Source organism: Ochotona princeps, chromosome 6 (genome assembly GCF_030435755.1).
Source record: "Ochotona princeps isolate mOchPri1 chromosome 6, mOchPri1.hap1, whole genome shotgun sequence".
Classification (NCBI taxonomy): Eukaryota; Metazoa; Chordata; class Mammalia; order Lagomorpha; family Ochotonidae; genus Ochotona; species Ochotona princeps.
Window position 1 is genome coordinate 86,009,342 of NC_080837.1, and position 285,191 is coordinate 86,294,532.

General features: G+C 54.5%; 2 protein-coding genes across 9 annotated transcripts; one reads left to right on the plus strand and one right to left on the minus strand.

The window, feature by feature from the left end:
- Positions 1 to 65,601: 65,601 nt before the first annotated feature.
- On the plus strand, positions 65,602 to 84,339 carry RGMA (repulsive guidance molecule BMP co-receptor a). Of its 2 annotated transcripts, none has more exons than XM_058665378.1 (4): positions 65,602 to 65,650; positions 73,041 to 73,156; positions 81,185 to 81,702; positions 83,683 to 84,339. In XM_058665378.1, exons 1-4 carry the CDS (start codon positions 65,637 to 65,639, stop codon positions 84,334 to 84,336), a joined length of 1,302 nt encoding a protein of 433 aa, XP_058521361.1. In that variant the 5' UTR covers positions 65,602 to 65,636; the 3' UTR covers positions 84,337 to 84,339. The 2 variants fall into 2 exon arrangements, with proteins under 2 accessions (XP_058521361.1, XP_058521362.1); XM_058665379.1 differs by lacking the exon at positions 65,602 to 65,650 and adding an exon at positions 72,604 to 72,670.
- Positions 84,340 to 93,761: 9,422 nt separating this feature from the next.
- CHD2 (chromodomain helicase DNA binding protein 2) lies at positions 93,762 to 209,661 on the minus strand. Of its 7 annotated transcripts, none has more exons than XM_058666596.1 (39): positions 207,761 to 209,661; positions 207,281 to 207,413; positions 187,307 to 187,538; positions 185,003 to 185,089; positions 183,631 to 183,692; positions 176,801 to 176,902; positions 174,334 to 174,474; positions 171,038 to 171,171; positions 170,061 to 170,286; positions 168,197 to 168,297; positions 166,341 to 166,385; positions 166,052 to 166,230; positions 163,317 to 163,441; positions 162,496 to 162,712; positions 160,459 to 160,548; positions 159,539 to 159,729; positions 152,927 to 153,115; positions 150,224 to 150,386; positions 149,783 to 149,935; positions 147,130 to 147,201; positions 144,405 to 144,554; positions 143,438 to 143,586; positions 142,648 to 142,744; positions 142,139 to 142,231; positions 137,980 to 138,150; positions 136,949 to 137,124; positions 131,759 to 131,800; positions 130,717 to 130,856; positions 127,532 to 127,670; positions 127,226 to 127,376; positions 126,188 to 126,310; positions 125,041 to 125,169; positions 123,632 to 123,772; positions 121,719 to 121,853; positions 116,642 to 116,820; positions 115,290 to 115,389; positions 109,912 to 110,125; positions 99,048 to 99,294; positions 93,762 to 94,290 (listed from the first exon to the last, which is right to left on the minus strand). In XM_058666596.1, the coding sequence occupies exons 2-39, from the start codon at positions 207,340 to 207,342 to the stop codon at positions 93,957 to 93,959; spliced, it is 5,481 nt and encodes a 1,826-aa protein (XP_058522579.1). In that variant the 5' UTR covers positions 207,343 to 207,413; positions 207,761 to 209,661; the 3' UTR covers positions 93,762 to 93,956. The 7 variants fall into 7 exon arrangements, with proteins under 7 accessions (XP_058522579.1, XP_058522580.1, XP_058522582.1 ...); XM_058666597.1 differs by having other exon boundaries at positions 207,281 to 207,487; XM_058666599.1 differs by lacking the exon at positions 176,801 to 176,902.
- Positions 209,662 to 285,191: the final 75,530 nt, after the last annotated feature.

Below are 285,191 nucleotides of genomic sequence, written 5' to 3' on the forward strand. Positions count from 1 at the left end.
CCAGACAGCAGGGGTTCCGGTACACACCAACAGGGCAGGTCCGAACCTCAGTGCCTTACTCTGCAGCCTGTTTGTTCCTAGCACTGTCATTGTCCTGGGATACAACGCAGAGGACACCTTTTCCAAAGAGACTTCACTCATTTTGGAAGGCGGTGGGCATTTAAACCTGGGGTTCCTACAAGCCGCTTACGAATTCCAGCTCTCCAAGGGACCGTGGGACACGGCTCAGCCTCTCAGTTTCACTCTTTGCCTGTGAAGAGCACAGGGTTGCCTACTGGTTGCACTTGTTTGTTCAGGGAAACCCTGTGTTTCAAGTGCTCAGCCAGTGCGGAACACACCAATGCTTGAGCACCCATAATCGGAGTTAGTGGATAATCCCGGGCCAGTGTTGTGGCCTGCGACACCAGTTCCAGTGTCTTGACCTCCCTGCTTCTAACCCAGCTTCTTGAAAAGGCACCTGGGAAAGCAGTGGACGATGGTCCAGCATGTGAACCCCTGCTACCTGGTGGAAGAGCTAATGCAGTTCCAAGCTCCTGGCTTCAGCCAGCTCCAGCCATCACAGCTATTTGGGGAGTAAGCCAACAGCTGGAAGATATTCTCAATCAATCTCTCTCTCTCTCTCTCTCTCTCTCTCTCTCTCTCTCTCTCTCTCTCTCTCTCTCTCTCTCTCTCTCTCTCGTCTCCTAATCAGCAGAGCCTTCTGAACCCTAGTTCAAGTAAGGAATAGTGAACCCAATTTCCTAACGGTCCTCACACAGTCAGGATCCTGGGGAGCCTTTAAGACAAGCCCCTTCTCGGAGAGCGCATACATCCAACTTCCCATCTAACCACCAACCCAAAGTAGTTCCAGTGACCTTTACTGGTTTACTTTGTGGCAGTGTCTGTTTGGGGACATTGTGGGGAAGAGCGCAGCTCACCATCGCCTTCCCCTGGATTGCATATGCACGGACATCCTGGATCCCGAGAGACCAGCAACGTCTGAGGTTCTGCACAAAGGTGGCATCCAAGAGATGGCAGTGATGGCGTGTGTCTCAGTGGAGCCACTCCCACCCCTTGCTGGCCCACAGGGACACCCTCGGCTCCTGGCATTCTCTGCCTGCCAAGGGCAGGGCCCCGCCCCTGCAGAGACAGACACCAAAATTCTGACATGAACTCAACACGTTGGCGACCAAGTGTTCATTTCAACCTTTCCTTGGGACCTTTTCCGTAGTATTATTTTAGGGTATTATTTTAGGCTCCCGTTCAACAAGAGTAGCCTCACAAAAGTAGGTTTTCTATTATGACAGAGAATAAAAATAAAGCTGGAATATAAAAGACCCTTCACCCTACCCCACATCTCTGCATCCCTCCCCTACACTTGGCAAAGCCACCAAATTCCAGAGGTCAGGAGAGCGAAGTGGCTGAGAGGGCAGCAGAAGATGGACTGCGTCCTGCTGCAGGCGGTGCCCACATGAGGAGGGCACAGGCCATTAGACAGGCCACGGGGGCCAGGAGTGTAGCCGAGGGATGCAGGTCAGGAGCATGAAGTCAGGAGCAGGGAGAACCGAGGGAGAGAAGCAGAACCATGAGGGTCCTGCCTGATGGCCAGGTCCAGCCCCGGGGTCCCCAGCTGCCTTTGGTGGGCTGCAGCCATGCACCTCACACACAACCAGAACACTAGGGCTTGCTGGGGTGTGAGCGGAGGCTGTGTTCCCTGGCATCTTCCTGGCTGCTCCCTCGAACCCTGGTTTCTTGTATCACACTGAACCCTGTGGATGCTGAGCTGAAGAGGCCCTAACAGTCAAGTTCAGCAGGCACACGGACAGTGCAATGGGCAGTGGGCAGTGGGCAGCAGACACAAACAGAAGGCAGCAGGCACACAGACGGCGCACAGCAGAGAATGGGCACTCAGAGTGCAGTGGGCACACGGACGGAGCGCAGCGGGCAGCGGGCACATGGACGGAGCGCAATGGAACGCCCTCGGGGAGCTCCACCTCCACCTGTCTTCACCCTTCACAGAGGAGTCAGCTCAGCTGGGGGCAGAGTCACGCTGGCTGACCTCCAACACCCCTAACCCACCCAGCTCCTGAGCCGAGGGTCTGGTCCCTCACAGCCTGCCTGGCAGAGCCCCCTAACCTCCCTGCAGCTCCTGAGCCGAGGGCCTTGGTCCCTCACAGCCTGCCTGGCAGAGCCCCCTAACCCCCCAGCTCCTGAGCCGAGGGCCTTGGTCCCTCACAGCCTGCCTGGCAGAGCCCCCTAACCCCCCAGCTCCTGAGCCGAGGGCCTTGGTCCCTCACAGCCTGCCTGGCAGAGCCCCCTAACCCCCCAGCTCCTGAGCCGAGGGCCTTGGTCCCTCACAGCCTGCCTGGCAGAGCCCCCTAACCCCCCAGCTCCTGAGCTGAGGGCCTTGGTCCCTCACAACCTGCCTGGCAGAGCCCCCTAACCCCCCAGCTCCGAGCCGAGGGTCTTGGTCCCTCACAGTCTACCTGGCAGAGCCTTGGGTAGCAGGGATTGCCTGGTTGATAGGAACCCAGAGAGCAAGAAAGCAATGGAAAAGAGGGTGTCTTGGGGGACTCAGCTCCACAGGGAGCTTGGAGACCTGGGAAAAGCTGGAGGAACTGGTAATCCTAGGCCTCCTCAAGCCCAGGGTTCTAACTCCCACGGCCATGGGGAGCCAGTGTGCTCAAGACCCCACTCGTTGACCCCCAAACCCAGAAATTCTTCGCAGGAGCAAGGAGCCTCACGCTGCTGACGTGGGCAGCTGGGAAGGCGGCTGAGCATTCGGCCCAGGGGATTAAGGCAGCGCAGAGGCGTAAATGCTGCAGCGGGAAAGCAAGCTGCAGAAGCTCAATTTGTCCTGCACGTTAAAGACTTGCAATTCTTCAAGAGCGCGGTAGCCGTGTGCTTCATCAAATGAGATTGCTTTCGCTGCCGCTGCTTAATCCAATGACCAGGAAAGATGTGGGGACCTGAGTAATCTTATGTGAAATAGGCTTTATTCCTGGAACTCACTTGATGATCATTTTTCACTGAGAAAAGAGACGCAGACAAATCACAAACTTCCCGTGATCGCAATCGCTTCTCCGCTCACGTCGGTTTCCCTGAAAGCAGGCTGAATTTCTGAGGATGGTTTGGGGTTCGCGGCAGGCACGTTTGACAATCCGGAAGCAGTTCCTTTATGAAAACGCCCCAAGGCAACCACCATGTCATGTTGTAATATCACCGAGACCAGGCTCACTGTCATGAAATTCTAGTCTCCTGCTTGCGAGATTCCAGACACAGATACACTGGAAAGACGTGGGCTTTGTAACTGGTCAGTTTCCAGGAGACCACCAAAGCCCCCAACCCCCGACACCCAGAGCCTAGGAAGCCAGGACCCAGACCGCATCTGTCCAGCCCTGCACTATGGATGCTCGCCAAACAGCCCCTGCTCTGCTGGGGCTGGGGGGCTGCCCGGTGCCTGGGTGAGGGCGGTGAGCACCCCGGCCACTCCCCACTGGAGACCATGGCATGCCCACACAGCCTGCCCCTGCCACACACCACAACCATCCCGAGTCTCCAGACACTGCAAGAATCTCCTGGGTGAGGGGCGTGTCCGTCGGGTGGGGTGGGCAGGCGGTTGAGAGCTGAGGACCTAAGAGCCAAGGTTGGTAGTGCCTGAGCCACCCGGACCCTGGGCCTCAGCTCTCTCCTCCGCTCTGTAAGGCAGGACCGAAATAGCCTTGACTGCCGCCCACCAGCCCTCCTCTGCGCTTGGTCCTAACCTGCCGTGCAAACAGGCTCTGAAGTTGGGCTGAGCTCAGTCCGTGGGAGTCCTGAGGGGAGCTGTGTCCCTGATCCCCATACTCGAGTACGTCCACTGAAAATGACCCTCAGAGATTCTGACACAGAATGTTTTTGAAATCCATGCTGGCTGCCTGTGTAACTCACAGTCCCTGGGACGTCAGGTCAGCTCCTGCGTCTTTCTGGTTTTTCTCAGGAAGGATAAGAGAATCTTCGACTGTTCCATGCAGGCTTCAAGCTTCTTCCTTTCAGCTTTTGTTTTGACAAAAGACACAGATGTTCTCATTTGAAACGTGAGTTATGTTTGTTTATGGGGTTGGCAACGCAACATAGCGTGCTAAACCTCTGCCTGGAGTGTTAGCATCCCACGCGGCTGCCAGTTGGAGTCCCAGCTGCTTCACTTCTGCCCCACCTCTCTGCGTATGGTCTGGGAAAAAAGCAGAAGATGGCCCAGGCGCTGGGGTTCTCCTGCACGTGGAGACCCAGAAGGAGCTCCTGCTCTGCCTTTGGACACGCCAAGCTCCAGCAACTGAGGCCATTTGGAAAGTGAACCAGCAGATAGAAGATCCCCTAGAAACTACAGCCTCGGCCCTGGCAAGTGACAACAGACTGGAGGGTGCCCAGGGGTCTGCCTGGCAGTGTGCCCACCCAGCAGTGTGGTCAGCAGCAGAGGGCAGCCAGGGAGTGACCAAGCAAGGGCAGCTCAGCGTGTGCGGCCATGGACACTCGGAGGCCACGGACGGCCCCGAGGTGACGGCTCCTGCATCAGGCCCTTGCTCTAAGTGTTCAACAAGCCTTGCTGGAGCTCCTTCCCTGTCCCAAGCACTGTGAGCACGAGACGCAGGGCAGCTGCACGTGTCACCACATTGCTGGCAGGGGACGCAGGGCGGGCACACACACTGTACTACAGGACAGCTTGGTGAAGCACAGAGACCCACACGAACCCCAGGCCAAAACAGTGATCCTCCTGTCCAAGATGGCATGATGAGTGAGACGAGGGCCATGGCTTGAGCCAGGAGACCCCTGATGTCCACAGCCACCCTCCTCCATAAATGCCAGGCCAGGCGCTGACTCTCAGAGGGCGAGCCGAAGCCAGCAAGGTGATTTTGTGGAACACCTTGTTGCACACGGTGACTGTCTGAAGGACAGGTCTGTGGGACCAGTAGGAAAGGGCATCCAAGGAGTGAGGCGCACGGCCCGCAATCTCCAGTTGGAACGTGGGGTGCAGGAGGCACGAGTGGACCCCAAAGACACAGCTGAACTGGGCCACAGGAAGGAGCTCCCCGACCTTCCAGGCTGCATGGGGTCCCTGAAGAGGACAGTATCAGCCGGGCCAGAAGGCACACGAATGCTGGATCCCGTGGGCCACACTGGCAGAGACGGGCAAGTCCGCCAGCTCCTGTCAGCCTGCCCTGCCCAGCTGCCCTGCTCTGGCCAGCTCCTGGAAGAACTGCACCAGAGCACCCAGCACACCCTGGCTACCGGCTCAGCATGACTCTCAAACAAGGCGGGTCTTTGAACCCAGACATTTCTCAGGGAAATGAAAACAGGCCCATCGCCTCAAGCCAGCAGGAGCAAGCAGGAATGAGGGCAGCTGGTGCAGGCGGTGACGGGGGGCGGGTGAGACCCCACAACGGCCCAGGGACACAGCGGGCCGTTGTGCCTGCCCACCCAGACACAGCACCCGGGAGTGGGCCAGGCCGGGGAAGGTAAACAGCACCGCAGTCCAGGGCACAACACAGGGGGCGGGACAAAGCCACTCCACCTTCTGGCCACCCTGGTAGCACCTGGAAGGCAGCCCAGACCCCGGCAGGAGGGGGGACGCTGAGAGGATCCCCACCCAACGGCTGGGAGCCCCCTCTTGCCCCAGATCCCACGGCATACCTGTGGCCGGCATGGGCAGACACAGTGCAGGGCTGTTTGCTCGCCAGAATCCTGTGTGCCTTGTGGGCAGCAAGGGTGTCAGAGTCAGACCTCAACTTCCCCTGAAAGCAACCCGTCTCCCGGGGAGCAGCACTGGGTGGGAGCATGGGCAGGGTTGAGGTGACCGGAGGGGGCAGTGGGTCTTGCTCGGACCCACCTCTGGGCACATCTGGCTGTGGGTCCCACGTGGGGGAGAGCTCTTTCCAGGAAGTTGACAATCTGCTCAGGAAAACACATCTGTTGTGGCCAACACGGGGTGAACTGTGGGGCTGGCAGGACAGCTCCACACCAAGGACTCCCACGGCCAGGTCCCCTCCTCCAGTCTAACTGTCTGGGCTCCTCCGATGGAGGACAACTCTGTGGCCATGTCACTGACATCATGACTGGGACCCCGGGGTTGGGGGGCTGCCTGCAGAGGGCCTGGACCTCAGAGGGGGAGCCCACCCCGAGAGACAGGCCTGTGGTGGGTGTGGCCATGGGTGGGGCTAGAGCTCCTGCCGGGACAGCTCCTGGACATGTGGGTGCCCTGTGGGGTTGTGCTTCCCAGGCGGCCCTGGGCTTAGCTGCATCTCTGGTTCATCCTTGCCATTCTGGGCTCAAGGTCATTGGTGTTAAGCCCCAGAACAGGTTTGACGCCTCCATAGCCTGTCGCATGACATTTTCTCTGTTATCTGGGCCCAGCATGGGCAGGAACCAAGCTGTACTGCCGGCCCCGGTTCTCCAGCTGCCAGCTTAGGCCCAGCACACAGACACAGGATGAGGGCCCGAGCATCAGGGTGGTGCGGGGGTCTGTCTGGTCTGGCCTTTGTCTAGTGTCTTGCAATACCGGGATGAGTTGCCAAGGAGGTGATTCTGTGGCTGAAATCCTGATGATCGACAAGTGGGAGGAGGGAGAGACAGAGGAACAAGGATGGGGGAGCAGGGAGAGGAAGGGGGTACAGACAGAATGAAAGCAAGCTTAGGTAGGCAACCGGGGGGAAGGCGAGCGAGGCAGCAGGGGCAGGAGGGAGAGCAAGGACCCACAGCCCGCCTGCCCTGAACCGGGCTTTTTCTCCAGGGAAACTGCTGTCCAGCTCGTTTCCGGAAGCCATTCTCTCTGTCTCCCTGCCAAGCTGTCCCTGGGAAAGGCAGCATGGGCCACACTCCAGTCCCAGGGTCTAAGCCAGCAAAGACCCTCAGAGGCAGGGGGGCCACACTGGGCTTTTGTCCCTGGAGCTTCTCCCATCTCCACTGCACCCAGAGCCGGACACTGCCGGTCCTCATTCTCACAGATGGTCCTGGAAAAAGACAAAGCCAAGCTGGCACCGGGGAGGGTCTGCCATAAAAGGGGGACCCAGAGAGAAGAAAGCACCCAGAGAATTGGGCCGCCCAGCCGTGCGGTCACCGCGGCAACCGAAAGCCAAACAATGGAGAGGAGAGGGCACTGCAGCTTTCCTCCCTGGTCCAGTTGCCATGGATACTGGGATTTGGAAAGTAAAGGGGTGAGGGGTTGCCTTTTGTGCTCAGAATCTGGGCCTTTTTGTGGTCTTGGCGTCAGTTCTCGTCAGTTCTCGCCAGTCTGGGGCCTTCCACCCCGAGTCTTCCAGAAAGGAGGTGGGAGGGGCCATGTCGGTATCTCACTGTGGTGGTGCGTTGGACATGGGGTGGAAGGGCCCAGGAACTCAGTTCCATACAGACACTGTGAGCTGCCTGACTGCCATCCCTCTGCACGACCCCTTTGCTCCTGACACACTGAAGCCGCAGCAGCGCCCACCAGGTCCTCCACCCGCTCTGTGACCCCCTTGGTGGCTTCCCCTGCTTCCTCCCCCATCGTCTCTGCATCCAGAAGAGATGCTGACATCAGTTCCCACGAGGTCCAGCAGAGTTGGTCAGCTGGTACTGTGAGAAGGTCACCACTCTGCAGAACGGCCCTGAACAGGGACTGGTGAACGCAGGTCACGACATGTGTCCACCACATGGTGTGGTGTCCATGGGGGTTTAGCATGGCTTACGGCAGGTGGATCCCGGGTCCAACCTCTAGGTGTGACGACACGCCCTTGCATGCCACACCCCTCCAAGCACACTCGCACTCAGACACGCACACTCAAACAGTCGAACTCACACTGTCCACTGCTCTCTCCCACATTCGGCCTCCCCTGGCAACCCAGAGGTGCTACAATGTCAACTCCTTGTCCTTCTCCATCCAGGGGCTTGGTGAGATCAGTTGCATCCATCCATCCACCAAGTCAGCCCAGCACCCTTCACTGAAGTCATCCATCACTGAGATCATGAAGGGCCATCAGGCACAGTCCCCAGATGCCAGTTCACTTCCACCTGGCCGCTGACTCAGACACGCTCTCTCAGCCTCCATGTGTCCTTACCGCCTGACACTTGCCAGCACAGTCCAAATCTCTCCACGCAGAATGACTGTTGGTGTCGGTACGACCAGGGCCAGGCAGGCGTGGGCATTGTGCTCACTGCCCGTGGCCCCCGTCGGACCTGAAACACCTCTGCCCTTCGCCAGAGTACAGCAGAACAAGCTGCCGGGGGCTCCTGACTCATCCTCGCCCCATGACTGACTGAGCAGTTCTCTGAGCAGGAAACAATGCGCCAGTGGTCTAGGGGCACTTCCACATCATCGTATTAAATTAGAACTGTGCATATTAAAAAGAACTGAAATCTATCATGGGAAACTGACAGCTCTCCCTGTACCCAGGGTGGTGGCATGGCATGTCTTCCACCTTAATTTCTACTTGACCATTGTTAGAGTATTTTCAAAAGAAATTACCACTGGGAGACTGGGAGACCAGCCCACAGCAGCCCCAGAAGCAGCAGCACACTTCTCTCCGTTTGCATCCACGGACACTGGGACACCGGTTTCCCGTGAAGCTCCCAAGCTTGGGCCTTGGCCCCGCCTCTTGTTCCAGCTCCCTGGAGGCTGTCGGTGAAGGTTTGGGCAGCCGGGTCCCTGCTGCCCATGCGGGAGACCCAAGTGGAGTTCTCAGCTCCTGGGTTCATCTTGGCCGAGACGCCTTGGAGGCAGGTATCAGGAATGAAGTGGAAGATGCAATATCTACCTGTGTCTGCCTGTCTCTCTGCTCTCCAAATAAATGAATAAATGTTAAGAACAAGAAAAGAATTAATTTCTGCTAAAAGTACCAAGAGGAGCACCCCACAGACATCTGTTAAATCATCAAGATCTCAAATAGCGACGCCAGAAGCTTAGCTGGAACCCCGAGAAGCCTTCTGACTTTCCAATAAAAGAAATCAATCAAGATTGATTTATTTATTGGAAAGGAGAACTACAGAGAGGACAGAGAAATCTTTCATTTGTTGGTTCACTCCCCAGGTGGCTGCAATGGCCAGAGCTGGGCTATCTGAAGCCAGGAGCCAGGAGCAACTTGCAGGTCTCCCCCGTGGGTGAAGGGGCCCCAGGGCTTGGCATGCATTACTGCTTTCCCAGGCCATTAGCGGGGAGCTGGGAGGGAAGTGGAGCAGCCGGGACACGAACCAACACCCATGAGGGATCTTGGGTGTGCAAGGCGAGGACTTTAACCTCTAGGCTACCAGGTCCAGTCCAATAAATAAATCTAAATAAATAAATAAATAAACACTACTAGGACTTATCAGGAGGCCAAAAATAGTTTCCGCTCCAGGCTGATTGTATCCAGGCAGGGTAGCTGGGGCCAAAACTTGATGGCCCCACAGGTCCCAGAGCCGGTGAGCAAAGCCGTATCCCAAATGCTTTCTAGAGCTTGCAAGGTGTAGTCCTGGGGACACACAGAAGAGCCTGAGGGGGACCCCAAGCACAAAGCTGGGCCACTGTCGCTGTCACTGCCAATCTGTCTCCTCAGCAGCCCCACGTGGTGGGCTTCACTGCCTCTGCTTGCTGCCTGTTTATCCATTACACCAGCACCCTCAAACACTCTAAGACCCAAGTGAGTGTGACACACGAGGTCCCCCCACACCTGAGAGACCAGGGCTCACCATGTCCCCTTCCTCAGCTTCCCCTTTCCTCCCCTCGGCCCCAAGGCCCCATCTGCAGCCTCGGGCCCTGGCAGCCCCTCTTCTGGGAACCCCAGGATTGGAGCTCTCTACCTAGGCGGAAGCCTGGTGTACTAGTACAGCTCAAACTCAATGGAAAAGGCATGGGGTCGCCCTATGCTGCTGAGCATGCCGGCTCCGCCTGCAGCGCCTGCTCCCGTGGCCACACGTGGGAGACAACAGGACTGCACAGCACTGGCCTAGGAGCAGACCCCAATGCAGAGCCACAGTACGGTTTCCACAGAATGGATGTGGTCTTGACATCATGCTCAAGAAACCAAAACAAAACCTGAGGAGAACCTGGTGACTCTGAGGCTGCCTCGCTCACCACCAGACCACCCCCTTGCACTTCTCCTCCATCTCCATTCTGGCTCCCCAGTACTTTCTAGAAGGCAGCTGGGAAGAGACAAGGGAACAAGGATGCATTACTGATAGGACTGGCAGGTGCTGACCAGAGACCACCTACCAGACACACACCCATAGTGGAGCTTCAGAGCGCAGGCCTGGGCTTGCACAGCCCAGTTTCCGGTCCTGCACCTGTTCCTCCTGCCTGAGGCTGGTGTCCTGGAAACAGGTTGCTAAGCAGGTTCCCGGGGACAAGGCAGGGCCCGCGGTGCACAGCAAGCCCTCCACTCTGGGCGTTTCCTCCCAGCTGAATCTCATTTCATGCCGTCCACATGGAGCTCCTGGGACACAGGTCTAGGACACGTGGATGCTTCGCTGTGGCTGCAGACTTCGGGGGCGCCTACACCATGCCCAGACACATGGTGTAGGTGCCCCCCAGCCCTGGCATTGTTGGGTATAACTGAAAGGGACAGTGCCAGCACAGTGTTTGGGGTCTGATGGGAAGAAAGGAAATGCAACGGGGCCGGGAGAGACCCACTGGGGCTGGTCCCTGCTGGGCTCCTTCCGGCTGCCAACAAGGGGGGACCTCCAGCATGCATGGGGGCGGAGACAGGAGAACTTGTCACCTGCTCAGTCACCACCTGAATACACTAAGGAGTAAGGAGTGGGAGCTTGGGGAAGGCTGGGTCGCTGAGGCTAAGCAGGCACAGCAGCGCCTCGATTCAGACACAGGGTCCAGTGACACTTCCTCACAGTGGCGTGGAGGCCCGCCTGGACAGCAGCTCGGGGCCAGCTGCTCCTGCCACACTTGGAGTAACTGCCTCATTTAAGGCGTAAAGACAGGAGGGCGTGGAGAGCTCAGGCCACAGGGCTGTCCCTCTCCAGACATACCCACTCTCCCTGCAGGCAACAGAACACCTGCCGCCAGGTACAGTAATCCAAATAGGGTTCAAGGCCCCAGGTCCTCATGTTCCTCACTGAGCAAGAGTTCTGCTGTGAAATCCGTTAGCAGACCTGCTAACACCCTCTGTAACCTACATAAAAGAATATAGATTTCAATAATCCCAGTGAAATTAATCCTCATTTTGTCCTTGAATAAAGAAAAAAGAAGAAAATATGAAGCATTGTAGCATTACACTTCTCTCTCCAAAAACAACAGAGAAAACCCTTGCTGGGGCAGGGTGGTGGAGACAGAGAGCCTCGGGGAAAGCACCCTGCTGAGAGCTCCTCCTGCTGCAGGAGCTTGCTCCCAGGATGTCCCCCAGGCCCCTCGGGTCCTCCTGGCTCCAGGCAGACGAGCCAGGGCCAAAGAGAGGGACCTCAGAGTCCCTGAGTGCAAGTGGGCAGTGAGAGGAGAAGCAGGAGGGACAAGGAAAGACGTGCACACTGGAGAGCAGGTGCGAGCGTGCTGGCCAGAAACAGCCGTCCGGTTAGAAAAGCCTCTGTAAACTCCAGCACACGGCTCCTCTTCAGCTCGGGTCTGAAGCCCAGTCCCACAGCGACCTGCCAGAATTTGCACACCTGCAGCGCACACGGGTGGAGATCAGCCTGCTGTCCCTGCTCACGGCCCAGCACCTACACGGAGCTCAATGCCGAGACGGGGGTAAATCCTCATTATGACACGCACCGTACTTTCACACGCTGGGTCTGGAGGTGGGATACTGCTAAGACCACCTGCGCAGGCCGAGGCAGCCTTTCCCCTGAACACCCAAGGAGCCCAGTGTCCAGGGCTGACCCAGAAGAAGGGGCTGTCACAGACAAGGGACCATCCATCCCACCTGAGCGATTCCACCCAGCATCAAAGAACCCTTGCTTTGTCGGAGATGAGAGCAGGCCTTTGCTCTCCTCTCCGTTAGAAATCCAAGCCACAAGATCCGCTGCAGCTCCAGGCCGCCAGCCCCATCTCTGCCAGTCCTCACAGGGCCTTGTCACAGAGGCGGGACCATGCAAGCCAGAGCCCCAGTTAGCACGCTTGTGGGGACCTGTCCTTCCAACTAAAAAAAGCTAAAGTTGCAGAGGAAGAGGGGAGGGGAGGAGGGCTCAGAATGGCAAGCGGAGGGGCAGTAAGTTAGAAAGAGCGGCCCTTCCTCCATGTTTGTTCCTTAATAAACAGTGCATGGTGGTATGAGGGCAAAGTCGAAGAATCTCACCCACCCAAGGTGCAGGCATGGGCTGTGCTGCACTGGCTAGCTCCTGGAAGTTGATGTTTCTTTGCATTGTTTCCAACACAGGTGTCGTAATGCGCCAAGGGAGGGGGACGGGGTGTGGTCTGGGGAGTCTCGGCCACAGCTGGAGTGGGGCAGCGAGGCCGGGGAGGGATGGAGGGCTCCTTCCCAGCCCCACAGCTGCAGAGCTGGGCGTCAGGAGAAGAGGCCAGCACAAGTGGGTGTCCACCTTCTCCCAAGACACCCAGTATAGCTTGGAGCTAGAGATTCTGCTTTTAAAACCTTGGAAACTCAATTAAAAAAAAAAAAACATAGGAGCCAGCATCGTGGTGCACAGGTTAACCCCCTGCCCTTCCATGTAAGAGTACTGGTTCGGGTCCCAGATACTCCACTCCTGACCGGCTCCCCCGCCATTGCACCTGGAAAATCAGCCAATGGTGACCCATGTGCTGGCACAGTCCTAAAGTGACCATCACGCCCAGGGCAGGGCCAGGCTGAAGCCAGGCGCCTGGAACTCCACTCAGATCTCCCATGTGGGCGGCAGGGGTCCACGCGCTGGGCCGTCCCCGGCTGCTTTCCCAGGGGCAGGGGCAGGGAGGGGGTCAGCAGAAGAGCAGGGCGGAACCACTGGCACTCATGTGGGATGCCAGTGTCGCAGGTGCAATAATAACTCCACCGCTTTTATTACTTTTTACAAAAGTGGACGCAAGCACTCTCACCTTCTCCGCAACACCACCTCCTACATGGTGAATATGTGTCCTGCTTAAAAATGTGTTCTGAAGACGCAGCAATTCCGTGGAGCTTAAAACAGGGTTTTGATTTCTGAAGGACTTTTCTTTCTAAAAGTTTGCTAAACATTTTGATTTTTTCATTATTAAATTATCTGCTATTACACTCAGCTCATTTTTGTATTTAAAGAGCCATTTTTCATATTTGTTGTGGCTTTGAAAAATTTATTGCAAGTGATTTTTTTCAGCCTGTTAATGTTTTCTCATTTGGTTTTGATTTTCAGCCAAGCAGCTTTAACTGGGGAAAGCACGTCTGTGGGCCGCAGCAGCTGGCTTCCCATTCCCGAAGAGCTATACCTTTACTTTGCTTTATTCTGTGTTTCTTAAACTTCGTTCCTTGCCTTTAAATTTTTATTGTTCATTTCATGGTGCTAATTTTTTTAAAAAAAATGTGTAATTCACAAAAGTACTTCAGTTTCAATTTGTAAAATTTGGAAATTAAATAAAAATACGAACAGCAGATTCCGAATCATCCCACACTTGGGGACAGCACAGCCAACATTTTCCCAAATCGCTTTACAATGTTTGACACTTTAAGCAAAGACTTTGCTTACCGGAGAGGCAGGGTTCCGCGCCCCATGCTGGGTCCCTCTCCAGGTGCCTGCAGAGCCGGGCTGAGCCGTGTTGAGGCCATGTCTACCGCAGGAATCTGACCCCTCAGGCCGCCACCTGCTGCCTGCAGGGATCAAGCCCTGTGACTCTGGAGTGGAATGTGGGGGTCTGCACCCCAGAGGAAATGTCCAGCCCTATTTTTAATAGAATGATGTGGGTCCGGTTGGTGTTGCCCTTTCTGCTTACAGTAACATCACACGTGTCTATGCCAGTACACAGTCCACATTTGACTGCATAATACTTCATCACCGTGACCACGCAAAACTTAACACATTCCTAACTGTTGGACCTTCCGTTACCATAATGGACTCAAACGCACACACACAGGTTTTTGTCTCCACAGCTGCCCACCGTGTAGCTGCCCATCTGCCCGCTTTGCTTGGGATACAAGCCGAGCGCAGAACCCACACATCAACAGGTTTGAGCTTTTGAGAGGTGTGAGGGCACACGGCTCGCTCTTGAGAAGGGCCAACGCCCTGCAGTGCCTACCAGAAGCGTGGGGAAGGGCGTCCTCTCACACTCTCCCCAAAATCAGAAGGGTTTTTAGAACCCTCACCCATACACCAGGGAAAAAAGTGACATTCCGTTTGTATTTGCATTCACTTGATTCCAAGTGCAGAGAATATTTTTGCATTTCCATCTTCTCTCCATCTGGAATTTATTTTGGCATCTGAAGAGAGCCCCTGAGAGGATGTTCCCCCAAATCTGCAACATTTCTTCACCAACTCGGATAACGGCCCTTGGTCCATCCACAAAAGTCCTTCCAAGTCTCAGGTTTAAGGCCAAAGTGCACCACTGCCAGCAGGCCCGCCGGTCGCATCCCTGCAGAGCTGCACGGGCCGACACCAGCACGGGCTTCTCCTCCTCCCATGCCCCCACCCGGCCCATGAGCTGGGGACTCAGCTTGTCCACTGCTCACCAAAACAACAAACAAACACGGCCTCCAGCGGACACCCTGAGGCCCTGGTGTCCCCATCGTTGCACCTTGTTCCCACTCGTTTCTTGCCAGCATTATCGTCAGGATATTGTATGATTCTTCTCACGGATCAAACAGTAACACGTCCTCCAACTCTGGGTTTGCTGCTTGCACACGGCAAGGCTGCTGTTTTTGGCGTACTGTGTGGGACTAGCCTTTGAATGTCACAGGTGTGTGGTGAGTTTCATCAAGGGATACCATCAGGTCATTTGGGGTGCTGACAGTGAGAAGGATCCTAAGAACCCAGCAAACTGCCCTTGAACTCCTATAAATCACAGCGTGAACTTGGGCTCCTTGATTTCAAATTTTGCATTCATATTCATGTAGCGTATTTGTTTATAATTTTCCTATTTGTGCTACAGTGAGAAGGTTCATGAACAAGATCAAGCCAGCTGTAGGAAATTGTGTTTCTCTGCGTGATTTTATCAGCATAGAAATCAGTTCTTCCTTGTAAGTTTAAATTAACTCACTCAAAATATGCCTGGCCCTGGAATCAATTTTAGAATAAATTCCTTAACTATTTTTACACTTCTGCCATGTACATTGACATGTTGAGGGATTTTTTTTTTTCACATCTCTTAGATCAATTTTAAATTTTCCCAGCAAAATAGTCACATTATTAAAACATTCCACTTCTTTCATATTCTCTCACAGTTTTAAAACATAGTCCGAAGCTGTGATTTTCAGCGACCTCTTTTTCTATTTTCTCCCTTGTTGGTTTGTTGTTTCAGGTTCCAAAGTCTTAACCAGAAAACTAGCTCCTACACCTGCCACTTACGCTAAGGGCTTTCTGTGGTCTCTAAGCCACAATGTACGCTCAGTTACAATTTCCTTCCTACTGCTTGCCTTGTAGTCGTGTCATTCTTTTACCTAATTCCTCAAATTTCATTCTTCTTTTAAAAGTTGCTAGATCACTTGCTGTTATTGCTCAGCCTCTTGGTAGAACACCAGCCACATTCCACGCGTGCTTGCCCGTAAGTGTTCCCTTGCTATTATTTCCCAGTTACTCTGGTAAGACAATGCATTTGGGTTCAGGCGGCTTGGAAGGTCTCGGTGCTTGATGAAGTGGTGGCGTTGACTTTCTGCTTAATGCTTAGGATCAGTGCCACCACCTCAGGCCTGCTGGCATGCTGCAAGCCTTCCTTCCGGCAAGGTCTACACTCCCCAGGAGAACTGAGGACACCCTCTGGTGTACCCCAGTGTCTCTCCAGCACTGTTGAGAGTTGCACCCCACTCATAAAAAGCAGTTCAAATGCCCTGACGTGCTCAACTTCTTCAAGAATGCTGTTGGTTCCTGGCATGCAATCCTGGATCTCAGAAATCTGCCTTAAGTCGCCACCTAGGACCTCCCACCCTGGGGTTCAGTGGTATCCCCACCCCAGGACTCGTGCTGAAGCCACAAAGCCCAGGATCCAAGTGCCGAAGTCACAGCTTGACCCACAGGAACAACTGAAATGCTGACCATTGGCTGCATGTACCGCCTTTTGCAATAACACATTGCCTTCATCTTTAGCCCAGATGGCTTCCATACCCACAGAGCAGCTCTCCGTTCAGCGGCTCCGTTCCGGCCCAGCCAGCGTCTTGAGTCGTCTCGCTGAGGTCAGTTACAACGCCCACAGGTACCTGGCTAGAAGCAGTAAACACAGCTTGAGCCAGGTGGGCTTCAGTGCAATCATCTCCCAGACAAACCCACCCAGCAGGGAGGTCAGCACCCCTGCCTGGGCCCCCAGCCTCACCCTGCATCCCACCCCCACCCCCGGGGTGTGTCCACGAGAAATGAATCCAGCCAGGAAGAATTACCAGGCACTTTGTGCACACGGAGGCTTAAGCTCATCAAACCGCTCCCACACCGCCACCACCCCACAGCAACGCCCTGAGCTGAACCTGCACCAATCATTTGTAGGTACAAAAGTGTTGTTCTGACGACAGGCCTCCCAGCAGCCTGCTCTGCATCAGGGAAGGCTCACAGCACCCAGGGCAGCTACTGTGTCCCCTCGGAAGAGCTTAATTACCCGGCTCAGTGATACATCTCGGGTCCGTGGAGGGATGCACCTGTTAATGAGATGATGGAGGAGGTTGGAGCAACGTTCCTAACCTGGGGGCTTCACGCGCAGCCTCATCTGCATCGCAGGTGCCTCTGGCATCTGTCCCCAGCCACACACAACGCCATGCAATCCTTGGTAATGCAGCCACTCTGAGGCCCCAGCCAACACCTGTAAGCAGACAGTTGTCCAGTCCACAGCAACCATCACCCTTGAACCTTAGCAAGTGTCAGTGCCCTATTAAAATGTTGTACCTGGCAACACACAGCAGGCTTCTCACAGGGTAGGGGTCCTGTGTTCCCTCAGAAGGCTGCTCATCTCCAAGAGAGGGTCGCCCATGCTGCAGACACTCCCCACTCCCTGCTCAGACCCAGCCTCTCACCCATCAGACTTTCTCCCCACTCAGCAAGGCTGAACAAATACTGCACTTGGCGAGGGTCCTACACCCCTCAGCCCTGGCTCTGCAGCTGCGGGCAAGGACTCCATCCCCTTCCAGTGCGGGTGACACGGGGGAAGAGGAGGGCCGTGTCAAGAAGAGAGGCAGCTGTCTTCATCCTGGTGCGCCTGCTGTTCCTCACTGGCCTGCAGGACGCAGAGGCAGAGGGGAAGGGCAGGCAGGGGGCGTACAGACCCAGACTCGCCCCCGAGACAGGCCCAATCCTTCCCCCACTGCCCACAATGAGGACGCAGCACAGGACAGCCCCACACCCACCAGACCTCTCTGCCCCTCCTGCAAGAAGCCTTCTTCCCTCCCCTCCCCACCCAGGCCCAGCAGCCCCCAGGAGTCTGTCCCTGACACCAGTAGAAACATGAGGCCTGAAGCAAGCCAGTGGCTATGGCACTGTCTTCCAGGCCGTAAACAGCTCTGCTCTCACTCATGTCTCTGAAGCCGACTGCGATGCTTGAAGCAGGAGACTTGGGAGAGAGTCCTTCGCCCTCCCCAAGCCCTGGGTGTCCACTGCCAAGACCCCACAGGAAGCAAGGCTGCCAAGTTGTGCCCTCAGCCGAATGCTCCCCAGGCAGCTGCCGCTTCCATGGCAATGCTGAGGCCTTGAGGAATATGTGAGAAAAACAGACAATTGTCCCAGGTCAGGGCAAGAGAGGCCAGAAAACAGTCTCCCAAGGGGGGCCTGAGAAACCCCTAGGGTCTCATGGACCAGACTTGTGATGGAAGATCCAACTCAACTCAACAGCTCAGCACAGAGGGCCTGTCTGCAGGGGGAGCAGATCCCCCACCAGGCCGACTCCTCGCCTTTGGATTGGCCAACGCTCAATGGCGACGCTCAACGGCAAAAAGTGAAACTTTCAGGCCCAGCGTGATAGCATAGTGGTTAAAGTCCTCGCCTTGCAAGCCTCAGGATCCCATATGGTCGCCAGTTCTAATCCTGGCAGCCCCACTTCCCATCCAGTTCCCTGCCTGTGGCCTGGAAGGGCAGTCGAGGACGCCGCTCCCCCCCCCCAAAAAAAAAAAACAGGAGGTGTGAAGGACGCCTCCCTGCCGGTTCCGGCTGCCCTGACTGAAGGGATCCACAGGAAATCCCAAAGGCAGGGCTAAGGTGCCCAGCGTCCCGGGGCATCACCCAGCCGGATCTGGCTGGCAGAGCCCTCCTCTGGCCTAGAAGACATACTGCTGAGAAGACTGCAGGGCCCCAGCCTGCCTGCCCCCTGCATGGGTACCAGTGACAGACAGCACCCCAGGAACCCTGAGGCCCCCCACATCGCACGTTCCTTGTTTCAGAGATCACTAAGAAGATGAAAGGCCACCACTGGGACCGTGACAGTTCAGGAAACAGACTGATCTCAGACACGCCCTTCTGCAGCTGGAATGCGTGAGAGCTGACACTGCGGAGGAACAGGGCCAGGCCCTGAGCCGTAGGCTTCCCCTGGATCATCTCCTCCCCTGACTAGAGTTACCCCTCATTTTTCAGAAGAAGGAGCAGGTCTCCAGCATCGTACAGTGAGGCGGCACGCACTCAGGGGACCCCCAAATCCCCTGGGGTGAGGCTTGGGCATAAGCGAGCTCAGCCCCACCTGCCTGCATTTCTGAGCCCAAACTCCGCAATGTTGTCAATGGAAGTGCTTCGTGGACAGCATGCAGGTGGTTCTGATGGAGAAGGCCCAGGGACCAAGCTTGGGGAGCCGTGAGAGGCTCCTGGGTGCAGACGCATGCCTGCCAGTTCTGGAGGGTCACCGTGGGTATCGGGCGGCACTGCCTGCTCCCTCGGAGGGACCATTGACAGTTCACATGAGAAGGGGGCATTCTGAGAACACTTTCCATCCGTGAGGAAGCTGCCTCTCACTGCGCCAGCCACGCACAGCTGGAAAGCATGCAGTCAGCCCAAAGTCAGGGTCCTACTTGGCACGGTCAAGGGCCGGGCCAAGGACCTGCCGTCTTGTTGCCACAGGCCCACAGCTTTGGGTCCACAGAGTACAGAGAGTGTCAAGAAAAGCAACACTGCTTTTCCCTGTTGTGTGCCTGGAACCGTCGGGTTTGTGCACCTGCCCTGCAGTGGAGCACCCTCCTCAGGGTGAGATCAGGCCAGGACTTCCTGCTAGCGCAGCAACCTGAGCCAAGATGAACTCGGGGTTCACTCAGAGTCCCCACTCTGCCAGCCTTGCCAGTCAGCGTCTCCCCAAACCTACTCCTCCTTTGGGCAAAGGGGCTTGCTGACCCCTCTCATGGACGGGGCTACTACACCTTCCTAGCCGCACGCAATAGTGCCAGGAAACGCCCCAGACTCCCGGGATGCACAGCCTGCCTGTGACTGTGAGATGGTCTCTAACTCCAGGCAGGGGAAAGGCAGGAGACCCCAGATGGACAACAAAAGTTAACCTTGTCTTCCGGGTCATGTACCTTCCGTATCCCCTGCCCCTGATGCTGACCCACAGCCATTTTACAATCCTCTAAGCTGGAACAGACTAATAGTGATGCGAGTCAGCCCTGGCCATGGAGGCCCAGGCATGTTCCCTAGGGAGGTCTCCCAAACCTCCAGAACCTGAAAGACGCTGGACAGTTGAGTCAGGGGGCTGGCCACCACATGCAAGACAGTTTCTGGTGGGCGTGTCCCATAGGACGTGATCGTGGGGCTGAAGAATGATTAGAGTAAGGCAGGAACACAGAGCAGCAGCTGCCGTTCACACAGCACAGGAGCACTTGTGTCTGCAGTCAGCAACAGATGCCCAGCACCATCTGGGAGCCAAGGCTAGGGGGAGAAAGTTTTGCTCAAAGCAGCTCGAGTGCACCCTGCTCCCATACCAGTGACCTGAGGCCCAGCCATGGAGTTGCAGCCGTGAGCAGGCAAGTTTCAACAGCCACCTGCCCTGGCGATTTAAACAGAATCCTTTCCAACACTCATGTCCGAGTCCCCTGGCTTCACAAGCGCCCTGCTGCCTGCCGTAGGTTCGCCCCACACAGCCTTCAGCCCCATGAGCTCCCAACAACCAGGAACTACCGGTGAGTCCACTAGCAGCCTTGGTCCCGCTGAAACATGGGCTGGATAATCCCTGTGGAGGATGCTGTCTGGACAGCACAGGCCAGTGGCGGCCTTGCCTACCCTCACTCATTACAGCAGTCAGGAATGTTCCCCGCCCTTGCCAGACGTCCAGGGGGAGCAAGGGGAGAATTTAGGGAAAGGCAGGAAGGGAGACAGAGAAAGAAGAAAGAAAAAAGGAAGAGAGAGGAAAAGAAAGAAAGAAGGAAAAAAGGAAAGAAGAAAGAAAGAGAAAGAGGGCGGAGGTAGGAAGGAAGGAAGGAAGGAAGGATGGATGAGGAGAGATGAACAATAGCAGGTGGACACACTGATGGACCACTGGTGTGGAGACCCTCATTATGGAAGCAGAAGTCCCTCCTGCCCCAGCCTGCAAGCCTCCTGAGCAGAAAAGCGCAGCTCCTGGGAAGCTCAGCTCGTGCAGCAAGGGAGAGGGGTTGAGCCACGTGGTCCCACACCCTGCCCCCTCATCCAAGGGTGGCCCCAACACAGTGTACACCTCCACTGTCCCCACCCTCCTCACGGCCACACACAACCCACGGTTAGCTCTGGGCACAGACCTCTTCGGGCACAGGCCTCTCCGGGCGTAGGTCTCTCCGGGCGCAGACCTCTCCGGGCGCAGGTCTCTCCGGGCGCAGGTCTCTCCGGGCGCAGGCCTCTCCGAGCACAGGCCTCTCCGAGCACAGACCTCTCCAGGCACAGGCCTCTCTGGGAACAGACCTCTCAGCGCAGGCCTCTCCAGGCACAGGCCTCTCCGAGCACAGACCTCTCCGGGCACAGGCCTCTCCGGGAACAGACCTCTCCGGGAACAGACCTCTCCGGGAACAGACCTCTCAGCGCAGGCCTCTCCAGGCACAGGCCTCTCCGAGCACAGACCTCTCCAGGCACAGGCCTCTCCTGGCGCAGGCCTCTCCGGGCACAGACCTCTCCAGGCGCAGGCCTCTCTGGGCGCAGACCTCTCCGGGCGCAGACCTCTCCGGGCGCAGACCTCTCCGGGCGCAGGCCTCTCCGGGCGCAGGCCTCTCCAGGCACAGGCCTCTCCGGGCACAGACCTCTCCGGGCACAGGCCTCTCTGGGAACAGACCTCTCAGCGCAGGCCTCTCCAGGCACAGGCCTCTCCGGGCGCAGGCCTCTCCAGGCACAGGCCTCTCTGGGAACAGGCCTCTCCGGGCGCAGGCCTCTCCAGGTGCAGGCCTCTCCAGGCACAGGCCTCTCTGGGCACAGGCCTCTTCGGGCGCAGGCCTCTCCGGGCGCAGGCCTCTCAGCGCAGGCCTCTCCAGGTGCAGGCCTCTCCAGGTGCAGGCCTCTCTGGGAACAGCTCCTCCTGCTCTCTTGTCTCTCTCTTCTCTTGCACCTGCCTTGCCCCTGCTGAAACCAGGCCTGGGTCAGGTGTTAGCCCTCGGAGGGTTTTCCTCACACCTGCCCCTAGCCCACACTCACAGAGGGGCCACATCCCATGCCATCCAGCCTGGGGGCTGCATTAGCAGGAAACCGGAATTCAGAGCCAGGAATTGGAGCGAGGTCCGCGGAGCTGTAGCACCTCACCTGCTCCCTGCTGGATCTGTATCCTGGAGAACACAGCAGCTCCTCGCCAAGAGGCACTCATGAACAGGAAATGAGTCAGGGCCTGCCAGCCGCTGCCAGAACTGGGTCTGGGCCAGTGCAACTCGACTGAGGGCAGCCACCCCTAGTCAGCCTCATGCCTGGCTATAGGGCTCAGAAAGGTCCCCTCCAGCTTGTGACAGGGAAAGGCCCCTAGGACGGACACAGGACAGGTGTGTGAAGCAGACATGTCTAGGAAGGTGGGGCCAGCAGAACCACAGAGCTTGGACACACTCAGAAGTCACAAGGAGTCAAGGGAAGCCCCATCCCCACCCAACTCCATCAGGAGTGGCTAGTGCTTTACCTGCTCCTCCACGGTCACTGGACGGACCCGGCTCGTGGTCCAGCACACGGCTGGGCTCAGTCATCCTGCCCATTCCAGAAACTTCCTGAAGGGAAGAGTGGAGCAAAACAGAGCCAAGGGCAGGGCAGGTCCTGGCACCTGGTAGTCAGAGGAACGGGAGGCTGCTCTGTGATGGTTCCCAAGGACGGCAGCCACCTCTCCTCAGCTGGGGCCCTCCTGCAGGCGGCCAAGCTAAGGCATCGCCAGCCACATGAGATGCTACAGAGAGCCAGCCCACACGCCCATCAGAGCTGGTCCTTGCTTGGTGCAGATAGACTCAGGGGGTTCGGCTGCGGACAGAGGACGCCCAGCGCAGGACAGCAGGGACTTCAGAAAATGGCCCAGCCCAGGACCTCAGTCTCCACCCTGGTCCTGAGTCAGCAGCTGAGGCAGGACGTGTGCCCAGGCAGCTCAAGGCCAAGTAGGGAGCCATCCGGTATCCCTCCCAGTGGGGCAGCACCTGCCACCAGCCCGTGAGGGTGACAGGTCAGATGCTGCTCGAGATGAAGGCTTCGCCAAAGCTGAGCTGCAAGAGTTATCTCCCTCTCTGTTCAAAGTTCATTCCCCTGCAGTGACAGCATGAGCCAGGGCATCACACAGGGTCAGGGACCAGAGGGAGGAGGCAGGAATACAATTTTCACTTCTGTGGCTCATGTCTGATGCCCATGCCCGGCCGTGGACCCTCATGACTCACCCGTGACTGTAGCAGCAATCCCAGTGGCCCGCCACACGCGTGGACTCCCAGGCTTGCCTCCTGCCACTGCCACGAATGCTCAGAGGCCCTCCTCCCCGTTTGCTCAGAAGTGAGCTGCAGATCTGACTTGCCGATCTTGCCTGGTCTGGAACATTCCAAGACTCCTCAAGCACAGTACGTCCCAACAGTGGTGTGGCCCAGGATGTTGGCAGGTGCTGTGGAGGTGGGACATGGGGGAGGAGGGAGAGTTAGACAAATAGGAGAAAAGGGGAAAGAAATGAGCTTACACGCCAGAGGTCTCCTGGGAACCTTGCACTGCCCAGCTCGCTGGGAATGCCCCAGAAGGCCGCTGAGTGGCCAGCAGGTGGCCAGCTCTGGAGAGGAACCCCATGGGACAGTGCACGCAAGAGCAAGTTTGGGGCATAGCGCGTCTTGTCACAGCTCTCCCCTCACCCTCACTGTCATGAAGACAGGGCCGCCCCAAATCATGTCTCCGCCAGTGAGCCGGGTCCAGCCCACCGTTACGGGCAGAACTTGCTCCCTCACTCCCACAGCACACAAGCGTGTTTCTGTTCAGATTTGCTATGCCAAGGGATGACACCAAGGGGGGATCCCTGCATGTGAGATTCTTGTGAAGGGAAGTGAGCCCACAGTGCACAGAAGGCCTGCAAGGGGGAAAGATCACCAGAGGGGGAGAACCAAGACTGGCAGCCCTGGTCCTTTGCCCCGGTCCCCGACAGTGGGATCCACTTCTCACGCACAAACCAACAGGCTTGTTGGTTGGCTGGCTCATGACTTTCCAAAGTCACCAGTCACCAGATCACTTAACTGGAGCCAGCACTGGATAAACACCCAGCGCAGAAGCCCCTGGAAGGAGGCCTCACAGCCCTCAGGCCAGGACAGGCTGAGGCCACTGAATCTCCATAACGCCTGCTGGCCTCCACTTTGGACCCGCCGCGGCGCATCCCAGTCGTCTCCAGAGACTGTTCCCCGGCCAGCGTCCACAGCTGGAGGTAAACGATGGTGTGTGGAAGGATGCCCAGAGAGCACCAAGCCAGCAGGATGAGCGGAGGATGACAGAGTGCAAGTGCCGGTCCCATCCCTTCTCCGGGGGAAGAGATGACTGCCCCCACCGTACCCCCGTGGCTGGTGCTGCTGGTTCTTCCATCTGGCCCTGAAATCACCAGATATCTGCCCCTGCCCCCCACACACACACCATGCCTGTGGCAGGAGGAGTCTGCACAGACTTCTACGTTGGAGCTCTAACCTTCAACTTGACTGTACTGTAATTAAGCTCAGTGAGGTCATGAGGGCCTGATCCAGCAGCACGGGGAGGAAGGGCACATGAGACGCACCCACAGAGGCACGGCCAAGGGAGGACAGGCTGGAGGCTGTGCGCCGTGGACAGAGGTCTCTGGAGACCGTGGGCTGCCGGTCCCTGCATGGGGAGACGGTAAGCAGCCCATCCAAGGTGAGCAGGACTGTTTCTCTCTGGTTCTGTGCTGCCAACTCTGGCCTGAAACACAAGTGAAGCCGAAGCGAGGCATGACTGATCCGGCAGCCAGTTGATTAGTCAGGGAGAGCTCGAGCAAGCCCTGCCGCGGGGCCGTGGGGCCGTGGGGCCGTGGGGGTCAAGCAGTCACACTGTGAGTGGGCAATAGGCAAGCCCCAGCTATGACACTTTATACTCCCCAACATCTTTTAGCCCCGTCCATCACCGCAGCTGGGCATTTGCCTGGATGTCGTCTAAATCCCCAGGTTGACATCACTTCTCCAAGCCCAAGCTGTTCCCCCACCACCTCCTCTTACTGGGTTAATATGCCCCCTTCCTGCCAAAGCTGGGTTTGGCTCCACTGGGGAGGCAAGCAGGTCCATCCCTGAAAGACAGCGGGGTCAGAAGGCCACAGCAGAAAACAAGCACCTGCAGTCCAGGCACCACCCTATGTGACACCGATGTGACAACCACTGCATGCACAGCTAAGCCCGGGAAAGCTTCCCTCTCTGGGAAGCCCCCATCAACTCCCAGGAATAAAACCTGACAGGGGATTGCCCAGTGAATTCTCCCCAGTGGCAAGCATGCAGGTGTGGACACACCCAGCCACCTGCGGCACTTGTGAAACCAACATGCCAGTCGGGTATCACAGTGGTCACACCAGTCAGGTGTCATATTGTGAACGCCCTCCTCCCTCTTGACCACGTCATCTCCCACCCTACCCCCGGTCCCTGGCTCAGCTGAAGACCTCCCCCAGCCACCGCCCTAGGCTCAGCTCCTACAGCTGTTGAGTGTAACCATGATTCCCACCACCTCGCAGCCAGAAACATGCAGCTAAGCCATCAGACGCCATCGGAGCTGGAGCTGAGGCCCGAAGGCAGGGGACGGGCAGCACAGCCGTCTGCTTGTATTCCCGGGGAGCTGTGCCATGTGGGAAGGGAGGAGGGCAGATGGGCCTTGAGAAGAAAAAAGTCGTAAACCCCCGGGGGGTGGGGAGACATGCTCCCACGTTCCACTCCAAGAAGCAGCTCCCTTGGGAGCCTTCGCAGAGGACAGCGAGGGACAGTGTGTTCAGCGGGGTCCACAGCTGGAGAAGCAGCCAGCCTTGTCCAGGCCTCCAGAGTGCGAGACGAAAATGCGAACACAGAAGGCATGCAGCCAGCATGCTCTCTGACCCACACCTGCACAGCTACTCCACTCTGCCTTCCCCAACATGCTCTTGCAGCAACAGACATTTTGTTTCTAAGGAAGAGAGGCAGAATCCACTGCTTCAGTCCACAAATGCCTGTACCAGCCGGAGCTGAGTCAGGCTGGAGCTGGGGACTCCTTCCCAGTCTCCCACGGGGGTGGCAGGAGCCCAGTCACTTGGGACATCACCTCTGACCTTGCACAGTGTGTGTTGTTCGGAAGCTGGAGTTGGGAGCACAGCTGGACTTGACCCCAGTGTGAGATGAGCCTTACTCTCTGTACCCCGGCCTCCATGCACACACACAGTCACACCCATCCCAGTTGGCATCCCCAGCCTGGTTCCCAGTACGAACTCTCTCCTCGCCCTGTTCCTCCTTACCCAGGCCCAGCCTGTTGGCTTATGTCTAACCAGGACACCCCCCCCCAACTCTCCTCCTTCAGAGCCCACCAGCCATTCAAGCGGACACCAGAACAGGACATGAGAGACCAGCAGGAGGAAGAGCCAAGCACTTGAGGGAAAGCCACTGCAGTGCCAGGCCGCCCTGCCAGGGACACGCTCCCAGGGAAGGCCCCACCTGCAACCCCCACGGTGTCCCTGCCACGTCCAGCCGCAGCGTCCAGCCAGTGGCCCCCTTCCATGCTCTGCCAGGCTCTGGGCCAGCCCCACACTCCCCCCGCTGGCACCTTGGGCTCTGGCAGCACCAAGAACTTGATATCCTAGCTTTCCATAGCCATGGACACAGCACCCCTTCTGTCCTTTCCTAACAACAGAGCTGGGGTTGACAGGACAGGGAATGCTGGGCAACACGACAGCCAGCCAGGTCACCGCCCGCCCCCCCTAAGCCCTGCATGACTGTCCCCTCTCCTGGGAGTCCCTGCCTGCCCTCATCCTGGCACATGTCCATCACGTTTGAAACCCCCACACAGCACCCAGTGGGTGCAGCTGCTCAGAGTCCTCAGAACCTCGCCCCCGCCCCAGGTGGATGCACTTGCTGTGGTCTCACCATGCATGCACCTCCTCTGGGAGGAGGAGGGGGTCCTGGATGAGCTGAGCGGCCCCCAGCTGGCCCCCAGCCCTGACTCCTGCACTGGTGAGGGCCTTCACAGAGAGCAAGGCTCCAGGCCCCAAGCACCTCCTCCCTGGGCAGAGGTCTGCAGCCCGCAGCAGGGCATACCTCAGTGGGGTGTGCCCGGGAGAACACAAGGGATGGTTCCGGGTGCTTGGAGCGCTGCCACCCACATGGGCGATCTGGGTGGCGTTCCCAGCGGTGACAGCCTTCTGGGGAGAGAGTTGGGGGACAGGAAATTCTCCCTCTCTGTCTCTCCATTTCTCTTTGTGCTTTTGAAGTAAAAAAAAGTAAATCTAACAAGTGAATTCCTTCGTAAAAGTGACCCGAGCTCCTGCAGAGGCCACAGCCTCCCTCCTGACTCCCCCGCCAGAGCCAGCAGCAGCACCTGCGCCCCTTCAGAGGCCATGGGTATGGACAGTGCTAGGCCCGATCCAGCCAGCACCAGCAGGGCGGGCATCTGGCACAGCCATCACAATGCCCACCTCCACCTCAGACCGCCCAGTTCAAGCCCCAGCCACCGCCCCTGCCCACCCAGCTCCCGGGAGGCAGCAGGAGTTCCCCGGGGTGGGAGGGCAGCACACTGGAGGGTTCTCTCTCTCTCTCTTTCAAATGAAGTGAACATAAATAACAAAGCTTTAGAAATAAAGAAATAAACCATCCCATCTTTCTAAAAAATGAATTTTTAAAGCAATCAGCAGCTGCTGAGTCAGTCAAGGGCCAGCAGAGGCTTCCCGGAGGGAAACAAAGCCAGGACGCACTCTCCGACCCCCGCTTGGAAAGCACCGCGGCCTCTGTGAGCCTGTGTCCGTAGGGAGGCAGACCTGGGAAGCAGAGAAGGTGACTGCCTTCCAGCCAGCTGGGCCCAGGTGTCAGAGGTACAGGCCAACGATGTGTTTCCTGGGACACAGCTGGTGGCTGGCACAGCACGGAGGCACCTGGGCCTTTGGCCAATCCAGAGGCTCCTCCCCGTGCAAGCCACCCCCATCCCCAGGTGCGGGTCCTTCTCTCCCCCACAGTGTGGAAGGGCTGGGTCTGCGCCCTCCCACCAGCTCCCGGGGATCCCTGCTGGTGCCACACCCCAGGCAACAACTTCTCAAAGCTGAGACCAGTCTGGGAGATTCAGGGAGGATCTGGGGCCCAGTGACCTTATGTGTGGTAGTGTGGACCCCCACAAGCCCAGGGGGTCTCAGTCTAAAACCAGTCCTTGTCACTCCTGAACAGGGATAGAGAAACCGCAACCCAGCAGGGTCAACCAAGAGCTCCCAGAACAGTGGCTGGACAAGCAGGGGCATTGCTGGCTGTCCCTGAGCCACGTGGAAGACCCTGTGGTTACAAGTGGCAGAAAGCCCAGCTTCATTGGTCAGCTGTGTTATGGAAGTCCATGGGGTTTATCAAGGCAGGAACCAAATGCCCACTTGAAGTTGTCAGGACCACACCTCCTTCTGTCCCCACTTCTCTCTGCAACAGCTTCATTCTTCAGCGACATGACCTCAAAGGGTCCAGGTGGGCAGGGCTGGCAGAGAAGCATCCTCGCTCCAAAACAATCCAGAAAGGCCTTAGCCTTGTGTGCCAGGTGCATTCTGGGAAAGGGCCAGCAGAAGACAGATCCATTTTTAGGGGTGACCATGGTGAGGTACTGCATCCCGGGCAGCTTCTGCAACAGAAACCGTCCATCTCACGGTCCCAGAAGCCACAGACCCAAAACCAGCCATCCCAAGCCTTCTGGGGCAAACTTCATTGCAGGCCTGTCTGCCGCTGTTGGAGATGGCTGGCTAGTGCGGGGTGAGGCTGCGTCTTTCCACCCGGGGCTGCACCCCTCCCATCTCTGCCCCCACCTCCTTCTCTGTGTGCCCCTGTGTCCTCACACAGCCTGCTGACCAGGGCCAGCCTGAATCCAGTGTGGCCACATCCTAATCGCACCTGCCAAGACCCGGCTTCCTGGCAGGATCAGTGTCTGAGCCTCAGGGAAGTGACACTCTCAATCCTCTTACGTGGGAAGCTAGCAGACAAAATGAGTGTGGAGACCAGAAACACAGCACGACTGCTTGGCAGGCATAATCCCAGGCTAGTAGAAGAGCATGGCACCACGTAAGCCACCAGGTCCGCAGTCATCCCACACAGGCAGTTAGGCCAATCTGTCGGCCCACTCTCCGGAAAGCACCAAGCCTCGCCGTCGGCACGGGACAAATCCATGGAGGCCCTGGATGTGCGGCGACCAAGACCGTCCCTTTGATAGAAACGTTTCCTAGAAGCAGAGTTAAATTGGTGCCTGGAATTCTCTGGAAGCAAGCTCTCCACCCACATCCTTGTCCTGACTTTTCATATGTACAAAATATGAAGAGAATCAGCCAGCCTCCAGGGAATCCGCCTTCCGGCCTGCCGCAGCCCGCTATGTCTGAAAGCGGCAAGTTGCTTGGTGAAGGCCAGGGCAGGCCGGGCTCAGTCCCCAGTGCGGCAGTGCCGAGACCCGTTCAGATCACTGTGGCCAAAACACCAGCTCCATGGCAGGTGCCACGAATTTTCCAGAAAAGGATCTGGAAGAATGCTGGCTGATCTCCTGTGATGGTGGCCGCTAAGGGATGGGAGAGAGGAGGGTCCCACTGGAGCGTCAGCTATTTTTGAAATTGAGAACATGCATCTAAAAATTAAAAATAGCTCCCAGCAGCTGGGTTAGACCACGCCCCACCCAGTGCACGATGCTGTGGGGCTGGCAGCAGACAGCCAAATGCCTGCCCTGGGACGGCGCCCAATCCCAGCGAACTGGGGCCCAGGAGAGAATCTCAATTCTAATACTGCGGAGTGATGGCCACTGCACGTGCGGAGACCCTGGACAAGGATCAGGGGTCCAGATCCAAGGCCCGAGGTGGCCACCGGCCAGTGTGTGACTTCAAGAGAGTCACGTGAGTTCTCAGGATCTCAGCCTCCTTACGGGGGTGAGCTTGGCACACTTGCATGGCACAGACATTATGGCCTAACAGGTTAATCTTGCTCCTATGAGGAAGCGTCTTATGTGGCCACTAGTTCAACTCCTAGCCACCCCACCTCCAACCCCACTCCATCCTAATATGCCTAGGGCAGCAGCACAGGCTGGCCCAAGTCCTCGCGCCCCTAAACCCATGGGCAAACCCAAAATCAGCTCCTGGCTCCTGGTACAGGCCTGGCCCAGCCATAGTCATCAGGGCCATTGGGGAGTGAACTAGTTGATGGAAGATCTCTCCTCTTCTCTCGGTAAACTTTCAAATAAATACAATGAATCTTTTTAAATAAAAGCTGCAACATCATAAGGGATTATTAATATATTTGTTAATGTTTTAGGCATACACAGCTTCCTGCCAGAACCGCACGAGCATAAGGTCACCATTTGAACCTAAGATGTGAGGGGCCCAGGGCCTCTGAGTGCACGGGTCTGTTCTTCGTTCTTCCCCTTTAGCTGCTTCGTCCAGCTCTGCCTTGTCCTCCCCCACCCTGCCTTTGGAGGAGCCTCTCCGGCCATCTGCATGACTTCATGTGCGCTCCCTGCAAGGCCTGTCTCCACGAGGCTCTGTCTCCTGTGGCTGCACATGGCGTGGCTGCTCCATCCACTGGCTGCCTGGAGTCCTCGCCAGCACTCTACCTGAGGCCCGGCTGCGTGGCTCACGGCTGTCGGATTCCCTTCCTCCACGGAAAGGAAGCTGGCAGTTCCTCTAATATCCAGTCGCAGCTCTGCTTCTGAAGCCAGAGGGCCAGCAAGTGATGTGTCACATCCTGGGGGCCCTGCCACCCACACAGGAGACCCCGATTGAGTTCCCAGCTCGTGGCTCTGACCTGGGCCAGTCCCAGCCATCGTCGGTGTTGGGGAGGGAGCCCATGGAAGACAGTACTCGCTCTTTCAATTTTTTAAATATATTTATTTGAGGGCCCGGTGGCGTGTCCTAGCAGCTAAGGTCCTTGCCTGGAACGCGCCAGGATTCCATATGGGTGCCAATTCTAGTCCCGGCGGCTCCACTTCCCATCCAGCTCCCTGCTTGTGGCCTGGGAAAGCAGTCAAGGATGTCCCAAAGCTTTGGGACCCTGCACCCGTGTGGGAGACCAGGAAGAGGTTCCTGGTTCCTGGCTTCAGATCGGTGCAGCACTGGCCGTTGCAGTCACTTGGGGATTGAATCATCGGACAGAAGATCTTTCTCTCTGTCTCTCCTCCTCTCTGTATATCCGTCTTTCCAATAAAAATAAATAAATGTTTGAAATATATATATGTGTGTGTATATATGTATATCTATATTTATTTATTTGAAAGAGCAACACAGAGAAAGCGAATGAGAGAAACCGCCCGTCCTGCCACAACAGGCAAGGTGGAGCCAGGCTGAAGCCAGGATGTCCCAGGTGACTGACGGGTCCAGTGCTTCCCGGCGCATCAGCAGGGAGCTGGTTTGGAAACAGAGCGGCAGGGACTCCAGCCAGAGCTTTGATAAGGAATGCCAGCACACAAGATGCAGTTCAGCCCACTGTGCCACCACACCGGCCCCTCAGCAAGATTTTTTAATAGCTTAAAAGTAAATGTTTTGTTTCTGACTCGTTCTGCAGCCAACAAGGAGCTGGCAGAACTAGTGCTCGCCATGGTTCCCCTGGGCACCCACAAGGGGAGGAAGACTGCCCAAGGTCTTGCACGTCTCAGAAACGGCCCTCCTCCCTCCCACTCCCAGCTCTGGTCACGACTCGTCAAATCTCCATGCAGCCGAGACATGGAGCCCTTCAGTGTGTTCAGTGGCGAGCCAGTAATGTGGGCTGTGCCACGCCACTGTCTGTCTGCCTTCCCCTCTGAATGCAGCTGCCCAGAGAGGGCTCCCCTGGCCTGCAGCTCCTGCTGCTGCCTATTGGCAGCAGGGAAACAGGACACTGCACCCTTCATGGGGGTCTGTTTGGGAACATAGGGTGGAGGTGTGGACGGGGATGGGAGGGGGTGGATTTCCCAGCCTCACAGGCCAAGCAGATATCCCAGGAACAGGACCCTGGGCCACAGGGTGAGATGGGGTGGCAGACGGGCCTTGGGGTTAGCAAGCCCCAAGCAGATCCAGCAACCAGTGTGAAAACTGCCCCTGCCAAGCAACTGAGCTGAACACTCGGCTCCTAATACTTGGGTCCCAGTAAGAGCATTCCTCCCAGGAAAGGCCATAGCAAGGCAGCGGTGGACGTCCCTGTGCGGCAGAAGGATCTCCAACTCTGGGTGAGGCCACTCAGGGGAGTGAGCTTCTCCGAGCACACTCCCAGCTTTCTGCTGCTCCCTGGTGTGCTGGACAGACACCGGCTTCATTTACCAGGAGTCATCCCGTCCAGCCTTACAATGGCAAGTAACTCTGTGTAACTTGAGCATCGTCGAAGCTTCTCTGTCTTGCAGAGGTATGGCTTGCACGCATCGGCAGACTCCAGGCCACCTGCCCAGAGGTGGCCACCTCCAAGCTCATCCCGCCGACCTCTCACTTGTCCTCCACTGGATGTACCGGCAGCAAAGGCAAAGGCCAGCCTGGGGACATGGGGCTAAAGTGGCCGGGCTTGGTGGGACAAGGGCTCTGCAGCGGTTCCGCCCCCTCTAGCCTTTGCCAGGCATATTTCCTGGACTTCTCCACCCACATGTTGAGAGACCAGAAACAAGTCCCACTGTCATCCCAGTGACCTTGGGTAAACGGGAGTTACCCTGTAGGTCAACCCAGAGAACCGGGACGTGTCCGTCCATCAAAGACCGAGAAACAACAGCGAGGTGGGGGCATGGAGGCCCTCTCCACCCTGTGGTATCACCCCCACCCTAAGCGCACACAGCAATGTTGGCACACATGCTCCCACACACATGTGTGCCACCCACACTCCCCTCAGTGACATGTTGAGTAGGTTGCATGCTTTTGAAGTTTATGTAAATGAATCCATCTTCACACGTTCCTGGATGACTTGCACTGTGCATTCATCGTGATATTTCCCAGAATCATTGAGGCTGACACGCGAGCTGTGACTTCACAGCTGTGATGTTCACCACTGTGTATCTCCCACTACGAGGCTGCATTGCGATTTCCTCTGGTACCCGTGGGCCTCTGTGCTGTTTCCAGCCCTTTCCATGAATGTCATCACATGGAGGTTCCTCATCAAAGACTCCTCCACGTGGATAACTAGAACTTCCACACAGGTGGGACTCCCTTTGGCCTGTAATCTACTTTGACATGGGCGGTGTCCAGTTCCTTTTCCCTGGGGCCTACTCTCACTTTCACTCTGATTGCCTTGCCCTTGATAGACACATTGAGCTTTGCCTTGAAGAACACTGCTCCTAGAACGCTAAGGCTGCTGGTACTTGGAGCATCAGCCAGACAGTCTTACACTCACCACCTGGAAGTTACAAACGTTCCCAGGGCCAGAGAGGCCCTACTGCATCCATGTGTCCATCCTTCCTTTGAGAGAGCAGTTTTGTGACCCTGGGGCTCTGGGGATAAAACCTAGAGGCTTGACTCCACAGCAGGAGTCTAGTGGCTGCTTTGCACACGGAGATGGTGGAAGCTGGCCCAAGATTCTTCTTCCAACCCGCCTTCCAGCAAAGTCTTCCCGTCTGGCATCTGTGACCTTGGAGCACAGGATCCAACTTACCACTCCATTCTGCATCTGCAGCATTCGGCATGGGCCTCCCGTCACAGATGCGCTCTGGCGCATGTCATGGTATTAAGAATCCACCACTTTGGCAGGCCCTGCTACATATGGTCAAAAATCCACCACCTCCTGGATGTAGGGCTGGGCTGGAGCCTCAGCTTCCCCTGCAGTGGACTGCGGCCATGGGACTGAATTGTAGCCTGCCAAACTTGGGCTGGCCCTGCAGCACCCCACGCCCAGTAACCCCCAATGCCCCACCACCACTTCCTGAGTACCAGCCAGGCTCTCTTACCCACTTCCTGATCACCTACACTCACATTCTGAAAAGCGCAATTGCATCTTTTAAAACCAACCAAGGAAACAAGCACGTCTTCTCTTTGAAGCAGAGCCTTGTGAGCCTTGTTTGTATGGAGATGTTGGAGAGCAAATGAGGCCAGCCGTGACTGAGCTCTCTGGCCACCTGCTGCCCAGCACACGGGCTGGCTCCTGGATGAGGTTGGTGCACTCCGACCCTGTGTCCTTAGACGCATGTACCCTTTCATGTGTATCACTGGCTAACGACAGTTGAAACTCAACAAGGAACAGTGGGTTAAAACAGCAACATTTTTTGGAAAGGCAGTTAGAGAGAGGGATCTTTCATCTACTGGTCCGCTCCCCAAATGGCTGCAACAGCAAGGTTGGGCCAGGCTGAAGCCAGGAGCCAAAAATAGCATCTGGGTCCCCCCTGTGAGTGCAAGGCCCAAGCACTTGGGTCATCCTCTGCTGCTGTCCCAAGAGCTGGATCAGAAATGGAGCAGCCGGAACTTGAATTGGAACTCTCTTGGGATGCCATCATTCCAGATGGAAGCTTGACTCGTTGTGCCACAATGCTGGCCCCAACAGCAGCTATTTTTGTTGGTCAGGACTCAAGGCACACCTTAGCTAAGCTGTACGGTTCAAGGTTACAGGCTGCAACCAAGCCATAAGCTGGCCAGAGAGGTCATCACGTGACCTGTGGCAGGTAAGGGAAGCTTCACTTCTGGGCTCAGTGGAAGAAGTCAGCTGTTCTTGGGACAGGTGCCTGAGAGGGGCAGCTCCCCGCAGCTCTGGGTGGAGGCTTCCTCCCAACTCAGCAACCTTTGCCAGTGGGCAAGCAAGAAACAGAAGGGAGAGCAAAACACAAGTGCTCCGAAACACACGTGGTCCATTGCAGACAATGCCAGGTGCCACGCCCAGCCCTCCCCCAGCAGGACAGAGCCCACCTGGGAGGCAGCCGTCACACACACAAGGAGTGTGGGGCCAGCAGTGTGGCATGGTGCCTTTGGCCACAGTCACAGCAACAGCAGCCATGTTGAAGCTCCAGGTTGAGTCCCAGCTGCTCTGCTTCCTGTTCAGTTGCTTGCTAACCCACCTGGGAAGGGCAGGAGGTGGCCCAGGCACTTAGACCCCTACTACCTGTGTGTGAAACCCGGATGGAGTCCCTGGTTCCTGGTGCCTGACATCAGCCTGGCCTAGAACCTGTAGAACCTGACTGTTGTGGCCGTTTGGAGAGTGAGCCAGTAGACAGGGATGTCTCATTATATCTCATTCTCTCCCTCTCTCTCTCTCTCTCTCTCTCTCTCTCTGCCTTTTAGGTGAGTACATCCTTTTGTAAACAGTGATGGTCCCAGCAGTTCACCTGTCGTGTCCACTCTCTCCAACATTTCTGAAGCCAATGGGAACATGAGCAAGCCCTGAGGACTACATCCCAGCTGTTCCTGCTCACTCTTCCTGCAGTGGGAGACTTCAGAAAAATCACTAAATTTCCTCTTTTGTGTCAACACTTAGAAATACAACTCCAAACTCACACCCATTAACCAGATGATATTAAGTTCAAATTGCAACAAACTCCAGTGCTAGATCCCAAATGTAAGTTTTGCCTGTGCCATATGAAATTAAACTCTCCCTGGCATTATAAAACTGTGTTTCTCCATCGATCACGGTCAACTGTGTTAGCTGGGAGCGTATTTGACAAATTCTGCTTCTCTTGCATGAATAACGGAAGTACCTCAAGCAGTGTCCTCAGCCATTCAGAATGATGTTTTGAAACTCTTCAATTTGTTGCATACGACATGCAAAAATGACAAAATGAGCCACTGTCTCACTTGTTTGGCAGGATGGGAAGGCTGTTGAGAGTGGGCTGTCACCCTTCAGCGGGCTCCAAGCCCAAGCTGTTGGAAAGCACCTCCCGCCAGGCCCTCTTCTGCCTCTCTGCAGCTCATTGAGCCCAGTCCCACTCCCACCTTCACTAAGGCGTTCCCTCCAGATCACGCGCAGGGGCGTGGACAGTTGAGACGGTGCAGCCCCTGGTTGGGCACTGTGTCTTCAGGCCTGCTACAGTGTCCCAATGCCTCCAGTCCAACTCAGCTTCCTGAACCCTTAAGGTAGGGACACTGGTCATGCTCCATGCATTCAGAGGCGAGGCATGCGGGGGCGCAAGGACTCGGGACAGCGTCTCCCTCACCGGAGGGCTCGAGAGGCAGCACTTGACACTCACCACCATGAGCGATAGTCGAGGATTCACAGCTCAGACAAGGGGTCAGCCGTGGGCACTGCGCCCTGGCAAGCTCTCCCACCCTCCAGGGCACACTCGGTTCTTCCGTCCCAGGCCCCAGGGCCAGGCTGTTGGCTGTCAGACCCTCAGTATTTTTAGATGCTGGCTGAGTGGCTTGTCTCCTCTTCCCAAAGGTCTGGGTGACAGCTCAACACCGAGAATAGCAGCTTGCCGCTCTGTCCGCAGGTCCCCACCCTGGGCTTCTTGGCCACACTGGCATTGATGGGAGGGCCGCAGGCCATGCCCACCTGCAGGCGCCAGGACCTGCCACCCTTCCCTCTGCCCACGCCTGGCTTTTCACCTAGAAGGAAGGGTGGGGGCAGGGAAGAGAAGGAGCCTGGAAAACAAAGGGGAAGGCAGACTACAGCCAGAGCCAACGATATTCCTCTGGAACCACTGGGACAGGCCTCCGGAGAGAACGGAGGGGACACCCGCCGGCACTGCTGTGCACCTGCCCCGACTCAGACAGGCAGGACCAGCAGTCAGGAAGGAGTCCCCTCCGACACCCTGGCCCTGCAGGCACTGCTTCCCTCTTCTGCCAAGGATGCTTAGCCTCCCTAAAGTCAGGGACCCTGTTCTGGGTCACAAGGCTATGCAGGGCACAGGCAGGATTGAACCTGGATATTCAGATCCATGTCCTCTCCGGCTGTACTTGGGATCCATGGTGCCCCCAAAGCCAGCTCTGGGTGAGCCTGGGGGTCCACAAGAGCCCAGCCCCGAGCACAGCCTAGACCTCCTCCACTCACTGTGGCTCCCCTTATGGCTCTGGGGCCTGCCCATCAATCGTTGGTCCCAGAGGCCAGAGCATCCCACAGCTGTTCCCACAAGGAGGCCTGCATCTCCCTAGAGTTAGAGGCTGGCCCTCTCGGGAGAGACTATGAGAGAAGATGCAATCCTCCCTCCAACAGAGGTACTGCAGCATGCGGGGCTATGTCCTTCTGCACTCATCAACACTGAAGGGTGAAGAGCGACACAGCTGAGCAGCCAAAGGCTCAGGCTGCCTGCCCTGCTCCCCCTGCCAGGGGCAGCGCCAGCTCCCTTAGCAATGAACTGCTGCCTGCTAGGAGCTGGCTGGGAAGGCCAAAGCCACAGTGCAGGTGGTACAGGGGCTGGTGAGGGGGCATGTTCAGGCTTCCAGCACTGCCTGCATCCAGGTCTAAACACCGCGGGGAGGCGAAGCCCCCAGGTCTTCCTGCCAGGGTCCCAACTCCACCCCTCAAGCATGGGATTGCTCCTGACCTCATCGCCCCCCAGCTTGGAGGGATGCCTTCAGACTAGAGCACCTACTGGTCACAAGCCAAAGTGAGGAGCTGGAACGTGGACCGGCACCCATGTGGAATTCTGGCACTCTGGCAAGTGGCTTAACGCACTGTGCCACAACAGCGGCCCCATAAACTGACAGAGGCATCCCATATGGTCACTAGTCCATCGTGACCTGGCTGCTCCACTTCCAATCCAGCTCCCTGCCAGTGACCTCAGGAAAGCAACAGAGGACAGCTTGGGCTCCTGCGCCAACTTGAAAGACCTGGAAGAAGCTCCTGGCTTCCAGCTCCAGCATGGCCCGGGCATGGCCACTGAGGTCATCTGGGGAGTGAGCCAGCAAATGGAAGACCTCTTGTTCTCTCTCTCTCTCTCTCTTGCTCACACACACACACACACACATACACACCCTTTGTAACTAATGCTTTTCAAATGCATGAATCTATTTTATTAGAAAGATTAATTTAGTGTAAAAAAAAATGAAACCCGTGTGTGGTCTTCTCACACTGGGGCACATTCTATGAACTTCTTCAAGACCCTTAACATGAGTGGATTACAACAAAGTAAACATTTTAATTCCATTTTCTACAAGCTTTCTGACACACTCTTTGCCCAGGACACAAGCTCTCAGGTTGCAGGGTCTGTGTGGCCATTACTGACCACACAGACCACATGGCTCTGCCAACTCATTGGCTCGAACCTGCACCACCTTGCCACGTCCTCAATGACAGCATCGAGCGCCACAGAGAAGCCCACCTGCCACTGTGGTACCCCTGGTTTTGGGGGGTGGGCACAGGCAGAGCACAGGGGCCAGGCAGCAAAGCCAGCAGCAGGCCAGGGCTGCAGTGTGTCAGCCAAGCCTTCACTGGGGACCAATTGAGCAGGGAGTGGGCACTGAACCTGGGTGACAAGCAAGGCAGTGGGCAAGCTGTCCTTTGAGTAGAGAGCGCCTCCAGAAAGCCAGGGCAGGACTGGAGGGCTCCAACAGCAAGTGAGCAGCCAGCCCCAAGGATAAGCAGTAGCCTGGCCGAGCCAGAGGAAGGCCATGGCATTGCAGAGCCAGGAACAGAACACGAGAAATGTCTCCTCTTGCTGCTGAGCTGCCCCACTGGCTGGGAGCGGCCTTGAAAGTGAGACACACATATACACCCATGTGCTCACATACAAGGCACATACGTGGGCACGCATGTGTACATGAGGCACATATATACACATGCAGCACACTGTGCACATGCATATGAACACAGGCATACCCACACACGTGTGCACACACATGTGCAGTGCACACAGGGAAACCCACGCGTTTGTGCACACACACGGTCACAAGCACACACGTATATCCACATAAAGCACTGCAACAGGTGAATCAGAATGCGGAAGTCTGCCTTTGTGTGAAAAACTCGTGACGTCTCATCCTTTTTGGTGAGCTTTTTGAAGAGCCCATGTTTGCACTTACTTCAACTCCGTTCTGCAAGAGAATTGACTCATATTTCAATTCTGTTTTTCACAAGCATTTGCAGTCTTGCCTCTCTCTGTGTGCTGATCCATGTGCTAGGCTGTCCCCACCACCCAGCGCTCTCAGCCCATGACACACCACTGTGCTAACAGAAGAGCCATTTAATGGGATAAAGCAAATCAAAAGAGGAAAATGGGCCAGAATCCACCAGGAGCACGCAATATCTCACAAATTACAGATTTCATTATCTCTATTAGATGCACAAATTAATGCATCTGAGTTTTCCTAGCAGCATTAACCAATTTCATGTATTTCATTAGAAAAATATCAAACTATGCAACGTACACATGTAAAGAATGTTTCTGCTGGGCCAGCACGTGGCACAGAGGCGAGGCCACCTGCCATGCTGGCCCTCTACCCGAGCACCAGTCTGAGTCGCGCTTCCCCAGGGCTGCTGATGGCATGGCAAGTTCTTGACTCCTGGTTTCAGTCTGATCCAGCCCAGCTGCTGTGGCCCTTTAGGGAGTGAGCCAAAGGATGGAGGGAGCTTCCCCCGCCTGCGTGTGTGTGTGTGTGTGTGTGTGTGTGTGTGTGTGTGTGTGTGTGCGTCTTCTCTGCCTGTAACTCCGCCTTTTCAATAAATAAAATAAATCCAAAATAAGAATGTTCTTCCTCATTTTCCACAGCTTCCTGTTTCGTCCTGATCCCTGAAACATTCCTTTGCAGACACCTTGTGCCCCCCCCCCCCAGCCAGCCAGGCTGTACCCGGCTTCCTCCCCTGGGGTCCCTGGAGCGTCCTGTGTCGCTGTGCGCATCCCCTGCCTTCCTGACTTGGTATCGGCTCCTCTGCTCCAGTGAGAGCTGCCTGTCTTCTCTTCCCAGTGCCCAGCACAGGGCAGCAGATTCGGTGTGTGTGAGGGGGCCCTCACTCTTCCCTTGTGTGTCTGTGACAGATAATCGATCCCAGCTCACTTTGCCTCCAAGCCAGGCATAATTCAGAGTGTTTTCCAACACAGTGAAATCAGCAACTGGGAATGGTAACCAGAATGACGTCTGAGGGACAATCAGACTCACACAGTGCCTAGAGCCGGGTGGGAGCCCATACTGCTCTGGTGGCCATGTCCATGAAATCAATCAACACTGTGACACTTCCGGAAAGAAAGAATGGTAAATTAGGAGAGTAGTACGAATACCCACACGACAGGCCCTGTGCCCTGGCCTATAGGCCAAAGTCCTCGCTTTGAACATGCCAGGATCCTGTATGGGTGCCAGTTCTAATCCCAGCTGCCCCGCTTCCCATACAGCTCCCTGCTTGTGGCCTGGGAAAGTAGTCGAGGACGGCCTGAAGCCTTGAGACCCTATACCCATGTGGGAGACCCAGAAGAGCTCCTGGCTCCTGGCTTCAGATCAGTGCAACTCTGGCTATTGCAGTCACTTGGGGAGTGAATCATCAGACAGAAGATCTTCCTCTCTGTCTCTTCTCCTCTCTACATATCTGACTTTGCAATAAAAATAGATAAATATTTTTTTCAAATGCCCATACGATGAAAACTAGGCCAAATGCACTAACAGCCAGATGGCAGGTCTTCGTGGAAGCCTCAGCCTCGCTCAGGCACGAGGCATGGCGGCAGTCACCCCAGCAGGTGACGATTGCAGGGTGGCATCATGCCCTCTGTGCTAGCAAGAATGGAAAGGACCTCACATGAGTCAGTAGAGCAGACAGCGCTAGCATATTCCAGAAAGTTCATCTAGGCGTTTGTTGGATGCAGAGACGAAGTCCTGCCATTGCTGGCTCACTTCCCGGCTGCCTACAGCAGTCATCGGCCTGGAATTTCTGGACTGTTCGCTGTCATGAGTCCTTACACCTGCAGGCAGTCACACAGCGTTTGCATTGCATCGGGGGTGATCTAGACATGATTCAAAGTGCCTGGCATCAGTCGGAGGCCTTGAGCTTGGCGGCCACAAGCCTGTGTCCCCCGTCACAGTACCTGGGCCCTGTGCTCCAGCTTCCTGCTGCTGCAGACCGGGAGGCAGCCAGTGACAGCTGCAGGATATGACCTTCTGCCAGCCGTGCAGTTCCCACGTGCCCGCTGTGGCCCCAGCCCAGCTCCAGTCCCTGTGGCATGTGGACAGTAACCCAACAGGAGACAGCTCTCTGTGTCCCTATCTCTCTCTCTCCTTCATAAATGCTGTTTAAAAATGGAACAATTTGTAAGCATAAAGATACATGTGCACATATTTGCGTCTGGCACGAGCCCTGAGGTACGGCCCTGAGGGAGGCTGCACCGCAGAGGGGATGGGAGGGGTGTGCAGGCACAGAAGCTGGGGTACGGTGGTCCCTCGGCAGCTGTCCTCCTGGACCTTGCATTTCCTTCCAGCTTGTCTGAGTCTCACAGGGCACATGTCACTTCAGGGGTCGGACATGAGCACCACCAAGGCTCAAAGGGAACATTCACGGCCCACAGCCTGTCTAGAGTGGGCACAGCAGACAGAAGGGCCGGTTGTCACAGAGGAAGACCTGGCAGTTTTCAAAACACTGGAAGGCCGTGATGGAAGGGGCCCTAGGCCTGGACTGCCCTGGCCCAGGAGCAGGAGACAAGCCAGCAGGCGGGCCAGTTACAGGTCCTGCCAGGTCACAGCTGTCAAGGGGCAGAGAGGTCCCAGGAGTCATCCCGCAGAGGCCAGAGGCACTGGGTGGGTGTGGAGGGGCGTCTGAGCATCAGAGGGGCCACTGAACTAGATAACAGTCAATCATCTTCCAGGGGAGCAAACGAGCAAACTCTTCCCCCATCAGTCATGTTTCGTGCCTGCGGACACAGCTCAGGAGGGCTTGCCTGGCGCTGGTGGGGGCCGGGGCAGGAAGCGGCAGGCTGGTGGGGTCGCAGCGTCCCAGACCTCAGTTCTGAGAGCAGGCTAATGCGGAGCCCACTGCTGCAAGCTCCCGGAGTTGCAACACAACACAACTCAAGCTGTACCACCCCCAGGCTTCCCCTCCAGGCACTGCTGCACCCAGGGGCTCACAGACCTCTCCCGGCAGTCACAGTGCAGGGAAGAGTCCCAGCCCACCCCTAGGCTGCTCGGCGCAAATCCTGAGACAAGCCCATGGGGCCTGATTGATTTAGGGGTTCACTATTCACCCCAGAGAGAGCCATACATTCTAAGCCTTGACACTGCTTTGCTCCCATAGGACACAGCCTCAACCTCGCTTCAGCTTCTAGATCTTTCTCTGCAATGAAATTACACAAGCAGAGCCACCCTATCTGGACAGACGCTAAGGCACAGACTCTGCTGGAGGGTCTCCCCTGGTTGTTGGCACCACCAAGACAAGGACAGAGGAAGAAACCTCTGCCTGGGGGCAACATCCTGCCAGTGCCCACCGGTGTCTCCTTTCAACAGGGACATGGTCCTGGGGAAGTCAGACTGGGAGGTTTACAACTTAGCAGGGCAAGAGAATTAGAGCTACGTGACAAGGCAGGCACTTCAGTGGACAGACGGGGCATGGACAGGGAACGCCCAGGGTGCTGAAGCTCCACGGAGTCTCTCAGAGCCCTGTGACCTCACACAAACTCCGAGGCCAGCAGCTCATCTTAGAGCCAGCCCAACCCATGTTTGCTGAGGTCACAAGTGACAAGAGGTCACAGGGGGACAGCTGACTCAGTCCCCACTCCTCTCAACACTGCTGAGAACACGGATCCCCACCAAATCTATGCGCCCCCCCCCCAGCAGAAACCCTCTCTGGCCAGTCTGCCCCCACACACAGCACTCCACGGGCAAAGGCCTCCATCAGGCACCAGCTCTGGAAAGGACAGGGCCACGTGGGAGGAGGTCTGGCAGCGTTGGCGACTTGCCATCACCGCTGGCAAGGAAGGTTCCCTCACTCCGACACCCTACCCGGCAATCTGCGATTACTTTATTATTTGCTGTAGCTGAGTGGATCAGTACTCCAGCAACATTCAGCAAATCTGAACTCCACCAGCAGCCAGACCTCCACCAGCAACCAGGTGGGAAGGGGCATTTACCAGGAGCTCAGGAGGTGAACCCAGACAAATAACCGCCCATCCTGCTGGTCTGTTTGATTTGAACAGGAACAGAGACAGCAACAGGTCCCAGATGGGAGGTGTGAGAACAGGGTGGATTTTACAACCCAGTCCGCCCCCCCAGAACCTAATCAGGCACCATTTTGTTTAAGGAGGCAAGGGCTAGGGGACAGGACTGTACATGCACTGAGCTGGGAGTGAGCTCATTTCTGACTCAGTGAACTGCAACAGCGTGGCATCCTGCAGGTTCCACCCAAGACGGGTCCAGGTAGCCCTCAGACCTGATGGCCAGCAGATCAAGAACTCTAGTAGTGGCACATCAGACATTATTTCTTACAGTATGCAAAGAATTTAAGACTGCAGGGGACGGGGCCCGGCGGCGTGGCCTAACGGCTAAGGTCCTGGCCTTGAACGCCCCGGGATCCCATATGGGCGCCGGTTCTGATCCCGGCAGCTCCACTTCCCATCCAGCTCCCTGCTTGTGGCCTGGGAAAGCAGTCGAGGACGGCCCAATGCTTTGGGACCCTGCACCCGTGTGGGAGACCCGGAGGAAGTTCCAGGTTCCCAGCTTCAGATCTGACAAGATCAACGTTCCAACTGAGGTGCAGAGCTGGGGAGAGTAGGTTAAACTGCCGCCTGCATCCCTGGCGTCCCGTCTGCACCTGGCTTGACTCCCAGCTGCTCCAGCATGGAGCTCCTGACTCCTGGCCCAGCCCCAACCATTGCAGCCAGTCCAGCAATGAGCCAGCAGGCGGAAAACAGATCTGCCGGGGCAAGGGGGGTGGGTTGCCCTCTGTCACTCCCTCTCTGTAGCTCTTCCTTTCAAAAAACAGGGTTGGTTTGAATCTCAGATAATTACAAATCTCCCGCCACACACTGGCAGAAGAGAACCCTGAGGCATCAGGATGAGGCCCGGGTCCCGCACACTAAGACCCTGATGGTGCTGCGGGGTCCTGGCTTGGGCCAGCCCAGACCATTTGGGGGAGTTTATCAACAGGTGAAAGATCTCCCTCTCTCTCTGTCTCTGAAACTCTGCATTTCAAATCAATTAATCAATATTTTAAAGGAGAAGAGAGACCTGTGTGGGATTGTGGAAGCTCGGCTCTGGCTCCCATGCCCCGCACCACTCCCTGCACCCCCAAGCTGCCTACAGCACCTCCTGCTGGAACTGGGAGCCCTACAGCCCAGGCCAAGGGGAAGCAGAATTATGTCAGGGGAGAGGGGAAGCACACGGGGTCGCCAGAAGGGGCTGTGCAATCCCAGCGCACAGCTGCTGGGGACAGGGTGAGCAGCAGGGCCCTCGGACCCTGAAGGAAGACGCATCCAGGACAGACAACTGTTGTCGTCGGTCACCCAGGGCAAGCCAGCTTGCTGCCTGAGTGACTAGCACACAGTGGGCACCTGGAGGCAGTCACAGGGGCAGATGGGTGCACAGAGAGCGACCGATCATACCACCCCAAAGAGCACAGTATCCAGGGCCGGTGCAGGCTGAAGGAGCCTGGAGCTCCGTTCATGTCTTCCGCATGGTGGCATGGGCTCAAGCCTGTGCCTCGCTGAGGACATTAGCAGGGAGCTGAATCAGAAGTGGAGCTGCTAGCCATGTGCAATGTTCTGATACAGGATGGCAGCACTGCAGGCAGTGGTTTAACGCACAGTACCACAATGCTGGCCCTGGTGTATGCAGGAACGAGTACAGGTAGGCAGACAACAGGTGAGAAGGCTCCAGCTGTGGCCTGAGCTTGGCACAGGGTCTTTGTGAGGACAGGAAGGTGGGTGTACAGGGGAATCCAAGCTCGCAGGCATGGTGCGAGTCAGCCAGACCTCGGCAGGCTGCCTCCAGGTGGCTCTGCACCCCACTGCCAGGAGCATCTGCAAAAGCTGTGAATTACGAACCGGACTCCCATGCCACCCCCACCCACTGTGGGCAGTGCCAGACCCTAGCACACCAAGACCACGTGGGCAGGTGCACAGCCCACAGTCCGTGCCAGCCAGTGCTTGCATCCTGGGTTTGGCACTCATGTTGGTGGTTTTGTGTCCTAAAGACATTTAACTCTGAGCTTAACCTAGGTTTAATAGGCAGCTATTATGCTAAATGGAGAGCAGCTGAGCTGATTAGTACGCTGTAGTTATGGTCTTTACAACCATGTGGTTTGACGGCTACGTCTCAATAAAGCGCTCCTTGCCAGGCCACTTCGGAGCAGTCCCAGCCTGGCCTTGGTTCCTGCAGATGTGGAGCACACAGCAAAGCCCAGCCTGGCCCGGCTGTGCTGCCAGCCCCTTGCCAGCAGGGCCCCTGGGTCTGCCCCTGCAGGGCAGTGTGGCCAGGGGCCAAAGGCAGCCAAAGGAGCAGGTAAACAAGACAACACACATGGGGTCCCAACCGCTGGGAGGAAGCCCTGGGGCCAACCTGGCACCTGGCCTAACTGGCTGGCACATGGTGCAGGAGACTCCAGAAATCAGAGGTTGTCCAATACCCAGGCATGCGACTGATGGACAGACCGGGCAGAGCCACAGGGGTCCTGCCCTGGGCTGCGTGGCAGGGCCACGTGGCCATCCCTGGTGAGACCCAGTGCTTGGCAGGGATACTCAGGACAGCTGCCTTGGGACACACCCCTGCTCCCATTTGTTCCCATCCTTTATGAACAGAGTAAACGGCCTTCCACACGTGCTCTCGAAAATGTGCTCCTCCTCTGCGCTGTGTGTACTCTCCAACAACAACCCAAACCAGAAAACCTTCCTCAAACAGAATCCTTCGGTCACCAGGATTAACCGGATGTGTGCTCCTTCCCAGAATGAGCCTCAAACTGGCCTGGGCAGGTGGCCTGCACCAGGCCTTGTCGGCAAGACCTATGGCCCTGGGCCAAACGAAAGAATCGTAGAAGCTCATGTTGGAAGCCAGCCCTTTAAGGGGAAGGGTTGGAAGCCAGCCCTTTAAGGGGAAGGAGCCGGTGGCACAAACCTCCCCTAGCCGATTCCCCAGGACCCCAGGGAGCACTTCTTGGTACTCATGGGTGCAGGACGGCTGCTGTCACAGGCACTGAGCCTCCTGGATGCGTTCTGGGAACCAAGGAGGGTCAGCACTGTGCTGGAAGTATCGACATGGCCACGACCCTCTGCCTGACCCCTGGGAGGCGACCCTGCACACCAGCGTCCAGATGACAGCATTGGGGGAGGGGGCAAAAGCCTTTGGTATTTCCCAGCGTGTGCTCTCAGCACCAAAGTCACTGCCCAGCTGCCCACCCCGGGGTGCCACCCTGCAGGCTTGGGGGCAGGCGACAGGTGCCTGCCAGGCGCCTGGAATCCAAGATACTGATTCCAGGGGTGACCAGAAGTCCCCGGAGCCTTCAGCTAGAAAGGGACCTTGTGTGGTTCAGGGTCCAGGCCACCCGGCACTGAGAGACGTAGGCAGCGTCACCGGGGAGAGCGGAGGGAGGAACTTGGGGCAAGGCCATAGCCCAGCAGGGGTGGTTACACAGGTGGCTGCCTGGGAGTGGCTCCCAAGTGGACCTGGGTGAACAGGAGAAAGTGCTTCATGAGCAGCGACTTTAGCAACTGCAGAGGATCACCCCAGTGTTTCCATGTGGGGACAAGCTGGCTTCCAGCAGAGGGACAAAGGTTTAGGGAGAGAAAGTCGCTGTCTGCCACCACTTGGAAGGCTTCTGGGATTTCTTCAGGGGATGCATCGGTTACAGAACTGAGCATGCTAGGTGGGTGTGTTGTGTGGGCTGTGACTGCCTCATTCGAGCTGGAGGCTTGGGGGCAGGCAGGGAAGCCCTCACTCTCACTACAGTGACACTGTCGATGTATGGGTCACTGCCTGTAAATGCCATGGCTGCTCAATCACAAAAGAGCAAAAACCAAAGAAATGTCCCCCAAAGCAACTTACCTACCCCCTTAGTTCCGTGTGGGGACGTGAGCGAGACGTGGCTGTTTGGGATGTGTGACCCAGGGAGCTCACGTTAGGGCAGATGTCACTCTCGCTTCTGGCAGCTTCAGGACGCGCAGACAGAGCACCACCCCGCCCCCTGGCAGGTGTGAAACTGGGAGGTCCTGGGGGGAGGGGTGTCTTATCTGGGTCCTGCCCCAGTCCACTGACTCTGAGACCCAAGGAGTGTGTCCGCGGCCACCCAGAGCTTCCTCCTCAGTAGGAACGGGCCAGGCCTGCAAATCCGCATTTCTAACCAGCTGACTCTGACTGGAGGCCAATGCAACCAAACTGTGGGGCACGCTGGAGTGGCACCAAGGAGGGAAGCTGTGAGCTCTAAAACCCCTGGGCTGGCATCACTCCAGGTGCTCCTGCGAGGCTCGGGGGGCAGGAGGCACTAAGGAGGGAGAGGCGGACCTGCCTTGGCTATCGGTGGTGCTAGGCCTGTAACCGATCGCTGTCCGTTGTTGAGCTCACAGGGAAGGTAACACTCACCCCCACTTCTCGCTCCAGTTGGGTCTGCCTGGAGGTGGCTTGTCCCCCTAGCCAGGCTAACACTCCTGGAGATGACCCCTCTGACAGCCATGGGACTCTCCCACCGTGCTGCCCTGCAGGCCCACAGCCTTCCAGCTACCTGGCAGACATGAGTGGAGAGCAGCACTTGGCACCTCGCAGGGATAGAAACAAGCAGTTCAGCTGCAGGCTGCAGCAGCAAACCCGTGAACTTGAACTCCAGAAGCCGTCATTCTCCAAGTGCCAGTTTTACAAGAGTTTGAGACTGCGATTTCTGTTTTGGTGAAATGAGCAAAGGCAATTTGGGGGATATTTCCTCAAGACAGCTTTCCCAGACAGGGCAGGACGATGGGGTTCAGACAGGTTCCCGGGAAAGCACGTGCAAATTGCCGTGGAGACCGTGCCAGCTCGTGGCTGAACGCTAGCGCGGCTCATCATCCTGACGAGGTGAGAAAGTCCTCGGCCTCGGGAGAACAGGGTGTATCAGAAGGAGGGGCGGGCAGCCAGGAGAAGCGTCCCGCCCTGCCCCTGCAAGCGGCCACACCCGTTCTACTTGGCAGGGGATAAGCTCCTGTCCTGGTGAAGAAGGGACACCGGGGCCAGAGGAAGCAGGTGCCCGGTGAGCCCTAGGCAGCACGGTCTAGATGGGACACACACACAGTGTGGATTCTGTGAGCCCAGCACTCTGAGAGCAGCTTCTGGAAGCGCCCGGCCCCAGCTGGCCGCGTCTCTGCTTCTGAGCCTGCATGTTCTCTGCCATCTGCTGTTTGCCCCAAAGAGCACAGTCTAAACATCACAGACCTGGGCTTCAGCGCGTGTGCTGCCAGTCAGCCTGGTCGCCGGAGGGGTCAGCACAGGCTCTGGGGGAGCCACGCCCTGCTGCCGTGCACGGCCCAACCGGTGCAGACCCAGGAACAGTGAGGCCTGGGGCGTGGCCCGGTGTAGACAGCCGTCCCCGCAGGGCTGAGAAGGACAGGTCTTGCTGCTCAGCTTCTGTGTGCCTCTGCTAAGTTGAGCTCCTGCGTGCTACCTGCCTCACTGTGTCTGGTTTCTAAACAGAGGGACCAGCTCCTGTGTCGGCAGGGCTCCCCTACATCCATGAAGCGGATCACCCCAGCTTCTCAGAAACGTGCGTGTATCTTGTGGATGTCCAAGCTGGAAGGAAACAGGCTCAGGGTGGGATGGTTGGCTTCAGAAGCTGTCCCCCCATAGCTGCGGAAGTTATCTAGCCACCAGGATGAAGCTCGTGTTGAAATCCAATTCTGTGCGGCTCTAAAATGGAAGCTCTTGGGGCCAGCATTATAATGCTGTGGGTTAAGCCATTGCCTGCGACACCAGCATCCCATATGGGCACACATTCACATCCTGGCTGCTCCACTTCCCACCCAGCTCCCTGCTAATGCCCCTGGGAAAGCAGCAGCAGGTGGTCCAAGCACTTACACCCTTGTACCCACATGGGAGATCCGGATGAAGTGCTAGATTCATGGTAAGCCCTAACTGTTGAGGCATTTATGGAGTGAGTCAGCAAAAACCACTTCTCTAAGGTCAGAATCTTCACACTAAAGCTCTGGCCTTGGAGCCAAGCTGAGAGTCACAGACGCCATCTGAGGCCACCCCTGCCACTGGCCGCTGCCCCGTTCCCAACTTGCTTCCCCCTGTGTCGGGTCCCACTGGGTCCTTGTACACCCCATTTGCTGTCCTGCACTTGGCAGTGTGCTAGCCTGACCTTGTCCACTGACTAAACTGTCAGCTTTCCCACGTGTGTGCAGCCTCCACAGATGCCCAAGTGCACACCAGGCCCCCGGGCCAGTCAGAACAACCATGTGCTCACAATGATGCGACAACACCCACGTCCAAGTGACGCACCTACCTGGGCTCCACGGTCCCCTCTTTGCAAGGGGCTCCCCTGAGGCCCCCTCTCAAAAGAAATTCAATTCACCACGGAACTGCCGGCCACAGATATCGGTCAGCTCTTGATGATCGGAACGGAATGCAGGAGACCAGCCGTAGCTGACTATGGGAGCTGGAAGTCCACAAGACACAGCCCAGGCTCTGGAACAGGCCCCGTGACAGCAGCGGAGCCGGGGAGGCTGAGAAGCCATGTATGTGTGGCAGGGCACACACAGGGAGCTGCACGCTCGCTCCTCACACTCAGGAATTACACAAGAAATGTCTTAATCCCGTTAGGTCCCCCATGACCCCACCTCCGGAAGCCTCCGCAGTGCCGGAGACCAGCTCCGGCTGACAGAGCTTGCAAAGCATGCGTGGATTGGCGAGATGATAAGAAGAGATAAGACGCGGACCACTATGGCTTGATGCTCATAATGGACAACTCAGAAAAGTTGCCTTCTTTATTGATACACAAATCATCACAAGCTTTTGCACAATATCCAGTTCTTTCATTTTTACTTTGTGGTTAAGAAAATACAAAAAAACAAGGAAAAAATAAAAGAAAAAAACAGAAAGAAAATACAAAAAACAATCCTAAGGGAAACATTTTCAACAAACCATTACTCATTGAAACCTGCCGTCACCGGCTGAAGCCAGGAACTCCACGGTTGGCAGCACATGCAGTTACATAGTGACAAGTGGTTTACTTATACTCACAATCAATTTTTACTAAACAAACTAACTAATATTGCTTAAAATATTAAGAGTACAGAATTAAAAGATCATAAATGAAAGGATTTTATAAATGCATATAACATAGATTCTTTGCTAAATCTTATAATCAAGTCATGCATTAATTACCGTCACCTTCACCTAGTGCTGATTCAATTGTTTTTTGTTCTTTTGTTAAAGGGCAGTAAGAGGGATCAGGGCAGCTCAACCAATCTACAGAGGGCTTTACAAGAAACTTCCTTTTATCTTACAAACTGTTTTCTTTCCCTAAATATCAGTGCCAATGTAAGATAGAGATTTAAGCCATTTTGAGGTGGTTCACATTTGTTTCCCTTTAGAAGATGCCCCATATACTTTTGCTTTCTGTGGTGAGAAACTAGAATGCGTCATGTCATGTGTTGTAACAGTTCGAGGCTCATGGTAAACAAACTCTTTGTACCTCCATGATTGCCATCAGTTCCGAGATATTATCAAGCCATTTCTTAAGGAAAACATTACTTATACTAGGGCAAGCTTCAGGACAAAAGTGGGCCATACCAGGATGTTTGGAGACATTGTGGGCTCAATTGTACTATTGTATACTTTTAGCTGTGTGTCATAGCCTTACGTCACTGAAGATGTTTTTATCATAACATAATTGATCAATTTGAGGTGTTATACCAGTTATAGGAATCTCTTCACATTAGCAGAAAAACAACACCACCACCCTCAGGAGAATCCTATGAAACATCAGAGAGGTGATGGAGTGTCCATACAATGCGGTGAGGCAGCAATGAGGTGACCAGAGACATTCTGCCAGGCCCTGCCACACTCCTTATAGCCCTGCTAACCAAGGAGCGGTGCTCATCACACACCCATGCCATCTGACCCAACTGCATGGCTCCCCACACCGCAGCACTTGTCAACACCATCACCCCCGCAGAACCACACCTCCCACCCACACCCCAGGGGATACCCAAGTGCCACCCGAGCCATGGCACCCTGAGAGCCTGACCCACTCCACAGAAGCAGTTTGTGTTTCTCAAAGCTGTCCTAGTCAGGTGTGCTGTAGTCCACCCTAGTGGGGCGTACCGGAGTCACACGCAGGTATGACCGTGGGAGGCGAGCTGCGATGCGAGGGGCAAGCCAACATCCTGCCAGCCGTGTCTGTCCATTCATGCGAGAAACCCCAGGCCACACGGCCACCCCACTGCCAGATGTGCCGCCTTAGAGCGGGGGGGGGGGGAAGGGCCGGCACCAGCACAGCCGCCCCCGCAGGGGCCCCGGCTACATGCAGGGGGAGATGCTGTGGGCTGGGGTTGGCCCCAGCGGCCAAGGGGACCCTAAGCCAGAACAGAGCTCAGGGCTGCCCAAGGCTGGGCTCCAGGCACCCACCCACAGAGGAGCACACCGCAGGGGCAGTGGGAGAGGGTGTGACACCAAGCCCTAAGTGCACAAGCGCTCCCCGTCTTGGAAAAATGTCTTCTTCTTCCCAGAAATGACCCAGTGGAGCCGTCACATGACGGATTTTCTCATCACCAAGGCACAGAGAAGGCCAGAAGCTTTTAACCGACTCTGCTCCGCACTGACCGTGAGCCCAAAGCTCCTCCGCAGACATTCAGCCCTGCCCCTTTCTCAGGAGCAGCAAAGGAGGCCCAGGAGGGGAGTTGGCCTGTCCACCTGCCAACACAGACCTCACCAGGCAGCTCCAGCCCGCAGCGGGGCCCCAGGGCATCCTGGGACCCTTCCGCACAGACCCACACTGGAGCCTGCACCTTTCTCTCAGGCCTCCTCCAGAAAAAGCCCCGTTCTCCTGCAGGCCTCAGCTCATGAGGGCCCCACAAAGCCCTGCCTGAGCATGCCCTGCCTGGGCTGAGCCAGGCCCACGACCTGCTCCTTCCCCCGTCCCTCCCGTGCTTGTGGAGGTGCCCAGCTCCTCCCCTCACAGCTCGGATTGCAGGAGGGAAAATTGCATCTGGTCAAAAACGGGCAAACTAGATCTTCCTAAACAACCCAGCATGGCTGGTGTCACAGGCGCGGGCTGTGTTGGGCATTGCAGCCTGGGCTGTGACCACAGCACAAGGGAGGCATAGTGCCACGCAGCGCCTGGAGCTGCCCTCTGAGTCTGCCCAGGGACACCAGGGGCCACACAGCACTGTGCCTAGGCTCTGCCATCATTGCCCATTGCAGAACACCGTCCTCCTTGCCCTCACCGTCTCCAGCAAGCACAGCCCTTCTCCTGCTGCCCAGTGGAGACCAAGAGCCACCACTTCATGAGGAAACTGGGACCGGGAGCAGAAGTGGGTAACACTCCAGCTTGCTGGCTCCTGGGGCTCACGGCCACTGTGGCTCACAGCCAGAGGCCGCTGTCCCAAGGCTTCGGGGAGGTGAAGAGAAGGCAGGAGGGTCCCAGCACAGGGCTTCCCTGCAGTGCCTCGGCCAGCAGGAGAGTCATGGATGGAGGCACAAAAGGCCAAGTGGGGTGGGGGACCCTTCAGAGCAGTTATGCCGCTGTCAGGCCTGGCCCAGGCAGACGGCCTCCACCTTAGCCTGGGCCAGGAGCCCTCCTTCTACTTCTGCCTGGGGAGCGGGCCACCAAGATGCAATCTCCAGGGCCCGGCGCGGTGGCCTAGTGGCTAAAGTCCTTGCCTTGAATGTGCCAGGATCCCATATGGGCACCGGTTCTAATCCCGGCGGCTCCACTTCCCATCCAGCTCCCTGCTTGTGGCCTGGGAAAGCAGTCGAGGACGGCCCAAAGCCTTGGGACCCTGCACCCATGTGGGAGACCCGGAAGAGCTCCTGGCTTCGGATCAGCTCAGCACCGGCCATTGCGGTCACTTGGGGAGTGAATCATCGGACGGAAGATCTTTCTCTCTGTCTATCCTTCTCTCTGTATATCTGACTTTGCAATAAAAATAAATAAATGTTTTTTTTTAAAAAAAGATGCAATCTCCAATCATCCCCTGCACTGGAGAACAGGGAAGCGGGGTCAAGTGCAATGCCAGCTGGCTGCGGCCTCAGCTCCTCGGTCAGCATCCCTGGACCTCAGCCCAGCTGGGGCAGCTTGGGATGTTCCTCTGTAGGGTCGGGATCCAGTGTGCGGCTGCTCCAAGGGGACTCCCAGCTGTCCGCGGTGCCCAAGGGTGGCTCATCTCCCAGGGTGGCTCATCTCCCAGGCTGAGGCTGCCTCCTGGCTTGTAGATGAGTCTCTTGTCATTCTGATTCCCCCAAATTTCTGACTCCTTCCTGCCAGGAAGGCTCCTGGCTTCCTCAAGACCCCAGAGGTTTCTACTGTTGGTAAGGCAGTAAGTGGATCACATGGGTGAAATGGAAGACCAGCCGCTGCCAGACCCATCCACGTACGAATGGGTCCCATGTTACGTGCAGGAAGGAGGCGGCCGGAGGGAGGTGGAGAGAGAGAATGGTGCCCTCTCCCAGGTGTGGTTCATGGGGAGACGGCAGTTCCCCCGTGCCTGGCCCCTTTAAGGAGGAAGAGGGTGGTACCTTAATCAGATAAGTAGGATGGAGGCCTTAGGTGAGCCACAGGGCATCGTGGAAAGGTGGGCATCTGAAGGTCCCCTGGCAGGGTTGCCAGACTCCTGCTTGCTTCACGCCTCTGAATACATGTGTGAACTCGGGGCCAGTCACTGTAAGTCTCGCCCTGCTGGCCTGGGGCCCAGCCTCCTCCCTGAGGGTCTCAGGAAGGCAGTGTCGGCCGCAGCGGACCCTCAGGGGTCTCAGTTGACAATGCCCCACCCCAGGTGCTCCTGTGCACAGGAGAGCTGGAGACCTGCCCAGATCTCAGCGGTGGCCCGCCGTGGGGACGCGCCTCTGTGCGATGATGGCCGTGGGCAGTCAGACACAGAGAGCCCCCACAGACACACGGCTCCTGAATGGTGCCCAGTGCAGGACCTCAGGGTCGCTCTCCAGGCCTGCTGCACCTGCACCACCACAGCCCCTCAGACTCTGCCGCACCCACCCTGGCTCAGACATGCAGCTGCCAGAGCTGCAGGGAGGGTGTGTCTAAAAACAGGGAAAATTTACTAAAAAAAAAATTTTTTTTTAAAAAAGGGCTTTCAAGCTCCTTGCTAAATGACTAGCACATAAAACTGATCTTTTTGCCACGTGGAAAAATGCACCCAAAATATGAGGTAGTACGGGAATAAAGGGAACCCTAGCGGCTGTCCCCTAACCAGGCCTGGGATGGGTTTGGAAATGTACTTATAAAGTCTTTGTGGCTGTGCCACAAGCCCAGCAAGGCACGGGGTGGGGATGCAGGGTGAGGGGACCTGTGGGGCTGAGGTGTGAGCAGCTCCGGCCCAGCAAGTATACCATGAGTCCCACGGGAGGTCCTCAGCAAGGGGACCCTGGCTGGGGAGCTCCCCAGCCCAGGAAAGCCAGCCATGGAGGGAGCACTCGCTGAACTGCCATTATTCCCACTGATGAGAATTTAATAATGCATTAGGGACCGACTCGCCCCAGAGCCCGCGCAGGGCAGTCTGCAAATCAGCCGAGACTGTAGCGATGGGCTGAATATCTGATAGCAGACTGCGCATGCAGACTCGCCACAGAGAAGGGCCAAGCAGGAAACCCACCACACCACTGTTACTAATACTCATACCCCTGGGGGCACCAGCAAGCCCCCCTCCCCTGAATTGCCCTCACCAGACACTCTAAAGGAACTAGGGGAACCCGACCTGGCTCTGCCTTTGGACCGGTTGGCAGCGCTGGCCTCATCTGGCCCCTCTCCTCCCACCCTGAGCCCAGTGCCCCCAGGGACCACAGAGCTGGGAGTTGTACCCCAGCAGCAGCAAGCGCTCCACACACCCTGAGCCAGGTGCACCCCAAGTCCCTCCTAGCCACTGCTCTGGGACTCAGGAAGCCAGAGTGAGCTCAGGGAGCCCCAGACCTGCCCCCATCTGCACTGATCCCCTACTCTGCAGTCTCCAGTTCCCAGGGCTTCGAGCTAATTCCACCTGTTCCTCTGCCACCACCACCAACTACAGACTCAAGCATCCAAGACAGGCAGCACAGGAGAGGCTTCCGGGCCACAGGGTCCCTGCTGCAGCTCCTCAGCTCAGCTGCCAAGAGCCTCCCAGGCCAACACATAGCCAGGCAAACACGGCTGCGTTCTAGTAAAGCTTTGTGGATGTGCACAGGTGATGGGCCTGCACGTGGCTGCCTTCAAGCTCTCTGCCCAGGGTATCCCACTGCAACTTTTCTTAAGGTTTTGTGACCTTATGTTCCTTCAAGTCTGACCCTGAGCCTATGTGTACAGACTTAAACAGACTAAACCAGTGGCTCCCCCTGGGGAGCAGCTTAGCGCCCCGATGGCCCTGGCACTGCCTGGAGGCCAAGGCCACTTGCCTGGGACTGTGGGTCCAGTACTTAGAGGACCCAGAGCTCAGGACGACCCTGCCCCACCTGGTTCAGCTTTTCACTCTTGCTCTCTTGCAGTTCCTGACAAGTTTTTGTGCTAGGAACACTACATTTTTCAAAAATATGCATTTATTCTTATTTGGGAGGTAGATTTTACAGAGAGAGAAGGAGAGACAAAAAAGAAAGATCTTCCATCTGCTGATTCACTCCCCAAATGACTGCAATGGCTGGAGCTGGGCAGATCCGAAACCAGGAGCCAGGAGCTTCTTGCAAGTCTCCCACGTGGGTACAGGTGCCCAAGGACTTGAGCCACCCTCTGCTCCCTCCCCAAGCCATAAGCAGGAACCTGAATCAGAAGTGGAGCAGCCAATACATGAACTGGTGTCCAAATAGGATGCCAACACAGCAGGCTGAAGACTAGCCTGGCATGCCAGCAATCCAGCCCCTCCAAAATCTTTACTCTTACTGTGAAACCCACACATTTTACTGCCAATCCTGCCAGAGGCCTAGGAAGTCTCAGAGACTGCCACTACATACTTAAGGGGTGTGGGGGCAAAGGGTCCCCGTCTTCCAGAGCTCTGCGATGCAGCTAAAGGGTCCCATAGCCCCACAAAGAGTCTCTGAACTCCAACAGCATGAGGCTCCAAAGCCCTGGGGCAGGCTGCATGGGGTGCAGCCAATGGGCCTGTGGCCCAGCAGCTAGGTCGAGGCCAGGGCCGCCTGCACGATCCTCCGTGTACTCAGCCCAGCTCGTGTGCGCCCATCCAGCTTCCCGCTGACACACGTCCTGAGACACAGCGGCGGCAGCCTGGCCAGTCCTGGCTCTCGTGGACACTTGGAGAATGGATCAATGATGGAGCAGCCCTCCCCCTCTCTGCGTCATTCTCCTTTTCAAAGAGATGCAACTAAAGACATAAGCTTTTAAAACTGCCAAGAATCTATCATTTGGGGGCTATAAACAATTTAATACAAATGCAGTTAGCCAACAAATGCTACATAGAGTGAGCCTAAATCAACTGCTTTAGGCCTTTGCAGACTCACTTTGTAAAACCACTTACAGCCCAGGGGCCAAAGCGAACCTCTCCACCTAGGCGTTTGTGATCAGCCGAGGCTCACCCTCACAGTGGGGGAGCCCTTATCAATTCCTGTCTGCTGTTGTCCGCAGAGGCCTAATCCCCAACCCCAGCAGAAGATACAGTGGGTCTCCACCCTTCACCCCAGTCCTGCCATTCCCTGTCTCAGAACGGGCGGCCTCATCAGGTGCCCTGCAGTGTTTGGTGGACAGGGGCTGCCCTGGTGCTCAGGATGTCCCTCCCCCGTACCGTGCCCGAGGCCCCTGCCCTGGTCCCCTGTCCCTGGTCTCCACAGCCTGCTAAGACGGACACTCAACAAGGTGGTGAAACCAACTGGAAGGTTCCTATGCTGGATGCTGACCGAAACCCTGTACCCAGAGCTGACCCCGGCAGACACTGCCTGCTGTTGGGGAGCTGGCTTCCCACATCTCCTTAGCCTGGCAGAAGGAAGCAGGGACCGTGTGGGCCTGGTGCCTTGGCCCACCCCCCACCCACCCCTTGCACATGATAAGTAGCACCAATGGTCGCCCCGTGCACATGGCTCCGGGCTGGGAAGGGGCACCCTTCTGGCCTGGCACAAAGCTCCTTGCGGGCTTTGTGAAAGGTTTGGGGAAGGTTGGGGCGTCCCAGCCCGTCACAGTTCTGTCTCGATGGACGACCTCAGACAGGGACATGCAGGGTAAACTGAGGCCCGAACCTGGGGAATGAGTTCAGGAAGGTCCTTAGACTCACAGCACAGGAGCAGCAGCAGGAGGTGCGTGGCCATGGCGGCTCCCAGACGCAGGGCTCATGCTTATGCAGGCCTCTTCCGTGTGCCTCCAGTGGCATGCAGTCAACTGCCTGGGCTGGCAGCACCACCCTAGCTCCCCAGGGCTCTCCTCCTTCCCAGCACAGCTCTTCACTCCCAGGACACTCCCGCCCTAGGCCTCCTCTGCTGCCCCTACTCCCTGCTGGCCCTGCTGCTCTGGGAACTTGCTTAGGTGGGATCTACCAGGAGCCAGTCCTTGGGCTTTAGCGTCTAGCTCGTCTCCCTGAACACCACTGAGCACCTTGGGCCTCCAGGGGCTGCACCTGCCCTGCCCTCTCCGAGGCTGGGAAGTACTGCCTTGCCCTCACCTGCATGTCTTCATTCGTCTGCCCGTGGCCCTGGGCTGCTTGTGAAGAATGAAGCCATGGATGTGGCTGCCGGGCTCCGGGCAGCTCTCCATGGTGCTCTGGGTGACGTCAAGACCAGGGACACTGAGAAGACGACAGAGGGCGCTGCCCTGGCATCCCCAGGAAGGCATAGTGCAGTGGTACGCTGGTGTTGAGGCTTCGAAGGCGAGTCAGCCCCTGCTCTGTAAGCGAAGGGTGGACACCAGAAGGACAGGGGGACAGCAAGGCCCACGCCCGGTCCTTCCACTCAGGGGCCAGGATCCCGCTCTGGGCATCTCCCACAAGTGACCTTAGGGTATCCTCACGAACCAACCATTGTCACAGAGCTTGCTGTGTCCCACCCCAAGCCATCTCTCACTCCTTCCCCCCATTGGAGCATCTCACTGGTTAAAAGCATAGACTCCCCCAGACTCCAGGCGTGGTGCACAGAGTCCTGGGGGTGAAGGTGCTAGGGTTGTGGGCGTCCTGCAGCCTTCTGCTGCCTCGCACTGCTGTTTACCCTCTGGGCCTCCTGGGAACAGAGGCTTGGCATACACACAGCCCTGCCCACCCTGGCTCCCCCATGGGGAGCTGCACCGGCAGGGAACGCCACAAGAAGCCACTGCAGCGGTCAGTCAAGCTGAGGCGCCCTCCCAAGCAGGGGGCATCCACGCCACCTCAGGGAGCTGGTGCTGAGCAGAGGAGGGGCAGGGTCAACCCTCTGAGAGCCACACGAGCGTTCCTCGGAGCTCCGTCAGACACTGCCTGCAGCATCTGTTTGCAGGAGTCTCGTCACATCTTACATCCGGGTGCCTGCTGGGGGTCTCAGCTCCTCCACATCTTGGTAGGAAGCAGGGGAGGGAGGGTACCTGGACCTCTGCTACCCACACAGGAGACACAGGTGGAACTTCAAGCTCATGGCTGCTGCTAGGCACTGGGGAAGTAAGTCAGCAGAGATCTGTGCGCGCGCGCGCGTGTGTCTGTGTGCGTGTGTGTGTGTGTGTGTGTCTGCCTTCCAAATGTAAAAAATTAAATTCATAAATAATGATTAATTAAAATTGCAGAAAATATGGCTCATGTGATGGAGAAGATTGGCAAGCCCAAAACCCATGGGATGCGGTGGCAGGAGTGGCTCCCATCCAGGGAACACTGGTCCCGCTCTGACACCAGCAGCTGCCCGGCCCAGGCACAGCCCGTGGTTCAGCAGCGTGAGTCCTAAGTGTCAATCACACCGGAAACGCCCCGTGTTCGCTGCACCAGCACTGCCGCCTGCCGTGATGCGTGTGAGACCCTCACAAGGGCTTAGCTCCCAAATCCCAGCGTTTTCACCAAAACGGCACACTGTGGGCACTGCAGGGAGGGGGCAGAGAGCTGGGAGCTAAGGACTGACAACTGTTGGTCAAGAGATGGCTGTGAACTTGCAGGCCTGGCGTCTGCAGCTGGGATTCTGTTGCTATTTATATGCTGTCTGCTCACAGAAAATATTTAAAGACTCGGCGTCACCAGCAAACGATGCAGAAATTGTCAAGAGAGCTACAATTACTGAGCTCTGCTGAAGTTTGCCCCAGTGAGTAGCAAAGTTACATAGTACTTGGTCTCCACTAAGCCAGGGGCTTTCAGAGCTGTGAGAGCTCTGAGTTTCAGAATCTACTGTCTATTTCCAAAAGAGCCCAGGGAAGATAAATCAGGCTTCCAAAAGTTCAGGCCCCATTAAGCCAGGTGCCTTGGTCCCTCTCTGAGGAAAGCCACAGACCAAGTTAACCTCTGCTGCCAGGCTTGCCGCCACACCCCTCTCCGGGCCGGGGGCCAGCCAGGGTCTTGCTAAGCATCCACAGTCCATTGGCTACACAGAGAGCACGGGCTGTGAGGTCACAGTGGTCAGGTCAGGCTCCTGAAACCCAGACCCACTCAGCCCGACCCCAACACAGGGGAGCATGCTGGCATAGCTCACTAATCCTCCACCTGCAGGATAGTGTCCTGGCTGCTCCACTTCCAATCCAGCTCCCTACTTAGGGCCTGGGAAGGCAGTGGAGGATGGTTCAAAGCATTGAGACCCTGCACTCATGTGGGAGCCCAGGAAGAAGGTCACGGCTCCTGTGTTCAGATCAGATCAGCTCCAGCCACTACAATCATTTAAGGAGTGACCCAGCAGATGGAAAATCTTTCTCTTTGTCTCTCCTTCTCTTTGTAAATATGCCTTTCAAATAATAAATAAATAAATCCTTAAAAAGATACCACAAAGGGTGGGGTTTTCTCATCTTCTGGCGTGGGCAACACAAGCCAGGAGTCTCTACCGCAGCCGGAAGTGAGGCCGTGAAGGCAGCTCTTAGGCAGCCTTTGGGGAGATGCAGCCTGTACAAGGTTCAGGCTGACAAAGCACAGTGACCATCCACCGAGGGGTGGGGAGCGATGAAGACAGCCAGCAGGAGGGCAGCATGGCTCAGCAGAGCTCCTGGGTTCCTGCCTCCAGTCCCTGCTGCCTGCGAGCGTGCACTCTGGGAAGACAGCAGGGGTGGCTCAGCAGCCGGGTCCCTGTGCCCCATGGGGGACCTGCTGTGTTCCAGGCTCCCAGGGATGGGAAGACAGCAGGGGCGGCTCAGCAGCCGGGTCCCTGTGCCCCATGGGGGACCCGCTGTGTTCCAGGCTCCCAGGGATGGGAAGACAGCAGGGGCGGCTCAGCAGCCGGGTCCCTGTGCCCCATGGGGGACCCGCTGTGTTCCAGGCTCCCAGGGATGGGAAGACAGCAGGGACGGCTCAGCAGCCGGGTCCCTGTGCCCCATGGGGGACCCGCTGTGTTCCAGGCTCCCAGGGATGGGAAGACAGCAGGGACGGCTCAGCAGTCGGGTCCCTGTGCCCCATGGGGGACCCGCTGTGTTCCAGGCTCCCAGGAATGGGAAGACAGCAGGGACGGCTCAGCAGTCGGGGCCCTGTGCCCCATGGGGGACCCGCTGTGTTCCAGGCTCCCAGGGATGGGAAGACAGCAGGGGCGGATCAGCAGCCGGGTCCCTGTGCCCCATGGGGGACCTGCTGTGTTGCTCTGGCAGTGGCTTGTGCTGGTCCTGGTGCTTGCAGGCATTTGAAGAGCAAATTAGTAGATGTGAGCTCTCTCTCTCTCTCTCTCTCTCTCTCTCTCAAATAGTAAAAATGGATGTTTACTTGGAATAAGACTCAATAAGTTAGAAATGTCATAAATGTCCCGCTTCGCCAGCAGCGTTGCACTGCCGGAAAACGGCGTCATCGCGCCACTGCAGCCTGGCCCACTTGCACCCGGCCTTCCCCACCGTGTTCTGCCTCTCCTACGACATTTTCCTTCTTAAAGGTTTGTTTGTTTGTTTGTTTGTTTGTTTATCTGTTTGAAAACCAGAGTTACAGAGAGAGGGAGCAAGAGAGCTTTCATCTCTGGTTCACTCCCCAAATGGCCACAGCAGCTAGGCTGGGCAAAGCCAAAGCCAGCCCTAGGTGTAATATTTTCTACACAGAAAATAAATAACTTCATCTGACATTGTTGATAGGAATTTGGTTTTTATTTTTAAAACTTTGGAACTTTTCCACTCCTGCACCAAGTTCCAGCCTGTGCAGCATAAATGTTTTAGAACTGTTACCCAAGCTGAGAAAATCTCTCCTGGTTAGTGACATACCTGAGCTGTGGTTTTGCAGGGTGGTTTCCTGACACAGTAGTATGTCTTAGTCGGGAAGCAGTGTCCGGCTGGGGCCTGAATGCCTGTCGCTGGGTGTTCTGGGTGCTGGTGCTGCGCCCAAGTCCGCAGGACACCTGACAGCTCCCGTGGGCACGCTGTGGTGCTCTTCTCGGCCGGACTGTCTGACAGCGCCCTGAGGAGGCGGCCAGCACGCCTGTTGGAAACAGTATCTTGCTCTCACTGAGCCGTTTCTTCAGACCTTTCTCAAAGGCTCTTGTTTGTTTTTGATTAATTTTTGCTACCAGAGGATGGGTCTTCTACTAAGACAGCACTGGGTCACCACATTCCACTGACACGTGCTTTGGTTCAAGCCCAGTCCACGTCCACCCTGCGTGGGGCGCTTGGGTCCCCGCTGCCCACATGGGCCACCTGGCTTTGGCCAGGCTCAGACCCGGCGTGAGCACCGAGGAGGGAGCCTGCTACTGAAGTTCTCTTTCAAATAAAATACACAAATAAGTTATTTCGAATTAAGTTAATTTCAACATCAGAATGGTTACTGTTCGAGTGCGTTCTCTCCTCACCTCCTTAAATATACCAGAACTGAGTCCACCAGCCTCGCCAGTTCACTAGTAAACGAATCGAAAGGTAACATACAAGCCGCCTCTCACCTGCTTGTAGACCAGGCGTCTCCGGCTTCTCTCTTCTTCCGTTGAAATATTCCAAAACATCTTTCCAGATCCCAAGAGGGCTCCTCACAGGGAGGCCTCACCCAGGGTCTGAGTTTGTGAAGGCCCAGAGTCTAGCTTAGCTTCTCCTCTCCAAGTTTCTGAAACATGCTTGGTTCTTGAGCTGAAGCCACGGTGTCAAGACAACACGAGAGAGAGAGCTTGGAGTGGGAGCAGGGGGTCCATGAACACAAGTGGGCACAGGTCTGGCCTGGGTGCTGGGTGGTCCAGGAGGACCCTCGTCTGGAGGGAGAGGAGGACCCTCGTCTGGGGGAGCCAGGTGGCAGTGAGGACTTGGTGGCCCTGAACTTAACATGGCTGCGATGGTGACACCTGAGTCCCGCACGTCTCCCCAAAACCGAAAATTTAAGAAAGATAAATTAAAAAAAAAAATCACCATTCCAAAAGCTCAGATTCTGAGCCAAGCTGAAGCCAAGAGCCGGGAGCTTCTTCTGGCTCTCCCACACGGGTGCAGGGTCCCAAGGTTCTGGGCTGTCCTCAACTACTTTCCCAGGCCACAGGCAGGGAGCTGGATGGGAACTGTAGCAGCCAGGACACAAACCAGCACCCATACAGGCCCCCAGCGCATGCAAGATGAGGATTCAGCTACTGGCCCACTGCTCTGTTCTTGGAGGCCTCTTACTGGGCCTGTCTGCTACAGCCCAGCCTTCCCCCAGTGAGCACAGTCCTCCCCTGGGCCACCTCCTGGAGGCCTTTCCCCTTAACCCATCAAGCACTAACCATAATCCACTGGTGACTAACATGAGACTGTGGGGACCAAGTCCTGGGCCTTAGGGGAGGTGCCCCCTACTCTCACAGAGGCACACTCTGCACGATTTTTAAACACCAGTGACTTCTGCCTCAAGCAGTGCCTGCAGACAGTGAGTGCAGGATGAATCCCCCGTGCCTGCCCGAGCTGAGGCTGTGTAACCCTTGGACAAGAGGCAGCACCTGGTGTTCTTGGTTGGCAACTGGAATCAACAAAATGCCCCACCTAAAGGTATGCGCGTCTGTGTCTATCAGTCATTCAGAGCCTCCTTGTGGGGAGGGAATCTGACAGCTGCACTTCCCCAACTCCCACCGGATGCTCAGGAGTTGGTTCCCCCCCCCCCTACTCTCACATTGGTCAGCTGTGTATTAGGGCTGAACTTGACAGGTTAAGGGGAGAGACTTGACCTAACCACATGCAGGAGACCAACCAGGAGGACTGTGGGTCACAGGGTGTGCCTGTGGCTCTTATGAAAAGATTGGTTAGGAAAGCCATTCTGGGTCTAGGTTCATATTCTCCCTTTTCCCCTCCCTGTCCCACGCCCCCTTCCCCTCTCTCCCCTTCCCATGTCATCCTTGGGTGGTGCCCTTAGTCACACTGGGCTGAGTCGCTCGTGTGTGTGTGTGTGTGTGTGTGTGTGTGTGTGTGTGTGTCTCAGCCCTGGCGCCCCCCCGAGTAGCCACTTCCTCCCCTTCTCCTTGCACTCCTCCTGCCCCCATAGAGACTGCGAGATGTGGAACCCCTCCTTCCTGCAGCCCCCCTCGCTCTGCAGTGAGCAGTCCCTGGGGCAGCTGCACCCCAGGTGTCCCCAGCAGAGTGCGAACCAGCAGGGTCACCTGACCTTGCAGTGCGAGGCTGCCCTTCCGCGGGCCCAGATAACCCTTGTCCTTCATCAGCCAGCTTCTTTCTTTCGTATATGTTGATTCTTTTTCCTATTTATTTGGAAGGAAGCGTGATGCAAAACGAGAGGCAAGACGTCTTCCACCCACTAGCTCACTCCCCAAACGGCAGCAACAGCCAGACGTCTTCCACTCACTCGCTCACTCCCCAGACGGCAGCAACAGCCAGGGCTGGGCCTGGCTGAGATGAGATCCTGCAGCTCCATCCGGGTCTCACACGGGTGACACACGGGTGTCAGGGACCCAGATTCCGGGACCTTCACCTGCTGCCCCCACCCCAGGGTTCGCACGAGCAGGAACTTGCCTGAAGCAGAGCAGCCAGGCCTCCATCTGGCCTCAGTGTGGGCTGCTGGCACTCCGGTGTGGGTTGCTTTACCCACTGTGCCACACGCCTGCATCTTCCTGCTCCCCTCTCATCCCATGTTAGATCAAACCCACTCATGACACCTCCTCCATGAAGACTTGCTAACCCGCCAGCTGGCAACCCACCCGCCATCACCCACCCGCCATCACTCACCGGCCATCACCCACCCGCCATCACCCACCCGCCATCACTCACCGGCCATCACCCACCCGCCATCACCCACCCGCCATCACTCACCGGCCATCACCCACCCGCCATCACCCACCCGCCATCACTCACCGGCCATCACCCACCCGCCATCACCCACCCGCCATCACCCACCCGCCATCGGGCTCCTCCTTTCCCTCGTTCCCTCCACCCTGCAGGGTCCACTCCAGACGTGAGCAAGGGTTCCCGAGCAGCAGTCTGGTGGGCAGAGCAGCACAGAAGCGCGGTCTCACCACGTTGGCAGAACGCTGTGGGTGGAAGCGGCAGGTGTCAACGGTCGCTAAGGCCGCCAGCTTTGCACTGCACTGCTGATTAAAGGCAGGCACATTTGCTCATCTGCACCCCAACGCGCCCCAGGGCCTCTTTTAAGTCTGAGCCCTCAGGTGTGTGTGTGGAGTGGGGGGCATTCCAAATGCCAGGCTATGCCCCTCAGGTGTGTGTGTGGAGTGGGGGCATTCCAAATGCCAGGCTGTGCAGTTTACGCCCACTCAGGAGCGCCTGAGTGGCATTCACATCCACTCTCTCCACAGGCGCTGTCGCTTGGCGCGGTAAGGCGACCCTGGCTGCCTCGCCCAGCCGCTGCCCGCACTGAGGGGCTGTTCTGGCCCCACCCGCCACTCCGGGGAAGCCCAGCAGGGCGCTCTGCGCAGGCTTCTGCATCCACCCAGTGGCTTCCAGGAGCTGACCCTTGAGAACATGAGTTGCCTGGAAGGGCAGCAAGGCAGCTCTGCCCTGGGCAGCTGCAGGTCAGCGGCGCAGAGGGGCCATCAGGTGCCTCGGGCCTCCTGGGTAAGGGTTGTGCTAAGGAGTGGGCACCGCATGCAGCAAGGAGAGGCACCGGTCCCGCAATCTATGCCGGGGAGTTAGGAGCTGTGGGGAAGCGGGCAATTGGCTATGCAGGCGGCGCCGCAGCTGTGAGAGATACACACTTCCTCCTACCAGCGAGGCTAAGGGCGCCGTCCAAGGGCAGCGCCAAGTGCAGGGAGCAGCCACCCTTTCTCCAAAATCACGGAATTGTATTATTATGGCAGTCACCGGCCCCAAGCACACTCAGCCCACACAGCGCGCAAACCACCTCGTTCACACTGCGAGCCGTAAACAACCATCACGTTCCCGCTTCGAGGCGGCGCTCTCACCCTACGAATCTCAAAGATTCTTCTGCTCAAAACTCAAAGCAATTTGTTCTGCGCGCGGGGAAGGCACTGTCGGGTCTAGAACGGAGCTCCTAACTGGGCGGTGCCAACACGGGCGAGAACCGGGCGGCCAGGCGCTCGTCGTCCCGCACGTCCCAGCCTGCTCTCTGATGCGCTCCAGGCGCCCCGGGAGCCCCTTGGCCGACCGCCCAGGTGCCGCCCCCGGCTCGGTGCGGTGTGTGCGGGAGCCCGCCCGAGCCCCTCGGGGCGCCCGCACTGCCCAGAGCGTCGCCAAGCTCTCCTCGCTCCCGCCTCGCCGAACTGCGCGGGAGTCCCGCAGCAGCACACCCGGCGCAAGGCCGCGCGCAAAGCATCAGCTCCTCTCCGGATTCTTGAACACAAGTTTAATAAGTCTTCTTGAAACAAAACGGCTCGCAGAGAACCTCCTGGGCCCCAGGACCGGAAGGTGCGCCCTGGCATCGCCTCAGGGGTCCGGGGAGGGGTGGCCGCGCTCCACGCCCCGCGCCCCCGGGCTGCTGCGGGGAGGTGGGGCGCGGGGGAGGCGGGCCGGAACACGGGAGCCGCCCCCGCGCGCCCCGCCCCGCGCCCCCTCCCCTCGGCGCGCCCACGGCACTCGGCGGCGGCGGGCGGCCGGGCGCCCCGCGCCGCAGTCGTGTTCGCAGCGCGCGTGCGGCGCCCGAGCCGCTGCGCCGGGAAGCACTGGCCCTTGGCGCCCGGGCCGGCGGCGACGAGCGCCAGCCGCGCCGCTGCCCCTTGCCCGGGGCGGACGAGCGACCCCGGCAGCCCCGCAGGCCACCCCCGCGGGCCGCAGGGGCTCATGCAGCCGCCAAGGTAAGCGCCGGGGCCGCCGCGGGCCTGGCCAGCGCCGAGCCTCAGCCCTCGGGTTTGGAGCGTGGCCGCCCGCGGTCGCCGTCGCGCGGGGCGGCGGGAAAGTTTCTGGGCGTCGGCATTCGCTCTGTCCTCCTCCGGGCTCCCTCTCCGGGGCCTCGAGGCCCCCCGCCGTCCAGCGGCGGAGGCACGGGGTGCGGGGCTCGAGCGGCCCTGGCCTGGGCGCGCAGCGGGACGCGGGCAGCGTGCAGCGCGAGCGGCCCGGGGCTCCCCGGTGGGGCAGCGGGCGGGCCCGGAGACAGGTGGATTTCTGGGGCCGGGGGCCGCGCTTGCGGCGGCCTTGGGTGCCTCGGAGGCAGGCGTGGCTCCCCGGCGGGATTGCGACGGGCGGGCGGCACCCCGAGGCGCGGGCAGCAGCTTGTTTGCAGCCGGGCGCCCAGCGCGGCCAAGGGGGCGCGGCGCCATCTGGCGGCAGCGGCAAGCTGGGTTTCAAGGGAAAAGCAGGTGGCGCCTGCAGGGTGCCAGGGCAGGCAGTCCTAGACCTGGCTGGCTCCCTGGGGAGCCTCGTCCCCCCTCCCCCAGGAAAGCCCTCATGTGAATGTCACCCGCTATCAAAAGGCGGCCCCAACACCCCCGGGGTGCCCGGGGTGCCCGGGTCTGGACGTGGTGGGATTGGTGGAGGGAGGGGAATGACCTCCAGGAAAGAGATGGGCCGTGGTTCCCGGGGCAGATGAGGAGCTGGGCAGTGCCCGTGTGTCCGTGGGCGCCGTAGGTCCTCCACAGTGGCCTGTGGCACATGCAGAGAGCAGGTTTCTTGCTGCAGGTGACACCTAGCCCCACCCCCGCCCCCGTTCCCAGACGTGCTTGCCGGATTGGCAGCTGGGACGCTGGGAACACAGACTCTGCCTGGGTGGGGACCTACGGGTCCCGGCGGGATTTGCCACCACTTAGCAGGTCGGTGGATGGGAGCAGGAGGTGGGTTCTTGGCGTTGGGCCACCTCCTGCAGGGAGCCCACCCAGGTGGACACAGGCACTAACCTGCCCCAAGGGGTCTCAATGGCCTGGCACCTGGTCCCAGGACTTGAGCTGGGCAGTCTCTCTTGTGCCTCCGTTCCGTGGAGGCAGCTGCGTGGGTGGGACTCGCTCTTCCATGGGCATGTGATAAGGCAGCCGTCCTGGTGGTGGCCGTCGGCTGTCAGCCTCGTTGAAGAGCCAGCCAGTGCGATTCTTGAGTGTTGGCAAGAGCCTCCTGGCTGGGTGGGATGGAGGGCTTCCTGGTGGGGGTGCTCTGGCTCCCCGCCAAGTGCTGCCCTGTCTTGGAGGGGCGGAGCATGGCAAGGCCAGGGTTCCCGTCTTTAAGCTGCTTTGGAATACCGCTGCAAAGTGTGCTGAGCCTCCAAGCCCGCAGCCTGGCGTCCAGCAGGGCCAGGCCGGGGTGTACCCCAGGAGCCTGAGCAGAAGCTGAACATGGGCGTGTCCTGGCTGCAGCAGGAGCCCCTGAGGTTCAGGGCTGGGGGACTTGGGCAAGAGCAACAGCTTGCACCTGTCTGCAAGTTTTCCGTGTGATTTTGAGTTGAGGACCCTGCAAGGAGAAAGTGGCCGGGTCTACAGGAAGAGCGGGGCCAGGAGGGACACGGCTGTGGGAGCCCAGCTCCCCTGTGCACAGGCCGGGTTCTGCTGGCACTCCTGGCCCCCAAGGGAGCACCAAGGGGTTTACCCCGGGCTGCGAGGTCCGCTGGAACCTCAGAATACTCAGAATTGGCATTCGGTAAGACAGCTAGCCGTCCCCTGGCCCACGTGGGGACTCAGAGCCCGATGCCAGCTCCGCCGTGCGTGGAGTCTTAGGCTACATGTACTGTGTTGGAGCCCTGCTGTGCAGACTTGGGTCTGCAGGAGCTGCAGTGTAGACACACAGCGTAGACACAGGGTGTAAGCTGCCTGACCTCGGCAACTCCTGAGGGCCAGAGGTGACGCCCAGGTGAGACTTGGGCAGATGTGTGTGGGAGCTGGAGCTAGGGACCGGGCCATAATTACGTTGGAACAGCTGTTGGAGAACTGTGTCTCCAAGCCTCCCATCTGCTTGCTGCCAGTGTGGACCACACAGGGCACCTCCGGGCCGGGGCTTCCTGTTGCAGTGGGGGTGGTGCTGCCCATGGTGTAGTCAGGACCCCTCTCAGGTGTGTAGGGGACACGGGCTCGCACAAGAGCCCTTCAGAAAGTCCGGAATTAAGGCAGAGGTTGGCTTAGCGCAGGCGTTTCTGACATCGGCATGACTTTTCCCTAGAGCACGTGTGCTGTGCACTTACTGAAGGGCCCGGGCTGGCGCTGGTCACCAGGTGTTCCCTCCCTCCCCTTTCCCCCAACTTCCTTGCATGCCTTTGGCCAAATCTGACACAGAGCAGACAGTGGTTGTCATCCCAGCAGTGGCCCCTTTCATGACATGGCCAACCTGGACAGTGGGCCCGCCACCCACACCCGATGCCAGGCACCTGCCCCTCCTGAGAGCCACGAGGTGTCCCCATCCCACAGGGACAGTGAGATGGCCGAGGCCCGGGAAGGGCCAGTTCCGCCTCGGGCCCAGGCTCCCAGTGGGTCTGCCTTCTCGGCGGTCGGCCCTCGCCCCCACAGCCCCTCGGCTGGGTCTCCCCAGCTGAGCCTTATGCTCGCCAGTCTGTAAACAGTTTGGACTTGATGAGTGACTTGGTGACCTGTTCTTACTGCTAACAGCCCGTGGTATGTGTGCCTGGCACCAGTTGTGCACTGTCCAAACACGTGGGCTTTCTGCTTGTGAGACAACGCAGAGACGCGCTGGAGTCTGGCTCTGGCCACTGTATAGCTCCAAGCTTGGTCTGCTTGAGAACTTTCCAGAAGGGGAAGAGACGCACACTGGTGGGGGCAGTGAGGGGCACTAAGCATTTCTTGGTGTCACTCGGACGTGAGCATGCCACAGAACATGGAGCTGGTTCCGTTTGCACCATGGCTGCAGACCGAGCTGGTCTCCAGGAGGAGGCAGCCCCCCCAAAGGAGTCTCAAGGGTCAGTGCAGAGCACACGAGGCCGATGCCGCCAGTCACTGTGGGCAACAGCGGGCCACAGTTCCCTCTGCCCTGCAAGACCCCCAGCCCACCCTGCAAAGCAGGGGGCCGCGTGCATGAGACCATACACTCCCAACAGAGGGGTCCCTACCACCGCATTGTGCTGCTACAAGGGCAGTTGTGTGGAGCAGGGGGCGAGGGGTGCTGGGACAGTGGCCTCCCATAGTGGGGGGCCCTGCGGAGGCAGCAGCGGTGGCCCACTCAGGTCCCTGTCAGGCATGCAGGAGGCCTGCACGGACAGCCCAGCCCCTGCAGCTGCTGGCATTTGGGGAGTAACCCAGCAGACCTCTCTTTCTCTGTCACTTTCCAGTTGCAACTCGTAGTGTGCCCCAAGTGAGTGCTCGGTGCGGTTCGATGGGCGTAACAGAAAAGCAGGTGAAAGGGAGTGTGTGACGCGGAGTCAGCACATTAAAGGCACGCTCAGGAGCGGGCAGTCTCCCACAAGAATTCACGTGGAAAGTGAAACAGTTTCTCGTTTTTCCCCTGAACTATTCACTCATTTATCTGAGTTACCAAGATAGGGAGATGAGGGGTCCTCCACCCGCAGTCACTCCCCAAAGGCCGATGGCCAGTTAGAAGTGGGGAGCTTCCTCCAGCGTCCCCCATGGGCGCGGGGCCCAAGGGCCCAAGCCCTTCTCTGCTGCTTTTGGAGATGGGGCAGAGACTGAAAACAAAACCTAAACAGGATGGTGGCAATGCGGGCGGCAGCTTTACGTGCCGTGCCACAGCCCCTGCACAGCTTCTAGACAGAGCACATGCTTTCAGTTGTAATTCTAAAATGAAATGCTTCTCTAAGAATGCCCCGTGGTGAGGGAGGGGCGCCAACCTGAAGGAAATGGAGAGTGCCCAGAGAGAGGGGAAGGCCCGGGACCCTGCTGCTGTACCTGGTGACGAGGGGGGTGACGATGACGAGGGGGGTGGCGATGACGGGGGGGTGATGGTGACGGGGGGTGACCATGATGAGGGGCGTAACGATCACGAGGGGGGTGGTGATGACGAGGGGTGATGATGACGGGGGTGACGATGACGAGGGGGGTGGCGATGACGAGGGGTGACGATGATGGGGGGTGACCATGATGAGGGGGTGGTGATGACGAGGGGGTGATGGGGGCAGTGGTCCTTCCACAGAGCAGCTGATCACGGTGGTGCACACGCTGCACCTCCTGTCAGGGGGTGTCACCCCTCGACCTCTGAAGGGTCATCTAAAAACTTGTTAGGATTCTCTCAGTGACAGATCTCCCTCCCGATAGCTCACACCCCAAATGCCGCAGCCAGCCAAGCCTCAGCCCGGCGAGAGCCAGGAGCCAGGAACTCCACTGGGGTCTCCCCTGTGGATGGTGGGGATCCAACTACCTGAGCCATCCAACCTCCTGCACCCTGGCCCCCCTTGGGGACACGGGCACCCTGGGCAGCATGGTGATCTCGGGGCCCCTCAGGAAAAAGCAGCCATGGAACTGAGCACCAGCGAGCCCCGACGGGGAAGAAACCAGGACCAAGTAACTGCAGGCTTCCCAACCCACCCCTGGGTGCCACCCCTGGGTCTCCGGGTGACACCGCAGGTCGCTCCAGGATGGCGAGAGCTGTGAGGGTCAGACATAGGCAGCACAGGTTCTCAGCTGGCTGAAGAATTATGAACAGCGGGGGTCCCCCAGGTCGGCTCGCACACGGCCTTGGTGCAGCCTCGGCCGAGATTCCCAGAGAAGCTGGAGAGCCAGCGGGGGCATGGACAGCGGGCACATGCCGAAGGGAGCGTGAACCGCAAGGGCATGCACCCCGTCCACTCCACGGGAGGCCACTCGGCTGCAAGTGTTCAGAAAATGCTAAAGCCCTGGGCCTGGTGAGGTAGCCTAGCAGCTAAAGTCCTATCTGAAACGGCCCTGGAGACCAAGCCGGGAGTATTGGGCCCTGCAAGCTGTGCCCAGGCCAGCGGGAGGGGCTGCGTTCTCCCTGAGGGGCTGCCGAGTGGCCAGGTGAAGTCAGAATGGCCATCTGATCCAGGCCTCCTGGCCGGCGGAGCGAGTGAGGACTAGGGCACCAGGTGGCGGTGCCAGCTCCCCAGTGCAGTTGAAAGAAGGGACTGGAGCCGAGGGATGCCCCACTCGGAGCTGCAGTGTAGGAAAGCAGGTGGCTGGGCACCTGTTAGGGGGTGGTGCCGGGGGGAACGTGGGAGCTGGAGAAGGGTGCATCGCAGGCCAGGCCGCAGATGAAGTCCCCGGGGCAGAGAGTAGACCTGGGGCTCCCCCGAAGCAGCTGTGGCCTGTGGAGACTGTGGTCACTGTGCTACTACTGGAGGACGGACTGTGGTCTGTCAGGCCTTGACTTGAGCCCAAGAAGACAGACAGGTTGGCTAGACTTGGGCGGGAGGGACCTGGGGGCCCAGGCCCCGTGTCGATGGGAATTTGGAAGCTGGAGACACCCGCACACATGTGAGAAGGAGCTCCCAGGCAAGCTTGTTCTGAAATGCTGCTGCCCAGGCTTGTTCTGAAATGCTGCCTCGGCCCTGGCGCTGTGGCAGGGCCTGGTGTCTGTCACCTGTAATTGCCTCCCCACTCTCACCCACCCTGCCCCCACTCCAGACCCCCAGCTGCTGCTGAAGGTGACGGTGCGAATCTGCCTTGAGTGGGACCAACGTGCAACCCAGGTGGGTCTGGGGTCTCCCACACTGTACACCTTGACCCACGAAGGAAAGGAGACGGATGAGACTCAGTTTCCCCACTTGCACGGCAGGACACCAGCAGCCCCTGGCTCTATGGAAGGGGGTGTATCATGTAAGGGCTCCTCAGCCCCTCAGCTCTCCCGGCACCACCCTAACAGGTGGCCAGCCACGTGCCTTCTGGCATCGCAGCTCCAAGTGGAGCATCCCTCGGCTGCTGTGACCCACCTGGAAACACGGCTCTGGTTGGCAGGGTCTCCCCAGTCCCTTCCTGGTCACTGTCCTGTCTGCAGCCTGCACTGGCGGAGTTCTGTGTTGGGGTCCCTGTCCAACGTCACCTGCCTTTGAGGACCCCCCAGGGAAGAGAGCGGGAGACCCCATGCTACTACTGGATGGCACGGCTGGAGGGTGACTCCTGCAGGCAGCTGCTGGCACGTTGACTTGGCCAATATAGACAGATGCCTCAAGGTCAGCTCAGCCGGCTCCTGCTCTAGATCGCAAGCAGCAAGGCCCTGCTGTGGGGACACCCAGAACTGTGCCTCACACAGGCCTGCGTGCGCACCCCTGCGAAAGCAGGTGCCTGGGTCCGCAGCGTCCCTCCCCCCCCCCCCGGGGGTCTCCCAGCCAGAGCCATATCCTCACCCCATTGCAACAGTAGGTCCAGTCCGGGCCTCAGAGGGGAAGGGCCACCGGCCGCCCACCCCATCCCTAGGGGCCCAGGCCTGCCTTGGCCATGCAGGGTGCATTTTCCGCAGAGCCTGGCATAGGTGTGGAGCCAGTACCAGGTACAGACTCCGGTGGGCCCAGAGATGCCTGTGGGAAGGGGAGACCGCCCTGGGCCGTGGGGGCGCAGCCTGAGGACCCCGGGGCCGTGGTGATTCCACCTGCCCAGGTCATTCCTCGGACTAGCTGCTGGCAACGCGCATAGCCCCCGGGTGGGCGGCGCAGCTCGCTGCCTGTGTGGCCTCGGCGAGTGAGGACAGCCAAGGCGCTTAGGAAGAGAGGCAGCTACACTGGCTAAAGCCCCAGAACTTTCCCAGAGAACCAGCCGAGCAGGCTTGGGAGGGAGGGAAGGAGGGGGTGGCTTGGCTGAAAACACTTGCATCTTGTCCAGGAGATGCTTCTGGGGAAGCCACCAGTCCCTTAAATATCGCCGGGCAGGGGAGCCGCCGGCCTGGCGAGTGTCTGGGAGGAGCGAGCGAGCGAGTTACGGGAGGTCACACCCCGAAGGCCCCGCCACCCGTGCCCGCCCCCGGGGGAACCCCGGGACGCAACGGTGCTCAGGGGTCGGGATGGGTGGCGCGGGGGTCAGGGCGGGTGGCCCACACAGACGGACGCCTCGGAAGCGCGTCGCCGGAGAGGGCCGGGCAGGGGTGCGGGTGGCGCGGCCGTGGGGGCGAGCGAGGGTGGGGGTGCTCCCCGGCTGCCCAGCGCCGGCGCCGCCGCGCCCCGGGCCGCGCTGAAACCCGAGCGCGCGGGGGCGGGCCCCGGTGTTGGCTGCGGGGGAGCGGGGCGGGGGGCGCGCCGGGCGGCGGCCGGGGGCGGGGGAGAGCCGAGCCTCCCGGCCCGCTGCTCCCGCCGGCGGAGCGAGCGGCCTGTGCTCCGCGGCGCGACTGAGCGGGCGCCTTTCTTCACTCTTGCTCCAGGGAGAGGTTCGTGGAACGAGGCCGAGCTGGATGGATGGGCATGGGGAGAGGGGCAGGACGCTCAGCCCTGGGATTCTGGCCGACCCTCGCCTTCCTGCTCTGCAGCTTCCCCGCAGGTAAGCTGCCGGCTGCCGGCGCCCCTCGGCCGCGGGCCTTTGTGTTCCCCGGGCCGGCGGCTGCAGGGGCGGGCGGGGAGCGTCGTCCCGGGCCCCCTCGGCCCCCCGCCGGACTGCAGCCCTGCCGGGCACCCAGGCGCGGGGCTGCGGAGCCCCAGCCCGCCGGGGCCGCCCCCGCCCCGGGCCCCGCGCGCCCACGCGGGGCAGCCCCCGGGCGGAGGGCACTTGTCTGAGACTGGCGCGCGTCCCCCGGGGTGCCGTGGCTGCAGCCGAAAGGGAGAGCCTTTCAGAGTCGAAGCTGAGAAAGCCCATCTGTTTCCAATGAGTCCCCCATGGTGGTTCGCGGCGCTTTTGGCAGATCGCTGCTTTCAAATTCCTCCCAGCCCGGACCTCTTGTTTTCGTTGGGGGAAGGGCGCCGTCTCCACAGAGGAGCGTTTGTTCCTGCCTGGCGCTCGGCTTCTTCCCTTTTTCCCCCTTTCGCGGGGAGGGGGGAAGCACGAGCCTTAAATCCTCGGTCTGTTTTCTTTATAAAGTTCCGTAAAACTTTATTTTGTCCTTGCCATATGCTGCGCGCAGCCTGCAAACTCCGGTGAAACCCTTTTCTGCCCGGTTTCTCTAGCTCCTAACACAAATACACTGTGTCCCCGGGCCTCATGCCCCGCACCCCTGGCGTCCTGTGACCTCTGGCCCGCTGCATTGCGGTGCGGGGTTCAGCAGCTGTCTTTTTGTAAAAGGAAAGGGGGAAGAATGTTTGGTTCCCCGCCACCGCCTGGCGTGGAGCTGCAGCCCCCGGCGCGCCGCGGCGCTTTCTGCAAGAAGGGACTTGAATTGGACTAGGGTTGCCTTGCTTTGCTTTGCTCCCCGGCCAGCCGGGTTTCAAGGAGTTGGCACAACCAAGCAGTCCCAGCTCCTGACACGTAGGCAGGGTGCAGCACCCTGCGGGTTGGGGGGGAGTGGAGAGGAGGCCTCAGTTTACCCTCAGGTCCCAGCCCTGCCTGGTGGCACCTGAGCCCTGGGTGCCATGAAAGGGGCACCAGGCAACAACACACGGGGGGGGGGGCGCGGACAGTGTGGGTGTCCCCAAAAGAGCCGGTCTGTGAGAACTGTCTTGGCCTGTGGGGGAGGTGGACGTGGGCTGCAGGGCGTTCTCCCACCCCATTCCAGCATGGCTGGCTCAGTCCTCTCCTAGGAGTTAGAAATAAAACAGCTGGCTTTGGGGCCGGCTGCAGCTCCGCGCTGTTCACCTGGGCCGCGTGCAGGGCACGCTGTGCCTCCAGCCTGATAAACCACTTCTGTTGTTTGGTAGCCATGGGGGAGGACCTCAGCCCGAAGCCGAAATGGACACCCTTGGGAGCACCCCTTCCCACTGGGTGCCGGGGGTCCTGGGCCAGCGGAGTGGCATCTTTGTTTCTGTGGGGAGTGGTCTGAGGAACACTGGTGGGTTATGAAATTCTCGGCCCGAATGCCAGCATTTGTGTTTCGGCTGCATTTCAAGGCCGGTAAGGAACGCCAGGCAGAAGGGACAGATGGCCGCGCCTGCTGACCCTCCCACAGGGGCAGGGAGGCCGGAGCAGTGGCAGGACTCAACCAGGGTTGCCTGCCTTCCTGGGCACTGAGCTCCCCGTGTCCCCCAGCTAACACCTGGGTGGGTGGGGGTAGGTGGCAAGGGCAGGGGGGCTCTGGCTTGAAAGACGGTCTCTGGAGTCCAGGATGCAAGGGGGGACCCCTCTGCCCAAGCTGGCAGGTGGCAGCCTGGGGGGTGTGTCTCCAGGGTGTTTCCTGGCAGTATGCAGGGTGCGTGACCAGCAGCAAGTCGCTGACTCGGTGGCAACCCTCAGACCCCTCTGGCAGACCGTGGCCTGAGAGGAGGGCAGGGCTGCACAGGGGGCTGTGGGCAGGACCAGGGTCAGCCTGGACTCTGTGGTGGGCAGCCTGAGGGTGGCCCGGAGCTCCCGCCCCTTGTTCCCGCCTGGCCCGGCCACGAGGGCTGCGTGCTGCTCCTGGCAGAGCCGCCCAGGCATGGGTTTCCGCCCTGCAGCTTAGGGGGCGCAGGCAGGCTTGGGGGAATGACCCCAGGACAGCAGGTGTGGGTGGCTGGGCTCTGGGCTCCAGGGCTAGCGGAGAGGGGAGGGGAGAGGCACCCAGTCCCTGAGGGAGGTGGCGGAAGCCTGGGGGTGTGGGTGCTCTGGAAGTCCTGGCTGTGGTGACGTGATTCAATCAATTCAGGAGCACTGGAGAGGGGCTGGGGTGACAGCCGACTGCCCCCCACCCTGCCCTGTCGCCCCGAGCTAAGACCAGGCCTTCCTAAGGTGGGAGGTGCCATTGCTCCGGGAGGGCCAGGGCACCCTGCTTTGTCCAGCTTCAGCTCTCACCACAGTTGGTCCTGTCCCTCAGACCTGGGCTCCTGGTGGCCCTCCTGTTGCCACCCCGCCTGTTCCCATGTCCCTGTGCCCCCTGACCCTGTGGTCCTATCACAGCATCCTGGCTGAGCCTCGTGCCAAAGCTGCAGGACACGCCTGGCCCCGTCCCGTGCCTCCTGACCCTGCAGCCCTGTCCCACTTGAGGGGACATCCCCCCTACCCTCTGTCCGGGCCTCCCCGCTGGTGGTACTGGCACCTGGCTGCCAGGAGCCGGCCTTCCCTGCCTCCTGGTCTCGTGTGTCTTTGGTTTCCGTGCCCACTGGGAGGGCCAGAGCCCGGCCCGTGTGCCCAGCCCACCAGCACAGCTCTGGGAACAGCAAGCCGCTCGGTTCCCCAGTGGGTGCCAAAGCCACCTTTTTCTGATGGTCAAAGGGCTGCTCATTAAATTCCGAAAGGCAGGCCTGAGGACACACAAGGGGCCCGTGTGGCTAGCCGGGCAGCTGTCACTGTGACGCCCCAGCTGTCCTCTGGGAGGCGCTCAGCGTTGTCTGTAAATGTCCGAGTGGCCAGTCCAGAGGGGCACTGCCTCAGCACTTGGAGAACTGGGATGTCCGGCCACGGGGCAAGGTGTCTGCCCTTGACCCAGGTGTCCCGTTCGGGGGTGGCGCTGTCCCTGAGCGGCTGCGTGCTGTTCGGCTTGGTACTGTGAACACACTGTGCTCTGTTGGAGGGAAGTGAGAAATCCTGGTTGTTTGTTTGTTTGTTTTTAGGTAGGGTGGAGTCCAGAGAGACAGGGAGGGATGTGCCAGTCACTGGTTCCCTCCGCAGGAGGCCACAGCAGCCGGGGCGGGACCAGGACAGGGGCCCCAAAACTGGGCCGTTCTCCTCTGCTTCCCTAGGTGGGAAGTGCAGCAGCCGGGCCTGAAAGCAGCCTGTGCTAGCACAGGCCACGGCTCAACCTACTGTGGCTGTGCAGGGGGGTGTGGGATAGAGAAGAATCCAGCGTCCTACCCAGACCACCTCCACCCACACTGCCTCACTTCACCGACGGGGCCAGCCCAGGCCCCTTCCCTGCTGCACACCGCCTCCCAGCAGGCCCCAGCTGCAGCCCCGGAGCCCTGGCTGGGATGGCTCCCTGCCTTGCTGCCATTCCCAGGCTGGCTTGGGAGAAATGCCTTCTCCTCTCCGTCATTCTGGCGGCAACGGGCCAAGCCTGGTAGGCACTGTTGCACCTGGCGGGCACCCAGCCTCCTCTGGGGCGTGTTGCTCCTGGTGCGCTGTGCCAAGCCCCTGCATGTGCACGCTGGGATGGTGGGGCGCGGTCCAGGCGGTAGAGACACAGGGTCCCAGCAGCTCCCAACTCACACCCTGAAGGGAGTGGCCTGCACCTTACTGACCCTGTGCCCCTGCCTGGGCCCGCCCAGCCTCCGTGCTAGTTCACTGCTTCTCGACCCTGCGCTCTGCGAGGGCCCTGGCTCCCAGCCTCCCCTGGGTAAAGGGGTGCAGCCATCGGGACCCCTGCAGGTGTTTCCACAGAGGGCATTTGGCTGGGGGCAGGGGGCTGTTAGGTGGGCTGGGAGGACCAGAAAGGCAGAGGGGACCACCCCCTCTCCCCAGAGTCCCAAGAAGTCTCTTGGCCCAGAAGCTGCTCTGGGCAGGCCCTGAGCTGCCAGTGGTCGCTCCCGCCACCTCCCTCGCCCTGCTCTCCTGCCTAAGCGTCGCTAACGCTGGTTCTGGGAGCCGCCCCGCAGACAGGGAGGCCCTGGCCCTTTAAGAGGAGGTAGGTTCCGGCCCTGTCCAGCCCTCCTGTGCTGTGGAGAGTAATTTATTGGTCTATTGGGCTTTTCTCAGCGGCAGCTCGCGTCCTCTCTTCTTTATTCCCGGCTCAGGCTCGGGAGGGCTCCCACATTCCTGAGACGCCCTGCTCTAAGCTGGCCTTTCGCAGGTGGGGGTTTATTGGGCTGCTTTGTTATGCAAACAGGCACTAATCAGCAGGCTATTATCCGGGGAGATTGGGCCTGATTAGCAGTTCAAAGGAGGACTCTGACTGGCTGAGGCTGCCTGGTGACCCCCTACGCCAGCCTGCCCGCTGCTGGCCCCCACTTCCCTGTCCCTGATGAGGTGGGGTCGCCAGGCTGGACAGGCCCTGAGGGTGTGGTCTCGCCCTCCGCTGGGCCCACCCCCTCAGCACAGCAAGCTGAAGCTCACACCAGAGCAGATGCGTATAGCTGGGCTCAGCTGGGCCCTCACAGTGTTCCAGAGGCAAGCTGGGGGCGGGCAGAGGGCGTCAGAGCCCCCGAAGGGCCGGGTCGGGTGATATGGCCAAGCTAACGCTGGCAGCACCTCCTGGGGTGGCCAAGCTGGGCAGGCAGACAGTGGGGAAGGCCAGGACGGATGGCTGAAGGAAGTGGCCAGAGGCAGGTGACGTCCACAGCTGACCGAGAGACCCGGGGCAGGCAGCTCTGTCACCAACATGCATACACCACACACGTGTCAATGTGTGCACATATCACATGTGTGGATGTTGCACATATGTCCTGCATGCACAGTACACATACATGAGGCACACAACACGCATAGCACACACAGCAAATAAACCACATGTCCACATATATCATACATGTACACATAGCACACACCACACGGATGTACACCACACACCAGCTCCCCGGTTCTGGAACCCACAGAGGGCACATGGCCCGGCTGTGCCCAGCTGTACGCACCTGCCTGCTCACACAGTGGCAGTTGACACGCCAGACCAAAGGCTTGAGCCCTTCCTCTGGGTATGCCTTGCAGCCCCACACAGGGCCTTCCGGTCGGTGGGCTCCGTGCAAAGAAAGGGGTGGCCTGCAGGGCTGTGTCCATGGCAAGGGCTGGCACACAGGCTGGCCAGAAGGCCCCGTGTCTCTGTACCAGCCATCCTGCAGGGTCTGCGAGAGCTCCTGGTCCCCCAGGGTCTCCTGTGAGGCCTGCTCCAGACCCCGTGCTCAGAGTTGTCCTTGGGCCCCTGGCGGAGTCCAGTTTACTGCCGGGCACCGCATCCCATGCTTTGTGCTTTCCAGAACAATGCAGCGGGCAAAGCCCATCCCTGGGGTCCCCAGCAGGTGGCCACACACCACCAGCGTTTGCTTCTCACCACCTCAGCGGATATGGGGCAGCTGGGTGGCCCCTGTGGAGACCAAAGGCCTGTGTTGGGCAACCCCCAGGGACTGGCCAGCCCTGACAGCCACAAGGGCGGGGAGCGGGCCCACTGGGTCCTGGTCTCAGAGCGGCCATGGGGTTTGTGGGGGCAGCAGGCAGGAGGGCCCCTGGGAAGCCAGGCCAGGTAGATCCCCCACACAGGCCAGAGGCAGGGCAGAGCTGTCCTCTGGCTCCTGCCCCAGCGGAGGCAGGGAACAGGCCCTGGCAAGGGATGGGAAGATGGGGCAGGTGACCAACAGCCTGCTTCTGGAAGCTTCCAGAAGCCAACTTGGGAGGGCCCAGGAGGTAGGAGGAGCTGCAGGCTGGAAAGCTGAGCTCAGGAGCCAGTGGCCGGGGTTCCGGGGGTCTCCCCTGCTCCCAGTGCAGCTCCTGGGTGCATCGCCTCACCACATGACATTGAGAAGGCTCCTCCCAGCTCTCCTGGCCCTGGGGGGGCGTGGAGGATGGGGGAGGCGCGCCTTCCTGCAACTTCCTGTGTCCTGAAGGCACACCTCCAGAAACCCCCACATTGTGAGTTTGGGGTAGACAGCATGCTGGTGGGGGCAGGTCACTGTGGGGCTGGCTGGAGGGGGGCATTATCCGCTTCCCCCTTAGGGAAAGGACCACAACCAAGGGTCAGGAGGGGCACATCTTGTTGGTGGCAGGGGATTGTTGCTGGCCACACCCGGGTACCCTGCAGGTAGGGGTTCCTGAGGGCGCTTGGTCCAGGTCAGGGAGTACCCCCAGGGACGCCCAGCTCAGAAGGCAGTGAGAGCTGAGCGAGGGGAGGCCCGTGCAGGTGGGGGCCGGCAACCGGGGCAGCAGGTCCCTGTGACTTGGTGGCTGCACTTCCCCCTGGCTGGTTGCAGCCGCAACTGTGGTGTGTGGCTCTGGGGGGAGAGGGTCAGGGCCCATCAGAGCCGCTGGTCGGCACCAGGTCTGCATCCTGTCCCCCAGTAACCTCCACAACTCCAGGACCTGTGGGGGCGCCCTGCCAGGAAGTGGGGTCAGCAGCCTCTCCTGCCCCTCCCCTCCCCGCTGGGTTCCCTGGGAGGGACCCCCACAGTGGGAGCTGGAGGCTCTCACCAGTGTTCCCATTTTCAGCAGCACCCCGAACAATGGCCTTGGAATAGCAGTGCCCACCTGTTACCTAATCGGGCCTTAAAGTGGTCAAGTTATTTGATGTTTTTAAGGACTTCTCTCACCTGAAAAGCAGAGAGGGGCCTGGTGCGGTGGCCTAGCGGCTGAAGTCCTCACTTTGAACGCGCTGGGATCCCATATGGGTGCCAGTTCTAATCCTGGCAGCTCCACTTCCCATCCAGCTCCCTGATTGTGGCCTGGGAAAGCAGTCGAGGACGGCCCAAGGTCTTGGGACTCTGCACCCGCGTGGGAGACCCGGAAGAGGTTCCTGGTTCCCGCCTTCGGATCGGCACAGTACCGACCATTGTGGTCACTTGGGGAGTGAATCATCGGACGGAAGATCTTCCTCTCTGTATATCTGACTTTGCAACAAAAATAAATCTTTAAAAAAAAGAGAGAGGCTGGTGTTTCCACCTGCTGGTCCACTCCACAAATGGCTGGGACAAACCTGAACCAGGAGCCAGGACCTCCATCTGCGTCTCCCACATGTGTGGCAGAGTCAGAACAGGGCCCAGTGTTGTAGCAGGTGGCAGCCTAACCTGCTATGCCCCAGCACCTGCATCCTACGTGGGTGATGGTTCAAGTCCTGGCTGCTCCCATTCCGATCCAGCTCCATCCTAATGGCCCTGGGAAAGCAGCAGAGAATGGCACACGTGCTTGGGCCCTGCACCCATGGGGGAGACCGGATGAAACCCCTGACTCCCAGCTTCAGCTTGGCCCAGCCCCAGCTGTGTTGGCCATTTGGAAACTGAACCAGTGGATGGAATTTCTCTCTTACCTCTCCCTCTCTCCCTCTCTAATTCTGCCTTTCAAATACATGAAATGAATCCTAAGACGGAGACAGCGCAGCCAGGACTTAACCATGGGCTGCTGTGGGTGTCAGCATCACGGGCAGCAGCTTAGCCAGCCCACTGCGCCACAGCCCAGGTCTTCGTCTGAACAAGGCTGTGCTCACAGACTCCGGCTCTCCCCCCGTGCTTCCCGCTAGCACTGAGATGACAAACACTTCGGCCTGGGTTCCGGCTGAAGCCCTGGCAGGTCAGGTGACGGGGCAGCCTGCAGCATGTCCAGGGGCTTGCCGCTCAGTGATAGCTGTCATCCGGTGGCCGGTCATGACCTGCTCTCCTGAGGGAGGCCCCGAACTCTGGGCGGGGCAGCCAGCACCTGCTGAGCTCTGCTCCTCGCCCCCCACACCTACAGGGGAGGACCCATTGCCATCCCGTGTGGCAGCTGGGCACCGTCCACAGGCTGTGCAGAGCACTGCTACCTGCGGAAACCTGTGTGTGTGGCGGGGTGCGGGGGAGCAGCCGGGCCTCGCTCTGACAGCGCACCCCTGCTTCTCCACAGCTGCCTCCCCGTGCAAGATACTCAGGTGCAACTCTGAGTTCTGGAGCGCCACGTCTGGCAGCCACGCCCCGGAGGAGGAGGCCCCCGAGTTCTGTGCCGCCCTGCGCACCTACGCCCTGTGCACACGGCGCACAGCCCGCACCTGCCGGGGTGACCTGGCCTACCACTCGGCCGTCCATGGCATAGAGGACCTGATGAGCCAACACAACTGCTCCAAGGATGGCCCCACCTCCCAGCCACGCCTGCGCACGCTGCCGCCCGTGGCGGCGGGCGACAGCCAGGAGCGCTCGGACAGCCCCGAGACTTGCCACTACGAGAAAAGCTTCCACAAGCACTCGGCTGCCCCCAACTACACGCACTGCGGCCTCTTTGGGGACCCGCACCTCAGGACGTTCACAGACCGCTTCCAGACGTGCAAGGTGCAGGGCGCTTGGCCGCTCATCGACAATAGTTACCTGAACGTGCAGGTCACCAACACCCCCGTGCTGCCCGGCTCCGTGGCCACCGCCACCAGCAAGGTAAAGACGGGTGTTGGGGCTGGGGTCCGGCTGGGGAGCTGGACTGCCGGACTGGCCATTGCCGGCAGCCCAGGGCACGTGGGAGTGGGGACAGTTCAGCCTGAGGCGGCGTGGCCAGGAGAGGCGGCCTCTGTGCTTGCCCCACACGCGTGTGTGTGCACAGCCCCGGGCTGTGGCGTGCAGTGCGGTTCTCACACTGGGGTTATAACCTGGAGAGCCCAGAAGTCCTCTGCCCACCTGCTGGGCTCAGAAAGCAGAGAGAGCCCTGGCGAGCTGAGCAGAGGCACTGAGGGGACATGGGGCCTGCGTCCAGTTGGCTTCAGAGCCTGGCCCCGTTCACCGGGCCATGTCCCTGCTCAGCATCTGACCCAAGGTGCCATTGGCCTGCCCCCAGGAACCCGGCCATAGGCGGCGGGCATGGACACAGCCCTGGGCCCAGGGCAGGGGTCTCTCCCGCCGCCCAGCTGGGCTCTCCCCTTCCCACACTGCAGCACCCCCACCCTGACCCATGACCTCGGATTCAGGCCCAGCCACAGGGGTCCTGGCCACGGGAGTCGGGGGGCCCTTGTCATGTCCCACCCAGCCGTGCCGCGGCTCCCAGGCGGGCCGACTGTTTGCCCAGGAAGAACTGTTGGAAAGCTACGTGCTCGGCCGTGCCAGGTGGCTCACAAGACTGTTTCTGTCCCTGTTGCCTGCCACACCCGGTCCCGGCCACTTCCTGACTGTCCCCACTGGCATTTTTCAGGGCCCTCCCATGGCCCTGGGAGCCCACTCCAGGCCGAGTGCCCAGTGGGCAGTGGATCCATCCGCCCCACCCAGAGCCTGAGGCCACTGTCATGGCCATGACATATGTCCCCGGGAGGGGCTCCTGCGTGGCTGTCCCTGCCGGCCCTGGGTGGGAATAGCAAATGGGGTCCAGCCTCGGCGTCACAGCCCTAGACAGGCCATGGTGACCGTGGGGCAACACGTTCAGGTGATGCAGCACTGCCTGGAAACCCAAGGGACTCACCTTCCCTGCTGGACTGCTGCCAGGCAGGGAGGGGACAGCCCACCTGTCCTGTGTGGACAGGCCGTGCTGCACTGTGTTGGCCGTGGCCACCCACGCAACAAAGCCCAGTGGTGGTGTGCAGCCACCGGGCCACTTCCTGGGCCTTGAGGCTCTCCCAGGCTGATTGACAGTGAAGATGCAGGGCTGACGGGCACAGCAGGGCAGCACCCCAGGGGACTGCGCTCACTGGAAGTCTCGCCAGCCCCACCCCAGGTGTCCCAGAGCCTGTGGGCCCCTCCTGGCCCTGTGGGCCTGACCCTGTACCCACCCACACACCATGCCTGCCTGGCCTCTCTGTTCTCCGCACCCTGGTTGACCCCTGGCAGCCTCGGCGCCCACCAGGAGACAGACAATGACACTGGCGAGAGCAGACAGAACTCCCCTACCCCCGGCGGGGCATGGCCTAGCACAGGGGTGGACAGAGGAGGCTGGCAGAAGCTCACGGAGCCACCATTTGTGCGGCGGAGTAGCACAGCAGGGACACCCTGGCGAGGCTTGGGGTGTGGGGCCTCTCGGGTCAACAGGATGCAGGCCACCTTTGATGCCCATGGTAAGCAGGATGCCAGGGAAGGAGCAGGTGCCCTCTGGGGTGGCGCTGCACGGCCTCAGCCTCCACCATCTTGGCCTCTAGTCCCTGCCAGGTCCCACACAGACGGGCGTCACGGTCAGGGTGCTGAGGGCCCAGCTCTGGATGCTTCCACGGTGACAGTAGATTTTTTGGGGGAGGAAGAGAGGTCAGACAGCCGGAGCCCCTCACTCCTCCTTCCTGCAGGGGACTGGGGGGACCCCGATGCCCCCGTGCCATAACAGGGCTGAGCTGGCTTGCTGCTCTGGGAAGGGAGTTACCGAGAGCACACGCCGTCCTCCTGGGGTGGGACGCCGGGGCTGCCCCTCCCGCCGTGTCTGACGCCCTGCCTCGGCTTCCCCCGCAGCTCACCATCATCTTCAAGAGCTTCCAAGAGTGTGTGGACCAGAAGGTGTACCAGGCCGAGATGGACGAGCTGCCGGCTGCCTTTGCTGACGGCTCCCGGAATGGTGGCGACAGGCACGGCGCCAACAGCCTCAGGATCACCGAGAAGGTGTCGGGCCAGCACGTGGAGATCCAGGCCAGGTATATCGGCACCACCATTGTGGTGCGCCAGGTGGGCCGCTATCTGACCTTCGCAGCCCGCATGCCCGAGGAGGTGGTGCACGCCGTGGAGGACCGGGACGCCCAAGGCCTCTACCTCTGCCTGCGTGGCTGCCCGCTCAGCCAGCAGATCGACTTCCAGGCCGCCGGCCCCGCGGCCCCCGCAGCCTTCCCCTACGAGACGGCGGCCGCCAAGTGCAAGGAGAAGCTGCCCGTGGAGGACCTGTACTACCAGGCCTGCGTGTTCGACCTGCTGACCACGGGCGACGTGAACTTCACGCTGGCCGCCTACTACGCCCTGGAGGATGTGAAGTCACTGCACTCTCACAAGGACAGGCTGCACCTGTTCGGAAGGACTCGGGAACTGCCCGGCGGGGCCGCCCCACGGCTGCCCCAGGGACCCTGGCTGCCCCTGGCAGCCCTGGCCCTGCTGCTCCCACTGCTGCCTGCCTGTTAGGCAACTGACTCCTCCCAAGACGCCCAGGGCCCAGCCGCTGGGGCAGGGTGGAGTGGGGTGGCCCTCTGGCATGGTGCCTGGGACAAGGATGTGCTGGTGGGCAACCGGCAGAGCCGCGAGCCAGGCGGAGCAGCCCGTCCGAGCCTCTGGCACCAGCAGCAGCTCCTCCCCGCCCTGGCATTGCACTGAGACAGGCCTGGCACGCACGCACGCACACACGCACACCCAGCCTGGGGTACCCTGCACTGTGGGACACCTCCTCGGGCCGCCCCGTCTCACCAGGGTACTGTCACCATTTGACCTGCAGGCCACTGTGGCGTGGACTCGGGCACCTGACCAGAGGGCCCATGTGGACTAATGCCCTCTGGCCCTGGGCATGCCCCTTCCCGCCTGGCTTAGTTCTAAGTGTCTCCCTGAGAACAGAACCCCCCCACTCTGTCCTTCCCCTCTGGCTAGGCAAGGGCATTAGAGGACAGGGCCAGCTGGTCTGCCCTGACCTCTGCTTGCCCCTCACCTGCCCTTCCTCACCCACCACATCTGGAATGTGGGAGTGGGGGGCAGGGTCTTGGGAGACCCACGGCCCCTAGTGTCCTCCCCTTGAGCCCAGACCTGGAACCATTCGTGCTGCTGCTCCCAGGCCCACGCAGACGCCCCCTGCCCGCCCGTGAGCACGTGCAGTGCTGCCCGGGGACTTCTCATACACTGGCCAGGAGGCCGCGGCCCCTGCGGCTCCCCTTCCCCGGAGGTCCCCGGGCCCCTCCCCACCCCGCATTGGAAGTAAAAAGTGAAGCACTTTATTTTGGTGGTGTCTGCTCACATTCCGCTCAGCGGCCTGACCCTGCGCAGCGGCGGCCTGGGGCGTGGCCGCGTGGACATTCTGTAAATTATTTATTGGCGGCTGCAGGCGAGTAAAGTTGGCTGTGTGTTTTGTTACCTTTTAGACGCTTGTTGGACTCTGTTTTCTGGACAGCATGGTGGGTCTGGCCCCGCCCAGGAAGGGTCTGGGGATGCTATGGCCAGGAGTGTGGTGACAGGTGCGCGTGACCTCGCGTGCCTGAAGGACACAGTGACCGAACAGTGCCAGTCCCCCACACAGCGTGGGTTCTGCTGACCCCCACAGCCACAGCTGGAGGCCTGAGGCCAGGGTTACTGCATCCTGACTGCTCCATGGGCCAGGCGCCTGGAGCGGGTGGGCTTGCCAGTACCCCTGCTCACCTGGCTGTGGCGAGTGCCGTGGCACACACCAAGGCACTGGAGCTACCCGCCACCGTGCGGACTCACGAGGGCTGACGTGTCCACATAGCCTCTGGCTCTCAGCACCAAGGGCAGGAGGTGGGAGAGACGCTCCCCAGCCACCCTGCCGGCCACATGACCTTGAGCCAGCCGCTTAGATGGGGCCTGACCCACAGGCACAAGGTGGCAGTGGAGAGCGGAGGGGGTGGGTATTTGCATCTAGCCCCGGCTGAGCTGGGGGCTGGAAGTGGGCCAGCTTTCTAAAGCCCTATTTTTTTTTTTGAAGATTTGCTTATTTTTATTGGAAAGTCGGATTTACAGAGAGAAGGAGAGACAAAAAGATCTCCATTCACTGGTTCATTTTCCAAGTGGCTGCAAAGGCCAGAGCTGAGCTGATCTGAAGTCAGGAACATCTTGAGGGTCTCCCATGTGGGTGCAGGGTCCCAAGGCTTTGGGCTGTCTTCAACTGCTTTCCCAGGCCACAAGCAGGGAGCTGGATGGGAAATAGAGCAGCCAGGACATGAACTGGCACCCGTATGGGATCCCGGCACTTGCACGCAGATGGATAGCCAATTGAACCGTCGACTCCCAACAAAGGCCTGGGGGCCAGGGGTCGGAGGAGGGCAGCAGGAGGGGTTGGAGGGCAGCAGGAGGGGTCGGAGGAGGGCAGCAGGAGGGGTCGGAGGGCAGCAGGAGGGGTCGGAGGAGGGCAGCAGGGGTCGGAGGGCAGCAGGGGTCGGAGGGCAGCAGGAGGGGTCGGAGGAGGGCAGCAGGAGGGGTCGGAGGAGGGCAGCAGGGGTCGGAGGACGGCAGCAGGGGTCGGAGGAGGGCAGCAGGAGGGGTCGGAGGAGGGCAGCAGGAGGGGTCGGAGGAGGGCAGCAGGAGGGGTCGGAGGAGGGCAGCAGGAGGGGTCGGAGGGCAGCAGGGGTCGGAGGGCAGCAGGGGTCGGAGGAGGGCAGCAGGGGTCGGAGGGCAGCAGGAGGGGTCGGAGGAGGGCAGCAGGAGGGGTCGGAGGGCAGCAGGAGGGGTCGGAGGACGGCAGGAGGGGTCGGAGGAGGGCAGCAGGGGTCGGAGGGCAGCAGGGGTCGGAGGGCGGCAGGAGGGGTCGGAGGAGGGCAGCAGGGGTTGGAGGGCAGCAGCAGGGGTCGGAGGACGGCAGCAGGGGTCGGAGGAGGGCAGCAGGAGGGGTCGGAGGGCAGCAGGAGGGGTCGGAGGAGGGCAGCAGGAGGGGTCGGAGGAGGGCAGCAGGAGGGGTCGGAGGAGGGCAGCAGGAGGGGTCGGAGGGCAGCAGGGGTCGGAGGGCAGCAGGGGTCGGAGGAGGGCAGCAGGGGTTGGAGGGCAGCAGGAGGGGTCGGAGGAGGGCAGCAGGAGGGGTCGGAGGAGGGCAGCAGGAGGGGTCGGAGGACGGCAGGAGGGGTCGGAGGAGGGCAGCAGGGGTCGGAGGGCAGCAGGGGTCGGAGGGCGGCAGGAGGGGTCGGAGGAGGGCAGCAGGGGTCGGAGGGCAGCAGGAGGGGTCGGAGGAGGGCAGCAGGGGTCGGAGGGCAGCAGGAGGGGTCGGAGGAGGGCAGCAGGAGGGGTTGGAGGGCAGCAGCAGGGGTCGGAGGAGGGCAGCAGGAGGGGTTGGAGGGCAGCAGGAGGGGTCGGAGGGCAGCAGGAGGGCAGCAGGAGGGGTCGGAGGGCAGCAGGAGGGGTTGGAGGGCAGCAGCAGGGGTCGGAGGAGGGCAGCAGGAGGGGTTGGAGGGCAGCAGCAGGGGTCGGAGGAGGGCAGCAGGAGGGGTTGGAGGGCAGCAGCAGGGGTCGGAGGAGGGCAGCAGGAGAGGTTGGAGGGCAGCAGCAGGGGTCGGAGGAGGGCAGCAGGAGGGGTTGGAGGGCAGCAGCAGGGGTCGGAGGAGGGCAGCAGGGGTCGGAGGGCAGCAGGGGTCGGAGGAGGGCAGCAGGGGTTGGAGGGCAGCAGGAGGGGTCGGAGGAGGGCAGCAGGAGGGGTTGGAGGGCAGCAGGAGGGGTCGGAGGACGGCAGGAGGGGTCGGAGGAGGGCAGCAGGGGTCGGAGGGCAGCAGGGGTCGGAGGGCGGCAGGAGGGGTCGGAGGGCAGCAGGAGGGGTCGGAGGAGGGCAGCAGGGGTCGGAGGGCAGCAGGAGGGGTCGGAGGAGGGCAGCAGGGGTCGGAGGGCAGCAGGAGGGGTCGGAGGAGGGCAGCAGGAGGGGTTGGAGGGCAGCAGCAGGGGTCGGAGGAGGGCAGCAGGAGGGGTTGGAGGGCAGCAGGAGGGGTCGGAGGGCAGCAGGAGGGCAGCAGGAGGGGTCGGAGGGCAGCAGGAGGGGTTGGAGGGCAGCAGCAGGGGTCGGAGGAGGGCAGCAGGAGGGGTTGGAGGGCAGCAGCAGGGGTCGGAGGAGGGCAGCAGGAGGGGTTGGAGGGCAGCAGCAGGGGTCGGAGGAGGGCAGCAGGAGAGGTTGGAGGGCAGCAGCAGGGGTCGGAGGAGGGCAGCAGGAGGGGTTGGAGGGCAGCAGGATGGACCAGACCAAAGCACGTTGCCTTCACTGGTCCCGGGACCAAGGCCTGATGGCATCGATCTCCATGGTGGGTAAGGGGATGCAAGTGGCAGGACTGGTGCCCCCAGGGAGTCAAGGAGGGCACACAGGAGAGGTGCTTAGTGCCTTGGGGGCAGGGAGAGGTCAGGGGCCCAGCTGGCATGAAAGTGGTACCACGAGCTGCGTGATCCCAGGCAGAGGCTGTCACAGCCACACCAGGTGTGGGAGCCAAGCGCCCCGCAGCCTGAGCACAGGAACTGCCAGGAATGCTAATGCCCTGGCCCCCAGCAAGGCCTGGCCGGGAAGCCGTGGCCCCCGAGCCCAGTCTGTCCCCTAGTCCAAGGCAGTGGGCGGCTGTCGGGAACCCACACTGCCTCACCCAGCGGCTTTACAGCCCAGCCACGGTCAGGGCGCTTGGGAAAGCTGGTGGGGAAGTGGAATTCCGAGTAGATCTTGATGCAAGAAAGAAACGTTGGAATCCAGGTTGTTTCTTCATCATGCACTTTCCCCAAACTTGCAGAAGACCCTTCCCTTGCATGCATTTCAAAAGATTTCACATCAAAATAAGCATGGCTTTTACCTGGGGGCGGGGAGAGGTGGCCTGGCGGGGGGGCATCCACACAGCCCTAGGGCGCTCTCCAAAGTGGAGCAGCCAGGACTCCAATCAGCGCCACATGGGATGCCGGTGCCACAGGCGGCAGCGTTACTCACTATACCATAGTGTGCAATTCGAGACAATGAAAAGAATTAGGGGCTCTGGTCAGGGCCAGCCAACCCCATCCACTCTTTGGGAGTGTAGATTAACAACCCCATGGAGGCCCCTGTTCCCTGGGAAGAGCACAACCCCAGCCTGTGGAGCAGAGCCCCACACTCATTCCACACCCCTTCACTCCCAGCCTTTCCACACTGGGGCTCCTCCCACGTCGCAGGCTCAGGACACCCCCGCCAAGGAGGCAGCTAAGTGGGCTGTGTGCACCATGCGCCAGCCTTGGTCATGGCACATGGGCCAGGAGGGCAACCCGGGGCCATGGGTGGGACCTTCGCCAACACCAACCAGGACATGGAGGGGGCAGAGGGATCCCAGGAGAGCCCAGACTTGCACACCTGCCCTGCACACAGTCCGTGGCCCGTGGCAGGAGCTGGCTGAGCTCACACTGGGCTCCCCCCAAGGAAGGAGCTGAGGTGGTTAGAGGGAGCCCAAGGAGTGGATGTAGGGGAGCTGCGGTCCCAGGAGGCTGCAGCCCTGGCTGGGGCCCCAAGACCCGCCCTCCCTCTCAGCTCTAGGTTGAACACAGCAGCAGAGCAGGCTGGGTTGGGGGCTCCAGGGCTAGGCCCAGGAGAGAAGTGGGTGGGAGAGAGGGCCAGGGCTGCTAGGACAACCTCCTGCTGCCCAGGGCTTGAGGGGTGGGCCAGGCTGTGGGGAGGAGTGGGGGGCCCAGGGAGGACACAGCCACAGGGCAATCCCAGATCTCCCCCACTGCGAGAGACCTCTAACGGTCAGAGTGGGCCTGTTCTCTCCCGCCAGGTATCAGGCACCATGTCGACTTCCTGGAGTGCAGGTGGATGCCTCAACGGATGTGGGGGCTGGGCACTGGGCGCTGGGTGGCCCTTGGGTCAAGGACTGCAGCCAGCAGCCTCTCTGGTCTGAATGTGGGGGTGCACTCACTCAGCCCCGTGCCTGGTGCTGGGGACCCCCACACAGTGGAGGTCAGTGTGGATGGCCAGGCCCGCCCATCGTGCTGGGCCTGGGAGAAATCGGAGCCAGCTGTTCAGGGACAAGTGCCCACGGCCAGGGCTGCTCCCCTCCTTGGAGCCAGGCTATGGTCTCCCACCTGAGTGCTCAGGGCTGCTCCTGGGCCCTTGTTCTCCCCTGTACCACCTGCGGCTCCCCGCTCTGGTGCACCCTGCTCTGGGAACTGCCAGCTGTGCATCAGAGGGCTGGGATGCCAGCCGTCAGTAGACGCCCTCCTCTGCCACTGGCCCCAAGGCCCACAACCGCTGTCCCAGTGGGCTCCAGATACTTCCCACAAGCCAGGGGGCAAGGCACTGACCGCTCTGAGGGCCTTGCCCACTGGGCCTTACTGGCCATTTGTGGATATCTGCTGCCCTCTGGTGGATGGCTTTGGAAATTCAGGCGTCTCGGCCACCCTTGGGAGAACAAGGCTGAGCACCCAGGGGCCCCACCCCAGGGCGGGAAGAGTTGCCTCCACGGAGAGCCCGCAACACCCCCTGATAATAGTGACAAGCACACCACTCGCCCTCTAGGGGCTCTCTCACCCGGGCACAGCGCACAGAGGGGCATTTTGTGCCCAGAGACCAGCAGGCCCCAGGCTGCTGCTGGCTCCTTGCCCAACCCAGACTCCCACCCAGCCCTCTCCCCGGCTCACTCCCTTGGGGTCCCATGACATTCTGTCCTCCTGCCCCATCCAAACCGTGAGCTCCCAAGGGCAGATCCCTGCAGTTCCTAGTGGCAGGGGCCTCTTCCCCTCTCCCTCCCCAGCTCTAGCCTGGGCTCCATCCCAGCTCCTGCAAACTGCCCTCAGCCCCCACCCCAAGACCAAGGCCTTTCTGTTCTCCACATACACTCTCCCTCAAAACCTTCCTTAGCCAACAGGGCTGCCTCTCCCACCTGCGACATCAGGACCCTCAGCCCCGTCACACCATCCAGGGTTGTGACGCTCTGCATTTCAAGTAAATGAAACCAGAACCAAAAAAAAAAAAAAAAATTAAGGAAAAAGGCACAGCGGGGACCCGCCAGTGCCAACTGCCTGTCTTGGAGCAAGGAGCCTGTGCACGCTTATCACACAGCCACAGGACAGACCAAGAGCAGCTCTTTGCCGAGAGCCTCCTCCTGCCTGGCAGGAGAACCAGAACTCACCTGCCCCAGACAGGATGGAAGAGGCCGGGGGAAGGAGAGGTGCTGCCTACAACACCAGCAGCCCATATGGGCACTGGTTCTAAACCCAGCTGATGTACCTGGAAAAGCAGGAGACACCCCAAGTCCCACATGGGTCCCAGGTGCCTGGCCCAGTCCTCCCTGGTCACTCAATCTTCCAAAAAACAAAAGGCCATGCCTCACAGGGCTCTGCCCGGCCAGCTGACCTTCCAGCTGGCAGGGACTGACGCGGCCCCGCCAGGGCCAAGGCAGGAGGCGGGGGTGCAGCGCCCACTGCTTCCAGGAAAAGGTGGGCCCTGGCAGCAGCCCCGGCAGCCGCAGCCCTCAGCCCCAGCAGGCGGATCCTGCCACACTTGCTCTTGGCTTCCCAGGCTGTTGAGCTCAGCGCTGCTGGAGAGCTCTGGGCCTCCCGCTCCTGCAGGGTACCAGAGGCTGACAGAGTCCCCAGCCTGGCCCCACCATGCTCACTGGGCAAGGCCACAAGACACCAAGATTTGGGTTTGGCTTCTGTGTCGGCTCGTGGCAACCTTGCACCCCACGCCCCGCTCCGTGCCTCACTCCTGGTGTCCGTGGTGCCACTGTACCGTGTCTTCCCCACCAGCAAACAGACCCCCAGTGCCCCAGGGTACCCACCGGGCAGTGCACTCGCCACCCCAGCTGCTTTCAGGGTGCAGTGGGTTGCAGCCAGGGAACCATCAGACCCAACTTCCCAGGCTGTAAGCTACCTGGATGTGGCCCAGCACTCAACAGGCAGGGCAGGGCACTCCGGCCACACCACTCACACCAAAACGCAATGTAACATGTTAGCTCAGTTTTAAAAAATCCTTAGCAACACTTTTTAATATATAGGAATCAAAAGTAGAGCAATTTTACAATGTAGGAAAATTTAATACATACTATATAAACAACATTATTTACATCAGAAATCACCAGGACAGTGGCATTTTTCACAAATATAAATTAATTACTGTTTAGTCAACAGATTTAAAAGTCCACAATTTTACAATAAAGAAAACCACCCATACCCACACAGGTGGGCACAAGTGAACTAAAGCAGCCTGGACCCTTGGCACAGCTCTTGCCCAGCTCAGCTGCCCTGGACGGGCCCACTCCGGCCCACAGTGGGTTTTGGTCTGTAGGGCTGCAGTGTTCTGTGGGGCCTGCATTCGCACCGCCAGGCCTGCCACCACCCACAGACCTGGCGCCTGCGGTGCACGGAGCAGTGCTAGGGAGACCCTGGAGAGGGCTGAAGGAATGACCATGGGAGAGCAAGTGGAGGGCCTTCGGGGCGGGCACAGGGCACCCGGCTGCCTGCTGGGGCCCGGCTCGAGGGTCAGCCTGGGCTGTGCCCGGCAGGCGGCATTCACACTACACGCCTTGACTCGGCGAGGCCCTGAGCCCACACACGTGCCTGCGGGCGATACTGTCACGTGGCATCAACACTGATCTGGCCGACACTGCCCTTTGTCTCATCACCGGGCACACACACTTCCTCATGAGACCTCTGGGAGCAGCTCTCCCCTGACCCCTTCTCTTCCCAGCTCCCGACATGCCAAGGCCAGCCTGGCCAACCTCAGGAAAGACAAACCCAGGACAGTCAACTGTAGACTGTCAACTGGCTTCCGTCGCCAGCAGAAGCCTCCCGCCCATGCCACGGCATGCTCCTGGGGCCCCAGGCTGGGGGCGAGGCCCAGGAGTGCAGCTGCAGCAGGGGGCACACAGCAACCAGGGCGCTGCCCTCGGGGGTAACTTGGCATTCCTTGGTAAAGGCAGTCAGGGTGCTGCCTGGGGCTCTGAGTTCCCCAGGTGGCGTGGGGCGTGACTGCGCACCCCATAAGGCTCTTGCACAGCCCCGAGCCCAGGCGCCCTCAGACCTGCCGGACGCTGGGGTCAGCTCTTCCCTCTCCACCTGAGATGCCTGGGACACTACTGGCAAGTGATACTGGGCATAAGTCAAGCAGGGCCCTAGCACAGGCGACACCATCGCTCTGTCCCCGTCCTCAGCTTCACTCTTGCCGCCCGCCACTCGTCCCACGGCCCTGGTAAGAGAACTCCCACTTGCTTTGTGCTTGGCTTGGTCTTACTCTGAAGAAATGAGTTCACCTCTACTCTCCCACTAGCAGTGCACGCTTGCTCGCCACGGTGACCTTCTCCTGGCCACGCAGGACCGGCGGGGCCACGGGGTGCTAAGTGGTCTACTTCAAGTGTGCGAAGGCTACCACAACGTGGCTGCGAATGCTGACCGGCTCAATACTGACAGCTTCCCCAACTGGCTGGCCCCAACAGTGCTGGGCTGGGCGGCAGGCCTGCCTCCACTTGTCCTGTCACCAGAGGAACTGGTGCCCAGTTTCCTGGCCACAGGCGCCCCCCAGCCTACACCCAGGGCTGCCACCGGCGTGGCCTCTCACATTGCCCTGAGGTCGGCCGGAAGGCCCTCTGTGCCAGGGCAGAACAGCCCCTGAGGAGCACGAAGCCTGGAAACGCACAAGAGCAGCAGGGGATTAGTGTTGGCAGGGAGAGGCCGTGGGGCGAGGCGTGTGCCCACTCGGGCTCCACCACGGGTCTCACACTCCCTTCCTGCAGGTGAGACCCTGTCACCCTCCACCTCCCCAGGAGCAGCACCTGTCATGTCACAGTGACCCTAAGCTCACGCTGTCCGCCAGGCAAGCAAGGCCAGACAACCCCGGCCTGGCCAGAAGCCTCCATGAGCCCGAGCTCCAGCTCCTTCCAGGGAGCACAGTTCAACTGTGCTGGCACACACAGTCACCCCCAAAGCAGGAGGCTGGGCTGTGGGAGTGGGGGCGCAGACCAGAGCTGGCCCGAGAGCAGCCTCCTGCTCCACAAACTGCTCCTCCGGCCGCAAAGGTGGCAGCGAGCCTGCACTCGCGCGGCCACAAGCTGGCTGCTGGGGATCACACGAAATCTCCTCGCCCCCGACAACTCCTGCTCGCCCCTTCCGGCTGTCCTTTATGTCTTCCGGACATTCCAATTATAATCTGGGTTGTTTTTCTGTTCTAGTGATCTCTCCAAAGGAGACCGGTGACCCAGGGGAGACTTGGAGTCGTGAGGCGACTTCTGAGAAGGGGGTGAGCGAGGGGCTGAGGCCGCAGGGTGCAGCGGGGGCAGGGGCTGCTTGTAATCCCCCAACTTGTCTGTGTGGAAAGAGCGGTAGTGCTCGGCCGGCCCTTGGCCATGGTAGCCCATAGGGGGGCGGTGGTCGGACATCCGTCGAAAATCCTGCTGGTGGTAATTCTGAGGCCTAAAGTCATCAGATCGCCTCCGCTTAGAATCGTGATGGTGCCTGAAAGAGAGGGTAACACTAGGTGGCAGCGAAGTCGGATCCCGCCCCCACTTCCCACAGCCCCCGGGCCTGTCTCAGACATTCACGCCCAAAGGGCCTGCAAGGCAGCAGCAATGCCAGGAGCCACGCTGCCTGGCGATACACGCTGTGCAGGGAAGCCTCCCGGCTGCAGAGCGGCAGGGGCCTGCCCCAGGAGGCCGCAGCCCGGCAGCACCTACAGCCCCTCCTATGAATGCACACAAGACTGCTACCATTCTCCTAGTTCCTGACCCAGCCAAGGATTAAACGAGCCACAGAAATTATTTTGTAAGTTATTACTGGCAGCAAAAGCCACAATCAACCTAAATATTCAAGAGTAAGTGAAGAGACAATAAAATTAACTTAAAACTCCACTCAGGAGCTGACACCATGGTGCTAAGTAGGTTAAGCCTCTGCCTGCGGTGCCAGCATTCCAACACTGACCACTGAGATTCCATACAGAAGCACGTGGTTTGAGTCCCAGATGTTCCACTTCCAATCCAGCTCTGTTAATGTGCCTGGAAAAGCAATGGAGGATGGCCCAGGTCCTTGAGCCCCTGCACCCACATGGAAAACTGAGAAGAATTTCCTGGCTTCAGGCTGGCCATCTGAGGAGTGAACCAGTGGGTAGCCACTCTCTCGTTTCCCCTCTCTCTGTCCTTCCTTCTGTCTCTGTAACTTTCAAATAAAATAATAATAATAAATCTTTTTTAAAAAGTCATTTCAGGGCCCAGCACAGTAGCTTGGTGGCTTAATCCTTGGGTTGCATGGGCACCAGTTCATATCCTGGCAGCTCCACTTCCCTTGCAGCTCCCTGCTTGCGGCCCGGAAAGCAGTCAAGGACGGCCCAAGGCCTGGGACCTGCACCGGCATGGGGGACCCGGGAGAGGCTTCTGGCCTCGGATCGGCGCAGCTCTGGCCTTGGGGCCACTTGGAGAGTGAACCAACACACAGAAGATCTCTCTCTCTGTCCCTCTCTCTCTGTAAATCTTTTTTTTTTTTTTAAGATTTGATTATTTTTCCGCTGGGAAAAGTCAATGGTCAATTCAATGTTAAACTATCAAGACCATTTAGTGGATCCTGGAGAACACGCATCAGAGCTGGCGTCACTGGGCACCTAGAGGACAAGCGCCCAGCTCAAACACAGCGTGAGGAGGCCCGCGCCGAGGCTCAGCACACTGAACCACCTACGGGCACCGACTCAACTCCCAGCTGCCCACTGCCCACTTCCAAACACGGAGCACCTGGGAAGGCAGGGGCAGCTGGAGATGGCCAGAGCCCCGGGCCTTGCCACTCAAGCGGGAGACCACTGGCGACTGCGCCATTAAGATAGGCGAGCAAAGGCCTCCTCTGTGTAACTGCCTTTCAAATAAACAAACACATCTTTCCATAAACAAGCCAGGCAGAGCACACGGGGACACTTCTCCAATCATCAACACCCGCACGAGCAGCACCTTAGTTGTTAGAGAATCGCTCATCAGCTGGCAACCCTGAGGAACAGGGAAGCCTCCCGCAACAGCAACGTCCCCCACAGGCGCCAGTTCGAGCCCCAGAGGCTCCACTTTCAATCCTGCTCCCTGTTAATGGCTGGAGAAAAAGCAGCGGAGGACCACCCAAGTGCATCGGCCTCTGCTCTTGAGAGAGACGCCCCGGGCCCAGGCAGAGGGCCCACGCACGGAAGGTCTCTGCAGCGGCTGCCACCCCGCTCAGGTGTAACTCTTCATTAAATACGTCTTGAGAGGGACTAACTGGACCCAGGAGGCACTCCACCCCATCAGGATAGCTTCACCAGGGGAAACGGACAGGGAACAAGTAGCACTAAGGGGTGGGAAACTGTTCACTCTCACCCCTGGCAGAAACATAAAAACATTCAGTTACTATGGAAACTAGTTTGTACATTTCTCAGTAAGTGAAATACATGCAAGCTGGAGTTCTCCAAGGAACAGCAAACAGGTGTTCCAACCAGGGCTCACTGTAGAACCACTCGCAAAGGCAAAAGATGGAAATCACCACAGTGTCCGTCAGCAGTGAACAGACAAATCAGCCCGAGATGAGCCAGCCTGGACAGACGGTGAGGTGCAGCGCTGGCGGAGCGCTGATGCTGCGGGACAGGGGAGGTGGCCAATACAGCAGAGACCCCAGGCCAAAGAACAGCCTCTACTTCCGATCCTGCTTCCTGCCAGTGCGCACTTAGCAGGCAGCAGACAGTGGCTCCGTGACAGGACCCCCAACTCCTGTGCGGAGCACGCAGGCCACAAATCACTCTGCCTCTAAAATAAGATAAACTAGCTAACTTAAAGATGATATGCATGAACACTGGACACGCTATGCTAAGTGAAACTTAGAAAATGTTTATATATTTTTTTCAGAAAGGGAGATCTGTAGAGAGGGAGAGACAGAAAGATCTTCAACTGTTGGTTCACTCTCCAAAGGGCCACACAACGGCTAGAGCTAAAGTGATCCAGGAGCCTCCTCTGGGTCTCCCCCATGGGTGCAGGGTTCCAAGGCTTTGGGTCTTCAACTGCTTTCCCAGGCCACAGGTAGGGAGCTGGATGGGAAGTGGAGCAGCCGGAATATGAACCGGTGCCCACATGGGATGCCAGTGCTTGCAAGCTGAGGACTAGCCAGTTGAGCCATCACACTGGCCCCCAAGTGACACTTGTAAATGAAATGTCTACCACATGCAATCCCCACAGAGAAGGCAAAGGGAGATGGGAACAGCTATTTAACGTTAGAAGGTATTCTTTGGGAGTGATTATGAAAGTGTCAGAACTTGGTGGCTACACAACACCAAACTTCCTTCCACAATGGTCCATGTCTGTGAATTTCACACCCATGCAAGACAGAACTGGTGACTCCAGGCCAAGCTGGCACAGAGCACCAGGAACCAAAAGGACTCAGCAGCCTCCGTCAGAAAGGGACAGAGCGCGGGGACACCAGTGCTGCATCCAGCTAGCAGGCTGTGGAGCACAAGGACATCTCGGAGACGAGCCTTCCAGCGGCCGGCTCGGGCTGTGAGCACGTGCCAGCTGTGCCAGGGAAGGCGAGAACAGCAAGAAACCGGCAGTGTTCTCAGGGCTGCAGCAGGCAGAGTTCCCAAGTCGGGGTGCAAGAGGACAGAGTTGGGCAGAGACATTTCAGGATCTAAGAGGGCAGCCCTCCCATGCCCCTGAATCCTGCACGACACGGACTCCTGCGAGTAAAAACCTCCAGCAAGCAGCAGAAGCCGTAGACCCGGAGCCCCCCGACACAGGACGGGGGAGAGGCAGCAACAGGCCCTGAGCAGTCAACGTGCCCTGCTGAGCCTGAGCCTGTCCACCAGCAGGGCCTGCAAAGAACCAGCAGCTTCCTGGGCACCTGCTCCCCTCAGCACGCTCCAGGATGCTTATGGGACGCAGGGCAGCGAGCACTCGACACAGGCAGCCACTGCTGCACGCACCCCGAGCTGGCGGCCACGGAAACTCAGAACGGCACGACAGTCAACCGGCCGGGAAGGACCGCAAGCAGAGGAGTGGCAAACAGCACAGACAGACATGGAAGTGCTTCAAAAGATCCAAATACAACTCAGAGAAAATGGGAAGCCCTCTTGTAGGAGGGAGCTTACAAACACAGCATCAAAACCAACTAAAATAGAAAACATCATGTGAAATGAAGAAAAAAGGAAACTACACAAAACTGAAAACACGGGAGAAGTGTGGACAGCTTCACACAGGCTCAGGCCAGTGTACCTGGAAGGCCTGGAGACCGATGTTCTAAGGACACTGTTCAACTCTCCAGGTCTTACGGAAATGACAAGTCCACACTTCCAAGCACTACAAACCCAAGAGAGCATACGACAGCGTGTCACACTCAGGGGTTCTCAAAGTCCACCACAGCACTGGCATCCCATGCGGGTACTGGCTCAATTCCTGTCCGCTCCCTGCTGATGGACCTGCGAGAGCAGTGGAGGATGGCTCAAGTGCCGGGCTCCTGCACCCACATGGGAGACCTGGAAGATGCTCCTGACTTCAGATCAGCCCAACTCCGGCCACTGTGACCAGCTGAGAATTGAAGCACAGATGGAAGATCTGTTTCTTCTTCCATTCTGAGCAACTCTATCATTCAAATGAATCAGCCTTCCTAAGAGGGACAAAGCCAGGGTGACAACCTCTTGGAGGAAAGGCAGGGCCCTGGCAAGTGCTGGCATGGGCTCAGGAATGCTCCCACTTCAATCCTGGGCACAGTGCTCTTAGCCCAGGGACAAGGCCGCTGTGAGGTCGGCCCATCCCGGTCCACAACAGCAGACGTGGTGGGCACGGCTCTCAGCCTGGCAGCCGCCTACAGAGCGGCCAGAAGCCCAGCCTCGAGTCTGGCTGCCGACCCCATGTTTCACGGCTCCTGCGTTTCTGGACTTCCTCCGAGGGCAGTGGGAACCATTTTCTGCACAGAATGATGACCACACAACGGCTCCCTACAAACCAACCCCTCTGCACAAAGCCTACATGGTGGTCAGCCATCAGGGCTGTCCACCTGCCCTGGGCCAAGCTGCTCTGTCCCCAAGCCTTTCTTCCCAGAAACCACTTCCGTTTCTGACTCTCTGGGGCCCATACAGGAACAGCAGCCTCCCTGCATCTTCAACCCTCAGGAAAATCCCCCATTCCCGACTCTGGACCACCTGGTGTCACCGTGTCCGCAGCTCTGCAGGCCCATCCTCAATGACCCCGGGGCTCACCCACACAGCACCCCCACCTCCCACACACCTGTCGTAGTAATCTCGGTGTCCCCGGTGGTCTCGGTCGCTGCTGTACTGATCATAAGGTCTCTTCCGGGACAAGTTGTTGGGACGATAGCTCCCTGAGCGGTGGGCATCCATGTGCCGCCGGTCCCCGTAATGGTGGTCCTTGTACCAGTGCTGCTCATACTGGTGGTGCCTGTCACTGCCCCAGGGCGGGTTGCTGTTGCCACCTCCATAGGTGAACTTCCTTTCCCTCTGCCAGTCTCCTCGATCTGGGGAAAAGGAAGACTCAGATGACTACAGGAAAGCAGCTGGACTTCACTCTCCTAGAATTCAACTCACCAGAGGCAAATACAGGGAAGAAGTAACATTAAGTACCGCTCCAGGGCCTCCTGCTGCGGCCCACCAGGCGTGACAGCCAGTCCCCTCCTGGGCCTCCTGCTGCGGCCCACCAGGAGTGACAGCCCGTCCCCTCCAGGGCCTCCTGCTGCGGCCCACCAGGAGTGACAGCCCGTCCCCTCCGGGGCCTCCTGCTGCGGCCCACCAGGAGTGACAGTCCGTCCCCTCCGGGGCCTCCTGCTGCGGCCCACCAGGAGTGACAGTCCCTCCTCACATTCAGAGCCGAGGAGAAGTCACCACCCCTCTCCTGAACAGCAGTGTCACTTTCTAAACTTCTGCCTCCAGACAGACAGCAAACCCTTGCAATGAGGCTGTGGAAATGCACTCAGCCTCCACATGGCCCATTGGTACTTCTGGCACTCGGGGCGCCTGGCCAGGGCATTTTCCCCAACTCACCCATTTTTCTCAAGGCCACCGGGAATCATGGGCCTCCTTCTCCTCTTCCTCTGACTATGGGCTTGGATTGCCATTCTGGCTCTCAAGGCCAAGGACCAAACCCAAATCCATCTAACGTCCACTGCCTCCTTCCGCTGAGAAAGGAGTCACTTGCATCAGAAAACACAGTGGGACCACAAAAGTCTGGAGATGGAAGCCACAGTAAGATGAACTGTGGCCCCAAAATGCATGTGTCCCAGAACGTGTGACTTCACCTAGCACTACTGCCTGTGCAGACATAAGCCGATACGTGGGCTGAGATCATGCTGAGCTGCGGCTGATGTGACTTCAGTGAAGACACTGGTTGGACACAAGGATAACAGATACGACACAGGTCAGTGGACAGAGTGCGATGCTGTCCAACCCTAGGCCCACCTCGCTGCCCGAGGCACAGCATCAGGAAACTGGAGTAGCAGCAGAGCAGCCAGGACTCAGGCACCCCGAAGGGGACCCTAGGGTCACAGGCCATGACCCCAGCCCTGATCTGTGATGTTTTAGCTCACCTCCCTGCTGGCACTTACACCTGCTGTTCAGGTCAGCTATCAGGAGGATTAGCCAGAAGGAACTGTTTCAAGGCAGACAAAATCTATTTCCTGTTTACAATTACGTCCATGCCACCAAATGAAGCTCCCTTTTAACCTTGCTGGCCTCTCAGCGTTCTTGTACAGTCTCAGGTTGCAATGCCATCAGGGAACTGATACCACTAACACACTGCAGTCACGGCTGCCTCACCTGAGGGCTGAGGCCAAAGGGTTCCAAAGTGAAAACTTGTGGGCTGTATGGCCCGAGCACTAATAACAGTACCCTCTCGACATGGAAGGCCCAGCTCCTCTCAAACAGGTGCCAGCATCTTGGTGTTCGCTCCCTAACTGCCCCCGCATTCAGCACTCAGCGGGAACGGCAGAGTCACCATCCACTGGTGGGCTCTGGAGCCAACAAGAGGGCGCGGCTCTCAACCTTTCCCAGCAGAGCGGCTGCTGCTGAGAACACAAAAATCAGCAGAGCTTCTGGTCACTCTGAGCTGGAGGGGCCGGCGCACTTAAGGGACCTCAGGCCACTGGTGGGCTGCCGGGCAATCGAGCACTCCAAAGGGGCCTCCCAGGATGAGGAGGGTCACTCTGCTCACCCTGGGGCAGCAGGAAGCGAACGCTTTCCTGAGGAAGGGACTAACTAGAGCCCTTCTGTTGAGAACACTGTCCTCCCGGTGAACAATGGCCAGGTGGGACAGGAAGCCAGGAGGACAAACCACAACAGAAAACAGCTCTCAGGAAGTCAGGTGAGCAGGCCTGCATCAAGTCTACAAGCGTCTCAACAAGAGGAAAAGATGAAGACGAGATATATTTTTATTTGTTTTGTTTTTTTTTTCTGCATGCTATTCTTTTCTTTTTACTTTTTAAAAATTACTATCATTCTATGATACAGTTCCACAGGCCCTGAGACTTCCTTTACCCCCTCCCCAAGTTCTCTCCCTCCCCCCAGAATTCCCTTACATTATTTCTAAATACAGTTCTTCATAAACAGTCATATGTCCATCATTGTGGGCATGGACCATGGCAAACAGTCCAACATCCTATTATCAAGATACAGTTAACAGTTCCATTGGGAGTCCATCTTTGATTTGGAAGCAGGGATGCTTACTGCATTATATCCTCACATCTGGATATGATAGTCTCTATTACACAGTTACTGTACATCACCTTAAATGAAAAGCCACAATACAAAACCAGCAATAGAAAGAAAAAAAGAAACTAAAACGACATGAAGTTAAACATGCTACTGAATAATAATGTGTCACTAAAGAAATAAAAAAAAAAATCAAGAACCTTCTTGAAGAAAATGATGCTACTGTATGATCCATGAGTCAGTGAAAAATCAAATAAGAAAGAAAGTGCTTTGAAAAGATGAAATTAAGTTAAAAAAAAATCAAAATCCATGATACAGTTTCTGCTGATCTTTGCTGGTGAGATATGCTTTCTGTACATAACAGGTAAGATGAGCTTTTTTTTTTTAATCTAGCCTACTAATCTAGGATGTTTGATTGAGGAATTTAAACCATTTACATTCAGGGTTAATACGAATGGGTGGTACTCTGGTCCTGTCATTTTAGCGATGGGTTGTTAATTACTAATTTAGTCTTCTGTTGTTATTTCACTGGGACGTTCTCCAGATTTGCCTTTGGTTTTGGTGGGCACTATTGCTCTTCCCTGTCAAGAGAACATCTTTAAGTATCATTTGTAAGGCAGGGTTGGAAGAGGCATAGTCTTTTAATTTTCTTTAATATGAAGAACTGTATTTCATTTTCAAACACAAAGGAAAGCTTTGCCTTCTGATCAACAATGAGAAGCACATACAAGAGTTCAAAGAATTTAAGGAATATGTTACACAAGAAATAGTAGCAATGAATCAAATGAAAGCTGATACAACAGAAATGAAGACACAGTAGAGCACATTAAAAATGCAGTGGAAAGTCTCAACAATAGAATGAATGAGGCAGAAGAAAGAATCTCAGAATTAGAAGATATTTCCTGTCACCATGAAGAAACAAACAAAAAGTGGAAGCAGAGCTGGGTCAAGCTAAAAAAAGTACCAACAATTAAAAAGCGTCATTGAAAGGCCCAACATAAGAGTTATGGGAGCTCCAGAAGGCGCAGACAGAGAACTTGGGACTAAAGGTGTATTCAATGAAATGATACATGAAAGCTTCCCTAATCTGGAGAAAGAACTGAAAAACAATATACAGGAGGTCCACAAACTCCCAACAGAGTTAATCAAAAGTGAACTTCACCATGACACATGATAACCAAGCTCTCTTCCGTTGAACAAAAAGAAAAAATCCTTAAATGTGCACGTGAAAAAAAACATCAAGTAAATCAGCTAACCCTACAACTGAAGGAACTAGAAAAACTAAAGCAAAGCAATCCCAAGATTAGCAGGAAAAAATAATCATAAGGGAGGAAATAAACCAAACAGAGACCAAAAGAACTATACATAAGATAAATGAATCAAAGAGCTGGTTCTCTGAGAAAATCAACAAAATAGACTCCCCACCAGCCCAACTAATCAAAATAAAGAGGGAGAAAATACGCATCAATAGCATCAGAGACAAAAAAGGAAACATAACAACAAATACCTCACACACACAGAGAATAATTAGAAGCTATTACAAGCAACTATATGCAAATCAGAAGACCTAGAAGAGACGGATAGATTTTTGGACACATACAATCCACCAAAATTAAATCAAGAAGCAATTAACAGTCTAAATAGACCTACAACATTCACTGAGATTGAATCAGTAATTAAAGCCCTCCCCCCAACCAAAAAAAGTCCTGGACCAGATGGTTTTACTGCTGAATTCTACCAAACATTTCAAGAGGAACTTACCCCAATCCTATACAAGCTTTCCAAACAACTGAAAGAGAGGCAATTCTTCCAAACTCTTTCTATGAAACTAACATCACCTTAATACCAAAGCCAGATAAACAACAGAAAAAGAGAACTACAGACTGATCTCCTTGATGAGCATAGATGCAAAGATCCTCAGAAAAATACTAACCAACAGGATCCAACAACACATCAGGCAGATTGTTCACCCGGACCAGATGGGATTCATCCCAGGCATGCAGGGATGGTTCAACATTCGCGAAACAATAATGTGATATGTCACATCAACAAATTGAAGAACAAAAACCATATGACCCTCTCAACAGATGCAAACAAGGCATTTGATAAAATCCAACACCACTTCATGCTGAAAATCTTAAACAAGATAGGCATATAAGGAACACGCTACAACACAATCACAGCAATTTATGAAAAACCCAATGCCAGCATCATGCAATATGGGGAAAGATTGGAAGCCTTCCCGCTAAAATATGGAACTAGACAGGGATGTCCACTGTCACCACTACTCTTCAACATAGTATTGGAAGTCCTTGCCAGAGCATTAGGCAAGAAAAAGCAATGGGAAACTAGAAAGTGAAATTATCTCTATTTGCAGACAACATGATTCTCTACATAGGAGAACCCAAAGACTCAGTCAAGAGACTGTTGGAACTGATAAGAGACTTTGCCAGAGTAGCAGGATACACCATTAACGAACACAAGTTGATGGTAAAAGGGTACACAAATAATTCCATAGATGAGAAAGAGGAGAGGAATCTTAAATGCCTAGGAATTAAGTTAAATAAATATGTGGAAGACCTCTATGATGCAAATTATAAAACATTAAAAAGGAAATAGAAGACCACCTTGAAAAAATGGAGAACCTCACCATGTCCCTGGATTCAAAGGATCAACATCATCAAAATGACCATATTACCAAAAGTAATATAACTCTTATATTTGTTCTTTTAACAGTATCTTTCAATTCTTGAATACTTTTTTTTGGCTTGACCCAGCTCTGCTTCCAGCTTTTTGTTTGTTTCCCTCTGGTGACAGGAAATATCTTCCAATTCTGAGATTCTTTCTTCTGCCTCCTTCATTCTATTTGGAGACTCTCCACTGTACTTTTAATTTGCTCCACTGCATTCTTCATTTCTCATATATCAGCTTTCATTTGATTCATTTCCAGTATGATAAGTTCCTTAAATTTCTTGAACTCCTGTATTAACACGCTTCTCATTGGTGGTAAGAAACTTTACAACAAGTGTTTTAAATTCTGTATCCCCCATTTTCTTGATGTATTCCTCAGTGAACTCTAAGATTGGCAAAGGGCTTTTGCTCCTTTGCAGGTTAGTCTTCAGTAATATTCGTTGTGCCTTTGTTTCTTCTTTTGCTCTTGGTCATTGTACTTCTGGTTATCAGATTCTTCTCCTTGGGGCAGGCTTCTAAGCTCTGTCACCCACATGTCTACAGTTTGATTTTACTTATTGCAGTTGGTACACGGCTCTTTGTTTGCAGTCAGTTGTGCCACTCCCTCCAGGGAGTTCCAGGTCTGGTTTCTTATGTTAGACTTACACCATGGTCTCCACAGCCCCAGCTCCTGGACCGTAACTCTACCTCCCATAACACCACACTGAGGCTGCGCCATTGTCTGCACAACCTTTCTCCCGGTTTGACCAGTTCCCAGGATTAGGGAGACACCAGGTGTCCTGTATAGCTAGGCTGTTGGTGGTGGTGATCTTGCCAGAACCTGTTGGACGTTAGGTCTGAGGCCACACGGACCTATCTTGACCCACACAATGCCAGTCGGTGTCTTGCCGAGCTCAGCACATGCGCAGCTCACTGTTGTCCCTGCAGTCTTAAAGCCTTTGCCACACTGTACAAAATGGTACCTGATGTGCCACTACTAAAGTTCTTGATCTGCTGGCCATCAGGTTGGAGGGCTACCTGGACCTGTCCTGGGTGGAACCTGTAGGATGCCACATTGTTGCAGTTCACCGAGTCAGAAATGAGTTCACTCCCAGCTCAGTGCATGTGCAGTCCTGTCCCATAGCCTTTGTCTCTAGATAAAATGGCACTCAATTCAGTTCTAGAAGGCTGACTGGGCTATGAAATCTACCCTGTTGCCACACCACCCATCTGGGACCTGCTGCTCTATGTCTGTTCCTGGTCAAGTCAAACAGACGATCAGGACAGGCAGTTCTGTGTCTGGCTTCGCTGCCTGAGCTCCTGGTCTAGGTCCCTTCCCATCTTGTAGCTGGTGGAGTTCTGGCTGCCGGTGCAATTCGGATCACCACTCACTGAATGCTGCTGGGTTATCAGTCACTGCAACACCACACCATTATGTCCACTGCTTTTCCATGTCTGTCAGTCTCCAGGTCTGCTCTGCTGTCATTCTGTCCCCTCCTATTTCCCACAATGTGCCCTCTCTGCTTTGCACCGGCTAATGTTTCTCTGTCTGTTCAAACATATCCTTACCCTATCCTGCCATCATGATTGTCCTTGAAAATGATATTTTTACAAAGCTTGAGAGTTTTACCAGAAAACTGGAATGTGTGTAACACGCACACATATGTGTGTATTAAATCAAATGGAATTTCTAGAACTGGAGCTTACAAACAGAAGGACACTTGCTTGTGACTAGTACGGAAGGTTTTCATGTTAGTAAGATCACCCTTACAATATGCTTCTCTGTATATTACATACGGTTTATCCTACGATTTTCCCCCTTTCTTTAAAACTAATTCATACTCACTGTAACTGATGAGGCAGTAAATAACTGTGAATTACTGACGTATGACCACCAGTCTTCCTTCCATTCCTTGCTATCCCAAGCAGTCACTAACATCACATCTTCTTCTGTGCTTGTATAAACACCCACTCCAAAGGGAGATCAGCCAGGCAACGTTACAAAAACCACACACATCACTGTCTCAGTCCACTCCAGGGAAACAGCAACCCAAGACAGGGGCCATCAGAGCTCACGTCAGCACTATTTACAGTGGCCCCAAAGCAGAAGCAACTCCACCGTCCACCAATGAATGAACAACACGTGCTCTACCCAGACACCATCCTGCCCTCGACAGGAGTAAGTACTGACAGGCATTCGCACACGGCAAGCCCTGAACCCACGGTGTCCGCAGCAGCAGCCAACTCAGTGCCGGAGACACTTGCATCCTGTATTCGTGTCCAGGCTCAAGTCCCGTCTCCACCTCCCTTCCGACTTCGCTGCTCGTGCAAACCTTCGGAGGTCACTCAGGCTAAGTTTGAGGCACCTGGCTCTGGTGTTGCAGGCAGTTGGGAATGAGCCAGCAGACAAATGATCTTTTTGTCACTGTCTGCTTTTGTCTATGTTTTTCAAATAAAATACATAACTAAGAATGACAACAGTGGCAGCAGCAGTCACACAGCAGTGCAAGTCCATTCACCTGAGGCGGAGGGGAGAGGGCCCGGCGCAGGGGCTCCCCGTGGACAGCTCGGAACGTGTGACACGCCTTGCAGCCGCTCACTTGCACAAGGAAGCTGCTATTGTTCCGACTGCTTCTCCCTGCCCCCTCTGGGCCTTATCTAAAAAGCCAACTCATCCTAACACGTGGGAATGATATGTGGGAAAAATGCCCGCTTCTTCATCTAATCATTTTCCCTCCCCCATCCCCACATTCTGTGCTTTCCTGGCCACTGGAGAGTCAGAGCAGAGGGCACTGGGACATGCTGGGACACAACACACTGTGAAGTCACACTTTCAGCACCTGGTATGTATTTCTGCTTCTAACTGCTGCTCATCACAAACACACGGTGGGGCCCAGCAGCGTGGCCTGGTGGCTTAAGTCCTTGCCTTGAACACCCCGGGATCCCATATGGGCGCCAGTTCTAATCCTGGCAGCCCCGCTTCCCATCCAGCTCCCTGCTTGTGGACTGGGAAAGCAGTTGAGGACGGCCCAATGCATTGGGACTCTGCACCCACGTGGGAGACCTGGAAGAGGTTTCTGGTTCCCGGCTTCGGATCGGCACAGCACCGGCCACTGCGGTCACTTGGGGAGTGAATCATCGGATGGAAGATCTTCCTCTCTGTCTCTCCTCTCTGTATATCTGACTTCGCAATAAAAATAAATAAATCTTTCCAGAAAAACCAAACACACACATTGTGCCTCCACTTTCTTTTACTACATATAACCTGCAGGGTCTTTCTCCCAAACTAAAGGCTCAACATGCTAATTTAACCTCCATTTCCTTCCTTTGAGTTTTGTTTCAAAAGCTTGTTTTTCAGAATCTTTGACTTTGGGATTTTAAAAATATATTTATTTGAGAGACAGAAAGCCAGAGAGCTTCCACCTGCTAGCTCACAGCCCAGATGCTTGCAGTGGCCAGGGCTGGACAGAGCCAGGCCAAATTGGAAGCCAAAAATCCAATCCAGGCCTTCCCTGTGGGTGGCAGGACTCCCAACTAGTCGAGCCATGATGCACCACCTCCCCAGGTACACGCCAGCAGGAAGCAGCTTCACAGTTTGGCCAAACGCTTGCCCCAACACTGGCTTTTTCTCTAGAAGATTTAACTGACAAACAAAAATGGCATGTATTCATTCAGCTCATATTTTGAAATGTGTATACAATGTAAAATGACCAAGCCAAGCCAATTAACCTATGTATTAGTGCACATACCGGTTAGGGAAATACTTAAAACCTATTCTAAGATTTCGAAGAACACAGTTAGTAACCAGTCACCCTGTGGGGCAACAGAACACTTGCTGTTAACGCCTAACTCAAAACCTATGTCCGCTGAGCAGCACCCCCACTTCCACCACACCCCTGACGACTCTCGGGGACTCGGTGCGTCCGTGCGCTGACGTCTCCGTGTTTGTAAGCGCTCGCGGTGCCCTTCTATGCAGCCTCACTTCATTTACATGACGCCCCACATTCCTCGACACCGTTACAGATGGCAGGGTCGGACACATTTTCCTGGGGGGACATTACTCCGTTCCGTGCGTTCACGAATACATCACCTCTTCTCTCATCTGAGCAGGGACCTAGGCTTACTGGGTCATGTTAACTCACTTTTGAGTTTCTGACTTCCATAACGCACGAACTTAAACTCACAGCCAGTCTGGAAGGTTCCCTCTTCTCCAAAGCCTCGCCAGCACTCAGCTTCTGTCCTCTTCAGAACTCTTCACGGATAAGGCAGAAATGGAAAGGCGGATCTCCCGTCTGCAGGCTGATTTCCCAAACACCCACAACAGCCAGGATGAATCCGAAATTAAGGCCTGCAGTCAGGCGCTCCTTGCCACCGCCCACTAGCCATCAGTCACTGCTTCCTAACACACGTGTTAGCAGGAGCCAGTGCTGGGAGCAGAGCCGGAGCCCCAGGGCAGATACTCAGCTACAGGATAGACCTGAGCACTGTGTTAGCAGCCAGCCCCACACCGGGACCGCTCTGACACACTCAGCTATGGGATGGGCCCGAGCGCCGTGTTAGCAGCCAGCCCCACAGTGGGACCGCTCTGACACACTCAGCTATAGGATAGACCTGAGCACTGTGTTAGCAGCCAGCCCCACACCGGGACCGCTCTGACACACTCAGCTGTGGGATGGGCCCGAGCGCTGTGTTAGCAGCCAGCCACGCACCGGGACCGCTCTGACACACTCAGCTATGGGATGGGCCCGAGCGCTGTGTTAGCAGCCAGCCCCGCACTGGGACCGCTCTGACACACTCAGCTATGGGATGGGCCCGAGCGCTGTGTTAGCAGCCAGCCCCGCAGTGGGACCGCTCTGACACACTCAGCTATGGGATGGGCCCGAGCGCTGTGTTAGCAGCCAGCCCCACACCGGGACCGCTCTGACACACTCAGCTATGGGATGGGCCCGAGCGCTTTGTTAGCAGCCAGCCCCGCACTGGGACCGCTCTGACACACTCAGCTATGGGATGGGCCCGAGCGCTTTGTTAGCAGCCAGCCCCGCACTGGGACCGCTCTGACACACTCAGCTATGGGATGGGCCCGAGCGCTGTGTTAGCAGCCAGCCCCGCAGTGGGACCGCTCTGACACACTCAGCTATGGGATGGGCCCGAGCACTGTGTTAGCAGCCAGCCCCACAGTGGGACCGCTCTGACACACTCAGCTATGGGATGGGCCCGAGCGCCGTGTTAGCAGCCAGCCCCGCACTGGGACCGCTCTGACACATGCAGACCCAGCCGACGCTAATCTGCCATCTGCTGACGATCAGCGGGGCTGAGCATTTTCTCATCGGCCACCGGCCATTTGCATGTCTTCTTGGCAGAAAAGTCCATTTTTGTTCGGTGGTTTTCTTTATGGAGTTCCTCCTACATTTTGAATATGCATGTTTAATATGCCAACCTTCCCTCCCAATACGAAGGCTCTTAGCTCTGTTTAAAGCCTTCTGCCCATCTTCTAGCTGGCTACCTTTTGGAGCCGACTTACTAGGGGCCGGAGTGTTGCTAGTTGTGACTGCACAGCTGCCACACACAACACATGCCCTCCCTAGGTCCAGCCCTGGTTGCCTGGCTAGGACAGCTTCCAGCACACTCCAGCCTGCTACAGCTTCCTGGCCCTCATCTCCTGAAGGAAACCACAGCGCAGTGCTGGGGGGACGGCGCCCACAGAGCCAGCGGCCATCTGTACAGGGGCAAGCAACTGGCTCCTGCTCCACTCAGTGCCCTACCTGCACTGCTGAAGTGTCTCTTGTTGGGGTGACCATAGTTGTCTCTTGGGTGTCCGTGCACCTGCGGGCCATGAGAGGCAGGCAAATGAGGCTTCGGTGGGTGCAGGTTGTGAGAGCTGTGGGACGGAGAGAGCAGAGAATCTCGGCCGGAGCTGGACGCCTCTGGTCGGAATGGCTTCTTACCACCAACCATGTCATCCTTCTTCTTCTGTTCCTGTGAAGTACAACAAAGAGGTCAACAAGCCTACACGTGACTTCTAACAGCAAACAAACATCATCGCTTCCACTCCCTCTATTCCTATTTTCTGTGACTTCTAACCTGTCCCTTACTGGTTTCTTACCAGAAATGCACGGCATGAGTCCGACCTAGCAGAAACCAGTCTGACTGAGATGGTGTGAGAACACGCCCGGAGAACCTGCGGCAGCTGGCCAGGTCCTGGAGCGGCCAAGCTGTCAGGGTAAACCCCTTTAAACAAACAGTACACATGCGCACACAAACCTCACCTCAGTGCACACGCACACACACAACCCTCACCTCAGTGCACACGCACACACACAAACCTCAAACAGTGCACACGCACACACCTCACCTCAAACAGTGTACACGTGCACACACAAACCTCACCTCAGTGCACACGCACACGCACACAAACCTCACCTCAAACAGTGCACACACACAAACCTCACCTCAAACAGTGCACACACACACACAAACCTCACCTCAAACAGTGCACACACACACACAAACCTCACCTCAAACAGTGCACACACACACACAAACCTCACCTCAAACAGTGCACACACACACAAACCTCACCTCAAACAGTGCACACACACACACAAACCTCACCTCAAACAGTGCACACACACACAAACCTCACCTCAAACAGTGCACACACACACAAACCTCACCTCAAACAGTGCACACACACACACACAAACCTCACCTCAAACAGTGCACACACACACAAACCTCACCTCAAACAGTGCACACACACACAAACCTCACCTCAAACAGTGCACACACACACAAACCTCACCTCAAACAGTGCACACACACACACAAACCTCACCTCAAACAGTGCACACACACACAAACCTCACCTCAAACAGTGCACACACACACACAAACCTCACCTCAAACAGTGCACACACACACACAAACCTCACCTTAAACAGTGCACACACACACACAAACCTCACCTCAAACAGTGCACACACGCACACAAACCTCACCTCAAACAGTGCACACACACACAAACCTCACCTCAAACAGTGCACACACACACAACCTCACCTCAAACAGTGCACATGTGCACACAAACCTCACCTCAAACAGTGCACACACACAACCTCACCTCAAACAGTGCACATGTGCACACAAACCTCACCTCAAACAGTGCACACACACAACCTCACCTCAAACAGTGCACATGTGCACACAAACCTCACCTCAAACAGTGCACACACACAACCTCACCTCAACAGTGCACATGTGCACACAAACCTCACCTCAAACAGTGCACACACACAACCTCACCTCAAACAGTGCACATGTGCACACAAACCTCACCTCAAACAGTGCACACACACAACCTCACCTCAAACAGTGCACATGTGCACACAAACCTCACCTCAAACAGTGCACACACACAACCTCACCTCAAACAGTGCACACACACACACAAACCTCACCTCAAACAGTGCATATGCACACACAAACCTCACCTCAAACAGTGCACACACACACACAAAAACCTCACCTCAAACAGTGCACATACACACACAAACCTCACCTCAAACAGTGCACACACACACAAACCTCACCTCAAACAGTGCATATGCACACAGAAACCTCACCTCAAACAGTGCACACACACACAAACCTCACCTCAAACAGTGCACACACACACACAAACCTCACCTCAAACAGTGCACACACACACAAACCTCACCTCAAACAGTGCACACACACACACAAACCTCACCTCAAACAGTGCACACACACACAAAAACCTCACCTCAAACAGTGCACACACACACACAATCCTCACGTCAAACAATGCACATGTGCACACACACAAACCTCACCTCAAACAGTGCACACACACACAAAAACCTCACCTCAAACAGTGCACACACACACAAACCTCACCTCAAACAGTGCACACACACACAAAAACCTCACCTCAAACAGTGCACACACACAAAAAAAAACCTCACCTCAAACAGTGCACACACACAAACCTCACCTCAAACAATGCACACGTGCACACAAACCTCACCTCAAACAGTGCACACACACACACAAACCTCACCTCAAACAGTGCACACACACACAAACCTCACCTCAAACAGTGCACACACACACAAACCTCACCTCAAACAGTGCACACACACAACCTCACCTCAAACAGTGCACATGTGCACACAAACCTCACCTCAAACAGTGCACACACACAACCTCACCTCAAACAGTGCACATGTGCACACAAACCTCACCTCAAACAGTGCACACACACAACCTCACCTCAAACAGTGCACATGTGCACACAAACCTCACCTCAAACAGTGCACACACACAACCTCACCTCAACAGTGCACATGTGCACACAAACCTCACCTTAAACAGTGCACACACACAACCTCACCTCAAACAGTGCACACACACACACAAACCTCACCTCAAACAGTGCACACACACAACCTCACCTCAAACAGTGCACATGTGCACACAAACCTCACCTCAAACAGTGCACACACACAACCTCACCTCAAACAGTGCACATGTGCACACAAACCTCACCTCAAACAGTGCACACACACAACCTGACCTCAAACAGTGCACACACACACACACAAAAACCTCACCTCAAACAGTGCACACACACACACAAACCTCACCTCAAACAGTGCACACACACACAAACCTCACCTCAAACAGTGCATATGCACACACAAACCTCACCTCAAACAGTGCACACACACACACAAACCTCACCTCAAACAGTGCACACACACACAAACCTCACCTCAAACAGTGCACACACACACACAAACCTCACCTCAAACAGTGCACACACACACAAAAACCTCACCTCAAACAGTGCACACACGCACACAATCCTCACGTCAAACAATGCACATGTGCACACACACAAACCTCACCTCAAACAGTGCACACACACACAAACCTCACCTCAAACAGTGCACACACACACAAACCTCATCTCAAACAGTGCACACACACACAAACCTCACCTCAAACAGTGCACACACGCACACAAACCTCACCTCAAACAGTGCACACACACACACAAACCTCACCTCAAACAGTGCACACACACACAAAAACCTCACCTCAAACAGTGCACATGTGCACACAAACCTCACCTCAAACAGTGCACACACACACAAAAACCTCACCTCAAACAGTGCACACACACACAAAAAAACCTCACCTCAAACAGTGCACACACACAAACCTCACCTCAAACAATGCACACGTGCACACAAACCTCACCTCAAACAGTGCACACACACACACAAACCTCACCTCAAACAGTGCACACACACACAAACCTCACCTCAAACAGTGCACACACACACACACAAACCTCACCTCAAACAGTGCACACACACACAAACCTCACCTCAAACAATGCACGCACACACACAAAGCTCACCTCTGATTGAACTACTAAACCATTTAGCCTATTGCTTTCTAAGTTGCTTTTGTTTATAGTTTCTTTTATAAACAAAAACTTAGCTGGCATTTTGTATTTTTGCCCTTAATTGCGCGTGAATGCCTTCTTCTACAGAGCTACATGTAATGACTGAACAGCTCTTCCCAGTGTGGTACACCAGGCCCTGCTTACCCTGCCTCTTGCTGCTGTACCATGAATCTTCCCACCACAAACACCTTCAAAACCTTCAACTCAACTCTTCAATTCTGAAATTGTTTTCCATATTTCATATTTTCCATGAACCCTTACCTGATCTTCCACTATTTCTGATTTTCACACCTACAGGCCATCCCTCCTGGGGCTTTTCTTTCAGCCTTCTTATAATGCTTAAAATCTCTACTGACGGCCAGCCATGTTAACACTGCATTTCTGGGTGTGTGCAAGCTGCTTCCTGTTCTTGCGAAAGACGACCCCGGCAGCCACTGCAGAGAGCTTGAGGCCAGCACGGGCTGTGAGCAGGCAGCACCTGCCCAATCCCTGACACCACGAACACTGCTGCCACGGTAGTACAGCCGAAGCCGCTGACCGCACAGCACGGCCACTCCGGGCACGCAGGACTCTGCACCAGGAGCCCACCCCCTGCGCGCTGGCCAGCCCTTCTCCACATCACCAGCCCAACAAAGGAGAGCCATTCATCTGTTGACACCTTCTCAGATTCACTTATGGAGTTTGCTTTGTTTTAAAATTTATCATTTGCTTTTATTGGAAGGGCAGATTTAAAGACAAGTAGACAGAAAGAACTTCCATCTGCTGGTTCACTCCCCAGTGGCCACAACAGTCAGGAGCCAGGAGCCTCTCCTGGGTCTCCCACATGGGCACAGGCTCCCAAGGCCTTAGGACATCTTTGCCTTCACAGGTCACACAAAGGAGCTGGATGGGAAGTGGAGCAGCCGGGATCCAAACCAGCACCATATGGGATCCCAGCACGCGCAAGGCGAGGATTTAGTCACTGAGCCATCACACCAGGCCCTTCTGTTGGAAGATTTATTTTATTTATTTGAATGGCAGAATTACAGGGAGGATCATTCCTCAAAAGGCCACAATGGCCGGAGCCGGGCCAGTGAAGCCAGGACCTTCATCTTGTCTTGCCCTGAGTGCCCAGTACATAGGCCATCTTCCACTGCTCTCCCAAGGACATCAGAAGGGAAGTGGAGCAATCACTGATATGACACTCACACTGCAGGCAGCAGCTTTACTCACTACACCACAGCACCGACCCCATATCTGCTCCTCCAAGTGGACACTGCGGACATCCACTGAGACCCGTATATGTAAAAATTAGAAGGACAGCAAGGACATGGTTCAGAAAAGAGCAGGAAAAGTATTCTCTGCCCACAGTCCCAATAAGTGTTAGCAGTCAAATCTATAAACAGGTTGGAAGGAAAGACCTGGTGAATACATTCCTCCAGGTCAAAGAGCACAGAGGAACAGCTCCGTCAGCACTGAACAAGGTTTGGCTATTTTATCCACTGAACAGCAGTCTAACTGTGACTACCAGTGCGGACCATGGAGGGAGCAGAGTGAGCGCTCAGAGCGCCCGGCAGGCCTGCCCCGTGCCAGGGTCCTCGGGCACCTGCCCAGGGAGCAGCCTGCAGCCAGGACGGCCACGCCACGGGCTTCGCTGCACATTACCTCCTCTTCCTGAGACCTCTTCTTATGAGCCATCTTGTATAACTTGTGCAGCTTTCGAGCATCAAATTCTGTAAACTTGGAAACAAAAATCCACAGGTTCCTAAAAAAAATCCAGAACAGTTCCAGTGATTTCTAGAACTAAAACTTTTTTTTTTAAATACTGAATTTTAATAGGGAAAGTCCAAATGCAGCCACCCCGGGCCCTGATCCAGCTCTTGATCCGGCTCTGCCCTCCTGCGGACGCCCAGTCTTAGGACCTCAGCCCGTCTCCCTGCCATGCTGCCCAGCCACCAGTGACAGCGGGCCAGGGCCGGAGCTGAGGGCAGGTGGAGGCCGGGGGCAGTCACAATACTGATCCCTGCCCTCGCGGGTCCAGGGAAGCAGTGTCCACACTTGAAGAGGCCAGCAGACAGAGAAGTGCTGCCTCGCTCTCAAAAGACACCCGAACAGCATCACCTACCATCCAAGCAGCTGTGGGGAAAGGCCTACTTCATGAAAAGCCAGGCACTGACAGGGAGTGCAGTGCGGGAAGCCCCTCCCAGCGCTCGCTGGAGCAACAGAGCCCACCACCCCTCCCAGCGCTCCCTGGCACAGCAGAGCCCACCCACCCCTCCCAGCGCTCCCTGGCACAGCAGAGCCCACCACCCCTCCCAGCGCTCCCTGGCACAGCAGAGCCCACCCACCCCTCCCAGCGCTCCCTGGCACAGCAGAGCCCACCCGTCCCCTCCCAGCGCTCGCTGGCACAGTAAAGCCCACCCGTCCCTTCCCAGCGCTCCCTGGCACAGTAGAGCCCACCCGTACCCTCCCGGTGCTCCCTGCACAGTAGAGCCCACCTGTCCCCTCCCAGCGCTCCCTGGCACAGCAGAGCCCACCTGTCCCCTCCCAGCGCTCGCTGGCATAGCAGAGCTCCCTGGCACAGTAGAGCCCACCCGTCCCCTCCCAGCGCTCGCTGGAGCAGCAGAGCCCACCCACCCCTCCCAGCGCTCCCTGGCACAGCAGAGCCCACCTGTCCCCTCCCAGCGCTCCCTGGCACAGCAGAGCCCACCCACCCCTCCCAGCGCTCCCTGGCACAGCAGAGCCCACCCGTCCCCTCCCAGCGCTCGCTGGCATAGCAGCGCTCCCTGGCACAGTAGAGCCCACCCGTCCCCTCCCAGCGCTCCCTGGCACAGCAGAGCCCACCTGTCCCCTCCCAGCGCTCGCTGGCATAGCAGCGCTCCCTGGCACAGTAGAGCCCACCTGTCCCCTCCCAGCGCTCCCTGGCACAGCAGAGCCCACCCGTCCCCTCCCAGCGCTCCCTGGCACAGCAGAGCCCATCCACTCCTGTGCTCGCCCGCTGGGTGTGCAAGTGCTACCTCCGCCAGAGCTTCACGTGCTCCTGGTCCGAGTAGGCACGCAGGCACTCGGCGATGCGGTCCCCGATCTTCAGCAGGCAGCTCCGTGTGTGCTCTAACTGCTCCTGCACACTCAGGCCCTTGTCAGGCTTGTCCAGCTGCTTCAGGGCCTTCTTCACCGGCCTCATCCTCTCCTTACACTGCAACAGGTCAACAGTAGAGAGGCATGATCGCGGGCAGCGGACCCGAACCCTCGGCTGCCTGTGTACTGATGGCCCCCGCCCCACGGGCCTGCCAGAGCAGGGGCGGGGCGGCCAGCGCCGTGGGAACAGGCACGCAGTCAGTGAGCAAAGCACCCCCACCCAGCTGCCGAGACCCCTTGCGCAGTCCACTTTGTCAAAGTGCAGACTCCTCAGCGGCCTGAGGCCCAGTGACACCTCGAGAAGCGGCCCAAGCCCACAGGGCAGGGCAAGGCACGGCCTCACTGCAACCCCCGCCCATTCTCCAAGAGGGAAGGTACAGGAAAGGCTTCCACATCCAAATCTCGTCCTTCCCTTCTCTGCCTACCAGCACAGCAGAGAAGGGGCTGCTTAAGAGGTGAACCCACCGAGAGAAAACAAGAGAAAGAAAATGCTGGCAGCCAGGGAAACGACTGAATGGACGAAAGCCAAACCCAGCAGTGGGGAGCGCCCACTGACACCTCTGCCTGCCAGCTAGACACAGGCCACAGTGAAGTGGACATTCCTGACAGAATGACACCAACCCCAAAGAAAAACCGAGACCGCAAGGCTCGCAGAGAAGCTCCAGGGCCATCCAGGCCACCATCCTGCTCAGAGTTCCCAGCCAGGCATCCAGGTTCCGGCTGCCAGACACACAGGCACAGCCAGGAGCCACACAGCCACCAAGGGCTGCTCACAGGACGGACGGGAGGCGACGCCCAGAGAAGCACAATAAGAGCAGGATCTTAGAAACACAACACAGCAAGAGCAGTAAGAACCCAAAGTAAAACAATGGCAGATAAAGTTAAGGGAATCTTCTAGAAAGTAGAACAAAACCCAGAAACTGAAAATGGGGGTAGGGAGAGTAGTTACCAATATCCACAGTCCAATGAGCCAAGACCAAGTCACTCCAGACAGCGCTCAGAGAAGCAAACATGCTGCAGCCCTGGGGACTCGCGTGGGAAGCCCTGTGCTTCTCCGCCATGGCAACAGGCAGCAACCGCCAGCTGTGTGCCAAGGGTCTGCAAAGACCCACCACAGCCTGGCAAATGCTGCAATCACCGCTTGTCAAGAATGTAGAACAAAGAGCCCTACAGAAAACACAAGAAGGTCCCAGCGCGGTGGCCTGGCAGCTAAAGTCCTCACCTTGCACATGCCAGGATCCCATTTGGGTGCTGGTTCTAATCCCGGCAGCCTGTTTCCCATCCAGCTCCCTGCTTGTGGCCTGGGAAAGCAGTCGAGGATGGCCCAAAGCTTTGGGACCCTGCACCCATGTGGGAGACCCAGAGGAGGTTCCTGGCTCCTGGCTTTGGATCAGCTCAGCTCCAGCCATTGCAGTCACTTGGGGAGTGAACCACTGGACAGAAGATCTTCCTCTCTGTCTCTGCTCCTCTCTGTATATCTGACTTTGTAATAAAAACAAATGAATCTTTTTTTAAAAAATTAAAAAACAAAAAAACAACAAAAAAACACAAGACAAGACAAATGATCCCAAATAGGTAAAGGATGTAATCAATAATTCACTGGAAACAAGAATGTTCAACCAGTATACAAAGAAATGTCTAGGGCCCGGCGCGGTAGTCTAGTAGCTAAAGTCCTTGCCTTGCAAGCCAGGGATCCATGTGGGTGCCAGTTCATATCCCATCCAGCTCCCTGCTTGTCACCTGGGAAAGCAATCGAGGACGGCTCAAGGCCTTGGGACCCTGCACCCACAAGAGGCTCTTGGCTCCTGGCTTCGGATTGGTTCAGCTGTGGCCTTTGTGGCTACTTGAATATCTTTCTGTCTCTCCTCTTTGTATATCTACCTTTCCAATAAAATTAAATAAATATTAAAAAGAAAGAAAGGAAGAAAGAAAGAAAGAGAAAGAAAGAACGAACGAACGAACAAAAGAAATGTTTGAACTATACCAGGGTCAGTAGCACAGAGTCCTCAGACTGGGCATGAGATGGCCAACTGAGGCTGTGCCTTCAAGAGCACCTCGCCAACACCTCACAGGGGCAGGGCCTGGCACCTGCGCTCCAGCCACACAGGGGGCAGGGCCTGGCACCTGCGCTCCAGCCACACAGGGAACAGGGGGCCTGGCACCTGCGCTCCAGCCACACAGGGGACAGGGGGCCTGGCACCTGCGCTCCAGCCACGCAGGGGGTGGGGAGCCTGGCACCTGCACTCCAGCCACGCAGGGGGCGGGGAGCCTGGCACCTGCACTCCAGCCACACAAGGGGGCAGGGCCTGGCACCTGCACTCCAGCCACACAAGGGGGCAGGGCCTGGCACCTGTGCTCCAGCCACGGGGCCAAGAGAAACCTGCACATACGGAAATGTCCGAAGCAGCTCAGCCTCAGCTGCTGTGGGGAGATCTGGAACCTAAGTCCACATCATTATGAGCACAGACTGAAAGCTCAAAACAGAAGGAAATGAAGCAGTGGAATCCCAGCCACAACCATCAACCCAAATAAACCTTGACAACAAGAATGCCGAGGGAGGAAGCCAGCTCCCGCACACGTAGCGCGAGCTGCCTCCACAGGCTCACGGCACACAGCGTCCTGGCCACTGCACTGGGCCGTTGGCAGGATCTGGGGTATGGAATATTCAGTTCTCAGGTCAAACGGCCTCAGCCAAACACCGCCCAGGTGACTGAGGAAAAGCCACTTAGTTCTTTTCACCTTATTTTGTAAGATGGAAAATGGAACTACTAGCCCATTTCACAGGATTACTGTGGAGACAACATGCACACGGGGCCTGGCTGCCTGGATGAGCAGACACTGCTCTGTGTAAGACCCTCCAACCACACAGAGGCACAGTAGCAGTAGCGCAGCCTCACACCAGCTGCTCCTGGGATGCAGGACCAGGGAAGCGCGGGTTCCTACCCAGCGTGGGATGGCAGGGGCTTCAGGAACCAGAACCAGCACTACCTACTCAGCTCTGACAACCTTGCAAGGCAAATCGAGCTGAAAGTTTATTTTGGTCCAAAAATTTTAACATCGATGCATCTTTTTTATAATATGTATTTTCCAAGAATTTTTTCAGACTTCTCCTACATTCCCGGGTAGTTTCTGTGCTGTTAAGATGTTATCACAGGAAAGCAAGGGAGCGGACTAGCAGGCAGGGCGCACCCCAGATCCGGGAGATCGGCCCGACTAAGCCGGCGTCGGCCACCTGCGTGCAGATCTGGACCAAGCTCCTGGGGACTTTCCATCTGTCTCTCAGACACACTTTAAACAACAATAATAACATAAGGTCAAAATAAACCTATACAGAAGAGTATTTCTTAAAGTGGCATGGTACTGGGCCCAGCACGGTAGCCTAGCAGCTGAAGTCCTTGCCTTGCATGTACCAGGATCCCATGCGGGTGCCGGTTCTAATCCCAGCAGCCCCACTTCCCATCCAGCTCCCTGCTTTGGGCCTGCAGATGGGCTAAAGCCTCGGGACCCTGCACCCACATAGGAGACCCAGGAGAGGCTCCTGGCTCCTAGCTTCAGGTCGGCTCAGCTTCAGCTGTAGCGGCTACTTGAGGAGTGAATCACCAGACGGAACATCTTCCTCTCTGCCCCTCTTCCTCTCTGTATATCTGCCTTTCCAATAAAAATAAATAAATCTTTGAAAAAAATAAAGTGGCATGGTACCACAGACGTATCAGGCGTTATCTTCTAACACTAAACAAAGAAAAATCCAGAAAATTGATGAGAGCGCTGGCCATGTCATATTTATGCACTTACTTACTTTGCCCAGTTTCTGATGCATTTCTAGCATGTAAATGGACTTCACATATGAAAAAAAATACTTGCCCTCAGAGGGCTCACAGGCAGGAAACAGAATTAAGAAAGCAGGATACTGCAAAGAAAGAAAAACAGGCCTCAGCGGCATGAAACCCAGAAAGAGGGTCTGGCATTCTGGCACAGCAGGTTAAGCCAAGGTGGCCTCTCATATTGGTGAGCCAATTGAAATCCCTGCTGCGTCACGTCCTTCCCAGCTGCCTGCTCACGTGCCAGGGAAGGCAGAGGATGGACCCTGCCAGCCGCGCGGGAGAGCGGGAACTGCAGCCCGTGAGGAGCGGACTAGCAGACAGAAGCTGTCTTTCCAATCAGTCCATCTTTCAAAACAGAAAGCAGGAGGACCTACAGGATACGGCCGCATACTATCCTATGAATAGAAACATTTTTAGAAACTGGGACTAGGGGAGTCAGAAGCCACAGAGGGGCAAGCCTTTGGGAGTGCAGCACAGTGGCTGCAGCACAGCTCCAGCCAGCAGCCAGGGACCCTGGGGATCATCGCCCCAGTCCCTGCCCATCACCTCTGGTCGCTGCGAGGCATACAGCAACACCTCCTGGTCATCTTGGCTCCCAGCATGGAGGCGATGAGGCACACACGGCCATACAGGCCTTGGGCACATACCCATATCACACTCTCCCGCCACACCATGGCACCTCCTTCCCTCCATCTCTTCTCAGTCTTTCCCAGTGCAGACCATCAGGTCCTTCAAGAAGCCTTCCCTGACTCCTGGCCAGGAACCAACTGTTCTCCCAGGCCTTTGGCAGTCCATCACCTCGCCACTCAAGCGCAAAGTCTCCAACCACAGAAGGTTACTTATGGACATGGGAACCCTGCAGATGACACATCGGGTCAGGCCAGCTCAGGGAACATGGCTGACTCACAATTGCCTCCCAGGGACCCCAAGGCCCTTCTGCCCAGGAGCACAGGTCATGCGATCCAGTCTCAAGAAAACCTGCTCCAGGCCGGCCTAGTCTGAACATGCGGCCTCAGCTGCTAGAAGCAATGTGTTCTAATGAGCTCACAGCGCTTCCAGCCTTCGCGTTCTAAGGCTGCGCCTGCACCAGGCAGAACCCAGCCCTGTGGCTCGGCACACCTCCCCGAGGACTTACTATGCTGAACGTCTCCTGGTCCAGATCATCTTCCTCATCCTCTCCAATAGGGACAGGCTCACTTCCTGCTGTAATATGGACAGGACCCTGAGATCGCTTTGATTTGCTCGAAGATTTGGCATCACCACTTTTGGGCTTAAAAAAAAAAAAATACAAGGAAGCATCGTCATGTGTGCAATCGTGCCTTGCAGGTGGACTCCCCATGCATGCCTGCACTACAGCAGTGGCAAAGGTGAAGAAGCCAAGTCCTCTGAGAGGGACCTGGATGACCGGTCCCCTCTGTCCCCACACACACTCAATCACATCACTGATGGCTTCCACTCCTCCACTTGCCAAGGGGACACTGACAGCAGCGGGCAGGTAAGACAGACGCCAACAGCAGTGCGCTGCAGAGTCAAGGAGCTACCTCCCTTAAAGTCTGATCTGGGAATTAGCACTACGTTAACGATCTAACTCATCTGTAGTCCCATGATCTGCAGTGCAGAATAAAACACAGTGGCACTGCGGCCCGGGGCCAGAGGAGGAAGACTGACGGGCTTGGGTGCCTCAGCAGCACACTGAGTGTCCAGCAGGCAGACACAGTCGGTGATACATGGAAAGTGGACAGACAACGCTGGCCAGACGGCTGTTCGTATTTTTCATCTTGCTTTTTTTCAGTCTTTCACTTTAAAAAAAAAAGAATAATACATCTTTCCGTAGGAATAGAAACACAAAAAACATTTGTCACAGGACAGCTTCTGACATTAAAAACTGGACAGTAATTTGAACGAGGGAATTTTCCATTGCTTCCAGTGTACTGCACGCAGCTCCCCGGCACCATCCTCTGCCGCACGCCCGGAGGACTGCCACCATGCTCCCCAAGAGTGTGGCCTTTCACAACGATGGCCCAGAGCCAAGGAGCAGAGTACGCACACAGCCTCCTGCAGCCACGACCAGATGGCAGAGCCAGTGACAACATGGATGTCCCAGTGCTATACCACTTCTGTGGTTGAAGATGATGGAACGACCATCTTTCTTTCTTTCTTTCTTCTCTTTTTTTCTTCCTTCCTTCCTCCCTCCCTCCCTCCCTCCCTCTCTCTCTTTTCTTTCTTTCTTTTATACCTAACTATCGCATCTACTTGGAATCTTACACCCTTCAGATACACTCCCATGTAACAGCAGCCCGTGCTCTTCTAACGTCAGTCTCGGCACATATTCTAAGCAGCCACCCCCACATGCAGACTTCTCCCATCCAGTACACCTCACAAAACTCCCCAAAACATGCACTGAAATATCAAATAAAGTGACAAAGTAACAACAGCCCACACCTGCCACCGCCCCGCCACAGCCCTGCCACAGCCCTGCCAGCCCTGCCACTGCCCTGCCAGCCCTGCCACCGCCCTGCCACCGCCCTGCCACCGCCCTGCCACAGCCCTGCCACAGCCCTGCCACCGCCCCGCCACAGCCCTGCCACTGCCCTGCCACAGCCCTGCCACAGCCCTGCCAGCCCTGCCACCGCCCTGCCACCGCCCTGCCACCGCCCTGCCACCGCCCTGCCAGCCCTGCCACCGCCCTGCCAACCCTGCCACTGCCCTGCCTTCCCCCTGCCACCACCCTGCCACCGCCCTGCCACCGCCCTGCCAGCCCTGCCACCGCCCTGCCAGCCCTGCCTTCACCCTGCCACCGCCCTGCCACCGCCCCGCCACAGCCCCGCCACTGCCCTGCCACTGCCCTGCCACCGCCCTGCCACCGCCCTGCCACCGCCCTGCCAGCCCTGCCACCGCCCTGCCACCGCCCTGCCAGCCCTGCTTTCCCCCTGCCACCGCCCTGCCAGCCCTGCCAGCCCTGCCCGCCTCCTCTGAGGACAGCTGTGCTCCAGCAGCCCAGCCTTGGACAGACAGCTTCCCCAGGACCTAGGGAGGATGCATCCATACCTTCTCCTTCTTCTCCTTCGACTTCTTCCTTTCCTTGTCCCCTTCCTTGTCCTTCCTGGAACTCACTGGTTTCTCCTTATTCTCTTTGTTGTCTTTCTTCTTCTGTTTTTTCTTCATTGGACTTTTTTCTAAGCCGTCGTCCTAGGAAAGGAAGGGGACGATGAGGAGCTGCCATGACATCCCGCCTGCCCGCAGGCCCTGCAGGAAAGGCAGTGTGCCCGGGCGCAAGCCCCCAATGTCTTACTTCCAAGCGCAGAGTCTCACGTAATTCTCCACGCTCCAGTAATAACCACTGGAGCTGGTAAAGACAGATGTTCCTAACTTCCTTCCCTTCAGTTCATTTTCCTAACAACCCTTCAACACAAGCATTCCCATTTCAGACAGAAAACTGAGAACCAGAGATGATGTGCCAGTAACGAACAAGGCTGCCAGCGGCTGAATTCCTGTGTGTGGAACTCAAATCCACGACACCTCCTGTACCACCACTCACCCTCTTTGAGCTAGCTGAAAGGCACCACTGTTCCCTGAATTAACGGAACAGAATTCTACAAAGTTGCCTTTAACTGCAGCAACACAGAGAATGATACCAACTTACTTTTCACTTGTCTTAGACAAGAGGCTACAAGCATTTCTCGCACTACATCCTGTAACAGGGCTTTGGCACTGATGGCTCGTACTGCTTGAGAGTGGACAGGTCTGCACCCCGCCTTCCCACATCCCCTCCTGCCATTCAAGTTAACTGAAGGTGTGAAAAGTGCACCCCGCTCCTCCTTCTGCATCACTCCCATGTGACAGCGCGGAAATGACGCTGGAGGCTCCGCACACCTGGCCCCTCCTGCCTCCTATAGGTTAGTTAACTAACTGTGGGCTCTGGCAACTCCCTTCCTGCCTGAAATCATACTGCGTGGCTCTCACTCACTGGAGGAGGAAGCTTAGCAACCCCTGACTTCAGCTGCTCGGCGCAGTGGCTCCTAGAGCGTAGCAGGGCAGCTGTCACCAAGCTTGGGAAATAAAGCCTCCTCCCAACACCCTACACTCGGGTCCAGCGTGATCTCCCTCGCACACTCCGCAACACACCAAACCAGAGTGTGGTCTGGGCCAATCATTAGCTTCCCCCTTGCATTCCCCACTGTTCAATGAACAAGCCAAGTGCCAATCACCATTTATCATTAATACAGGCTCCTGTCTTACTTCCACTGGGTATGGATCTGCAATGCTGACTTAAATGGACAACCGTGGTCCTCTCTGACAGATTAATAAGCAAAGATACACACATTCTGTGCTCACTGTGTCTATCCCATGTAAACCAACACATTTCAGACAACTGCGTGTGGGCCGCACAAGGACTACAGCCAGCCGAAGCCCGGCCCCAGCCGAAGTCCAGCCCCAGCCGAAGCCCAGCCTCACACCTTCACCTCGCCCTCCTCTGAAGGGTTGTCCGAGTGCCGTGGGGAGGAGAGCTCCGCCCCGCGCTCATCCTTCGGCCGTGGAGCTCTGTTCTCCTTTTTCACTCTAGGCTTCCGCTTCTTCGACTTGACCTGGAAAGAGGGGAGAGTGACAGTGAAGCCACAGATCAAGTGCCTCGAACGCATGACCACACAGCAGTCACAAAATTCAAACAAGAAAATCCAGAGGGTACCGGTGCTGTACCTGGGGCGGCAAGGGGCAGCCTGCAGGCACACACCAAACTCCACACCACAGAAAACTCAGAACTCCTTGAAATCTACTGAGTCACAATTTTGGAATTTATCCTAAACATAAGGTATTTTTAAATGGAAAAGAAAATTTTTTAGCTCATCAAATGCAACAAACACTAGTAACATATAACAGCTAGAAGCAAGCAAAAAAAAACAAGAAAGCTAAGATGCTGTTTCTTCACTCACTGAATGATACAATGTGTCTGCTGTGTCCCCAGGCACCTGCAGTGTGTGCACTGAGCTGCCAGGATGGGTACCCACACCCTCACCACCCCAGCACAAGAGAAACAGACCAGGGCGGATCCTGGAAACTTTTCATCAAAGTTGGCTGTGTCTGTAACACAGAGAAACTGACACAAATGCCCTACTATAGAGGCACTGAGAAACACACCAACACTGCCCAGTATAGGTCCTAACTTAGTGTCTCCCGACTGGGACCCTCCATCTCTCTAGGCCAGAAAAGAAATGATCAGATGGGAAAAAACAAGGAAATAAAGCTCAAGAGAATACACGAGCAACTGAAATGCAGTCCCTGAACCAACCATGGATTCCAAGAGTCCCCTCCACCCGTGAAATCCCAGGCACTACCAGGGCAGTACGGGATCTCTGCTCACGACAAAGCACCAGGGAGCACACCCAGACAGCTGGGCCCAGGGGGGCGACTCCTCGTGCCGAGCTTGGGAATGCGTGAGCAAGTGACCACAACACCAGGTCAGTCAACCAGGAGCACTGTGGTTACCAACAGCCAAGTCTTCATTCCTGGGAGCTCACGAGCCCAGCACCCTGAGCCATGCCCACCACGGCGGGGCTGGGCTGTGGTCTCTACCACCCCACGGCGCAGCCCCTGGAGGGCACTCACCTCGTCCCCCCCAGCCGCGCCCCCCTTCTTCTCCAGCCCCTTCCGGAGCAGCTTCAGCAGGTAGTCGGCTCTGGTCTGCAGCTGCTTGCCCTGGGGCTTCTTGTCTGTCTCCACGGGCAGAATCTTCAACAGACAAGGAGAGGCACCCGCCACCACCCACGTCCCGGTTAGTGGAGCAGCATCGACAGAATGCACAAGAACTCGGCGCAGTCCTGCCCTGCCCACCCACCCAGAACACAGCAAAGCCTCAGATCCTCTCTCGAGTCCTGGCTCCCAGTCACTGACAGTCCCTCACGAGCTGTTCTCACGAGCTCTCCCACTGGCTCCTACCTGTGCTGTTAACAGGGTAGGAGGGGCTTGTGGCTTCATCTGCTAGAGCATCCCAGCCGCGTGGATTTCCTCCTTCCAGGAGCACGGACTCCCTGGAGCTAGGTTAAAGCTTCCGTTTAGATTGAAATGCTTCTCAGAGCACTGAGCTACATCAGCAGGGGGGCCTGTCACCAGAGGCGGGCCTTCGGATCTGGTCTCTGCTCAGAGCAGGGTGCTGTCACCCTCCTAAAACCCAGGCGTGCCAGGAAGAGCCTGCCAGGAGCACAACACGGAGTAAACCCCTCTCAGCTCTGAGCCAGTTAGCTTTCCTTTCCTGCCGTGGCTTTGCCCCTTCAACAGTCGGGCTGGGAGGCTTGTACGACCAGTGCCGGCTTCCACAACAAGCACCGAGCTCGTGCACGCTCTTCGTGTTGACCCTGGAACAGGCTTTCATCACTAATCAACTGACCCTGGTGTCTGCTGCAGTGACATCTGACCTCTAACGCAATGGAACTGACTCCCATCACTCCCCAGAAGCCACACCTGGCTGCCGCCTTCCCTTACTGCTCCCGATGACACGGTGCCACGGTCCAGCACAGCTGGCGGCACTTCCAAGGACAAGAGAATCCCAGGAGTTTACCAGTGACCCCCAGAGTTTAGAAACAAGTAATGAATATAAAGAGAGTATAGAGCAAATCTTGCAGAAGACTCCAGTGCAGAGTGACTTACTTTGTCAGTTAACTTAAGCTCTGGGTCCGTTTTGATTAACTCCCAGTTCCCATAGCCATGCTCGTAAATCCCCAGCAGCAGCCGGGAGTCGTCCTCCACACCCCATTCCACATCAAAATGGGCAGCTTTGACACGGCAGGCCAAGCAGTACCTGGAGCAGTGCAAGGCAGGACGTCAGAAGGGCCTCAGTGTTGAAGCAGAGCCCAGGACAAGACCACAGAACGACACCAGCTGAAACTACAGCCTGTCATCTCAAGGCTCAACTACCCATCATGGCCACAAAACACCAACACAACATACACTCACTTTTTTTTCTCTTCAGGGTCCACAGGAATAGATTTGTGCAGCATTTCAAATTCTTCTTCATGCTGGATAATGGATTTCACATTCACCTGAACTCCAGATATCTTGATGGTTGGGCCCCTCCTTTTCCCAGGGCCTTTCCCTAAAGAAGAAAGTCACACTTGTTAAGTAAACAGGACCACCAAAGCCAAAACTTTTAGTCTCTCCTAAAAAACACCTCGAGCTTATTATTAGTTCATATACCTGTAAGACAAAAATTCCTTCCCTTCTAAAGCTTGTAAAACCATTTTAATGGGCTGTCGGTATGACACAGTAGGTAAAGGGGCCCCCTCACACGGGCACCAGCGTGTGTCATGGCTTCTCCACTTAGACCCAGCTCCCTGCTAATGGCCTGGCAAAAGCAATGGAAGACACAAGTCAGTGGGCGCCGGCCATCACGGGGCAGGTGCAGATGAAGCTCCTATCCTAGTTCATGGCTTCAGCCTGGCCCATCCCTGGCCATCGTGGACATCTGGGGAGTGAACCAGCAGAAGGAACTCACTGTGTGTGTGTGTAACTCTTTCAAACAAGTAAATAAAAATCTTTTTAAAAATCAATCAAGTTAATACCTAATACACATTTGAACGATAAACTGAAGGTGGCACAAAAATATATCGAAACTCAAGCTGCAAATTTCAATGATCCTATGGAAGCAAAATGAAGTCCAACCATTCTAATCCAGTACTGAAGTTGAAAGCCACAAGACTGACACAGTGAGAGAAAGATACCTCTTAACAGGACCGGGGCAAAGTCATAGGCATCTGAACCCACAGTCTACAGACAGGAACATGCAAACGCCCCGAGCTGCAGGGAGCAGGTGAGCGCCTGCACCCACAGAGTGCTGCTGAGCCCCAGACACTGTGTGCCCAGCCCAGCTTCCTGCTGTGCGTCCAGAGGCAGTGCTCGGGCTCTGCCGCCCACATGGGGGACCTGGGAGGCTTCCGGGTCCTTGCTCCAGCCTGGCCCAGCCCTGACTGCTATGACCATCTATAACAGGAGGAAAACTGACAAACGAGGTAGTCACGGTCACTCTGCCTCTGTCACTGTACCGTGCAAGGAGAAGAAAATAAACTAAAAACCAGGATGTCAAAAACCTAAAAAGTCAACAACATTCCTATTGTGTCTGGGAGACGTACCAACAAGTACTGAAAAACACTGCGAGAGCAGGCCCAGCGCCATGGCCCAGCGGCTAAGGTCCTCGCCTTGAACATGCCAGGATCCCACAGGGGTGCCAGTTCTAATCCCGACCACCCCAACTCCCTTCCAGCTCCCTGCTTGTGGCCTGGGAAAGCAGTCAAGGACAGCCCAAAGCCTTGGGACCCTGCACCCACGCGGGAGACCTGAAAGAAGCTCCAGGCTCCCGGCTTTGGACTGGCTCAGTTCCAACCGTTGCATCTGCAAGAAGAGTGAATCAATGGATGGAAGTTCTTCTTCTCTGTCTCTCCTCCTCTCTGTATGTGACTTTCCAATAAAAATAAATAAATCTTATTTAAAAAAAACGCTATGAGGTGTAAACAAAAATGGCGGCATCCATTCACTGGGTCCCTTCCCGAACTGTCATGATGGTGGGCGGGGCCAGGCTGAAACCCGAACCAACTGCTAAGTTACTGCACAACAGCACAGAGAACAGATCAACTTTAGAGAAAGAGAGGTTACAAGCGAACAGCAAGCAACACTCAGCTTCCATTATTTGGTTCAATGGCCCAAACGCCTGCAATAGCCAAAGCTGGACCAGGTTAAAATATGTAGCCTAGAACTCAACCCAGTCTCCCATATGGGTGGCAAGGATGCAAGTACTGGAGGCATTCAGCCGTCGGGTGCAGCTGCCCCAAGAGATGGCTTGTCTCTGCAACATAACGCCTGCCCCTCAGTACTTCTAAACTCACGGTTCACTCACCGTACACTGTCAGTGGAATGCATTCTACTGTGGGCAGAAATGCTGGTGCTGGTATTAAGGAATATATGTGCACATCAGTAGCATTAAAGTTCAAACATACGTATGTTACTATTTTTAGGAACAAAACTTTTCAGCTTCAGAGAAGATACAGATCACCTCTGGGCCCAGGCTCACATTTCCAGCCCCAGGGTGAGATGTCTGCTCTCTCTTTTCTCTCAAACTGAAAATGTTCCTCCTAAATGGAGCAAAACAAAGTGAGAACCAAAATTTCCAACAATGGCTGCCAGATCTGCCCGCGCACTAAGCCGCAGCTCACCAGCTTTGAGGGCAGCCTGTGTGTAGCGACACAGAACGGTGGAGATGGCACAGATTCACATGGCCCAGCGAACTGGGACACGACACCCTCCCCGCTACAAGGGTGCCCTTGAACAAGAACCACACCAGAGCCAACACCTCACAGGACAAAGGCAACTCAGACATTTAGCCAAGCATTCAGTGTCAGCCAGCTGGGGTGCTCGGGCATTCGGCATCAAGTTCTGCTTCTACTCCCAATGCCAGCCTCGTGGTGATGCAGACTCCAGGAGGCGTTAAGTGACAGAGTCCCTGTCAATCACATAGCAAGCGGGTTGAATTCCTGGCCCAGCTTCAGCCTGGCTCAGCCCCCGTCATCACAGACACCGAAGGAATGAACCAGCGGATAGGAGCTAGCTTGGTCTCTGCCTCTCTCTCGGCCCCTCAAATAAATAAATACATCCTGGGATAGAAAAATCTACTTAAACAAAACACAAAACAAACCAAAAAAAAACCCTCAGGTGTCTAAGAGAAAACACACTTCATATCCAATGTAATCACTACACATTCCTGTGGCTTGAAAATCCCAACAGTAACCCTGGGCAATATTCATCCAGTAGTAGTAGTAGTTCCATCAGCTGTCTACACCCTTTCCTTGGTCACATCAAGGTATGCACGTGTATACCCAAGGGACACGACCTAGAAATGGTCCCTTCTCTGCAGCCAAACACCAGAGCTAGCCAGGTGTGCTCTCGGCTTTGTCCCGGGTCTCACAGCATTCAACCCGATTTTCACATTTCATCGGGCAACGCAGCGCCATGGCTGCCTCTTGCTCACCGCCCTCTGCCAAGCCCCTGGTAAGCTCACACTCCCCTCCCAGCATCAGGCATGTGCCCGATCCAGCGTGCTCTGCAAGCCTGGCAGCAAGAGGGAGGCGAGCCGCGGGCCAGGCCTGACTCACCCTCGCTGGCATTCTCCTTCAGCTGCTCCTCGTACTCCTGCATCGCAGACACGCAGCTGCTGTGGATGAGCTCGCCGAGGCGTCTCAGATCTGCCACAGACTTGTCCACCAGCTCAGCGTCCCGCGCTATGCACTCCAGCCTAGGGAGGCAGACACGGACACCCTGAGGGCGCTGCACCCACCTTCTAACACCACGGCAGGGCTCACCAGGGCTCAGACACAAACACTGCTCTCCATTTTTTCTATTAGTTATAATGCAGTTTCAACATAAACCTTGGGGCCATTACTAAAAGCTAACACAATCCTTTTCCATCACAAAAACTTTCTTAAAAAATCCCACAAAACAAAGTAATTCTGACAAGCAGAGAGGAAGATGTCTAACTCAGGGTGGTAAACAGGCGGGCTGCCTGGCGCTGCTGGCAGGGCGCTGCGTTGTTCCCACTCTTCCCTCCCCGCTGCAGCAAAGGCAGCTGCAGGTGGCAGGGAGCACAGGGAGAGGCCAAGCCGCTGCCCACACTCCGCGGGCCTTCACAGCATCCACTGGGTCCAAGGACCGGCCCTGTCATCTCGGTGCACTTGGAACGGGCAACGGCATTCCCTTTACATCACTGACACTTACAAAGCAGAGTATGAACCTTGCTGAGACACAGTCTTCCTCTACAGACTCCTCTTAGCAAGGTACTACTGGTAAGGTGATGTCAGCTCTTCCGGTAAATTCCTAACAGACATCCTCCTAATTCATAGGAGATGCCAAGCTGACGCCCACTGTGACATTTCTCCACCTACAGATGAGACTCACACAAGAACCAGCCACTTGGTTTGGAGCACACCTGTTTCCTCTCTCTCAGGACCTGCCTCAGCACCTCCACTAACCGTCGGCACAAGGCCTGGCACTAACAGGAACATCTAAGTGTTTGGAAAAAATGTTTCTAGAAAGAAAAGTGTTCCCAGTGTTAGTACTGAGAAGGAAAGACGACCAAAAAAGAACCTACTATAGATGGGAAGTGACAGACAGAAGGGTACGGACAGGTACTGAGCTTACCGTTCAAGAGGGAGACCAAACTTCTTGTAAGCCTTGATAAACCTGAAAATATGACCAAACAAATCACATTAGAAAAGACACCTTATAGCTATGCTAAGGCAAAAATACTCTGGGATAAACTGTGAGCCATGCAAACTAGCAAAAACGTTTAGGCCAATTCCTTACAAACACCACAAATGTTAAATGTCTTAAAAATTATCCAGTTTAAAATCATGAATGCTAAGGATCTATTCAAATTAAAGACCAACTTTGTTCCAAGAGACTCGTCAAGAAATTGCTCAATGATTCAACAGATTTGCAACCGAACATGGAACAGTGCCTCGGGCAGACACACACTAGCCGAGTGCAGGCCCTGGGCCACAGGGCAGACCCCTGCACCCCACGCACCAGCCCGCGGGCTCCAGCGCTGGCTCCTGCCCACTTACTTCCTGCTGAGTGCCCGCCGAGAGGCAGCAGGTGACGGAATGAGGTGTAGCCCACGGGGAATGCGTCTGCAGCTCCCAGCTCAAGGGCACACTCGGCCTCTCTGCCTGACAAGTGTGTGAGGTGTTCAGTGCAATGAGCTCCATCATGGTGAGCTCTGGAAGCGCGCGCAGTGGACACGCGGTCTGCTGAGTGCGGCGCTGTGTGTTATCTTCTGGTCAGTCACACGGCCCCGAGAATATCTGGACTATCTCAGACTCAAATGCTTTTTGGAATAAGGCAGAATTCAGAAAAAATCATTGTAAATTTCTCAAGTTTTTGGAAACTGTTCATCCCCCTGCCCAACTTTGTCTCCAACCACAAATCCAAGCTCTCCTGCCAAGTCCAAAAGGCCACCCGCTTCGTCCTCACAACTCATCCCAGCACTTTTTTCTTTATTGTTTTAAGATTTATTTATTTTTATTGGAAAGGTAGACATACAGAGAGGAGGAGAGACAGAGAGGAAGATCTTCCATTCGTTAACTCACTCCCCAAGTGACCACAACGGCCACAGCCAACCTGATCCAAAGCCAGGAGCCAGGAGCCTTTTCCAGGTCTCCCACGCAGGTGCAGGGTCCCAAGGCTTTGGGCCGTCCTCGATTGCTTTCCTAGGCCACAAGCAGGGAGCTGGATGGGAAGAGGGGCTGCCGGGATTAGAACCGGTGCCCATATGGGATCCAGGCGTGTTCAAAGCGAGGACCTGAGCCGCTAGGCCACGGCGCCAGGCCCATCCCGAGCATTTTCAATGAAACTTGCAATGTCACAACACCAAGAACATCAAATGCCAAATTGTTACAATATGGTTTATGAAACAAAGAGATCAGACAACACAGTGCCTCCAAAAAATAGCGCAGAGCAGGTATGTGAGGGCTGGGCATGTGCAACCCATAAGGGTGTGAGTTTGAGTCCCGGCTGCTATACTCTGATTCACCTCCCTGCTCAAGTTCCTGGGAAGGCAGCCCAAGTCACTGGGCACCTGCAACTACGGGGGCGGCAGGAATGACGCTCCTGGCTCTGGCTTCAGCCTGCCCCTGCCCTGGCCGGTGCAGCCGTCTGGGGAGTCCATCAGCAGATGGAACAACTCTCTAACTGCGTCTTTCCAGTAAAGAAAGTCAATCTTGAAAGGCAGGAGGGGAGGAGGAGAAACAGCAGCCTGGAGGCTCAGCCTCAGCTCTGTGCCTCGCATGAGGCAGCCCCACCTGTGGAGAAGCACTTCCAGAACGGCACAGTAAGGAGTCCAAAACACCAACATGTATTGATGGAGTTGTGGAAATCAAACAAAGGCTTGCAGTAATCTCTGAGGCACTGATTTGTTCGAGAACATGCCAATTCAGGGTGAACGGCACACTATGCCACCTTAAGCTGACCTATCCCCGTTCCCAGCTCCAGCACAACCTTGAGCAGCAGCAGCCAGCATCCCAGCCACTGCAGAGACCTCCCCACAGGCCCCGCCCTCCCCACAGGCCCCGCCCTCCCCCACAGGCCCCGCCCCCAGCCAGCAGCACTCTCTGACCTTGCACTGCCCAAGCAGCTCTCTTCGCAGGCCTGTCTTTTCATCCTGTGTGAACACTCTTGCCCACAGTTCACTGCTTGCAACAAGTGAATACAACACCAGAGCTGCTTCCAGCAATGTTACCAACTGGGGAGCCCAGCAGCTGACCAAACATTGAATAGGGAAATCTGGGGGAAAGACCTCCCCAGGACACCGTGGGAAGCTCTGCTGAGCTGTGGGGAGCACAGAAGGCCACCAAAAGCAGGTCTGTCTCCAGGCCTAGGAAGCATCTGAGACTACCCAGCTGCTCAGTCCTCACGGACCCCAAGAGCCACTCCAACAGGAACTGAAGGTCCTGTCACTACAGTCCACTGCCCACCAAAGCAGGGCGAGAAGCCCGAGCCAGTCGGAGTGGGCTAGACACGCTGGCTCTGGGCAGCACGAGCAGCCCTCCAAGCCAACACGGAGAGCCTGCACACAGCACTACAATGAGCACATTTCAGAGTATGCCTCAGAGTCAGCAAACCAGCAAAAAGCAGCCAACACAACAAACTGGCCGGTGCGGAAATCCTGCCTGCAGAGTCACCACACTCTATTACCTAGAATGGCAGGTTTTCACAACCAAGATTATGCAGCACAAACATTAAACAAAAAATCATACACTCCTAGGAAGGAAAAGTTAATAGAAACTACCCAAGGAAGTCCATAACTTCACTTACAAAACAGAATTTCTAATGAGCTATTAAAAGCACACACAGAAACTCAGGAACTCCATGACCAAAGAATGACACCATGGGTTATGGATTAACCTGCTACTACGACCTTCATGCCATACTGACGTGCCAGCTCCAGTCCTGGCTGCCCCACTTCTGATCCAGCCTCGCAGTCACATTCTGGAAGGCTACAGATGATGCCCCAAGTGTCTGGGCCTCTGCCACCCAGGTGGGAAACCCAGACGGCGCTCCTGGCCAGAGCCCTGGCTGCTGCAGTCTGTGACGTGGGTGGAAGATCTTTTCTCTGTCTCCCTCTTTGTGATGCTCCACCTTCAAATCCACAAATTTAAGTCTTGAAGAATGAAAACAACCCCTCAAAAATAGAAGACAAACTAAGATGTGATCGAATAAAGAAAACACAGCTGTGTTCCTGGACACCTGCTGCACGGAACACACAGCGATGTCCTCCAGGCTCCCTCCCACAGGGAAGGACAGGAACGGAGAAGCCACGCCAAGAAACCAAGGCACTCAGAGCCAGGAAAAGAGTCAGCAGACACAGGTTTTCACTGTAACACTTTTCTTCCCACTAATGATTTTAAAAGACAACTACTTAAAGCAGTAATTATCAACTGTGTGGGCAGGCCTAAAATAAGTAAAGCTGTAACTTGTACGACTACAGCACAAAAAAGAAACAAGACATAGAGTTTGTATAAACTTTTTAGATAAAAATGTATCCACTGGGGCCTGGCATGGTGGCCTAGTGGCTCAAGTCCTTGCTTTGTTTGAACACACCGGGATCCCAAAAGGGTGCCGGTTCTAATCCCAGCAGCCCCACTTCCCATCCAGCTCCCTGCTTGTGGCTTGGGAAAGCAGAAGATGGCCCAAAGTCTTGGGACCCTGCACCTGCGTGGGAGACTGTAAGAAGCTCCTGGCTGTAGATCAGCTCAGCTCCAGCAGTTGCGACCACTAAGGGAGCGAATCAATGGATGGAAGATTTTCCTCTCTGTCTCTCCTCCTCTCTGTATATCTAACTTTGCAATTCATTGTAACCACTGAAATTAGGTTGGCATTAATCCAGAGGACATGGTTTTAAATTTTAAAAGTTCCTTATAATCCCCAGGGACTGTTACCACCAAAAAAATAACTTTTAAAACAGTTGAAGAAACTTTAAGGTAATTAAAACATCATAGCAAACCTGCCACTACGGGCGGAAATTAACAGGCAACAGGACAGGAGGCACGGGAGGCACTACAGTGGACACACTGGCTGAAGGGCCAGCCCACCAAGCAGCCCCACCAGGATAAAACTGGACCCCACGGCTACGGAAGTGGGTGGAGTTTGCGTCCAGTAGGACCTGTCACCAGAAGAGACAGTGCAAAGGCAGTGCAGAGCCATGGAGTCCTGGCGGACCAATGATGCATGTCCTCTGCTGATAAGGACAGGAGCGCCAGCGGCTCCCGTGTCCCTGCCAGCAGGGGTGTGAGCCTCCTGCACGCTTCTTGGTGTACCTTTTCCTCCCCAGGCTTCAGCTTTCTCTCTGCCTATCCGTTGCAGGAATGGACTCCCCCCACAATAAAGGCCTCTAGTCAACAGATGGCCGAGGCTTTTGTCTTTCCCTGGTGGTCGGCAAACCTTACCCTGGCCAAAGAGGAGACAGCAAGGTGACAACAGATATCATGCTCCGTTTTCAATAACACACCCAACAACTAAACTCAAAGTCCAGTTGAAGGAAGCAGGACACTACCCCTAACAGCTGTCCACAGAGCACACTCCCCAAGAGCAGCAGAAACACTGCGTTGGGGCAGTGAGCAAGAGTGACACAGCACTACTGAGCAGTCAAGAAAGCCAGGAGGGCTTTTACAGTCTCTCCTGTGTTCTCTAATATTAAAAAACAGGCGTAACATTTATGTGGAAACAAACGTCACAGCTTTGGATATTACCTAATGTAACACAGATTAGGCCATACAGTTCACTATCTCCATAATTTCCGGTTTTCTTAAGGGTTTAAAAAAATCACATGGAAACAGAAAGACTTGGACGCAGCAACTTGGGATCTCCGTTTTAGAGGGCAGACAGACGTGAACCAACACCCACCAGTGTGGAGTAGCTCCTGACACAGGGAAAGCCTAAATGTAGTCCAGGTAGGAGAGAGCAAGCTGACCAACCAGGCTGTAGATCCTTCTAGAAAACAAGGGGAGCACAGCTGCAGTCTTAGGCCTGACACGCATGAGCCGCGAGCTGGCATTGGGGGCACAGAGCGAGCAGGGGGCACGTGAGGAAGCCTTACACACATTATTTCTGCTCCTTGTATTTATACTTCCGTTTCTATTCTCTTCCCCTCGGCTCGACTTTGTTGTGAATCACCCAAGAATGGAGTGGACACGCAAGAGACCAGAGAAGGATCCCGAAAGAAAAGCCCGCAGAGGCGCCTCCCTGCCGGCCGGCCAGAGCCGGGCAGCTCCGGCCTGCTCCGGCCTGCTCCAGCACAGCGGCCTCCCGCAGCCCTGCACCAGCCCCACGGACCTGCGGATCTCTGCGTCCGTGAACCCCTCCACCAGGTCCTTGCGCACACTGCGGGGGCGGCCTCTGCGCTTGGGCTTCTTGTCATCATCGGAGTCGTCCGTCTCGCTCTCGGAAGCAGAGGACCTCTGGGCCTGCCTCTTGGACTCGGTGTCGGAGTCACTGTCATTCGTCTGAGCCTGAAAGAGGGCACAGCGACGTCACACTGTGAAGAAAGAACCCGCCAGCGCTCAGAACATCAACCTTCCTGGAACTCACAGAGGCAGATGTCATGGGAGGAAGGAAAACCTCAGAGACACTGGACTGAATTAAAAACAGCCAGACATTGTTATCACACTCCATGTAAAGTAGGCTCCTGTTTGTGTCCTTTGGCCTTTGGGCCTCTACATCCTCAAAGGGCCGAGAACACAGGCTTTACGAAGATCAGGCCGAGATGCAGGCCTGGCACACAGTTGCAGGCTCACTAAATGACAGCTAGTATAACCTAATCCTGATTCATGTGATCTTGGGCAAATACCTCCAACAAAGAGGGACTGAATCCGTTCTCCCTATAAAAATGTTGCCATGAAATCAGTTCACAAGTGGCTGTGACGGTGGCTTAGAAGCTGTGGAGCCTGAATATGTTTCTTGTTCATGGTTAAATAATCTTATACTCAACATTTGTATCAAGAGCCTTAAACATTTAAATACAAAAAGAGATTCCACTCCGAAAAACAAAGGCAGCCACAATTACACCACACCGTGAGGACTCCTGGTTCTGATCTCCAAAGCAAAATACGCCAACCTGGGTCAGAGCCTCGGCACACAGAGCTGACCCGTCCTGCAGGCACAGCCCAGCCCCACCTTCCTCACCCCCACTGCACCCAGTTACTCCTGCAGGCACAGCCCAGCCCCACCTTCCTCCATGCACCCAGCTGCTCTGAAAGCCTTGGTGGCCACATGGAACCCTATCAGGGCTCTGCCAGGCCCCCGGCCCCAGCCCAACCCCAGCTCTTCAGCTTAAGGGCTTCCCTGACCCCACCACGCCAGGTCACCTTCTTGGTGGAACTCCGAATGCGTGGTAGCATGTAGATCTCCTCCAGCTCCTTCTGCCGCTCCTCCTCTTCGACCTTCCTCCTCTGCTCCTCAGGGATGATCTCATCCCAGTCCCTGTGAGGTCGCTCCTCCAGCTCCTCTTCCTCTTCCATTGTTGCAAAGTTGGCAACCTGAAAACAAGCGAACCGTCCTCTGTCAGGCTGCTACTTCCAAACCCCAACACCCAGCGTTGTTACCTGAGGCAAACATAGCAAGCAGGAGTCCTGGGATGCTGGCAGTCGGGGACGCACGTTTCCACTTAACTTGCCTTTATCCCACCCAAAATCAAACTGACAATCCTCAAGTCAGTCAGAACCAGAGGCAAACTAAGAGTTTCATGAAAGACTTATTTAATCTAAATTGTTCCTAAATAAGTGCTAATAAATAATAACAGGAAATTTTACTTCATTTAGGTTATAAAATATTAAACATCTAGTAATAAGCCATGAACAGTTTGCATTTCTGTAATTGTTACTAAACAGCATCCACTTGAGACAATCTATGTAACTCAAGGACTACTGTCATCCGACCAACAGAATGTCTCATTTGTTTTCAACAAGTTAGGCTCCAAATTACATCATAGTCTCAGGAATTAAAATGAAAACATAAAAGGAAAAGATTCAAACAAACCTTAAAGAATATTCTATTTCCCATTAAATTTCACTTACTACTGATACCTGTCTGTACACACAGTAGGTATTTGGGCAGAACACCGTCTCACATCCGTACCTCTGTGGACAGGGCAGGCACTGGGCCTCACAAGAGGAGCAGGATCCCAAATCCCGGGGCCTGGCTCAAGCCCAGGCTGCTAGGCTTGCCATTCAGCCTTCTGCTGATTAGCTGGGGAAGGCAAGACATGACAATGCAAGCAGTACTGGGTTCCAGCTGCACACTTGGGACACCTCACTTCAGCCTGGCCCAGCCCCGGCTGCTGCAGCCATTTGGGCATGAACCAGATGATGGAAGAGTTCTTTCAAATAAATAAATTTCCTTTTTAAGATTTATTTATTTTTATTGCAAAGTCAGATATACAGAGAGGAACAGAGACAGAGAGGAAGATCTTCTGTCCAGTGATTCACTCCCCAAGTGGCTGCAATAGCTGGAGCTGAGCCCATCCGAAGCCAGGAGCCTCTCCTGGGTCCCCCACATGGGTGCAGGGTCCCAAGGCTTTGGGCCATCCTCGACTGCTTTCCCAGGCCACGAGCTGGGAGCTGGATGGGAAGTGCGGCTGTTAGAACACAAACCGGCACCCATGTGGGATCCCGGCGAGTCCAAGGCGAGGACTTTAGCCACTAGGTCACCACACCAGGCCCAAATAAACACATCTTAAAAAAAAATAGGCAATTATAAATGAGCATTGAGAGGTTCCAATGTTCAAACTCATTTGAAGCTAACAAGCTAGACCGTCCTTCATCCCCAGGTGCTGACAGGCCTGACAGCAAGCAGCAGGTCCATCCCCCTCCTCCCCTCCAGACATACAAGGAAAAAACGGAAATACCTGTCCTACCCACCTTCCCTTGTACCTTAACCTCCCACCCTAATCAGAGACCTACATGGGCATGTACCCTCTCAACTATGTAAACAACACTAAGGAAAGAAAAAAAAGTCAGAATTCTAGAGAGAGATGGGGACAGATCTTCCATCTACTGGTTCACTCCCCAAGCCGCCACAACAGCTACAGTTCACCTGGGGACTGACCTCCCCAAAGACAGTGGCACCGTGATGCCAGAGCCAACTCAGGAGGCCTAGCCACCTTGCAAGGAGCAAACACAGGTCCACGTGGGTGTGGCTGTTAAACAGTGAGCCCTGGGGGCCTGCCTGCTCGGCCTTAAACCATGACAAGGGTCCACACTTCAGCACAGGGCAAGGACGAGGGGCTGAGGGAGCTCACCTACATAAAGTGCTTGAAGTAACAGTTCCCAAGTCCTGGTACTAATGCTGAAGGAGCCCATAATCCTCTAGCTGAGAATTCCTCTGCTGTGCTTCCAAGTGTTACATCAGGGGTGGTGGGGTGGTGGGAAAACAATCGTCAGAATTAAGACTCCAAGGAATGCACAGATGTAGACTCCGTCCAGGTGAAATACTCTCTAACTGCTGCACTAACATAATGACAAAAACACTTCAGGAAGGCAAAACCAACCAGTAATGGGTTGGCCACTTTTGATAATTTATAACACATAAAAAGTTTAGATCTAAATAATTCAGACCAAGACACTGTTGATGAAGAGTCTGTGTTTCAGAAGGTAGCAGTGCCAGAACCGAGCCTCCTCAGAGGCTCAGACGGAGCAGTGGACAGCACAATGAGGTGTGCATGGAGGATATCGGCACCCGCAGAGGACACCTGGCACCACGACAGAGGACAGAACTAATCAATCAACTACCCCAGCCACATGTTGGCAGTGAAAAACTAGGCAAATGGAGACTCTAAGGTGGACTATGTCAATCAGTGGATTCTGCAGTGACCTCATCATGCTTGGAATGGCAAGACTGGTAGCAACTCATAACCGCTGAACTATCAAAACCACTAGAGCAAGACCCTAGCAGCATGCCCCACATCAGGGACTTGGGATGGGTGGGAGGCTGGGTGGGGCTTCTCCCTTTATCGCCCCCTTTACCAGATACAGAAAAAAAATGTGGAAATAGTAGTCTTACCCACTTTCCTGTAGCCCTTTACCCTTTGTGCCCTAATTAACTATGTAAAGATTGTCCAAAAAAAAAAAAAAAAAAAAAGGTAGCAGTAGTCAGAAGGCGTTGCTGAAACCCTAACCCTGGAGTGATGGTCCCTAGTGTTCAGCCCTCCCTAGAGGACCCCAGGAGGGGGCTGCAGCCCCTCTCAACAGCAGAGCCCTCAACAGAAGCTGGACAGGCTAGCACCTGCTGTGGCACTGCTACCCTTCACAGCAGGGAGATCTGTTGTCAGTCGGCCTACCAAGGCAAACAGAACTCTGATCCCAGAGTTCTGTGATCCACCCTGCCTCTCCGGGCGTCTTCCAGCTGAGACAATTCCACCCCTGAAGCTCATTACACGAAGGCTGCTTCCCCCTTCCCCAGCCCCCATTTCAACAGGTCTTCTGCCCAGGCTGCCATCAGGACGGACCTTTCACTGGCTGCCCCTTCCTGCCCTGCCAAGAATCAACCCAAAGCGAAGCTTCCCCTGCAGCATGTTCTTCAGTCCCGGGAGCCAGAGGAGCCACTGCAGCCGGACACTCTGCCCGTCCTCAGCCTCTCGTGTCCATCTCCCACCGCGGGGTGACCAGAGATCCAATTTCTCTGCCTATGACCCGCCAACACACTACACTGCGCACTTACACAGCAAACTCCACAGCCTGAATTCTGCTGATGTGCCAGCAGGGCCCAGCACACGGCTCTCCCAGATCTTCCCACTCACTCACTCTCCTGGGAATTAAAACCCAGCCGGCCTCCCACCTCTCCCATCTCTCATCTGTCTCTTCCCGAGAGGGAGCTTCTCCTCTTTCTGGGGCCAGATCCTCTATCTGCACTACTCACTGCTGCCTTACCCGTCTCTTCTGGGCACTGAGCCACCAAATCACCTTCTTTCCTGAAAACCTTTAACGTCTTCCTATTCCCAAGATCGTTCTTCAACTGAGAAATACACACGGCGGCTTTTCTAGATCTGGTCTGGCCTGCCCTTCCTGGCTTCATTAACGAGCTTTCTGAGGACACACTCACAGCTGTCTCCTCCTATCCCTGTTTCTCTGCTTAGAGCTGATCTCTTTCAGCCTTGCACAATCTGACCCCTTACAACCTCTACAGCACCATGAAACCACACCAAGTCTGCCAGGGCCTTCTAGCCGCGCATCTGCTCTCTGTGCCTCAGTCCTCCCTGTCTCTACTCATGTCCCCACATGTCGCCCACATGTCCCCACGGTCCCCCACGTCCCCACACATCCTCCATGTCTCCACATGCCCCCACATGTCCCCACGGGGCACAGTCTCAACTCTTGCATGGACTCTGGCCCGGACAGACACAGCTTTGGAACTACACTCAAGCGTACTGTGTCTCAGAGGCAGAGGCGAGAACAAACCGGCACGGATGAAGTGAAAGGCAAAGCGCACGCAGCAGTTAACCACACCAAGCACTGCCACCAGCCCAGCTACCTTAAACTGTGACAACAGCTCATCTGTGGCACTCGTTGACACTTCGTTCTCTCTGGTTTCAGCCAAGCGTAAAATTTCATCTATGTCCATTTCCTGAAAGAAGAAAAGCAACAAAAATGTGGTTGATAAAAATAAAAACAACCACCACCAACATCGCCAGAATTCGCTGGGAATATCCATGCAAGTGACGCAGTCTGCTTCCCACATCTCCAGCATGCGCATGCTCACAGCTCCCCAGCCTACAGGACAGGCCAGGTGAGGCCAGGGAGACGAGTCAGCAAGCACAAGAAATAAAAAAGGGGACGGGGCAGGACTGAGTCCTCAAATGCTTTCTTCACTGCTTCCTGTTAGTTAGGAGCTCGGAGTTGCAAACCACCACCTATACCCTTCCAGGAATGACTCTGTTTACTGGAGTCTCCAACACAGACAGACAGAATCTGCTCCCAGGAAAACCTGGACTCTCCCGGGGCAGCTGTCCAGGGAAACCTGCTCTCCCCGCTAGGGGATACCTGTGGCTCCGACTCCTCCCCTTCCAGTTCTTTGAAGAGATCCTCGGCTCCAAACTTCAAAATGGCTGTCAGCTCTTCTTTGTTGAAAGGGTTGGAGCTGCAGGGACAGACGCAGCTGTAATGCCTCCAGAACATCAAATCAACTCTGAGGAGTTCAGTTTAGAATACCCGCCCTTCACAAAGGGTCCAATAACCGGCAAAAATAAGAATTCCTCTCAAAGAGTAAAGCTCTCTCAAACACTTCCTTTTTAGAAAGAACCCACCATACTGGATGGGCTAGTCTGAACCCACCTGAAGCCTGCACCCCAGTTCTGAGATGCAACCCTGCGTGAGACCCCGCAAGCAGCTGCAGCAGGGTTCTGCTAGACCCAATGGAGCCTCTGCTGCATTCCCTTCTGAGTCAACAAGAAAAAAACCCACAATAATCTCCACAAAAATACTGATACTAACAGAAAAACGATAATCACTAATTCAGATTGGTGGGTTCTTCCTGCTGGGAAGCCTAGCCGACCCCATGCCAGCCCGAGACCCACACCACCCACTGTGTCACAGGTCCCACAGGGGACGCCAGATACAGGAGAGCCCAGCAGGCAACAGACAAGACAGGGGAAGACAAGGAAACTCCACCCTCTGAGTTGTGGCCTGGCATCTTCCAGGTCATGAATGGCTTTAGGTTTATGGCAGAGAATTCTGTTTAAAAAAAATGGCTTCTATCAAATGACAAAAAAAAAAAAGAAAAGAAAAAGCAAAAGCCTGATTTCACGCTGCCCGCCTGGGCTCCACCACTCACTTGGACCTCCCGGAGTTGTTCTCCAGGACCGTGCGGCCGGTGGTGTCCATGCGCTGGATCACCAGGTGGTCCAACACCATCTTCTTCTTGGCCCGTTCTATGATCTCTTCCTCCACAGTTCCCTTAGTGACTAAGCGGTAAATGTTCACCTACAAGGAAAGCAGAGTTATGCTTACGCTTCATGAAACACAAAAAAGAACATTACCTGTGTCAAAACCAGGAGGGCAAAGGAAACAAGACCCCCGGCAACGGCACAGACCACTGCGCCAACCCCAGGAGCAGATCGGCACACAAGACACTTGCCTCTGCACCAGCTTACAACCCCAAAGACGCGTCTATAGGTACTGATCTAGCTTGTTTCCATTCCAAAGTTTTGCTTGTTTTCATTTCATGCAAATGACAGAGATCTCCCTGCATTCGCTCACTCCCCTGCAGTAGCAGGAATGGGCTAAACTGAAGCCAGGAGCCAAGGATGCAACCTGGTCTCCCAAGTGGGCAGGAGGCTGGGAGAGCAAGCAGGGCTACAACTCCCACCCAGGCACTTCCAGATGGGCACAAGCCCCGCATCAGTGTGCCAAACACCCTCCTCTACAGGCTTGCTTTAATTACAAAATGTTTCCTTGACAGAAATGTTATGGAAATGGACTGTTCAGCTCAAAACAAAATGAGTGAAGTTACCCAGGACTGGAGCAGACTTTTAAGATTCACTTAAAACAAACAAATGTGTGGTTCTTCAACACTGCCCAAAGCCAACAGCACCGTGTAAAACAGAAAGAGAGCAGCGTGTGCAACGCTAGACTATGGAACACGCTCAGCTCAGAACAGAGCGAAGGAATGCTAGCTCTGGGAACCCCACTGGGGACAGCCCAAGTTCCTAGGAGACCTGTGCTCTGTACCAGCCAGCACGTGGCAGGCAGAGCCCCCAGGACGCTGCCCAAAGCCACACCCAGCAGCCTCTCCCTCTGACCTGCTTCTTCTGACCGATCCTGTGCGCCCGGGCTTGTGCCTGCAAGTCGTTCTGGGGATTCCAGTCAGAATCAAAGATGACGACAGTGTCCGCAGAAGCCAAATTGATTCCCAGGCCGCCAGCCCTTGTGGAGAGCAGGAAGCAGAAGTCCTGTACACAATGCAACACACTGCTTTATGCAGGGGCCTTCTCAGCCCAGTAGGCCCTGACACCTGCAAACCCCGCAGCTGTGAAGAAAAGTGAGATAGGATGGACGGACTTTACGGAGGCTAAAATGTCGGGGAGTTGATGGCAGAGGGAATTTTCATGCGACTGAGAGGAAGGAAGAGTCGGTGCAGCGATCAAGGACTAAAACAGAATTAGGCAGGAGAAGCCAATTATTGTTGCCCCCTTCTAAGATTAGTCCACAAGAAGCTGACTCCCCAAAAACTCAGACGTAGCCATCCTGAGGGTCACTACAGGGGGTGACCCTGAGGCCACTTCCGTGAGGGGAGGGGGACACGCCCCGTAAATGCCCGTCCACCGTCCGGCTGGCCAGCCAGCCATCAGAGAGCACAGCCAACTGCTCGCCCCAGGTCACAGAGCAGAGCTGCGGAGCGGCGGACAGCAGACCATCAGCTGGCACACACCCAGACACTGCCATCCTCTGGTGTCCACAGCAAGGCAGACAGACTGGGCAGGCATGGTACACCTAAGTTACAAGTCATGACAGCTCACAGAATCACGTGGGCAGCAGGCAAGGCATCAGCAGCACGGAAGCCGAAGGCTCCCCTTGCAGGGAATCTGATGTCAAAAGCTAACGCTTACTAATCAAAGACCAAGGTGACACCTTAACAAACGGGTCTATTTAACACAGACCCACAGGACACAGGAGACGACAAGGTCTCCGTGTTCTAATCTACAGCCCCAGGCCAGAAACACAGAGGAGACCGCCCGGCAGGAACCCTCACAATCCTGTCCAGGTGCTGGCCAGAGATGCGCCCAGGCAGAGCCCACAAGCCTCAGAAAGAGAACCAAGCGGCCCCACACTCGGAAAAGAAGCCCAAGGCACGCACGGACAGTTCAGAAGGAGATCACGAGAAATCCAATGAAATCCGGCTTCTGTATCTCCACAGAAAGAATTTTTCAGTGTCACTCTTCATCCAAAATAAATGTGTATTACTTACACTCCTCTCTGACAAACATTTGAGAAATTCCGTGCGGAAAGGGTAAGGTAAGATGGGAGCATCAGTACACACCGTTGTTGGACAGCGACTTATAAACACGTAGCCAACACCGTGCCTAGGTGCCTGTACTCTCCCAACCAGAGCCAACCATTAAATGTCTACATAATGACAGAGGCATGAATAAAAAATAACATTTTGTAAAAATCTTTAATGATATGAACACAAAGTGACAAAAACCCGCATGCCCCCAGCACCTCAGATCCCTGCTAGGCAAACACACACAGAGCTGTACAGCTACCCCGGAGGCACGGAGTGGCAGGCACGGATGGGCACATCAACTCTCCCCAGCACTAGACAGCAGAAGCTGCTGACACCTGCTGGGTGCTGGCTGCACGCCAGCCCACGTGACCAGGGCTGCTGACACCTGCTGGGTGCTGGCATCACACTGCTCTGGGAGCTGAGGAATCCCTGAGAAGGGGAAGAAGAGTGGCAGCGAGTGCAGAGCTGTTTTCAGCAATTCAGCTCCTCTTACGCCTAATCATTCAGAGCCTGAGTTTGGAACAGACTGTCCTAAGCATCAAAAAACAGGCAGGGTAACTTTGTCCTGCCAAGGCCCATGTGGTTATTTGTAACATCCTTTGTGGCCACACAAATTTATCAACTTGGAAAAAAAAACAAAAAACAAAAAACAAAAACCCAAGCCTGCTCTCAATGACCGAGTCTCAAGCCCTGCCTGCGGCTGCCTTGCAGGGCCTGAGCGGAAGCTCCCGGTGCGGGCTGCAGCTCCTGCACTTCCGCCAAGGCACAGCCGAGGCTCCACAGCAGCCGGACTGACGCTAACGTGGGCTGGGGGCTGGGAGGGGCAGCACCCTGCAGGAAGCAGCACAGGCATCAGAGCCAGCAAAGCGCTCATCAAAGCGACTCCATCTGCAGGAAAAACAGCAACACGACTCTAGGAACAAACTCTCCCAGACGCCCAGCTCAGCCTCTCTCCACGGCTGCCCTGCCCATCTACACATCACACTGTTACGGACCCAAAAGCTCTTCTCAAACTCCCAGACTACCGATAATTTAACGAGCCTCAACAGGCATGTGCTTCAACTTTCGTAACTATCCTGAGCAGCTCTGTCCCATGCGTCCCCAAAATGTGTGACAAAAGCTAATCCAAGTAGAGCACTCAGTGAGGCACAGCCTCCAGGCAACTGAAAAACTCTCACACATGCCCAATGCTTCCCAGGCTTCAGTCGCCGAACTGCGGGGATTACTGCCCCTGCTGAGGCATGCATGTCAAAGTTAACACCTTCTGGCTCTTCTGTGAGAAGAGCTCTGGTGTCTGGGAGCCACCAGAGACCTCCCGTGGGACTAGTAAGTCGGGGGCGGAAGGCAGCACGGGCGCGGCTCCACAGCAGCAGACAGCATGGCATCTTCAGTAACAGATCTCCTGTCTTCCCAAGGCGGGAAAAAAGCACTACAAACCTGTCCTACAACAAAACACATCAAACTAGCCTTTGCCACGACACAGAGCCCAAGGGCCGAGAGGAACGCCACGCGTGACCCACCTCAGATCCATCTGCGTTGAAATGATCCAGCGCCTGCTTCCGTATCTCTCCCTTGATAGAACCATCCAGACGCTGTGAAGACACACACGAGGGAAATCGTGAGTGGAACAGGCGCTGCACCCTGCACAGCACAGCCCAAGGCACCGGCCATGGGCTCTCGGGGGCAGTGCTCAGTGAATCCCCTCCTGACTTTCTCCCTCACACACCCTGGCCAAGCGCTTCAGAGCCCAAGGGCTTGCTAGGCCGCTGCAAAGCTCAGGATGGCTAGTGGGGACCTAGAAATCAATGAAAAGCCCACCCATGCTTACAAGACAGACTGGCTTCTAACATCTGTGGGTTCAGCAGCAATCAGGACGCAGCACTGCTCACTGGCCCCCACAAACAGCTCTCAGCCCACGCAACAGAAACGTCAGCATCGCAGCAAAACCAAAACACTAAAAACACTGTGTTCGGAATACACTGTGCAAAACTTACTAAAAACGTTAAAAACTGATGATATCCAACAGATCTTCCCAAAATTACACTCGAGCAAAAGAGTCATGTGTGCAAGCAGGAAATCTCTGGCACTGAGCAGGACCAACAGCTCTTCGTTAGAGCACATGCCAGTCCTTGGTAAAGGACGACGTCCCAGCGACGTCACGGCTAACCACAGCATGCCACGTGCTGCGGAAAACACATGCCGATACTGCTCCCCGCGTGGGCCGCAGACCCTCAGCGCTTCTCAGCACTCCAATCATTCGCACACTTCATCCCTCAGAAACACCAACTCCTCATGACAGCGGCAAATGTGACTCTAGAGATGAGCTGGGCGCAGGAAGCCCGTGGAGGGCCTCATGTCCCTGAGCTGGCGCAGGAAGCCCGTGGAAGGGCCTCATGTCCCTGAGCTGGCGCAGGAAGCCCATGGAGGGCCTCATGTCCCTGAGCTGGGCGCAGGAAGCCCGTGGAGGGCCTCATGTCCCTGAGCTGGGCGCAGGAAGCCCGTGGAGGGCCTCATGTCCCTGAGCTGGGCGCAAGAAGCCCGTGGAGGGCCTCATGTCCCTGAGCTGGCGCAGGAAGCCCGTGGAAGGGCCTGCATGTCCCTGAGCTGGCGCAGGAAGCCCGTGGAGGGCCTCATGTCCCTGAGCTGGCGCAGGAAGCCCGTGGAGGGCCTCATGTCCCTGAGCTGGGCGCAGGAAGCCCGTGGAGGGCCTCATGTCCCTGAGCTGGCGCAGGAAGCCCGTGGAAGGGCTCATGTCCCTGAGCTGGACCCAAGTGCACCATGCATGCAAAGCCGCTTGCTTCTCACTCACTTCAATTCTACACACTGTCCTAAGTCAGACAGATTTCCAGCTGGCAAGTCACAGGCTGCAGTTCAAAACAGAAAATCCTCCTGCTGTGCTTGTCTTGTTCCCACTGGTAGAAACACTGCATTGATTGCTGACAACTCCCTGAGCGCAGAGGAAGGCCTGCACTACAAGGTCAACAGCATGTGTCCTAGGTGCATGGCACTGAGGTGTAAATGTGACCCTTGAGCAATGCTCAGCACAGCACCCCCTCAGAAAGCAGTTCTCACGTGAGGTGGGTGTCCGGCCCCTCTGCTGTCGGACCAAGGCAAGGGAAAGCTGACCACCACAACCTGCAGAACTTTTGAGTCCCAAGAAAGCCAAGTGACTCACTCTTGATCTCATGTAGCACCGGAAAGGGAAGCGCAGAGCTGCAGAGACACTTGTCCTACTGTTGTGGGCTAAGGAGTTGGTTAACACTCCTTAAGCTGAGCACTACGGGGAATGGACTTGGGGCTGAAAGCACCTGGTCTAATGGAACTCAGCTGTATCCAATATTCTGCTAATGAGGGTGTGGGCTAAAGCGTAAACAAGAGCTAGGTGAAAGGTCAAGAGAGGAGGCACTAAAAGCAGGCCTTGGAGAGAGACTTCCACCATCTCTGGTCTCCGAGTCGGTGCCTCATCCCCAGATCCTTCGCCGTGTCCACGTTACTGGCCTAGCCGGCCGAAACATCCTACCAACAGTACAGCATGAAGCCATGTGCTCAGACAGGTGTTAAAAGCCCACCCATGCCTTTCAGACCAACAATGGGACACTGCAGGCTGCACCTCTCAGCAGGCAAACCACTGCCTTCACATTCCTTCAACAGCAGAGTAATGCCAAGAGCCGGCAAACAGTCCACCCCTCAAGTTAATCTCAAAAACAAAAGCATTTTAAAACGAATAACCCCTAGAACAGAGGCAAATAGATCAGAAGTCAAGTTTCCCATAGATTGAGAGTCAGAAAAATTCCATGAACAGCCTCTTTTCCCCAGCGAGACAAATGAGAACAGAAGTGACTCAGCAGTGACCTGCCAGGGAGGGCACACCCCCAGAGCGCTGTGGAATACAGGGGTGCAGCCCACCAGGTAGCCAGGCTCAGCTGTCACAAGGGCACAAGATCAACTCTGTCTGTTTCTTTCTTCTGAAATCAGGTCTACATTTTTACCAAAGACTTGCAAGACACCATCCTCGAAAAGCCATCCATCCTCACCTGAGAGCCTACAGGCGCCAAGGAGAACTAAGAGCCTTCCGGAACCTTAACCACGATTATTTGAAACAAGAAAGCTTACTTTCCTACTTCATGAACAGGACGAATAACGGGCGGAGGGGCAGTTACGGAACCAGCTTACCTGGAAAGGATAGTGTTTAATGGTCAGGTACTCTGCCAAGATATCCAACATTCTCACCATCTGAGAGAAGATAAGGACTCTGTTTCCACGTTCTCGAAGTCTCGTCAACAGTTTATCTAACAAAATCAGCTTCCCGCTACTCCTGATGAGGGACTGAAGATTTAAAAGACATTCCAATCATGATACTCAAGCACTCATCCCCCTGAAATTCTAAGAATTCACATTTTGTAACTGAATTTCACGATCTCGGAACCGTAAAGGCTGGCCAGCCTGAAATCGCTGACACGGTCTTTTAAACCTGGTCTCTGTGACAGCAAACTTCCCCCTAAGTAACTCTTCCCATCTGGTTTTCAAGCATCTGACACTCCTTGAAGGGCTATCAAAGAGAAAAAGGAGCATCTGCGTCCCAAGTGTCTGGTTTCGAGCGGGTTATGCACACACCAGAAGCAGCTCCTGCCCGTTTTCTCTCTCGCTCTCTTCAGGGGGCTTAATCAGGTAACAGTGGTTACAGCACTTCTTCAGCTCCATCACAATGTTAAGGAACCCCGACGTGCTGCCCCGTGTGCCCTTGGCCAGAGCCTTGTAGTTCCGGGTGAGAATCCACCTGCAAGTCCAAACAACAATGTGTGAGGCTCATAAACAAATCAGACCTCCCAAACCCTGAAGAAAATGAAGTACTACCGAAAAGAAACAAACAAAAGGAGCTCAAGCAGCGAAGATGAGGGAAAGGTTTGTAATCTGCACCTTCTGCCACCGTGAGCCCTCACATACAGGTGTTTCAACCGCACTGAAAACGGAGACATGAGAAGAAAACAATTCTGCCCGACTCTCCCCGCACTCCATCCTTCACACACACACACACACACACACACACGTACACATACTTACATGTATTCATATACTGAGATAAACTCACAGATACATACTTAAGTGTGGTTGCATATATCCATATATGGAAAACAAGAATACTCACTGAAACAACACTACAATATAAAATGGGAAATCAACTGTCAAGCAGCAAAAGAGTAAATAAATTAAGCTATAGCAGTAAAGATAGAAATTATATAACCATATGTAGCTTTTAGCACATCAAAGTTGAGAACAAGGGGACAGGTCATATATAGATGTCCACGCACATTCCAGCATCAGCCTTTAACTGTAACATGGCAAGGAGTACTGAAAGCTCTCTCTTCTCCCAGCACTGCCCTCCTAGGGATGTATGTGAAGTGTCACTGTAGCACAATTCAGGAAGCAATGCAAATGCTAACCCAGGAAAGCGGCTCTACAGAGGACAGCGCAGCAGGCCGCTGACAGCAGAAGTGCACACACCGCTGCGAGGCGCTCTGGGCACACGGCACCGCTCAGGCACGCAGAGGCGCTCTGGGCACACGGCACCGCTCAGGCACGCAGAGGCGCTCTGGGCACACGGCACCGCTCAGGCACGCAGAGGCGCTCTGGGCACACGGCACCGCTCAGGCACGCAGAGGCGCTCTGGGCACACGGCACCGCTCAGGCACGCAGAGAACTGAACGAAGGCAGGTCCGACTCGACACAATCCCCTACTGAGCTACCAGTCAGAAAGCACTAGCTCACACGCCAAAGCTAAAACATGAGGAAAGGATGAACACTGAGATGTGAGAAACGGTGCCCAAAGGGAGAGAGAGACCAGACTGGAAGGAATGGGGGCAGAAGTGGCATTTCAGAGAACACACTAGGCTTGGCAGCTTTGTCTGTTGGAATTCTTAAAAAACTATTTTAATCACCAAAAGTAAGGAATGCAATTACAACAAAACAATATTAAAACAAAATATATGAACTTTTATATACACAATGGTCCAAATCTACAGAAGACTAACCATCTTTAGTGAGATTTACCCTAAAAAAAGCAAAAGAAATTCCACTAAACAGTGTGGTTCTGGGGGTGGCACGGGGCACAGCAAGTGAATCATCTGCCTGTGGCACCAGCACCCACCAGGGTGCCAGTTCTGGAGTCATAACTGCTCCGCTGCCCATTCATGGGGGATGCCTATGGCTTTGGCCCCTTCTCCCAGTGAAACGCTCCTGGCTCGCAGCTTGGCTCTGACGCAGCACCGGCTACTGCTGCCAATCGGGAAATGAGCCAGCACACAGAACATACTTTTTCTGATTCTCTCTCAAGTAAAATAAATAAATATTACTGAATAATCATAACCCGTTAGCACTGACACTGCTTTTCCAAGATGTTGTCTGAGAATGAACAACGTCAGAACAGTGCAGAGGCTTCTGCCCGAGAGCGCAGTGAGGTCAGTGAAAGCCCCGCAGCACAGCTGTCCCGCTGCCGGATGCCCCTGTGCCCGTGCAAAAGGGTCTCTGATTCGCATAAATCCCACATGCAGCCACCACTACAACCTTAAATCCTTTCTATTTTACTGACACAATGTAAATGTTCTGTAAAAGCACAGCAGTGACACGGCACTGATTAAGTTAATGAATAAGCAAGAAAATGAGGTACAATTTTTATTATTTTTATAACTTATATTTTAAAAAGGGAAAATTACAGAGAAAGAAACTGCAAGATCGTCCACCTCTGGGTTCACCCCCAAATGCCAACAACAGTGGGGCTAGTTCCAGCAGAAGCCATCTGGGTTTCCCACATGATGTCCCCATTAGTGCATTAGTAGGGGTCTATATGGAAGCGGAGCAGGGACAGGAGCCCAGGCACTCCACCAGGGGCTGCAGGCATTCCAAGCAGCACCGACACCAATTCCCAAGGTTTTAAAATGCTTTTAATCCTTGGGGGTACCGTGGCTCAACAGGCTAAGCGTCCACCTTCAAGCACCAGCACCCCATATGAGCACCAGTTTGTGTCCCGGCTGCTCCACTTCCTATCCAGCTGCCTGCTTACGGCCTGGGAAAGCAATCCTGGATGGAACAAGTCCTTGGGGCCCAGCACCCACGTGAGAGACCCAGAAGAGGTGCCTGGCTACTCCCTTCAGATCAGCCTTGCCTCAGTAGTTGCAGCTACCTGGGGAGTGAACCAGCAGGCAGAGAAACCCTCCCTGGCATTCTATCACTCTCTCTGTGTGTAGCACTGCTGTTCAAATAAATCAATTCACCTCGAAAAGAAAGAAAGAAAAAGAAGAGTCTGTCGAGTGGGGCACCCACTTGTAGTACTGCTTCTGCAGGGCCGACATCTCCACGCGCAGGATCTGCTCCACCTTGGCGGGCAGCGACTTCTCCACGTCCTTCTTGACCCTGCGCAGCAGGAAGGGCTCCAGCACCTTGTGCAGACTCTGGTAGCCATTGTCTCTGCCTCTCCCGTGCTCCTCTTCAAAATCCTCCCAGAACTCAAACCTAGGCAGAAAGAGCAGTGCTACTTAGTGGGACCCAAGAGAGTGCTTTTACAAGTAAAATTTCTTTTCTAAGGGAACAAAGCTTGTAAAATAAAGTCAACCCGTCCAACAACAAAATAAAATTCAACACTAACTCTTGGGTAGGGAAAAAAAACAGAAAACCAACTGAACGGACTTCATCAATTTATATACTAAATAACAGGTTTCTAACTTTTCACATAGGATCTAGTGCTTACATAAAATCTCAACATACCATACTGTAATATATAAATAATTCATACAATGTTATGCAGAAACCTCTAAGAAAGCTGCTAAAACTCAGAGATACAAAGAACTGAGGACAGTATTATTACCACTATCACCGCTCAAAAGGAAACGTTCAAGATATAACCATCAATCATCTTCAAAGTTTCATGAATGACAGTCAATGAGACTTCAGACTCAATGCTAACAAAACATGGGGTTACAAATTTTACTAACAAATTAGAACTTGTCACTCAGAATGAGCCAACCTACAACCCCCAGCTATGTATGTTTTGTATAAATGCTAATGCAGCTACGAGTGCTCCACTGAGCCCGCCTCAGGAGTGATCCAGAAGGGCACAGTCTCTCTCTGACACCAACGGCTCTTCTCTGCTGAGGCCACTTACACCACGTGGCCTGGCGGGCCAGACCCGGGCTCAGACGTGCACTCTGGCCCCGGCGGAGCCCTGCTCTGAGTTTCCCAGCTCTTGGCTCTAGCACTGGCCCAACTCCAGTCACGTAGTGTTTGGGCAGTAAATCAGCAGCTGCAAACACATCTTCTCACTCAATGTTGAAAGTTTGTTTATTTATCTTTATTTGAAAAACAGAGAGAACTTTTGTGTTGGTTCACTCCCCAAATGGCACCAACTGTCAGAGCTGGGCCAGAGCAGAGCTGTCTCCGTGTGGAGAGCTGGCCCAGAGCAGAGCTGTCTCCGTGTGGAGAGCTGGGCCAGAGCAGAGCTGTCTCCGTGTGGAGAGCTGGCCCAGAGCAGAGCTGTCTCCGTGTGGAGAGCTGGGCCAGAGCAGAGCTGTCTCCGTGTGGAGAGCAGTGACTCAAGAACCTGGGCCAAACTGAAGTACAAACCATCTGCAAAAACCCTAAATATCTGAAAATATACACAATTTCAGTAGGCCCAGAGAAACCACACGAGAAGCTAGAATGTCGCTGAAACTGCGGCACGAGTGCCGAGTCACAGTGGCCGAGCCACCGCCCGAGACACCAGCTGACGGCATCGAAGGCCCAGAGCCCTGCAGCTCCCCGACTGGGAGCGCAGAGGAGCCCTGCACCCACGGGAGACAAGCAGCAAGGACAACTCTCCTTCTCTCCCCGACACTCTGCTTCCCAAGGAAACAGGAACAGATCTTAAACACCACACAACACAACGGCTACAGACGAAACCGGATAAACAACATGCAGCAGAAACAGTCCACAGACACACTCCCACTTTAAACACCTAAACTAACTGTCTTAAAGCAATCACATAAGCTGTCATCTAAGAAAAAAGGATATTAAATTTGAAAATACTGAAGATGGGACTATAAACAAAAATAGGGGAAAAAAGACAGTGAAGTCGTAAATTCCTTTGAAAACATCCGCAAGACAGTAGAAGGCCCGGCCAGGGCGGGCACGGAAGATAACACATTCATATGGAACACTATTCAGTTTCACAAATTAAAAGGGTTATGAAGAGGGCCCGGCAGCGTGGCCTAGCGGCTAAAGTCCTCGCCTTGAGCGCGCCGGTTCTAATCCCGGCTGCTCCACTTCCCATCCAGCTCCCTGCTTGTGGCCTGGGAAAGCAGTTGAGGACGGCCCAATGCATTGGGACCCTGCACCCGCATGGGAGACCCGGAAGAGGTTCCTGGTTCCTGGCTTTGGATCGGCGCGCACCGGCCCGTTGCAGCTCACTTGGGGAGTGAATCATCGGACGGAAGATCTTCCTCTCTGTCTCTCCTCCTCTCTGTATATCTGACTTTGTAATAAAATAAATAAATCTTTAAAAAAAAAAGGGTTATGAAGAAATACTAACGAACTAGGATCAGCAAAATGGCCAAACTCCTAGAAATACACAAATCTGCAAACCTGAGTCAAAAATTTCTAAAATTCTATTTCTTTATCTAAAAGTCAGAAAGACACAGAGAGAAGCAGCGGCTGGGGCTAGGGAGGGCGAGGACCGGTCTCCCCAACGAACAGCAAGGCAGCCACTCCAGCTGGCCCCTCGTGCCTCCAGGGCGCATGAGACCTTGAGCAGGAATCAGGGAAGACTAACCCTGAATCCAGGCACATCGCAGAAAGGCCTAGGTGTCCCAAGCAGCATCTCAACTGCACACCAAACGCCCACAGATAACAGAGAAAACCTGAATAATATTTTTTAAATTTCCACAAAGTGAAAAACGACACTGCTACATAGGTAGTTGCTATCAAATATTTTAAAAAGTGAAAAACTTACACAAACCCAGAAAATAGAGAAGGAATATTTTCCAATTCATTGTATGATCCTGATATAACAGATGCCCAAAAAAAGAAGAAAAAGAAAAGAGAGAAATGAAAGAATGGAGGGTAGAACCCAGCATGGTAGCCTAGTAGCTAAAGTCCTGACCTTAAACACATATGGGTGCCAGTCCTAATCCCGGCAGCCCGCTTCCCATCCAGCTCTCTGCCTGTGGCCTGGGAAAGTAGCCGAGGACGGCCCAGAGCCTTGGGACCCTGCACCCGCATGGGGGACCCAGGAGAGGCTCCTGCCTTCAGTTTGCCTCAGCTCGAGCAGTTGCAGCCACTTGGGGAGTGAATCACTGGACAGAAGCTCTTCCACTCTGTCTCTGCTCCTCTCTGTATATCTGACTTTGCAATAAAAATAAGTAATTCTTAGAAAAAAAAAAAAGGAGGGAGGGAGGAAGGGACTAGAACCCTCGCAGGACAGGCATGAGGTGCAGCGAAGGTGTCGCCTAGCACACTGCCTCCTCTGAGCGCCCCGGGGTCCTGCCTCCACCTGCACCCCAGCCTCCTCTGAGAGCCCCGGGGTCCCACGTCCACCTGCACCCCAGCCTCCTCTGAGCACCCGGGGTCCTGCCTCCACCTGCACCCTAGTCTCCTCTGAGCACCCCAGTCTCCTCTGAGCACCTGGGGTCCCACGTCCACCTGCACCCCAGTCTCCTCTGAGCGCCAGGGGTCCTGCCTCCACCTGCACCCCAGTCTCCTCTGAGCACCCGGGGTCCTGCCTCTACCTGCACCCTAGCCTCCTCTGAGCACCCGGGGTCCTGCCTCTACCTGCACCCTAGTCTCCTCTGAGCACCCGGGGTCCTGCCTCCACCTGCACCCTAGTCTCCTCTGAGCGCCCCGGGGTCCTGCCTCTACCTGCACCCTAGTCTCCTCTGAGCACCTGGGGTCCCGCCTCTACCTGCACCCTAGTCTCCTCTGAGCACCCGGGGTCCTGCCTCTACCTGCACCCTAGTCTCCTCTGAGCACCTGGGGTCCCGCCTCTACCTGCACCCTAGTCTCCTCTGAGCACCCGGGGTCCTGCCTCTACCTGCACCCTAGTCTCCTCTGAGCGCCCGGGGTCCTGCCTCCACCTGCACCCCAGCCTCCTCTGAGCGCCAGGGGTCCTGCCTTCACCTGTACCCCAGCCTCCTCTGAGCGCCAGGGGTCCTGCCTTCACCTGCACCCCAGTCTCCTGCTGCTCTGCACCTGAACACAGCAGATGGCAGCCCAAGCCTGTGGGTGTCTGCCACCTACACAGGGAACTGGACTGAGCCCAGGTTCAGGAAAAACACCCAGGTAGTGAAACACCGGATACTAAGATGGCCTCCACTGCGCTTCTCTCTGTTGAGTTTCAAATAAAAGAGAAGGAAAAAGAAAACTTCTACTTTTCAAACAACACTGAAATATGGGAAGACTACTCTCAAATTTTCACAACATGTCTGCAAATCATAAAAAAATGTAGTCATAAAAAACTGTATCCAGAGTATGTTTTAAAAGAAACAAATAATGGTGGTCGTGGTGGTCGCCAGCATCCCATCCCTTGATGGCTCCTCGTCCATCCAGCTCCCTGCTGGCACCTCACTGGGGGGAGCTGGAGACGGGCCAGGCCCCCATGTGGACGACGCAGGCGCAGTTCCTGCCTCAGACCTGGCTGTGTCGGGGGTCTGGGCAGTGAAAGCAGCAACCACAACACCGGGCTCTTGCTCCTTTACACCCTCTGTGGGCCTGCGTCTCAGATAAATATTTTAAAAAGAAAGGAACAACTTTTCAACTCTAAAACCAGCCAAAATATTTGGGCATTGCACTCCAGGCATATAATAGCTAAGGACCACATGGAAAGATGTTCCATATCACAGAACTACCAAAATGGTCAAAACCAAGAAGACAGTGCATTTAACACTGGAGGTCCACAGAGAAACTGGAACCTTCTAACATATCTTGGAAAAATGCAGCGCTGCAGTCATTTTGGAAAACAGCATGTTAGTTTCTAAATCACAAATAAAAACTTGCAGACCATCCCCTTAAGTATCTACCAAGAGAAATAAAAACAAATGTCCACGTGAACACTTACTAACCCCAAACTCAAGGGGGCATTTGGCACTGGTTAAAATCCCTCTTGGGACAGTCAAGTGCCAGAGTTTTTGGTAACAATTCTACTCCCAACCCTGGCTTCCTGTTAATGTGCAGCGGCTGGGGACACAGCCACTCACCTGCAGAGCTGGCCTGGCTGGGATCCTGACACAGGCGCTTGACTTTGGCCTGGTCCAGCCCCCGGCTGCTGTGGGAACCCTGGGAAGTAAATCCGTGCACACAAGATCTGTCTCTCTCAGCTAAAGTCCTCGCCTTGAAAGCGGCAGGAACTATATGGGCGCCAGTTCTAGTCCCGGCTGCTCCGCTTCCCATACAGCTCCCTGCTTGTGGCCTGGGAAAGCAGTCGAGGATGGCCCAAAGCCTTAGGACCCTGCACCCGCCTGGGAGACCCAGAGGAAGTTCCTGGCTCCTGGCTTCAGATCGGCACAGCACCGGCCATTGCGCACATTTGGGGAGTAAATCATTGGACGGAAGATCTTCCTCTCTGTCTCTCCTCCTCTCTGTGTATCTGACTTTGTAATAAAAATAAATTAAAAAAAAAAAAAGATGTCTCTCTGTCTGACTTCCAAATAAAATAAAACTAATTTTTAAGTCAAAGAGAAAAACAACAGACCCAGACTAAAGCAATTCAAATGTCCACCGACCTGTGAGTAGACATGAATAGAATGTAACAACATTCCCCAGGAAAGTAAGCCACTGATGCTCTCCACGTTACACTAACTGGAAGCCAAAAGGAACCACGGCGCCAGGACTGGACTTCACGCAGCTCTGTGAGTGACTGCCTCGAGCAGAGACTAATCGCAAACCGGCTCAGGGACAGCTCCGAGCTGGACTGCAGTGCAGAGGGTGCCACATCAACATGTCTCGAGAAAGTTCCAAGCCTCCCCGAGCGCAGAGCCAGGGTCCACTGCCGGGGGCTCCCGGGGCTGCCGGGATCATCCTGCTCGCAACGGGCAGGAAGTGAGCAGCTCGCTCGCCAAGGCCTAGGTTCCCCTCCTCAGTCTGGGCAGGCGGAGAAGGAAGTGCTCACGCACAGCAGCCGGCCACATGCAGACAAAAAAGAACAGAACACACCGCGCATCGGTGCAGGGGCTGAGCCCAGAGAGGGACAAAGCAGTACGAGTTCAGGCAGAATGGTGTCAGGCCAGCCTGAACACGGTGCTTCTGTTATTAAAGAGGAACACCTGGGGTACTTTCCAAAGCTGAGCCGACTGTGTTCCTCGGATCGCCTCACCTCCAGCATGCCGACTTTCCTTCAAACAAGGAGGCTTGGCGTTTGCTACCTAACAATCACTTCCCCAGAGGGGACCTGCTTTCCGCTTTACTCCTGTGCCTCCTGTCACTGTTCCGGAACACGTCCTCACTGCTCTACTCCTGTGCCTCCTGTCACTGTTCCGGAACACGTCCTCACTGCTCTACTCCTGTGCCTCCTGTCACTGTTCCGGAACACGTCCTCACTGCTCTACTCCTGTGCCTCCTGTCACTGTTCCGGAACACGTCCTCACTGCTCTACTCCTGTGCCTCCTGTCACTATTCTGGAACACGTCCTCACTGCTCTACTCCTGTGCCTCCTGTCACTGTTCTGGAACACGTCCTCACTGCTCTACTCCTGTGCCTCCTGTCACTGTTCTGGAACACGTCCTCACTGCTCTACTCCTGTGCCTCCTGTCACTGTTCCGGAACACGTCCTCACTGCTCTCTCTTACACCGTGCCTTGCCTACACCATGCCATCTGCCTCCCCTCAGGCCTGTTAAAAAATGTAAGAGAAAAAAAAGCAACACTGGCATTTCTGACGCCGCGGCCTCTTTGAAAACACACAGGAAGGAGCTTACTTGTCCGGCATAATGAAGTGCAGCAAGGACCAGAGCTCCTTGAGGGAATTCTGCAGAGGGGTGCCTGTGATCAGGAGCCTATGGTTGGACTTGAAATCAACCAGAGTTTTATACAATAAAGAGTCATCATTCTTCAACCGATGGGCTTCATCCACGCCCAGGAAGGCCCAGTTAATACTGCCCAGCACAGTCTAAAGTGAAAACAAAACACAACGAACCACCAGGTCAGAAAGGAACCCAAAAGTGATTCCAAGTATTCGTTATCGCTGTACAAAATACCATCACAGGTACATACAGACAGCTACTCTTGACGGACGTGACCTTCATCAGGCCCCCTCGTTATGATAAAAGGAACATGTCCTTACTTAGCAGGCGTGGGAGGCAGGACGCATACCTTACCCCAAGAAGCCACACACTGCTGTGCTAGGCAAAACAGGACCAAACTCAGGACACTGTTCTCTGGGAGACTCGTGTGTTTGCTGTCCCATGAAGAACACAAACACCAAGAGCTGCCCAGCTGAACCTGACCGTGTCACTCCCAGGGGAATCCACCCAGGTGGTCCTGAAGGGAGCCTCTCCCCAGAGTCTGCTCACATCCACAGCGACAGCACAGGCAAGGCTGGAACGATGTCCGAGCCCGGCTTCTAAGGGCTGGCGACAGTCCTGGGCAAACTGCTGGCCTCACGAACCCCTTCCTCGTCTAGTTCTACTGGACAAGGCAACCCACGTGGGCCTTCAATATAAGATTGTTTTCCATTTAAAATCTTAATACGCTTTGAGGACTTTTTTTTTTTCTCTCATCCATTTGCTTGCTTTTCTAAACAAAACAAGAAAAATAGCAAGGCAAGTAGGAGGCCCAGAGCCCACCACTAGGACAAGTCACACTAGCAAAACGCAGCCTTCTGCTCCCAGTCACATACCTTGTCTTTCAGGAGAATCTCATATGTTGTTATCAGAGCATTGAATTTCAGCCTTTTAGACTGGGAATGAATCCACTCATATTCCCGAATCTGTGAGAGAAAACGGGAAGTAAGACACAATTTCTACATTTACCAACCTATATCACATAAGACTTCTGAAAAATGCAATAAAAACATGCCAAAAACTCTCATTAGAATTTAATCGCTACTTCACATATTCCAAGTTGACCTAAGTAATCACAATATATAGTAAAAGTTAGAACTAAAATTATCAATTACTAAGCAACAAAAAACTTTAATGTTAGAATTCAAAGAAATTACCCAACTCTAAACCTACTCTAACAACAGTTGATCAAACAAACGTGATTAAAGCCTAGTGATGAGCTAAGCCAGGGATCTATCACAGTTCTAGAATTTTCTTCAGGAAATACAACTTGACTTCAAGTCGGATATGGCAATGTTTTATCTGCAAATAAAACAAATTCCAGTGTGTGACTCAGACATGTCATTGATACAGGTGTCACAGGACAGAACAAAGGGAGAGCTCCGGGGAGAAGCCATGCTGTCAGCGACAGTCACAGCAAGGAGGCCAGGAGCCCAGACAATCGCCGTCAGGTGCCAGTGCAGCTGACACCAAGCAAGCACAATGGCTCTGAGGAAGCGCTGCGCAGCGCATTTCCGAATGAGGAACTGTGATAAGATGCGGCGAGCTTGCAGAGCCTACAGGTGGTTAGCAGGTAGAAGGACTTCCTAAGGCCTCACGCCCTCACAGCATCCTTTGTCTGCCTTCACATCTAGAAGCTCTGCTTATAACCAGGTTGTACAATCTGCCTGTTCCTTTCAGTCTTGCGGAATGGTGAACAAATGAATTGCAAAGCTTAGAACTGGGACCCACACATGGCATAGTCGGTTAAGCGTCCACTTGCAGAGCCAGCTGCCCGCTAATGTGCCTGGGAAGGCAGTGGAGGATGGCCTGGGTCCTTTCATGGACTGGCTCAGGGTTCAGTGACTTAAGTGTCCACCTGCAGGGCCAGCTCCCTGATAATGTGCCTGGGCAGGGCCGCCTCGGGTTCTGTCTCCCTACAGGAGATCCATAAGAAGCTCCAGGCTCCTAGCGACCAACTCCGCTCCAGCCACTGTGGTCATTAATGCAGAGTGAACCAGCGGATAGCTCTTTCTCTCCTCCTCTCTCCGTAAAATCTGTCTCTCAAAAACAAACAAATAAATCTTTTCCTTTTAAAAAAAAAGCTAAGAATTATAATTAGAAATTCACATTTAAAGCAGGCTGCAAGTTATTTAATTTTAGTGAAAAGAGCAGATGGAAAATAAATCTGAATCATCATGAAATACTACGACATAACTCCCAAATGTTTAAGGAGTCTTGATGACTTGCTCTTAGAAGCAATCTTCCAGAAACAGTTTCCACACGGTGATCAAGGACATGTCCCAGTGCCCACCTGGCAGGCCTGGGAACACGTCCCGGAGAAAAAGCAGCCATCAAGGTCAACAGTGAGTAGGAGCTTTATACAACGTCAGACGTGACCATGAGGTGCTGAGTCACTGTGTTCTAAATCCAGAACACCCAGTTTGACCTAAAATGGTTTATTTTCCTTTATTTTTGTTAGATTTCCCTCTCCAAAGTTAAAGAACTCTATAGTCTTTAAGAGGCTGGGAAACAAATTCTAAGAACTTGCTTATTATTCATGAGACCTCTCTATTCAAAGAGCAACAATGACATTAAAATTCTATACAACATTCAGTCCATCTTAGAATCCTACAAAAAGTGGTCTTAGACGTGTAAAGGCCAGGGAGAAGAATCGTGGAACACAGCGCTTGCACTGAAGCACGACTAGCACTCCGTGTTAAACAGTGAGCACGCCCACGTCTGTCACGCACATCTCTAACTACTGGGGCACAGCAAAGTGTCAAAGCAGTTATTTCATTCAAGTGTTTACTAACAATTCTACTTAAGGCTTTAGGTCAAGTTCCAAAACACATTGAGAACAGGGTCTACCCCAGCTTGGTTTGTTTACACACCGTATTTCTGCTCATCAGGTCACCTATGTAAACCACTACGTTAAGCTCTGGAGCCCAGATTTCAAACTCTCTCTGCCATGAGGTGAGGGTGGATAAAGGGACGACTATAAGAAAGGGGCCATACAGCTGGTGTTGGTGGAACAGGTAGGAGAGGAATGATATAGTCTGGATGGTCTTTCCCAGGCCCATTTCATCAGCAAGGATGACACTGTTACTTCTGCGGAAAGAGAAAAAGACAACCTTTAGCCCCAATAAGCAGTATGTCCAACAGCAACAACACGCCTCTGGGCAGCAGACACACACCTTGAGCCGTGAGCCTGCTAAGCTTTCCTCTCTTCTGCAGTTCACCCAAGCCTCCTGCCTACAAGTCCCCAGCACGAGGAGACTAACAAGTGGCCTAAGTGTCATCAAGACGCACACGACCAGAGTCAGGCCCTTGCAACAGAGCTGTGTATGGAACGTGTAACCTTTTGTAACACTGCCACAGGAAACTCAACAAAGCAAATCCATGCATAAACCACTTCTTTCTTCTGGCTGATATGTTTTCTTTTTAGCGAACAACTCCTTCCACATTAAAGACGTGGGCCAAGTATACTGCTATTTACTACTATGCTCCTGAGTAATACACTATGGTCCAGGCCTCCACACCGGGAGCAGTCGTCCGCACGTCAGACTGGATAAACACCTACATAACAGCTCCCAGGCTCACTTTCCTCCACCACAACGTTCCGTATTTGCTAATGTATGTTGGAGAACTGCTGTGCATCTAGCACAGAGCAGCTAGGGGCAGCGAGGCCTCCTCGGCCCTCTCCTCGACCTACTTGCACCAGGAATGCGCCAGCCAGTTGAGCCCTTCCAGCTGGTAGTCCCGCAGCTCCAGATTTTCCCCTCCCAGATATGCAGGCTGCTTTTTCAATGCCACAAATCGAGGTCTCTGCTTCAGTGCCTGGAGAAAAAAAAAGGGGAGGGGGAACAGCTCTGATAAAAACTTTATTCCTGTTGCTGTGTTAAAAGGATGGCCACAATTCCTGCACCAAGACATAAAAATGTAAATTTCTTTAAAAAATATTTATTTACTAATAAAAAAGTCAGAGTTACAGACAGAGATCTTTTATCCACTGCTTCATTGCTCAAATACCCCAAAACCAAGGCTGGTAAAACGGCCTGTGCACTCAGACCACCCCCCACTGCTCACCGAGGTGCACTCAGACCACCCCCCACTGCTCACCGAGGTGCACTCCCACCCGCCACTCACCGAGGTGCACTCAGACCACCCCCCACTGCTCACCAAGGTGCACTCAGACCACCACCCCTGCTCACCGAGGTGCACTCAGACCACCCCCCCACTGCTCACCGAGGTGCACTCAGACCACCCCCCCTGCTCACCGAGGTGCACTCCCCCCCACCAACTCACCGAGGTGCACTCAGACCACCCCCCACTGCTCACCGAGGTGCCTGAGCAGTCAGGAGGACACCAAGTGGAGCAGAGGCACAGGATGCTGCCACCATAGGCTTACCTCACTATGCCACAACTGACTCCCCAAAACATAACTTCACTTGTTAATCAACAGCCCCCACTTCCCCCTGCCTCTGGGGCTATATTCACAGAGTTTGTCCTGAAGTAACAGGTTTGTAGTTCACTTGTTCTTTCCCTGAAACAGGTCTGTGAACATGACCCAGCAGCACTCACATTTAAGTCACGCCTGCCGTACAGCACTGAGATTCCCTCCCAAGGATGCTTGGAAGCGGCTGTGAGGCAGCAAGTGCAGCTAGCAGAGCCCACAGCCAGCGTGGTGCCAACACCCCGGGAGGCAGCACCCTGTGGCCTGAGGAGCACAGGGACGACCGGGACGCAGGCACTGGCACAGCCTGGCCCGGCCCTGGCTGCTGCGGGCTGCAGGCATCCGAGACGTGCACAGGCTCCAAGAACTCCAACTAACTGAAAACCTGACGAAAACTGAGTTAAAAGGTAAGGTTATTCTGGTGCCAAAAACCATAAAAGTCCATGCACATGAAGGATATTCAGAAAGTTTATGAACAAGGAGTATTAGAAGCAGTTTCTTATGGACTTCAATCTTTGAGTTCCACTTTTTCACACGCTCTGCCAAGCACCCTTGTTTCTACAAGCAGCATTATCTTTCCGGCAACGCTTCAGAGAAAGAACAGCAGCAGAGCCGCAGCACAGCAGCCAACAGCAGGAGGCTGGCTTCCTAAGGCAAGGCCCCCGTTCAGGTTCCACAGGTCTGGGAAGTAGGATACATCTCCACAGTTTACACAAAATGTCAGTTCTGTTGCCAAACAGGCTTGGGAGGCAACAGATAAAGCCCTGCACATTCCTTTGCTCTTCATTTGTAAAGCCAACACTGGTGTCTACAACATGAATGTACAGCAAAAATTAATTCTCAATGTTATTTGGCCACAAAAGTCTCTCTGGGATCATGTCTCAGATGAGAGCTCTGGGGAGCCTGTAAGAACCTCAAAAGCGCACTCTCCCGTGAGGCAGCTGGCAAGGGACAAAACTTGAATTCTCCAAAGTACAGCCATGCAGCTACTCCTGCCAAGCCTTCCCTCACAGGATCGGGCATTCCCAGAGGCTCCTCTACACTGCCATCAGACGAAGCGTTCAAACAAAGCTCACCTTCATCCTAATGCCCGACTTGACAAGGTACCAATATTCAGAGAACAGACCCAACACACACTTGGACCAAAACGCAGGCACCGACAGCATCTCCCTTTCCGTTCCTTAGCGTGGAAGCCCTACGGCTTTGGTATTCTTCGTGAAGGGCAATGCCCAGGGCCCCCTGGTATGCAGTGAGTACCCATTTTTCAGGAGCCAGGGGCAGTTGGCGCTGCTTCTCCAACCACACCCTCTGCGCATTCACAGAGAAAAGGCTGGTGCTATCAACACAAACATCAACTCCTCACAGACAAAACTCATTACACTGAGGAAGCACGCCCACCACATTCCAAATACAACAAATTGCAATGAAGGAAAAAAAAATTTGTATAGCAAATTTTGCAAATACAAAACTTCACAAGCTTATTTCTTAACCAGAAATTCAAAGAAATCAGCTTTCTTTTCTTAAAGATTTGTTTATTTTTATTGGAAAAGCGAATCAGATTTACATAGAAGAGAGACAGAAAGATCTTTACTCCCCAAATGATTACAACAGCCAGACCCGAAGCCAGGAGTTTCCGCCAGGTGTCCCACACAGGTGCAGGTTCCCCAGGCCCCGAGACTTTGGAACATGCTTTAGCACCTTCCCAGGCTACAAGCAGGAAGCCGGATAGGAAGCAGAGCGCATGGGACACGAGCCAGCACTCAGATGGGATCCCGGCTTGCTAGGTAAGGATTTAGCCATTGACCCATCGCGCCTGGCCCAGAAAACAACCTTTCTTAATCACTTCTCTTCATGTCTCTAACTGGGTTAACTGTAAGATGAACACGCCAGTAAAGCCACGCTACAACTCTCCCTACCGTGTGCAATCACAACCACATCACAGATCACAGCTGCCCACTTCTCCCCGGAAAACCAAGTGCCAGCGAGCAGCGCACCTTGCACTCCCTCGTGGGAATGGTTTTCGAGTTGTTCCGACTGTGGAAGCTGTCGATGCAGCCCTGGAACTTGTTGCTGATCAGGGCTTCGTCCTCCCAGCTACACTCCGAATAGGGTAGGCCCATCCACTTGCACAGGTACTCGGGCTCATTGGAAGGTGCTGGCTTGCGACTGTGAGCTATTTTATACAGAAAAAATTGACACATTAGCAGTTGTCCACTAGTGGTACAGAGGAACATTCTCTTTCATAATGAATCAACCGCATGCCAGAGAGCTTCTCTCACTTACCTGGGAAATCAGTCTGACCCAATGCAGATTTACTTGTCTTCACAGCTAAACAAACGCAAAGTTAAAACAGTAAATTATAAGCATAATCATGGAAGAGATTTGGGGGTCTAGGTATAAAAATACAAATGTATTCAGTAACATCACATCTTAAAAAGAAAACCTCATCTTCCGCTGAGCCCCATCTCAGACAATCACCACATTCTGTCCCCTTTCAGAGCACGCCTCCCCAAAGACACTGTTTGGACTCAATCGCTTTCTAATTCTCCACTTGCCCATCAGGCCTCAGAACCCTGTCCACAGGCGCATTCTCCCAGGCAGCCCTACCGCAAGGTCAAGGCCCAGGACCTCCCCTCCCGCACTGGCAGTGGTGCCCCCTCCCAGCTTCTTCTCCGTCCCCTCAATGGCTGCTCACCTCTCTTCCCCACCAGCTTCTTCCAACTCCCAGGACCACAATGCCCTCACACTTCCTCTTCTCACCATGGACATGCTATTTCTGATGATCTCATTACGTCTCAGGCCTAACATGTTATCTAAAGACCAATCTGCCAGTCAAAAGAATTCTAAACTTGTGGCTCAGGAGTGCTCTAGTTTCAGAATATTCAATTTAACAGGAAGTGTATTGAATTTCCAACTGCCAGAGCAAGTGCTTTTTTAAAAATAAAATTATTTCTACTGGAAAGGCAGATTTACAGATAGAAAACATCAGAGGGAAAGATCTTCTATCTGCTGGTCAACCCTTCAAACGACTGTGATGGCTGGTACAGGGTCCCAAGGCTTTGGGCCATGCTCTACTGCTTTCCCAAGTCCCAAGCAGGGAGCTGGACAGGAAGTGGAGCAGCGGGAACACGAATCGGCACCATATGGGAAGCTGCACGTGGCGGTGGAGGATTGTCCTGTTGAACCAGGGTGCCAAGGCCCAGACCAAATTTTTGATACCTACGGCAAAAATCAACATCTCCCTCAACCTTACCACTAACTAGAATGACACCTCTCTTCTCTGATGCGAAGATTCAAGCCATATGCCCTCACATCTTCCTGACACCTCTTCTTTTCATTCCTCACACCCAACTTCACCAGCGAATCTTTAGGTTTCCTTCAAAATCAATCCAGCTGTTTGTCTAACCTCAACACATGGACAGGCACTGCAATGCGGTCAGGACAAGCCACCCACAGCCACCTACATCCACATGCGCACATCCTGAACCAAGGGAATGCAAGTGACTCCTGCCCCCATTCCATCCAGCTCATTCCTCATGTGCACACGATGGCCCAAGTCCACGCGGTCCTGCAACCTACGTGGGAGACCCAACTGGGGTCCTTGGCCCCAAGCTTCAGCCTGGTGCAGTACCAATTGCTGTGTGCATTCAGAGAATCTACCAGAAGATAAAAGTACTCTCTGTGAGAGGGTCATTCTTCAAGTTAATTAAAAAATAAATCAATAGGGCCCAGCACTGCAGCACAGCAAGCAAAGCCACCATCTGTGACTCCCACATCCCCCAAGGGTGCTTACACACTGGTTCGTGTTCCAGCTGCTTAACGTCTGACCCAGCTCTCTGCTAACAGCAGCAGGGGACGTGCTGGGGTCCATGGGACCACATGGGAGACGCAGAAGGCACTTGTAGCTTCTGGCGTTGGCATGGCTGAGCCTGGTCACTGCACCACTTAGGACATGAGCCAACAGATGCAATTCCTCCTCTCTCTAACTCAAATGTATATAAATCTCAACGAATTATATAAATATTCTTAAAAATGTAAAAATAAAGAAAAACAAACCTATAAAATAGACTGGTACGTTACTCCCCAAAGCAACAGTGAGCAGTCCTTGATCTCACACAACACAGGTTCTGGGTACTCACCAATCACTCTCTCTACTACTTGGTACTGCCTGTTCAGCTCGGAGGCCAGTTCCTGCTGGCAATTGAAATATTCCACATCTTCAGGAGAAACTTTCCCTAACCTAGACAGATGCCAGAAAGAAAAAAATATGCAGTATTAGATCCACATGTAAAATATCAAAGCAAAACTGCAAGGCAGAAAGGGAAGCTTCTTTCAGTAATCGTAAGTAGTTATCGAGCCAGAAACAGAAAACACAGAAACCTTCGATGCGCAAAGTGTACTCTCATCACCTGCCAAGTATTAAGCAAAAAATTTTAAGTAACTATTTTGGGTCCAACATGGTAGCCTGGTGGTTGGTTATGGATTCTCCTTGCACGCAGGGAGATCCCATATGGGCACTGGTTCGTGTCCTGGCTACTTTATTTCCCATCCAGCTCCCTGCTGGTGGGAGGGAAAGCAACAGGGGACGGCCCAAAGCCTTGGGACCCTGCACGCACATGGGAGACCCAGAACAAGATCCTGTCTCCTGGCTTTGCATAGGATCAGCTCCAGCCGTTGCAGCCACTTGGGGAGTGAACCAGCGGATGGAAGATCTTTCTCCCTGTCTCTCCTCTCTGTAAATCTTCAGCACAATAAAATTAACCTCAAAAAATAACAACGGATTAAAAATAACTCTCATGTGACAAATTCATGTGAACTCCTGTTATAAATGTGCTCGTCTAAGCAGATCAGGACAGTCACACTGTCCTGCAGGTCTGCACCTTTTCTCAGGAATGTAGCACCTGCAGAGCTGATAAAACGCAGCTCATCTGGAAAGCTCGTTTTTACTCTTAGTACCAAAAATTCTGAGAAGGACAGCAGCAGCACAGAATCAGACAATGCTGCATCTCATACTGCGTCAGTTATAAAACTGTGCTACACGCTACTTCACTATCTTAGGAGTAAAATATTTTTATCCTGGATCCAAGCAAAAATAATGATTTTACAGTAGCACACTGTACAAAGTCCAGCCTGTGCTGGAGGCAGCTGTCAGCGGTCGCTGACGGACACGGTGCCGACGCACCGGCACGGGGGCTGCCGCGCGGCCTACAGGGCCACAGCTCCTCCCGGGCAGCCGAGCACCTGCAGGCTCCGAGCAGACTGCACAGCAGACCCCTTCTTCTCGTCATTGCTACAGCCTAGCAAACCAAGCTCAGCCTTAACTGTACCATTACCTACAGGGCTCTACAAGACCAAGCCTTCATTCCACAGCCATCCCATCCCAACCATGGGGAATATACAGTAGGGTACTAAGAAGCATGGGCACTACATTCAGGGTGCCAGAATTCTAATTCTGGGTCCACAGGCAGAGCTGCCCTATGTCTCCCTGGTTCCACATTCCACATTTCTACTGCGAAAATTAAAGATACACAAGGTAATGTGTGAATAATGCTAAATCCACTAAATTAGTCACCCTGCAAACCTGGTAACTATATTCTAAACTATACAGCATCTTAGGGTCGCAATATTATGAACAGAATGACAGACACCCACACACTCTCATAATTAAGGGGAAATGGGAAATCCCATAGAGCTATGGCCTCCACACATTTTATCAAAAACCTTCCCACGGAGATGGCACCACAGGGAACCCTTCACCTGCTGGCTTCCAACAAGGGCACCAGTCCGTGGCCTGGCTGCTCCACTTTCCATTCAGCTCCCTGCTTACGGCCTCGACAAACAGCAGAGGAGGCACAAAGCCACGGAGGCCCACATGCCCATGTGAGACGCCGCAAGGATGGGCTCAGCTGCGGCCCTTGGGGAGTGAACCAGGACAGGGAAGATTTCTCTCTCTCCTCCTCTCCCTTCCCCTTGCTTCCCTCAGACTGCCAGAATCTCTCTCACCACTGTCTGACTTCCTCCTCCTTCTTCTTGAAGTTCTCGAGCTTCTTCAGGCCCTTCACCTTCTGCTGCTGCAGGGACTCTTCGCTCTCCCACGTGCTGTGGATGTAAGACCAGCCCTTCCACTTGATGAGGTACTGGGCTTCGCCCTCGTCCTTCGCGCTGTCAAAGCCGCCCGCAGGGTCTCCGTTGGCTTCCACGGCGTACACAGTGGTAGACGCTCCCGTGGCTGGGGACAATTGGTGACAGTCTCAAGACAGCCGTCACAACAGACCCCGCAAAGCCCCCCAGCCAACCAGCTACTGTCTCCAAAGTCAGCTGACTTCATGTATGGAGAAAAAACAGGTGAAATAGACAACAATTTCAAATATATTCCAAATGTAAACACACTTTCCTATTTTAAAGCATATTCCAAAACATGCAGATGAAATCAAAGAAAACTTGTGCACACATACAATGTTCAAATGAAACATCCCATTGCGTTGGTCCCTACTGAGATGACAGATGCTCTGTCCAGGAGTAATAGAAAACCAACACCCTCCCCAGACCCAATGCCCCACCCATCCACCCACATTAGCTCTCTAAACCTCAACTCAAGCCACAAGAATAAAAGACAAAGGAAAAAAAGTTACTTTAAACCAACTGAATTACAACATCTTAGCTGGATATTAAAAAATCTTCACCATTATCCAAATATGCTTTCAGCCAGTTTGACATTCTCACAAGGAGATTTAGAAATAAAACCTTCGCTATTACATCACATCTTTATAAAACACATATTATCTTCTCCAGCTTAATTTTAAAATCACAAAGACATACTGAATACATTCCTTGATCCCCAGCTCTCAAAAAGAAGGTGAGCCAAAGATATCAACATTTCACAAATACAGAGCAGACCAAACACCACATCACAGTGAAAAGCGCATGAAAGTGCGGCCTTACTGGGAAGCCACAAGGAAACGCCTCGCTCAGACACGCACCTCCTTTCCGGCCCAGCCTCGAGTCCAACACCTTCTCGATCGTCTCGCTGTTGTCCTGCTGCTCATCAACCCCTTCTCCGGTCATTTCAATGAGGTCATCTGAGTCGGTCTCAAAGTCGTCATCTTCTTTATAGCTGCGGGAGGAGTAACGCCGGGTCAGTGAGGGACTGCCCTTCCAGAACCGGCACCGAGACGTGTGCCTTCTCGGGAACAGGGAACCGGCCTTGGTTCCAACACACACCATGCACACCAGCCACCCGGGCCGCAAGCCTTGTGTCTTCCCTTCAGAGTACTGACACACAGTCAGGGACAAATGCAGCAAAGTTTTCTCATACTTCAAAGCACGACGTAGAAAATAATACCCATTTCCTTTTAGTAGCAGATCATTGCCACGTAAAACAACCAAACTACCACAAAGAAAAAGAAAAAAATTATTATATCAGGCCAGAGACACAATATTCCTAACATGAAGTGTGTAACCCCTGTGAGCATTTTGTCTCCTTTAACAAAGAGCTTAAGAAAGCCCTTACTATGGAGAATTTGCATAATGGTACTTCCCGATACTAAAATACTAAAAACGTAACCTGCCATAATTAACGAAAGTTTTAGATCATGAAAAAAACCACGCAACCCTAGATGTGGTAGTTACAGTGAAGGCTGTGCGTCCCTACGGACCGACACACTGCAAGCGGCACGCTAGTCTATACATTATTCACGCGACACACTGTGCACGTCATTAAATCACTCCCAGGACTCAGTCAAAAGAAATCTACACATCCACACAGAAAATTAAATGTCCACAGACTTCTATAAAATAAATATCAATGGCTGCAGATTATCTACTGCTTTAGTTTACGTTGTACTAACACATCATGCTGTATTAAACAGCTTGATAAAACTATACCCATATTATCAGTTGGGTAAAATGAACCTGAAAAACTGATGTGACTTGAACAGCAATCCAGAAGTGAGAGACAAGGCCCGGCAGCATGGCCTAGCGGCTAAAGTCCTCGCCTTGAAAGCCCCGGGATCCCATATGGGCGCCGGTTCTAATCCCGGCAGCTCCACTTCCCATCCAGCTCTCTGCTTGTGGCCTGGGAAAGCAGTTGAGGACGGCCCAAAGCATTGGGACCCTGCACCCACGTGGGAGACCCGGAAGAGGTTCCTGGTTCCCGGCATCGGATCAGCGCGCACCGGACCGTTGCGCTCACTTGGGGAGTGAATCATCGGATGGAAGATCTTCCTCTCTGTCTCTCCTCCTCTCTCTGTATATCTGACTTTGTAATAAAATGAATAAATCTTTAAAAAAAAAAAAAAAGAAGTGAGAGACAGAACACGTTTGCTCTAAAAGTAGTCACTAGCGAAAGCCGACAGCATGGGAGCAGGCTGTGTATGTCGGGGGCGGGGGGCTGCCTGCCGCGCATCTCACTTCTGCTACTGGAAGCAAGACGACACAACTTGCAAAGCCCCAGAGCACACAGGTCACCGGTCCAATCAGCAGTGATGGACGCAGAGAACCCCCGCCCTGAGGGCCCGCCGGGGCGGGAGGAGTAGCCGGGGCGGGAGGAGCAGCCGGGGCGTGAGGAGTAGCCGGGGCGTGAGGAGTAGCCGGGGCGTGAGGAGCAGCCGGGGCGTGAGGAGTAGCCGGGGGCGTGAGGAGTAGCCGGGGCGTGAGGAGTAGCCGGGGGCGTGAGGAGTAGCCGGGGCGTGAGGAGTAGCCGGGGAGTGAGGAGTAGCCGGGGCGTGAGGAGTAGCCGGGGCGTGAGGAGTAGCCGGGGCGTGAGGAGTAGCCGGGGGCGTGAGGAGTAGCCGGGGAGTGAGGAGTAGCCGGGGCGTGAGGAGTAGCCGGGGCGTGAGGAGTAGCCGGGGAGTGAGGAGTAGCCGGGGCGTGAGGAGTAGCCGGGGCGTGAGGAGCAGCCGGGGAGTGAGGAGTAGCCGGGGCGTGAGGAGTAGCCGGGGCGTGAGGAGTAGCCGGGGCGTGAGGAGCAGCCGGGGCGTGAGGAGCAGCCGGGGCGTGAGGAGTAGCCGGGGGCGTGAGGAGTAGCCGGGGCGTGAGGAGTAGCCGGGGGCGTGAGGAGCAGCCGGGGAGTGAGGAGTAGCCGGGGCGTGAGGAGTAGCCGGGGCGTGAGGAGCAGCCGGGGCGTGAGGAGTAGCCGGGGCGTGAGGAGCAGCCGGGGCGGGAGGAGTAGCCGGGGCGGGAGGAGTAGCCGGGGCGTGAGGAGTAGCCGGGGAGTGAGGAGTAGCCGGGGCGTGAGGAGTAGCCGGGGAGTGAGGAGTAGCCGGGGCGTGAGGAGTAGCCGGGGGCGTGAGGAGTAGCCGGGGCGTGAGGAGCAGCCGGGGCGTGAGGAGTAGCCGGGGCGGGAGGAGTAGCCGGGGCGTGAGGAGTAGCCGGGGAGTGAGGAGTAGCCGGGGCGTGAGGAGTAGCCGGGGAGTGAGGAGCAGCCGGGGCGTGAGGAGTAGCCGGGGAGTGAGGAGTAGCCGGGGAGTGAGGAGTAGCCGGGGGCGTGAGGAGCAGCCGGGGCGTGAGGAGTAGCCGGGGCGGGAGGAGTAGCCGGGGCGGGAGGAGTAGCCGGGGCGTGAGGAGTAGCCGGGGAGTGAGGAGTAGCCGGGGCGTGAGGAGTAGCCGGGGAGTGAGGAGTAGCCGGGGCGTGAGGAGTAGCCGGGGGCGTGAGGAGTAGCCGGGGCGGGAGGAGCAGCCGGGGCGGGAGGAGTAGCCGGGGAGTGAGGAGTAGCCGGGGCGTGAGGAGTAGCCGGGGAGTGAGGAGTAGCCGGGGGCGTGAGGAGTAGCCGGGGCGGGAGGAGTAGCCGGGGCGGGAGGAGCAGCCGGGGCGTGAGGAGTAGCCGGGGCGTGAGGAGTAGCCGGGGCGTGAGGAGCAGCCGGGGCGTGAGGAGTAGCCGGGGCGTGAGGAGCAGCCGGGGCGGGAGGAGTAGCCGGGGCGGGAGGAGTAGCCGGGGCGTGAGGAGTAGCCGGGGAGTGAGGAGTAGCCGGGGCGTGAGGAGTAGCCGGGGAGTGAGGAGTAGCCGGGGCGTGAGGAGTAGCCGGGGGCGTGAGGAGTAGCCGGGGCGTGAGGAGCAGCCGGGGCGTGAGGAGTAGCCGGGGCGGGAGGAGTAGCCGGGGCGTGAGGAGTAGCCGGGGAGTGAGGAGTAGCCGGGGCGTGAGGAGCAGCCGGGGCGTGAGGAGCAGCCGGGGCGTGAGGAGTAGCCGGGGCGTGAGGAGTAGCCGGGGCGTGAGGAGTAGCCGGGGCGTGAGGAGTAGCCGGGGCGGGAGGAGCAGCCGGGGCGTGAGGAGTAGCCACCTGACGTTCTTGGCTGCGCGCCGGCGAGTCTGTCTTTTGGGAGCTTCATCATCTTCATCGTCGTCATCGGAAGAATCCTGCTTCTTTCTCTTTCCACGCTGAGTCTTAGTTTGCTTTTTAACACGAGGTTTAGGTATTGTTCTAAAAGGAGAAGCAAAAAAAAATGGCCAAGTTTTTACTAATTCAGTCAGTATCTACTTCAAATAATCTAGGGACATACCTAGAATTTCGCCCTGTTCCTGGGCTGCACCCCCTGGAATTCTGACGCACTTAAAAATCTGCACTTTCAAAGCCTGTTAATCACCAGTCATTTACGAGAGACAGTGAAAGATATTCATTTTTCATCAAAATCATCTGAAAAAAGAATACATATGTGGGGCCCAGTGCAGTACCCTAGTGGCTGAAGTTCTTGCCTTGCATACACCAGGATCCCATATGGGCACCGATTTGTGTCCCGGCTGCTCCAAGTCCCATTCAGCTCCCTGCTTGTAGCCTGGGAAAAGCAGTCAAGGACAGCCCAAAGCCTTGGAAACCTGCACCCATGTGGGAGACCTAGAAGAGGCTCCTGGCTTCTGATCGGCTCAGCTCCAACTGTTACGGACACTTGAGGAGTGAATCAGCAGATGGAAGATCTTCCTCTCTTCCTGCCTGTAAATCTAACTTTCCAATGAAAATAAATAAATCTATGTTTGTGCGTGTGTGTGTGTGCGCATGTGTGTCTCTGATCCCGACTCTGGTGGACACACTGGAAATACGTACTGAATTCAAAGGTAAAGGAATTCCTCCTGAAGACACAGCCTCCCGCAGGGGAGGCATGGCAGTGTTGTGCCTCATCTGCAGTCACAGCAGGCTAGAAGGACTGTACATGTCCATCCCCGGGGAACGCCACCGGGCACTATGCAGTCCTCAACTAGACGCAGGGAGTGCTCTGTGCACTGTACTGCTGGGGAAGGATTTCCAAGACAAAAATGATTCAGGAAGCCGCTGTCTATGTAAAGGCAGTAAAGGACACGTATTTTTCTTGCGGGTGCCCGAGCGGCCCCTCCGACAACACCCAGGCACCACCGGCCTGAGCGTAGCCTAGACGCACACCCAAAGGGATCCTCAAACACCCAGCGAAGAGGCAGGATGCAAGCGGCCCAAGGGAGACGGACATTCCCTGTCATTTTCCTGTTTCTTTCTGATCTACCGGAACAAGCTCCAGACCCACGATCAAGGACTCAGTAAATAATGGGTCCAGGAAGAACAGATAAACCTGCGGAGCCATGTCAGTCCTCCCTGCTGGCCAGACGGGAGCAAGGCCCACGGGGCTGCAAGCTGCAAGAGCGCAGAGAGGGACAGGGCTTAGAGGCTTCCCTGGCCAAGAGGCAGGACTGAAAGCATTACAGCGGTTTTCACGTACGCACAGGAAATCCAGAACCTAACTATCAATGAGTACATCTTTTGGTTACATATACACATCCTATTTAAAGGATTCCTTTTTTTAGCGGTGGGGAGGGGGCAATACATCACTTAACTGAGGCTCAAAGGTAGCACTCTTACCAAGCTACCACTCTAAATGCTCACCGAGGAAGCTACCTCTGGTGCTCAGGCCATCCAACGGTAGGCATTTGGCCCAAACGCCATGGCTGGCCGACCCCAAGCTAAGCAATACTGCAGGAGGTCAACCCTCCTGTCGGTCCCCTGAGTTTTTTCCTACCATCACATCCAAAGTGGCCACCCATCTGATCAAATGTGACCACACTGTTCTGGCATCCTGGCCTTTCTCCTCTCAAGACTCCCTGCGTAACACTTCATGTGTTTTATGAGCAGGTATATCAAGGTCAGGTTTGCTCTGAGCCAATCAGACCCAGTTCTAAACTGAACAGGTAGTTCTTACAAGAACCAGCCAAACATTCAGAAGGTGTGTTTGTTTTTGTTAAAGGGGAAGACAGGTGGCGGGGTTATAGCAAACACGCTGAGACCACCATGGATACCCTGGAGGCGTGGCTCCTTACTAGTGGCCTGCCACAAGCAGTGGAAGATGGCTGGAGCACTCAGACCCTCGCCACCCTGTGGCACACCCAGAGGAAGACACTGGCTCCCTGTGTCCAGCTGGGCCGGCCGTGGCCACTGCGGCCATCTACGGGTGAAAGACCTCTGTCCTTCCCTCTGTGTAACTGTGCCTTCCAAATAAATAAATGAAACTGTAATAAATGACAGCTAGTAACTATAAATAATAGCTAGTCGGCTGTGAAGCAGAGACCCCAAGATTCACTGAGACAGCTGTGTCCACACAAACACCCCAAGTGGTCACTGTAAGTAAGCAGCCCAGCATGTGAGCACCAGCTGAGGGCGTGGCCTGGCAGGAGGGCCGGGCGCAGGCGGGCTGGGCAGGGTGCCTCAGTGAGGCTCTCCCGCTGGCACAGCCTCCTCCTCCCGCTCACGCGCCTGTGGAGCTCCTAGAGCACCCTGGGCAAGGGGGCACCTTCTGGGCACAGGTCTTCTGGCTTTCCCTTTTCTCTGTTCCGCTTCACTCTCTGCACTGGTGCCTTGTTCATCTTCTGACGGCTCCCGTTTCCATTTTTCTCTGCGATCAAAAGCAAAACAAAGAAATTTTTTTCCTTGAAGAATCCTTTAAGTTAAATCAACTTCAATCCGATCCAAATGGCAGAGCATGCATGTTCTAGATGCCACAAGAGATGTACTGTAGCTCCATGTTTTACACTGACGGGCTCCACAGCACCTACACCTGTCTTACTTCCGGGAACAAACAGTAACGGAAATGGAAAGTACCGAGTAACTGACACTCATTCCAGCAGCGGGAGGAAATGCTGCCGCTCTCCTGCTCCTCCTCCTGCCCTCCCTCCATGAGACGGAGGCCACAGCAGAAGCGGCATCAGTGCCAAAACGTACAGTGGCACAGGGGAACCACCGCCAGCTGAGCAACAGGCTCAGCTAAAGATGCAGCTGTAATCACTCTTTTATAAAAGACAGATGCTCCGTGGCTCCCTGAATGCTCAGAGCACCTCCTACAGGGCCCTGCTACCCTGTCTACGTGGTGTCCCTGTGGTGCACTGTGTGGTCTTCAAGGAGATTTCCTTCCACTATGTCACAGGTGTGCAATGGAGCCCAATTCAAACCTGCACGCAGTCCTGAGCTAACACGTTGAACACTCCACAAGGTTTAGGCACTTTAACCAGCACCTCCAGCCCAACCGGGCCGTGAGTCAGAAGGCGAACAGCAGCAGGTGCAGTAACAAAGAAGCAATGACCAGAAGCGCATGAATGGGCACAGTAAACCCAAGGTCCAGCATCACGCCCAGGGAGGACTGTGGCCGAGCACACCAGAGAGCACACAGCAGATAGTCTCTAAGAAATTACAAATACAAACGTGTCAGACACAAACTCTCAATTTCCATTGTTGCTCACTGATTTAAAAAAATGTTTTCAATACCATGAAGCCCCAGGGTGAACTTTTAACCTTCAGAAAATGCTGATACACATTGTAACTATTGTAAACTCTGGGGACTTAGTCACTGAGTAATTTGAAAGAATAGTCTCTTGTAAGATGGGCTTATTAAAAGATGTTCATGTCATAAAAGCAAAAAAAGTCTACATGTGCGACAGATGGAGGCAACCCAATGACCTCAGCACAACACCGCCCCTCGAGGGAGCTTGCAACAGCAGAGAAAAGGGTAAATCAATAAACGGCACTGTATTACACTGCCTTGACGAAGACAATGTCCTTAACAAATACACACTCAAGTAGTTAGGGATATCAATAGTTAAGGATATCAATAGTTAGGGATATTGAAGAATGAAACCTTGGGGTCTGTACAGTAGTTCTGCAATGCTTCCATCCCATAATGGAGCCAATCACGTCCTTTCTGCTCCCTGCGTATGGCCTGGGACAGCAGTGGCCGATGGCCAAAGGCCATGGGCCGCTGCACCCACAGGGAAGGCCTGAAGAATGTCCTGGCTTCCAGCATCAGCCAATGTGGCTGTCTGCAGAATGAACCAGTGAATGAAGACCTGTATCTCTCCCTCTCTGACTTTTAAGTAAAATAAATAAATCTTTAAAACAAACAAATAAATAAATAATAAATACACAAAATCCTATCATTTGTAACTGAAGGAGTGGAACTGGAGGTCAACAGTGAAAGCCAGAGGACAAAACAGGCATATTACACGGTCCACATCGCGTAAAGAAGTTACAGCAACAGCAATCTGAAATGCTAGTGACTGCCTGAGCCCAGACAAGTGAGTGACAGAGCGGAGACAAGAGGGACAGATAAACGACACACCAGAGCAGCCATGGCAGGGCAGCGAGCAGCCAGAGCTGCTGAGCACAGACATAGCAGAGGGCCACACCACGGAGGAGAGGACACGGGCTGCTTCCGCTGAGGGCCATTCACGCTGCAAGTCTGCACCAAGGGACGCCACTGGGCCCCACAGAAGTGTACAATCACTACACACTTAGAAAGATTGGATCAAAAAACTTTCTAAATAGGTCCCTGCTTATGGACTGGGAAAGCAGCAGAGGATGGCCCAAAGCCTTAAGACCTTGCACCCACACGGAAAACCAGGAAAAGGTTCCTGGCATCAGATTGGCTCAGCTCTGGTCATTGCGGTCATTCAGGGAGTGATTCAATAGACGGAAGTTTTTTCTGTCTCTTCTTTCTAAATCTGCCTTCCCAAATATTTAAATATATATATATATGTATACATATGGTATTGGTGAGCGCAGTGGCATAGAGCATGAGGCTTCTGATTGCAGTACCAACACCCCATATGGGTATATTTTCAAGTCCAAGCTGCTATACTCCTAATCCAGCTCCCTCCTCAGAGCCCTAGGAAGGCACGGAAGGATGGCTCAAGGCGCTGTATGACACGCACAGCAGTGCCCTGCTCCTGGCTCCACACTGGCTTTTCGGCCACGGCAACGATCTGGGCAGTGAACCAGCAGATCAAGGCGCCCTCTCTAACACTGATTCTCAAATAAAAATAAATAAATATTTTTTATTTTAAAAAAAAAGTCATGGTAGCTGGGTCGGAGCAACCACTGCCACATACAAGATCTATGGCTGGGAACAGACTGGGTTGGGGCACTAAGGGGACACATGGCTGGCTGTGGCTCCCAATGGGGAGCACACAGCTGGAATGGGAGCCGCACTCTGGTCTGGACACAGCTGCAATGTGCCTTGGCAAAAGTGTGGACTGCAGCTGAGTGTGCCACACTGGGCTAGACCCAAGCACCCACTGGTGCTCGTGAGGACTCGAGTAGGTGTCTGACGGGCTAGGCTAGGCTTTTGCTCCTGCTGAGCTGGGTGTGAGCTGTTTCTGAGCGTGGACCAGGCTAGACTGGGCTGTAACACACAACAATAACCGGAATGGGTAGAAGGCTGGTCAGGAGGTGGACCAAGTAGGGCTGGCCCATGGATCCACCCGAGTACACGAGATCTGGCATTGGGGAAGGTTCTGATGGAGGAGCCTGGGCAACTCCTCTGGCAGGACACAGTCCCTGCAGATGAGTGCAAGAATCAAGAAAGGGAACAGCCCAGACCAGGCCAGGGAACACCATCCATGGGCACGCACATGGAGCAGGTTGGGGGCAAACCAGACAGGGAGAGTTCACATCATGTGCTGGCAAATCCGAGCACCAGAATGGAGTGTTGGTCATGCCAGGTTCAGTCACAACACACACCAGTACACACGACGGCTTAGATTGGGTGCCAGCTAAGCTAGACTAGACTTTAGCCCCCACCAACCTGAGCTAGAATTGGGGGTAGGCTGGGCCTGGCAAGGCTACAGCACCCACTGGCAAAAGCCAAGGTGAGGCAGGCCATGTAGACCGGGCTATGGCGCCCAACCAGCACACGCAAGACTGGTGGGGGCGGGTAGCAAAGCTGGTAGGGGAATGTAGAGAACTCCCCTATTGGACCACCACTCCCACTGCACAGTATGGGGTGGGATGGAGACAGACCAGACCAGGCAGAGCTACAATACCTGTGGGCCTCATGTGAGCTAGACCAGGGTGGGCTGACTCTTCTTTCCGGTGCAAGTGTAAGTCAAGAGTGGGTGTGGGTTGGTTGGGCTTTGCCACAGCATCAGCAGGCAGAGGCTGGCGCTGGGGGCTAATCTGCCAAGCCAAACTGCAGAACAGTCTGGAGAGTACATGTTCCAGGAGTGGGAGCGGGCCCAGGAGGGAAACAATGGGCACCTCCCTCCTGGGATGCCACTTTGTCTGTGAGCATGAGAACCAGGACTTGAGCAGGCATGGCTAGACAGAGAGTGGGACCCGTTGGCAGGTGCGTGGGCTGGATAGTGGGGCTGGTTGGGTTGAACTAGGCTTCAGTGCCCATTGACATGTACGAGAGTTAAATGGTATGTGGGACAGATTGAACAAGTCTGCGGTACATACTGGCAAGCATGGGAACGAAGGCAGGGGGCAGGCCTGGTGGGGGTTATGGGGAGTCGCCCCAACTAGGCCGCAGCTCCCACTGGTTTGCATGAGGGCCGAGTATGAAGAGGGCAGGATCGGGCTGGACTGCAACATCCACTGGTTCGCATGTAAAAGACAGGGCCGGAAACAGAACTGACCCAGCAATTGCAACGACCAGCATGTGCATAAGCTGACTGGGGTGACGGACTGTGCCAGACCCTGTACTGGCATGCACACCCAAGAATCAGGTCTGGGATCACTTCAGATAAAGTTTCTTTGGGGATCCCCCCAAATCAAACTGCTGGACTCAGAATCCCAACCATGAAGAGAATTGCAGGCTCCATGGTCTGACCATGGAGTCCATATGTCAAAGCTGAGCTGCCTCAGTGGCTCAGAGCAGTGGATGGCATATCCAGGTGCACATGGAGGACATGGCAGTACATTGGAGCCTGCATAGGACACCTGGTACCACAACAGAGGACAGAACAAATGGATCAACTACCCCAGCCAAGAGCTGGCAGTGAAACTCTGGGCAAGTGGAGACACTAAAATGGACTATGTCACCCAGTGGATTCTGAAGAGATTTCATCGTGCCTGGAATGGCGAGACTGGCAGCAATTCAGACCAGCTGAACTATCGAAACCACCTGAGCAGTGCCCTCGGAGCATGCCCCACATCTGGGACCCTGGGATGCTTGGGAGGTTGGGTGAGGCTTCTCCCTTTGTCTCTCCCCTTCCCCCCAGACACAGGAAGGAAAAAAGAGAATGGGGAAACAATGGTCTTGCCCACTTTCCTGTAACCTTTGAACCTTTGTGCCTTAATCAACTATGTAAAGATCATTCAAAAAAAAAAGTCATGGCATATAAACATTAGTCTCAAATGCTCCCAAAAGCACTGTGCGTCTGTATAAACATATCAAGGCAGTGCCCACAATAAAATCTCGTAATAGTACTATTATAGCTTTTCAAGTTTAAAATTATTACTTCAAAAGAATTTCTTAAAGATTCATTGATTTTTATTGGAAAGGCAAATCAGATTTGTACGAAGAGAAGGAGACAGAGAAAGATCTTCCATCTGCTGTTTTCCTCCCCAAATAAGCCCAACAGCCGGAACTAAGGGCTGCAAAGCCTGGAGCCAGGAGCTTCTTCCAGGTCTCCCACGCAGGTGCAGGGTCTCAAGGCTTTGGGCCATCCTTGATTGCCTTCCCAGGCTACAAGCAGGGAGCTGGAAGGGAAGTGGAGCAGCTGGGATACGAACCAGTGACCATGAGATACCCAGCGCATACAAGATGAGGATTTTAGTCACTGAGCCATCACACCGAGCCCTAAAATGTTTAATAAAGTATTTTCTTTCTGAAAATTCCACATTGAGTTCCATCTGAAAGGTTAAGAACACGTTTCCTTGTAAGAATATTTCAGAATGTTGTGTCCATCAGCTCTAAGACCCACGTGCCTCAGGTGGGGCTGTGACAGGGTGAGGGACACTGTCAGACTCGGAGGACAGCCTCCTGTGAGCACACACCAGTCCTGAGGCAGGCTGGCCCATGCACACACACTCTCGGGCCCGGCAATCAACCTGGGCTCACACAAGGTCCTACGCAAGAGCCCAGGCAGGAAGCAGTGTCCGACAGGATACATCCCATCCCAGAAGAGAAGGCCCATGAAGAAGCCAAGCCAATGTCGGGTGCGCTTCAGAACACCAAGTACATGGGGTGGTGGGTTACACACCAACTGCAAAAAGCTGGCTCATCCACACTCACACAGGAAAGGCCACGCCAATGGAAAGTCACAAACTTCAAGCACAACAGCATTGGAGCCAAGAAATAGTCACAGAGTAGCCAGACAGTGCAAGACAAAGGCATAGGCTGACAGGCTCCCCCACGCGCTCCAGGAGATAGCGGCCAGTCCCCCAAGCCCCCATGGCCCAGGACCAACACAAGCCTTCCACCATGCTGCGTGGGAGCTTGCTCTGAGTGATCCTAACTCCAAGTCTCAGTATTCAAAGTACAAATGAGAAGCAAATGCATTGGGACAGGACATCAACATTGCCTTTCCTGCAGCCTGCTGTTAACAACTGGCGTTCCCGTCACAAAATCTTACCATGCTTCCTAATAACCGTGCTGGGCGGGCAGAATCAGTGTATCTGGTTTGGAGATGGGGAAATGTGCCTTCAAAAGCTCAAACCACTTGCTTCTGGTCACTTATTAAAGACCACCACTATAATCCTAGACTAACAGAGCCACGAATACATATCGAATCATTTCTAATGCAATCACCCCTGGATGGGCAGGCCAAAGTTTCAACACCTACACTGTTCTAAGAGATCTATGGAATTCATATTTTCAAAAAGACACACACCTTCTCCAAAAACATTTTTTAAATTATTTCAACAGAATAAATTTTCACTGTGAGCCAATTATAATTTAGAAAAACACTGAACACATAATCTGTTACGAAATAATTTCACGTTGAGTCCAAGAATTTGTTTTCCATTTTCTCTACACTACATTACTACATGAAAAGACACGTAATCTCAGAACAAAATGGGAAGCCAACCAGTATCACTCTGCCATATCAGCATAAAGAATGAAAATGGAAAATCTACACTTTTTCCTAGTTGAACTACAACAGCAGCTGCCTGCACACATGTTTGGGGTGACGCACATTTAAAGGGAACTACAGCTGGACTAGTCAGGCTGGGAGAGGCAACGGGGGGCTTCCCATGAGACCCGGCATGTCCCTGTGGGGTCCCTGAGCCACCCGGGCCTGCAGCGGCGGCGGGTCAGCCAGGCAGCATGCACACTACAGCCGAGGCAGAGAAAGGCAAAGGCAGGCAGTGCCTGATGGGCCTCGGTCACTCTCCCGTCACACTTACTGTTTCTTCAGCTGCCTCTGGCCTCTTCTTTTTGGACTCCCACTCTCAGAGCCGCTACTGGCCTTCCGTGCATGAGGGGAGAAACGGTTACAGACTTTAATTGACAGTTTTTCGGGACAACGCTACCCCCGCTTAGCAATCTACTCCACGTGCCATGCATCAGTATGAGCTGTTAAATTCCGCACCTGCTTGGCAGAGCCCCTCCTCCTGCTTGAAAGCTCACTCCCTCTCTGTGGTTCCTGAATGGTACCTAAACCCAGAACACACTTCCTGCAGTCTAACTGCTGAACAGCCCTCGCCCAAGGCATCTTCCACAATGCCTCCAAGGCCACCAGCCACAGGGGAACACTGGCCATCTTCACTGTGGCAGGTCTGAGTAAGGGAAAGAACGCTGAGCTAATTTAGGATAAAGAACAGGCAGCACCACACTGATGGTGCAGGTCAGACCGCGCAGTGGCCAAGGTCCCCATCAATGGTCAGTGTGCCTTTGGGAACCAGCTCCTATCCTGCTGTCTTCACCTCGGCCAAGAGCCAGCAGTGCCCTGCCAGTAACAGGCCAGGGGTGAGTCACGGCTCTTGGCCACCTCCACTCCTGCCGTCAGTCTCATGCCCTCTGTTCATAAAGGAGGTAAGCAAACAGATGGCCAGAACATATCTATCCGTAGATTCAATCACAGCCCGGCACCAGCTCAGCGCTCCAAGGGGAGCAGAGAAGCCAGCTCCAGAGACAGCCAGCTGTGTGCAACTTCTCACGTCCAACTCGCTGACCTTGGCTTACTCTTGCTGTGTGGCGTCACAGCAACGCCGTTCTATGGCAGCAGAAAGGGCGCAAGAGCACAGCCGATGCAGAGATCAGACACTGAGCAGCCTGCCTCTACGGACGGAACCATCATGTCACCAAAGCAGCTGACGGCTCCGCAGCGGCTCAGACATTAAGTACGGACGCTGAAAATCCCTCTTCTATCCCACTAAAAATACGCTAGGAAACCAAACTGACAGAAATTTATAAAAAAGAAGACAAAGCATTACTTACACGAGGCACCCCCACCCCGTTTCTTAGCAACGGTTCCAAAACAATTCTCCTTGTTTCCTTTGCTCAGCAAACAAGCCTCTGCGCAGACCCGCCCCTCACATGCCCCGCTGGCGGCTTCAGAGTGCCGGCTGGGCTGCTTCCCCACAACAGCAGCACTTTTGGAGCCCGGGAAACCATAACAATGTGGCATTGTACTTCGTGGGGCACCAAGTTTGTTTAATTAAACTAACTTGCTGCTGCTTCTGTTAACTCACAGCCTAAAGTGCAGCCTTAACCACGCAATCCCTGCTGAGCCAGAAAGGGGGCAGCCACACAGACCCAAGAGTTTGCTCTCCTTACCTCCTCCTTAATATTAAATCGGGACGGCTCTTGTCTGCTTCGGTTTGACCGTCTGACCCCATACACATCAGGATACTCTTCCCACATCTGGTAAACGAACACAACACCAGTGAGCCCTTTTGCTTGACCCCCACTTACTTCTGCAAGATAATTCAAGAGAAATAACTAAACACCAAAGGGTTGTTTTGTTGGGTCTGTTTATAAGGCACCACGTCGCCTCTAGGCACAAGACCCTAGAAGACCAAATTGCACAATATCCTTCTCTACCTAGCGGTTATCGAACTCTACTGCTTGCCCATGGTTAAAATAGAAACTTGCAGCTGAGCTACCTGACAGGAGAGCAATTCTTTCTACTAAAGATACAGCATCGACTGAGGAATTTTAAATTACCATGCTTCAAGTTTTAAGCTGTGTGTCTGAGTGTCTGTGTGCGCTTACTCATTTAAAAAGCAGGCAAACCCATAGAGAGCCCATCCGCTCATTTAGTCCCCAAATGCCTGCGGCAGGAGGGACTGAGCCAGCCTCAAACCCAGAAGGCAGTGATCCGGTGAGGTCTACTGGGGTGGGAAGGGCCGAACTACATCTTCAACTGCCCCTCCCAGGGTGTGCAGCAGTCAGGAGCTGGCCCTGGACCCGGTGCTTCACGGTGGGGTGCAGCGTCCAGGCAGCCAAGCCTAACAATGCTCCCTCTCAACTCTTCAGTTTCCTGTGATCTTCTTGAACAAAGGAGATGTTTATGGTATCAGAGAGCACCATCATAAATTGCAAGCTAGGATTTCCGTAAAGTTAGAAACTTCCTTTGTAACTCCTGGTTACCACGGCTTCCTTTCATCTCTATCTGCAAAGAACTCCCCACTGTGGAGAAAAAAAATCAGTCCTCCAGGCTTCCCTCCCATCCTGGGCAAGGGAGCAGCGTGCTCAGCTCACCGCAGCCCTCATCCAAGTGAGAGGTGGGATTCAATTCCCACATCAACTCCTAAACCCAGCATCCTGCAAATGCTGTGCCGGCTACAGGAACTGGGTCCCCTTCCCCCCACACAGCAGCCTCCCCCAGTGTGGGTGCAGGGCAAGGCAACCCACTCTCAACGCACCAAAGACAGGCTCCGACAGCCAGCACTGTCAAGGCTTCCTGTCGCACGCACAGGCGGCAGGCCCACGAGCTAGTACTTCCCAAGAAGGTTTGTCTTTGAAAGAAGCGAATACTGCAGTTGTCTTTTTGCAAGGTGTACAGCCTGAGCAGGCGACCAAGAACACTGGAGCATCTGGAGTCACCTCCACCAGCAGGTGCACTCCTGCTCGCCTCCTTTGAACACTGCCCCGAAGCAACCACAACACCAACAAGGTAAGAACAGCAGCACGGCCACCACCAACACCAAGGCAAAAGCAGCTTAGTTTTATTTTTCAGTCATAGGTTTCCCAAGGTATTCCTGTAGCCCTTGCAGATAATTCAAAAGTGTGCATTCTGACAAGAACCTGGGTACAAAAAATACAGAAACATCTTAGACTAACATGGCTTAACCAAAAAATCAGTAGCACCAAGAATTGTATTTCATTACAACATTTCAACCCCACTTGTGCCTTGGCCGGCAGGCTCTGCAGGCAAGCAAGCAGCGCCTGAGCCGCCCGAGCAAAGGTCGGATCCCGTTCGCAGGAAGTCACTTCCCTCCTGAATGGTGGCTTTCTATTGTTCAGCTTTACAGCTGTATCCCAAACAAAACAGCAGTTACCACTACCTGCCCACGATTTCTCTGGTATCAACACCTTGTAAAAAAAATTAAACATCATTTTTATGCGTTAATACTTAAACTTCAAACTGTATCCTTCTGCAACTAGATGTTCACATAACTGAGTTCCTCCTCCAGGTCTGATATCATCAGTCCCCTGGGTTAGGACAGAAAGTCCCTGCAATGTCTGGAGACAGTGTCGAAACCAACAACTGCGGGGTGGGGGCAGTGCTAGCAGGTGAGGCCTCCACCTGTGATGTCAGCATCCCATATGGACACTGGTTCAAGTCCCAGCTACTCCGTTTTTGGATCAGCTCCCTGCTTATGCGCCTGGGAAAAGAGCGAGAGATGGCCCCAGTGCTTGGGCCCCTCCCTGCTCCCACGTGGGAGACCTGGAAGATGTTCCAGGCTCCGGGCCTGGACCCAGCCCTGCCCCAGCTATAGCAACCGTTTAGGGAGTGAACCAGGGATCAAAGACCTCTCTCTGCCTTTCCAACAGATACAGTAAATCTTTAATCAATGCAGACAGGAAAGCAGGGCACCGCACACACAGCCGGCAGCGTGTTCGCTCAGCACATACCTTCTTGACGTCGGCTATCCGTTCCTTCTTGGACGCTGGCTTCTCTTTGGCTTCCGGAAGGGCTGGCTGGTTCTTGGAACCCGCCGATTCGCTCTCAGACTCCGATGGACTCTCAGAAGCTTCGGAGCTGCTGTTGGACTCACTGCCATGTCCACTTCCTGGCTCACTGCCTGGCTCGCTTTCCGACTGGCTGCCCGAGTCTGAGCCCGAGGCATCTTCAGAAACTGAATGGCTTCATGTGGAAAAGAGAGATCAAGAAACGTCAGAGGCGCCCTGCCCTGGCACCCAGAGCTGAGCTCGACCTCCCGCCCAGGCCCCTGGCCTGGCCCCCAAACCCCTAACTTTCTCCACTTACCGATTCCTTCCCTTGCCCCCACAGTCCTGCCACACTGCAGCAGAGCACCAAGCCACTGAGGAAGCAGGCTGAGCCGCTGGTGGCAAGGCTCCCCTTCTCCAGGAAAGCAGCCTCCATGAGGGCGCCAGCGGCCCATGCTGGGCACTGAGAAGATCCTCTCCTACCACCCAGGCAAAGCAGGTGTCTGGACGGAGCTGAGGCCCGGGCACAGCAGGCTCTCTCCGTACCTGCGGCAGTGATGGACACGCTGGCCTGCACCCCCGAGGTCCCCTGCACCCTTCCTCAACATTCCCCACACCTGGACAAGGCAGGCAGAATCAACCTGCCCATATTTCAAAATGCCTGGCTTAGTTTCTCAAGCACTATAGCTAAGCCTTAGGGTGGACTCAGTGCTGGCATCCACCATGAATGAAAGCAGCAAGAAGCCACAGAATGGCTCTTCGTGCCCCCGGAAACAAAATTCCCAACAACAAAGACTGAAAATCTTTAACCATCAGGTCCAAGATCCAGGGAACAACAAAGGTCACCATGAGCCACAGAAGAACATCACAGGCAGCGCCAGGGCAATGCCACACAGAGGGCACAGGCTCAGCCTGGGCACCTGCCACCCGCCCATCCTTAGGAAAGGGACAGACACTTCAGGCAAGAGGCTTGTTCACTGCACCCCAACAGCTGCCTTTGCTCAACTGGCGCGGGGCCGAGCAGAGAAGGCAGGCTCTCCAATCCCTCTCTGAGAACACACTCAGCATGCACTCACACCTCCCTCCCTGAGAACACTCAGCATTCACTCACACCTCCCTCCCTGAGAACACTCAGCATTCACTCATACCTCCCTCCCTGAGAACACACTCAGCATGCACTCACACCTCCCTCCCTGAGAACACTCAGCATTCACTCATACCTCCCTCCCTGAGAACACTCAGCATGCACTCACACCTCCCTCCCTGAGAACACACTCTGCTGTATGCTCCATAACCACAGGAAATTAATCTCCTCAAACCTAGCAATGCACACAGAGTCCCTGGATGAAAACATAGCCAAATTGTATTAGTATACCAGTTTGCATGGAAATGCATTCTAAGCAACAAGGAGCTACCAGAGCTCCTCTCAGCTGGGTGGGTTATTTGAAGCTCTCAAAAGCCTAACGCACAACTGTATTTACCTCTGGGGCCTAAGGGAGCCAGCTGTGCCCAAAGGACACCAGTGACACTTAGGTAACCTTCAGGACAAACAACAAATCTGTACTCTCCACTCTTGGAATGAGACCCACTCAAGAGTCACCCAGAAGTGCCAGTCAGAAAAACCTTGTCGAATGAACAAAGGAGATTAGAACTATCTCCAGGAAAAACAACTAGAGGTACTGGAAATTACCACCAGCCTTGTGCTGGGTGCAGCCCTTAGCCACAAGAGAATGCGGGGTCTTCTCCCAAGAGCACGTGCCAGACTCTCCAGGCATGCCTAGCCACCAGGATATTGCCAGTGGAGAACTGATTAGAAAGCACAGAATATTCAAGGAATAATGTCAATAAATTTTCCTTCCTAAGACTTGGAAAGCACAAAGCCAGCTAAACAAAACATTTGCTCAAGCACTGCTCAACTCCCAAAGCCATCCTCCAAAATATAGCAAGGCTGCAGCCTCAAGGTGTGGCCTGGGTCGTAGCTGGTGCAGCCTGCCACAGCATTGCACACGCACACTACTCCACGTCCCAGCTACTCCACTTCTAACCGCCTTCACTGTTCGTGTGTTTAGGGGCGCAGTCCACGGGGGGGATCGGGAGGTACTCCTCCTGGTTCCTGACTCCAGCCTGGCCCATCCGGGCCGTGAACCAGTGAATGAAAGCCATTGAGCCTTCCATCCCTCCAACTCAGACTTTCCAGTAAATCAGTCTTAAAAAAAAAAAAAAATTTGAGAGAGTATGCACTTATTTTAAAGAGGAGCTATTTGTAGTGTTCGGCCGTGGGGTTGGGGCAAAAGCAGCTCCCTGCAGTGTGGCGGCTGTGGGGGTGCCCCAGCCAGGCCGACCCAATGCTGGGGGCTCAGGCCATGGTCAACGCTGACAGGTGGTGACTGAGTCCTAGGCTTTCTCCAGGCCTGAGAGCTCTTCCATCAGGGTAAATACACCAGAAGGGAAACTTGGGAACTGGATTAAGACCCTGCCACTATGATGTTGCAGCAGGAAGAGCCAGGGCAGTTTTGGCCACGAAGCTGGGGTGAAGGGAGCCTGCTGCAGCTGGCGGCTGTGGGGGTGCCCCAGCCAGGCTGGACCCAATGCTGGGGACTCAGGCCATGGTCACTGTTGCCAAGTGGTGACCAACTCCAAGGCTGCTGGCCACCCGGCAGTGAGCTCTAGGGTTTTTAGAATATGTAATTGCTACCTAGGGACATTCATAGATAAGGCCAGTGTGAGTGTAGGTGAGAGATGAATTCTGAGTGATTCCCAGCAACAGGGTCACAAAACTTTCTGGCAAGTGTGGGGACTGAGACCTGGTGATTTGGAGGGGAGAGTTCACAAAATCTATTTCAGCCAGACTGATTTACCAGCCCAAACGGGAATCCTAAGATGGGCTGTTAGTGCAGAGCATCACTGACTGCCACACACCAGTCCACACCAAAGCTATGGATGGGGGCCTGTCTGGCAGGGCTAGGTACCAGACATGACTGCGTGGTGGAACAGTGGATGGGTCACACTTGGCAGGGTCAAGACGCTAGCCAGCACACGAGAGAACCAGGTCGAGAGATAGATTCTCTGGGGGAAGTGTGGGCTGACCCCTGTGGAAATGAAATGTGACCACAGCACCTGCCATCACTTACGGGGAAAGGAATCGACAACAGTCTGGACAGGTCAAGGCAGCAGCACCTGTATGTTCTTCCTAAAATAGGATGTGGGGTGGGCTGAGCTGCAACTGGAAGGGGGTGGACCGGGCAAGGACGAGCAAACCTCAACTCACAAGAACAGAAATCAGGATGGAGCACAGGTCATGCTGAACTAGGCTCTTACACCGACTGGGCTGCATGAGCCAGGGATACTAGGCCACAGCATCGAAGGCAAAGGCTGAGACAGGTGAGGGGCTAAGCCAACTGGGTCAGAGCAACCACTGCAGGACTGGGAATAGACCCGGTTGGGGAGCTGTGAGAGTACACCCTTGCTGGGTTGGAGTGCCCACGGGAGAGTGCAGGGGCTAGAGTGGGGGCTGCATTCTGGCCTGGATATGGCTGCAATCTCCCTTGTGAACTAGGGCTGGGTACACCTCGCTGGGCTAGACGCCAGCACCATCTGGTACTCTGATGAACCTGGGTAGATATAGGACGAACTAGACTAGGTCTCTGCCCCTACTGAGGCATGCGTGAGCAGTGTCTGGGTATGGACGAGCCTTGGCTGGGGTGAAACATCCAACAGTAAGAACCACAACGGATTCAAGGTCAGCAAGGAAAGGCCACTGTTCCTACCAGGACAGGAGGACGACTAAGAGGGGCTGGCCCATGGACCCACCAGTATGCACAAGATCTGGTATAGGTAGAGGTTCTGATGGAGGAGCTTGGGAAACTCCTCTGTCACGACACAGTCCCTGCAGGTGAGCGCAACAACCATGATAGGGAGCAACCCAGACCAGGCCAGAGAAAGATACCCACCGGCATACATTTGGCATAGGTCAGGGGCAGCTGAACCAGTTCACATCATTCACTGACGAATCCGAGCACCAGAATAGTGTTGGTCATGCCAGGTTCAGTCACAACACACACCAGTACACATTACGGAATGCCAAGGTGAGGTGAGCAGTGCCAGATGTGGCTGCAGCACACGTGAGAACCAAGGAGAGAGGGGGCAAAGCCGAAAGGGTGAATGTGGGCTCCCCTGCTGGACCACCACTCCCACTGGAGAGCATGAGCTGGGATGGGGGCAGACCAGACCAGGCAGGGTTACAATACCTGTGGGCCTCATGTGAGCTAGATTAGGGAAAAGCTAGGTTGGGTTAACTGTTCTTTCCGGTGCAAGCAAAAATTAAGAGTGGGTGTGAGTTGGCTGGGCTTTGCCACAGCATCAGCAGGCAGAGGCTGGCGCTGGGGGCTAATCTGCCAAGCCAAACTGCAGAACAGTCTGGAGAGTACATGTTCCAGGAGTGGGAGCGGGCCCAGGAGGGAAACAATGGGCACCTCCCTCCTGGGATGCCACTTTGTCTGTGAGCATGAGAACCAGGACTTGAGCAGGCATGGCTAGACAGAGAGTGGGACCCGTTGGCAGGTGCGTGGGCTGGATAGTGGGGCTGGTTGGGCTGAACTAGGCTTCAGTGCCCATTGACATGTACGAGAGTTAAATGGTATGTGGGACAGATTGAACAAGTCTGCGGTACATACTGGCAAGCATGGGAACGAAGGCAGGGGGCAGGCCTGGTGGGGGTTATGGGGAGTCGCCCCAACTAGGCCGCAGCTCCCACTGGTTTGCATGAGGGCCGAGTATGAAGAGGGCAGGATCGGGCTGGACTGCAACATCCACTGGTTCGCATGTAAAAGACAGGGCCGGAAACAGAACTGACCCAGCAATTGCAACGACCAGCATGTGCATAGCTGACTGGGGTGACGGACTGTGCCAGACCCTGTACCGGCATGCACACCCAAGAATCAGGTCTGGGTCACCTCAGACGACGGTTCTTTGGAGATCCCTCCAACTGAACTGCTGATCTCAGAACCCCAACCATGAAGAGACTGTCAGCCAGCGGATTATGAAGAGATTTCACCGCAATTGGAACGGCGAGATTGGCAGCAACTCAGACCTGTTGAACTATCAAAACTGCTTGGACATGGCACGATAGTGTAACGGCTAAGGTCTCGCCTTGAACACGCTCAGGATCCCATATGGGCGCCGGTTCTAATCCCAGCCGCTCCACTTCCCATCCAGCTCCCTGCTTGTGGCCTGAGAAAGCAGTTGAGGATGGCGCAAAGCCTTGGGACCCAGCACCCGTGTGGGAGACCCAGAATGAAGTCCTGGCTCCTGGCTTCGGATCGGCGCAGCACCGGCCCGTTGCGGCCACTTGGGGAGTGAATCATCGGACAGAAGATCTTCCTCTCTGTACATCTGCCTTTCCAATAAATAAATAAATAAATCTTAACCAAAAAAAAAAAAAACTGCTTGAGCAGTGCCCTCGGAGCATGCCCTACATCAGGAACCTGGGATGGGTGGGAAGCTGGGTGGGCTTCTCCCTTTGTTTCTGCCCTGACCCCAGACACATGTGACGAAAATGATATCAGTGTGGAAACGAAGCTCTTACTCACCTTCCTGTAGCCCCCGACCATCTGTACCCTAATCAACTAAATAAGATTATTTTAAAAAAAAAGGAAAAGCTATTTGTTCTGGATTACAGAATTTTTTTTAACAGTTTTATTTCCTTTTATTGGAATGGCCGGTTTACAGAGATAATTAGAAACAGATCGTGCTCCTGCTGGTTCCCTCCCTAAGTGGCTGCCACAGCCAGAGCTGAGCTGATCCTCTTCCGGGTCTCCCACGGGTGCAGGGTCCCGAGGCTCTGGGCCGTCCTCTGCTTCCCCAGGCCACAAGCAGGGAGCTGGGTGAGAGTGAGAGCAGCTGAGACACGAACCCGCACCCTTGTCCAAGTCCAGCGCTTGCAAGGTGAGGACTTGAGCCACTGAGCCAGCACGGCATGCGCTGTGCTACCGAATGCTACTGACAAGAACAAAAATATTAACTCCACATTTAGGGCACTAATAGCCTAATTATTCCCTCAAGAAAGAGGGCATTTCCTGAAAGATTACGGAATTTTCTATTAATATCTAATTATAATACTAAGTACTACAAATATTAAAACATGGCTTTTCAAGTTAGGGCAGTAGGAGGTAGAAAGAGCCTACAATACTCTAAACAAAAATATGAAATTATGTTAGCGGGTAATACACAATAAAGTAATAAAACTGTCCAACTTCCAAAGGCCTACCAGTTGTAGAAAACTGAAAACAAGATCTGGAAGACAGCGCCCAGCACACACCACACTTGAGCTCTCCAGAGAGCTCCAGGGAAGCAGATGTGGGGACGGGGGGGGGGGGGGGGGGGGGGAGGTCCCCGGGGACGGGGCAGGGGGAGAGGTCTCCAGGGAGGGGCAGGGGGAAGGCCCCGGGGACGGGGCAGGGGGAGAGGTCTCCAGGGAGGGGCAGGGGAGGTCCCTGGGGATGGGGCAGGGGGAGAGGTCTCCAGGGAGGGGCAGGGGAGGTCCCTGGGGATGGGGCAGGGGGAGAGGTCTCCAGGGCGGGGCCGGGGGAGAGGTCCTGGGGACGGGGCAGGGGGACAGGTTCCCGGGGACGGGGCAGGGGGAGAGGTCCTGGGGACGGGGCCGGGGGAGAGGTCCTGGGGACGGGGCAGGGGGACAGGTTCCCGGGGACGGGGCAGGGGGAGGGTCCCTGGGGACGGGGCAGTGGTTCCACTCTCGCCAGCTTCACGCTGCCACACACCATGGCAAAGAGCAGCAACTCCAGAGCCCATGGACACCGGGGTGGAGTTCCTAGCTCCCTGGTGCTTGGAAACAAACCAACAGATGGGACATCTGTCACTTTCGTGGGAGAAAAAAAGCATGGAATGGATCAAAAGGTGCATTTATTCTGGTGCCACCCCCCTCCCAAAAAAGCATTCATCAGGAAGTTGCTCAAAGCCCTGGTGCAGGGCCAGCAGGGCAGCACCTGGCAGGGCAAGTGTGCACTGAGGCCCTCCCACCAGGGCACCAGCCCGACTGCTGGCTGCTCCACCTCCAGCCAGCTCCTTCTGTGGCCATCTGGGGAATAAAGCATCCAGAGGAAGCTGGCTCCCTTTCTGTTTCTCACCTCTTTAGCTGCCTTTCAAATGAATTCATCATGCATTTGTTTTAGTAAAAAACCTCCGAGTGCAAACAAGCTTTATGATTTTTCACTGAACAAGTAACTACAAGAGAAACACAAAAATAAAGCAAAGCAGGGAGTCTGGCGGGCCTGGGGCACCCGGCCCAGAGACTTGGGCCAGCCTGCGCCCAGGAGGCAGCGGGGTCTGGCAGGGGCCCAGGTTGCCTGGTCTGGGTCCCTGGACCCACCTGCAAAAACTCATCCTCATCATTGGAAAAGACGAAGCAGTGGACAGCAGGCCCAGCTGGGAGCACACGGCAGTCCAGTGGAACCCACAGCGGTCATCTAGTACTAGAGCAAGGAGAACAGAGTATATTGGCCAACTACCCCAGCAAAGCCCGGGGCAGATGGAGACTGTCAGCCACTAGACACGGCAGAGGTTCCCTCTGCCTTCAATCAGCAAAATCAGCAGCATTTCAGAGCGACTGAACCTGCCTGGGCAGAACCCTCAGAGCATGCGTCACATCAGCCCCTGGGTCAATATCGGGTGGCCGTTCCCAATCCCTGGGTACTGGGGCGGTCGGGGGGCCAGGTACGACTTCTCCCCTTATCTCTCCCCATCCACCAGATACAGGAAGAAGCAGAAAATCCAGAAACAGCCATCATCCCCTCTCTCCTGACCCTCATCCTTCCCACCATGACCAAATATGTAGACATCATCAAAAGTAAAAATCAGAAAAAAATGAAGCAAAACTAGGACTTTAGATTCCAGAAGAAAAAAAATCTTAATGAAGTGCAATGTTTCCTTTAATTTGTAGATATAGGATTTGATATCACTTCACATCTCTTCTTAAGCAGGTAAAAATGAAGTGATTAGATAATTCTTAAACTGGACCCTGAAAGAAAGGCACAGGACCCAGTGGGGTGGCCTAGTGGCTGAAGTCTTCACCTTGGAGTGGGAGTGGTCTGGCAAGTAAATAGTGGGCTCCTCCCTCTTGGGTTACCACTCCCACGGGAGGGCATGAAAACTAGGACAGGGGCTGGGGTGGCTAGAGAGAGAGGCACCCAACAACATCCTTGAGGGCTGGAGAGTTGAGCTGGTTAGATGGAACTAAGCTTTAACACCCATTGACATGTATGAGAGCCAAATGGGATGTGGGACAGACTGGACTAGTCTGCTACACATACTGGCAAACCAGGGTAGGGGGCGGGCCTGGTGGGGGTTATTGTGGGTCACTCCGACTAGGCTGCAGCTCCCACTGGTTTATGTGAGGGCCAAGTGCGTGCTGGCCTGTAACACCCACTGGTTCCAATGGAAATCAGGGCTGGAAACAGAACCAACCCAGCAATCGCAACCACTACCTGATCGGGGCGATGGACTGTGCCGGGCTCTGCACTCGATAGTACATACAACAATCTGGTCTGGGAACACCTCAGACAAAGTTTCTTTGGGGATCTCCCCAATCGAAATGCCGGACTCAAAACCCTAACCATGAAAAGACAGAAGACAGAACAAGTCAATCAACCACCTCAGCTATATGTTGGCAGTGAAATACCCGGCAAACGGAGACTCTATGATGGACTATGTCAATCAGTGGATTCTTCAACGACCTCATCATGCTTGGAGTGGTGAGACTGGCAGCAATTCAGAAATGTTGAATTATCAAAACCACTTGAGCGGGCCCGGCAGCGTGGCCTAGCGGCTAAAGTACTCGCCTTGAAAGCCCCAGGATCCCATATGGGCGCCGGTTCTAATCCCAGTAGCTCCACTCCCCATCCAGCTCCCTGCTTGTGGCCTGGGAAAGCAGTCGAGGACGGCCCAATGCATTGGGACACTGCACCCGTGTGGGAGACCCGGAAGAGGTTCCTGGTTCCCGGCTTTGGATCGGCATACACCAGCCACTGCGGTCACTTGGGGAGTGAAACATTGGACGGAAGATCTTCCTCTCTGTCTCTCCTCCTCTCTGTATATCTGACTTTGTAATAAAAATAAATCTTTAAAAAAAAAAAAAAACCACTTGAGCCCCATATCTGGGACCTGGGGAGGGTGGGAGACTGGGTGGGGTTTCTCCCTCAATATCCCCCTTTACCTCAGATACATGAAGGAAAACAATATGGAAATAATATAGTCTCACCACTTTCTTGTAGCCCTTTACCCTTTTTACCCTAATTAACTATGTAAAGATTGTCAAAATATAATAAAAAAATGGAAAAAGAAAAATAAAGTCCTCTCCTTGAACGCGCCAGGTCCCATGTGGTCACTGGCTCTAATCCCGGCAGCCCACTTCCCATCCAGCTCCCTGCTTGTGACTTAGGAAAGCAGTGGAGGACGGCCCAAAGCCTTGGGACCCTGCACCCACGTGGGAGACTCGGAAGAGCCTCCTGGCTCCTGGCTTCAATTGGCTCAGCTCCGGCCGTTGTGGCCGCATTTGGGGAGTGCATCAACGAACATAGGATTTTCCCCCTTTCTCTCCTTCTCTGTAAGTCTAACTTTCCAATAAAAATAAGTCTTAAAAAAAGAGAAAGAGAGAAAGAAATGCACATTAAAATATTGTGACAATTCTATTTTCCCAAATGGCCACATGGGGGCAGCACAACAACATTCCACTTAGGCCGGAGGCTTCCCTGCCAAGAGCAGCCATTTCACTACTTTCCCAAGGCTTATAACTCTTAACAATTCACAAAATGGCTGAACTGCTTGTCATAATTAGGCATTTCTGTGGCTGAAAGCAAAATCTGGCAGAAACAAAAAGTAATTATGCTGGCATTCCGTGAATTTACTTCCAGACTTCTGCAGGAGTCAGGTACCGCAAGAACCAACAAGGAGGACCCGGACCTCGGATGTGGAGGCCAAGGCCACCATCTCAGGTACATTCTGCAGCTCCACGGGCGACCAAGCCCCCAACGCCAGCACATAACCCCCTTTGTTCTCTTACGGCCACACGTCTTGACAGCATGGAAAAGGTTATTCATCACAAATTTGTTACCAATACATTCTGGGGCCAGCGGCCTGGCGTGCTAGGCCCAGCCTCCACCTGTGGTGCCAGCATCCCATCCAGCCGCCAGTTCCCACCCTGGCTGCTCCATGTTGGATCCAGCACCCAAAGCGGGAACAGACCTGGAGGCGGCTCTGGGCTCCCGGCTCAGCTCTGGCTGTAATGGCCACTTGGGGAGGAAACCAGTGGATGGAAGATTTCTCTCTCCTTCTCTGTAAATCTGCCTTTCCAAAAAAAATAAAATCTGAAAAACAAAAAACACTGGATGCAGGATTCCCTGAGGGACCTGCACCCTTCAGGCCTTCTACAGTTATGCGGAATTAGATATACTGGAATGCTGTAACATGGAGACAGCCAGTACAGGCCAACCAAGCAGCTTCTACTGCTGCCTAAAGCCGCCGCTGGCGTCACCAGCACCAACCCAGCAGGAGTGTCAATTCCTCAGGCACTGGTAGCTCACGTTCAAAGCCAATCCCCAGCTACCACACCTAGGAGAGCAAGGACCCAAGCCCTGGGGCCCCTGGAAGGACCTCGGGCCCTATGGCCCAGCTGGGCCTAGGCCTGCCTGGCATGGCCACATGCGGAGGGAACACATTTGCAACATGGGTCTCTCACTCTGCCTTTCAAACAGCAACAATCAACGTACAATGTTTCTTTCCAATGCAAACAGAATGGCCAGCATAAGGACATGAAGGGTAGGCTGCTCCTCTCAATGGCAGCCCTGCTGCCTGCCAAGGCATCTGGCAAGGCATTGCTAACATGCTCCAAGGATTGGGTACCTGTCACTCCAGGTCTCTGGGGAATGAGCCTTTGTGTGTGCGTTCATCCCAGGCAGGAGTCTCTGTTACTGTGTTGTTCTGTCTTTCATAGACAGCATCTTTTTTTTTGAAAGTCAGATATACAGAGAGGAGAGACAGAGAGGAAGATCTTCCGTCCGATGATTCACTCCCCAAGTGACCACAACGGCCGGTGCTGTGCCGATCCAAAGCCAGGATCCAGGAACCTCTTCCAGGTCTCCCACACGGGTGCAGAGTCCCAAGGCCTTGGGCCATCCTCGACTGCTTTCCCAGGCCACAAGCAGGGAGCTGGATGGGAAGTGGAGCTACTGGGATTAGAACCGGCGCCCATATGCGATCCCGGGACTTTCAAGGCAAGTACTTTAGCCGCTAGGCCACGCCGCTGGGCCCATAGACAGTATCCATTTCATTTTTGTTTTAAATTTATTTATCTTTATTGGAAACATGGATATACAGAGAGGAAGAGAGACAGAGAGGAAGAGCTTCCGTCCAATGGTTCACTCTCCAAGCAGCCGCAACAGTTGGAGCTGAGCTGATCCGAAGCCAGGAGCCAGGAGCTGTTCCGGGTCTCCCACGTGGGTGCAAGGTCCCAAGGCCTTGGGCTGTCCTCAACTGCTTTCCCAGGCCATAGGCAGGGAGCTGGATGGGAAGAGGGGCTGCCGGGATTAGAACGAGCACCTATATGGGATCCCGGTGCACGCAAGGCGAGGACTTTAATCGCTATGCTATCATGCCGGGCCTGACAGTATTCATCTCAAACAAAACCCATCACAGAGGCTGGCACTGCATGGCACAGTCCCACTCAGGATGCCTATGTACCCCAGGAGAGTATGTCGCTCCAAAGTCATTGCTGGCTTGGGGACAGCAGATGACAACTGTCTGAGTTCCCACAGCCCCCCATGGGACACTGCATGGGGTGCTCAGCCCTTACTGTCAGGGGCATTTAGGGGTATACCGATTAGATGGAAGATCTCTGTGTCTCCTTTTCACTCTGCCACCCAAAGAGAAATCATTCAATCTTTCAGAAACGATGGTTCCGCAGCGCTCGGGAGCTGCGCCAACAGCCCGAGCAGGAAGGCCCCGTGCACCCAGGCCTGTGTGCCCCCACCGTCCGCAGCGGCAGCTGTGGGAGACGGACAGCTGGGAGCGCCGAGCAAGAACTCCCAGCTGGGCACCAAGATGTGCCTGACGCAATGCTGCAAGGCCAAGACGGCAGATTTCCAACCAAAGAGCAGACGGCACAAGAGAGATATCCTTCAATTAAACAAAAGTTTAGAGTTCTGCTCATAAACTAACTACATATTCATGTATGAAAATGCAGAAGCAAAATGTGAAAAATTCATTACATGCAGCTGAATGCAGCAGTTTGACAAATTCAAAACTGAATTCTAAAACGGGAAAATACCATGTGCACCATGTAAATTTTCCAAATGCCAACTGAGCATGGAACTAGCAGGCCCGGGGCCCGGAGCGGCATCCCAGCAGCTAACACCCTCACCTTGCACCTGCTGGGATCTCATATGGGCGCCGGTTCTAATCCCAGCAGCCCTGCTTCCCATCCAGCTCCCTGCCTGTGGCCTGCGAAAGCAGTTGAGGACGGCCCAAGGCCTTGGGACCCTGCGCCCACATGGGAGACCCAGAAGAAGTTCCTGGCTCCTGGCTTCGGATCAGCTCAGCTCTGGCCACTGTGGCCATGTGGGGAGTGAAATCAACAGACAGTAGATCTTCCTGTCTCTCCTCCTCTCTGCATTAAGTGTTTTTCATTTTTAAAATCAAATAATTATTAAAAAAAATTAAAATTAAAACTAAAATTTTCAAATAAAACTAAACTTATTTTTTTTAAAAGTTAGGTCTGACTGTCCAACGTGGAACTAGCGAGAGGAGCTAAGCGTGGTTTCCAGCAGCACCCAGCCTCTGGCCTGTGTTCGCGCCAAGCTTTTCCATGTTGGTGGCAAGCAGCTGCTCGGCTTAGGGAGCAGGGTCCTTCCCAGGGCTCGCAGTCCTGGAGCAGTTACTATGGCACTCAGGGACAGCGATGCTGCGGAAGGAAACACGAGGGAGGCCGTGAAGCCCCACGCAGCCCAGCCCAAGACCTCCAAACCTGACCACAGCACAGTGCTCAGACTGCCCTTTGGAAAGGAAAACAAAATTATTGTTATGGGAAAGTCAGATCCTACAGAGATAAAGATCCTCCACCCGTCGGTTCACTCCCCAAGTGGCCACGATGGCCGGAGTGCAGTCGACCCAAAGTCAGGGCCCAGTAGCCTCTTCTGGGTCTCCCACATGGCTGCAGGGTCCCAATGACCTGGGCCGTCCTCTGCTGCTCTCCCAGGCCACAGGCAGGCAAGTGGAGGGAAGTGGAGCAGCCGGGACACACACCAGTACCCATGTGGGATCCCAGCGCATGCAAGGCAAGGACTCCAACCACCAGGCTCCAGTGCCAGGCACAGGTTTCTCTGGTAATCCACTCACTCAGCCAGCGCCCTCTGCTTCTGCCCACACAAGCCAAGTTGGGTGATGTTCGCCAACCTGCACCACGCTGTCTCCTTCTTGCTGTTCAAGCTTCCGTTTTTTATAGGTATGGCGCTATTCAATTCATAATCGTTAATAAAGTCCAATTACACCATTAAACTCAAGTTTGCCAAAATGCTACCTTCTGGTGCCACAAAAGGGTGCACACACAAAGAAAAGTCAAACTGCTCATGGAAGGGCCAGCACAACGGTGCAGCGGACTAAGCTTCCATCTGCCGGGAAGCAGCATTTCAGGCACTGCTCCATCTCCCATCCAGCTCCCTGCTTGTGGCCTGGGAAAGCAGTGAAGGCGGCACCCACACAGGAGATCCAGAACAAACTCCAGGCTTCTGGCTTCAAATGGGCCAAGCTCTGGGCACTAAAGTCATCTGGGGAGTGAACAGAGGAAAATGCACACGGAAGGTCCAGCACAGTGGCACAGCCAGCACTTCATCAGAGCCCGGACTTGAGCTTGGGCGCTCTGCCTCCAGTCCAGCACCCCAGCGGGCCGGGGAAAGCAGAGAGCGACGGCCAGTGCACACACAGCAAGCCCGTAGGAAGCTGCAGCTCCGGCCGGCCTTGGCCTCTGCAGCAACCCGGGTCGGGGATCAGTACATGGAAGCGCTCTCGCACTGTGTGTGTGCCTCCCTGTCCATCACTCTATGTTTCAAATATGTCTTTCTCTAAAAAGCTCATGAAAAATGAAGTTAAGTTCATTTTGGTTAAAAGAAAAAAAAGTTTGGACTCCACATAACTTTCCACAAACTTTTTAAGAGAATTTGCTTACTTAGGAGAAAGGAAAAGAGAGGAACAGAGGCCTCCATCCACCACTCCTCAAACAGGTACGGCACGCCAAAGCCAAAGCCGGAGCTACCTCCCACGGGAGCACCAGGCACCCCGCGACTCAAGCTGTCACCTGCGGCCCCCCCAGGAGCACAGCAGCACAAAGTTCCTTCAAGAAATGTCCATCTCGGGTCCTGGCTTAGTGGCTAAAGTCCTTGCCTTGGTTGCGCCTGCTGGGATCCCATATGGGCGCCGGTTCTAATCCCGGCAGCCCTGCTTACTATCCAGTTCCCTGCTTGTGGCCTGGGAAAGCAGGCGAAAACGGCCCAAGGCCTTGGGATCCTGCACCCGTGTGGGAGACAAGTTCCTGGCTCCTGGCTTGGGATCGGCACAACAGCAGCCTTTGCGGCCACTTGGGGAGTGAATCATTGGACGGAACATCTTTCTCCCTGTCTCTCCTTCTCTCTATATATCTGACTTTGCAATAAAAACAAATAAATCTTAAAAGAAAATTTGTTTCGGGCTCGGCAGCGTGGTCTAGTGGCTAAGGTCCTCGCCTTGATCCCATATGGCCACTGGTTCTAATCCCAGCAGCTCCACTTCCTCTCTATCTCTCCTCCTCTTAGTATATCTGACTTTGTAATAAAAATAAAATAAATCTTTAAAAAAAAAAAAAGAAAAGAAAATCTGTTTCAATGCCAAAACACCCTACATCTGAATCGGAAACACACACCACATTCAAGGACTACTGCCCTGGAGAGTCTCCTACGAGCCAGCTGTCACTCGCCACGCCACCCAGAGCACCTGACCATCCTGGGAACCTGATGTGGATGGCACCTGTGTTTAAAGCACTCCGATTCTCAAGCAAAATCCGCCAGGAAACCCCACCCTCACCCTCAGATTGCATGGGAATCACTTTTTTGCCCTCTTTTTCCTTGAATTTTACTTGACCAGCACAGAGGGAAGAGCAAGATGGACAGAAAATTCCCTTTCTACCAGCTCAAGCATCCAAATACCTGCAGAGACCTGGCCAGGGCCACATGAGGACGGGAAGTCCAGGCGGGCCTGGGTAGCGGGCAGCTGTGGTCTGGAGCTGACTGGCTGCGGGTCGCTAACACCACACCAACCCAGCAGCCCTCAGTGTACAAACACATGGAAACCCGGACGGGGCACCTGAGGCCAAGGGAGCTGTCAGTCAGCCACTCCAACATTTCACTACAAAACAGTCACAACGTACAACACTCTTCGATGGTAAAAAAAAATCACATGGAAGATCACCAGCTGTAAGAAGTTACCTGACTTAGAAATGACCCATACAAATGCAGACAGCCAGAAGCGTGCTCTGGTGGAATCCTATAGGCTGTCTTAGTGCTACTGACCAATTCACAGCTCAGCCATGGCTGACACCCACTGCTCCACACTGTCCACAGCCAAGCCCAGGGTCCCTGTGCAGCCTGCACTTCTGGGGAAGGTGGTTTCCTGCATGTGAGGGAGAGAGCTTGAGGAAAGTAACTGTATCCTAGAAACTAAACTTCAGGGCAGAGCAGATGGCAGGCCGCCAGACACACTCTCCCCTCGGCAAACCTGCAGCATGCCCAACACAGCCCATCTTCCTCACACAGCATCAAGGTGACAGCACATCTGGCCTAGAAACGAATAAGGAAAACGGGCCGGGTAATGGAAAGGCCAGGGGCTCTCAGGAAAGAACACCAGACAAAACGGCCTCCATCTTACAGACAGCAAACAGAGCAGAAGCGTGCGCCGGGCTCTCCCAGCAGGCAGAAGCTAAGGCCCCAGCCGGACACTGCCTCCAGAAGCTCCCCAGGGACTGAAATGGAAGAAACGCAACCCAATCAAGCCACAATCCAACAAGGGAAAGAACTGGAGGAAGTCAACCATAGTTCCAACAGAACGCAGGGCACTCCCGGCATTCTGCCAAGTGGCTCCCACGTGTGACTGCAATGCGGGCAAGGCTGTTGCCCACCAGCCAGCTGCAGCCACCAGCGTCCACTCCTGCCTGCCCAAGAGCTTGTCACCGCAGCAGGTTGAAAAGGGAAACGAGGCAGAGGGCAAACCAGAGCACCAATTCGCAACGACAAGTCACGGCTGGGACTCCTACAGGAAGCCTTGCCTCCAAGGATGGCTCTTCGTACAACGGAATCCTGGGAGAGGACTGCTAACTGCACAAATCACTCTAACGGGCCTCCTGAGCGACCTGAACAGGCCACTGTGGGAATCGGGAACAATCTGAGTCAGAAAGAAGTGCGGAAGCCATCAGACTAGAACATGACTGAATGCTCCCCTGTGCGGGGCACCAGTGGGGCGCCGGCCGCAGCTGGCACCTGGCAGGCCATTCGCCTGCTGGACCGGCACCAGGATCTCCACTTCCAACAGGAGGGGCTCTCCACCCACGCCAGCTGCGGGGAAGGCTGGGAGGTGAGCCCTGGCAGCCCGCAGGACGCGCCCCAGCACTGCACTGGAGGAGTGCCCCACTCCCCTCCAAGCCCAAAGGAACAAAACACAGTTCAGAAGATGCCAACAATGCTCCCTCTCCTGGAAAAAGGGACTTGTCTCCAAGGTATCCCGTGTTTGCGAAGACTTGTTCAGAAAGAGCCCTGTGCTCACACCTGCCCGCATCAAGCAGCTGGGGTCAGGGGATCCAGCACCGGGCTCAACTGCTGCCACTGTGCTGGGGCAGGACTGAGGAGACTCCGCAGCTGTTTGTATTCAAATAGCTCCCGCAGGTTGTTTTTAAACTGCTTTGTGAAAAGCAAGCCAACAGTACCCTAACTCAGGCAGGAAAGACAAATTAAGAAAAACCAAGGATGGCTCCCAGCAGGAAAACCAAAACTGATTTGCTGTTGTTGCCTAGCGACGTGGCTTAGGGGTTTTTGTGGAGGCCAAGCTGCCTGGGTCAGAAAGGGGGCCTTAGGGAAGCTGCTGTGGCACGGGAGACTGTGAACAAACTCTGCTCGCCACCGCACCTGACGGCCCAGCTGCCAACTGAGGGGCGCTCCCTGGCACCCCAGGCCGGCCCCGCGGGAAGGGGGAGGCCAGAGGAACCGGCGGGTGGTGCCTGAAGGGACGGGCGCGGGCCGCTCCTGGCACACACGCCGGCCCCACGGGAGGGGGCAGCTCCTGGCACACACGCCGGCCCCACGGGAGGGGGCAGCTCCTGGCACACACCCGGCGCCCGCAGGGCTGTCGGCACCGGCTCGGCAGGCTGCTGCCCCGGGCCAGGGGTCGCTCACGAGGGGTAGGCCACAGCCGCGCGCGGCTAGCGGGTCCAGCACGTACTGACCTGCGCTTCTCTCCGCCAAATGCCAACTGAGAGAACGTGCGGTACCACGTGAGCACGCACGGGGACAGGCGCAGGCATCCGTCCCCCTGCGTGTGGGCCATGGCCGCCAGGCGGGGCAGGCCGCGCGGCCCGAGGGCACTGGGGGCGCGCTAGGGGAGGGGGCAACCGACAGCCGTCCGGCCCGGCGGCTCTGCCCGCAACCTTCACTTCCCCCAGCGTCGAGGCCGTTTCGGGCCCACGCGCAGGGGCGAGGCCACCGGAAGTCCGCGCACCCCGCCCGCGAGCGCCGGGCCGCCGAGGGCGGAAGCGCAAGGGGCCGCGTCAGCGCGTCTCCGGCGGCCGACGTCACGGGGCGGGGCCGCCGCAGGCGCCGCCGCAGAGGCCGCTGTTGCCAGGCGCGCGCACAGCCAATCAGCAGCTGGCGCCTGCGCCGGCGGCCTCTGAACCCGGACGGCACTTCCTGCCGCCGGGCGGCGGGCGCGCGGGGCGATGCGGTGTCTGTCGGCGCTGCAGCACAAAGGAACAGCCATTTTGTGAAGGCGCCGGACCCGCACCCTGACGGCCGGGGGCCCGCGCGGCGGCGGCGCCCGCGCTTCGCCGGCCCTCCCAGCGGGCCGTGGCTGCCCGGCGCGCGGACCCGGGGCTGCCGGCGCTCAGCGGGCCGCCCGCTCGCCCCTCAGGAACGCCCGCGCCGGGCGTGCGGAGCCCTAAGATGGCGGCCGCGGAGGCCGGCGCGGAGGGACGCCCACGTCGGCGGCCGGACACGCGGCGCCCGGGTCCCGGCTCCTCAGGCCGCGGCCCGGAGAGGGGCTGTGCCGGCGCCGCCGCTCCCGCCGCGCGGGCTCACGGGGGCAGCGGGCGGCCCACCTGCGGCTCGCGGGGTCCCCGGGCCAGGGCGAGCTGGAGGTCGGCGCCCCAGCGGGGCCCGGCGGCGTCGGCCCGAGCAGGGCTCGGGGTTCGGGCAGCCCCCGCACGCCCCGAGGGCCAGGGGCCGAGCGCCCCCAGGCACGACTCCGCGGCCCTCGCCCCAGAGCTTGCCCGAGAAGGCCAAACCCGGAAAGTCTCTTGAATGTGTCGGAAGCATCTGGGCCTTCCTACTCCAGATTACAGCTTAGCAGAAAAATCCCTTCAGGATTCGGAGAAGTTTTTTGGCCAAATATGAAAAGGAGTAACTGGGTGGGCAGTTCAGTTCAGCGGACAGTAAGCAGTGCAAACTCTGACAACTGCTGCATTTACTAAAGAACTTGGGAATGTAGTTTTCAAAACAAAGCTGAGCAGCACACTTTTTGGTCTGATAAAGCAAAATTCAAAATCTGCAATAAACTATGTCCACGACTAGTCTAATAGAAATATATGTTGAAAACAAAATGTGGAGGGGAAAAAAACTTATCTGCACGATTTCAAATTTTAACATGGCAATTTATCAGAAAAAAGCACTCATACTTTTTAAAAATTAATATGCACAGATGATAAAACAAAAATATCTGAAGACTTTATTCCTTAGTCACTAAATATGCACTCCCGGGAATGTTAAACCACGAGCTGAATATACAGTATTATTTAGAAGTGTCAGAAGATAAAGCATTCCAGATGACTCTGTTGAAATAAACAAGCAAATTTACGGCAGCTAAAACTGTGATAATACACCTCTCCCAACCAGAAAACGTAATATAATGCATAATAACCTAAAGTATATTAAATGCAAAACACACAAGCATCACAGTAACACCAAAAAAGAAATATCGGAAGCGTTCAGAGATTTCTGTAAAGTGTGTGTTCACAAAACCAACTAAAGATTCTGACAAATCATCAAAATTTCCTAAAATGTCAAGTGATTCAAAAAGAAACACGGATTCAAATAAAAATACAAACCGAGAGGTATCAATCAAAGAGTCTTTTTTGCAATTTCACTTTTAAATATACACTTTTTCATTCATACGACTTTCTGAAACATGTATTTACTATAATTTACTACTGCCAGGCTCCTGGATGGCCCCAGTTACAAGTCTGGCTATCCGAGATTCTTCAAAGAAAAAATTTGCCGTGTATGTAAAATGGTGCAATGCAGCAATGGCTAAACCGACAAGGTCATTTTTCTGCAACACAAAAACCTAAAACCTGAGATTTAATGACAGAAAAACAGTAGTTCACAGGAAAGGCCCCATTGGATCAGGTACCCTACCTTCATACTACTATATGAGGCCTTAAGTCACAACTCAACTTTCATAAATTGCTACCAAAAAATTAGGGTGTGGCATATTAGCAATCTCAAGGTCATGCTTCAAAAAACAAATCCAAATTAGAAAAATAATTTTAATAACACAGACAACAATCCATGTCTGTCAAGGTAAACAAGTGTAAGCTGAGGTTTCCCCAAAAAAACGACCAAAAGCAAGAAAGTTGATAGCTCATACCTCGATGCATTGCTGTGTAGCGAACTGTCCTCCTCTTGGCTTTTGTCCTTACTTCTCATCATCTTTTAATTCGTAAATATTAAGGGGGAGGGGAAATCTGTGTTTGCTTTGAAGTCCTGTGCCCAGGTATTTACTGTCAAAAGTTGAAAGAAAGGTAAGGTCCCGGTCCTGTGCTCCTGTGCTCGCTTTATCATCAGGGACAAGGTCCTGCGGATGTTAACAATACTGACAGAATACAACAGCGGTAAGCACCCAAAACACCACAATATTTCTATTTTTTCCTTCAAAAAAAGGAGAGGGTGAACCGGAACAGTGGAAGCATCACTATCAATAAAGAAAGTTTCTCAAAGTAACACACTGGATACAAATAACAATCTCCGAATCGTATTGCGTCATCCAGGAATTTTTCATATTTACAAAAAATAATGCAAACTTTAGCATGCAAATGTTTAAAATTGTCACTAGTGATCATGAACTTACCTGATCCATGCAGTATGTCCAAAGCAAGAGTCCTATCTAGTAGAAAAATACAGATCCCAAATAGTTAAAAATAAAGGGAAAATTCTCCGTTAAAAAACGAAAATAAATAAAATAATCTTCAAATATGTTAACGGGTCAAAAAAAATAAAGCAATAATTAATACCAAAACAGGTCCGGAAGGGAAAAAACCTCATTAGGAGAGCGCACAAAAATGGAGGTGCGCCATGGCTTCTAAGCTGGAAAAAACAACGAGCTGGGCTCTCAGCACGGCTGCTGCTTTCCAACAAGGCACCAAGAGAAAGCTCCTAAAAGCTGTTTTTCTCCATAAAAATGGTCCCAATCGACCCTGGTAAGTCACTAGGAGAGGCAGGGGGCTGCGGGGGCCCCCTGAGGCTGCCCGAAAGTTAGGGAAAGTTGCGTAAAGTGAGGAAGGCGGCGAGCAGAGCGCGCTCTCTAAGGCACAGCCGCCATCTAGAGCCTCCTTCCCAGCTCTGAGAGCTCTGCCTTTGATTGACACTCTACATTTACCCCACAACTCAGGTGATGTACCATAGACCCACCCCTTCATCTCCACCAAAAAAAAAAAAAAAAATCCTCCATCCCAGGGAGCCTGAGGACCCCCACCTCCACACCTCCCTGCCCCTCCAGACCACCCCAGCACGGGTGGGGGAGGGCTTCTTAACCCCCTCTGGCTCAAGCACCCTTTTTAAGCCAGAGAGAAATGTAATTTGTTCCTTTTGTCTAGAGATCTGCTAAATATTTCAGTCCTTGAGCTGAAATAACTTCCTCCCTGGACAGGAAGTGGTGCTTTATAAAGCCATTTTGAAAAAGGGATCATTTTTAAGAGAATCTAAAGCTCATCTTAAGTACTAATCTTTTAAAAGATGAGCCCCTCCAAGGGTAAAAGGGTTCCCAAATAAAAACAAAACCTGAATTTCACAAATTAAATTCAAGTTTTGTCTTCTTTATGATGCCTAAAAATCATCTAAAAACAACATTCAAGGCTCACTTTGCCATTCCAATGTGAAGGGGCAATTTTTTCGGTGACTCAAGAGCGCCTCCCTAGTGTTCAGCTGCATTAGAGCAAAAATTAACACAGGCTTTTATTTAAAAATCTCAACATTTTTCTTTGTACTTTCAAAAAAAAGCCCTTTACCCTACAATCTTGGAACTTGACCTCGCCCCCATTCTCACAGCCACAATATATTTCTTTTCCGTTCTCAATCAAGCAAAACAAATTTCTTCAGATCCAACAGCACACATCAACCACGGATAGGTAGCTTTACATAAAAAAATCCAAAAATGTGCCACCTCTAAAACCAACAAAATATATTCAAGCCACTCCTTCAATCTCAACCAAATCTGACCCATTTCCACAGGTGATTAATAACAGTCCAACAGATGATCATCCAAGTAAAATTAAAGGACAAGTTCCCATAAAACATCAAAATCATGAGATCAACAGAAGCAAAATTATTAAGTCAAAATCAATTATGAAATATTCTCACCAAGTCCTTCCTTCATCCACACAGTCCCCAAATCCAATCGACATTCCTTAATCAACACAATCTTTCAGAACCGAGGAAAGCTGTCAGCTCACACCCAACCAAAGTAACAGTCCAATCTAGATATCTACACCACCCATCATCCAATCTGGATTTCACACCTCCCAGAAAACCCAAAACTTTAAATGTATATCAAGCTCATCCACTTCATATCAGTCAACAAGAATATTGTACGTGTATTGATCATGGATGGTTGACAATCACAAAAAATTAATATCAACTATTCTTCTCTGAATGAAAAAATACAAGCAAGGATTCACTTTCGATTTAACCAAAATATGGCTACCACATCATGATCAGTTACTGAAAGTCTATCTGCCAACGAGCAATAAATGTCAACCAGGCATCCGGAAACCAAAAGTAAGTCATCCTTGGCCTGGAGGAAAATACAACTTGTTAAGTATTTCAAATGTATGTGAGATGCTTACATTATTATCACCAAGATTTTCTTTATGTTGACCCAAGGGACATAACCATACAAATTTTCTTTCCATAATAGTAAGCTAATAGGAGACATCAGTTTAATTAAATTATTCCAATAAAAAGTAAAGAGAACCATCCTCTTCATTATTATCACTTCTGAAATCAATGCCACATACACATCCTCAACACGGGAGCGACACGCACTTCCTCCCAACTTCTTTCAAAATCTCATGAGAGGAAATAGTCACTATCCCCACGAAATAAACCGCTCCACAAGTGTTTCCAGAAAGTACAAATCAGGCTTTCAATCAAATGACCATCTCAAAACCCAAATTTCCACAACACTATGAAAAGATAAACCTTAATCAGGACAATCATTTCCAACATTACATTTCCATTTTACCAGTTTTATTCAGTACAATTTACTGCTGAACAAATATAAGGGTCAGAGTCATGAAGGCGATTAATGAACATTTAATCAAACTTCCGCATCAAAGTAAAAGGCTCAAACTGAGAAATTTGAAGTGTTACAAATTTTATTAAAGTTAACATTCCAAACAAATCAAATTGCAAAAAAATCCAGGGACACAATCTATACGATATATATCATTATGCCATCTTGTGCAAATGTCAACAGTATATTTCTTCTAATGGAACAAGAAGTCTGTAGAAAGTCAATCCCACTGTCCACTTGTTTGGGGTAGGAAGCCTATGTCTTCATTCACTTCATGGAATCCATGTGAAAAGAACCCTGTCTTGGTTGTATAACATCCTTGTATTAATCCATTTTCCTCACTTCCCCATAGAAGGCTGCCATCTTGATTTCTCAGTGGTAGGGTCCTTTTGATGCAGGGTGCTTGATAAAAAAAAATTAAGAAAAATTGTTTTTGGAATGCCAATCATTCTTACCTCTCCAAACAGAAAATATCTACCCACCTGGAAGATACCCTACCATACACAAAGTTTTATTTGTATTGTAACAAAGTTATATACAGTGTACACACACCAGTGCTCAAAAATAGAATTCAACATAAAGACTGCATATAAGCAAGTTCTTACTCTGTCACAGACATGTGGATGTTTATATCCACAAAAGTGGCAGTGAAGAGCCAATTTTTTTAATATTTAACATCATTACATCGCATGTAGGCAAAGAACAAAATTAAAATTCAAAATTCCTGGAAAGCTACATTACAGAAGCAGTGTGGCTTCTGAATCTCAATGCAGAAAATTCTCCAAGCTCCTCAAAGAAAACTAATTAAAGAAAAGAATCTTAAGGGATTAAAACAACAACAACAACAAAGCAGTGGATCACAGGTTTCCAATGCAACTCGTTTTGTTTAGATAACACAAATGGCCAATGAGGCATCATGCTAATTTTCTGAGACTGGAGAAAGATTTTCAAAAGTGCAAAAGAAATGTCACATTTGTTTTGTATTTGAAATAGTGCTATCACTTTTCTTTAAAAAGTCTGTCTGTTTATATTTGAAAGGCAGAGCAACATCAAGGGAACATCTTCCATCCTCTGGTTCACTCCCGAGATGCCTGCAACACCAAGGGGTGGGCCAAGCAGGAACCCGGAGCCAGGCCTCCCTCCAGTCTCGTGTGTGGGTGACAGGGCAAGACCCGAGTGGGCTGCTTCACCTGCGTGCCTCAGGGTGCACACTGGCAGGAAGCGAAATGGAAGCAGTGTGCCCGACACAGAATGTGAGCAACCCCTAGCAGGATCAGAGGAGCCGTGCAAACACTTGCCCCAAAATGCAATCCAGTTTCAAGCTCCATGCAATACTATTATTGTCAAAATGTTTCTACAGAAAACTCCATTCCTTAAATGATCTGAACTGAAGGGAGCAGTGGAAAGCCAGGTCATTTTAAAAATAAGTAAATGATCCAGATTCATCCTATCAAACAGACGCCAAGCTATAAACCCCATTCCATGTACATTTTACAGCTTTCCTGTTGGATTCCTGAAGACACAGAGTAACTGAATAAAAGGTAAGAAATTCAAGGGCACTTTTGCAGCTAAGGTGAAGTTTCCTGCCTCCCGAGCCAAGCAGGTACATGCCACCAGGAGCTACTGACGCCCATATCTAAGCGTGTGCTCAGTGTCAGAACATCAGTCACCAACAGGAACATATTTCTGCTGAATATCTGGTAGGTTTCTGAAATGCCTTAAAAAGGAAAACTAAGCAAAGCATCCCACATATTTGTCAAATATCTTCTATCCACTCATACATAGGACATCATTAAAGTAGCTCAAAAACAAAATATCATCATTCCCTTATCTCAGCTTCTATAAACCAACTTCTCAATCTATTGTTACAATGCAGGCTACTAAAGCACTAAACCAAGTTGGGGCTGTAAACACTACTGCAATGAACAATGAAACTAAGAATGCATTTACATCATGGTAGGACCATTTTCATAGCGACAGACAGACCAACTTGTTCAATGTGTCAGAGCAAAAGATACACTCAATTCTGTATATGTTGTCATGGTAAAGTTAAACCTATCCATAACAGTGCAAAAATTTCCTTCCAAAAGCATTAGTTGGGGGAAAAAATAGGAAAAAAAGTCTAGTGATATTGCAAATCATTCGATAGTCCTTCAATGAAATAATCTGTGTGACAGTAAACTAGCTATTTGTCAATGAAGAAAAGCACACATCAAATAAATAAATAAATAAAGCTACAGAGAATGGTGCACAACTCTTGACATCAAAAATCTTAAGTCATAAAAAAAAAAACCCAAAGAGAATTTTGCTAGTGACACCGTGGGCTTAGCCAAGCGTCAAAGTCGGTAAAAGATCAATGAGGGATTGAAGATTAATCCATTTACTTGCATGAAATTCCCAAGGTTAAATGTGCAAATAAACAAACTTACATTAAAATTTTTAAAAATCAAAAAAAGACATGAATTCTTTGAAACTAGCAATTTTCATAATAACATAATCCAGTTGTTCACATCAACACACAAGCAGTTCTGGTACCCACCTCTTAGGGCGGCAAATCTATTAATGCATTTATAGCATTTTTATCAATAGTACATAGAAAGATCACAATAAATGTTGGCTATCATTCCAACCAGCCAGAACAGTCAAAGCTACTTTGTGGTAAAACTTCTAATAAGGATAACCTTCTAAAATGGAGTACTTAAAACACGGAAATCAGGTGCCCGGCAAAACAGACTAGGGCCTAAATCCTCGCCTTGCATTGCTGGGATCCCAGGGGGCACTGGTTCATGGCTCAGATGCTCCACGTCCCATTCAGTACCTCGCTTCTGAACTAAGAAAGTAGTCGGGGATGGCCCACAGCCTGCGCCCTGGGAGACCTGGGGAGAAGCTCCTGGCTTCAGATGGGCTAAGCTCCGGCAGTTGTTAGGGAGTGAACCAGCGGATGGACGCTCTCTCCTCTCTGTGAACCTGACTTTCCCATAATAAAACAAATATAAAAAAGGGAAAAAAAGGGGGGGGGGGGCAGAACTCAGGGACCAATATGGTGGCTCAACTGGCTAATCCTAAATCTGCAAGCACTGGCAGCACATACGGCCACCAGTTCATGTCCTAGCTGTTCCACTTCCCATCCAGCTCCATGCTGATGGCCTGGGAAGGCAGTGAAGGGTGGCCCAAAACCGTGGGACCCTATATCCATGTGGGAGGCCTGGGGAAGGCTCCTAGCTACAGATCGGCTCAGCTGTTGTTCATTTGGGAAGTGAACCAGCAGATGATCTTTCTCTCTCTTAATCTGATATGCCTTTCCAATAAAAATAAGCAAATCCTTTTAAAAAAATCAGCAGCCAGTATGGTGGCAAAGCAAGCTACTCCTCCATTTCCTACATGGGCACCGGTTCATGCCCCAACTGCTCCACTTCCCATCCAGCTCCGGGCTCCCTGTGATGAGCTGGGAGGGCAATGAATCTAAAGGAGCTCCTGACTCCCAGCCTGGGCTGGCCCAGCTCTGGTCATCGCAGCCACTTTGGAAAGTCAAACACAGGACAGAAGATCTCTCTATCTGTCTCCCCCTCTTTGTAACTCTTTCAAGTACAGTAACTCTTTAAAAATAAAAACAATACATAAATCAGTCTTACACTAGTAAAATCGGTGCCTAAAATAAAAATGGTTAAAAATTCAAGCTCAGACTTATGTATGAATACTCACACATGTATACATACACATATGGCTGGGAGAACGTCTCTACTCAGAGTTAGTGATTTTTATCTCCCTTTTAAGGAAAATGTGCTTATTCTAAGATGACAATTACAACAAAGGCAAAATTCCCATGAGCAGGTCATGAGTAACTGCTCCCTCCTGAGATCCTCCAGGACTGAACTGCAGGAGTTTCAGTATGCAGAACTTAGCAGGGCACTCTCCTAATCCCACTTCAGTCCATCTGTCCCCAAAACACGGGACACAATAAAAATGCACAGGGCTGGAGGGAGACCCTACAAAACACACCACCTCACCTCTGCCTTCTCAGAAACCCTTCTCGGCTTAAGTCCTCACCCTGAGCGCGCCGGGGTCCCATATGGGCGCCGGTTCTAATCCCAGTAGCTCCACTTCCCATGCAGCTCCCTGCTTGTGGCCTGGGAAAGCAGTGGAGGACGGCTTAATGCTTTGGGACCCTGCACCCGCGTGGGAGATTCGGAGGAGGTTCCTGGCTCCTGGCTTCGGATCGGCAAAGCAGTGGCCGTTTTGCTCACTTGGGGAGTGAATCATCGGACAGAAGATCTTCCTCTATCTCTCCTCCTCTCTGTATATCTGACTTTGTAATAAAAATAAATAAATCTTAAAAAAAAAAAAAAGATTTATTTAAAAAAAAGAAACCCTTCTCAATTTTATTAGTAACAAAAAAAGAGATGGCAGAGTACAAGGAGAAAAAAATGATGCTTAATTTTTTAAAAAATTACTGACAATAAAGCTATTAATATTAAATTGATGTAGTCTATATTACTTTGACACTTACATACTTACTCTGAAACTAAAGGGACAATTCGGAAGTTTCTGTCCTTCCAATCCCATAAAGATTCTTAGTGTTTTTGAGTTGATCTCAATCTTTGCACTTTGTCTTTAAATTGATGTGAATGGAAGAAAGCGTGAGAACTAAAATGCACACGTCGTCTCTTACTGCCTTGCACCCCCAAGGACGGGTTCGCAGGTATCCGGGAGACAGCTAATTGCAAGGGGCCAGAGGCAGGGCCTAGCTAGAAGCCACAGCCTGCAGCGCCAGCATCCCAGGTGGGTGCCAGCTGGAGCCCAGGCTGCGCCACTTGCAAACCAACACCGTGCTAATGCCTCTGGGAAAGCAACAGAAGGTGGCCCAAGTACTTGAGCTCCTGCACCCGTCTAGGAGACCCAGAAAAGTCCACTGGCCTGGGACCAGCCCAGCTCTGGTCATTGCAGCCATTTGGGGATAGAACCTTTCTCTCTGCCTCTCTCCTGTCTTTTAACTCTGCCTTTCAAAAAGTAAAGATCGTAAAACTAACCACACGGTAATTAGAAAAAGACCAACCAGCTGTTCATTTCTAACAAGCTCAATTGTAAATATGATATCATCTTTTCTATGGTTTTACCATCAGATCAAATCTTTTGTCACTACTTCTTTGAAACTTGACTACATACAAACGTTAAGACACTGCGGCAGAAAGACCAAGCTGTTTTCACTTTTAATTTTGACCTTTAGGCATACCTTAAAATTTTAGCATTTGTCTTAATAATGATTTTAAAAATAAAGCTATAACACTACTTAATAAACATGTTGAACAGAGAATCTCTGACATAAGAAATGAAGCAGTGCCTGCGTTTTCTGCTACATGTCAAGCATACCACCCCTTCCAAAGTATCACTGGGGGGGGGGTACACCGACACAACACGCTAGGCCAGCCTTGGGACAGCAGGAGCCAAGAGCTGCCTCTGCCCTCATCCAATTGTGCTACAGGGCTCAGCAGGCAGATGCGATGACCCAGGCACTCAGCCTCCTACGGCCACACAAGAGACACGGGCTGAGCTCCTAGCTGGCTGCAACCCAGCCCAGACAGTACACATCTAGCTTTATCTCTGCCCATTTTTGCCCTATTTTCTCCATTATCCCTTCAATATAATATAATTTTTTGCAAAACAAAATATGAGAAATTAGGCTAATAATGTTAGCACATTAATACAGCTGTCATCTCTACCCCTCTTTATTAAAAACAAACTGCAAGAAGCCCAGCACAGTATCTCAGTGGCTAAATCCTCGCCTTGCATGCACCTGGGATCCCATATAGGCCCCAGTTCATGTCCCAACTGATCCACTTCCCAGCCAGCTCCCTGCTTGTGGCCTGGGAAAGCAGTAGTAGATGACCCAAAGCCTAGGGACCCTGCACCCATGGGAGATCCAGAAGAAGCTCCTGGCTCCTAGCTTTGGATTGGCTCAGTTCTGCCCATTGTGGTCACTTCGGGAGGAACCAGCAGATGGAAGATCTCTGTATCTCCTTCTCTTCATAAGAATCTGATATGCCTTTCCAAAAAAAAAAATCTAAAAGAAAAACCTAAAGGACTGGTTGGTGGCTTCACAGGCCAATCAACCAAATTCAAGCACCAGTATCCCATATGGGCACCGGTTCATGTCCCGGCTGCTCCACTTTCCATCCAGCTCCCTGCTTGTGGCCTGAGAAAGCAGAGGAGGCCGTCCCAAAGCCTCAGGATCTCGAAAGCACATGGAGACCAGAGGAGGTGTCTGGCTTCAGCTCAGCTCAGTTTGCTGTTGCAGCCACTTGGGGAGTGAACCAACAGATGAAGAACTTTGTCTCTCCTCCCTGTAAATCAGCCTTTCCAAAAGAAAAAAAAAAGACTTTCGGAGGCTGGTGTTTTGACCACACACTGGGGTGCTCGGGTTTGGCTATGGCTAGAACGTGTCCTCTTGCTCCTGGATGTGGCCTCTGGAAGGCAGAGAGGCTGGCTCCAAGCAGCACCCCCCACCCCGTGTGAAGAGCTGGGTCCAGCTTCCGGCTCCTGTCTCCAGCCCAGCTCAACACACGGGCATCCAAGGGAGCACTAGGCAGTGCGCTCTCCTTTCTCTTATCTGGCTCTCAAACTTCCTTGTAAAAATGAAGTAACTTTTTCAGGCAAATAACCACTTATTCAATGAAAGCTTAACTAGTAACAAGAAATAAAAATTAAATAAAATGCAGATTCCTAATGTTTCATCAAGAATTCTTCATCTGGGAACACCTAGTATACAACTCCTGAAAAGTCAGTCAACACTAATGAAATGCATCCGACCATCATTCTGACAATTCAACTTTCCCATTACACTGTTTTGACAACTTAGCAAGATTGTCCCTGGGGTTGTTGTCATTGCACTGCAACTTGAGCCTCTGCCTGTGGGATAGGCATCTAAGTGCTTGAATTCCAGCTGCTCCACTTCCCAGCTTCTCTCTGCTAATGTCCCTGGAAAGGCAGAGGAATATGCCTAAGGGCATCAGCGTCCACACAGATGAACTCCTGGTCCCAGCTTCCCGGGTGCGGCCATTTGGAGACAAAGTGTGCCTTTCAAGTAAGAAAGCCTTGGAAGTAACCAACACCCACCCATAACGTGTCTTCCTTGGCGACTTTTCAGTTTCAGCAAAGTTCAAAATTTATCAGAAGTAACTAATTATGGGAGCCAATGTGGTGATCAACAAGCTAATCCTCCACCTGCTGGCACCACATGGGCTCCAGTTCTGTGCCCAGCTGCTCCATGTGCAATCCGTCTCTCGGTAGGGCCTGGCAAAGCAGTGGACAACGGCCCAGTCCTTGAGACCCTGCACTCACGTGGGAGACCTGAAGAAAGCTCCTGGCTCCAGATCTGCTCAGCTCTGGCTGTTGTGGTCTTATGGGGAGTGAATCAGTGGATGGAAGACCTTATCTCCCTAGCTCTCCTTCTCTGTAAAATCTGCCTTTCAAAATAAATGCTATTTTTGAAAAGTAATTATGATATTGGAAACCTTTAAATGTATATTCTAATACCAAAACAGAAACCAAAAGGCCTTCCGAGTTGTGCACAGACAGAGGTAACAACGGAGTGCTGAATGTTGGCCAGCTTTCCTCGTGAGACAACACGGAGGACACCTCAGCCCGGACGGTTACACCTACCCTCAACTGCGAGGCTCAAGGCTGCAGAGCAGCCATGAACAATTCTAACAAAACAGCACAGAGGTACAACAAAACTTTACAAAAACACAGGTTTTCCTAACATATGTGAGTTACTTTACATATGACTTCTAGCAGAATCGATGACAGGTTGGAGTGAAACAGTACACAAACTTGCACTGATAAGCTTCACATCTATCCATCCATGATGATGTTTCTGAAATGCTTTGCTGAACCACTCTATTTTCACAATTCTATCTTAATTATTCAAAATTCCCACAAATCATCTTTAACATTTAGAAACACAGTACGCATATAAACCGAATACTTACCCAGACTCCACCAGGTCTGCTACATTGTACAGGTCCTCCAGATTATCCAGCCAGGGTACTGACATGTCTGCACAAGACAAAAAGAATGTAATTTTAGGCATAGCAAGGGTAAATGCCATGGCATATACCAAAACCTCAACCATCAGTAGACCAGACAACACATGTATTGATCAGCAATTGTCCCAAACATGGCACAGAAAGGAACGGACAGTCTCTGAGGACAGGGAGCTCAGGAGCAGAGCAAGCAGCTATAAAACCACAAGTCTCAACTTTCAAACTGCCACAGTAGGATGCAAACATTTGAATCACACCGTCGGCTGGGGTGAAAGCTAACTTTTTTTTTTTTTAGATTTATTTTATTTTTATTACAAAGTCAGATACACTGAGAGGAGGAGAGATAGAGAGGAAGTGGAGCCGCCGGGACCAGAACCAGCAGCCACATGGGATCAAGGCGAGGACCCCAGCCACTAGGCCAGGCTGCCGAGCCCAAAAGTAATTTTTTTTAAACAGACAACATCACTCCTTAAAATATAGAATTGCTTGGTTTCTGGTCTTCCATCTAATCTATTTGTAAGCCTTCTAAATAAAGGACACCTTCCATTTCCCAGCTACAAGGTCACTTTCCCCACTTGGTCACAGTCCACATGACCAGGGTGGCCAATAGCTGCGATCTGGGATAACCCAGGAGAGAACCCTGAGGCATCTCACACACTATCACAATGACCTACTCCACATTCTAAAACATGAACCATAACTTACCGTCACATGGCAAACACTGCTACCCATACCTCGAATACCTTCCCTACGAAGGCATCTTGTTTTCTCAGGCACCCTGTTCCTATATGATTGTAATAAATCACACTTACGTAGAATGTTTTAAAAGCTGACTAAAAGTTCAAGATTAAAATAAAAATGACAAGATTTTTAGAACACAAAGGAGCAGAGCTTAAGTTTAGAACTCCATTTAAAAACCAAGCCAACCAAATGTTCCTCTAAATTATTGAGCCAAACCGTATTACTTCATCTAACTTCCTACGGCTACTAAGCCTTTACCAATAAATCAAGCAAAGGTGCTTCAAAGTGCCTCAAAAAGCTGCTCAAACATCTTCCCAGATAACAAATGAAACTGAACAGAAATATATTTTTAAGTTTCCAAGTTTTATCTAACCTGTAAAAGATAACTCAGTAAAATAAAATGATCTAGACACTAATATGAAAACTCAAGAAATCTTGATTTAAAAAATTTCTGGGGCCCGGCGGCATGGCCTAGTGGCTTAAGTCCTCGCCTTGAACGCCCCGGGGGGATCCCATATGGGCGCCGGTTCTGATCCCAGCAGCTCCACTTCCCATCCAGCTCCCTGCTTGTGGCCTGGGAAAGCAGTCGAGGATGGCCCAACGCATTGGGACCCTGCACCCATGTGGGAGACCTGGAAGAGGTTCCTGGCGCGCACCGGCCCGTTGTGGCTCACTTGGGGAGTGAATCATTGGACGGAGGAAGATCTTCCTCCTCTGTCTCTCCTCCTCTCTGTATATCTGACTTTGTAATAAAAATAAATCTTTAAAAAAAAAAAATTTCTGGGGCCAGCTAACCCTCCACGTACAGGCTCAGCATCCCATACAGGTACTGTCCCAGTCCCAGTCCCAGCTCCCAGTTCCCTATAGGGTGCCTGTTGTTCCAGTCCCAGCTCCCAGCTTCCGCCTGAGAAAGCAATGCAGGATGGCTCAAGTCCATAGGCTCCTGAACCCAAATGGGAAACCCAGAAGAAGCTGCAGGCTCCTGGCTTCAGATCCAGTTTGGCTCAGCTCCAGCAGCTGCAGCCATTTGGGGTGTGAACCAGTGGACAGAAGGCATCTAGATAGATCCCTCTCCCACTCTCTCCTTCTATAAATCTGCTTTTCAGATAAAAGCAGATAAATCTTAAATGAAAAAAAAGCAGAAAGAGTATTTTCTACGGGAAATCTCTCATGTTTAAAAGATTTCTGTTCATATTGCATGCGGTAGTCTAGTGGATAAAGTTCTTGCTTGGCATGTGTTGGGATCCCACATGGGTGGCAGGTCATATCCAGGTAGCCCCAAGTCCCTGCCTGTGGCCTTGGAAAGCTATAGAGGGCTGCCCAAAGCCTTGGGATCCTGCACCGCACGAGCGTGGCAGAGCATGGAAAGAGGCTCTTGGCTGCAGATCAGCTCAGCTCCAGCCATTGTGGTTACTTGGGGAGTGAACCAGCAGATAGAAGATCTTTGCCTCTCCTGTGTAAAATCTGACATTCCCATCAAAATATATAAAACTTACCAAAAAGGGGGGGGGGAGGACCTACCAATGCAAGAAGTGTTACAGACCAAAACAGGACCCTGATCTCTCTCCACCTCCACAACGACGGCAAGGCAACGCAGTCAACAGTAGCACCCACTTCCTCAAAGCCACTGCTCCGCAGCACGCAACCGTATATTCAATAGTGGAGTTTCCCATTTAGCAGCCAATTATATGGACAACGTAAACCACCATTTTGGTTGCTTGTGCTCAATTCTTGTATTGTCATCATTAGCCTGTTTATGCTCTCTGAATATCTGCTTTGTCACTTTCTAAATTCATTTGAAAATTAACATTAAGCTTAAGAGGTGTGAACATTATGAAATAAGAAATCTACAAACCAAGTTAAAACATTAGAGTAACTAACACGCCAAAGAAATCTGCCATAAGACAACTGACAAGTCATCATTGCTGCAAAATACCCGGCTGGACCATCCAAATTAAATAAGCCTCATTACCAAGACATACATGTTGAAGATTTAACTGCTTGCTTTAAGCACTCAATTTCAAGTATATGGCTTTCTTTCAAAAAGCAAGAGTAGTTTCCACAGCACAGGATCTATGGAGCACTTCGTAACATAGAAATCAACACTTTTCATACAAAGTGTGCTTCTTGGGTGTTGTAAATTACCCATATAATACTACTTGAGGTCATAACGTCCTTCCCCTCAAGGTGCGCAGTGACTGACTCCCCTTGGGAAGGTAGATGCTGAAATGGCTACCTTCTAAGTGCAGGAAGCTGATCTCATCACAGGCATGCAAAGTGTCTGGGTCAGCTGTAAACTAGAATGTGAAATATTGAAGTACTGCAATTTACAACAGAAAACTTCTTAAAAGCTTAGAATGCTGACTTATTTAGAGAATTTGCATCTCTGCTGCTCGAAGCAGTCAAGTACATAATCACCTCAGGTCTTACATTATTCCAATAGTTCAGGTCCATCAGAAATAATCCAGGATTTACAATGCAAAAATCACAGTTTGTATTTAGAATTAGATACTTCCTCGAATTATTTTCATTGCAAAACGTAATACCAAGAGGTGGCCCTGAGAGCAGAATCCCACAGCCTCGCAGCAGGTCAGGACTGCAGGTGGCGGGCGGGGAGCTTCCAGAGGGTCCCAGCACAGACACCTCGCCACTGCTTCAACGAACCCGAAAACGGCAAACAAAATCTGAAGAAAATTACATTTAAAATGACCCATTTCACATACTCCAGGCTCTAAACATCATTTATGGTTCATAAAAATCATTCCAGTAAGGCATGGCTTTCATTTCTGTGGAATGTCAGCTCATTTTGTGAACAATTATCCGCATAGTAAATGCAATCTAACCACCAGTTTGATCAGATTTCAATGATTCTAGAATTCGTCCAAAACGCTAAGATAAAAACAGATATTCCGGGTCACAATCACTCTGATTCTTCAGCAGAAAATGGTGGCACGTAACAACCTACCCTTCCTGTGCTGCATCTACACCGCTCTGCACACACGCATGCCCGACAGGCCATATATTATCCACTGACAGGATTATCCACATTCACATTTGCCCTAAAACACCCACTCTGCAAGACTGGCTCAAACTGTACATGCTGAAATCCCATATATAAGCATTACCACAAACATGTAACTCCACCTACGTTTTCATCCAGTGGCTTACTCCAGTGCATTGCCTTGTCAGTGATGGAAAGATGCAGCTCAGCACAGAGTTCAGTCTATCACTAACAAGCTTTATTTTTTTTAATTATTGGTAGTAGAATTAAAACATAAAATCTTCATTTAACATTTCTAACCATCAACTGTTTGCGGTTTTATTCCCTTTTTGGATGGGCCAATTCACATATCTGGCAGTTGATTATAACTATATTGCCAATGTATACTCAAAGGTATGTATGTTTCACCTGAGAAAGCCAATTCTCAATTTTTCTAAGAATGTGCATCTATGAATGTCAAACTATTATCTCAACAGGAGGGGCCTTTCATCTTAGCCTAGGCAGCTTGTGGTAAATGATGTTTTGATTTTTCTTTAATGTATTATTGACTAAAAGCCTTGCTTTTAGTTTTCTTTTGCTCACCATGATAAACATAAACTTGATTAAACTACAGATAAGATAAAAAGTTAAAGCAAAGGCAATAAAAATGTATCTATTATCCATTTGAACCAATACAGAGGCAACATCAACCAATAGTATTGTACTTGAACTTCAAAGTAAACTTCAAAGACTAAAATACAGACTTTTCCCAATGGTAAACTTGCCCTTATTTGTAATTAAGGGGTCATCTGTCTATTCTTGGTTTCCCAAGACCACTGCTATTCTACCTACTTTCTGTGGTCAATCACTAAATAATGATCCCAAAATTCATTTCCAGGTTCAATGCCATGAATAAATACCGATTTCTTCACAAGTATCAGTGGACATTTTTGGTTCCCGTTCCTAATCGTGAGATGTCACTGCATTATATATACACAAATGCTGGAACCAGCATCTATTGTTTCATGTTGCAAAAACAATTACAATTAAAGGTCTCAACAGACGTAATTCTCTGGGTTCCTGGAAAACACATCATAAAAGGACTATTTTAAACCCATTAAAATAACTAACAGCTGAACTTACCTATTTAATTTTTGAAATGTAATTTTTAAAATATACAATGATAAAATGTAAAATTCTCATCTGTTCCTAAAATATGAATTGTACTATAAACAAAAGCTAACTATTACAAACTTCAGATTCTAATGTCAGAATTCTGGAAACTCCTGCAGATTCTAGATTTATCTAAACGCCCAAGCAGCATGTTGCTAACAGTTACAAGACAGTGCTCTCTTCTGCAAAGGAGACACGGGGGCCTGCTCTCTCCCTCTTACACGTCAACACTCAGGTGGGCTCCCTAACTAATGCCTATTTTCCCAAATGCCAGCATTTATTTCATTTCAGATGTTGAAGAAAAACATTCACTTACTTGCTGTGTAAAACAGTTGTCTAAAGATTTCTTTATCCCCAAGGATAAAATGTCAGCGTATCACTCTTCACAATGGCATACCTTTTAAAGGAAAAAAAAATAGTCCATAAATAACTCACCAAAGCAGCTATCAACAGGAAGAAGAAATCAGCGCACAACTTCGTAATTATACAAACTAAAATCTACCCTCCAACCTGATTGTTTAAATTATTCTTTAAGATCTATTAGTACGGACTGAAAACTATTCAAATTTTCTAGTAAATTACTTCCGTAAAGATTTAAAACATTAAAATTGATTGCGTGGAGTATTATAAATATTAAAAATATATATATTTTTCATGGTTTTCCTAAATATAATTGTTTTTATTTATTTTCAAAACTAAAAGACTTAAAGGATCTTTAGTAGTTTAATCCATATTCAAAGAATACACGGTTATAACAGCTATACACACATACACATTTTAACATTTCATTCAGTGAAAAAAATTAAAGGCCTGGTATAATTATCGGTATTTCCCCATATTCATAATCACTTCTTTTAAAAAGTCATACACAAATAAAGGTTCCTAAATTATACATTCTCTAAGAGCAAAACAAAAACCCAGTGAGCCAATTTTTATGCCAAAGCAATAAGTCTCAATCTTACCTCAAATAAAGAGCTGTTTGTTCAGAACCATCAGCAATCCAGTCATTTTTAATCTTGCACGATACCTTTTTAAAAAAAAAGATATCAACATTTCAATTTTTAAAGCACTTCTTTGTCAAAGACTGTATTTGCCAAACAATGAGAAAACATCTGAAAGACAAGATTTCCGTGAACACTTGAGACAGCTCATCCACACACAACCTACAGATATTTAAGATTCTGGGATATTTCTTATCTTGTAGCATGCGTTGGCAATCTTCGTTTTCCTCATCTTTGGGTTGTTTTGGCAAATGCCATGGCGTAAGGCATTAGAAACATAACTAGAGACCATCCCAATACCCGGCTTTGAGTCTGTGACCTTGTTTTTATTTTCCGCTCCCTCTTCTGATTACAAGGATTAAACAAAGGTAAGGTTTGCAAATTTTATAGACTGAAATCACGTTAAAATTTCTTGTGCCATTTACAAATACCTTTTGCAATCACGACAACTAGCAATTATCTCCTCCAAGAAACACTAGCGATGTTAAAATGGCCACTGGTGACTTTAAATTTTAAAGCACAAGTTACACGATCTCGCCAACTGGGCTCGGAGCTTTGTCTTCCGAGCCAGTCTCCAAGTTACAGTCGCCGGGACCTCCACTCAGCTGGAAAGCAGGGATGGTCCCCCTTCCTTGCAGCAACTGCTGCGCTCCTCCCGTCAAAAGATGTTGGGGCTACACTGCTAGCAATTATTTTTCATCTTCATATTCAGAAGAACCTCCAAAACCATAGATTCCGAGTATCCACTGAAAGAAAACCAGTTTTCGGGGTTCCAAAATTTCAAAACCGGTCATTTCGGGAACCACAATTGGTACCGAAAACAAGAGACTGTGCAATTCAGATATGCGCAACTCATGTGAAGTACCACCACCTGAAAGCTGTGCGAAACAACAAAGCCATTTTTACTCCGGGCGCGGGGCGGGCAGCGCTCGGGTCGGGGTGCACTGCCCCGCAAGCCACACAAAGGTGCGGCCCTTCCCGCCCGAGCCGCCCACTGGCCACCGCGGGGGGCTGGCGCGGCCGGCCAGCCTGCGGTGCCCACCGGTGCCCACCGCCCGCGCCTAGCGCAGCCGGGCGTTGCAGACAGCCAATGCAGCCAACATGGCTCCCCGTCCTCGCCGGGACCGCGCGCAGCCCGGGCCGCAGCAACTTCTAGCCGGGGGCCGGGGGCCGGAGCCCTGCGCCAAGTTTTGCAGACAATATTTTAAAATCTACACAGATGGCCAAACGACGGCCTCCAACTTTTTAAAGACTCTTGACCCAAGTCCGCGCCAACATTCGGGAAGAACAATTTCCACACCAGCGCCCAGTACCTCCCGGGGAACGGAAACGCAGGCAGACAGGAGGTGGTGTGGGCGGCCCGCCGGGGACACGCACCCGCACCGCGGCTCCCGAACCCCGCAGCGCCGGCGGCCTCGGCCCGCAAAGAGTTAAAAGCCAACACCCAGCCGGGGGAGAAGCCCAAGTTTTATTTCTGTTTAAACGCACTCGGGGCTCCATTGTTCTCCCCAATCGGCCCCCCGAGACCGTCACCCCCTCATCACGCGCAGACCGCAAGCCTCCCTCGGGGGGAAGAACCCCCACAAGGATTTTTTTTCTTTTTTCCCCCCTTTTTGGCCCTAAATCCCAAAACCGCTCGCAGGGCGGTGTACGGCTCTCCCCCGTCCCCACCGCCTCCCGCAGCGGCCCGGCCGCCCCCGCCCCCGCCCGCCCGCGCCCCCCGAGCCGCGACCCCGGTCGCCGCGGCCCGCCCGCACTCAAGGACGTTCTGCCTCCCCTTCCAAGGACAAAGGACAATGCGGGCCGACGGGAGCCACTCACCGGCTGAGCGCGCGGCCAGCGGCCCCTCCGCATGGCCGCCTCCGAGCGAGGCCGTCGCCCGCCGCGCCTCCGCCCCGCCGGGCCCCCGGCCGGCCCGCAGCTCCGCGGCCGCCGCCGCCGCCGCCGCCATGGCTGCTTGGCGCCCAGGGCCCCGACGCCGGCTCGCCGCCCGCTCCCCTCAGCCGCGGCCGGCCGGCCGGCTCCCACGGGCCCGGGGCCGCCGGGCGCGATCTCCCGCCAGCCTCCGGGGCCCTGCCGCCGCGGCCAGCCGCCTGACAGCTCGGGGTGCTGCTGCCTCTCCGGCCATCTTGTGCCGAGTGTATGTGGTGTCTCTCCGTCTCCTCGCTCGGCTGTACTCCCTCCTCCTCCTCCCCCCGCCCCACACACCACACAACATGGCCTCTCGGCTGCGGCGGCGGCTGCGGCGGCAGAGCTCCGCCGGGCGCCTGCCCGCTCCCCTCCCCCACCCGCCCGCCTCCCGCCCGCAGCCCGGGGCCGCAGGGCGCACGCGCGCCACCGCCCGCCCGCCGCCGCCATTGGCTGCTCGGGCTTCCTTCCCGGGAGCGGCCTCACGCACGCTCGCAGTCTTCCTCCGGCCCAGCAGCAGCCAGCGCCTTCCTATTGGTCCATTCTGACCCACCCCCTCTACTGCCTCCGTGCCAATAGGCTCACTTTAGTGTCACTCAGCTCTACGGAGGCGTTTCTTATTTCAAGAGACACCCGCACCGCGATTGGCTGACGGTGAAAGCTCGGGGTTCCGAGTTGGGCTGATGCGCTTCGCCCTGCAGTGCGGACCCCTCCAGGCTTGCTGGGGGTTGCTGGTGGGGGCTGGGCTGGGCTGGGCTGCAGTCGTTAGCCCAGGCCCCTGCGATCCAGGGCTTCTCCTCCACGAAAAGCTCAGGCTTCAGATTTTTGTCTCTGAAGAAAAAAAAAGAAGACGAAGCCTGACAGTAATGGGCAGACGAGCTGCGGGTCCACAGCCTTTGGGCAAGCAGCCATGTCCTCCACATTTTTTTCACACAGGCAGCGAGGCCTCTGCGGAGGCCCCTGGCAGTCAGTGTCCCCTCGGTGTCCCTGACAGGGCCTCTTGAGATTCTGCCTACAGGGAGGGTTTGCTTAAGTGAGGTTGTTTGAACAGCAACAATAACTGCCTGCCCAGCCTTCACCCAGAAATTCCGAAAAAAGAAAAAACCACCCGCGTTTCCTCTGCGCGAGTCTCACTTTTCCTCATCGCTTCCTCCTTCATTCTGGAGCAGCTCCAGGTGAACCACCCGGAGGGACTCGGGAAGCCAGCGCAGGACTGGATGGTGGGAGGGGGTGCTCTTGGCTGGGTCCCGGTGGCCACCCCAGAAGCCCCTCGGGGGTCTTGCCATCGCGTTGGCTGCCATCAAACCAGAGAAGGCTGCGTAACGCAAGCTAAGCTCTGAGCCCTTCATAAAATGGCCGCGGTTGTGGTTTCCCCAACTCGGCATGGTGTGGGCCTGAGGACAGAGCTGGGAGCCACCTGGCCACCCACCTTGGCACTCACGCCCACACCTGCTCGGAACACCTGCAAGCGATGCCCCGCCCGAGCCCTTCCGCCCTCTTCCAGCTGCCAGGTGGTGCTGGAGCCTTGGGGCCCAGGCCCCTTCCCTCCAGACCACCAGCGCTCCTGAATCCTAAGGCCGCCTTTCCAGATGCTGCGTGCTTCTGAGCCAGCAAAGCAGGCCTCAACAGGTCTTAACTGAAAAGCAGTGAGGGCTTGAAAATCCATGAGTCACTTGACCATGTGCCAGCCGAGTCTCAACCCTCCCTGCGAATGATTACCTGGGTTGATCCCACGGCGCTGGTCATCCCTGGGCCTGATCTCCTTTAGGAAACGGAAGGGCTCGCCTGGTGAGCAGCAGCAGAGCTAGAGTCAGTCCAGGTAACGTAGCCCAGACCCCATTCCCACTACCCTCCTTTGCTGAATGGAAGGTTCGCGTCTTGTGCTGTGCGGCTCTTCCTGATGTGCAGGTTCTGCCCTCCTGCCTCTATACGAAACCACCTTTACAATCGGGTCCCTACAGTCTGACTGAATCCCCAGCCCCCAGCCTGTCCCTGGCAACCATCGCTTTGACGGTAAACCCCTGCACTTCAGCCATGGAGTTGCCCCTTTTCTGGAGGCTGTGCCCTCAGCTGCTTACAAACCTCTCCCAAGTTCGCATCCCACATGTACCCTCCTCCAGAGAAAGCCCTTATCTGTGGCGTCGAACCTGAGCTCCCCATCACAAATGACAACCATTCCTTTTGCCGTACCCTCTACCACCACCCTCAAAGCTTCCAGCGTTCTGTCCTACCTGGAAAGCCCCTGCACCTGGCCGACCACCTCCCACCCCTGCAATCTGGGTTCATTTTCATTCTGAGTCATGGCCTCAAAGCCAAGGCGTGAAGAGGAGGCACCCCAGCCCCTGCTGCTCCCACAGAGGAAGGCTGTTCCAGGTGCTGGGGCTCTGTTGCCCTTCAGTGCAATCCAGCAGGAAACCCGGGTGGGAGACCATGGAGGTGGCTGGAGCAGGGCTGGGCAGGGCTGGGCAGGGCTGGGCAGGGCTGGGCAGGGCTGGGCAGGGGGCAGCACCACCCCTTTTCCCTCTGTTCTCTTTCCTGCCTTTTGGATTTTGAGTGAAGTGAATCTATTACCTTTTGCCTTTTTCATGTATAGGGTGGAAGGGAGCAAGGAAATGAGATAGGAAACTGTGTAATTTGCTGGGCTAAATGATGGCACTGTGGGACAAGAGGATTTTTCTTACCTAAAGACTGTGATGTCTGAATTTGTTAGAAAAAACACCTGGGTTTTTTTGGTAGTAAGTTTTTTTTTTTTCTTAATGAAATAAAGGTCACACAAAACTTAGCATCTCCACGACTCTAAGGTGCACTGTCTCAGACAACGGACCTTGGAAGGATTTCTTCATCCTTGGAGCAACAAAATCAGTAACATTTCAGAACTATTGAAACCACTCAAGCAGAACGCTAGGAGCATGCTCCATATCGGGGGTCCCTGGGATGACAGCAGGTGGCCACCCCCAAACCCATGTACTGATGCGGTTAGGATGCTGGGTATGGCGTCTCTGTTCTCTTCCTCCCTTCTTCCAGATGTAGGAAGAAACAATGGAAAATTGGAAACAATGGTTTCATCCACTTTCCTCTATTCCTGGGCCCTTCCCACCCTAATCAGTGGTCTACATGGACATGCATTCTTCTCAACTATGTAAACATCATCAAAAATAAAGTTTTTTTAAAAAAAGACCTTAGCATCTGCAGAGATGTGCATGCCATCTGCTGAGCCCCAGGCTGATTGTGATCAGGTTCCAGGTCCTTGAAGTGGGGGGCCACAGCTTCCCCTCCACATGGCTCACAACAGCCGACAGGGGCTTCCCATGGCACCCCAGGACTCTGGGCTGCTTCCCTCTGCACTTTGTGCCTTCCTGGCACCCCTATTCTTGGGAAGTCAGCAGCCCAGATTCCTCCAGAGCCTCAGGAAAACCGGCAGGATGAGACTCGGTCAAGTCAGGGCTTCAAGTGCGGCACTCCAGATCCCCGCCATTCTGCTCTAGGTCTGTGCAGACTGCAGTGGGGCCCAGCAGGGTCTGCCCCGGCCTCCCTCTGTGGCCTCCTGCTGCTGCCCCACTGACACTTGTCTTCATTTCTTTGATTCAGGCTTTGGTGCACACAGGGTCAAAGGTCATTTGATACCCAAAGGAAGGTTTGCAGACACAGTCACCACACTTCCTCCTGGTGCCCGGTGCTGCTGTAGGAGCTAGGGGTGTGGCACCAGCAGGCAGGCGCCCTGTGTTCTCCTGGAGCTCACATTCTACTGCAGAAGACCAGAACTAAGAAAAGACCAGGCACAGCTAAGAGGCGTGAGGATTTCAGCTGAGTGGCCCTGGGGAGGCAACACTGCAGTTGCAACAAGCCATGGGAGCTGCTGTGTGTGCCTGCGTGGGTGTCGGGCTGGGGGTGGGGAAGAAGCACTGGAACCATTTTCTTTCACGTTTCTTTTCTTGCTCTTTTTATTTGTAAGTTATAAAATCTTAAGGAAGCCAGGAAGGAAGAAAGAGCCACACAACTTTGAGAAGCTGGGAAACAGATGAGGAGTGACTGATTCGGCAAACGCAAGTAAACAGATTCAGCCCAGCTTGCACTGGACACAGACATTGCCACAAGCAGGGAGCCCAGGGACTGAAGAGAAGCAGCCATCTGCAGGCACACGGCGTGGGAAGCAGCTGATCCTCAGGTGTCTCCCCCTCCCCCACCACCACCCCAAAGCGTTCCCCGGGGAAGTGGGAGGCAGCCCCTGCAGAGGAAGAAGCCCTGAGCGTTCACCCCCACCCCAACCTGCTGCCCAGTTGGTTCTCAGATTTCTACCTTCCAGGTAGGTGAGTGGGAGACCCTTCTCTGAGGAACGGTATCAACCCGAGAGTGAAGCCCTACAAAATGAAACACAGGGCCTCTCTCAGCTAATGGCTGGGATCTTGTGGTACACCCGATGCTACCCCGCTCCACCTTTCCATCTGTGCGTTGCCAGGCCTCCCTTCACCATGCATCTTCCTTCCCACCCCAAAGCCTTGCCATAACCGTGTGGGCCCACCAACCCCTTGGTGTCAGTATTTATCTAGATGCAACGCTGACACTCGAGGAAGATGGCGTCTGGAGGCCATCTTGGAGGATCAGTGCTTCCCTTGCCATTCCCTGAGGGGACAGTCGCAGGAATCACCATGTTAGAGAATTTCCCTTGGAGTGGAGTGCCAGAACCTGGAACGGTGGCCATCCCAGGAAGCCCTCACTACACAGGCCGAAGTTAGGAGCCTGATCTGGGTCTCCCATGGGGACAGAGTCCCCAGGACGTGAGCCCTCCTCTGAAGAAAAACAAAAGAAATTGGACACCAACCTTTTACCACATACTCAACTCAGATTAAAGACATAAATATAAGGCCTGAAATGACTAAATCCCTACAATAAAACAAAACAGAAAAACTTCTTGGCATTGACTTTGGAAAAGGGTTCTTGTATATGACAACAAAAGCAAAAATAGACAAGGGGGGTTACCTACTACGGAGATGATTCTGTGTAGTAATCAACAGAAGGAAACAGCCCCAAAGGGACAGAGGTGGCTAGTCCCCTAAATTCTCTCCCAAGCCATGTCTGATGAGGAAATAACATCCACAGTGTATCAGGGACCCCTACAACTCAGTAGCAAAAAACCCAAGTTTCAAAACAAGCAAAGCACTTAAAATAGACTTATTTCCAAATAAGCCATATTAATGATCAACAGGTAGATAAATGAAGCTCACATCAGTAAGCATCAGGGAAAATAAAGTCAAAACTACAACAGGGTATTGCCCCAATCCTTTTAGGATATACAAAGTAGTGTCAATCAGATAAGTAAGACATATAAACAAGTCTTAACATATAACAGTGGAGGTGCTATTATATATATACACATACATATACAAAGGCAGAGAGATACAGTGAATGTTAGGTACCTCTGGTCCCTTCACTATGGTGATGAGAGCACAGCTGTCCACAAGTGTCCAGATCCCTCAAGTTGTACGCATTAAATAGAATCAGGTCTAGTATGCTTCAGTAAACCTCTTTAATGAATAAGATGAACGTGGGTTTAAGGGAAGATAAGTTATTGGGACAGTATTGTGGCATAGCAGCTTATGCTACCACCGTGATACCAGACTGCCATAAGGACATGGGTTCAAGACCTAGATGGTCTGCTTCTGAGCCAGCTTGCTGCTAATGTGCTTGGGAAAGCAGTGGAAGACAGCCCAAGTGTTTGAGCTCCCACACGGGAGACCCAGATGAAAGCCCTAGCTTAGGCTCGGCCCAGCCCTGGCTGCTACAGAGCCAGTGGATGCAAGAAAGCTCTTTTCTCTTTCTGTAGCTCCGACTTTAAATAAATAAGTAAAACTTACAAGAAAAAAAAAACAATAGGGACAGAAGCGAGTGAAAAAGTAAAGTAACTTGGGAAAAAAGGCTACACTGGAAAAGAACATGAAGGAATTTTTTTTTTTAATTATCATGAATCTTTTCACACAAAAAGAAATGATGTTGAATCCATGAAAAAAGAAAATGGTGCCATTTTAGAAGCAATTTAAAAGATCCTAAAGATCTCCTGGGAATCAAAAACATGCTGGAAGGTATGAAGCTGTGACAGAGGGATGGCATAGAGCTGGAGAAAACTCACAGAAGGCAAAGCTAAAAGGAGAGAAAACTACAGGACGAGCCGTGAGTGTTCTGCCCCTGAAAAACAGGGGTTCCAGAAATGGAAGACAAAGATTGCATAGGGGACAGAATCTTCAGTTGAATAATTCAAGAAAGTGTCCCCGAATAGAAGGGCGCGGTTTGCAGAGGAGCAGGCTGAGCATGACCCAAGACCAGCAGTTGACTGCAAATCCACACCAGGCCCAGGACTACAAAATTCCAGAATGCAGGGGACATTCTCTGCTCCCAAGAAGCTTCATGGGAAAATCCTATGTACAGTGCCAGGGCTAAGGCGACTTCAAGCGCCTCAGGAGCCGAGCAACCAGAGAAGATGTGGGTCAGAGGTCAGAGGTCAGGGAGGTGCCCCAGCAGCCAGCAGGCAGAGCAGGGACCCTGCCAGCCAGGAAGATTGTCGTCACCCAGGGTCCCCTTCCCTCTGGCTCCTTTCTTTTGGTTTGATGACCAGACACTTAGGAGAATGTGACACATCTGTTAATGCATGCATAACCTGCCTTGAGCCAAATACTAAAGTACTTCCAAAAGTTCACAGGAGAATGGGGTTAAAAGATAAACTTGTCTGATGCAAATCGGCTAGAGAACCATGTGTGCTCTTCTCAATACACACTTCACAGCAATGATTCGAAGCTCCCCTGTGTTGACAAGGCATCCTGCCTCCCGTGAGCTCCTGGTGCCTGGAGAGCTGACGAGTCTTAGTTCTCGTTGACAGAAACATCATGTTGAAATCTGTCCGAGGCCCTGGTGGCCAGAGAGGCAGACGGAGACAGACCAGCATGCCTCCTGCACCGCACTCCTGCCTCTGCAGTCCTGTGGCCAACACCCAAATGGTGCTGAACCTTCTGTTCCCCTGGATTTACTCGGGACTTTGCCTTGGAGAGCCTCTGGCGAATCGGGGAGGCTGGAGCTGGACGGTGACCTGGAGACAGGAGCTTCCTTTCAACCGGACAGTATGACACTCCCACACCTAGCTGTGTGTCTGCTGCTAGCGTATGCAGCTCGGGCCACTGTTCAGGCCACTGTAAAGGTGACTTTTAGAATAGTTTGAAGAAAGATGTGATTCCTAATGACTCATTGAAATGAACCGACAGCCAGGAGTGTGGTAGACCTAGTGGGGGCGGAGGGTGGGTAGCAATCATGAAAGGGTACCCAGAGGTTTCAGATGTACTGGTGCTGGTAATAGCTCATTGTTTTATTCTTATTTCTTAAGATTTACGTATTATTATTTGAAGGGCAGAGTTACAGAAAGAGAAACAGAAAACAGAAAGAGATCTTTCATCCACTGGTTCATTATCCAATTGGCCTCCGTGGCCAGAGCTGGGCCAGTCTGAAGCCAGGGGTCAGGAGCTTCTTCTGGGTTCCCCACGTAGATACAGAGGTCCAAGAACTTGGGCCATCCTCCACTTTCCCAGACCATTACTAGGGAGCAGAGCAACCAAGGCTCGAACCAACACCCATATGAGATGCCAGCACCACAGGCTGGCACTTAGCCTACCACACCACAGTGCCAGACCCTAACAGCTCGTCCCTCAAGCTGAGTTATGGGAGGGGGAGCGGGCAGGAACTACTGGCCTCTATTCCTGTTTCAATGTATGTATTCACTTTATAGGTGCCCAATATGGAAAGCTTTTTCCAAAGGGTAGTTTAATTACAAATGTTATTAATTAAATTAGATTCACTATCATCTTAAAAATAATGCATGGAGGAGGGGCAGGCTGCTAAGAAGAGCCTGAAGCAGGAACAAGCTCTGTTGCAGTCTGGATGTGTTTGTGGAAGAGCAGCCTCTGGGACAGGTGCGCTGAGATTTCCTGTCCAGGGCTCTGTCGCCCCTGAAACGTCCACCAGAGCTGCTGGACTCGCAGCAGGTATCTGGGATGACTAAGCTGTCTGCATGCCACTCGGGAGTACCTGGGTTTCCTACCAGCTGCACCTCCGGGCTCCAGCTGCAGCTCACTGTGGCAGAGCAGCAGGGGTGGTGCAAGGCAGTGGGTCCCTGATGTCTCCTGGGAGACACAGGTCGAGTTCTGGGTTTTTCCTCAGGCCCATTGTAGCCATCATGGGCATCTGATGAGTAGATTGGCTGATAAGAGCTCTTACTCTCCGCCTCACAAATCAGTACACAAAGTAAATCAGTGGAGGACACACAGAAATGCGGGAGGTGAGGGCTGGGCAGAGACCCGCAGGAGAACAAAGGCTCGAGACTTACTGGGAGTTGCAGAATCCTGGCGGCCAGGCGCCAGTCCTGGCAACTCGGCTGCCAATGTGGCTTCCTGCAACACATCCCAGTGGCTCATGTGCTTGGGCCGCTACACCCCTGTGGGAGGCCTGGAAGGAGCTCCTGGCTCCTGACTTCAACCTGGCCCAGCCCTGCTTGTTGCGGCCATTTGGAAAGTGAACCAGAAAAAAAAAAAGAAAGAAAGAAAGTGAACCAAGGGGTGAAAGATTCTCTCTCTCAATCTGTCTTACTTTTATTCTGTCTTTCAAGTAAAAGTATATATATAGATATATACCTATATATGTCTATATATATATTTATATATATATGTCTATATATAGATATATATAGATATATAGATATCTTCCTATAAGTCACAACAGTGGCTTCAAATGATCATTTTTGTGAGTGGGAAATGTGGGGCAGGCATATGTCACCGTGGTTAAGGCACCACTTGGGCCATGCACGTTGTGCAGTGAAGGCCCTGGCTCCGAGTCAGGGCTCTGCTGGTGACCCAGGTTCCTGCTAGTGCACATGCTGCCTAGTCCACATGGGAGGGCCGGATGGAGCTGCTAGGTCGGCTTTGGCTTTGCTTGGCTTTGGCTGTTAAAAACATTTGGACAGCTAATGGAAAATCTCTCTCTCTCTGCCTTTCGAATAAATACATAGACTCGCTGTGCTGGGGCTCAGATATTCAGGGGAGAGCCGGCCAGGCAGCTGGGCTCTACCGCTTGAGTGGGGCGGCAAGACCCTCCCACAGTGGCATCTGGCCACGGCTGCTGCCTCCAGACCCAAGTGCCTCACCACGCGGACAGTTCTAGGAGCTGTTTAGTGTCACTACAAGGTGGCAAGTGGCTCCTTGCTAAGGGAACACCCCAGGGGAGTGTGGAGGTGGGAGCTGGAGGCTACGGCCGCTTCACGCCCTGATAGTGGTAGAGAGCAAACCTCAGTGGCATGTGGGCTACACAGGGTGCCCTGTTCAGTTCCATATGGAACCAGGACCACACTTGGGCCCCAGAATACCAGAGTGGGGCACCACTGGTGCCGTCTGGAAGCCTTGCTGCACATCAATCTCAAGCATAGGGCCCTAACGGTAACCCAGAGGTGTAGATGCCCAAAAGCTCGCGGGTAGGGGACTTGGCCTTGTGGTGCAGGGGGCTAAGGCTCTGCTTAGTGCACTGCCCTCCAACAGCAGAATGCTGGTTTGAGCCCTGGCTGCTCAGCTCGCATCCAGCTTCCTGCTGCGGGCCTAGGAAGGCAGCAGAAGATGGACCCAGTAGTCAGGCTCCTGCACCCATGTGAGAGATCAGAATGGAATTCTTGACTCCTGCCTCTAACCTGGCCCAGACCTGGAAGACCTCTGCTGGTTATTTCCCTCTGTCTCTTTGCCTTTCAACTAAATAAATCTTTTTTTTTTTTTTTTTTTTTTTTTTTAAGATCCAGAGGTTAGCATTGTGATGCTGTGATGCTGCCACCTGAGATGCCAGCACCCATGGGACAGCCACTTGGAGCCCCAGTTGCTCAGCTTCCAATCCTGCCAACTCCATGCGGTTCCTGGTCTTTGACCTGTACCAGCGCCAGGCACTGTGGTCATTTGGGGTTGAAGCAGCGGACAGAAACTTATTTGTGCTCTCCCTCTCTCTCTCCTCTCCCTCTCTCTCTCCTCTCCCTCTCGCTCCCTTTCCTTCTCTCCTTCTCTGTGCATCTGTGTAACGGCCTTTCAAAAGACACATTGTTTAATTAATTAAAAAGCAAAAACGCCCAAGGCATGTGTGGATCCCTCAACCACAGATGTGCTAGACCTGAGGCTGCATGTGGCTGCCCTGCCTCAGGAACACCAAGGACTCCCGTCGGCTCCCCAGCTTCCATTCACCGCAGCACACACAAAGGTCTTTGTCATTTTTGAGGCGACTCACCCATCCCTAAGCAGTGGCTGCCCATCACCCCGGGACCCTGAGATGGGTGACCCCCATCCTGCACAGAGGGAAAAGAACAATTCCCAAACATGAGCGTGGCATTCTTACCAAAAGAGGGAGGAGTGGATTTGGGGGAACAAGCAAGCAGAAGTGCCTTGTGTAAACCACAGTGCGAACCTTGTCCTCTTTCCTACTGCGTGTGGCCAGAACGCAGCAGACACCCGCGAGCCTGCCCCGAGTCAGGCTTCCATGCGTAAGGCCACCAGTGCACTTGCATCTGACAGAATCACGACAGTTTGTTTCAGTTCCACGGCCTCATGGGCAAACACTACGTTAAAACTCGGTGTTATTTGAGAATCGTCTGTTTCAGAGCGTGGATAATCATCATTTTGCCTCGTCGACACCTTTGAGATGCTGGTGAAATGCTTAGGTGTTCTTGGAAACTTCCACAACTTTTCACCCAGTCTGGGAGGTCCCGACCCACCTCCCCCGTCGCCGCCCGTGGGAGCACTTTGCTCGGAAGTTGTCTGGTCCCCATTTCCACTTGGATACCACACTGTTGCCTACCAGAGCTTTCTCAGGAATTCTCCTTCCCTGCTCCTGAACAAGCCTGGTGTGGCCAAATTTGGAAACAAATAAAGAAACATGTGCTTGCTGCCAAGATGGCAATTCAGGAACCAGATGCAAATGTCCGCTGAAACAAACAAACAAGAGAAACAAGTGGGTGCTTAGGACATGCACAGCACGCAACAAAGGCCTGCCTGCCGTGGAAGACGGAAACAAATACAACGCAAGCTCTAACTGCCACCCATCAGTGCCCAGATCAAATTATCTAGTCTCTCGACAATGGGGAGAACCCGGGGATCTCCCCGAGCTAGGAGACCAAGGCAGGTGACCTGGCAGTTGCGGACATAAGCTGTAAACTCTGAGTCAGTGACAACACGGGTTCATCGGAGCTAGCTTTGGCCCGGCCCTGGGACATCCATAGCAGGCCTTCGGGAGTAAGCCAGCCGGTGGCAGTTCTGTCTGTCTGTCTGCCTTTCAAATCAAAAAAACAAAATTTTTAAAAAGTGAAAAGGCAAAAGATTTTCCAATCACATTACTAGTGTCACCTTCCTGTTGAGAACTTAAAATTATATATATATATATATGTATATATGTAAACAGTGTACGCTCAACATTTACTGATCATAAACAAGGGCTGAAATCTCTTTAAGTTGGAAAAAGCTTTGTCAAGTTTAACAAAAACAGGCAGATGGCAAACTAGCATGTGAAGAACAAGATTCTTAGTGTTACTAGCGGCAGGGAAATCCAAACTCAGTCCCAGGGCGAGCCCACCACGCCTGGGAGAAAGCCCAGAGTTAGACACTTGGCAAATGTTGGTTTGGCAAGGATGTGGAGCAAAGGGAGCTCTCAACGCAGCATTGGGTAACCACCTGAGCAAAGTTCCAGCAGACTTTTGTCCAGTTCAATTGCTTACTCTGATTCTAAACACTTCCCCAAGCAGTGTATAACTACCAACTGGAATAGCACTGAAACATTAGAAAAAGGAAAAAGTGGACACACTAAGGCATCACTCCTACACCCGAAGGAGTGCTGACTGCAGTCCCAGTGGCTCTACTCCCATTCAGCTCCCTGCCGGCAGGCTTGGCGCAGCTCTGCAAGATGGCCATGCTTGGACCCCTGCGCCCACCAGGGAAGACCCAGAAGAAGCTCCTGACTCCCGGTTTCACATCAGCCCAGCTCTGGGTCATATGGGGAGTGAATCAGCAGATGGAAGATCTTTCTATCTGTTTGTCTGTCTGTCTCTCTGTAATTCTGCCTTTCAAATAAATACATAACATCTTTTTAAAATAATAAAAATGAGGCCTGGCGCCATGGCCTAGCATCAAAAAATCCTCGCCTTGAATGCACCAGGATCCCATATGGACACCGGTTCTAATCCCGGCTGCCCCTGCTTCCCATCCAGCTCCCTGCTTGTGGCCTGGGAAAGCAGTCGAGGACGGCCCAATGCATTGGGACCCTGCACCCACGTGGGAGACCCGGAAGAGGATATGGGCTCCTGGCTTCGGATGGGGCTGCACCAACTGTTGCGGTCACTTAGGGAGTGAATTATCAGACGGAAGGTATTTCTGTCTCTCCTCCTTTCTGTATATATCTGACTTTGCAATAAAAATAAATAAATTTTTAATAATAATAGTAATAAAAATGATCAAACAATTAGTACATGCATATGGATGGATCTCAAAACATCCTTTTCCTGAGAGTAATGAAGCCAGATAAAGGAGAAAACTAACAGAAGACAGATGAGTGCTTTGGTTGCCTGGGGATGGAGAGTGAAAAGAAAGAGTGGGAGGGCTTTTTCACAGGGGCTTGGGGAAGGGTCTCCTGGTTATGGCACAGCTGGTTAAGTTATCAATTGGAATCCAATGTCCCTCCTTAGAGGGGTGGTTCAAGCTCCACCTCGTGTGCTTCCCCTGCAGCTCCTGCTAACACACCGGCCATAAAGCTGAAGACGGTCCTACGCGTTGGTTCCTTGCCAACGATATGGGAGATTGTCCACACAGTTCAACCCTAGCCACTGTGGCCATTTGGAATGTGAGCCAGTGCATGAAAAGATCTCTCTCTCTCTCTCTTCCTCCTGCCCCACCTTCTCCCTCCATCCCTGTTATTTTTCTTGTTTTATGTTCTTTTTAAACCTGTCATTCTTTTAAATAACTAAATCTTTACTAACATGGAGGAAGACTTGAGGAGGCTTCCTGAGGTCTCTGCTGTTTTCCTTCCCAGACACTGGCGAATGCCAGGACTGGGCTGGGCCAGAGACAGAAGCTGTGAACTTCATCCAGGTCCTGAGTGGGCAACAGGCACCCACGTCCTCGAGCTATCTTCTGCTGCTTCCCACGGAGCGCGTTAACAGGAAGCTGGATAGGAAACTGAGTAGCTGGACTGAAACCAGGCACTCCAACACGGCGTGAAAGCATCCCAAAGACCCGCCCCCCAGTAGAGTTGCTTTTTTATTTTTTAATTTCCTGAGGGTTTGCTTGTTTCCTTATCTCTTGGGGCAGTGTCCTGTGAAGGCTGCTGCTTTAAAGATTTGTTCCTATTCCCATCATTTTTTCCCCAATGTGCATATTGTTGCTCTTGCATTCTGAGTTTGTTTAAATAACACTTGGTTCAAGATTCAAAAGGCACTAAGATGTATGGAGTAGAAAGCCTCCTGCCTCTGCTCCCTTCCCCAAGAGCGGTTCCCGCAAGTTCTTCCCTGAATGTCCGAGACAGCCTAGAATGTACTGTCAGGTGCAGGCGCAGGTCACCAAGATGAATGGCAAGCTGGCTGTATGTGATTTGTTGGCTCAGAGACCCCAGGAGTAAGGGCAGGGACACCCACTCGCAATCTGAGTGCGTGGCCACTGGTCTCCAGCGCTTCTATCCACTTGACAGTCCTCTGGGCCTAGCAGAGGGTCCCCTCACACACCGCTCAGCCCTGGCCCCTCTGCACAGAGCCCAGTGCTGCTTCCTTTCCACCAGCTGCTGTCTTCCTGGGGGCTTCCTGCTCTCCGATTCCCCAGGGCGAACCAGCTGCTGGGCGCTCTCCCAAAGGGACCCAAGAGGTTCCCCCCTAACTACAACTCTCTGCTCCGAGGACACTTTTTTTTTTTAAAGATTTATTTATTTTATTACAAAGTCAGATATACAGAGAGGAGGAGAGACAGAGACGAAGATCTTCCATCCGATGATTCACTCCCCAAGTGAGCTGCAACGGCCGGTGCGCGCCGATCTAAAGCCAGGAACCAGGAACCTCTTCCAGGTCCCACACGGGTGCAGGGTCCCAAAGCTTTGGGCCATCCTCAACTGCTTTCCCAGGCCACAAGCAGGGAGCTGGATGGGAAGTGGAGCTGCCGGGATTAGAACCGGCGCCCATATGGGATCCCGGGGCATTCAAGGCGAGGACTTAAGCCACTAGGCCACGCCGCCGGGCCATTCAAGATCACTTTTAAGGTGAATAGTGTGCTTTGCCTGTGTAACCTGGCAGTTGCCTGAATCTGGTAGTTGATGTGGTGGGGCGGAGGGCCTCTGTTTCCCTGCCTGGCACCTCCCAGCCTCCAGTCATGGGAACTGCATAGCTCACAACTGGGTGCTACAGGACTAATCCATGCCAGTCCTTCTGCTGCCACCTGTCAACTGCTGTCTTCCCCTCCCTGGCATTTCCTAGGGCTTCTTAGCCTTCAGGTAGCTGGGATTCTGTCATGGTTTTACCTGTTTGGGTTCAAAGTCATCTATCCCCGCGGAAGCTCCACACAGCTGGCTGAAGTCTACTTTGTCCTCCTACACATCTCTTACAGGCTCAGTAATGGACAGAACCTTGGCTCCAACAGCGTCACCCCACAAGCCATCAAACACCCACCGGCTGTGGACCACATCCCTCAGAGAGGTGAGACGAACTTGCTGTTGAATGGGCTTCAGCATGATTTGGCCAAAATAAGTCATTACAATTTAATCCACTTCTTACGTAAATATAGGTTTCCATTTATTAGAGCTCCTGAAAAGTAGGACACACCCTGTATGTCAGTGAACAAAAAATAGCTTTTGCCCCTGGCACTCCACAGAATCTCTGCAACACAGGGGTGCTATGCAACAGCCCCTGACCACCCAGCCAGAAGGGTTCTCTTCCTGGAAACCCCCTAGGATTGTGCTCCGATTCTTCGCCAGCCAGTGTGCAGTACAGCAGGGCAGGTGCCCTGACCAGGTGGAGTCACCAGGAGGGGAGGGGAGGCAATGACTGCAAGCTTTAGGCGCTGAGCCCAGCTTGGCCATTTCCGACTTTTGGATCCCGATTGATTATGTAAATATCATCTAAAATAATAAATTTTAAAAATTAAAATCAAAAAATTCCTGCTATGTCTGTTGCCCATTTCTATACAGAGTTGTTTATTTTTGGCTGTTATTAAGTTTCTGAAGTTCTTTGTAAATCTTGGCTATTAGCCACCATCTATCGTGTGTGTGCAAACGTTTCTCCCATTCTGTTTGTTCTTTATTCAATTGGTGCATCATTTCTTTGCTGTACAAAAAATTCCTAGTGGGCCCCACACGATAGCTTAGTGGCTAAAGTCCTACTTGTATGTACCTGGATCCTATATGGGCACTTGTTTGAATCCCAGCTGCTCCGCTTCCCATGCAGCTCCCTGCTTGTGGCCTGGGAAAGCAGTCGAGGACAGCGCAAAGCCTTAGGATTCTGCATCCATGTAGGAGACCTGGAAGAGGTTCCTGGCTCCTAGCTTTGGATCGGCACAGAACTGGTCATTGCAGTCACTTGGGGAGTGAATCATCAGATGGAAGATCTTCCTCTCTGTCTTTCCTCCTCTCTGAATATCTGACTTAACCATAAAAATAAAATAAATCTTTAGAATAAAAAAGAATCATTACTGGATTATTTTAAGCAGATGAACATCTTCCTGGCCCACAAATGCCAACCATTGCAAAGAACCGTGAGCAGTGGGCAACAACGTGGCCTAAGTATGAATTAGGCCAAGGACGTCAATATTGGTGCTTAGCTTATCTATATCCTTGCTGATCAATTTCACATCTATGTTTCATTGTAATGATGCACTTTTGTGGGTCTGTGTGTGTGTTCTGAGAACCTACGTTTAGGCACATGCATTTTCTTTTTTTTGTTGTTGTTTTTTATAGTGTATGTTTATTTATTTTTTTATTCATTAATTACATTGTATTACATGACACAATTTCATAGGTACTGGGATTCTCCCCCCTTCACCCCAAACCCTTCCCCCATGGTGAGTTCCTTCACCTTGATGCATAACCACAGCTCAGGTTCCGTTGGGATTCCCTAATTACTAGCTCACACCATACAGAGTCCAGCATCCCACTGTCCAGTCAAGTTCAACGGCCTCTTAGGGAGGCCCTCTCAGGTTTGAAGGCAGAGCCAGCAGAGCGTCACCTCTATCAATTAGAAGCTCCAACATATCATCAGCAACAGTCCAGGTATGATGAGGCTGGTGCAGAGTCCACTGATTGACATAGTCTATCTTTGAGTTTCCCATTGTCCAGTTTTCCGCTGCAAGCATAAAGCTGAGGTGGTTGATTGATCTACTCCATCTTCCATCTTTTCTTGGTTAATGTTTTGATTCCTCCATTTTGTTCAGGGGAATCCCCAAAGAAACTTTGAGGCGTTCCCAGTCCAGGCTCCTACATGTACTACTAGTAAGCACAGTGCCTGCCACAGTCCACCACTCCGATCAGCCAGTGGTTGTAACCCCTGGGTTGGATCTATTCTGAGCCCCGACCTTGATTGGAACCAATGAGTATTGCAGCTCTCCCCAGCTCTGCCCATCACACACTCGTCCCTCACCTAAACCAGTGGGAGGTGTGCTGGTTGGTTGCTGCATTCCCTACTGGCACAGGCCATTTCACCTTGGCATTTTGTGTTTTGTACTGTTTTTTTATCGCAACCACACCTGGCCAGGCCCCCACACAGTTCCAGTGCTCAGGCTTGCCAGTGGATGACATGAACTGACTCAGCCTGGTCTGCCCCAACCCGAGCCAAGTGTATGCCAGTGGGTCACTTTCCAAAGCCTCTGCTGGGTTGTTTACCTCCATGCTTCCTGCGTTTATTTGTAGGGTCAGTGTCCTGTCAGAGGAACTGTTCAGATTCCTCCATCTGACCCCTTCCTGGTGTCAGGCTTCATGCATACCAGCAGGTCCTTCGGCCAGCACCGCTCTTCAATCCATTCTGGTTCCTACTGTTGAGAGTTTCAGCCCAGCCACGGCTCGTCCATACCCACATATATCTCATATATGGCTCAGTTGGGGTTGAAACCTAGCCGAGCCCGTCCCACATCTATCCTGGTCCTCCGGAGCACCAAACTGTGTTGCGGTCTAATCCAGCATGGTGCGTCAAGTCCGAATCGATATTTGTGCCAAGGGATTACAACTGTGACCTGACCAGAACTCAGCCCCCTTCCAGTTCCTGCACCCTTTAGTGGTAAGCTCCACCCAGCCAAGGCCTCCCCCAAGCTCCCCAACCAGGCCTGTTCCCAGCCAGTGTTAAGTATGCCAGAGGTTGCTCTGGGTCAGCCCAGAGCGCCCCATAGACTGTCATGCCTCCTGCATAGACTCCACCGGCCCTTCTAAACCATCCAGTGGGGTCAGAGTTTCCAGGGGATTGGTCCACGCATACCTGACACATTCTAGCCCCGAGTATGGTTCTCGAGTGCCAGTCAATGTCATAGTCCTGCCTTCTGTGACCCCTTTGCTGATCCCTCATTCTATCAGGTAATGGGGTATCCTGCTGGACAAGCCCAGAATTTTGCCTTTTGAATGAACTGGTGTTGGCAATCTGCACTATAAAGTGACTACAGGTTCTTCAGAGGAAGATTAACTGCCATTGAGAATCTTAAGGACTAATACACATTCCAGGGGAACTGTGGGTTCAGCATGGAGCGACTCATGTAGCTTATCAAAGAAACCAAATTCCAGAACTTCCTGGCCGGGTGGCCAGCAGGCACAGCCTGGCGCCAAATGGCGCACTGGCCACCCAAGAGCCGCTCACCCCATGTACGTACGTACGTGGTGGTAAGTTTGTCTGTGTTAGGCTGAAATCATGGCAGGGGACCTGAGACCTCCGGGTGGCATGGCTGCCCAGGGGTTGAGCCGCTCAGGCCCCGCCCAGACCCGGCACATGCATTTTCGATTGCGCTTCTTCCTAACGGATGAACTCTTGCATCACTACTAAGCGTCTACCCTGTTGTTGAAACGTGCTGCTGGGTTGGGCATCCCAGCTTTATGCCACCATGAACTCAGATGCCTGCCATGCCAATCACCCCAGAGATTACCATGCTTTATCGCCCTGGTTATAGGAATCAATTTAAGACACACACTGAGACCTAAGGGGAAGATATGGACCCATCAACACTCACAGCTTAAGCTGCCTGTGGGGCAGAGAGTGTTTCTGGGGTCTATGAGGCGGGAGTGATCACACAGGGCTGACCCTCATGGCCACTCTGCATGGGCACCCATGCTCTCTGTGTGTACAGCTGCCTGCACGCACTCTCTGCTAGCCTGGCTCCCCGTTCAGCCAACAGCCTGGGAAGCAGCACAGGATGGGACAAGTGTTCTGGCTGCTGCCGTCCAGGTGAGAGACGCAGTAACTCCTGGCCTCGTTCTGGCCTTGTACTGGCCACCACGGCCATCTTGGAAGTGAACCAGCAGATGGCCCCTCTCTAACTCTGATTTTCAAAATAAATAAATCTTAAAAAAAAAAAAAAAAACACTTCACCTCATTGGCCCACCACAGATCCACTCTTCAGAGAGTTTATTTGATCTCATGGTTTATTTGATCTTTAGGGAAAAAGAGAGAGACTCCCAGCCTAACATGGCATGTTAAGCCTCTGGTTTCCGTGCCAACCCAGGGACTCTAATGCAGGGCCCAGCAATGCTAACCTCTCAGGGGAACACCCGGCCAGAGTTGGTCATTTCGAGGCGCATGTGCTGTGCTGACCCGGTCCTCCTGTGCACGCCCCCGGGGCCCACGCATCGTGAGGCTCCATGACTACCCTTTGGGAGATTGACCAGCGCTGGCAAGAGGCAGGCTGCAGCTGGCAGAGGCCTGCCTAATGTGCTGGGTATGGGGCAGCTGTGGGCAGCCTGATGCTGGTCCCTGGGGCAGCACTGTCAGGGGGCAGCTAGGCCACCTTCGTCGGCTGAGAAGGTGGGTTGGTGTGCACCGGGCCGGGGCCGCTTGCCGCTCCACGGCCTGCAGAAGTTGGGACGACCCGTGCTTCCTTCGCTCTTCTTTGGAATGGAGGCCGTGATGCCGACCTGCTCAGTGTTACAGCGTTCGAGGAGATGTCCCAAACCCTTGTAGCAGCGCCGTGAAGGAAGTAGCGGTTGTTATGCACAGATGGGAAAGGACAGGCAGGAGGGACAGGGGCGCAGCAAGCACTGCTGGACGCCTTGGAATCCATGAAGCAGCATGGTCAGCACGAGATGGGGGAAGCTCCTACCAGCCCACATTTTACCAACAATGGCCACTCTCCCCGCAAGGACAGAGGCGTTCAGTGTCGCAGCAATGGCGCTGGTTGAGGTGCACACCCTGTCAGAGGGTCCATGCTTGGTTCCCAGCTCTGACCCCGACTCCAGCCTCCTGCCAATGCAGCCAGGGGGCGGCAGGTGAAGGCTGCAGTCGCGGGGCCCCGGGGTCTTTTTTTTTTTTTTTTACTTTTTTTTTTAATCTATTTTATTGTATTGTTGTTGACAATCTTTACATAGTTTATTACAGTTAAAGAAAAAAAGGGTTCAGGGGGATAGGGAAGTGGGTAATACTATTATGTCCATATTGTTTCCATCATGTATCTGAGGTAAAGGGGGATATTGAGGGAGAAGCCCCACCCAGTTTCCCACCCACCCCAAGTCCCGGATGTGGGGCATGCTCTGAGATATGTGCCCAAGTGGTGTTAATACTTCTCCAGTTATGAATCGCTGCCAGTTTCGCTCGATGTGGTCGTCCACTGATTGATATGGTCCATCATAAAGTCTCCGTTTGCCCCATATTTAGCTGCCAACATATTGCTGAGATGAATGATTGATCTGCTCTGTCTTCTGTCTTTTCTTGATTAGAGTTCTGAGTCCAGCAGTTCGATTGGAGAGATCTCCAAAGAAACTTTGAGGTGTTCCCAGACTAGTTTCTTGTATGTTCTAGCAAGCACAGGGCCCGGCACAGTCCATCACCCCGATCAGCTGGTGGTTGCAATTGCTGGGTTGGTGCTGTTTTCAGTCCCGAGTTGCACTGGAACCAATGGGTGTTGCAGTCCAGTCTGGTTCGGCCCTTACATCAACCAGTGGGAGCTGAGGCCTAGTTGGGGCGACCCACAATAACTCCCACCAGGCCCGCCCCCTACCCTGGTTTGCCAGTATTTGTAGCAGAAGACCAGTCTGTCCCCCATCCCATTTGGCTCTTGTACGTGTCAATGGGTATTAAAGCTTAGTTCTATCTAACCAACTCAACCATCCAGCCCTCACAGGTGTTGTTGAGTGCCTCTCTATCTAGCCATCCCAGCTCCCGTCCTAGTTTTCATGCCCTCCCACGGGAATAGTGACCCAAGAGGGGGGAACCCACTTTTTCCCTCCCAGGTCTCTCTGTCCCGGTTTATGCACTCTTTAGGTGGTTCTGTGATTTGACTTGACAGAATTAGTCCCCAGTGCCAGCTTCTGCGGCTATGCCCAAACATCCCTCACCCACTCTAATTTATGCTTGCACCAGCAGGAATAATCAGCCCAGCCTGGCTTTTCCCTGATCTAGTCCACATGCAGCGCACAGGAGTTGTAGCCTTGCCTAGTCTGGTGTGTCTCTATCCCAGCCCACGCTCTCCAGTGGGAGTAGCTGTCCGGCGAGGGGACCAGCCCCTTAATCCCCCCCGCCAGCTCTGTCCCTCCCTTCCTGGATCTCACGTGGGCCCCAGGTCTTGCAGGAGAGATCCAGCCAAGCTGCAACTCCCCGCCTCCTGCTGCTATGGGAGGCGTTTGGAGGACGACCAGCAGCTGGTCGTCCCAAGTAAACGACTATCTTTAAAACCGTGAGTTCCGGATGCAGAGGGCAGTAGCTCGTCTGTGCGTTACCGCCTGCTGTGCCCCTGTGCGGCCAGCGGCTAGGCCAGTGTGCAGCTGTGCGTGTGTCAGCAGGAACAGGGGAGGAAGGCACCGCGCCCGGCGCCGACGTCACCGGAGAGTTTACGCCTCCTTGCTAACCACGGCTAACTGCAGGTGCTCCCTCGCTGAGCAACAGGGGAAAAGCTGCACACAGCAGGAGAGTTAACCGAAGCGAGGGAGGGGAGACAGCTCTGCTTCCGGAAAGCCGGGGGAGGGGGAGGGGAGGCAGGCTCCAGCTGGCAGGGAGGGTCCCGGTGAGGCCAGGGCCGGAGTGTCGGATGGGGGAGGAGGCTAGGGCAGTGACCGGGGCAGGCAAGAACGTCTGCGCCTTCAGACGCGGCATTCTAGAAAGCAAGGGTGTGCTGCTGGTACAGCACCGCCATGTCTGTTTCAAACATGACGCACCCAGCCGTTCCCTTCAAGGCTGCAATAGCAAAAGACGCCCCAGATCGCTCATGGTAAGTGCATGAAAAGTAGATTCCAATGAGAATTGAATTCTCATCTCACAGATTGTCAAAAAACTGCAGAAACTGACAATCTATCCCGCTGGTGGCATGCGGCATATTGCTGGTGACAGTGCAAAATGTCACAGCTCCTTTGCAGGGGAACTGGCAAGACTAAGCCAAACACATCTAGAAGTAACTGGAGTACCCGTACAGTGCCGGGGTACAGGCTGCTAAAATCCAGAAGGACCAGTGGCAGGGCAAGCAAAGCCTCTGCGTGTGCCACCTGCCTTCCTCAGAGTTGTGCTGGTCCAAGTGTTGGCCGCACTGCTGCAATCCACTCCCTGAGGCCCCTGAGAAAGCAGAAGGACAAGCACCTGAACAGTGCACTGCCCCCCAAAGGGGAAGCCCGATGGAGTTCCCATTTCCTGCCCACCAGCCACGTGGGAACGAACCAACAGACAAAAGACTTCTTTTTCTGTCTCTTCCTCCTTCTCCTACTCTGACTTTCAAATAACTAAAATAGATGTTTGAGAAAACTAAAAAATAGAAACATCACTGTATATTGCTTCAGGAAAAGTTCTTAAAGGAAAAATGAAAACAGAAGAACAGAAAACATGTATTTTCTGACATCATCAAACAAAAAATAATGGGCGATGAACGCCAGTGGTGGAAATGGACCCCAGATTAGTAAGTTGTTCCTTATGCAAGAAGGAAAGCAGCTGTGGGGGAAGGATAGGCATGGAAATTAGAAATCTCTGAACGAGGGCCCAGCACAATGTCTCACTGGCTAATTCTCCTCTTGTAGTACTGAGACGGGTGCTGGTTTGTGTCCCGGCTGTTCCACTTCCAATCCAGCTCCCTGCTGAAGTCCTGGGAAAGCATCAGAGGACGGCCCAAAGCCTTGGGACCCTGCACCCACATAGAAGACCCAGAAGAAGCTCCTGGCTGCAGGTTGGCTCAGCCCTGGCCACTGCGCTGTTTGGGGAGTGAGCCAGGGCATGGAAGATCTTTCTCCTTCTCAAGGAATCTATGAATGTGTGCTGTTTTACATGTTTGACTTAGGAAGCCCTTGGTTGTTTCTTACAGGCAAAACATAATTAAATTTTTAAAACAGTCCAATAGCATCAAAAACAGTTCACTAGTAAACCTATAGTCTGTTTTCACACATCTAGGGAATTATTTATAAAGGAAAATTACAACTGCAAGGTTATCTTAAACTGTATCTGCAGGTCCTGTGATTAGTAACTAAATATTTTAAAGATGTTTATTTATTTGAAAGGCGCAGTTAAAAGAGAGAGGAAGTTTTTCCAGCACTGATTCGTCTCCCAAATGGCTGCCATGGTTGGGGCTTGGCCAGGACAAAGCCAGGAGCCTGGAATTCCGGGTCTGCCACTTGGATGCAGGGCCCCGAAGCCTTGTGCCATCCTCTGCTTCCCTCCCAGGCCATAAGCAGGGGGCTGGATGGAACACAAATGGAGGCCCATGTGGAATGCTGGCATCACAGGGGAGCATTAGCCTATTGCGCCACTGCACCAGACCTGGAATGTGATTCAAGGGGATTCCCACCATGCCCAAATGGGAGTGGGCCCTGTGAGCTAACACAGGCTTCTGGTCAGGTGGACATTGACAGAAGGAGGTCACATGGCCAGCCACCAACAGAAACCCTGGGCACAAGCATCTGCACTGAGCTGTCACAGTGGGTAACCTCACAAATGCTGTCCCAGGTCGCTGAGTGGGGAGCAAACTTGTGCTGGGTGCCTCCCGCTCAAGGCGACAGCTGAGGCCTGAGCTGCCTGACTGCAGGGAACCCTTGCTGAGGTCACAGCCCTCTGCAGGGTTGCACGAGCCCTGTCAGCACGTTGCTGAAGCCGGGCATGGGGGAGAAGGGTCTGGGTGTCGCTGTTTCCAGTCTGCGTCCTGCTGGTGGCAGAGAACTGAAACCTGTGGTCCCCAGCCTGTGCTGCCCGCTGCCAGACCCTCTCCAACATCCCTGAATTTTTAGACCCTAATGTCTTGAGATGTGGTCATGGCCATGATGACAAACCCCACTGATACTCTCTAAATGTCTCAGAGGGGTGACCTTGAGGTATTGACAAAGATGATAGGCAGACCCTCACAGGGCACGTCAGAGCGCCTGTGTGGGAGTCCTATCCTGAGCTCCCAAGTTCCAACACTGCACACCCTGGGGACAGCTGGGGATGGCCCGAGTGCTTGGGGTCCTCTTACCCCCAAGGAGACATGGATTCAGCTCTTGGTCCCAACTTCCTGACAAGGGAGGGCAGTTGGAGCTGTGGTCGTATTGCAGGCACATGGGGAATGAAATAATGAATGCAGATACATTCTCTCTGTGTCTCTCCCTGTCTCAAATAAATTCAGATTTTTAAATAAGTGCAGTGCAATACTGCTGACTGTCACAATGGTTTCAGGGAGTGGTGTGGCAGTGAGACTCCAGTGGAGAGGCCTGTAATGGAGACGAGGTAAGTTGACACCAACTGGACTGACCCAAAAAGTTCATCCCCTGGAATGCCATGGCACAACTGCACGAGAGCCTGCCTAAGCCACCTCAAGTGGTTTCTAAGACGTGGGCTCTTCTGGCAGTTTATACCCTGCCATCTCGTGTTCTCTGCACCTTGTTCTGGGCTTCCCCGCATCACAGTCAGTCCCTTGCCACTGGACTAGATTTTTGAAAACTTCTTCAGCAAACAGCTTCTTCAGTGGGGGAGGATGCCTGTGACAGACGGTCCCTGCGCATACTCACAGGAGCCTAGCAGCCCTGTTACCATGGTAGCACCAGCGGTGCCTGCTTCTCAGCTCCACCTGCCTGCGGCTGCAGAGGCTTGGCAGGTTCCAGAGAGAGCCTGAGCCCTCCTTCAACCCCCTCTGCTTAACTACCTTTTGGCTGTTATTAAATAAACCTTGGAACTCACTTCTCAAATTTCAGTCTCAGTTCTTCAACCATAAAATGAAGAAACCAACACCCGGGCTTCGAAGCCATAGGGACGAAAAACTGGGATCTGGACACACATGTCCAGTGGGAACCCTGGCTGTGTCCTCTTTGGCCCCATTTCCCAGATTCCTGGAAGCCTGGGTTTTCACATGACGACTTGTTGCTCCTTCAGCCCTCAGCCAGCTACACCTCCAGGCACTTCCAAGCATTTCCAGAGAAGGCCATGTGCTGAGGTGCTGGAAGGTAGAATTTCAGTGTATAAATTTTGGAGAACACAGTTTAAACACATGTGAATACATTCATGCTGACAGACAATGGCAGGCCCTGTGCAACTACAGGCCTCGACTTCCTGTCTCAGGAAAGGTGCCTGTGATGTCCCAGGGCTTGTCCAGGAACTGGATGACCGACTTGTCTCATTAGCCAGGCTGAGAGGGAGCAGGGCCACCTGACTGCCACTCAGGGAGGTGGGGCCCTGAGGCAGAAGGCGCCTCTTGGCCCGCCACCAGTGCCAGTAGAAGGTAGCCCTGTGTTCTGCTCAAGTCCCTCCCTGCTAGGCAGGCTCCATGCCACTGCCAGCATGGCAGCCCCTTCCTGTTCCTAGGATGCAGGAACCTGCTCCCCACCCCGTCCTCCCCACACCTGGCTGTTAGCACTACGGGTTTTCCCATTAGGCTCCATGTTCTCAGATTTAGTGGGACCCTGGCCAGCAGCTGTCTTAAACCTCCCCTCTCCTAGATTCTGCTTGGTTTTCCCCAAGACCAATAAGGGACAAAACTGGTATGTTACGACAGATCTTCATACCAACTCCAGATAATGGGCACATAACAACCACACACTCGGGCCCGGCGGCGTGGCCTAGCGACTAAAGTCCTCGCCTTGAAAGCCCCGGGATCCCATATCGGCGCCGGTTCTAATCCCGGCAGCTCCACTTCGCATCCAACTCCCTGCTTGTGGCCTGGGAAAGCGGTTGAGGACGGCCCAAAGTCTTGGGACCCTGCACCTGCGTGGGAGACCCGGAAGAGGTTCCAGGTTCCTGGCTTCGGATCGGCGCGCACCGGCCCTTTGCGGCTCACTTGGGGAGTGAATCATCGGACAGAAGATCTTCCTCTCTGTCTCTCCTCCTCTCTGTATATCTGGCTGCAATGAAATGAATAAATCTTTAAAAAAAAAAAAAACAACCACCTACTCCATGGTTCCTTTTTTTTTCAAGATTTATGTATTTTTATTGGAAAGGTAGATTTACAAACAGAAAGAGGGACAGAGAGAAAGATCTTTCATCTGCTAGTTCACTCATTCCCCAAGTGGCTGCAACAGCCAGAACTGAGCCGATCTGAAGCCAGGAGCTTCTTTCAGGTCTCCCACGCAGGTGCAGAGCTCCAAGGTTTTTGGCTGTCCTCTACTGCTTTCCTAGGCCACAGGTAGGGAGCTGGATGGGAAGTGGAGCAGCCAGGATATGAATTAGTGCCCATATGAGATCCTGGAGCATGCAAGGTGAGGACTTTAGCCACCTGTGTCAGGCTCAATGGTTCCTCTTATCTCATGCAGGTCTTCCACATTTGAGTCCTCCAATAACCACGTGGCCAAGGCCTCCTGTGTTCCTGGTTCCTAGTATGGGATCCACTGCAGCCCAGCTTCTCAAGCAGTGCATTTGAACAGCCAATCGCGGAAACATTCCGTGATAGGCTAAGAGTGTATGGAGTAAGACTTAGCGGCCGGCAGAATCCTGGACATGCTTGCGGAGTTGGGAGCAGGTAGGCCGGCAGGGCCTTCAAAGGAGAATGAAGGCGGGTAGCTCCCTAGATGTGCGCTGCAGGAGGAGGGATGGCTCGATAGGAAGATCAGCATGCAGGTTGGTTTCCTGCGCTTGCTTTGCTGGCCTGCAGTGCCCAGTTGCTGGGCCACACAGTGGTCTAGAGGTGGCTGGGATGGTACTTCGTAGATGTGATGATGTTGAAAATTAGTTGGCTTTAGAGAGGTTATCTTCAATCCATTGAAGGCTTTGAGAAAAAACTGGAAGAGAAGAAATTCTGCTTCCAGACTGACGTGGCGGTCCTGCCTGAGTCCACTTGCTGGCTGGCCCCATCACCGGGCGCCCATGTGTGCGATGACACACGCACTGGCCCAGGCTCGGGTGGACAGTGCAAGGCTGCACGGGCAGCTGGGACGAGGGCGGGAGGGAGGTCACTTCGCTCTGCTGCCTTGTGGTCGTGGGTTTGTTAACATGTCACTGTGTCATGCTGAAGTTGGAAAGCACACACGTATCTGATCTCCTTTCTTGTACAGACGTAAAGAGTTATTTCAGGGCATTCCATGGCATCTCAGGTCTCCCATATGGGTAGCAGGGACCTGAGCCCTGGAATCTTCTGCTGCTTCCCAGGCCAGTATCAGGGACCTGGAAAGGCATTGGTGCAGCTAGGATGGGAGGCGGTGCCCACACGGGATGCTAGCCTCACAGGCAGCAACTCTAGCCAGGCCCTCCAGCACTGTGACTGAGAAGGCTGGTCCCATGTGTAGGAAAAATGGAAGGCAGAAGCGAAGGCCTGCCCTGGAGGGAATGAGGGTAGGGCTCAGCGGTAAGACATGAGCAAGTGGCCCAGCTGCCAGGAGGACTTTGCAGAATTTCCAAATGACAGAATCCCACAAACTCATGGGCAAAGTGCTAGGCCAAACAGCAGGAAGTCAGAAAAAGTTTGTTGATCTGGAAAGCTGACGTGGAACTGCCAGTAGCAGCAGCACACATGCGCCGTTCCAGGACACTGTCCCAGCCGACAAAGTGGCATTTGCCCATTACCCAGGACAGCGGGAGACAGGAAGTCAGAAAACGCGGGGCTGCATGGGGACACGGCCAGGCTCATCACGGCCTCTAGGTCAGTGCAGGAAGGAGGGGAAAGAAGAGGGGTTGAAGGATTGAATGCAAAAGGAACAAGACAAAGACGTCCTCACTTCACAGATTAAAAAATCAGGAAAGAGGGGAAGAGGTTGAGGGGGGCGGGGACCGGTACCACCTCACTTCCTCTGAACACTCTGTGGTGCTTTTGTCCCCAAGGACAGCATCAGGCTGGCCTCTCGCCAGCGCTGAGCTCACCTGCCAGCTGCACTCATGCGGGCCAGCCGTTCCTGGCAGGGCTGCTGTGGCTGTGTTAAGTTAAATGTCGCCTTTGCGAAAAGGGTAAGCAGGGCATGAGTAGGCTCTCAGCCAGCCATTTTAGCTCGGTCCTGAGCACGCAGGCGTGGAAACCGCAGCAATGGCAGGGCTGCCGGGAAGACAGGATTAGTTTACCCTAGAAACAAAAAACCAGGAAGGGATGTGGCCTCCCTGACTTGAATGCAAGACTGTGGGGAATTGCTGGCGTTTTAAATTGTGTGTGTGTGTGTGTGTGTGTGTGTGTGACATAGAGAAAGAGAAAACCGAGGAAGGCATGCAGCATGTGCTCTGAGCATCCCTCCAGCAACCACCACCCACAGCTTGGGCCAGCCAGTTGGCCCAGTGTGGTCTTGCCTAGAAGCAGGGTTGAGGGCTAGAGGTTTGGCTTCACTAGTTAGTGCAGTAGGCCTGGGTGACTTCAGACATTGGACACAGGCCCATGCAGTGCTGGGGTCTTCACGTGATGGGGGACAGGCTCAGAAACCAACCTGGGTAATGACTGTTGCCCAGGCCATCTGCATTCCTGGAGCAGTGCCATGCCGGGAGCTGACGTGAGGGCCTCCTTAGCTGTATGCCAGCTACCAGGAACAAGGTCTCACATGACGCCTTGCTTCCTGGGCCCCAGCCTCCACTGCCCTCTGCCCCCTCCCTTCTTGCTCTCCAATCCTCCAGCTGACTTTGGAGAGGAGCTAGGTGATGAAATCTGTGTGCATGAAACAGGGGACTAAATTTCCTGTTCTGAACTGTTAGGACTAAATTAACTCAATGTTTAACCCTAGTTTTGTTTTGTTTTTAAATTAAAGCGTAAGTAGCTATGGGGTTTGGGAACAATCTACTCTGTATCTGTCACTTGGGGCTGGCACAGCAGCCGCACTATGGACCGCTCTCAGCTGAAGCATTGGAGAGGGTCCTTCTCTGGAGGGAGGGGCGCGAGGGGCTCAGCCTGGGCTGGTGGCCTAGAGAGGTCTCTTCAGGTGGTACCTGGCAGGAGCAGGCCCTTAGCAGTCAGCTCTCTTGAGAAGTCTTGATGTCACAGAACCCAGGACTCTCCTGGGTCATCTCAGGAAACGGTCGCAGGCAGGTAACCAGAGACCCTCCGCTGGCTGCTCCTGGGTCCGCACTGCTCCTGGCATCTCCTGGCTTGCACTGCCCTCCCGCCGTGCCAAGGCACAGTGGGAGGGACCTCAGGGGGCAAACTCAGGTAGCTGCTCACCTGGCTGGTGCCGCTGCCCTGGGCATGGCCAGTGAATTGGTGAATAAACCACTGGGCACATCCCAGAGAAAGAAAAGGTGCTTCCGGCACTGCTGCATGTCAGCTGGGAATAACGAGGAAGGGCAGAATGGGGAGTGTGTGTGTGTAATACGTGCTGAAAGCCACCAAGCTCTGCGGGCGTGTGCAAGGACATCCCTGGGTGTAGCACAAAGGGAGAGCTTTGCCTGGGCGTCGTACTTCAACCATTGCCACATTTTTACTGCTTCTTTAAAACAAAGTATACATAAAACCAGACTTTGGGGCAGCTGCTTGGGCCTGGAGTGCGTGCGAGCATGTATGTGAGTGTGTATGTGTGTGTGTGTGTGAGTGTGTATGTGTGTGTATGTGTGTGAGTGTGTGTGAGTGTGTGTGAGTGTGTACGTGTGTATGTGTGTGTATGTGTGTGAGTGTGTACATGTGTGTATGTGTGTGTGAGTGTGTATATGTGTGTATGTGTGTGAGTGTGTGTGAGTGTGTACGTGTGTGTACGTGTGTGTATGTGTGTGAGTGTGTGAGTGTGTGTGTATGTGTGTGAGTGTGTGTGAGTGTGTACGTGTGTGTATGTGTGTGTGTATGTGAGTGTGTATGTGTGTGTGTGAGTGTATGTGTGTGTGCGTGCGTGTATGTGTGTGAGTGTGTACGTGTGTGTATGTGTGTGTATGTGTGTGAGTGTGTGTGTGTGTATGTGTGTGAGTGTGTGTATGTGTGTGTGCTGTTGCACGTGCATCCGGCTGTAGCTCCTCCTACAGATCGTGATCTGGGAGTCCCCTGGTGAGCCCATGAGCTTAGCTCTGCCTTCCGCCCTGCCTCTTCTGGGAGCCCCCCTCCCCCAGCTTCCTGAAAGCAGGCAGAGCTCCCATTCGGATTGGCAGACAGCAGGTGCCAAGCCACCTGGCCTAAGCCGTGGTTTCTTCATGCCCAGTTTAGAACGGTGGTAGGTCACAGGTCGCGTACAATGAATGCTGCCTCACTTCGCGGCACCGTGGATTCCATACCACTCCACCCAGGTCTCAATCATAGCCATGCCATAATTTTATAGCCAAGTCACAACTCTTGTGACTTGAAGAAAGTAATTTCTGTGCATCGGTCTGCTGGTCTTTGGGCTGGGCCTGGCAGTGTGAGTGGTAAGATTTTTATGAGGTGCCAAACACTCCAAACAGTGCCAGGCACAGACCAGTGTCCGAGTAACCGCGACCTCAGCCCTATCTTCTGTTTTTCAGGATGAGGCGTCAGTCCCCAAGAAGCTCCTGGTTGCAAACAGCCTGTCGACTCCTCATTCAGCATTGTTTCCCCGTTTACTTTGGGCAAGTGTGTTCTCACACACTTACACAGCAGCATGAACCTAGAAAGGACGGGTAGGGGAGCTGAGGTCACAGGAAACAAGCCTGAGTTTGTGGTCAAGGTCAAGCTTCCTGTGCTGCCTGAGCACTTTGTCCTGGGGACAGGAGGCTGCCTCGGCAATGCACTGGGAGACGTGTGGGGTGCCCAGCGCCCACAGTGCTCAGGCTCGGAAGGCAGCAGCGCTCATGGGCTGGGACGCAAGGACTCACGTCCCTGGACAGAGAGCTCCTGTTGCTAACTTAATGGATGCTGATAGGGGTCATTAGTAACGACACAGAATCATTGGGTGCTGGTGGTTTAGAGCAGATGGCGCTAACGCTGCGAGCCAGGATGAACTAGCTAGGGGATGTAACTCTGAGATGCCCAGGCACACCAGACTGGCCGCCGAGTCGGCAGCATCACCTCTTATCAAAGCAGTGTGGCAGGGTGGACACTTAGCCCGTGCTGAAGACACTGTTGGGACCCCTGTGGTGTGCACTGAGAAACATGGTGGCTTCGACCATCCTGCCCAAGTGAACCCTGGGAGCCAACTTGGGCTCCTGGCCCCACCCCTGGCCAGCCTTGGCCATGGTATGTAGCTGAGGAGTCAACCGGCAGCTGGGAACCTCTCTGCGTCCATCTACATCTCTGCTTCGCAAGGGAGTGTTGCAGGATGAGTGTTGCAGCACAGTATGCTAAGCTGCTAGTGGGGTGTGTCCGTCCCAGCCTGGGATCCCTAAGATCCAGTCTGGCTCCCTTCCATCCAGCTTCCTTCTAACACACACCCTGGGAGGTACCAGAGGATGACTCAAGTCCTTCGGCCCCTATCACTCACATGGGAGACCCAGATGCAGCTCCTGACTGCTGGCTTCGGCCTCCCCTGCCCCTGCTTTTTTTTTTTTTTTAATTTTTTTTCTTTCTTTTTCTTTTTTTTTTTTTTAATTGTATTTTTGTTGCCCCTGCTTTTGCAGGCAGTAGGGGAATACAGCACCAGAAGGAAGATATCTCTCTCTTTCTGCCAGGCTGCTTTCAGATAAATAAGAATAAGCAAACATTTTCTAAAAATGATACACATTGGGGCTGGTGCTATGCTGTAATGGGTAAAGCCACCATCTACAGTACCGGTATCCCATATGTGCACTGGTTCAAATTCCAGCTGTTGGGCCTGGCGTCGTGGCCTAGCGGCTAAAGTTCTCGCCTTGAACGCCCCGGGATCCCATCTGTGCGCTGGTTCTAATCGCTGCTTGTGGCCTGGGAAAGCAGTCGAGGATGGCCCAAGCCTTTGGGACCCTGCACCCACGTGGGAGACCTGGAAGAGGTTCCTGGTTCCCGGCTTCAGATCGGCGCAACACTGGCCATTGCAGCTCACTTGGGGAGTGAATCATCGGACCGAAGATCTTCCTCTCTGTCTCTCCTTCTCTCGGTGTATCTGACTTTATAATAAAAATGAATAAATCTTTTAAAAAAAAAAATCCCAGCTGTTGCACTTCTGATCCAGCTCCCGCCTAGTGCACCTGGGAGCCAGCAGAGGCTGGCCCAAGCCTTGAGTTCCTGAAGCTGTGCATGCAGTCCCTGGCTCTGGCTTCAGCCCAGGGCTGCCCTGGCTGTTGCAGCCATCTGGTGAGTGAACTAGTGGATGGGAGCCCCCCCACCCCTCTCTCCCTTTCTGTGTGTGTGTGTGTGTGTGTGTGTGTGATTCTGCCTTTGAGACAAACAACCAAGCCTTTGTGCAGAACCGGCGATTCCTGAGTCAAGCCAACTCTGCATGGCGCGGGTGGACCTCACCTCCTTGGATATAGGCCCCAGGCTGGCCCCAACAGGTGCGACGGTATTGGGGAGTCCTGCCAGCAGCTGGACCCTGGCCTGGGGCCCCAGCACTGGCTGCTCCCTGGCCGCTGCCGACTTTGGCCTTTCTGGATTCTTCTCTCTCCCCCAGTGCACATGCGTGCGGCCTTGTGTTTCTCTTCTCCCGGGCATCCTGGCTCCCTGGGTTCACCTATACCAGCGGGGTATGATCTCACGCGCATTGCCTCCTCCTGCCCTTCTGACTGGCAGAGAGCGGGCAGCCCTCCCGCAAAAGGCCGCAGATCCGGTGGCTCCCTGGGTAGGAACCATCACAGGGCACAAGGGCGCAGGGGACCCCCGTTTCCAGGCGGAATCCACAGGAAATGAGCGGCAAGCGCGCAAACTTGCAGCGTGCCAACACAAGTCCTCGCATTCCTTGACCGAGCCTGAGGCACGGGTCCGTGCCTTCAGGTTTCGTACTGACTCCAAGGCACAGGCGCTCTGTTTGCTTTCATGCGTAGAATCCTAGAAAACTGGGAGCTTTCCCAATGCCAACGTTTCCCAGAAAAGGAGAAGTACCGGAGGAAGATCTGCGCGCCGGGGCTGGGCCTCTATCTCCTGGACAGCGCCCTGTCGCTTCCCCAGCCCTCTCCGGAGCCCGTCTCACCCGGACCCCGGCGCTTCGAGCCCCGGGGCCGGTGCCGCGGAGGTAGCGCCGGCTTGCAGGCCCGCGCGTCCTGCCTGGCGCGGACGGGTTAACTCGTAACCTCGCCGGCCCGGGGATTATCGCACCACCTGGGCCGCTCAGGTCCCCTCCCAGCGCGTGTTGCCATTCAGCCTCATCTGTCTTCCTTCGCTAACCCTGATCGCAGAGCGGGCCTCCTGGGCAGTGATCCCGCAGCAGCGATAGCCGGGTTTACACTGACACAGGGCGGCGCGCGGGCTTAGGGGCTCCGGGCGGAGCGGGGCCCCGGCGCTGGAGTCACGCCAACACGCTTGGGCTGAGCGCCCTTCTACGCCCGACGCTGCAGCCCGGCTGGCTTTATTCAGTTCCTCGGCTCACTATCGGCAAGGGGATAGTGTTCTTCACGGCTAAATATAAGCTGCAGCGGCAGCGACCGCCACGGACGCGCCCTCCCGCCCTGAGGGTGAAACTCCCATCGCACTCAGACTCCCCAGGGCCGGATGGGCCGCCGGTTCCCAGGCTCCTGCCCAGCTCGGGGAGCCAAGCCTGCAGTCGCCCAGCAGCTCACCCTCAGGGAAGCTAACAGCCTGGAGCCAGGCACCGGCGGCGCTTCCTCAATCTCCTTTCCTTCGCCCCTTCCTTCCACTTGCCCACCTTTCTAAAGACGACGTAAGGAAAATATTGTAAAAGGAAGGTGTGGAGGCAAAAAGAAACGTGAGAAGGGAGAAAGTGCCAGGTGGACTCCAGGCCCAAGTGGCGCCTCAAGCCTGGGAGGAGGGTTGGCAGCCGGCGGGGTGTCCTCCCCATGCAGTCAGGAACAGTCCTGGGCAGTCCTGTCCCGAGCAGGGTTGGGGTGTGGTAAGAAGAAAGAGGGATGGCGGGGCGTGGAGGGGGCCGGGCAGGTGGCTTTATTTTCACTTTACAGTTTCTGATCTGTCTCTAGCTGGGTGTCACGGAAGCTCACAGGCTGGGAATTAGAAAAAACCAAAATAACGAAAAACATTCCCCCACCTTTTCAATAAATGCTACCATTTAGCAAATTGACTATCTGTGATGCCTTCAAGTCAGCTATGGAAATATTCGCATTTCATTTGAACATTCGGGAAGATTGGTTTGTTGTTCTGTCCCGCAGACAGGGCACCAACACTGCCACACGTGTTTAATCTGGTGCAACCCTCCCCCCCACTGGAAAACTGTGGCTCTCTGGATGGGGGTGGGGTCGGGACGTGGGGGAGGTGATGTCCCTGTGAGAAGTCCAGCTGCCCCAGGGGGGCCCCCTAAAGTCTCCTCCCTCCTCGAACCACACCCTTGTGTGGAGACTGGAGCACCTGGAGGACTAAGCCGAGTTGACAAGCCCGCCTGGAGCACTATGCCTGGCTCCTCCTGCAGACAGCAACCATGTCCGGGCCCAGGACAGGCCTGCACCCCTGTTCTTTCTACCCCCGTCTTAGTCAACAAGGATTCCCAGGCCGCAGCCCCTCCTGGGGAAACCTGGTCACGTGGCCTCTGACGGTCGCTACCCGGGGAAGGGACACGGGCATCACCTCTGAGCCTGCACCCCAACTGACTCCACCCCTTGGGAACACCGTCCTCTCCAGCCGCCCAAGGACCACAGGTGGCCAACGTCGAGGTGTGATGATTTCAAAACCAAGGGGGGAGGGGAAAAGGAGCAGGTGATAAGTGCTCGGTGGTGATGTCACAGCAGACTGGAGCAGAGAACTCCCTGTGAGGCCTGCGTACCCCTCCCACAGCCAGCAGTGCCAACGACACCCCGGCAGGTGCTGTCCCAGTGTGTGCGTGGGATCCGCGTCAAAGCCTGCGTGTGTTGGCTGCAAGAGTTCCTGCTCTTGGAGGCCATGCCGGTGACGGCTGAGGGTTTGTTAACCCAGCTGAGTTTCACCCGGGCATCACGCGGGCGGTCCCAGTCACACGTCTCACGGTGCTGAGAAAGCGGAAGCGTGGGCAGAGAAAGGCGTGGGCAGGTGCTCTGCCAAACAGCTCTCGGCTGCACCCGGCACGTGGGCTGTGCACACGGCACTGCAGCCCGCCTGTCCCGCTCGGGCTGCCGCCCCGGGCAGCCGCCCCAATCCCGCCCCAGAGCCTGTCTCTAGCTGGGTGTCACGGGCAGTCCCGCGCAGCAACTGCAGCGCCACAGGAGTGAGGGCTTGCTGAAAGGCACAGGGAGGGTAAATTTAAGATTTATCTGTTTGAGAGGGAGAGAGACGGAGAACTCTTCATCTGCTGGCTCAGTATCCAGACGGCCACAGGCCGAGGCCAGTTCAGGCAGGAACCAGGCTCCACTGCTTTCCTGGGCATGTGAGCAGGCAGCCGGGAGTTCAACCGGCTCCCATAGGCCGGTGCTGTGGGTGGTGGCTTAACCTGCTACCCCACATTGCAAGTCCCAGGCTTTGCTTTAACTTCCTCGCCACCACCTCACACAGTATTTACCCTAAGGGTCAAAACCCAACCATGGTATCCTGGAGGGTAATTTAATAACAAAAGCACGTAATTGTAAGAAAAAATCAGTAGATTAAGGTTCTTCCTTGAAGCATCTTGGATGCTGCTTGGAGACCCAGCTGCTCCACTCCCATCCAGCTCCAGGGCTCGGGCCCGCACCCTGTGGGAGACCCAGGACAGCTCCCGGCTCTGGGCGGCCCTGCTCTGGCCATGTGCTCACTTGGAGAATGAACCGGCGGGAAAACCTCCCTCTGCTACTGTGCCTTTCCAATAAAGAAAAAAATTGTTTTTTAAAAAAGGAAAAATAGAGGCAGACAATGTGTGTCAGACACGTGTGTACCGCACTCAGAGGCGACGCCTCGTTTCGCCTAATGAGCTCCCTCCCACTTTCTCGAAAGAAGCTTGAATCCTCTCTTAGAGGAAAAGTGCCCGTTCAGACGCGGTGTGCATGCGTCCTCGGAGGGCAGCCTGGGCCGGGGCAGGACAACCCGCGGGGCACTGCCCTCCGAGGCGGGCCCGGCTGCCCAAGCTGAGCCACGGACAGGCCCGGGCGGCCCCTCACGTGGGCAGCCCCGCGGCAGAGGGCGCAGGCGGGTCCGCTGCCGCGTCCCTAACCCAGACTGCGAGAAGGGCCCCTCCCCCAGCGCGTGTATTAGGACCTCGGGGCACGCTCTAGCAGTTCGCTAATCCCTGCAGGCTCCCTGGGCCTCCCGCCGCGATGCCAACTCGTGGCAGGGCAGCGGGCCCCTTCCCGCGGGCAGTCACCGGGCGACCTTCAGGCGACCTCCGCACAAGCGGCTGCCCAGTCCTGTGGCTGGGGGCCTCTGCGTAACGGGGAGGGCCTGTTCGGCCGGAAAAGGCCGAGCTTGCTGTATGCAATCTCTCGGCCGATTGCCCGAGCTCCACAACCGAATCACGGCGAGGTTTTAGTAAGCGTTTCCCCGCCCGAGCCCGGGGCGGAGCCGACGGGCCCCCACGATGTCGGCGAGCAGCGCCGAGCAGCAGCACGGGGTGCGCCGCCACCAGCGACGCGGCTTCCTGAGCAAGTCCAACAGGAAAAACCAGAATTCTCATCTAGAGAAGCCGCGGGGGCTCCGGGGTCCGCGGCGCCCTTGAGCGTGAAGGGTCGCGCGTGGACACGCCCCCGCCGGCCGCCATCTTGGAGCCGAGCCCGCGGCGCGGGTCGGGCGGGGCCGTGTCCAGGCAACGGGGCGCGGCTCCGCGCAGGCGCACTGGCCGTCCCTCGCCGCAGCAGGCGGGTGGCGGCAATGGAAAATTACCCGGGCTGCTCTTAAAGGCGCCGAGCGTCTGGTGCGGCTGCGGGAAGCAAGGCTGCCATTTTGTGTTTTCCTGAGCAAAGCGCACTCGGTTGGAAGTTGATACAGAGGGTAGCCCTGCTCTGTGGATGTCGGTAAAAAGTGTTGGAGTGAATGGGCTTCCTCAAAACCAAGTTAAGGGAAATACCAACCAACAAAGAAAAAAGAAAAAAAAAAAACCGACTGAAAGCAACCCAAACGCTAAAAGGCCCAGGGGCTGGACGCAGGGACAGGCTGGCCCCTGCTTGGGAGCTCAGCGGACCCCGTGTTCGGCAGATGGCCGGAGCCTAAAGCCCAGAAGTGGAACGCAGCTCCTTGTGAGGGAATGCACGCTGTCCATAAACCCGGGTAAATAACCTGTGCTTCCCTTGCTCACAGCGGCGTCGGAGCCCCCGAAGACTGTGGCAGCCCCTAGCCCACGGCCGGGCCGGGCGTGCACCTCTGGGTCCCCGCCCCAGGGTCCATGCCGTCTACACCGTGCCTGGGTGCTGCACCGGGCTTGGGTGTCAGGGTCCGTTCCTGGCATAGCGCCTGGCTTTGCAGAGCCCCAGGGCGCTCACGTGCGACACGAAGCTGTGTGGGCATCGCTGTTCCCACTGGCAGCGTGGGGTGGGGGACCGAAGGCCACAGGAGGTCACACCTCGGCCACGGACTGGGGTTGCAGGGAGCTCCTCGGGTAGGGGCCTGGTCGGTCCCCAAGGGCTCAGGGCAGCAGGTGCCCAGGCAGGGAGAAGGCGGGGCGGATGGACAGCAGGTAGAGTGCATTCAGGAGCGGAAACCCCGCAGTGTGGCCCCTTGGAATCTGTCCCAAACTTGAAACATTGTAAGAGTTTCTGAAAAACTCTCTAGCGAGCCACCTGTCCACTTTCCAAAGAGGAGAAATGCCGTGGTTCAGAACGTGGGGCTGGGGAAGTCCATCTTTGAGGTAGGGCAGCCCAACAAAATACTTGACCCAGTCAACTTTGGGCTTCTGATAAAGAGTGACTTTTAAGATTTAGCGCAAGTGGCATTTGAAATATAGTCACGATTTTAAAATGCTTGCTTTGTATCTGAAGTTCAAATTCAGGCTTTTGCTCTTCTGTTTGCTAAACCTAGCACGCCTGTGCACCAACAATATCTTCCTGTAGCTGCCCTTCTCACGCTGGCACCACAGTGGCTGGCACCAGCCAGAAGCGTCCATTTCAAGGCGCCAGAGCTGCCGTGAGCGGGACACACCCGGAGTTCTGTTTCTGGCTGCCTGTGGCGTGCCTGGTGTCTGTTCTGGGAACGTGAGATCCACACAGTGAAGGTTTGACCTTGAAGAGTCCTTTGCCAGGCGGCCTTCGGTGGAGCAGAGCGTTGCTGTCAGTCAGCACACAGCTTCTCCAAGAGCTGATCCCACTGGCAGTGACAGGCGGGGAGGCTTCCAGGGGGAGTGGCTCTGATTGGCTGTCTCACGGGAGGCTAACCTGGCCGACTTGGGGGGCTTGGGGGATGCAGGAGGCAAGAAGTGTGTGAGGACGTTGTGGGTTTTCTGAGAACAAAACAAAATAGGGAAGAGCCAGGCGTGGCAGAAGCTCCCAGGGGCTCTGAGGGCGGCAGAGGTGGAGCTCAGGGTGGACAGGCCGTGGGTGCCAGTGCACCACCAGAAAGCAGAGCCAGCGACGCGGGGCCTGGCTCTGGGCGGCCGCATCCAGTCCCCCACAGACTTGGGCAGATGTGCGTGGAGTTGGGAGCCAGGCCCAGGGACATGGTACCCCACCCATCCTGCCTGCTAGGGAAGCTGGCAGCACAGTAGGAAATGGCTGTGGCTGGGAGTCACAGACACCCCCGAGGGAATGCAGGGGCCGGCCAAGCCCTCCCTAAGAAACAGTTGCTAGACAGGAGGCGGATTTGTTAACATGAAAGTATTGGAAGTCTGAACATGTTGTGCAGATGGCTGCATGTTCCCCAAGAGTGCAGAGAACACAGCAGCCCTTTCCTCACCTGGTCCCTGCGCTGCCTGTGTGCAGCGACTGCCATCTGCCCACGAGTGTACATCACAGCCCCTTTGCCTCCCTACGTGATGCCCTCTGCTCAGCTTGGCACACTCTCCTTTCCCCCACTGCACCAAATGCTGCCAGTTTCTTCAAAGAGCGCCGTAGGATTTCATTGCGGGGTAAACCAGTGTGCTGCGTGGGTGCTGCACGGCTTTGCGATCCTTCATATGATGAGGAAGATGAGTGTGTGGATCCCCCCTCACCCTCGAGTGATGCAACCTACAGGCTGGAGCCCTGGAAGTACAATCTGCATATCTGGGTGGGTCCATTGTAATGTCTCCACTGTAAAATTCCTCTGTGCTGGGCCTGACGCAGTAGCCTAGTGGCTTAAGTCTTTGCCTTATATGCACCAGGATCCCATGTGGGTGCTGGTTTGTTGTCCTGGCTGCTCCACTTCTCATCCAGCTCTCTGCCTGTGGCGTGGGAAAGCAGAAGAGGACGGCCCAAAGCCTTGGGAGCCTGCACCCACATGGGAGACCCAGAGGAGACTCCTGGCTCCTGGCTTCAGATTGACTCAGCTTCAGTCACTGTGGCCACTTGGGGAATGAACCAGCAGATGGAAGGTCTTTGTCTCTCCTTTTCTGTAAAATCTGGCTTTCCAAGAAAAATAAATAAGTAAATAAATAAATAAATAAATAGATGTATGTATTTTTAAATTCCTCTGTGATTTCATCTTGAGGATAATGAAGTTGCGCTGAGTTTTGAAGGATGAGCAAGGAGCTCACCAAGCAGGCAAGTTGAGGAAGAGCAGGTGAGGGCGATGGGACAATAGCAGCTGGAAGGCCTGGCCACAGGACATGTCCAGCAAGGCGTGGTGACACGGGATCGGGGCACGGAAACATGGGCCATCAGGTCCACTGAGAGCTGGTGCTGTGTACTTGCCACTGCCCGTCATTAATCTCACAACAGAAATGATCGCAGTTTGCAGGAGGGAAGCTGAGGCCAGGAGGCCTGGAGGCAGAGTGGTGGCCCAAGTCCTCCAGCCTCTGCTGCTCACGGGGGAACCTGGAGGCAGCTCCTGGCTCCTGGCTCTGGTGTGGCCCAGCTCTGGCTGCGGGGACCATTTCATCTGGAGGATAATGGAGTTTGGGAGTGAACCAGTGGATGAAAGATCTCTCCTCACCTCTTCCTCTCTTCTTCAAATTTATTATTTTTTTATTGGAAAGGCAAATCTCCAGAGAGAAGGAAAAACAGCGAGTGATCTTGCACGTGCTGACTCACTCCCAAGATGTCCGCAATGGCCTGGGCAGAGCTGTCCTTCGCTGCTGTGCCAGGCCACACACGGAGCTGGATGGCAAGTGGAGCCAGGTGCGACGCCAACTGGCACCCATATGGGCTGCTGGCATTTGCAGGTGGAGGACTAGCCCCTCTTCTCTTTCAGCTAACTAAATCTTTAAAAAAAGGGGGGGGGGAACTCATAGGATAATTATTTCCACTTTTTATTTTTTAAAGATTGATTTACTTCTATCGGAAAGTGAGACCCACAGAGAAGGCACGCGTTTGCTCGCATCCATTTCAGAGTCGGGTGCTGTGGAAGACAGCAGAGGCATCAGTGGCACATGGTTTAACCTTGAGCGGGTCAGGGAATGACCACGGACACCAAGCGAGGAGAAACCCTAACACCTGCGCTCATCTTTCTCGTCCCACCCGCAGACCCACAGCACCGCAACTGACAGCAGCGAAGAAGGCTTGGGCCTCAAAGGAAAAAACAGAAGAAAGCCCAATGTTCACTGGCACTCAAGTGATTTTGGAAAACTGTGAAGTACACGCAGCCGCCACACACTGCAAAAACCCCAGCGGCGATTTTTCGACTTTTCGTATCCCAAACACAGAACAAAACTAGTTAAAGGTTAACGAACTAGTGGATTCTGTGGACGTGCGGCTGCAGTGACCGCAGGGCACCACCCACAGCTGGTATTTACTGAGACGTCCTAACAATGCGGAAGCCCGAGTGCCCGCACACTCCCCGCCCCCTCCGAGGAAGGGCGCGCCCCGCGACGAGGGGGATGGGAGGGCGGTCCTGACGCGGGCCACGGAAGGTTCCAGATAGGCACCCCAACTCTGCCAGAGCACAGCAGGGCACGCGGGTGCGGTCTGAGTCAGTGCGTGGCGAACGGCCGCGCTGGGAACCACATGCACACCTCAGATCCACGCCCAGGAGGAGGCACCCGTCCACGAACGGTGGTCATGTCTGGTAGCGGAACCCGCTGAGGAAGGGCACAAACCGGGCACAGACGCTCCCGGAAGGCCGTGGAGCGGGGGCGCAGGGGCGCGGAGGGCGGCCAGGGCAGGCTGCAGCACGACCGAGGAGCGCCCGCCCTCCGCGCCATCTTGTTGTTTTTGTCCCCTCAAGGGCAGCCGGCCCACGTGGCACTGCTCGGCGGAAACGAAGCCACCGCCCAGCTTCCGGGCAGACCGGTTCCAGCCGGCCGCGGGGCGTCGACGCTCGGCTGCCCCCTGGCGGCCACCGCCCGGCCCGCCGCCATGTCCCCGCCCGGCCCCCGCACGTCCGCCGGGCGCGCAGCCTCGCACGTCGCCGCCGCGTCACGGGGCCCGCGTGTGCCCGCCCCGTCGGCCTGCGGGTGGCCGGGCGCGGAGGAGGGGCTGAGGGGCCCTGGGGACTCTGAGGGGCGCTGAGGGGCGCTGAGGGGACGCTGAGGGGGTGCTGAGGGGCGCTGAGGGGGAGCTGAGGGGGAGCTGAGGGACGCTGAGGGACGCTGAGGGGCGCTGAGGGGGAGCTGAGGGCGAGCTGAGGGACTCTGAGGGGACTGAGGGGGAGCTGAGGGACTCTGAGGGGACTGAGGGGACTCTGAGGGGCGCTGAGGGAGCCCTGAGGGGACGCTGAGGGACTCTGAGGGGCGCTGAGGGGACGCTGAGGGACTCTGAGGGGACTGAGGGACTCTGAGGGGCGCTGAGGGACTCTGAGGGGACTCTGAGGGACTCTGAGGGGACTGAGGGACTCTGAGGGGACTGAGGGGACTCTGAGGGGCGCTGAGGGGCGCTGAGGGGACTCTGAGGGACTCTGAGGGACTCTGAGGGGCGCTGAGGGGACTCTGAGGGACTCTGAGGGACGCTGAGGGGCGCTGAGGGAGCCCTGAGGGGGAGCTGAGGGGACGCTGAGGGACTCTGAGGGACTCTGAGGGGACTCTGAGGGGCGCTGAGGGACTCTGAGGGGACTCTAAGGGGACTGAGGGGCGCTGAGGGGCGCTGAGGGACGCTGAGGGGGAGCTGAGGGACTCTGAGGGACGCTGAGGGACGCTGAGGGGGAGCTGAGGGAGCCCTGAGGGGACGCTGAGGGGGAACTGAGGGGCGCTGAGGGACTGTGAGGGGACTCTGAGGGGACGCTGAGGGGGAGCTGAGGGGGAGCTGAGGGACTCTGAGGGGCGCTGAGGGACTCTGAGGGACTCTGAGGGGACTGAGGGGACTCTGAGGGGCGCTGAGGGACTCTGAGGGGCGCTGAGGGACTGTGAGGGGACTCTGAGGGGCGCTGAGGGACTCTGAGGGGCGCTGAGGGACTCTGAGGGGCGCTGAGGGACTGTGAGGGGACTCTGAGGGGCGCTGAGGGGCGCTGAGGGACTCTGAGGGGCGCTGAGGGACTCTGAGGGGCGCTGAGGGACTCTGAGGGACTCTGAGGGGACTGAGGGGACTCTGAGGGGACTGAGGGGACTGAGGGGACTCTGAGGGGACTGAGGGGACTCTGAGGGGCGCTGAGGGACTCTGAGGGGCGCTGAGGCCGTGGGCCCGGGGCTCACCGACCTTCTCTGTGTGAGGGCCTGCCCTAGAAGCCATTACCTTCCTTCGGCCCGGGTGAAGGAGGCGGGCTGCTGGGGAGCTCAGCTGGGGGCTGATCCTGGAGGGTGGGAACCCCGGAATCTGCTGGGGGGCTAGCAGCGGGAGGCAGCTCCCCGGATGCTCCTGTGCAGGAGCAGGAAGCTGTGGTTGCAACTCAGGGTCCCAAGGGTGGCTTCACTGAGGTGGCCACACCCAGCCCACCTGTGCCTGTCCCAAGTCGGGCAGGCAGACATTCCGGGGAGGAGTGTTGTGGCAGCACTGCCCGGCGGGCCCTGGGTTTAGCGTGGCAGCAAAGGCCAGCGAGCAGGTGCAGGCACCCGGGGCACTGAGCGCACCGCCACGGAGGAGTGGGAGGGCGGGTTGGCCCACCTGGCCCTGGCCGGAAGAGAAGCAGCTTGGGGAGGTGTTGGGGGGCCCAGGTGTCTGGCTGCTGGGGACGTCTGTCCCGTCCTGGGAGCGTGGCCCGCAGTGTCCACTCCCTGACCTGGGCAGAGGACGGGAGGGGGTCTTCGCAACTCCCGGGCCTTGCTTTCCACCTCGACTGTGAGATGGGGTTCAAGAAGTGGGCACCCCGTCCTGCTCCAAGGCCTGAGCGTTAGAGCCCAAGTCAGAACAGGAATTCAGGCCCTGTGGCTGCAGTCTGGGTCTCCTGTGGTACTACACCCAGAAACTTCCTGCGGGACATGGTCTGCAGTCTAAGGGAACACTCTCCCAGACACGTGGCTGAAGCCCTTGCTCGGTGAGCCCGTCTGACTGGGTTCCGTGTGCCTCATGGTGAGGTGGAGTCGGACCTTCCATGCTGGCAGTGGCTGCAGTATAGCCACGTGGTCCATCACTTGGGTACCACCTAGAAATACACCCGAAGGGTATGTTTTGTTTTTCCCCCGGAATCCGCAGTCAGAGGGAGAAGGGCTGTTGGCTGCTCTCTGTGGGGAGCTGGGACAGCAGTCAGGGCTGTGTGGGTTTAGGCAAGTCCGTAACCCCTGGCCTAGGGTGTGCCTTGCTGCTTGGTTCTCTGCTGGGAAGACGGGAGAGGTGTGGGAAACAGTGACAGTAGGTGGAGGGAGACAGGCTTTCGTGTTGGCTTTGGCTTCGGGCTGCGTATGGTAGGGCTACAGAGGGCCAGGGTATTCTGGGCAGTTCTGCTGTTTGGTCCCTGGGAGAGGAAGCTGACTCTGGGGGCGATCCTCCTGGGTCCTGAGGCTGCTGGGAGAAGGTGTCTCTTCCCCCCTGCCCCAGGGGAGGCCCTAAAATGGTGGCCCCCTCCATCCTGATCACCCTTGGGGCTGTCACATTGGTAAGTGATGTGGTGGCTGGGGGTGCCTCGCAGACAGGTAAGCCGGATGGGGCTTCCTCTGGGGTATTTCGCAGCACCCCACTGCCTCGGGCCCACAGCAGAAGCCCAGCTGAGTGAAGGTCCCCATGCCCCTTGGTGGCTTAGGCCCAGGAGGGTCCGCAGCCTGGTGCCCTTGCCCAGTCCGACTGTGAAAGCACAGCCGTGAGTTACGGCTGCTGAGTCAGCCCAGCGCCGAGCCAGCTCTCGGGGCAGTGGGGGAAGGCTGGGGCCTGGGGAGCCCCTGCAGACGTGGGGCTCCTGAGACAAGGGAGCCTTGCCTGGCAGGGGCATTGTCCCCTCTGACTGCAGCTGTCACCGCTGAGTCTGAGCACTTAGAAATGCCAGTGTCTGTGAGGGCTCTGCAGACCTCCTCAGTGTGAGGTGAGGGGGCCTGTCTGACCCCGGTCAGTCCTGAAGGGGACCGGAGAGAGGCCATGTCCACGGTGAAGGGCGCCCGCTGTCCATATACTTGGCCACGGTCCTTCCTGCCATTGGTCCTGTAGGACATGCCCGTTGCCATCGTGTGTGTACCTAGGTGGGTACCACAGAGGAAGCCGAGGCACTGCCCCTCTAATGGGCTGGGCCATGATGTGCCCAAGAGTGGCCCCACGCATCCTCATCCCAGAACCTGTGGGTGTAACTTTGATGCCGAAATGACACTGCTGGTATGATGGAGTTAAGGTTGGTGGGGTGGGTTGATCCTGGGGCTCCCAGCCTGCTGCTGAGTGGGTCTATGCAGGGAGGAGACGGGGAAGGCGTGACTACCCACAGAGAAGCCCCATGCTGACAGGAGACCCCTGGGACAGGGCCAGCAGGAAGGCAGCAGGTGGAGCCAAGCTGCCTCTGACCACAGCACAGTGGTACGAAGTCGGAGATGGGAAACAGACATGCCCATTGCTGCGTTGCTCCCCACAGGGCTGGGCCAGGCTGACACCAGGAGCCTCGCGCCCTGTGCAGGCCCCCTCCTGGGTCATCTCCTGCTGTCCTGGTACATTAGTTTGGGACTGAATTGGAAACTGAGGGCCTGGGACTTGAACCAGCACTCCAGTATTAGATGCTGGTGTTGTAAGCAGTGATTCAATGCACTGCACCACGGAACCAGCCCCCCGATTCTTATTTTGGGAAAGAGTGTGGGAATGCTGGTCTCTTCCTCTTTCTGGTTCATTTCCTGAATGCCACAATGGTCAGGGCTGACCTGGGGCCAGGCCTGGGATCTCCCGTGTGGGAGGCAGGAGTGAGAGGAGCCGCCATCCTGCCTTCCCTGGTGAGCTCTAGCTGTGGGCTGGTGCCCACCCCTTGGTGCTCCCATATGGGTGCAGGGTCCCAGACTTTGGGCTAACCTTTACTTCTTTCCCAGGCCATTGGTAGGGAGCTGGATGGGAAGTAGAGCAACTAGGATATGAACCAGCATCCATATGGGAATCTGGCGCTTACAGGTGGAGGATTAGCCAATTGAGCCAATGCATTTACCTCAAAAAGAAAGATGAAACCAGGATAACTGGCACAGGGTGAAGCCACCAGCAAGTGATGACAGTGCAGGAGAGTCTGCTGGGTACTGTCGCAGTGTGGGCCCCAGAACCGGGCACTGGGCACTGAGTAGAATGGCAGAGAGGGCTCCCAAGAGACAGCAATGAGGCCAGAAGTAAGAAGACTCCCACGGGACTCACAGACCCCACATAGCAAGATTATAGGATTTTGGGGGGCGTAGGCCCAGTTCCCTTGCTGGAAAATGTCCCCACCCCCACCCCAGCCCTCCTGGAGATGGCCAGCACTGGGGCTTCGGCTCGTCTGAGAGTCCCTGCAGGACCTGCCGGGAACAGGGCGAGGGCAGGGAGGCCTGAGAAATGCACATTTGGCAGGGGCCTGGAAGGCTTTGGCAGTTAGCAGCACAGCCAGGGAGGGGGCACCGGACCAGTTAGGCTGGGATGGAGTGCGGGAGGGGTTAGGATAGGGGCAATGGGAAAGGATTGGGGAGGGGTGGGCAGGAGGGTCAGTGCCCTCAGCCCTGGTGAAATGTGGTAGGAGGCATGGCCGGCAAGGGATGGAGACCTGGACAGTTCTCAGATACCTGCAGCAGCAGAATGGGGAGCCTGGCGCTGTGTCTGGGCCTCTTACAGGAGGCGCTCCTCTGCTGCCTTGCAGGGTGCACCTTGGTGGGAAGCTGCGCTGGAAACAGGGTGGCTGGGATTGAAACTAGGCTTACCAACCCCAAGCAGATGCAGGCTGCTCCATCAGCGACTTAGCCGTAATGCAAATGCTTGCCCCCAACAAGTGGATTCTGTAAGCAAAGAGCAGGGTGGGGCTCAGCAGATAGATGGAAAGTGGTTAGGAGACCTCAGATTAAGGGATTTCTGCTGAACTGGTTATGGCTGAAGGCTAGCCAGGCGTACAGGGAAGATTCTGGAACTTATGGACAACAGGAAGTGTCAGGCATGACTCCGAGAGTCTGACTTCATAGGTGCTGAGCAGGTCGTTTGTTGATCGAATGAGTAACCACTGGTCCCCAGTCCATACCTGATGATCCTTGACGTTGGTGGCACTTAGCACGATTGCCACCTAGTGGTGACTGAGGTTGGTGCGAGTGTGTTCCGTGCAGTGAGAGCAGGACCCCTCATGGTGCTCCCGCAGCGGCTCAAGAGCAGATCACAGCCGCGGGGCTCCTGCCTGGTGCCGGGGGCTGTGCTCACAGCCTGCTCCACACAGTGTGGGCTGCCCTCCCTGTTGGCACGCACTGTGGAGAGCTGAGCTTGCATGAGGTCGCAGGTGTGCCACTAACCAGGACAGCATTCCCGAGGTGCACCTGCACAGGCACGGGCGTGGGTGCCGGGGCTGCCGGGGCTGCCGGGGCCAGAACTTGCTGGCGCTGAGCCCAGCACCTCGGTTTTCAGGCAAACACTCATGTTTACGGTGCTGCAGCACTGGGGCCTGGCAGGTGCTGCCGCGGTGAGGCCCCAGGCCAGGAGTCTCGGCAGGGCTCACGTACAGGCTCTTGGCCTCTTTTTCCAGGCTCCCTGACTTTTCTAGAAGGCTCTGACCTTCACTCCACTGGAAAGTTCCAGAGCTTGTGTCTGAATCAAGTGCTACTGTAATTGCAGTAAACATTAATCACAGGTGCAAGAGACGACGTCCTTTTTTTCCCTAAGATTTATTTTTATTGCAAAGTCAGATATGCAAAGAGAGGAGGAGAGACAGGGAGGAAGATCTGCTGTCATTTGGTTCACTGCCCAAGAGGCTGCAGTGCCCAGCACTGAGCTGATCGGAAGTCAGGAACCAGGAACTTCTTCCGGGTCTCCCATGCAGGTGCAGGTCCTAAGGCGTTGGGCCATCCTCTGCTGCTTTCCCAGGCCACAAGCAGGGAGCTGGGATTAGGACCAGAAACCATATGGGATTCTGGTGAATGCAAGGTGAGGACTTTAACCACTAGGCTACCGTGCCAGGCCCGACACTGAATGTGTGGAGTGGGAGTGCTGTGCCCCCCACAGCACTGTGAAATGGTGGGCTCTGCTTGGTGGGAGGAGCTTTTCTGTATGAAAAGTAAACTCATACTTTCAAGAATACAAATGAGGGCCGGCATCGTGGCATAGTGGGTAAAGCTGCTGCCTGCAGTTTACACACCACGTGGGCACTAATTCAAGTCCCAGCTGCTCCAGACCCAACTCTGTACTAAAGCCCCTGGGAAAGTAGAGAAGGCGACCCGAGTGCTGGACTCAGATTGCAAGTCATCTAGGGATTGAGGCAGCAGATGGAAAATCTGTCACCCTGTCTAGTCCTCTCTCTTGCTGCAGATCTGCCTTCAAAATTAGTAAAATAAATCCTTCAATGGATTAAAAACTAATATAAATGGTTATGTGGGACTGAAAGAGAAGGAGTCACTGTGGCCTGGGGCGTAGCCTGGCGCCAGGAGCTAGGCCTTGGTGTTGCTCGGAGCTGGATGGGGCCTGGAAGCCTGGCTGTGGGGGCACAGCACCCTCACAGCACCCGACACCTGACACGGTCATGTCTCCCCAGTGACATGAGCCACTTCATAGTCCTGTCTAAGCTCAGACAAGACCACCAGCAGACCCCAAGTAGTCTACACACTGCCATGGCTCATCCCCTGTGTCTGTGCCATGGGGTGGCCTCCCACAGGTGTCATTACAGAAAGCTTTCCTGGGCAGACCTGACCTGCTCAGGCATGCCCTCTACAGGAGCGCCTGTGCTGGCGCTGGGGCAGCACCGGCCCTTCCCACCCCCTGCAGAGGTGTGGCGGGGTGCACTGCAGGGGCCACAGAAGCCTGGGACAGGCTGTGAGCTGGCCCTGAAGGCTTAGGCTGCTGAGGGCAGAGGGGTTTCTGGCTGTGCGCCCCACTTAATGCTGCAGCTGGGCGCCCCAGAATGACGCCAGGCTCTGGCCCCGGGCTGAAGCCTTGCAGGTTTCTTGTTGTTGGGGTCCGGGTCAGGCAGTCCCTCTGGCCTTGGTCAGGTCCCAAGGTCAGTGGGACTGTGGTACAGCGACGGGGCCCCCAGGCGGGCTGAGCTTGGGCCCTGAACCCCAGAAATGCCAAGATGAGGGGAGCCAGTTCACCCTGTCATTCACATGATGTTGTTAATGTGGAAAGTATGTGGACACTCACCCCTGCCAGATTAGAATCACCCCTGCTCCTGACGCACAACCCAAGCCTGCCTTGCCATCTTCTCATGTGCCCTGTCCCAAGCTGCCTGGCGTGCTTGGTGGTGAGGAGGTGTGTTGGCGGGGGCCCGAGGGTGCTGGCTGAGCTGCTGCTGGGCGAGGGAGAGCCTGCTCCATGGTTCCTGAAAGCCCAGTGGTGACTGTACATTCCCTGGGGCCAGAATTGGCTGGGCGCTTTTGAAAGATGGTGTAGCATCATTGGGCTGATGGCGTAACAATTCTTGGTAATGTGCTTGCATTACATAATTCACAATGGCTTCACTGAGGAAGAGAAGGTTTTTGTGCCACTTTGAAATGTGTGCATGGGCCCGGCGGAGTGGCCTAGCGGCTAAAAGTTCTCACCTTGAATGCCCTGGGATCCCATATGGATGCCGGTTCTAATCCCGGCAGCTCCACTTCCCATCCAGCTCCCTGCTTATGGCCTGGGACGGCCCAAAGCTTTGGGACCCTGCACCCGCGTGGGAGACCCAGAAGAGGTTCCAGGTTCCTGGCTTCAGATCGGTGCGCACCGGCCCGTTGCGGCTCACTTGGGGAGTGAATCATTGGAGAGAAGATCTTCCTCTCTGTCTCTCCTCCTCTCTGTATATCCGGCTTTCCAATAATAATAAAATCTTTAAAAAAAAAAGAAAAAGAAAGAAATGCGTGCCGACACATTGATGTGCAACACGGCCTTTGGAGGGAGGGTGTGCCTGCTCTGTGCCTCAGTCACGTGCTGCTGGAGCACAGTGCCCATGACCTTAGGAAGGCGCCTGCTGGGCTGATGGTCCTGCTGGCTGGCCAGTCCTTCGGCCCCGGCGGGGTTCCGGCCGTGCCTCATTGTGGCAGAGGCGACAAGGAAGCCAGCGTGTGTGTGAGCCAAAAAGTGGGAGGGGTGTCGGCAGGCTCCAGGTGCCCACACGGCATTTACCCACTGCTGGGGGGGGAAGCCTCCAGACCTGCCTCCTCCCACCAGGCCCCTCTGAAGGGTCCATTTCCCCAGCACCCTAGCCGAGAGTGGGCGTTGTGGTACAGTGAGTTAAGCCTCTATCTGCAGCAATGGAGTCCCATTGCAGAGCACCAGTTTGAGTCCTGCTTGTCTTTCCAACCCAGCATCCTGCTAATGTGCCTGGGAAGGCAGTGGATGATGTGCCTGTGCCCCTGCACATGCATCCTGGCTCCTGGGTGCCATATGGCCCAGTCCTGGCTGCTGCATGCATTTGGGAGAGTGAACTAGCTGATGAAAGAGCTCTTCTCTCCTCTCCTCCCACCTCCCACCTCTCTCTCTCTGCCTTACAAGTAGATGCCAACAGCCATTACTAATGCGCCTAAGCCACAGCCCCCTTCAGCATGCTGGAAGACGCCTGCTTGGATCACCTCCCCAGCCTAGGGCCCAGCACGCTCTGTGGCTGCAGTTACTTCTTCCAAACACCAAGCAGTTTCTTTCCTTCCCGTTGTCCATAACTGTTGGATGATGGCTGTCAGGAAGATGGCCTCCCCTGGGAGTGGGAACACAGCACGTGAAGGGGTGTGGGCAGAGGGGTGCTGAGGGGCTCAGTGTCAGCCCTCGCTCCCGATGCCTTGCAGTAGACACCTGTGGCCCGTGGGCACATCTTCCATGGCCTGGCTGGGGTGGCCGCGGGAAGGGAGTAAGCAGTGCTGTGGTTCCTAATCCTGGCTCTGTTGCTGTCCCGTGGAGAGGCTCTGGGCCGTCTGAACTTGAGGTGTCCCCTGTGGGAAGCAGAGGCTGAGTATGTCAGGCAGGCAGCTTTGCAAAGTTCTGAGAACTCAGCAAGCCCAGGACCCACCCAGCCGCTCCTGCTGCTTGTGGAGTGGGCTGGGCGGCTCTTTCTGAGGTGGGGCAGAGGATGTTCCTGTCTGCTGTGGGCTCAGGGGAGGGCACTGATCATGCAGTGGCTTTTGATGGGTGCAGTGCACCCATGGGGACCGTAACCCAGGATTGTCCCAGGAGCCCGGTGTCCCATGGTACGGGCTGCCTATCGCTCAGCACCCTGTTGAAGGTGGTTCTTCAGCATCAGGCAGGCAGCCTGGAAGGACTTCGTGCTGGAACCCCGGGCAGGAGCATGGCTGCTGTTAAGACAATGCGAGAGCAGCCGGTTGCCCCAGTCACCCAGGCTAGTGCAGCGGATGGCTCTGCGTGAGCTGGGATCTGGTCCCTGGTTGGTGGCCTCCTGTCCTCGCTTTGTCATGGAAGTGCCTCTTGGCGGGACCGGAGTCCTAAAATAATCCTCGCTCTGAAAATCTGTTAGTTTCCTTCTCTTTGTTAAATTTGAATATAAGTAAAACATGAATGTGGTTTAGGGAGGACATGGGAATGTTCCTTCTGCTTCCTGCTCGTTTGCTGTCTGGTCCCAAGGTGCTCCAAGCCCTAGTCAAGCCCCCGGAAAGCACGCCCTCCTTTGCTGCTCTGCGTGCAGAGAATACTGAGTGCGCATGAAAGCAGACTGTACCGTACACACCAGCCCCTCCCGGCGAGCCCCGCTGCTCTGGTGGGCACCTCTCGCATTGCCTGGGCTGGCCCAGTCCTCAGGGCAGGGTGCACATGGTTCCCGGCCCTGATGACTACACAAAGCTCCCCCGGGCCTGAGACCACGCTGCGGGAGTGAGCAATATGCAGAATGCTTGCAGGGTGTGGATGTGCTGGGCCAGGTGCCAAGGGACTGGCTTTGTTCTCCATGGACCTGACCCCCTTGGCATGCCCACCAGTGAAGGGGAGGAGACTGGCTCTCCACTGCCTCGCAGAGGACATTCTGTGGGCTTCTGGCAGCCTGCTCAGGGGACCTGGCGCTTTGGTGGGGCAGGCAGTGCTTTCCTTACTCCATGTTCAGTCTTTCACTTGCCACCTGCATCTCCCAGTGGGTGGCAAGGCGGCTGAGCAGTCCCATGGGGGACTGGGCAGTGGCTCCTCTTCACCCCAGAGTTCTTGTCCATGGGATCCCAGGATAGGAAGTGATTGGCACGTGGAATCTTCCTGTGGGTAGCTGAGCTCCCACAGCTCGTGCTAGGACCCCATCTCCAGCTCACCAGTGTCCCTGTGAGGGGGACAGAGGACACCCTGAGACACACAGGCAGGAGAAGAGCACCGGCAGATGGAGGCCTGCAGCCACAGCCACGCAGTGCCCAGGAGAGAGGTCTGGGGGCTGGGGGAAGCTAGGCGCCACACTCCAGTGGCTCCAGCAGGTGTGTCCAGGAATAGCTGCTTTGATCTGCAGGCACTTTGTGCCCATGGAGCTGGGGTGGCAGCCCCCACAACAACACAGCCTCCCCGTGCACACCCTTAGGTGTGGCACACTCTCCTGGGTGCACAGGCCTGACTCTGAGAACCGGCACTTTATCAGGGAGGAGGAGAAGGTGGGAATGCAGAGATGGGGGTAGCCATGGGCTCCCGAGGGTGTTGTGGGCATGAGGCGGGGACCATGGGCCATACCACTGAGCTGTCAGGACCTATGGCTGCCCCCACCTGTGTCCCTATGGTGGCTAAGGAGCACACAAGCTCCCCCCAACTGGGGGGAAGTTCCTGAAAACCAGTTCAAACAGTTTAAAATCAGTTCAAACAAGTTCTTTTTTTTTTTTTTTTAAGATTTTATTTATTTTATTGGAAAGGCAGATGTACAGAGAGGAGGAGAGACAGAGAGGAAGATCTTCCATCCGATGATTCACTCCCTAAGTGTCCGCAACGGCCCGTGCTGCGCCAATCCGAAGCCAGGAGCCAGGTACTTCTTTCCAGGTCTCCCATGCAGGTGCAGGGTCCCAAGGCTTTGGGCCATCCCCGACTGCTTTCCCAGGCCACAAGCAGGGAGCTGGATGGGAAGTAGAACTGCTGGGATTAGAACTGGCGCCCATATGGGATCCCGGATACGTTCAAGGTGAGACTTTAACCACTATATTGTGCCAGGCCGTCAAACCAGTTCTTATTCAGACAAGATATTGCCTCTTGCTTGGGGTACAAACTCACCTTTGGGGACAGCTCACCTGGACGAGGATTCACCCACCAGGCAAGCACTCACTTCAGTACCAGCTGAGTCTGGATCTGTTCTGAGCCCCTAGGGGGAGACCCACATTAAACTTGCTGGGCACCCACTGGGGCCCTCTCTCCTGACTCACTTCCAGGGCTTAGCAGGGCAGTGCCACCTCTGCGGGGCGCTTTGAGGCTTAGGTTGTGCAAGGGGGGTGGGGGTCCTAATCTGGAGCTGGCAGGTGACACTGTGTGAGTGGGCTCATAGATGTGTGTACCAGGTGTGTGCCTGGGGACACCTGGGTGTTCGCCTGAAGCTCAAAGCTGGGGCTGGGTGTGTTTGAGCTCCCTGTCGCAGGCCTCGGAAGCCCTGCAGGCTTTCCTGGAGAGCTGGCGCCAGGTACAGCTCAGAACTTTGGAAACTTGTCTCCTGTTGCCATTTGGGAGAACTCACCAGGCCCTCGATAAGGGTTAGTGGTCCCTAGCAGTCCAAGCAACCATGTGGATGTGGTTGCTAAACAACAGACCAGTCGCCATTTAAAGTGGAGTGTGTCTCCCCTCTCTGTGGTCCGTGCTAGACTTGGCATACGTTTTGCCCACGAGTGTGACGGAGGCGACACCGCTGGCATCCAAGGGGGGCCAGAGACTAACCTTTGGAACCTTCCTTTCAGAAGCCAGCTGCTCCATGCTGTGCAGAAGCTCAGGGTGGCTGGAGAGAGGGCAAGGCTGAGGGGAGGGCTCAGAGGCCAGGGACGGCATCTCGGACATTCCACAGAGCTCCAGCTGGAGGCTGTGTGGGTGCAAAGGCACCCACTAACTCGCAGCCTCTAGCAGTGACCTCTGAGCTGAGTCCTTGTTGGGTGACAGGCCAGGTTGTCCCGTGCAGTAGAGTCTTGGTGTGAGCCCTACTCCCCTCGCCCTCCACGTGTGGCCCCATCTCACAGGTGGGAATGCTGAAGATGAAGCAGTCAGTGAAAGATAGAGGAGCTGGGGCAACACAGCAGTGTGGGCAGGGTGGATGAGACCAGGGCACGGAGGGGAAGCCCCAGCGCACAGCACAGCAGGCTACCTGTGTGTGCATGGCAGGGGATGGCTGTGCTCACCCGTGCCTGTCCTTTGTGGCTGCCTGGGCCGGGGCGGCAGGCTGAGCACAGCAGCTGTGCTGGCTGGTGCAGTGTGTGGGCTCAGGGTGGATTTGCGGCCTGGGCTATTCCAGCCCTTGGGGACACTGTTTGCTGGGGACACTCCCAGTTTCCCTTCTGACACATGAAACAGAGGTTCACAGGCCCTGGGGGAGGGAATCCTGCAGGCACACGTGTGTGTATGTGTGTGTGTGTGTGCCTTTGTGATTGCTCACACACTCACTACTACTCTCTGCATCTCCTGGGGTATAGCAGCCGCATGTTACATTTTGCCTGAACCGTGTCTTTGTGCTTTTGCTTTGTTCAAATCAGGACTGAAACAAGGCTCATAGACTGCATCGGGATGCTGCTCTCCTCCCTCCCTCCCTCCTGGTTTATTTGTTTGAAGGGGTAGAGTTACAGAGAGGACAGATACACAAAGATCTTCCATTCGCTGCTTCATTCCCCAAATGGCTGCAATGCCCAGAGCTGAGTTGATCCGCAGCCAGGAGCTTCTTCCAGATCTCCCACACCAGTGCGGGTCCCTGGGCTTTCAGCTATCCTGCACTGCGTTCCCAGCTAGCAGGGAGCTGGATCAGAAGTGGGGCACCGGATAGCAATCAGCACCCAGACGGGATGCTGGCACTTGCAGGCGGAGGCTCAGTCTGCTGCAGCGCCAGACCCTGCAGCAAAACTGCAGAACGGTGCGGCGCTGTAGAGGCGCCGTCGCTGAGCACAACACGGAGGCGCACACAGCGAGCGGGCCTGCGGGAGACGGACCCCACGCACGGCCCTGCGCACGTGAAGGGACGCACGGTGGCGACAGAGAGCCGAGGCAGTGCACGGCCGGGCGGTCCTGCGCCTCTGTCTCAGCGACGCCTTGGTCTTGGGCGTGGCTAGGGCGGGACGTGGAGCGGAGATCCTGCGCGTCTCCCACTCTGCACGGCGAGGTCCTGGGAGACGTCAGCGCCATCCCGACGTGGTCTCCAGGACGCCCATGGGCAAAGCCACGCCCACCGAGCCACAGTCCCGTCCCTCCCTGCCTGCTCATCCCTGTCTCCTCCTCCTCCCTGTCCCCTATCTGTGGCCCTGAAGACTCTGGGAATCCCTGAGGGGTATTAGACAGTGTCTACCCCTTTGTGGTGTGGGTCACAGAGCAACCTCCCCGGGTCACTGCCCGGGTCAGCACCGACTTGCTTCTGGGACCCATCTGCTGGGATCCGTGCATATGCGGGCACCCTGGTTGCCTTGCCAATGGCAGCCCTCCTGGGCAGGCCAAGGTGGGTGTGGCATCCTGTTTAGCCTTTGCCAGGAGCCTGCGGGAGGATCCCCTCCCACACTCCTTCTGTCCTGGTTTTTCGTTTGGACTGTTGATAATGGCCAGCCTGAGCTGGGAAGTGGCATCATTTCCCAGTGTCCATTCAGTGGTTCCTGTGCAGCGTGGCCTGGGGTCCAGTGGTGGGGAGTGTGTCCACCCACTGCCAGGCATGCAGTTGGCACTCAGACCTGGGATCACACAGACCAGGCCAGGGCCACACGGCTGCCCTGGGGAGGGCTTCCAGGGCTTTCTGAGGCTTGTCCCTGACACCTCCCCTGCCTCAGCATTCAGGGCCCCCCAGGAGAGGCCCCCTCTGGACCCTGTGCTGAGTGCTTCCCGGGGTCCCGTTCATGCGAGTCCAACAGTCATGGAGTGTCCGGCACGGGGCGGGCCACCCAGTACCAGTGCAGGCCTAGGAGCCCTGCCCCCTGCTCCAAGGGACAGCGCCTGGGCCAGGGCTCCGCCCCAAAGGCTCCAGGAGGAGCTGACCAAGCGTCCTCTGGGGTCCCCTCCCCAGCTGTGGGATGTCACAGAGGGCAGGCAGGACTGAGCGCTTGCAGGTCACCTGGAGTGCAGGGTCTGTCTCTTACCTCATCACGCACATTTGTCTTTGGTGATTTCAACAGAGAAACAAGTGTTTCTGATTGTTTCTTTGAAAATATATTTATTTTACTTGATGGGCCCAGCAGCGTGGCCTAGCGGCCAGGATTCCATATGGGTGCCGGTTCTAATCCCGGCAGCTCCACTTCCCATCCAGCTCCCTGCTTGTAGCCTGGGAAAGCAGCTGAGGACGGCCCAATGCTTTGGGACCCCGCACCCGCGTGGGAGACCTGGAGGAGGTTCCTGGTTCCCGGCTTTGGGTTACCGCAGCACCGGCCGTTGCGGCTCACTTGGGGAGTGAATCATCGGATGGAAGATCTTCCTCTCTGTCTCTCCTCCTCTCTGTATATCTGACTTTGTAATAAAATAAATAAATCTTTAAAAAAAATGAAAATATATTTATTTTACTTGAAAGAGAGAGAGAGATCTTTTTTTAGTATATTTTCATTTTGAATTTTGAATTGTGAGGTACAACTTTGTGTAGACTGGGATTCCCCCCCAAACTCCCACCCCTGTCAGATTTTCCCCATTTTGTTACAGTAGTGTAGTCCTTCATAAGGAATCATAATTCTATAGGTCTCTTATTTAAGTGTACCCCGACATTGTTGGTACTGACAATGTCAGACAGTCCAGCAACCCATTGTCTACACATGTCCAACACTTTCATTGGGATTCTATCTTTCGAGAGAGAGATCTTCTATGTGCTGTTTCACTCCTGAAATGGTTGCTATGACCAGAGTTGAGCTGACCTGAACTCAGCAGCCAGGAGCCTCTCCCGATCCACTATGTGGGTGCAGAGTCCCAAGGACGTGGGTCATCCACCACTGCTTTCCCAGGCCACAGTCAGGGAGCTGGGCCACAAGTAGAGCAGGGGGGACATGAACCAGTGCCCAAATGGGATGTCAGCACTTGACGGTGGAGGATTTCCTGCTACACCACCATGCCCGCCCCAAGAAGTATTTTTGAAATATGTGCAACAAGTTCACTGAGCTGCCAAGGAACTCGGGGGCAGGGTGTGGGAGGGCGAGAAAGGGGTTGACCTAGACACGGTCTGTCCCCAGGAACCAAGGGCAGCTCTGGGGGGCAATGCAGGCCGAGCCTGTGCCAGGTGCGTCTGTCCACGGTCCCCCTGGTGCCTGGAAGAGCCCCCATGCTCCCGTAGGCTGGGGCTGGGCAAGGCCAGGCTGACAAGCAGAGGCGAGGTGGGCTGGGAGGAGGCGGCTCCAGGACTGAGCTGGCGGGACCTAAGCTGGGGACCCTCCTGGGCAGAGGTAGTGGCAGACGCAGGGCTGGACTTCCTGAGCTCAGAAATCAGGACGAGGTAATATGGGAGGGGTGTTTGGGGGCTGGGAATCGGGAAATGAGCCTTGGATCCGGGGCTGAGGGAGGCTGGGAATCGGGAAGTGAACCTTGGATCCAGGGCTGAGGGAGGCTGGGAATCGGGAAATGAGCCTTGGATCCGGGGCTGAGGGAGGCTGGGAATCGGGAAGTGAACCTTGGATCCGGGGCTGAGGGAGGCTGGGAATCGGGAAATGAGCCTTGGATCCGGGGCTGAGGGAGGCTGGGAATCGGGAAATGAGCCTTGGATCCAGGGCTGAGGGAGGTTGGGCAGCCCAGGTCTGAGCCAGAGGTCTTCAGTGAGCAGTGGTGAGGGACTGACTGAGGACCTGGCCGGCAGGTGGAAGGAGACCTTACTGAGGGAAGCAGGGCCCCATGGGGGTGGGCCTGGCATGTCTCGTAAGCTTTGTTAGGTTTGGACTGTGTTTTCAAGTTGGTGGGTCTCTACTGGTGGGCCTGAAGTGCTGGGGCCGTTGTTCAAAGCAGGACTTTCCAGGGTGAGTGCTGTGGCACAGTGTATGAGCTGCTACCTGGGGCACTGGTATTCCACACGGGCACTGGTTCATATCTTGGTGTTCCACTTCGGATGCAGCTCCCTGCTGATGTGCCTGGGAAACAGTGGAGGATGGCCCAAGTACTTGGGCCTGTGCACCTGTATGGAAGATCTGAAGGAAGCTCCTGGCTCCAGGCTTTGGACCAGCCATTTTGGGAGTGAACCAGAAAACAGAAAATGTAGGTTTCTGCCTCTCTTCCTGTAAATCTACCTTTCAAAGAAAGGTTTTTTTTTTTTTTTAAAGGAAGCTCTCTTCATGCCTTTTTTTTTTTTTTAAGATTTTATTGTTATTGGAAAGCCAGATATACAGAGAGGAGGAGAGACAGAGAGGAAGATCTTCCGTCCGATGATTCACTCCCTAAGTGGCCGCAACAGCCCGTGCTGCGCCAATCCGAAGCCAGGAGCCAGGTACTTCTTTCCAGGTCTCCCATGCAGGTGCAGGGTCCCAAGGCTTTGGGCCATCGCCGACTGCTTTCCCAGGCCACAAGCAGGGAGCTGGATGGGAAGTGGAGCTGCCGGGACCAGAACCGGCGCCCACATGGGATCCCGGTGCGTTCAAGGCCAGTGCATTGACTCACCTAGCTGATCCTCCACCTCCAAGATCAGGCATCTCAGGCACCTGTTTGTGTTCCGGCCGCTCCACTCCCCATCCAGCTCCCTGCTTGTGGCCTGGGAAAGCAGTTGAGGACGGCCCAGAGCCTTGGGACCCTGCACCCACATGGGAGACCCGGAAGAGGCTCCTGGCTCCTGGCTTTGGATCAGTTCAATTCCAGCTGTTGCAGCCATTGGAAAGTGTGCGAGTAGATGAAAGACCTTTCTCTCCATCTCTCCTTCTCTCTGTGACTGCCTTTTCAGTATAATAATAATAGAAGAATTTAATTTACTTTGAAAGGCAAAGAAAGCTGTCTCCTATCTGTTGGTTCTTGCAGTAGCTGGGGCTGGGCCAGGTCCACACCAGGAGCCAGAGACTCCAACCGGTCCCCACGTTCTCGGGCCACCACTCTTCCCTGCAGAAGCTGGAACTGGACATGGTGGCGGCGTCAGGAGTTGGCACTCTGATGTGGATGCAACTGAACTCCCGCACCATACATGCAGCAGGCTCCTCGGGCGTGGCTTTCTGATTGTGGAGCCTGGATGGGGGGCATTGGCGGTGGTGCTGGGATTGAGGAGGGAGCTGAGAGGTGGCAGAGCCCCAAGAGACAGGGAAGTGCCCTTAGTATCACCTGTGCCCATCCTCAGCCTCAGAGTGCCAGGAGTAGGGCTGGCTGACTCTGACCCTGGGCTGACTGCTGGGTTCCCCACTGAATCAGGGAGCCTGGCAGGGGCAGCAGGCCTGGGAGGGTGGGCAAGACAAGGGGGTGGCTGGGTGCTGGCTCCAAGCCCTGGGGACAGCAGGGGTTTCCAGCTGGGCACACTGGGCCTTCTGCTGGCTCCCAGGGCAGCAAGCAGGAGGGTTGGTGGTGCCAGTTGGTCATGGGGCTGGAAATCAAGTTGCAGGAAGAGAGCCTTGGAGGACACACCCAGGCTGCCTTAGTGACCTACCCCTAGTGCCTGTGACCCAGCTGTTACTGGGCCCGCCCCTTCCAGAGCAAACATTTGAGCAGACAAGACCAGCCCCCGGGTTGCAGAACTGGATTCAAAGCAAACAGCATCAGTTCAGTCGGTGCGCAGCTGCGTGGGTGGGGGGCACGATTGAGTAGCCTGGCCGGGAGGGATGATCACCGCTTCTGGCTTCTGCATGGGGAATCACCTCCCCACCTGCCCAGCCCCGCTGCCCCTCACTGTCCTGTGCCCCAAGACTTGGTGGACGCTCCTGCCCTGGCTTCTGGGGGCACCCACACGCAGGGCTGATCCCCCACCCAGGTTCCAGGCCCTTCCTTTTCCTGAATTGTTTAGCCCTATGGTCAGCTCAGCCGCCTGACTGAGTAGGAGCCTCGCCTGTGTTTGCACAGCTGCAGGGCAGGTCGCACTCACCACGTCTCAGCCCACAGATGCGGCATCTGTGTGGAGTTGCCCACAGCTGGAGAGCCTGTCAGCAGCCGGCCTCCAGGGGTGGGTGATTGGATGGGATCTGGATGTGGACCGGGAGGGAGCAGAAGGAGACCCACGACCTGCAGCCTGGGAGCCCTGGGACTGCTCAGGTCAGCC

What these genes read in the sequence shown, in the direction of transcription:
- CHD2 (XM_058666593.1), bottom strand. Translation starts at nt 204,967, where the DNA reads ATGGCCCACACGCAGGGGGACGGATGCCTGCGCCTGTCCCCGTGCGTG. An exon ending in CTGCAGAAGCAGTACTACAA is followed by an intron (nt 150,387 to 152,926) that starts GTGGGTGCCCCA and finishes TTGGACTTGCAG; the next exon opens with GTGGATTCTCACCCGGAACT. An exon ending in ACCAGGAGACGTTCAGCATA is followed by an intron (nt 116,821 to 121,718) that starts GTAAGTCCTCGG and finishes GACCTGTTGCAG; the next exon opens with TGTAAGGAGAGGATGAGGCC.
- RGMA (XM_058665378.1), top strand. An exon ending in GCTCTGCAGCTTCCCCGCAG is followed by an intron (nt 73,157 to 81,184) that starts GTAAGCTGCCGG and finishes GCTTCTCCACAG; the next exon opens with CTGCCTCCCCGTGCAAGATA. An exon ending in TGGCCACCGCCACCAGCAAG is followed by an intron (nt 81,703 to 83,682) that starts GTAAAGACGGGT and finishes CTTCCCCCGCAG; the next exon opens with CTCACCATCATCTTCAAGAG.